Raw genomic sequence first — 214,088 nt, forward strand, 5'->3', positions numbered from 1 at the left:
TAATTCTATTTAAAATTATACCTACCTACCTACCTACTTATCTTTTTTTTCCAGAGTTAGTATATTTTTTTACGCAGAATTAAGAGCAGTGCAATGTTGATTTCATTGAAGAAATAACAAGTAGAGCAGGTAGGTACTGGTTCCCCTATCAAGTAGAGACTCAGTAGAGTCAACCTACCTTACCTGATCAGGTAGGTACTTACCTAAATAGAGTTTGTAGTGTACCTACATTTCCCTTAGGCAGCCTGGAATTGGAGAGTGAGGAAGCGTGGGTTAGGTACCTATGTTTTGGGATGTAACATAAATTAGTTAGTGTAGGTACAATACGATGCAATAACTTTATTGACCACCACATGTAAGCATCACAGAAAATAGAGGTGCATAGATAAATGAATATGAGGGGGTCAAAAGTCGAAATGGTTCGGTTATAATTACACACGGTGCTGCTCGCCAGTTCTGTTAGCTTGAACTTGGCTTGATACGCTGCCGCGTGTCTTGATGTAGGCCGCTTCCAACTAAAGCAACTGCAGGTCTATTGGGGTCTATCCAACAGTGGACGTCCTACGGCTGATATGATGATGATCATGATGAACTACTGATGGAAGATGTTTGGCAGGTGGAAATAATAGGTAATGCGTCATATAAGGTGCTTGAAAATTAGGTGCGGATATTTTCAGGGTATGTAATTAATAACCTAAAAATCAATTATACACATAAATTATATTTAAGTATCGTGTGTTCATATTTTTTTTGTTTCATACAAAAGTACCATTCCGTCCAAAAATAATCATTCTTGCAATTTAATTGAAACTAATTAACAACGATGCAAATAATCGATCCTCAAAATATCCGCATCTGATTTTCTAGCAGTATACCTACGGGTAAAGGAGCATGTTCTCCCAAAGTCGTCGCTAGGTGTCTAGCCGACTGTAATACATATACCTACCTAACAACTTCCTAAAAATAGAGAATGGCCTGAATTTTCTGAATGTGACTCTCCCTAAAATTAACTGTCATCCCTCCACCGCTGCGATCTTATTATGCCTGTCTAACATTAACATTTTGCCTTGTTATAAACCTTTAAGGAGAGGCCTTTGCCCAACAGTGGGACACTATAGCAGGCTTGTATTATTGTTATAGGTACAGTCGAGTTCATAAACGTCTGAGCAAAAATTTTATCAAAAATAACTGAACACGACTCTATTGTCAACGGCGTAGAAGCGTGTTCAGATATTTTTAATAAAATTTTTGCTCACAAGTTTTAGAACTCAACTGTACCTGAACCTGGACGAAGACGAACCATATGATTAAAAATTCTACGGGCCTGGTTATGATGATTGCCAACCAAAATAGGAGATGGCACTGCAAGACGATACCGAATCCCTTGTTTGCCTAACTAACTATTAGGGTGCCTTTCCACCAGAGATATGCTACAGCTATGCCGCGAGGATGTGAAAGCTACGCTACGTAACTATGTGACCGTTTCCACTAATGCTAAGCTATGTAGCCGTTCGAGGAGGATGTGCTATGAAGATGCGCAGCCGCGAGGCAGCTGCGCGAGGAAGATGCGCAGCTCGAGTCGCACGCATCGTTAGCACGCATCTAGAGCACGCATCCATTGCACGCATGTTTCCAAATAAAAAACATAGCTTAGTTGAACCGGTTTCCACAATGAATATGATTGGTGGATATCAAACACATCCATAGCAACGTAGCGTACCACGTCTCTGGTGGAAAGGCACCCTTACTAACTGGCAGTTAAGTAGGTAACATAACTACTGATCTTTCCAGCGTTTTTTTGACCCATTAATACTTAATGTGAATTGCCACTACCTCATCTCTACTATGCTAATTATTTACTTTACTAACCTGGCTACTTACAACTGTAGGGCCGTTATGGCCCAGTCGTTTGACCTTTGGCCTCTCAAGCAGAGGATCGTGGGTTCAAATCCGAACTCGCTCCTTTGAATTTTTCGAAATTCGTGCGAAATTACATTTGAAATTTACGACGAGCTTAACGATGATGAAAAACATCGTGAGGAACCCTGCACAAACTTGCGAAGCAATTAGATGGTGTACGTGAAGTTTCCAATCCGCGCTCGGTCCGCGTGGGACTAATGGCCCAAGCTCTCTCATTCTGAGAGGACGTCCCAGCCCTCCCAGGGGGGCCCAACTTTGTGATAGGCTGGGATGACCATGATGATGATGACTTACAACTGTAACTTAAATATTCTATGTAGCGATATGACACTCTCACGTATAGGTATAGAGCTGTAATTTAACATGTATAACCTAGTTATTCAAGATTTATCTAATCTAGCTCCATTTTGATTGTTAGATAATTTTCATAACAATGCTTTATTCTATCTAGTCCATCCTATTTTCATCTTACGATAGTACAGTCATCTACATTAATATCCGCCACAGCGGAGCGTGCAAAAATATCTAACACGTCCCACTGGCCTTAGAAATAGAGTCGTATCAGATATTTATGCACGCCTTGTTGTGTCACATATAGGTGCTGCTGACTGTACCTACAGGCAGGTTTCGTAAATTTAGTTATAGTTTTAGAGACAAAGCTGTACAATTTTAATACACACTTAGGGGCTGTTTCTATTGGATGCCGTCTCTATTTGTTTTGTTCGAATACACGGAGACGGCATCACATTTAACCGTCAGTTAACACTAATCAATGGATGGTGAATCAGCCCCTTAGTATACTGAGTAGATCAAAGAAAATATTCGATTATTCAAGTCGACAAACGTTCATCAAAGCCATGAAAATGTTTGACTTCGCCAAGCGGGACCGCAAATCCACGTTTACGAGACAATCCGCTCGTGAACGCCTCGTAAAAGCGCGGCGCCACTCAAATGACGTCAGCTAACTACCGCCGCCACGCGGTCCCGCGCCTCACCACTAGATGGCGCTAAAACCAACCCAGGCTCGCCGTTCGTGCTCGTAAAAATAAATTTTATTGTTATGATGAAAATAAAACGCTTGTCGTCAATTTAAACATCATCTTACTGTGTAATAAGATTTATTTTACGATTAACAAGTGTCTCGATGAATTTATACGTCCGAATGATGAATAAAGCCATAATATCGGGTTTTACGATCGTGTTATCGCATTTCTATTGGCAGTTGGGTGATGTTTATTTTTCAGATGTTACGTAATAAGTGTTATAGCGGCATTAAAAGCTGAATCATTCGCAGATAAAACTAGTTCGTCTGTTTAGGCTACTGATTTCGATAATAACAATGTAATGGGCTATTAACTTGTTATATGTTTTGTTTTCACACTTTTGTCTTCTGTAGACTTGTTTTGATTACCTACTATTAATATGAAATAATCACAACACAGACGACGTTTTATTTTATTAACTGACTCACAGTATTTTAGAATAAAAAAGCGTAAAATTTTAACTAGGTTCTTAGGAATTCGTGTGTGGTCTTAATCTGGCCAGTGCATAATAGATGGCACCACTTTTCGTTTACTGTGTAGGAATTCGCATTCACAATTAATTTATTCTTGTCATCGTTTCCATCACTGTAGAATGTTTTATGATAAAGTGATTACATTTACTTAATCAGCACCTTCAAACACCGATTACCGCTTAAATTATTCATTGTATTATTTCCGCGTTTTACAACTAGGTGGCGCTGCACAGACAGGACGCAGCAATAGAGCTTTTTGTAGGATATTTGTACGAATGCAACCATTTCATTGGATAAAGTATATGCAAGTTGTGCCAAGGATCAATTGTTAAAGTTGCTGAACTTAATTACATCGCTTTTCAATCAGACTGTATCATTTTAAAGACAAAAAATTTAAAATTTCAATCTAAGTTTTCATTCATTAATTAAACCTAATAAGGTAATAAGGGTAGCACTGGAAGTACTTCAACAATTGTTCTTAAAATAAGTTTATTTATCTGTATCTGTGTCTATTTTTTTTTAATCACTTTGAAACTTTGATTTACAATAGAAAATTATAGGAGAAAAAAACAAAAATAAAGCTGGCTGTGTGAGCCGTTCCATATTAGGTATTTTTTGATAGGTTCATCAAGATCTTTGTTGTAGGTACAGTCACCAGCATTAATATCTGCCACAGCGGAACGTGCAAAAATATCTGACACGTCCTTCCGGCCCTAGAAATAGAGTCGTATCAGATATTTATACACGCTTGTTGTGTCAGATATTGGTGCTGGTGACTGTACGATAAAATCAGCTTATAGAGTTATTGACGCCATCTATCAAAAGAATCATTTAACTATGTAAATAGCCACTCAATCACAACCTAGGTATCAATCTCGCAATAAAAAGGCAAATTACAGTACGACCGGCGTCGGAATTGCACCCGATGAAGTCATAAACTATCGACTCCTGTATCTCTATTAAACGCAGCAATACTTTAAACAAGTCATTATTGACAATAAACGTCCAAAGAACGACATAATAACAAACCACGTGCGTAAACTTACCGATTTATATAGAGGTGCGATAGGGTTGCCAATCTTTTGGTGTTTATTCGGACATTTCAGATTTTTGATGCCAAAAATACAGATCTATCTATGTATTTCATATTCGTTCTAAGTACGTACATTTAAACTACTAGATATTTTAACATTGTTTGATATGTGTTTCTCCACTATATAGTTGCTGTGCCCTTTCGGCTAGAAACAAAATAGGTTATATTCATCTGAATTTAACAACTGCGTGTAGTTTTTGCCTACATCGATGACATTTCAACCCCACCATAGTAAATGTTTTTTGAAACATGGTCTCAAGACTCTCAAGCATACTGCACGACTGTAACCGTGTAATAAAATAAAAATTGTTATGTACTTACTCTAGTACAAGTCAAGAGAGATCTTCTCAATTTGAATGAGTTTGTATAAGTGGTAATGAATGTCAAATGTATACAAAGTTAGCTGAGTTATGCTGAAAATTCAATTGCATTAAATCGACTGGGTACTTGCGTAAATAAGACTGATTACATTTGTCCATAGGTCCATACATTATTTTATTAAATTAAATCAAAAAATAAAAATATGAACACTTGCCATCATAAGCGGAACTAGGGAAATTAATTTTGTATCCTGAAACAACTTGTGTCCACCAATCAACGGAATGCCCAGCGCTCATGTCCGGATTTTCCCACGCCACCTGGTAACCCTGGCCAGAGCCCCGAAGGCGTATACAAAATAATCCGAGTTCTACAAACGGTGCAGGCCACGTGACGCTAACGATCGCTCGCGCAGTAAAAATCGTGTTTACGATCGCTGCGCGTGCGCCTGCCGCCTTTGAATTTGAATGCGCTTTTTCTTTTTTTTTTCAGCGGTCAAGGCTGTGGGAAAATTGGGGTTTGATGGGAACTGCGGAAGTTGGAAGATGCTTGTCTTACTGCTTCAGTTGTTATTCGACGGGAAATGGGATACTTCATGTGGTGTGGGCATCAATTAGGTAGGTACAATCTTGACCTTACCGTAGGTATCTAAATAATAGCCCGGACACATTACCGTAGGTTATGTTAGAGGATGTAACATCCGCAAAATACCATTCATAAATTGAAAAACTACAGTCTAGAACGGAGATTAACGATTTCAAAACCTTAAAAGGATTCTAGTAGACTTATTATTCCTTTTAGTTATCGATTCCTTAGAGATTAAGTATTACCCGCTAATTATCCGCTCGTGCGACTACCCGACGAAACTGACGACTGCAATGAAATTAAACATGTCGAACTAACATCGATTTAAGACGTGAGTTATCCGGGTCAATGAGTGAGTCTCACGGTAGTTTCATGTTCACATTTGATTCCCATATTGTTACAATATTATGTATCGTATTGAACCTTATGTCACTCCGACAGTTATGACGATCCAATGATACCTCATATGTTACAATCCGTCCAACTGCAGTGGACATTACATACATACATACAGCTCGAGAAACATAACCCTCCTTCGGGCAGTCGGGTAAATTAAAAATGACCCTGGTCTATGTACAATATGTATATTATGTTCGTCTTGAAAAAATCCTACGTATTAACCGTGATTCATCCATCAGGAACTGTGAACTGTAAATTAGAGAAATTTTCACTATTCTTTAGTTTACCTAATACTTAGTGATGTGACTTCAAAAATGGTTCCGCTGCTAATTTATCCACTTTTTTGTACGTCATTGTAGATTTTTTACTCATGTGGATAGTCCGAATGAGATGAAAAAGTGTGGTGGACATAAAACTTAAATAGGACAAAATTACTAAATTATTTCTTTATCAACGTGTATTTTAATAAACAAATCTGTTCAATCACGCGGGAGCAGCAATAGAATCTTGAAGCCAATTGCTGATAGATCTGATCATCCCCTGACGTGAAAAGTCGTCCAGAGAACGAATTCAATGCGATTTCATTATCATCATCATCATATCAGCCGTAGAATGTCCACTGCTCGACGTAAGCTTCCCCCGTATTGCGATGTAAAGAAAGACTAATCATTTGAGTAATTTGAAGAGTGTTCATGGGGCCGAAGCTAACATGAGGAGGCTTTTGGTTATTATAACTATTAACTACATATATATCAAATTTGTAATCGAGTGGTCACTTTAAAATTATATATTATATGCGCCAAAACAATAATACTAACGTTGCTTTTGCTTTCACATACTATTTATCGTAATAAAATATCACTCTATCACATAACCGTATAATTTAACTGAGTATATGACTGAGAGAAAACGTTCTCTTCACACGTTTATAAAGGATAAATTGTTCTGAAAATTCGAATTCAATTTGCTTAGTTTATTTTATGACGGGTTTGTAGGTTGAATTGGTTTGTACTCACGCTATGAGCTGGCATGTAAATACCTAGTTAGGTGGCTCATAATACATGGCATATTCACGAGAATTTGAGTAAGTGACCCCAAATTTAATTTGATGATGGTAGCTTATCAAAAGCAGCCTGCGAGGTGGAGGCGGATGATGTGACACGAATGGGAGGAATAAGCAAAAGCAAGTGATACTACCACGTAGAGGGAGAAACAAATAAAGTAGATCACTTTATTCACTCTCACAAAGACACACAAATTTACACAATTAACACAATAAACGTTATGTGTCCTCGTAGAGCCCGCTGACTCAGCATTATGCTGCGGTGTTAGATAAACGCCTGCAACGCTGATTTTCTGTCAGAACTGGTAAAGCGTGTAATTATTCTGAAACAAATAAATTGTATCTGAAAATTATTTTATAGAAATAAAAAATCCTTCGAAGTTCGTCAAAAATACTGCGCGTTGTTGGGGCAACCTTCTTCTAAGTCTCTACACATAGTGGTTATATGCGAGTACTGCCTTTTCGCAACGTAACGTTTGGCAACCTGTTTCATTTCGCAACTTTTCATTTCGCAAACTCTAAAACTGTAAATATTTCAGGATTTATTTCAGGGCCATCGTGTAGAACCCTTTAGGTTAGGTTAGGTTAGTTTTATAAAAATCCTGAAATATTTACAGTTTCGGAAATATTAAACAGTTGGGAAATAAAAAGTTGTAAAATGAAACAGGTTGCCAAACGTTATTCGCCGAAACATTAGTATACCGGTTATATGATCGTCCATTGAGGATTTGTACCTATTATTAAACCTTCATGACAACTTTCTTGGGAAAATAATGAAGTGATTTCCTCTTGCCTTCCACGTCGTAGTGCTGGAGTCCGGAGTTCGTAGTTGACAATAGAGCGCACTCTAAGCTCACTTCAGATCCCCTTAGTTGTCTTTTACGACACCCACGAAAAGACTTAACACAATATATACGGAATTGGTACCTACTTGTACTTATGTAGGTACTTTAAAAAAATGTTTTTCAATAAATCGAGAGTAGGTACAATAAACTGAATTCAGACTGGTTTTAGAACATCAAAGTTTAATTTAAGAAATTTCACATAAGTATATACTTCTTCAGTAATCAAGAGGTCAAAAAAATTTACTGTGTTAATAGTGATGAACAAGGTAGCTCTGGCTTGTTAAATTACCTTTTTAATCGTCATCAGAGGCCATATTGCCTAAGGTTTCTGACCCTCGTGATCGCAATCAAATGACAGTTTTTGTATGCGAAATCTGTCATTTGATTGCGATCGCGAGCGTCAGAAACGTTGAGCAATACGGCCTACTGGCCTATGGTAGGTAGTTCTTTTAAAACAACGTGCTGGGTTTACAAAACTTTATATAAAATGAAGTTCTTAACTTGGTTTCTGCAACTGAAGTGACTCTACATAATTTTAGTTTCGGGACCCAGCTGAAACAACAGCACACTGCTTCTTTCAGGTTATCATATGTATGTATCTGCTGAATAAATATATTTTTTTCCTTTATTTACCTACTTACGTTTATTACATAAAAGTGTGGCTATGATTACCTACATAAATAATGCGAGTGAATTTAAAAAACAAATTCGATTTGGTCAGAACTAAAGGCTTGATGAGTAAACTATTAGGTATATTGGCTGTAGATGTAGTTGATAAAGCTAACTCTGCCAGGATCAGAACTCTTACCAGGTACCTACAAGTTTTTAGTCGCCACGGAGGACGTCACAAAGGTGTTCTCTTTAATAGCAAATACGAAGAAAACAGTGCATTTCATAGTTTTTCTAAGAATAACGAAGTAATTTTTTCGAGGTTTTTTCTTTACTTCGGCTATGGAGTTCTTGCCAAATTCATAACTCTTGTGTCAACGGAAAGTGCCCTATAATTTTTGATTCCCAGTGTTTTTGTTGAAAATGTGTTTTTAAAAATGTTGTATCTTGATCTTATGAACTTAGAAATATTTTTTTACGATTGCTTGATTGTTGTAGTCACACTCAATCCTAAGTGTTTGTTTTAAGTATATTCATTTCAACTTGGTTCATCCACGCTTTCCTGAGCAAAAGTGCCTTGACCGACAGACTGTCAAGAAAGTGATCCTATGTTTACTTTTCCTTCTAAGTTACTGAAGTCTAGAAATAAACTTTGATGATTAACATTAGCTTAGAAAGCGTTTATTAATCAGAATCAGAGTTATCTAGACCAAATTTCATCAGTGATGTGATATGACAGCTTGTGTACTTATAGGTACTAGCTTGTGTAACTTCAAATATCAACATTCGAAAACATACCAATCTACGCATATCTCACTCTGGGTTGCTTATGAAAAATGTTCGCTCCACGCTACTGCTATGTGCTTACACTACACTGATCGTTGAAGTTATTCATTATTAATGTATGTATTAATTAATGTGTGTATTAATTACTCTACGAGTACGAGTGTTTACATTTATATCGTAAGTAAGTACTCTACAACATTCTCTATGGGACAACTTCCCGTCACCTAGATGCCAATACCTCAAACAGATAGACACAATCGTCACAAATTGACCAATTACGGGCGCATAAAAAAAATCCCCACTGCACAACCCGGCCTTTTTATCTGCAAATATTTGTTTAAGAGGTGGCTGCAATAAAAATGCGAGCGAGTCTCTGAACGTACCGCCATTTATTCGTTTGATGACTTCATTTGGACGCGCCGACTGAATGCTGTTGCGATAATGCGCTATTGTTTACCCTTCGATAGTGCGCCCTACACTGCACGCGCCACACTGCGTCAGAATGAGACAGCTATATTTAACGCAACCCCGCTCGCATACCTAAGCGGTTCACAGATAACAATCTCTCTCGCTCGGGCCCGTGCCTCACACCCACGCGCGAGCGTGATAGAGCATTCACTCGTAAAAACAGGTAGTAGAAGAAATAATAATCATCTTTACGACTTCTCACTCTATTCAGCACCTTGTTACGATACTGCGCACTCATTGTGGCCCGACCGAGAAGTGGTTGTAAAATCTTTTCTTTACTACCCGTTTCACTAATTGTACCTTTATGAGTTTACGACTTTTGCGGCTACTCGACAGTAGTAAAGTCACTTAGAGGCTTTTGTAGACTTTTTTTTTGCGCGTGGGTGGCGTCGAAGACGATAAAAGGAGTGATACGAAACTCAAGTACCCATTTATGTTACAGTGGTAGTTAGCTTTATGATTTATTGCAACATAAGCTTGATCATTTTGATTTTTAATACTTACTTACCAGTGGGCATGTGAAATCGATAAGTCTAGTTTTTCGGGCGACCACGTGCGTTCAGTGATAAGAAAGGGAAAAGAGAGCGTGACTGATAATAGTTATTTAATAGTCATTAGCGAAAAGGGGACGGAGCGTGATACGGCGCTGGTGCTGGCGGGCGGCGCGAGTGCCGCGCGCGAGGCGAGTCGGGGCCGCGCCGCTGCCGCTCAGTCGCTTGCGTGAGCCGGGCCGCGGCGATCGTCCACGCTCAGTCGCTCGCTCGCGCCACACGCGGACGCAAACTTCGCTCGCGACGCACGCTCGCACTCAAAATACACCTCCCACCACGTGACTGCGACCGGCCCCGCCGCTTAAAAACTCGTAAAATAATCGTAAAAAGTAAACACACATCAACTCGCCTTTATCGCCGACGAGACCCATTATGACGCTCGAGTGACGTATAACAGGCAATAAAATTATCGAAAATTAATTTCCACCGAGTGACATTGGCGGAGGTCGCGTTATCACGGCGATGACATAAGTGCTTATTTAACTGAGTGACGTTAGTGACTGTGAAGATGAACTCTTATTTCGAGCAGGGCGGTTTCTACGGGGCGCACGGAGTGCACCAGGGCGGGGGCGGAGGGGACCAGTACCGCGGGTTTCCTCTGGGACTGACGTACGCCCAGCCTCATGGTCTGCACCAGCCCAGGCCGCAGGACTCCCCGTACGACGCTTCGGTGGCTGCTGCGTGTAAATTGTACGCGGGAGAGCAGCAGTACGGGAAAGCGGATTGTACGAAAACTGGTGGAGATCAGCAAAATGGGTACGGGGGTAAGGAAGCCTGGGGGTCTGGGCTGGGAGCTTTGGTGCGGCCAGCGGCGTGTACGCCGGAGGCGCGGTACTCCGAGTCCTCGAGTCCCGGCCGGGCCTTGCCGTGGGGCAACCAGTGCGCGCTGCCAGGCGCCGCTGCCGCCGCTCAACCCGTTCAGCATCAGCCCACCAACCACACCTTCTACCCTTGGATGGCCATAGCAGGTCAGTTTATCTTTATCCCACACGTTGACAAAAATGTACGACTTAAAAGAATTAATGTAAGTATAATGTAGTCAAATCGTAAATTAGTAACTCCTGCTAATTAATCATTGGGTTTAAGAACGCATACCATATAGGATGGTCTTATGAAAAAGCCCTAAAATGGCGCTCCGCTCACGCGCGGGCGAACAAATCTCACCGGAATCCAATAAGATCCGATCAGGTAGTGGCCGAGTTTTCAAGTGTCAATAAAACGCACATAAAACCAACGACCCTCGTCAACACTACTTATTGATGCGACAGATTCGAGTGTCGTTTATAATCTCAACCCATTCAGTGTGTCGACCTTAACTAATTAGAGGCAATAAAAGAGCTGATCAGCGATAAAACAATAAAATTAAATTTGAATGAGTCATAAAAAAATTCGCACCTCTTTTAACGTTTTATAACTAGACGTTTAATGTCTCGACAAATGCTAAGTGGCTTGTTTTAATAAACGGGTATTTTAGATTTTTATTTGCACCTGATTTGATGAGCTATAAATTTTTGGTAATTTGGGCTATAAACGCTCATAAAGTGTTAGATTTTAGTTTGTTTATTAATTTTAAAAACTAATTGCTATATTTATAATAGGAAGAATATATTTTAAATAATCAGTCTTTTACATGTGACATATATTTTTCTTAATTCTATGATAAATTAGTTAATGTGAAAAAAAAATATATACGACAAATTTCCATTTTAAAAGTCGAAGAAAGTATTTTTTTCTAAATTACAAAAAAAAACAGGTCTAAATTACAACCTTAACAACTTTTTTCTCAACAAGTAGTGCTACGACACTTCGACCAATCGACTACGCGCTCAGTGCAAGTGCTACGGCGTAGAGGGCGAGCGCATCGAAATAATAAAAATCGATGTTTGATTTTTGTTTGACTGAAAGGGCTCTGATCTAATATAGAGTTACTTTTCTAACAGATTATGTGGTTAATAAAAAACAAACTTGATTTTCGGCAAAATAATTGTAAAATAATTTAATAAATCATAAATAAAATACAGAAGTAAATAAAAACTAGAGAACATAATTAACTTACATATTTCAAGGCCTAGCAAGTTTATTTTAAAAGCATTAAGTATGAACATTTTTTTAGATATATTTAGAAAAATTGAATTGAGTGAAATAACTGGCACTTGAGGTATCCCATCTTAGGCCTCTCGGTTGGCAACGCATCTGCAATCCCCCTGGTGTTGCAGGTATTTATGGGCGGGGGTGATCTCTTACCATCAGGAGACCCACTTGCACGTTTGCCATCCAATCAAATAAAAAAAAATGGTTTAAAACTACATATTCGAAGATCTTGTAGGTTTATGATATTTAAACAAGCGGCAGTTTACCAATATAAATTGGCAAACGTATATGTTATAGGTATCTACTTTGGAAATAAATAATGAATGCTTACATGTAATTTAATTAAATAGTAGAAAAAAGCTTAATAAAACAGACGTCGATTAAAACGTGTTTAAATACATAACTGGGCAAATAATATAATGACACTGGCGACGCATGTATTAACAAAAGTTGGTAATTTAACCATTTTGCTTAATAATAACAGGTTGACGTACTTTAATAACTTGACAACTTCCAGTTACCTGCAAAGTTAATAGTTAGTCCTATCGAAGCGAGGGTAAAGTATAAGTATAAGCTAGTTCGGTTTTTTTAAAGTTAAATGCTGCTTTGAGATCTCATCACTTAATGTCGTCACTTTATTTATAATCTACGATATGAGAACTTCTGATCAAAATTGTATTGGAAAAATTAGAATTATGTTTTTTTTTTATAGTGAGTGATTACTTTCTCCAACTTAATAAAACCTGATAATGTAGCGTCATTTTAGCGGCCCGCGTTATGGCGGGAGCGCGCGCGCCGGGTCGATGACCCGATCTAGTTTGGGAACATTATTATTAACTTCACTGCCACTGACCATCGACAAATGGCCACTCGATAATGCCGTCTTCAGCGACCAAAGACAAAAAAAATACGAACGAGAGGAAATTTTACGCCATTTGTCTGTTGGTTTTGAATGCTAATGAGAACAGAACACCACATGATGTCCGCTTCAAATATTGTTTTTCAAAGGAAATCTATAATTAATTAAAATCTAACGGGGAAAAATTAAGCTGATTCTTGTAAGAGTTATCGCTTAGAAATAATTTTTAATCCAATAGGCGAGACACTGGCCAGTAAGACCAATTAGAAAAAAACGACTTATTAGAATTCGAAATTGGAATCCCATTTATATCGATACCGGCGTTACCACGTAAACTCACACAACTAACGCGTAATTAATGCGACGCGCGTGTGGTCCCGGTTCTCATAACTCATGCGACTTGATAAAATTAAGTAACACGACCTAAAAAAAATTAATAAAACAAAAATAAGTAGTCGGTCTGTCGGCCATATTTCACTCGGGGTGCACGCAACGGGCCGCGAAAACAATACAAGGACGAAACGTGGGCCGGGCGCGCCGCGCCGTGCAACCTCCGACATGACTGCCAGAGGTCGTTTTGCCCAAAATGTAAGCCTGTGTAACGGAGGTTTTACTGAAACAAACGAAAGTCAGCACTTCATACCTACCACAGTAATTATTTCCTACTAGCTTTTGCCCGCGGCTTCGCCCGCGTGGAATTTAGTTATCGCGCGCTGTTCCCTCGGGAACTGTGCATTTTTCCGGGTTAAAAAGTAACCTTTGTCCCTCTCTGGCCCACTATCTCCATGCTAAAAATCACGTCGACCCGTCGCTCCGTTTCGACGTGAAAGACGGACAAAGATACAAATACACACAAATACACACACACACTTTCGCATTTATAATATTAGTGTGGATACCTACTCGTACAATTTTTTTCTAAAATTATTTAATGTTAGAGAACGGTAAAAAATCGATCAAAATAGTTTTTCGCATTTATCTCGAAAAGGTGAAAATTTGTATGTAATGTAGGCAGGCCATTAGCCAAATAAGTGGTCTATCAATTTTTAAACAAGTGTCTATCAAATGAATAGGTATGTCGCCAAAGTCGAACTTTCAAGTCTTTTTTTTTATTTTACAAACGGCTAACGAGCAAGTGGCATTAGCATTTTTGTTTTATGACATGGAAACGATTATCAACTTTAGGGTGGTAGACCACATATTAATATTTGGCTGATGGTGTGATGGTAGCTATGTATATCAGTGTTGTACTTATAGAAGTGCGTACTTATTTTTTTTAGCAACCGAAAAAAGCTAAACACTCCTGACCTGTCTTTTTGTTAGAAATGTTTTTTTTGTTGTTGTTTTTTTTTAATGTGTGTTAAAAATAAAGTTGTGTTAAATACTTGTGATGTATAGATATAATTTAATAATATTGTAAATCTGTTTAAAAAAATTATACCTCGCTGAGTTTCTTGCCGGATTCTTCTCAACAGAGGTTTTTCCGAACCGGTGGTAGTTTTTTTTTTTACATGACATTGAATAAAGATATTTTGACTTTGACTTTTTTAATTAATGGACTGGGAGGAATGAATGACTTAAGTACCTAATTCACTTCGTAATTTAATCGTTACTTATTTTATTAAAGTATTTCTCAGTGAAAAGGCAGGTTGTTTATCATTTTTTCTGTTACTAAAAATAAATGTTCTTTGAATAGTTAGATATTCGTTTTTTAATACGCAAATGCATAGGCGTAACAGGTTTTTTGCAGAAGGTAGCTTGCTGTTGCGCTCTTTACTTTGTAAAAAAATGCAGCTTTCGAACTAGCAGTCAAATCAAAGGGATTTAATGACAGGTTTGACATTATGGTTAAAGTAACTTGGTGCAACTCATGCTAATTATCGAGGTAGTTGTCGAGTTAATTCAAATAATATGATTATAAAAAGAGATAACTGCACTGTGAAAAAATAAAACATTATTTTTGTGATTATAATGACTAGATATAGTGCAGCAATTTTGCGACTAAATAAATATACACCTAACGTAGTGATCAGGTGTTTCTCTTAAAGTGGTATATATACGGCATAAAACAGTAAAACGAATGCCAAATGCAAATGCGTTGCCTTATTCTAATTTTTTGTCCTTGTAAAATGTGGCGGTTACAAAAATTTGAGCCCTCATTTACTTTCTACTGTTTTAAAACATTCGATGTTTATATTGTACTTGTACTTACTGCTAATAATGAACTAGAAATAGTTACAGCACAAAACATACGAGGGTTGTTTCAGTTTCAATGACACTTTTACTTACCTTGTCTGCCTGTATATTATTTATAAAAAATAATATAGGAACATTGTGGGAACATAAAAAATATAAACTATAATCTAGTCTAGTACACATAAATTCAATATTTTAAAAAGATTGAATTAAATAGAAAACAAAAACTATCAAAATTCAATAACAGATAAGTCGAAATTCTGACAGTTTTTAATCAAATTTAATGCAAATGTGGATTTGCAATCAGGCTTACCAAAAAAATAATGATAAGCTTTTTGATGTAGGCGAATCGTGGGAAAACCTGCACACACCTTTGAAGCAATTTAATTCTTAAGTTTCCAATAGATATCTACTGGACTGGCTTGAAAACTATAACCTAAACATATAGGCTGCCATGATGATGACAAACAAAATTGCCGCATTGGTTGGTTTTGTAATGCAACGTTCTTCACTCACATTGCAACCTCACAATTTTATTTCATTTTTCCGTTTCGCGTCTAAACCCAACTCATGCAGAGCTGACCCTATAATTTCTAAAACTGGTTCCAAAATTGGCGACTCAAGTGCCCGCGGGTTCACATTTAAATACTCCTTCATTAAAGGGAAATGAGATATTGTAATAGCTAGGTTACTTAGCCCTCAGTTTTTCAATTTTATTGCGTGAAATCGTTTTGTGTCAATTATCTTGGAGCTGGTTACTTCGCCGTTCTGCATTAGAAAAAAAACAAGCTAGTCTTGATTTTTTATTGTTTTTTTTTACCTCTAGGTACAGTCGAACCATTTGATTACTGACCCACCGTAGAACGTTCTCACAGTAAGTGTTATAATAAATCCCCTTGTCAAGCAATGCCATGTCATTATGAGTTTTTCTACGAAAGGTTCCACAGTAGGTCACGATTCAGTTGCTTCGAGTGTACCTACACACAATATAAATGACTGTACCTAATTGTTATGTTGTCATGGAGTTTTGCGCTAGTGTCGCCCCCTGCACAGAGCTTTGCCCTATTCTAAAGTAAAGCGCAGTGATTCGCATGAAAAGTAGCTCTGCTTTAAAATAAATTTATTTGAAAGTACAATAATTCATTGTTACTATCTGTAAACCAATTTGATTGCATTTTTAGACAAACTTATCTTGTTACTTACTTAATCGCGTTTTGTAATTGTATTACTTGATTTTTTTCACAATTGTATACTTACCTAATCATATTAAGTATATTTCTACTCAAATAAAAAATACTTACTGAAATGTAATTCCTAATATTGCTTTTAACGTTAACTGTCAATTGCTTACAACTTAAACGAACAAAAAAGGCACGACTTTAATAAACCGTTTAAAAGAATCCCAGTCAATAGAGGCATCCATAGTACCTACCCTAAATTGGCTCGTCCACCGCACACCATCAAAACAAACACCACTACTAACAAACAGAGCGGCATAATAGGCCGTGAGTCGCAAACCATAAACTAATAATGGGGGAGAATATGTTTTATGACACCAGTTTTGAATAATACTTTTTTAACGTCAGTAATAGTCAGTATTCATCAAACCGTCTCAGCACTGGCACGTTTGTGACGAAAAAAATAAACAAGTAATTTAATTTGTGAAATTGGAGAGGAAATTTGAATTTAGAATCTGTTGGTTTGACGGAGCAATGGCGGCGGAGGTGTGCATGCGCCTGTTTCCCGCCTGTACGTACGCTACGCGCCACGCCGCCAGCCATCTTGGATAAGAATCGATCATAGGTGTGCAGCTGTGAAGTGATAAATACAATGCAGTTTTAATCTCTGTTAACTCGTGCAGTGTTTAAAGTTATTGCAAATTGTGGTTCGGATTTTATAATGTGTTGACTTTTGTAACTGGAAATGTTAATTTATAATAAGTATAAGTATCAAATTAGTAGTATTTTTAGGATCCTTTCGACTGCCATAATTTTATAAGCCATAATGTAATGTTTGTCATAATTATTATTAGTCATCATTTTTTTCTCGCTGAAACCGTAAATTTTTCATCATTTTTTAAATTGTCCTCTATAGAACTCTATAGGCTAGGTTAGGTTTGTTTTATAATAATTCTGAAAAATAAATGGTTTCAGAGAAAAAACAGATGTCAAACATTACATTATAACTAACAATTTTCTACCAGTCGATATAGACCCAGTACTTTTATTTAGTAGTTAGGCGTTTAAAGTATTTTTATAAAATTTAGTAGTACTTTGTAAGTCCCAAAACCAATTTCACTAAACGTTGATGACTTGGTTTAGATATCCTTTTAGCAGGTTTACCACACCCTGCTAATTTTATTTCCTTGATGGTAGTAATGTATTCCTATTTTTTTTATCTATAATTTATAGAAAATATATGAGTAGATTAAGTAGGTATGTTAAATTAAATCACTAAACTGAACTGAAAAAAAAACAACCTATAGTAAAGAAAAATAACATATATTTCGGTTTTTTAACTTTTTTGTTATTTTGTACCGTTTGACAATAATTTGCGACTAACCATAGTCCTAAATTGCTATCCTAATGCGGTATTGACTGGCGTTTGAAACTCAAATTACATATTTCAATCCCATCAAAACAATTCTGTAATGTAAACAAAACAAATATAAACCATGATTTATCATGAAAACATGTACAGAAATCTAAATTTACCCAGATATTCCGTACTGGCTCTTGATCCGTGACCTAGGATAGGTTATTATGCGTCGCATTGGAAATTACGGGACTGTTTTCATCCCGTATTTAGCATTTTATAAACAGAAATCTTGCCGTTTGCCTCGACAGATGCTTTGACTTGTTTACCAACAACTTATCTGCTTTAAGATTGTCAAAATCCGAGATTTCCTAGAAAAAATTGTAGTTTTTTTTTAAAGTGTTCGATCTAAAAACCTGTTTCTAATTGGTGTCTGTTTCGATTATAATTAGGCTTTTTAACAGACGCATAAACCATTCGATCTTTTACTAATAAAAATACCTGATTGATTAGGCTATTATTACAAGTAGAATCATAATAAATCAACAATTACTCGTTATTAATTACGAAAGAAAACGAAAATAATTGTTACAGTAAAAAATTAAACGGTCTTCAAATTCCCGTGAATGCACTTAGCCTTTCTGTACAGACGGAGGAACAAAGCAAATTACAGCTTGCATGCAAAAGGTAACTAGCAACTAAGCCGGCTGCTGATAGAAAAAAAGTTACCGACTTAATAAGCTGTGATTAAATTAAGCAAGGGAATATTATTTTCAATCTTCGACAGTTGCTTTTTAATTTGTTTAGTGATTTTTCTGAACTATTTTCTGCAGACATTTAAAATGGTTATACTTAGCCACATTGTCTGTAGTCGATAATTCATCTTCGTTAGCTTTGCAAAAAATTATGATACTAAATAAGTATTACAAGGCTGCGGTCACGAAGAGAGTGACGTCATGGGTTAGTCATCCATCCATAGATATGTTGAACCGAGAAGTACACGAACTACTTAAAAAGAGGATGAAAAATGATGTAACTTTAAAATAAACACTGGTCGTTTCGTTATTTCAGAAAAAATAATCTAGTACTGCTATATTCTTCTTCTGTGAATCAAATTCTATCAAAAATGTATAGAAACTGCGGAGAACATTTCGTAAAGCCATATTTTTATTTTTATTAGATCACCTTTAATTAATCATTTACCAGTCGAGGCCAAACTCCTATCTACATACTCTTCTTGCTCAAGATTAACACGCGACTCAACCAATTCAAGTTTAAGACAGAAACTTGTATGTCTCTTAATTAAGAGAGAATTTACTCGCAAATTTACATCCTGAAATATAATAAATATGCTTACGAGTATAAAGAATGTGATTGAATCAAGTGTGTTAGACAAAATTAAAATCGTGAAATTAAAAACAATGTACACCTAGACACCTAGCAATTGGAATTTCCATAATATCAATTCAAATAAATACGAATTTCAATTTTGACTGGGCTCATAGGTACACTGCTATTGCATTATCTATGGAATATTCATAGCAACAACGTATGTACGCAGGCTACTAAAACACCACATTTCGGCTCTCGGCTCTGCTTGCTGACTCAGCTCTGCTTTCGGCTCTGCAAATAAAAAATAATAAGAGTTATTAACTTACGCTAGCTTAACCAGGAGTCATGAAAGAATTAGTCTATTTTTAAGAATAACGAACAGTTATCATTTTTCTCTACTTCAGATTTGCACCCGTAAAAGTGCATAGGTAACTCAAACTATTAAAAACTTGACTGCAAAAAAGTGTGATTAAAAAAAAATAACAAAAGTTATGTAACAGAATTTCGTTTCAATTAAAATAATTGCCGCAAGAGAGGAGATATAAGTAGTCAAAGTTACTGATCACAAAAGATTTTTATTATTTTTTAACGAATTAAAAAAGTAACTTTCAATTCGACCCTTTATTGTTTCCTATGTTAGAGTAAATCTATTACAATTTAAAAAAAACCCGACTTAAAATTTTTGACCTAAGTGCATACAAACAAACATTTGGTATGTTTGTTTGTATGCGCCTATAGTTATGTCAAAAACTATGTCAGATTCCAAAAAAAAATCAATTGAAATATATTTAGTCTAACATAGGAAACAATAAAGTTTCATCCAAATTGGTTCAGTAGTTTTTAAGGAAAGATGGACAAGTGTGAATCAGTCACTCGGAAAATGCGTCGTTGGCCTAACAATGTAAATATAAAGAAATAATTCAAAAAATACTCTAGTATTTGATTCAATTAGTCGGTTTATTTATTTTTTTATCATACTATTTTTTTTTGTGGTGCAATGTGGTCGAGTTCTTTTACACTATTTATTTTTGAAAGCATTATATACGATGTCGATGTGTCATACATGTTGATTAGTACGCTCTTCAAGGAGTTGAAATATCGTCATACCTCCGTCGTTGTTTCATGTTCATGAACGTTTTCGCTTCGCTTCGCATGGGCGACTATCCTGCAGGCAATTACTGCCTCGCGATACCTCGACGCAAGGAGGTGGCAGACTGAGCCTATTATAATATGCAAATACGTACTAATTTCCTTTGGCGGGCTGAAGTGGCTAGTGAGTAGATTTTAAAATACACTCGATGAATAATTTGGTGGCTCCGATTTTCGTGACATTGGCATTGATCCGAATATGTTTATTTCATAAGTTATCCGACATCTACTAAAAACTTTCTTCGTTTTAAAGCTAAGTTTTATGAAAAAAGAAAATGTTTTGTTAACTTTTATATCGTTAAGTATTTGTGTCTAACGTTTATTGACGATTTTTTTAAATTTCACTGTAGTTACATGAACCTATTTTAAACTATGTAATATCAAGTAAAGTATGCACCATGCACTTATTATCGTTACTTAGCCTTTCCCTCAGTGCAGAAAACTTACCAGCAAGCTAATTTCAATCCTCTACCATCCCCTTAAAGATGAATTTACATTGAGTAATTCATTCATAAAATATCCATTTTATAGAGCTTTATGTCCACGTCATAAAGTCCTTTTTTGTGGGTAATGTTCAAGTATTTAAGATGTTTTGGTATTATCTCTTTGACATACAAGGCTTCGTGCCGAAACTAACATTTCATTGAGCAATGTATCTTCTTTTTAAGCTAAGTCAAGTTATTCGCGTTTTACTAAAGCAGTAAACACTATTAAGCTACCGTCTATTGTTCCGTTATTAAAATATGCTAATCGTATACTAGATTGTTACTACTTAATGCACTTGAAATTAGCTAAGTGGTAGTCTTAAATTAATTTCAAACGTTAATAATTTTAAAATTAACAGAGGTTTCAATTACGTTCATTATATTAACATACAAAAAACAAATACACTGTTGTGTAGTTAAATTTGTTTTTTTAGTAATATAATCGATGCATCGATGCATCGATGCATCGATGCGCAGTATGTTGGGAGTGAAACGGGTTGACCGGGCGGAACACTATATTGCGCTCCAAAACACGCATTGCTGATGTGGGTGTCAAGACTGCCATGCTGAAATGGGACTGGGCAGGCCACGTCAGCCGTATGGAACCCAATAGGTGGGCTAAAATAGCCACAGACTGGATACCACAAAATGGACTTCGGCGGCGTGGCAGACCCAGGCGTCGATGGCGGGACGATCTGGACGCCTTTCTTCGCAGCTGGTCAGAGATCGCCCAAGAAAGGGTAGAGTGGAGGACATGGGGGGAGGCCTTTGCCCAGCAGTGGGACACCTCTATAGGCTTCTAAATAATAATAATAATAATCGATGCATATTTAGTGATTTCTGACACGAAAGTAAGTTGTTACTAGTTAAACCATCGAATGGTCTAATACCCTTCTTTTGGGCTTCGCCGCAATCAGGTTAAAAGATCTATTATGACATGTTATAGGAATAATTCATTTATTTATCTCTCTATAAAAAAAAATGTACCATTTTTACTCCATCATTTTCCGGGCATTCTGTAGCAAGTCGTTTAATTAATTCAATTTTTGGCCAATCAATGGTATTACAGTCCGTAACAAATGTTTCAGCATTCGTCGCGCCACTCACAAATTCGCCTCGCCTCTTGCACCAACGACCAATAAATTTTATCACACCACTTCAGTAGGAATCTTTAATTATCTAACAATAAAAACCTCCATAGAATACTCGAATGTGAATGCTTTATCTATTGATAGAGAAAGTAATATTAACGGTCAAAATTAAAAGTTCTTGGTTTTGTGACGGCTAAATTTCTAAATCGATTTGGCAAAATTGTTTCGTCGAGGCTGTGTCTATGTCGTTACTTAAAAAAATACTCAATCTGCAATTTGGCCACATACTGCGATACCCGTTGTTATTAGACTATTACCATAGATTTTAGTTTGTTATCGAGATTGTAAAAGAACCAGGTAGCTTTTCGAATACGCAGCGAGCACAACGGCTGCGTCGGCGCCGCTAGCGTTGATGTTAAGCCCTTACCACATATTTAGTTAATAAAACTTCCTCACTCACAAGCAACTTCTGTCAACTATGTCCGTCCTGCTCTATCACTTGTCTGTTAAAATAATTTGACGAAAAATTACTTTGTTCAGTAAAAATTTGTTGTTGTTTAATTACATATGACCATGATAATTTAATTACATACATGTGATGTTAGTAAAGTTTTAAATCATATCTGTAGTTTCCGTCTTAATTTTGTGTGATAGAAAAGTTAATTGGCGGTTTATTCTCAAATTAGTGTAATAAAGCATTTTACCATGAACAGTCTTCAGATTCTTATCGTTTTGTAACTTAATAGTAAATTAGGATGGTAATATTGACGTTAGTTCCAAGAAAGAGAAGACTATATTTATGTTAGTTCAGTTGCGCAGCCCCGAAAAGGCCGAAAGCTCAAGTTCGTTTAAAAATACATGCGGGTCTAAAAAAACAACATATCTATTATAGAGGCCGTTTTTTACGCACACTGCCCAGGAACAGAATCGTAAATTATAATTTAGTAACCCAAAGGCCACGAAATTAAGATATCCACCTTTCCGCATCTACGGCGGCGTTCCTTTGTGTGTACATTTTAACAGCGGTTCAGTTTAGTTCTTAAATTTGAATGCAACGGACGTCCCGTTTTAGAATCAGAAACGCTGTGAGCCGAATTTAGTGTCCAATCTGCATCGCCTAAGTGACCTACCACAGAACGATTTGTTGGCGGCCTTCGATCAGCATAGTGATGCGACACACGTAGCAACAATTTACACTCGGAGATATGTAATCGGACACCGAAGAAGGACTGAGATTGCGTGTGTCATCGCACCTACTGATTGATACCTATTTATTCTTCAATTTACACGCTATCAGACACACAATGGCCAGCCTAATCTCAAATGAATTATTGCTGCAACAGAGTTGTCGTGGATTCTTCATTGCTTTTACTTTTTCACACGCATCAAAGGAGATGTTGACGGTCAACGCACGAATGTTGGAATCATCGGCGCTTACGCAGAATTTTAATTAGAGTTTCCTACAGAGTTACATTGCATTCGCGATACATAAACATTATGCGGCGCGCACTCATGTTAACAGCGGAAAATACATTCGCGTACTGTGTGTTACAAAGTGTTTTTTTACTTAAAATGTGTTTTAAATCGTGAAAAAGTTTGTTCAATAAATTCATGTGAATCTGAGACGCGTGTTTTCTACTGGTTTTTTTACAGTAGTTTTTCGATATTTGAAAAATTGTGTCAGTAATTTTTGAGTTTAAAGACCGCGGTCGTTATTATGAATGCGAGAGCACGAAGCGTCGGCCGCGGTAAATTATGTCTCCACAAACAATGCACCAAACAGTCTTACGGCGTCGCGTATTAGGGGGTGCAAAAACCTGCGCTTGCATAAGCGGAGCGGAAAAATATGTAGTTGCTTACCTTCTAATAGCTTTGCTCGACTATGAAACTACTAAACTAATTGTGGAATTTATACGGAAAATTGCCAGCCTGCACCAATTAGGTAAAGATAACATGCCTAAACTAATTACAAAAAACATGGTGTCCCTACTAACAATCAGTTTTTGGGATACGGCGAATTCATCATAGGAAATGTTTATTTTCTTAAGTAGTACAAAATTATCTCAGAGGTAAGGATAGTAAGTAAAAAGTGTAATATTAAGCATCTATGAGGTAGAGCATACATTCTTTTAAATCATTAAACTTTTAGTGAACATAGGTAGTACTTCCACTTGACTCTTTCTAGTTTTCTCGTTAACTTAGTAAATTATACGAGTATATAAATATATTTTTCTGTAACTTAACCCAGAATGCTATCTAAACTCAAGCCCGGAGTTTCACCTGAATCCAGTGCTCCCCTGCCTCGCAGGTTTCCAGGGCAGGGGGCGGGGCGGCGACCTCCGCCCTTCCGACTGACCTGAGCTAAAACTATTGTTTTGCAGCTAAACTTTGAGAAACACTGTGTCGCTAATAGTATAAAAAATTAAATGTTTCCGGAAATCTATATGGCTAAGTTAAAATCGGTAAAAACCGCCTAAGCGTGAGTAGTTACCGCACTGCAATATTTTTAGATGGTTCTAAAAAAAATGTAAATTCAAATTTTTATTTATATTTTCGTATTCATGCACGCTGTTATTAAAAAAATGTTTAACAATTCACCCCATTAAATACCTTATTTACAGGGGTTATCATTATTTAAAAATTCAATAAACTTTCCGTCCGACATTAAGCGCGCAACACACCTTCCGATCGGCCGGTAGCTGACTTAAGATAATGTTCACACCTGCCGTAGGTACTCAGTGTCAGTGCGAACGTCGCATGGCAACCCCGAAGAAAAATGGCATATGTTTACGAAAAACTAAATACACATGCGTCCTTTTTATACTCGTTGTAGACTGCCGCGAACGCACTTATGTATAAACTTTACGATTAACGAACTGTCCAGCGACGTAGGAGGCACGAGGCATGCGATGTCGAAACGAGTTCTTAATTTGAGTTTCATAATTTGACATGCTTGTGTATAGTTTATTCATATTATTGGGATACAAAGTTCTATAGTTAACACGTGATTCCAACGAAAATGTTTTGGTAAAGGCTTTTCCTTGTTTTTTTTTTTTTGGTTGGCCGGGTGCAAAAGAGTATTCAATAATTGGTGTCGATATCTCTATTGGCCCCACAATCACAATATTGCTAGCAACATACTATAACTAAGTAAAATATTATTGTTTCGTTTAAACATGGTTTAATAGTAGGTACTAAGTCACTTTTATAGTGCCTTCTATTGTTTGTACAAAGAGGTTCATTGCCGACTCACGGTCCCCGTTTTTATTGCGGTTCACGACACACTTTATGGCATCAGCTGTTTGACTACGTCACTACAGCTGTTCGTGCTTTAACAGCCCTAAAACCTATTAAAATCGCTACCTATTAGGTGTTAAAACATTTCGTCTAATTTGAATGGCTCAATTTATTTTATTGAGTAATAAAATTTGTCTACCTCAATTCGCCTCGGTTTGTTTGGGCGCGAAAATTGCAAGACCTTTAGAACTGGCTTTTAATGTTCTGTGGTAGAATTGTTTTTTTTTTTTATAACTGGCTGAAAGAAGCTGGCCAGGTATGAAAGTATTGTTTTTGATACTTTAAGGTTTTAACGGTTTTATTGTCCAAAAAAAGTTGCACAACCAAAGCAATTGTTGGCCAGTGGATATTTTTTAAAAGCCTGTTATTGCGACACGTCCACAATTGCTTTCGTGGAAGCGATAACGGTGTACAGTTAGTTGGATTTTTATTGTTTCAAAATGGCGGACAGGTAGTCTAACAAAAAATACCAAAGTTAAACTTCCTTCCGATTTGTTGATTTCTAAATTTATGCCTTTAGTAATATATGATACCTACTTTGAGAGCTAAAGAGAGAAGCACATTTTGAATGTCTTCAAGATAAATTATTATCTAATGATCAGAATATTAGAAACTAAAATATTGTTGAATTTTTGTAACAAAAAGCTGCTGTTTTTGACTTTGATCCAAAGAAAAAACGCAAGGTAAATTGGCATTCATCCGGCCAGACCAGGCCCTGTTTAGTAAGCAAAATATGTCACTCACATTTTGCCAAGAGCACAGTTCTTTTTTTTTCATTGTGCATGTATGGTTGGATTGCACCGCTATGCAAATCAATTACAATTACACAAAGTAATACCACCATAAAGAACTTAATGTAAGGCTGCGTGCACACTTTGTTTATTTTGCACTCTTTTAGATAGAAAGCCGGGTGTTTTTTTTTACTAGGTGTTGTCGTCGTATTACTGCGTTTGCAAAGAACTCGTTTAACGCTGGCTCGCGGGACCTATGCAATTTTCCGGGATCAAAACGATCTATGTCCGTCCCAATTTTATTGCTCCTGTGGTATAAGCGTGAAGAACTAGATAGACTGATAGACAGACAGACAGAGTTACTTTCTCATTAATAATATTAGTTAGGATTCAGTGCAGATGCTTGTTCAAATCAAATATAGTGTACTGTCTACCTAAGTAGAATCTCCGCGTCAGAATATTGATTAATTTCAAATATATTATAAAAATATCTTTTAGCTATTTCTAACTTCTAAGTATTTTATTCTATGTTTTTGTTTTCAAATAAACATCCGCTTAATTTTGTACATGCTTGGAAAACCTAGCTATGTAGTTGATAAACCTCCTTAAAACATACTTACGCAGAAGGTAGTACAGTTAGCAACAAAGATATGAATATAGGCAAAGTGCTAAAAATATGTATACAGGACTTTATTGCCGGAACATTAAGGTCGTGTATACATATTTTTTGCACTTTGGCTGTATTCATATCTTAGTTGCTGACTGTACGATCTTGTAAAAAAACAAATTTAAGATGGAATTAAAAAGTTAATTTAACCAGCCAGTATGCGCTAATCTCAATGCGATCGTGGGCCGTCGTACGCGCAGCATTATTGAATCCGCGACAGACGCTACACGTCATAAATCCTCCCCATTGTTCGGCCGATGTCAAAGATCAGCAATTTGCCGTTGTCATGCCAGCATTTACCTTATACCGTACGTAAAACTGTAGGCCGTAATTTAAAAAAAAGCAGCCTCTTGCTTAATCAAGACATAACTTTTAACTTAGAAAAATAATGTAAGTCTAGGCGGATACATTTTTTTAAATCTCAATTCCAACTATAATCGGCAGCTCACAAAAAAGCCATTATACCGTCTAGCTCTAGCTGTGATTTTTTTCTATGTCAACGTTTATATTTATTACAAACATGATCCGGTAGTGCTGGCTGGTTTGAAAAGTGGTCTCGAGACCGTTCTACTGAATCATCGTTCTGAAATTCAAATTGAAACCAATTGTAAGTATTCCAGTTTTGAATTAATGGTAAGGTAAGGGTATAGTCAAGTCTTCGGTTGGTAAGACACAGTAGGGTGACCGTCTCTGTCAGTTCGGTACTCACAAGAAAAGGTACCCAACTGTCGAGCTCTGATTTGTTTTATTTTTATATATGTGAGTAGTCTAAAATAACGCCGCGGACACGAATTTTTTTAGCTGTGCAAACTCAAACTATTCGGAGAAATAAAGCTTCAAAGTACTAAAAAGTGAGCAAACCCTCTAACTTCTATAGAAAGTGACTTCAAACAAATTGCTAGTTAATTACTGGCTTGATTAAATGTTGGAGAATATGCAAAAATAAAGAACTGGTGTTTTGTTATTTCGGCTCAAACTCATATTTTACAAAAAAAGCGGTCCAAAGTATGAAACAGTGTTTTTTTTCTTTGCTCACTTTTTAGTACTTTGAAGGTCAATTTATCCGAATAGGTTGAGTTTGGGCAGCTAAAAAAAATACGTCCATTATTTTACTACTCTTTAACATATATAAAAATAAACAAATCGGAGCCGGACAGTTGGGTTCCTTTGCTTGTCAGTACACTCTACTAGAATGCCGTTACCTTGCACCCCGAGGGCTTCGGAACTTTGCTTCGTGGCGAGGCCGTATTCCGGTAATGCTGCAAGAAAATAGAATCAGCCATTATTTAAAAAACTAACTTGTCGAGTAATCCTGATTCGGCTTTTCTCACTATTTTTTTTCTTCACAAAACTTACTACTTACTAAATTACTTATGATAGAATATAATTTACTGAGCACGGTAACTGTGGGTTTACTTTAAAATAAAAGTTTTATTCGTAAGTAGGTGTAACAAAGATAGTGTCGTAAACAAGCACACGACAACATCTTCACAATTTCAACGTAAAAATACTATGTAAAAAGTTTATTATTTCGCTTAACGCATGTATGATTTTTGTGTTTCGGCCAGTGCCGCTGCCGTATTTATAAGTAGGTATTTGAAAAAGTCTCGGGCCTAAGTATTGAGACGCTTGCATGTGATTCAGGCATTAGTGCCGCGGAACCTTAAAAAAAAAAACTTCAAATCGTAATTCGTAGCTCAATTTTTTACGCGGTCACCTGCAAACTATTCACGTTACCTAACACTAGCATTACGAATGATATCACTCGAGCAATTGTAACGAGTCATTACAAGCCGGCAGCCGAATTATCGACCGGCCCAATTGTGTGCAAGTTCAAGGACCCAATAAAAAGTACCCAGTATACCGCTAGATCACGGGATGTGACGAATTTTATAGCGCACGACAAATTTTTCTCATAATAAACGCCTTGGATTCTGCGTGTTTGTAAACACATGAGTATGAAACGTTACTAGCGCGTGGCTTTCAGGGTTAAAATAATATTTGTAAAGGCGTAACTTGTTGCGGGGAGATTCTTTACAGTGTAATTATAGGGTAAATTAACTGAATGCTATGAGTAATATAAGCCTTAATTAAGATATAATATTTTTGTCGGCGAGATGAAATCACGAATTTTCACAAGAGATTAAGATTATCAAATAGTTAATTGTAAGTAAGTCAGTAAACTCACGAGTGTCTTTGCGATTTAGAATAAAATTAACATTAATTTCGAATTAAGCATGTTTCCTGCAAAGATGCTCCGTTCAGAATTGTATTGTTTTCCTCAGTATAAAATATAGTCTCACGATAGTGATCTAGGAACTTTAAATAGATAACCGTTTAATAAATAAAAAGGCTTAATTAAGTGGCTTCGGTCAATATAACTCATTTTAATGAACAATTACCAAATAAAACACGTTCATATATATATCATGTAATTTAAATTTGGAATCGCGCCTCTTACACTGGCACATTCCCACATTTGCATGCATTTGTTTAATCGTAAATTTTGAATTTCGAAAACGTTTTTGTGTGCCGAGGCTGGTAGAGTCCGCTCCACTCCAGTATTCTTGGGTTGGTATCCGTTATGAGTTATTGTGTTAGCGAAGCTAGGCCGTGCCTACTGCTTATTGTGTCCGACTGTACTCGGGAATGTTTTACCATTGTTTATTGTTATCCGAGTGTTGACTGGAGCTCGATTGATAAATAATTTATATCGCTTTTGGTGTGTTTATGATAACAGTTGTAGTCGATGCTTTGGTTAAGTTTTTTTTACTGTGATATACTGCACTTTTAGTTTGTATCGTTCGTTTTAAACGAAAAGGCTCGGTAATGTTGTTAGTGCAGTCTAGACTAGAAGTGATAAACAGCGCAAAGGTAGATTTAGGAATATTAACAGATGTTTCGTTTCCCAGCGCGCTCGCTGCTAAATTTAAGTTGAACCGATTGTTACTTTGTTTTAGGTTACGTTAATTTTGTACGGATGGAGCAATAAATGACTTATTTTCTGGTGTTTTATTTACAAATCATAAAAAGCGAGTAATGGAAACTAAACTACATATTTCAGGTATTTATGTAGGTACTTGAGAAAGACTCAAAAGCGATAACCATTTAAAAAATTGTTTCATCCTATACAAGTCAAAATATTATTACCAGTTGTAACAACAAAAATATGTAAAACAATTCAAAATGCCTAGTTCATACACGACTTGATTAAGTTACTATTTTTAAATCAAATGTAAATGTGTAGTCTAATTTATTAATTTGATTATATATGAGTGAAGATAACACAACAAATCACCTTATGAAGGAACTATATCAAGATTGATAAAGGGTATTCTTCAAACGAGGGTTTTCCTCTGTTTTATTACAATTCTATTACCTACCGACCTAATTTAATGTGCGTTTTGATAGGTAGCATTCAGGTCCGATATTTATGTCTTTATAACAGGTTCGCGTGCGTAAGTGCCATATGGAAGCCGCTTCGTACGTCGCCTAGCGCGGTCACAGCTTGTTAAATATTGTCTCTCATCTGCGTGGAATCTGCAACAAAATTGGATTCGTTAGGCGAATTATTTTCGACTGTGGCAATGTTGTAATTCGTGGAGTTGTCATATGTTTTCAATTAGGGCTACAAAGTGTGGCATGAGCCACGCACTATTGTTGGGGCGGTGACACATCGAAAATTCCGAAACTGGCTTCACATACTGCATATGCATACATTCAAGCACAAAAGTAGCTGAACCTCTTAGTGCATGCTACAATATCAAAAATATAATTTTAAAATGTTTCAAATTAATAGGTACCTAACAGTGGCCAACTACTGAGGGGTTAAGCTATTAATGTATTTCAGCTTGACTGTAATGTATACTGTTGCAATATTTGTAGATATTGTGAGTTTTGGAGTATCAACTTACTATAAAATTAATACATTATCTTGACCAGTTTTAATGTTTGCCTATGTTTTCCCTGTGGACTAGACATAATAATTCAGCAGGTTCAGCTAGTGTATATTAGCGACACCATGATGCAATGAGTTTTGTCAGATTAAAAGAACCAACGGTTGATTTTGAAGACTTTTGGTTCCGTTAATCTGACACGAAAATGTCGTAACTACACTTACACCATTATTCCACCGGCTTAATATTTTGACACCATTCGACAGTATGATAATGATAAACCTAGCGTGTATCACGTCAGTATCGTGGGCGCAGCACAATTTTCTACCGGCGGTTAAAGGGTTTTTCTTTTATGAATTATTATACTATTATCCTTAAGTGCTGCTATCTTTTTTCTGGTAGGTAATCGGTCTGGATATTTCTGTCTTAGAAAAATTGGTCTCGAATACTCTGAAAATTAAAAAATAATATGCTAAGGTGTTGGCTGTTCTCCTATTTTTTATTCAAGTAGACACATATATCGAGGGTATTCTGGCAGAACCGGATAAGTGCACAATATTTATTTACTTATACGGTTTTGCTAGATAAATAAAGCAGAAAAAAATTGAGTATGCCTATGTATGTAAAAAGTTAATAATTTGAACTATTAAAAGCATCTGTTTAGGAATCTATCCTGTGTATAATCCCAATATGGTATGGTCCAAGTCTGATCAAATAAAATAAAAAATATTTTTTTCCATTTTTCAGACAGCCAACAAAGCCACATTATCGATCGCGTATAATCGTTGTGGCATTTCCCGTCCCGATGTTGATTTACCTTCCTTCTTGATTGTTACCTTCATTCAGTTGCACGCATTAAAGCCTAGTAGGTACTATTTCACACTTGCAACAAAAACGTCGTATGTCTTAACAAAATTCCACATATTTTTTACTCTTTGTTTCCTAGCACACTAAACTCCACGTAGTTTAATTTCATTTTAAGCAGTCACGTATTGATAGTTAAATTAAAAACAGCTGTGCTTTAAAATACACTTTCAGTGCTTATTATAGTTAAGTTATAAATCATTAGCTGATCAAACATGTTTTTAATTCGGTGTACCCACTATAGTAAAATTGCTATTTTGATAGTTATTCTTTAGGTTCATTCATATAGCAGTTCTATTGTTACCTAACATAACTCCGAACGGTATCTGCGAAGACCGACCTTGCTAGTGCAATAAATTCAACAGTTGTGACATGCAAATCTCAACCAACTGCATTTGATTTATATTGTTTCCATCGAATACGGAGCGGGCAAATTACTGCAACCGTGTCAGCTACGTTCGGATCACTCAATGCTTCGTAATAGATTTAAGTAAAACTACGAAAAAGAAGGTTTTACGATCTAAATCTTCTTTTTGACTCAATTTTTAACCCCCGACGCCCCGGTTTCACCGCTGTGTCTGTGTATGTGTCTGTCTCTGGCACCGTAGCTCTTAAACGAGTAGACCGATTCGAATGCGGTTTTTTTTATTTGAAAGTAGGTTTTCCAGCAATGGTTCTCAGACATGTTTCATCGAAATCGGTTTAGCCGTTTTTGAGATATTGAACTTTGAAGTGACGAAGTCGGGGGTTTTATAATTTTTTGTGTTAGTTCGTAAGAATATTCCAGTTTTTTTTACTGTCTCAGATGTCAATCAACTTATATTAATGCATCCCATTCCTAAGTCATCGGGGTGTAGATATAATTGTGTGTTTGCTTTAAGAACTAGGCGGTTACTTTAAAGCGCAAACTTTTTACTACAATTTGTGATCGGACTTTTTACGGTATAACATTTTGAATTTGGAATGTCAGTGTTGCAAGTTTACTCGTTAATTCCCGAGCTCAGCGGGCGAGCGCGTCCAGGCGCCGCGTTACAACGTTCCCATTGGCCCCCGAGCGACAGGGTTGCCAATCTACAAATAACGAGTGCCCACAAGCTGCTATTATAATTTCATTCAGGGCTTGCAATAATTACCAACTGATGTTTTAAGAACGCGGCAAGTAACCATTATGCTGTTACAGCAAAAAATCCGGATGCTTAAATAATGTTGGCTAACAAAATAAGTTACGAGCTGTACTCGTAGGTATAATAATTGAATTTAATAGTTTGATTGACATATGGAAAACTTAATGGCATGTTTCAGCTACCGACGGGTCGTAATTTATAAATTTAATGAGAGCCGGTCAGAGGATACTAAAGGTTTCTGTAGCTACTGACAAGGTCAGTATTCCATTGAGAGATGCGCTAATTATCATCGATAAATTGTAGGATATAGGTGAGAGCGCTAGACGTGGCGCATTCATCAATACAACGACCGCAAGTAGTTTATTCGCATTAAATCATACCAGTAATAAATCTCGTGAACCCGTACTGCAACTTATCAAAACAATACGCAGACACACTTCTAGCCTCGCATCCGAGAATGTTGTCTCTACCGCCGCGACCTATCAACATTTTTTCTTACCACGTTAATCACAAGGTCTTATTTACGATAATATTAACGATGAACTTGTTATCCTTCTAAAACATATGGAGATCATTTCAAAATTAAACCTCAAGAGTATGATAAATTTTCATAAATCAGGCGTTATTTATTGGAGTATAGACTTTAATATGTTGCAGATCGGTGTCTTTCAGTTGCAAAGCGTATGCGGTGTTAAGACTATTCTCCGATTCGGTTATCTAAGGTAATCGGACCATCTCTCTTATGATATTTTGCAACACGGTGGATATAAAAATAAAAGTTAAACGTTGTTATTATAGATGTTCGAAGATAATGTTTCACGGAATGATCAGACGGTGAATTAAAAAGGGAATTTTCGGCCACAGGGGTTGTAAGACCTTTAGTTTTTGTATTATTTCAGTCAAGAGTTATTCTTAACTTCGCGTTCATAATTTGACTTCAACAATGGTTCAAGGTTCATGAACTAAAATAAAATAATTTTGTTACTCAAGGATAGGGTCCTTCATGTGGATAAACTTGTCGCGAAGGAGTTAGATATTTTTGGTTAAGAAAATGGATATCCGCTATTTAATGCTTGATGAAATTCATTATGTGAATGAGAAGGTTCTTCTTCTTCCTTTCCGGTTAGTTTTAGAAATAAAACCAGCAGGGCAGCTCAATTGTTTTTTCTCTTTCTTACTGTACCGAGATATTTGGTAGTCGCTATCACTATCACTTGTGCTAACTTAGCTAAAGTACTTAAAAGTCTAGACTATTGCCTAAGTTGATAAACATTATCATATTCCCATCTGTTCTTAAGCGGCGGTTGATTCGTATCTGAAAAGGCTTTCAACTTCGTTGAATACAAAATTATGAATTAAGTAACACCGGCTTGCGAACAAGCATCATTGAAATTTTGCAAACGTCTTCAGAAGGCTTTATCTTTAAGTTATTTCGTTATCTTTATGTGATGCTGTTAGAAATGTGGAAATTAGAGAAGTCTTCTTGAAAAGCTTTGGGTAAGAGCTGTAAACTTTTTATGTACCTACAAGCACTATTTTCAACTGATATTGTTTTGTCATTCGCAGCTGCTTGCACACTTAATCTTTGGAAAGATAATTAGAAAAATATTTTACAAAACCAACACTAATTCATTGGTAAAACAGCAACGCAAATAAATATGTTTTTTTTTAATACAATACAAATACTTTTATTGCATTAAGGGTCTGTTTCACCACTTACGGCATCTGTTATATAAGCTATTTCAATGAGTGGTAAAACTAGCCCTAATCTATTTAGATAATGTATTTTTTATTTTTACTTTGCCGATGAAACTATAGTTTATATTTATTTACCAAAGTAGTCCGCGAAGCCATCGAAAGAAAATAATGCTTTATAATTTTCATCAAAAGTGCATTTCCCGAACTATACGAGTAAGTGGTCCGTAGCAGGGCAAATAAAAACAAAAGGTCCCTCATCACTGAAAGGTTAAGAATCATTGCTCTAAATCATGACGGGACGAAATAGTCAATTTAATTTACTTATGCACGAAGGATAGGTTAATCGAATTTGACAGAAAGTTTGACTTTGGTCGTAGCGTTGTATGTGACTGGTGCAACTCGCTTTAAATTAAGAACAAGCGTCGTCCAGGTTCCAAAAGAACAATCTTCGTAAAATGACGAATGAACTATTCATAGTAAATTGTTAAGACTTTAATATCCTCCGTGCAGGCGCACTGGTATTTACAGTTGCTGATAACATACAGGGTGGTGTTTTCACACAATTAATTTTCAATAAACAACGATACAAAATGAGTTAGTGTGGCCGACGCCCCGCGAGGCGAGCATCCCGCATCGGACCACCTCGATACTTGACTCTTTGACGTGTTTAACATGTTTCAAAATGCTTGAGGTAGGTAGAACTTTAATTTTGTGCTGCGGTTTTATACACCTGTCAGGGAAAGACTCTGTTGAAGGTTACTTTGAACATTTAATTTATAAAACCAATAGCAATGAAAACTGGTAGGATTTTTTACAGGGTTATTTTGAGCTAGCCGTTGTTTGCAACTTTGGCTGCGTCTGCGTCAGGCTGCAACTTTACACTTTCCCAGGCCTAAAATATAGCCTAGACTAGATGATACATAGCTTTTTATTACTAAAATGTTATTTGAAATCACCTCAAACGTTTCAGATATTAGGTACGCCTTCAAAAACACGAAGAAAAAACGAACAAAGTTTACCTCTTTAGCTGTTATTAAGTAGTAGGTACGGTCAACAGCAGGAGTGGATGATTTGCTGTGGTGCTCAAAATGATCTAGAGCCATGAGGCTAAAGAAGTGTACGCAATCCCAATCCCATATATTTCAGTCAGAAATGTATGTGATTGTGTACACTTACCTACTGCGTACGCCTACCCCACATGACTCTACACACAACTCTACTACGTATGAAATAGAGGATGTGTAGGTTTGAGTACCATAATCGCTATTCTACATTTGCTGCTGACTATACTTACCTATATTTATATAAATGTATTCCTCAAATATTTTTACAATTTTATTAAACATATTTGAATGTAATCAAAACGTGACAATGTAATGTACTCCAATAGTCAGTAGAGGGCGACTGTAATAGCTTAAGACGGTAATTTGCAATTGTAACTACAGGATGTGATTTATTTCAAGTTGTTAATAACTCAGATTAAACTAGGTTGCATGCGCTGCGTCACATGCGGGCTAAAGAGGCTTCGACTTTGTTACATGAAGATCACTATCTGCATAATTGTGCAAAATATTGCTGTCTGTCTGCCTGTCTGCTTGCGTGTAAGATACTGAAGATAAAGAAACATGAGGGAATTTCATTGTTCGAGGTTTTGACTTACATCGTATTATTAGACGATTAATTAATATGGGGGTACCTGTCTTATCCGGCAGTGATGAATTTTAATTGTGTAGGGTAACTTTTTTAATAATGTATCCCACTTATATATTACTAGCTTATGCCCGCGATTTCGTCTGCGCGGATCTAGGCTATCGCGCGGTGGCGCCCTCTAGCGGAATAAAAGGTATCCTATGTTGATCCTTGGGGTTCAAACTACCTATATACCAAATTTCATAAAAATCGGTTTAGTGGTTTCGACGTGCAAGCGTAACAGACAGACAGACAGAGTTACTTTCGCAATTATAATATTAGTAGGGATTACGACAAGTTCCAAACGCCGTTTCATGCTGGCTTTTAGCTATGCTTTAAATGGCTCTTAACTTTTATATCTCTATGAGGCCGGAAATGCGTACCAGTAATACCTAATAACAATCAGATTTTTGCATAATTTCGTTTCCACTATAGTTGGTATTATTTTTAACTAAAAGTTATTTTTGAAGTTTATCACAGGGTAGTCTTAAATATCAAGTTATTTTTATTTTCGACGGTAGTTTTCAATATCAAATAGCATCCTATAGGTAGGCGTACCTATTATGACCATTATGAGAACTATGAACCATGAACTATATGTGAGTGTATCTACTCCAGTTTCTTTGGAGGTACAGAAGATCCAGGAGTCAATCGTTTAAAGGTTAACTGGAAGATATCCTATTATGACATAACTTCGCCTCTGTATATCGGTTTCACAATTTAACCTGTTACTTTTATGTGGAAGAAAGAGTTATAGAATACAATACAATACTAGTGATTAAGTAATTAATTACCACTATAAAATAAATTGTAAGTTAACTTGATCAATCCGACACACAAATGAAATGTGACATAGTTATTACTTCTTATTTCGCTTCTTCAACAATCGCATGCTTTCCCTCCACGAACGCCCAACTGCATTTTAAAGATGGCGGATAATTGAACTCATTATGTTATTTATAACCTCCGCATATGGTTCGAAGAGCGATCAAATTGCCATCGTTTAATAGTAATTTATTTTAAAGGTCATTTTCAAGTAAAACACCCCGATAGTTAACGCTACTAGGTTATAAAAGCTATAAACACTATCATTTGTATGGTACTAATATATTTTTAATATTATCGGTAAGTCAATGCTTCAACAACAACATACAAGTTTTATTCTAGTGCGTTGAGCAAATGATCTATATAATGAGCGAAGTCGACGTATACCGTTTATCTTGGGTAATCATAATCAGCGATTTGTCAAACACGCTCCGGCTCAAATTAAAAGGCATTGGCAGTTCGTAAATCAGCTGCATTTATGTACACTTTATAAATAATTAAATGCAAAACAATCTGAGGTATGCCTACGAGAGATAACAATACGTTTAGTATGTATACCTGGGCTGGAAACCTGTTCGGGCCGTGTAACGTCCGCAGAAAGGTACCCAAATGGTCGTATCAAGATTTGTATTGGGATATAATTGTTTTTTAATTTTTTCTGTGAATGATGCGATCAATCTGCAAATTAGTAATGTAACTAAAATTATGCACCTTTTTTAGAATAAATAAATAAATAATAATAATTATTATTTAACTCTTTATTTTTTTTTTCAAAATAGATTTAAATGCCTAACTCTATGCTCTATTAGCTTATGACAAACGCAGTACTTATTCTCAATGTGTACACTGTGACACTTGGTCAGTGTATTTTTGTAGACACCCAAATTCTCAAACTCAAAGTATGTGAACACAGTAGACAACCAGCACATTCAGTCATTCACGCAATGACACTCAGGTTAAACACTGAACGAAGAGTGTAAAGCGTTATGACGCTTCGAGTCTACTTGAACCTTATTAAATGTCAAGAAATGAAGTCAATTCAGCTATAGGAGCAAATAGAAAAAGCCATGAAAAAATATCCTAAAACTCTAAAAAACTCATAGTTTTTGCAATATTCATTGTAGGTCGTAACATATTAATCTTCGGGTGGGAAGGGAAAACAAGTAAAATATTTAGTTATAAATGTTACCAAGTACTTGACCAAATCACATTCATCTTCGTGACAAATAGAGCTTATAAATAAACCAGTTAACCATTGGTAAGTATAGATAGTACTAATTATCACTTAGTAAAATAGGTAGTGGGTAGTCATTTTGTGTAAAGGCTTTATCCATAACGTCATGCGATAATCAACATTGTAGACTCTCTGCAATACAATGAAACCTTGTCATTGCAAGGCAATTGATAGTGTAGTGACTTAAGTTAATCAGATTAAAAGAAAAGAGTACAAATAATGATCCATACTAATCTAGAATGACGTTTTAATAGATCAGTATAATAGTAAATTTAGAAGTTGCCAAACTGAGATTAACTACATCGACAATAGTCAGTAGAAAAAGCACAAAATATTAATTGTACTAACTACTAAACTTCTAGGAATTGCAGTATTTCTGCAATCGCAACTCTACAATCAAGTCCAGAAAAAAATATCTGTATGATGTAGGAACAATTTTGTATCCATCAACATTATTGCTTAAATAATAATAATTCATAATAGTGACTTTGACTTTGGATGGAAAACATCAGGAGGGTTATATGTTATGCTATAAAGAAACCCATGCATCGTCTATGTAGCTAGGCACAAATATAGAAATATAAAGATTATTTCATAGAAGTTATTATAGGTATTTATCCAAAAAAAGCGGCCAAGTGCGAGTCACACTCGCGCACGAAGGGTTCCGTACCATTATCTATACAACATTAGACATTAGCAAAAAAAAAACGTTTTTTGTATGGGAGCCCCCCTAAAATATTTATTTTAGTCTAATTTAATTATTTATTTTTAAAGTGAATTTACGTCTAAATATTCTGTAAATATTTCAAGCGTTTACCTGTTGCCGTTATTAGTATCGAGCAAAAAATGGTAAAAAAATCACGTTTGTTCTATGGGAGCCCCCCTTAAATATTTTATTCTGTTTTTTTTTCTTTTTATTTGACTCGATGGCAAACGAGCAATTGAGGCTCCTGATGGAAAGAGATCACTACCGCCCATAGACACCTGCAACACCAGGGGGATTGCAGATGCGTTGCTAATCGTTGTGTTTTTAGTATTTGTTGTTATAGGCCACAGTTATAGGTACATAGTCTCTGAAAATTTCAACTGTCTAGCTATCACGGTTCATGAGATACCTACAGCCTGGTGACAGACGGATGGACGGACGGAAGGACAGCGAAGTCTTAGTAATAGGGTTTCCGTTTTTACCCTTTGGGTACAAAACCCTAAAACTGACAACTGGTCTCAGTTTCGTCTTTTAATGGCCAGCTAAGTTTTAGACTGTATGAGTGGGTCATTGCTCTGCTGACGCTACACCTCACAAACTCCGACCGGGATGATGTTATTTAAGATGAGATCAATTTTATTGAGATTTATTCTGTGAACATGCTTCGTATCGGTTTTGTTTTTTGTCTATAAATTATCGACTTAGAATTTGGCTGATTAATGATCACTCTCGGTTAGGTAATGTAGGCTCTATTATTCTTCCTAGTTCAATTTTAATCCTAATTAATGGTTAATGCAAAATTTTATGATTTGCTCATTTATAATGCTAATGAACTTACGAAAGCACGATTCGTGGTTTTATCAATTTTAAATTGCCTTGAAAATACCAAGTAGTTCTGTGTTAGGTACTTAAAGGCTATGATATTATGATAGCATTTAGATACAGGTTTCCAACATTTTGCTATGTGTCAACCTACACTTGTAATATATGTATGTACGTATGTATGTAAACTCTTTATTGTACAAAATAAGTAAACAAACACAATTGACAAACAATGAAATATAATGTACAACGGCGAACTTATCCCTTTAAGGGATCTCTACCAGTCAACCTTTGAGTGGATGAGGGAAGCATTCAGTCATGGACAGACAAAAAGTGAGTTTAAAATTTAAATAGATAGTGGAAGCTACAATAAATTGTGTTAAATAATATAATACACAAATCTATAAAAGAGTCCTATCATAAAAATACACTGTAATGTCACTGTTAAGGGAAAATATCGCACTGGTTCATCTCTACTTAGAACAGTTTTCAGTAGGTTAAAACAGAAAAGTAAAAAACGATTACATAACAATCGACGTCTCTGCTTCCCGCTGTTAGAAGTCTAGTTATTCTATTATACTACTTTATCGAGTAAAGGTACTCTATGTTAGATAATTAGGATTAGTTCACACTGAGACTTTGAGAAATCACGACGAGTTTCTACATATTTGACGTATTCGCTCACTGAATTATGCCGCATCGACTTGCGTCGCGCCTTGGTGAGCATGGTTAAATTTAATATTAAAGAGTTGAATTCTAAATAGTTATATTTAAATGTTGGGTTGGGTGATAGGTACAACGTAACGTAAGGTATATTTAATGAAGTCTTGGTAGGGCACATTCAAAATTTGAAAATGATTGCGTAAGCATGTTGAGCTCTTAAGAATTATATTTTTTTTGCTCAATAAATTAATGTCTCGAACGCATTCGTGAAAGTCTCAAATGATAGAAGAGCCAGTTATACTGGCAGTTTTTCCCAGAATTTTCCAGAAACGTTTCGATTATACGTTACGTGTCTGATAAGTTGTGTGTCAAAAAGGTACACTGGAAACTTCAGACCTAGGTATATATATGCAACGTTGACTTTTAAAATGCATAAGCATGCTTCAGTCAAATTCGTCTATCGTTGTCTGCAATGGATGACGCTACGTGACCAATAGCCGCCCCGCAGTTGACCATCGTTTAGCAGCAAATCGCGGAGTCGTGATCCCCGCGCAGCTGCGTAATCGCCATGAGAGCAGCAGTATCACACGAGTCTAATGAGACCACCGCGTGTGTGCCCCAGGCCTAATGCCCGTGAAACGCGGGATCGTAAGGAATCGTATAATCGCGTGAAAATTGTGTGAGAATAAAAAGTCTAGGATTATTCGATAGAGCCCAATCGTCCACGTTTGATTTTAATATTTAAAAGATCGCCACTCAATTGTTAAGTTTTACCGCAATTTGCGGTCTGCAAATGTAAAGGCTTGATGATACAAAATAGAAGATGAAACTTCGCAATGAAACGAATCCGTCTTCTATATTGCTTTTAAACATAACTTCATTAAATGCTTTTACAGTTTTATAATAAATACAATTATCAACGCCTAAGAGGTAGCACAATAAAATTGCATCAAATGTGTTGCTTCTGTAATTCAATAACCTCTGGTAACAGTACAGACGGCTTTGCAGCAAAGGAAATAATTAAATTCGAATCCAAAACCAAAACATTTTGTGGTTCCAATACCAACAAAAAAGTTAATAAAAAAACTACGACGTAAAAAATTCAGCTCTCGCGTAGCATTCGAACACTCACAGTCAAACTTCACACCGATCCCGCCGAAGCGAGAAGCTCTTGCACTATCTCTTTCACTCAGTCTAAACACTTAAAAAGCTCCATAGATGGCAGTAAAATCGCCTCAACGGCTTCAAGTGGCCACTACTGTCGCCATCTAGCGCCGAGTAACCGAACTTTTATGGCACGTTTATTGAAGAGGGCTCTTCGGCAGCTCGTAAGCGATTTTATGGGCACTAACGAACTCTACTCTCGTGCTCGATATTACCCGGCCGAATACAGTGGGGAATGCAATATTCGGATGCTCCTGTTGAGTAGCGCTCTATTCAATTCAACCGGTGTTCATGGGCTTTTTATGTGCGATTCAAGGTGCGATTGGATGGCGTGCTCGAGCGTTTATTTGGCTTTATTGTTGGGGTTTGTTTATGCGATTGCTGTTTAACCAAGTACGGTGGTTTGTACATGCTTTTGTTATGATTATTATGTTGTTACGAATAATGAAGTGAATGCCGTGGGAAACATTCTGATTTTCCGATACGATACCATTTTCTGCGGCTAATTGGATTAGTAGACGTTTTTTTCCAATGAGACATTCTTTAGAGTGAGCTTTATATTATCATGTATCTAATGAGGTTCTATGTTTTTGCGAATGAGCAGCAATAATAACAATGTCGGAATTAGGTACAAAGCCCAATAACCATTTATCAGTGATTTATATGCGAATTTTCCCCAAAACGTAGCCGTGAAAAAGGCAAATCATAAATAAGATCCGATTCAAATTTGTAGAAGATGCTATCTGTATGATTTGTAGGCTCGCACCCGAGAGCGCTCTAGTGCTGCGCTAATCGCTGCGTCACGTATCGATAATCCTAAAATTGTAACTTAATCCATTATTTACAAGTATTACAAATTTGTTTATTATATAGATGGACTAATTCATACCTAGTGCGTTATAACTAAGAGTTAAAATGTTTTGTAAGTATACTGAGCGGCAAAAAATCTGGCCCTCAAATATGCAGTAATAGGTAATTTTCTAATTTTGTATGTAGCGTGAGCCAAATTTTGTGCCGCTGAGTAATGTTTCTGTTTTATTTATGTAATTTGTATGTTCGATTTAATGTGATTAGGTACTATAACGCAAACGAAATGCATCATTGTTAGAAGTTTAAACAAAATTGGTATAAGTATTAGATTGTTAAAAGCGAATTAATTTATGTTGGTAGAACCGTAAATAGAATTTAAGTTCTACATATAAGCAGTAGATATATTATCATCTTCTCAGCCTATATTCGTCCTACTAAAGGGCACAGGCCTCCTCTCAGAATGAGCGTGCTTGGGCGGTACCTCCGTAGTTTCGACGCGGGCCTTGTGCGGATTGGGAACTTACATGGACTTATTTAATCGTATGGCATACATTGGAAATAGGCTTATAATATACACACCATACACACACTATTGATTTGCTTCGCAGGTCTGTGCAGGTTTCATCATGATGTTTTCCTTCACCGTATTTGCTCATGGTAAATTTCAAATGTAATTTCGCAGATGAATTTCGAAAAGCTTAAAGAAGTGCGAGCTGGGGTTTGAACCCACGATCTTCTGCTTGAGAGGCCATTGGTCAAACCAATAGGCCACCAACGGCGTAAATATTAAGGTCTTACCTAGTTCGAAGTAAAATTATAGTAGTCTTTAATAGTAATAGTAATTATGCTGCAAACTGCTGTTTTCAGTTTATCAAATAAATATGGTTAAATGTCACATCACATCACATTTATCATGCCTTACCTTCACCAGAGATTTCCATAAGTCTCGTGCACTTCCCAACTCGTCTGCGATCGAGTCAGCATCTTACAGATCTGCTGGTGAGTTATCGCTCCGGGTCAGTTCTTTTCTTTCGTTTTATCGTCCCGTGTAGGCAAGAGTTACGGCGCATCACTAATATTTGTTGCCTCGCGGCCTTTTATTATTTTATTGCATTAGTATACCTGCGAGATGTGAATTCGGTTAATTTAGAATGTCGATATGATTTTTCAGTTTTAATGGAAATTTATACACCTACCTACAGGTACGTGAAAAAAAAACTATTATTCTTCTGTACTGTGAGACTCACTCATACTCGTATTTAATTGATAGGTACTGTACCGCCCGGATAACTCACGTCTTAATTCGAGTTTAGCTCGACTGTTTCGGGCTAAACTAGATTTAAGACATGAGTTATACGGGACAGTATTAATTAATACGGTTAATAACTACTAACTAATGACTTTATTTGTGCAATATTTTGTTATAGTAACCTAATGCAAGGTGGACAAATAAATAATGATAGATGCTAACAGAACTATATAAAGCTGCCGTAGGTACTACACTATTGCTTACTTTTACGGGTGCCTAATGTAGAAATCGCTGATTTATTACGCCTTGTCAAAAATGCTAATCCGCGCAGCTGTTTTGTTTTCCAATAAAAAGGGTCCGTCACGCATATAAATTAGGCAAACAAACATACCTGCCGTAATATACGCAGATAGACCCGGAAACTGCCGAAAATGGCCCTCTGGCACGACACGAGGCGACGTATCGATGTCCGAAACGCGGTCAATAAATACTCATCAATTAATTTACATTCGATACTCACCCACGTAGGTACGTAGCAAGCGATAGCAATAGCACTGATTTATCGCGCAAATATTTTATTACCAGTCGAATTGTGCAATGGATAATGCAAAAAAAAATAACGATACATTTCTTTCGATCCAGGTTTACGTATTTTGATTCCGTGAACTGGGCTTTAGAATTCAAGTCCACTTAATACTGACGGAGGTACCACCCCGAAGGTAACAAATCTCATCCTCCTGAACCGACAAACATTTTTTGTGTGGACCACATACCCCAAACAACGTGTTATCTGTCCTAATGTGATTTAACGGGTAATTTTAAGAATAGATTACTTTTAAACAGAGCCAAATTTATTCCCGGACACAATGTAAATAGGTAGGCAACAGAATGAGTAACTACATTCATTTTCATTTAGGTAGGTATATCGTATACCTTTTATATCGCTCCACGTGGAGATTACGTGATTTAACAAAGGGAGTGTAATAAATCTGTGGGTCCTGTCTTAGTAGGCTTTTGTGGGTATTTTTGATATATGCCTTTAAAAGCTTTTTTCTGTATTTAGATGAGAGTTCATTGTGTAATTCATTAGGGCTGGGGTAGGTCGTGGAGTGAGGCTCGTTGATATCGAGAGATAACGCGCTTATTTATGGCCAGCCAATGAGGTGTCCAACAAGGACGCCATACTTTTAACAGCCGACGAATTAGTACATACAAATAAGAATACAAAATCCTTTGAATTCGTTTGTTTTAATCCGAAGACACATCACACAGATACCTGATTACTGTTCTTGTTGTAGATTTTCTTTCGTCTAGACTTTTTTTAAACTATATTGACGTCGATTTTGTTTAAATCTGGTTCGAAATTAATCATCATTTAATAACCCCGGTGTTCTATACCCAAGAGGTACGAAATGCGCGTTATATTTATTGGCGCTTGAATTAATTGGAAGTCTAATCACGTACTTACCACCATTGGAGCACCTCTGCAGAGGTTCGGATTTTTAGTTACAGTTCGAGTTCAACATTCACAGCTATCTAAGACGGGATAATCGTACAATTTTTTTTTCTTATTCCCAATAGGAATGTAATTGCTAACATAAAGTGAAAAAAAAACATTGTTTATTATATTATTTAGGTATTGTATTAAAAAATATAAATTATTTTCTATTTTTTAGACACGCATTGCTAAGTTCTTTCGTAAAGTCCATGACTTGAATTAATAATATTTCACCAAAACACAATTTTTGGTACAATGACCTCTTACAATTTTTGGAAACCATTCATATTTTAATTCGAATGGAACACAGTTACAACCGCAAATGAAACGTTCTTTCCATAGTAATTGCGAACGTAAGAATATACCTTAGTGTGTGATAGCGAATAGCGACCCCACTTAAAACACACGCGGATCTGTGGGTGGTCTCATAAACTTGTGATCGCATTGTCTATTCCAGAATCGAACTAACGATTTGCATTAAGCATCTACTCGACACACATAATAGCGGCATCGACTGACAACTAATTAGTACTCACGACGATATCGTTATCGATATTCGCCATCGAATCACTAGCTCAGTTTCGTTCATAATTTTCAAGGTTGTTTATTAATACAATATAAAACAATTTTTGTCTCATTCGTTTTGTTTTACGTAGAAAAGGACAACATTTAACACCATAAAGCAACGTACTGACCTGACCAGTCGGGTAATACGTCACGGCTAGACAGTTACCCCGTCTTCATACCCCGCGCATAGCTCCGGCTCAGAGTTAGAGCGGGATGGTGCGATTCCGAAGTGTATTAGAGAGAGGGAGTTGGTGCAAGCTCGTGAAACATGGCGTATAACGCCCCTTGATTTATGGTAGTGTGCCAAAGTTCGAACTTTATGTTTACGTGACGCTAGCTCGCATGTGAACGATGGGCCACAGCTGAGTTTAATTTCATATTAGCAATATTTTAAATAAGAAAAAATAAACTCCTACTTTTTAATTTCACTTAAGCGTGTTAACATTTTATGGAGCGATTGAAACGCATTTTACTTCAACTAAATTATAATTATTTGATTACCTACAGTTTCAACTCAAATTTCGATTCTCAGATTAATTCATGAAATATTACAAACTAGACAGCATAATTTTAATTCTTCGTGTGTGCCACCTGTTGTTATTTTTAGTCATTGTAACAAATTTAATATTAGCGAACATTTTGGTGCTTTTCCAAATTTTCCAATACACTACACCTATTGACAAATTTATCTCCAGCGTTACGATATTCGATCCCAAAATAGATATCAATAAATCCATCCAAAATCCGCTCATTCACTCCTAGGCGACTTAATTTAATCCTTGACCCGTTAAATGAACTGAGAGCAACCTAATTATTCCAAGCGTTAATTTAAACTGTCATAACCATTCGACTGTCTATACTAGGGCGCCTATTCTGAACTATGTACACGAGTGATCTCGAACGACATAATAACACGTTCTAGAACATCTAGAGAACATTGACGTGTCTAGATTGTATTCAAATGAGCTATTAATGGACAACAAAGTTTTGTGAATGGCGCTAGTCGCGTGCGCAGGAATCTATTAGCGTTGCATTATTTAAATGTGATAATTAAGCACTATTATATAATTAAGGGGCGTAGTTTTATTCAATTTGAAAGTCAGATTTATTAGTTCAATTGGAAACTTGGCTAATCGGTTCAACCTACTTGTTGGTTATGAAATGGTAGTGAAGCTGTTATGATGTTGTTTAATGCTTGTTTTGTTTTGATTGCAGGTAGTGGAACGTTTCCCTTTCGATAAAACCCTGCTGGCTGGTAAGAGCTAATGGAGTCTGGCGTGGTTTGATAAGTTATGGGGTTAGGTACATAATATGATCAGGATGTGAGATGAGTTGCTATTTTGTTCAAGTTTAGTTCCGTAATACGGATTTCGTCTCTTTTACTAGGGAAAGTCAATGCTTTAAACATCTAATTCAGGTAAAAAAATGCCATTTTTATTTAAATCTATTTTTTCCCACATTTATATCTAGGCAAATAATTATTTGATTTGTCAAAATTAAATTTTCAAGCTCAAAATGTTATATTGGTTAATTAATGGATCAACACAGGAAAAGTAACGTAAAATATAATGAACTGTATGTAGACTACATAACGCAGTAAAGAAACAATTCCCCAATAAATATTTACTAAAATGATAAATTCCAATTAGGCATACGCGAATCTCAGTTCATTAAGGATTATTAGACAACCGGCTGAGCAATTTGCTAAGGAAAATGTATGGCGTAGGTGGCCACAATACGGCGCTGTTCCGCAGTAAACAAGTCCCTCCTCCCTCTCTAGGTGGTCTTAACTCATGCTGATATTATTTATTAGGTAGCTGGCGGAGTGCAGTACCTCTTAGTGATCTTTACAAGTTGAGTTGCGTTTTAGTTTTCGGAATTGGGTCGTGGGAAATTTTGGGAGTATTAAGTTTGGACGCTGCGTTAGAAGTTGGGGAGTGCCTAGTTTATACAAATTTACTTGTGTGTGTAGATACATTTATAATGAGTTGCATCAATTTAGGTACTGCAACGATAATCAATGTCAACCCAACCGCCAAATCTCAGGTTTATATAACCAAAACTTGTACTTATTCATTTTTATTTTATTGATAGCTAAAGGTGTTACAGGTTCTAATTGAAGTACGGTAAAATTCAAATAGAAACTTTTAAAAGTTTGAAAACTGTCTTTGTCAAGTTGGTTACACTTGAACTATAATTTAATCAAAATTGACGACCGACTCGTTTTTTTTTTCACACTTATTTTAGGAAAAAACATATTTAACACGAGATTTTATTATTGCTCACTACATTTTGTTGATTTTACTTGCATTGTCACTCAGTTCAAATCTGACCAATTAAAGGGAACCAAATAACTTGCAAGATTTGAACTAATGCTACGAATATATTGTACACGTCAAAAATAAATGAAAGCTTGGAATAATTTTAACGAAAACAATTACTTATGTATTAATGAACGATTTCAAGAGAACACTTTCAGGAACGGAGAAGATAATTACGCAAACGCCAAAAAATTACTATCCTTTTGCACCATTAACTAGTATCCCACCGCGCCCAAAGGACCTTGTGTCCTGCAATATTTTTCCCAAACCGGTAGTTAAGTCAAATTGTTGACAAAATCTAGTAGGTACGCATTGTTCACTGGGTGACAAATAATGGCAGATAATACCACAGTATCGTGTTCGAGGATTTAGTATCCAGCCGAGCCAATATTCCCGGTTGATAATAAACATCATCACTGGGCTACAATAATTCCTATCTATTATATTTATGTATACCGACTTAATTGGTGAGACCACTAGGTCTATCAAAGTGGAGGTTGTTCAACCTATTGTATTTTTACAACTTGCTATATTTGTTTATACAAGCCGTTGACTTATTAATGTTTGTGTGTAAGAGGTGCATTTTTTATTTAATCCAAGAGTTTCAAATTAGCCAATAACAAAGCCATAAGTCAATTGCTAGAAAGGTTCCAATTACTCCTTGACCTTTTTGACGTCGTCCTGCTACCTAATTATCTAGCAGTTTTGGTTTTACACAATACGAAAAGCCACGTTTGAGCCTAAAGGCATTTTCCAGGGTGCTACAAAAAATTTACCGACTACAAAAAATCATAGAAATATGACATGAGCCAGTAGGAGACATAGAAGCCCTGTGTGTATCGTGTAAATTCATATCATAGTAAGTACCTAAATAAAAAAAATGCATACCATTTCTGTCCTTTTCATTGTATCCGGTTGAGTAGAATCTTGGTACGAATATATAGTTTGGAATTTGGATGGCCATGCAAGTACAGTCGAAAAATTATTAAAATGACAAATTAGTTATTACAAAACTTATTTTATCTCATTGAATTCACACCCGTACCTACCAGTCTTCTTTAACCAAACCATGACTAGAACTTTTTAAAGCAGTCGCTGGCAAAATTGTCCTAATGAATAGAACATTTTTTTCAAAATTATTTGTTATTTTAAAGGAAATTATTCCATACCCTAAATCATCGAAAATATTGGGCGATTTATAGATGGTGTGTAGTGCAGTGACAGGTGACAGTAACATTGACAGGGAGTGATAATTATATTAATTATTCAGCAGAAAACTTTTGTAAAGTAACTCTGCAATTAAATAGGTATCTAATTGGTTTAACTCGATCATTATAATTAACGCGTACATAAATATCTAATTATTCCCAATTTGTCGACCGGATGGCCAAGACGTTAGAGAACCTGGCTACGAAGCTTGAGGTCCCGCCCGGGTTCGATCCCCGGCCGGGGCAAATATTTTTACGAATAATAAGAATTACGAATATTTTGTATGTTTAATATGTATATTTAAGTATGTATTTATCATATTTACCTAGTACAAGCTTTGCTTAGTTTGGGCCAACGTTAATTGGTGTCAAGTGGCCCATGATATTTATTAATTTACATAGAATGTTCCCAAAATATGGATATATCTTGATCTGCTTAGTCTGTCAGTCTGCGCGGACGCAGCCCTAACATGAAGCGCGCAACTCGAGCAGGCGCTCACGCCGCGTCGTGACCGACCAGGATCTGACAACACGTTCCTTTTGTAATACTAACGTCTTTATGATAAAATGGAGCGGTTTTAATAGAATTTACGTAAGCGTTTAGGTTCGTGGTATCGACGGTCTAAATCGATTTATAGCAATTTAATTTCAATTCTTACAGCGTAGTTATAATTTTTTTATTGAATGTTTTTTATATTAAGGTGTCAAATTATTTGTTTTTGTTAAATTACATCTAAACAAACCTCAAAAACTGCATCAGATATGTAATTTAATAATTAATATTTGTATATTTGCTATAAATATCATTCCAAATATTGTAAAGTAAAACGCATAAAACTGGTAATAATTTATAACAAACTCTTAAAACTGTGACGTACTGGCCTGACAGCATAAAAAAACTTCACCAATATACACCGAACAGGACTAAAATAACACGCATCAATCTTTTATATGAGCTCCGAGCGGCGGAACAACATAAACTCGCAAAACTTTTCTATACTCAGGCGTAAATCTTGCGTTTTTTAATAGATAAATAGGAGCTCGCACAAACGAGCAATATCGCATTATTTGGCCCTCCCTCAGGAAAGGCCCTCCTGATAAAGCCTCCTTCCTCACACCCTTCATGCTAATGCAGTACGCCAGACGGTGACAGCAATTTTTTGGCCCACTTGGCTACATTATAGCGGGCATAAAGAGTATTTTAAATTATATTTTCGGTGTTCATTAAAAGGGTGCTTTCGAGACATGTTTTTTTACTTCACGACGATTGTTAGTAGAATTTTCTGAATACTACTGTTACGTAACGGTAAACAAAAACACAAAAGACAGGTAGCAGTTTTGTTTCGTTGTGCAATATTCATAAAACGCCATGTGCTTTTATGCTATGTCGGCTTTTTAAAAGGTGCGTAACTGCGTCGGCAATAAAAAGCGCTCCACGGTACGTTTTCATGGTACAGCGTAATAAAATGTTCAAAACTTCGAAAAAATGTGCTGTCATAAACAAAGCGGTTCGGATGCAAAGTTAGATAAAGAACATCTTACACACCTGAGCTAGAAAATTGCTTTTTTCTAAGCGCCTCCAGTTTTTTACGCAACTTTCTCCGGGAATAAAAGAAGTTTCTTCGAAGAACTTTCTTTTTTTCGCGCTCCGGCGTAAATCATATGCCTTTGCGATATGACGGCCCGCTAACGCGTGAAATATGAAAAAAAAAACAATATTGTGACATTCTAGAACAATTGTTCCGAAACGCTTTTGTTTTGACGAATGCTTTATGAAAGCGTCCGTTGTGTTTGTGTTGCGACCGCACGGATAGTTGCGGCTCGGCCGCACCGCAGATGTTGCAAGTTGTAAATTTAACTCATCCTTACTGCGGGACATTACTTAAATTATTGCTGTTCGCGCATAAAACACAGCGGACCCTTATCAGAACTAGTTAAAAACTAATTACCGGGGTGACACCACCTTTCCATAAATCGCGGGGCTCCTCCGAATTGCCCTGACAAAAGTTATTTTTAAGAAAAGCCCTTGAGGCTGGTCCGCCCCGCCCGCGCCCCGCGCCCGCCTGGAATTTATCACGATTTATATTCATGGCATAACAACAAAGACCCCGTTTAGGACGATCTCATTCAAATTGTACATTGCTAAATAATATTCTGCTTGTTGTTTTTTTGGCGGTTTAGCTGTTAGAACTAAGAACCAAGTTCAGTGTTATGTTATATGCCCTGATTGTTGACTTTAACGACAAAAGAAGTGAGAGCTCTATGTAAATGTTTCAGGGTAAACGTCCTTCGACAACATCTAAAACTGTCTCAACCTAAACCCTTACCATATGGTGTATCCGAATCCCGTAGCATAGACGTAACTTAGCGGAACGGAACAACAAATCAAAGTGCGGCTTCGGAACGGAAACGTTAGGTGCCGCACAACTGTTTAAGGGCCATTTATTACCCGCACGTTTTCCCGACGCCTATAGGTACCTATTTGGCAAATTGTTAACCGACTGCATATATAAATGAGTGCATTTTGGATATGTCTAGAACTACATTTAAGTATTGGGTCGTCTCAAGTAAGATTCTTCAGAAAAGTATCTAATGATGTCATCAGATAAGACCATTTGTGTCTCCAATCAATACGAAAAAGTATTTTAACCTTTTAACCGCCAAAACGTTTACATTCGTACGTGTCCGTATCGCCACCCACACCGAAACTATATGACATTTTGTCTTAAATATCAGATTACGGCGATAGTGGCTGGACATTGGGTGTCTGACCACGGCGGTCAAAAGCTTAAACTCATGGAGTTTGGTATACGAAAACCATTACATCCAAAACCTTTTGAGTCTTTGAAACAGAGTATTAGCGACCTCATATCCGAATTTTTGTCTCGAACATGACTGTCTTTAAATAGAGTTTTTGTTCGATTGGGGGGTAATTTCTGTAGCGACTAGCTTATCACGAAGGGGTGCATGGCCTCTAGGGCTCGACGGGGGTAGCCCCATAATTGATGAGGTTCTTAGCGCAGCAGGGAGGTATTATCATCGCGCTGCGACACCAGGGTACAAGCTCTCATTAATTTGTGATTAGCCCGCATTTAAGAACGGAGGCTTTCTTCTAATTAGATAATCAGTTTTTCCGGAGCATCAGGAGTTCTAAAGTGGGTGTTGTTTATGGGCCTTGTATATTTAATGTACGCTTATATAAAGCTACGACGTGAAGTTAAAAAGCTGATATTGTTTGTTTACCTGATGCTCGATAGTTCAACTACAATATCTTCATGCTTACAGTTGACAGGACGATTACTACGTAAAAAATTGTCCTACTAACGATTACATTCTTAGCAATCCATGCAATAAGTTCAGAATGAAACACTGTACATCTAATACTCAATTCATCCCGTAATAAATTTCTTAAGCATCGTTTACCCGGAATGAGACAAAAACGCGATTCTTTCCCGTAGCTACAGCTTCTGTAGGTGGATTTGTACAATATTTATTCACACACATATAGGGGAACGACGTGTCTTAAAGAAGGAACAGCATCTGTCGAGCTTCTTTTCGTACATTCCTACTTTAAAAAATCCCTCTTTATCGTAAGTATTCACTTGTTCTCAAGCAGAAAACGTAATGTTTGCAAATAATAAATATTAAAGTTCTAGTCATCTCAATCGATTGGCTAGCCTCCGATAAATAATCAGGAGCGACAGCCCTATAAGCTACTTTCTCCTTCCCCATATTTTCCTATCGAAGTGGTTTCCCTGAGAAAACCTACGTATATTAATTCGGTTAGAGGGCTCGGATGGAGCCAATTTGTCTGATTGCTACCGACGTCATCTTGTCAACTTACCTACGACTGTTTTTGCTTTACAATAAATTGTGACCCTATCTACCGTCCCCATCAATAAATATTTGCGCATGATCAGTCCAATAAACTTACTGTGCACAATTCAATTATTCTCTTTATTTATTTAAGGCGTCTCGGATATTATCGTGACAACTATATGGTGTGTTTTGTTTTGCTTTTATATTTTTGAAGGGGAAGGAATGGCGGACCTTCTATTTAACGATAACAATCGCGGAAACTAAAGTTACTACGCTGTACACAATTCGAAAGACGATCTAAAGTAAATCAACAAATCTTCATCTTTAATATAAGATGACCTACGAAGGGAATTTTATTAGTACCCACCTACTACGATGTACGAAGGATTATTCCCACCTGTTATCACCAATTCTTACTAGTGGGTTTTTTTCCCATCTTTTACCACTAAAGTACTCAGTGGTAACTGGGAAAAAAATCCCAGGAGTTACCACTAAAGCGATAAGATAAAATAACTCCATAAATATTGAATAGAATAGAACCTTTTTTAATATGTTGACAATAAACTGCTGAAAATTAAAATGAAAGTGATGGTAACTAATTGTTTTTTTCCCCATCTCATACCCACTAAAGAAATTGGTGGTAACTACTGGGGAAAAAAATCCCAGTTGTTACCACCAATTAGTTTAGTGGTAACAGATGAGAATTTTTATTCCCATTATTAGTTACCAGTGGTAACAGGTGGGAAAAAAATCCCACCTGTTACCACTGATATCAAATTGATGGTAACAGGTGGGAATAACCTTGTACGAAAGTTAGAAACCGAATGAATGATAAACCAACACGTAGCACTTGTTAATTAGATAGCTTATGTACCCGCGACCCGACGAACCATTACCGTTTACCGGTACACGCCTATTCCCGGTACCGTTTCCAAATCTCGACACGAGGGGAAAATTCGGTAAATATCGGAAAGCAATCCGAGGTGATTCTATTAGATTGAGTTAAGCAGGCTCCACTTGCTTTGGGGTCTTTGGGGGTCGCAAAATTGGTGATGCGATTTATTCCTGATTGATAATTTGTAGAGCCGGGTAAGAACTGCGATTTGTATCATGCAAAATGAACACTGAATGTCGTATTGAAATTATAGCGATATGCCCAATTTGACTTTGTTTGAATTTTTTTTTAGTTTGACGACCGGATATACCCAAGTGGATAGAGAACCTGACTACGAAGCTTGAGGTCCCGGGTTCGATTCTCGGTCGGGGCAGATTTTTCTATGAATAAAACGCATCTTTGTTCTCGGGTCCTTGGATCTATTGACGTATGTATTTATCTCTATAAAGTACGTTTATCTGTTGGCTAGTACCCATAGTAGGTATAAGTTTTGCTTAGGTAGTTTGGGACTAAGTCAATTGGTGTCAATTGTCCCATGATATTGAATTATTCGATATTTTATTTAAGTATTTAAGATGACAAATCGATCTAGCTTGGTCTTATCTCTGGGAAAACGCTTATTAAAGAGTTTTAGCCCGAGCAAAGCTCATTAGCCCAGGTACTTATGATAATTGTTGTAAAAAACTACCCTGTATGCTGACTACTGACACAAAACGAGGCTAAACTGTAAAGTTACTTTTAAATGTGATGCTTAGGGCATTGTTTCAATAAAACCAATGACCTAGTAAATATTAAGTAGACCGAGTAAGGTAAGGTGGAGTATTGCACTTTATATAGCTAACTTTAAGCGCCCTGTGTTTCTTTTTCTCAAAGACCTGACAACTTGTAAAGCAAATGTAACAACCTAACAAGCTTGTTATACTAGTCCCTTCTCAGATAAGACTAGTGCAGCTGCTGACTATAATCTTAAAAGAAGACTTTTTATATATGACTGAAAATAAAGCATGTTGTTATTATAGACGGTCCTTTAATTAGGTGAGGTGAACTAAACCCTTAGATGTATCAGTTCGCGTGTTGGGCCGGGAAGGGACAGTCCTTTAGGAGTGTATCCCCAGCCCAGGCTATCTAGATCGACCGGACTAAGATCCACACTTTCTTAATTGGCACTTCTTGATTGTCCTTATAGTTGGTTCGTTAAAATACGGTTTGGGAAAATTACAAAAGATACCTATTTCGTAAAGTGTTCCTTGGATTCACGAAGATAACATACTTAGTGGTAGTGTTGTTAAAAACTGCTGTTTCATGTTGCGGCATGCGAATGTTAAGTGTAGGTATTTACAAATCCTCAGTCTATCAGAATTACTCATTCTGTTACATACATAAACAATATATTCCATCGCTGCATTTGTTTAGTGACCCACTAGGGTTTTTTTTTCACAGAGAACGATAAAGGTAGTGATATCATCTGGACTGACGAAGTATAGCAACGTAACCTACTGAGTGACCGCTCTATGATATTCGTTCTATAATTTCTATGAATCCCGTTAAAAAAATATTCAAATTTAGAAGCACCTAATAAATTCAAAGCTCCCACACTAGGTCAGTGTAGGTTAACTTCTGCGATCGAGATAAGCCGTCACATTCGAGATATTTAAATCGATTTCACCCAATTTTCTGCGGGCCGGAGCGAGTTAAGGCCCCACTCAATTTATCCAGTGTCGTGGCGTTGGGACCGGCGCCATTGTTCGCCAAATGAAGTACGCTCAGCTTAACAGGGTCGTTACACTGCTTCCGTCATCGGTTTCGACTCGGAAATTCATCGCCGAAACGGCCCGGATGAGTGGTGTACGAAATTTGAATGCAATGCATGAGTCGGTGTGAATTTGTCGAACGCGAGTTTCAAATGTAAAATTTAACGAATCAGTGTCCAGTTTTAAAATTTTGAAGTAAGGTTGCAATTTTTTTTAAAGTGTGCAGGGCTTTACAGTTGAAAAAATACATGTATATCTTATGTAGGTAAGAATGTAACGTATAGAGTCTAGGCAATGTATAAACGTACTTATATACATACACACTAAAATACACTTAAATAAATACTAAACATCCATGACCCGAGAACAGGACGAGAGGTCGTCCGGTCTTCCTATTATCGTAATATCCTAAACAATAATTTTATTTATGCATATGGTTTTTTTGGAATGATCTAAACTTTGAAAAAGCTAGGTGCAAGAGCGTAAACTTAATGCAATTAACAGAAGCAATTAAATACTGTCGCCGGTGCTAAACTTAATCTGGCAACCCTTTAGGTATTCTTTCATTAAGGAGTTTTGCTTATTCGCCTCAACTGGAACGTATTTGTTGGGTTGCCATTTAAAACATTCGCCCCGACTGTTTACATAGATCAGATACGTTGAACAAAGGCTTTTGTAATTAAGAAAGATATTGAAGTCGGCGGCAGCTTGGCTTTATATAAAGGAAATGAATTTACTGGATTTAGGGTGGTTTAAGTCACGTAAAATGAGGCTTTTCTAAAATTTACTGAAGCTTACGAGTATAACCGGGTAGGTGCTTTATTATAAACATCCTATAGCTGTTACTTTTAGAATATATGTCAGGACGCCATTTTATTACTTATTTTTTAACCCCCGACGCAAAAAGAAGGGTGTTATAAGTTTGACCGCTATGTGTGTCTGTGTGTGTGTGTCTGTCTGTCTGTCTGTGGCACCGTAGCTCTTAAACGGGTGGAGCGATTAGTATGCAGCTTTTTTTATTTGAAAGCAGGTTTCTAGCGATGGTTCTTAGATATGTTTTATCAAAACCGGTTCAGCCGTTTTTGAGATATTGAACTTTGAAGTGACAAAGTCGGGGGTTTTACAACTTTTTGTTGGTTAGGTTATTATTTATGGTCGTTTGTTTAATGCTGCGTATGTTTGATTTATTTGGACAATATTCGTAACGAGGACCCCTGAGTACCTACCTAATATATTTCTACAAAAGTTTGTATACACGTTTGAAATTTAATCCACTTCCTATACGAAATACCTAGCGGAGGCCCGCCACCCATCAGATTGGATCCGCAGGCAAAACACGCAAAGCAATATTTCTACCGAGTCACAAGTATAAATTTCCGAATTCCAACCCCAATTTAGGAGTGCATTATTTTCGCTTTCACAGACATCCGATACAATTAAAATCTTCTTTAATTAAGGGACGATCATGAATCATTCGCACGTGGCGCACCGAGTTTTCCACTTGTATACACCCGCCTTAACACTGAAGAGTTTATTCGATGGAAAGAAGACCCAAACTCGACTCTATAGAATAAATGTAAAGGATCATTTTGAGTTAGTTCCGCTCCGCGTTTAAGGCCCAGTTCTCCGTACTTTTCGGGTATCTCTTTTCACTTTATTGCTGTCTCCGTTATTTACTCGTACGTGAGGGATGCTCGCAATAAATAGGTGCGCACAAACATATTTGACACTTACAAATACCTCCCAAATTGGTTTCCTCCGTGTTACTGTCCGATATTATAAGGTTTATTTACTAACTGCCTCTGCACGGAGGCTATCGGCTGTTTGTATGGGGATAAAATGAGCCAGTATTGCTGTTTTTCGGAGAGTAAACGTCATTATAAAGCGATTTAACGGGTTTTTTTTACCAACAAGAACCAACAACTAAGCAAAAGCCTTGTCTTTTTTCATTGCCAAACCTCTTCTGCTTATCGATTATGAAGGTTCTTGTTTAAATTTAGACCAGAGTAATTCGTCACGAGAAATAGCAATCGTTGTCATGCCACGAAATAGGACGGCCAAGGTAGCTTTGGCCATTTGAAATTAGAACACGAAATCGGTTGTTCCGGACAGTAACATCGCGTTACTCAGCAAAACACGGATAAGGCTTGAAATATCGGACTGGTAGAAAAAAGTAGATCATGCGACAAACGAGGTGGCAATTCCGTCCATCCGGGAATCCGCCGGGAGTTATAATTCAAGTGACAAATATCGAAGGCCGTAATTCATATTTGTGCTATCTCGGCGTTCGTGGCGCCATCTGTGCTGGGGCTCGCTCGCTATTGGTTCTCCATCAACTCGCCATATGATCTATTTTTGTTGGTAATAAAACATTGTTTTTCCTCCGGGAAATGTTTTATAAGTATTTTTAGGGTCGGTACGTGACGTGTTATTTTTGGGGTGCCGGATGCGGTTTCGTGGGGTTTGTATTTGGTAAATCTGTAAAAAAAGTACCCACCCTTAACTGTAATGTGAATGCTAGTAAGTAGGTACTCTCGCATCTCGTGAGGTAATAATGAAGGTTTGGGTTATTTATGCCTGTAAAATAACTAATAATTGACGCGTAATTGTATCAAAAATAGTGCTTTATCGAGATCGAAAATTTCACGTGCTCATAATAATTTTAAACTCGTAAAGCCCGAACAATAATTCAGTGGGAGCATTTGCGGAAAATGCATTTTATTGTTAAAACGTGAACTTTATTTACCGTCGACAGCCTGCGGTGGTGGGTGGTGGGGGTGATTTGCAGTGCCGGCGCATCGAACCACCCTTTGGCACGGATTATTTATACTAAAGATAATTTATCCGGTTCATTATTGGAAATTGCAACATTTGTGCATTTCGCGGACTATCATTTGCAGTTCATTAAAAATAACGTACAACCGCAATATCCCTCTGGTCGCTGCGTTGTCACGTTTGAATTGTGATTTATATAATTTAATATATGATTTCAAGTTATACAAACATAATGCATAATGTATTAAAACAGGCTTATTCGAATTTCATAGGTCTGCTGCATACTGAACGATTCATGTGCCGAAAAAGTCGGTGGTGGAAATAAGAGCTTTTGATCAATCAATATTAACCAACGTACGTATCCACCTTAAAGATACGAGCGTGAATGAGAAAAAGAATACTTACCTCTTTTAAAAATTAGTAGGTACTAGGTACTTAATAATGACAACTAAGTAGGTAACGAAGTTTACTCTAAGCACCTAAAGATTAAGTTTGAGTGAGTAAAGTAGCATATGAACTTCAGTTCCTAAATAAGCACTTAACCTCAGAACTTACCCTATAGTGACTAGATGAATATCCTTAACTCGGCGACCGCGAGCCTACTTTCGTATTACGATGCTCTAATGATTCTCGCTAACTTAAACTTACTTCATAAGTACGGGGCTTGTTGAACAAATCAGATTATACGACCAATTTGAAACAGGCACTTAGTACTTAATAACTCAGGCAAATTCACAGACAACCATTCTTTATCGCGAAACCAGCACGCGCTAAGGCGGGCCGTACGTGATAGCCATCGGCAAAGCGGACGAAAACAGACCGGTTTTTTGCCGGTTGCTTGAAAATTATTTCGATACCTACGGAATTTTTCAGTTTTAATTGGAATTTTGAATGGAATCAACCTGGGATGCGGTACACTTTGAACACCGATCAATGTATGGAAACATTTGTTTTAAACTCAATTGAAAAGTCCTGAAAAACATTTACAGAGGTGTTCCGTCAAACGAGTCAAACGATCTCGACCGTAAGAATTTAAAGACACCTTATACAAGGTGGGCCCTGTAACAGGAGCAAAAAATTAAACCACAGCTTCTACTCTTCATCTTGAGCTAATTTAGTTCTAAAACTTTTGAAAATAATTTGTATTGTGATTTTTATTATATGTAGTTTAAAGTTTAATTGGACAAGAAATGTATTGCGAGATCCTTCATTTTGTTAGATGACAGGCGATGTCATTTAGGCTATTGGATGGAGTACATTGAAAATACCATTTAATTTGTTTAGAGTAATCATAATGATAAATGACTTAATTTTTGAAAGTTGCAGAACTAATTATTTTCATTTGAGTAGCAGAACCTGTGTTTTAATTTTTTGCTCCTGTTACAGGGCCCACCCAGTATATGTACGAGTGAAATAGTTTATTATAATATAACCTGAGGCCCTAGATTACTTTTCACATATGAATATTTACTTAGCGTTCATACCAATCTAGCGAGCAACAGCTTATAAACCACTTCGGGTCCGGTCGCCGGATTGCTCGCGGCGGCTCTATCGCCTAGCATGCGTTAAGTCAGCGATATCCATCGAGGCGTTCCCGCTACCAGCGATCTCGACGCCTCGACACCATTACACGCTGTTTAATTGTACATGCGATTTATTAGTCGCACTTGTTCATCTGCAATCAAATATGGAAATAAGTTTTTTTTTATATTACACACCGTGAGGTGTCGACTTCTTGTTAGAAAATTAGGGTTGTAGGAAATAAATCTCGTCCATAGAATGCGTATTAATAAAAGCCATCGTTAAATATTCAAATTACCTAAGAAAACAACATGCTTAAGACCTAGCTATTATTATATTATTATTGGACATCATGATTATGGAATTGCCAGTATTAAAAAAATAAACTACGACTTTGCTTGTATTGTCAAAGTAAATTTTTATCTTTACGGATTAAAAAGCTATCGCGCTTACTCATAAAAAATGTGAACTTGTTCAAACTAAATTATGTTATATCTATCTCTGGCAAAACCACATGTCAAAGTGACAGATAGAGACAAACATGAATAAGGGACTAAGGGGCTGTTTCACCACCCATTGATTAATTTTATTTGACGAATAAATGTGATGTCGGCTCAGTCTATTTGAACAAAACAAATAAAGACGGCATCACTTTTATCCGTCAAATAAATTTAATCAATGGGTGGTGAAACAGGGGATAAGTCTCTAAAACTTCAAATCGAACCTATTGACAGGTTACCACCGCATTCATAATGAGTTAGGCTAAGTTTTTATCGCGCTTATAAGCATTTATAACAACTCAAAAACATCTCAACTGTGGCTCTAAATCACGTAGTAGACACAGACACCGAAGAGCGATACAAAATCGATACATGCGATACCGTACCGATATATAGGGATATGCTCGTAGCTTATAGCTGTATTTGTTTGGGTACGCAGCAAAATATGGCGTCTATGATAAGTATTTTTAAATATGTGAATGTAACTGTCAGTCTTTCCGTCTGTTTGGTTTTCAAAGTAGAATCTTTAGAAATATGATTTGTTGTTACAAAAAAAAAAAATCGACTAACTGTAAAATATTAGTAACTAGCGAACTGCCCCGGCCCCCGGCTTGAAATGGGTGCAACTTTGAAAAAAAATAGATCTACCTTCGGTGAAAAATTACTTGACTGGTAAAAATCGCATTAAAAAAATTTGTGCACTTTAAAAGATCTTAGCGATACATATGCAAAGAAGTTAAAGAGGATTAGAGGAGTTTCATAATGCCTCATAATTCAGGTTCATATAAAAAAATAAAATATGGTACAGTTGTTTGTCTCTCGAAAAACATTTGTTGGTCGGAATTGTGAAAGGTATAGTAGCTTATCGAGATTCAAATTATAAATTAAGGACACTCTTTTTTGACTAGCTATGAGAGGAAGCAATCTGAGAGCCTTAACGAGCTCTGACGTAGTTAATTGCAAATTAGTCCGCGCCGCAACTAAAAAAAAGGCGAATAGAAACACTTTTAAAATGCTATTTACCGGATCGGTATTGCCTCCGTTTTTCACGCTGAAAAGCCAATTTGGAATGAATCAGTGTAACGGAGCATCTGTGCTAATTTACCTACGAACGGACAGTCTAATGCGCGCGGCTCGTCGTAAATACGGCCGCCGAGGGCCGAATACCAAAGGCCGAAAGCCGAATATCGGAGGGCGAAAGCCGAATATCGACAATATCGACATTAGTTGGATACAGCTAATACGCGGGGGTCGTCTGCTAAATTATCGCGCGTTCATTTTGCCTCCCGATGTTTAATCTGTCGCGATATACGCTTTAGGCGGTTTGTTTCCAATCTATGGATAACTATTCAGCGTTTCATTTATTATCCTTTTGGGTATAAAGTTGTGTTTTGAGTTTGGATAGTAGATAAAAACCGACACCCACAAAAAGCGTTTTGCTATTGTTTTCATTCACAATTTTAATTTCTGTTTTATCTAATTTATTTATTACTCAACTAGTTTGTAATGCCCGGGCATTATCCCCCAGGAGAGTAAGTAAAAAGCCAGTTCTCTGTCCTGTTACATAATGGGTATCCATTTCTTAGTGTACCTAACCTACCTGCGATACCTACCTATTTAATTATATGGTGTATGTATTTTTATTTCTGATGAACATCTAGTACTAGTGTTTTTAAAATATGAATTGTCTGACAATCAGCCATGTTATAATTTAATAATTGAATAATTACGTTGAATGAAACATTTATTCGTGACAATTAACTTATTATTTTCTTTTCTGTTGTTTCAGGTATGGACTTAAGTATGAATCGGCCAATTCTTTTCACCTAACATACATAACATAAACGTAAGTCAAATTTATCACGATCAGTGTTATCAAAGCCCTTTTATGCAATAACGGGGGCAATGTATCAAAGTAGATATCTGAGTAAAACGCAATTTGAAGTATGGCCACCTCTTAAGGCGCCTCCCCCAAAAGCTTAGACGGGGCGGGTTGGGGCGGCCTTATCGCGCAGTTGCAGGCTTTCTTACTTACCTGGAGATCTTTAATATTAAACATAATACAGTTAATACCCTCTTCAACGTATTGCAATGCTTTAATGCTGGTCTTTAATTAAGATTTAATTTTTTATGAATTGGTTGTACCTACTTGATTTAATAACCACTTGTTGATGGTTAGTTTTCTGCGTTAGTTAGTTGAGTATTAGTTGTGATTCCTTGTTACATGTAAGTATAATCCATCTTTATTGAGATAATAAGTCTTGACAGGTTTTCTCCACCTGAAAAACAAAACAAATAGATAAATTAATATAAGATGAAAAAGGAGTAGTTAAAGTTATTTCTTCCAGCATCTAAGGTAGCTGCAGAATATGAAAAATTTATAATCAAACTTTAAAAAAAATCCTAACTTTCCTAAGTATTAACATTGTATGTACATATGTAGTACTCTTCGTTATATGCTAAGGTACATTGACTGTTACAGCAATAGATAACTCTTACATTATTAAAACATGGTCAAGTGCAAATCGGAATTATACTAAGGGTCGCGTATGTACTACCGTCCAATTTTATTACTTATCATTATTGAGATCGAGTAAAAAACTAGAACAAAACGCGAGCTTCTTGTAGGTATAGGGACCTAATATAGCGGCTATCTACAAGTGCTTGTCCGCTAGACCCTCATGCCATTTCAAACCAGTCCTTTCCTTGAGACCCTTCGTCAATCGCAGAAACCTGTGCTGAGGTCGCAGACCCAGCGAGTTTGCACTCGCAAATCCTTAATTTAAAAGCGGCTATGTACTTATAAAATATAAAGGCGCAAGTACACGCAACGTCCATGTATCTCCACATCCGCGTGCCGGCATGCAACCTGCCCTCACCACGGGGAATGAAGACGTTAAATAATTTAATCGGATGCCCGGATGGTTTATGCACGCATGCCCCAAGCCCGCTAACTTGTTCTGTTGCTAACTAACTTTAGCAGTCTTTGTCATTCGAGTTGTTACGTTTTGAGGTGCGCGTTAGTTGGCAATGTTTTGTGTGTATTGCTTAGAAGTATATTCTTTTTATACCTACCTATAAAATAATAATATGACTAACTGACAGGCCACGCACAGAATAAACAACTAAGGTTTTAAACTTGGTAGACATAATTATAAAAGTGCACTGAGCAAGGATTTTTTGAAATTAAGTTAATAACACAAACTACAACGTTCCGCCTGTTAGAGTCAGTTTTATTCATCATCATTATCTTTGAGCCTCCCTTAAATATTTATTTTACTCTGTTTTTAGTATTTGTTGTTATAGCGGCCACAGTAATACATAATCTATGAAAATTTCAAGTAAGTATTACGACTTTGTAAATCTGTTTAAAAAATATACCTCGTTGAGTTTCTTGCCGGATTCTTCTCAACAGAGGTTTTTCCGAACCGGTGGTAGATTTTTTTTGACATTCATAAGTGCTTGTTATAGCCTAAATTGAATAAAGATATTTTGACTTTGACTTTGACTCAAGAGATAGAGCCCTGTGACAGAGGTACGGGCAGACAGACAGACAGCGGAGTCTCAGTAATAGAGTTCCTTTGGCACCCCTTGGGTACGGAACCCTAAAAAACATGATTTCCAATAAACTGAGACGTTATTGCCAGGTTCAGAATCACGATTCCCTGTTTTGAGAGACTATTTTAGTCAAACCAATAATTAGGCTACCAAGCACGGCTTATCAGGACACAAGTTTAAGCAGTCATATTATTTATGTCATATTCACGGATTCACGGTAGATGCAGGCAGGCCGCTTTCAACCAAAGCAACTGGAGGTCAATGGCGGAGGTGCCTATGTCCAACAGTGGGCATCCTACGGCTGATATGATGATGATAATATGATAATAATGACTTAATATTTTTTTAATTAGTAGGTATGTAAGGTGGTATAATCAACAGATTATAGTGATATTAACTTTACTTTTTTGTTAATGTGAAACCTAGCCTTGCCTAGTAGGTATTAAAACTAGAATGTTCTTATGTACGAGTACTCGTACAATGTACATTTATATGGCAAATAAAAATAAAATATGTGCACACTGCATCTTTAATATTATCCATCGTACAAAACTTAGTCACAGAGGTTTTCACAAAACCGCTTGTCATCTGACCCCAGACCGCCGCTCGCGGGCTATCTAACAATAAACTGCACTAAGTTTCATACAATGGCCTACGTATAGGCATTTCGTAAGTCCCTAGAGTCGCTATAAACAAAGCAGGGTTTGCGGTGACTGCGCGTGGGCGCTGTGACATACGACGACGCCATATTGGTTTCTAATGACTCAATGTTCTATTTGATAAATCATTTATTTTACTTTTTTTTTTGGTTACTTTCTGTTTAATATCAGCACTATAAAAAAAATGATGAAATTTAACAAATTTATTAAATTTCTGTCATTCTAATTTTCCAAGACATTACGAGTATAACTAGTTATTAGTGCAATCCATTTATTAAATTAACCAAGTTTCTCCCTAACTTGGTGAGTTATTTGTCGTATCATACATTGGGGATGTCTCGGGGTTGTGGTAAGGCATTCATTTGTCTTGAACTGAGCATTCATATTCATTTGTATGATACATTATACGTGGTGTACAAAATATTAACGAGCGATGTAAATTAGTTGTTGAAGGAGTGCGCCCATTTGTCTCTTTTAGCTAGTTTACGTGTATAATTGACTGTTGGAAAAATATGCGTTTAAATAAATAAATAAATATCATGGGACAGACACTGGACACCAATTGACCTAGTCTCAAACTAAGCAGAGCTTGTACTATGGGTACTAGGCAACGGATAAACAGACTTATATAGATAAGTATTTAAATACATATTAAACATCCAAGTCCCGAGAACAAACATAAACAATTATAAGTAATTCATCACATAGGCCTCCGGTTGCTTCTGTTGGCAGTGGCTTGCATCCACCGTGAACCCGCGGCTTTAACCAGGTCATCCGTCCATCTCGTTGGTGGACGTCCTACGCTGCGCTTGCCGATCCAATAATATAAGTAATTTTTGTGGAAAAGTTATATAGCATACAAATTTCTAGGTCAAATTGTGACACGAAAATTACCTATACGGTTAATCGCATAAATTTTTTGAACAATTCGACTTTTTGAACTATACCCTCCTAACGCCCAAAAATTTTTGATTTATGAACATCAAACTTTATGTCATTTATGATAGAGTTTGATTTAAAATTACAATAAGTCCTTTATAAAGGACTCTTTGAAGTGACAATGGGCGGGCCATATCGCTCGAAGAACAAATAACCGTTGGGGGCGAAAGTTCTCGAGTGGCGACCACGAACCGGCAGGCTTCCTACCAGGTGGACTGACGACATCGTGAGAGTTGCGGGAAACCGGTGGATGCAAGTGATTGTGGCGGTCTAAGGGGGAGGCCTTTGTTCAGCAGTGGACGTCTTCCGGCTGATGATGATGATGAAAGGACTCTGGGCGTTAGAAGGATACCCTGGTACAGTCACCAGAACCAGTATATAGTAACCTATCTGAAACAACAAAGCGTGCATACATACATGATGGGACTCTATTTCTAGGGTCAGTAGGACATGCCAGATATTTATTGGCGGATATTAGTGCAGTTACGTAACCCAATGCGGTCTGATTTGCACTACTCGTAGTTTTTAAACCTATTATTTTAATTAAAACAACAGTTAACATTGGTTTTTGGAGTCTTTTTGTATTTTTTATTTCAACTCCAAATTTTATTACTTTTACGGTCATCCCGTAAAACCCATATCGAAAATACAAACTGAACAAACAAACGGAATGCCGAGGACCTGGGTTCGATTCCCAGCGCTGGTCTATTCTGCTGGTTTTAGTATGTAGGTATGTTTCAGTTTGTATTTTCGATAAAACAACAGTGTTTACAGCATTATATGAGCGATTAACTACTATTATTTGTCTATTATCTACTTTGCTACCTATTTGTTGTGCCGGTTGATTCTATATTACGATCCTTTTATACAGGGCGAGTTAGATGACTAACACGTGACCGCGACGGACGTATGGCCCTCCGATGTATTGCTAATGAAGTTTTACCGCATACATGGGGATGGTATTGATTGCATTGCGGAATTGGAATTTGTGTGACGTAGAAACCTAATATGGGTATGCAATACATAGATCACATAAATAAAAAGTTTTGATTCACTGAGGCCTTGTTCACACTCGTATTATTCCAGTAGCATGACACTGCGGCGCTCGATTGATCTCGCGTAACTCGTTAGGATTGTAAACCCGCAATGTATCGCCACTGGAACGATTTTACTGGTTAACAGGGTTTAAGACCGCTTGCGCAGTCTAAGGTAAAAAAAAAATCGTTAATCCTAGCCTAGTGTTGGATTAAGTCAGCCAAGTAAAAGTATACGTCTACGTTCTTATTCATAAATATTTCCCTGGAAATTTTTGCCGTATGTTTTTTTTTAATTAGATAGGTGATAGGTACATACCTATAAAGTTATCCTTAAAGTATAAGACTTTAGATCTTGTTTAAAAATAAATACGCTTTTAGTAGGTATTCCGGAGATAGAGCCCTGTGATAGACAGATGGATAGATGGAGAGTGCAGCTATGTTAAAAAAGGTTCCGTTAGGCACTCTTGAGGTACGGAACCCTAAAAACGGTCCCGTTGGAATCAGACTGTTCTGGTCTTAGAGTAGATATTAAAATGTTAACACCATTGTACTTATATAACATCAAAGGCTCAGAAATAACTGTCCGGTCGACAACTCAATTCGCATTTCGAATGATGTGCCATTAAATTTTAACACATTTATTATACACCAATAAACAAACCTTCGTATTGTACGCCCGCGGGGGAGTGAGGGAGAATCAACCACCCTACAAAATTATGTACGACGAACTGGGACTAATATATCACGGGGAGGACGTGGCAGACTAAGGAGAGAGTATTATAGGGAGGGCCGGCGGAATACTTAAGAACCCTGGTGACACCCTATTAAAACACACGTCCTGCATTTTTGGCCAGACGATTTCATTTGCTGAAGAATTGGTGGGGTTTTAAAATTGCAAAACGGCCGCTGCTTCGCTTTAACGCATGAAGAGTACTCCCTGGGTTAAGGAACTTTGCATAACTAAATAGGGACGTAAAATAAAAAATGTTTTTAATTAAATAATTGTAATTAGTAGGCAAAATTAAAAACATAGACATATAAACGTCAATTAATAATAATTAAGAGAGCGGATCCGCTCGGATCTCTCGAGAAAATAAAATACAAATACCTAACCAAGTACTTCATGGAATATTGTTGCCGTATAGCTAAAATATTTTTTTCAGTAATAACAACATTTAGGCAATTTAATTTCTTTCATAGGATATAATCACCTATTTAATTTAATAAACATTGGGTATAATGTCAAAATATTTATATAAAATGTTGTTTTTATATAATGCGACAGTTATATGTAATGAAAGTTATTGCGAATAATGTTTTGATGATTCTTAATCAATCAGTCAGCTAGTATCACGTAATTTGTAATTGGTGGGGCAGTTTGCTTTGCACTCGACTTCACACTCACGCACGCAATCGCACTCATGTGTCCGTTCCCTTTTAAATCAAAAATTTAAAAATGCCACGCTATTCTCAGCTAGACCAGCCGTAAACATATCAACATACCGTCCCGGTGCAACCTAAGCGATTGCACGGCACCGGACCGATATTACAGAACGAGGCGCGAACGCGGCCGCGAGACGCATCCGGAATCATAATTCCAAAATAACCTCGGTCGAAACTCCCCTCTCTCCCCCCGAAGTTCCCGCACGTTTTTTGGATAAACTGGAATCCCCGTTAATTCCCAAGATAGACATAATTTGGAATTGGATCCATCTATCCTGCTCGAGCGTAGGTACGAACAAAAATAAGTTAGCGTACCCGTGTACTGCCCGATTTATGTGGGCGAAAACAAAGCGGCGCATATATTGGATAAATAGGTTTTTTAGCAAGTAATTTCCTATTATCTACTATAATTTTTTTTGTACTCTTGTGTATGATTTTTATGAATGCGTCTTTACAATTTTAAGCAAAACGTCGCTTTACTACTCACTTTAAAATCAGTTACGTCGCATTTAAAATTTTAAACAGTTGTTAAATACCTAATAAAACGAGGTGTTAAATTAATTTGCCTAATTAGGGTTTTAAACAAAATTTATCTTACAACTCCGCCGTAAAACTTTGTTTATGACATAAACAAAACGTTGCCGCGTTAAAAATCATTCATAAAAAGCCGAGCTTGACCCAACTAACCGTTTTGAAGAATTTTACGAGCCATCCTTGCGCTTAACAAGTCATAAAACGAGTCATAAACACGGCCCGTCCATTCACAAACCGTCTACTCTATGTTTACTTACCGTTCTAAATGCTAATACGCGTACCCACCGGTCATAGTGACGTTTGTCCTTCCCAAACAAACAATTTGAAGCCTTATGTAATCAAATTAATTTGGGAAAGCAAATCGAATTCGCTTGCTTCCTTTACACTTATTCACAGGGTGATGTTATGCAGACGTAACCAAGTACTTCGCGTGTTTTATTTCACCTTTGACACTTTAATCCATTTTGTTCCTTCCTATACCGCCCTAGGGATGGGGGGAAGAATTTTTTCAGCATAATTATTATTTTGAATTTAAAATTACTTCCTTATCCCCAGCAGTCCCTTAAGGACAATGGTAGTAATAAATAATTTCCTGTGACAATTTACCGTTTAGAGTTATTAAATTGGGAGCACAGGTGTGATCAAGGTATCTAAGTTAAAGTTGTTTGGATGTACCTATTAAGTAGCATAAAATGACAAGTAGTTAATAGAGTGAATGAATATATTGCTGTCATTTAAATGCATAAATTTTGTAGATAATGTTAGGCCCGCAAATATGTGTCAGGCGCCGGCGGGTGTTTGGAAACGATAAATGGTAATTTGTAACTCAATATAATGATAAGAAAATTTAATTCTATGTTACTATGTTGCTGTGGCTGTATAAGTTCTCTAATTAATATTGCACTAACTTTATCCCACATCATGCTAAAACAAATGTAAAAGTCATTCATTTATAATTATTATAGTCTTTTTTTATTTGTAGAAAATAGTCTATGATAAGATTATTTTGCCTTTATGACACTTTAATAACTAAAAGGTTCACGATCAAAGTCGTTAAAATAGTATCAGCTGTACTTTTGCAAGATCAAAAGTAAAGTTCCATTGTGCTCACAGCAAGACTTATTGTTGTTATAATTCCCACACAAACTTTCTGAGCCATGATAGTATTCCTACTGAAAGTTAACCCATAAGTGACAGTGATGGCGGCCGAGGTCGGCCTAGCGATTCTTTTTATGGCCAACTAAGAAAATTGGCTCATTAATCTTTAAGATAAATGTCCAGCCAGTATTCGGGCATCTTATCAGGGTCCCGACCAATGGAAGTGTGCCTAACTGTTAACGGTGCGCGATAAAGTATCGATCGATGAATGTTCTATTTTACACGGGTTTGATAATAGCCGTCGCTTTGGTATTAATGCGAATAAAACTTTAAATGCTGTGTAAAATGGTGCAAATCAACTAATTTTATATTTTTTTAATTATATTTCTTGAATTTGAATCAAAATCAGGCCAAGTATTTAAAGTAAATTTTCATGACATAAGGGATTTTCGTGCAAAATCTACTAATATAAATGTGTTTGGAAGAATAAAAAAATATAAAAAAATAAGTACCTGACTCTAGGTTCTATCTCTTATCAAAACATTAACCTACCAACTGACGGCTAAACATCTAAGAAAAATAAAGTTTCCATCATAATTCCTCATAAAACAAGACAGTCAACATACATTAATAAGTGAGCTATCTGATATTTATTTTAAATCAAAGGACTGTTGAAATAAAACTGTTTCAACACGATTTAAGTACAACATCACAAGCACTTTGATGTTGAATCACACGATTCGCAGGAAATGTCACTTATTGTACTTTTTATGGCATACCTAGGTATAATCAATATTACGCCAAGGTATTTCTGTAACGTGCTCACAAATGCGGATTCGCGTCGTAAATTAATTTCCCTGACTAACAAGCATTTATTCACGTAATCAACTTAGTTACGCTTGAACAATTAGGTATTTGAGTAAATTAAATTAATTTGAAACGATGAGCTCATATATAAGAGTTATATGTTATAGATTTCTTACTGCGAAATTGACTAAGTTTCAACCAAACTTTTAACCCCGTTTAGGGGATGAATCTCCGAAAATTCCTTCTTAATGCATATTAATGATTTCAGCTTTATGTTGATCGATCAAACAATGAATCAATCAACAAAGTCAAAGTATCTTCCCACCAGTCAACCAATATATACCTTTATAAAAAACATATAATAGGAAACATTATTAGGCGTACGTTGTCGCAGGTAACAGCGAGTAAATAAAACATAGTTTCACGTGGGTTTATTGACATTAATGTTTATTTAATCACACATTTTGTCTTTCATCCGGTTATTGTGCAACTTAAGCCTTTTTACTTTAATAAAAATAGAAAAACATTTGCACGTCGTAGAAAACGGAAGTCAGTACAGCAAAGAATTAAGTTCGAAGTTTGCAACATAAATCCTAGGCAAAGAGTTAGCTAAAGTTGAACAAACTTGCCCTGTTGTACTCGTATATAGACATCGCACAATACTTTAACGATTTTTATTTTTCATTATTTACGACATAACCACGTAAAACTATCTAATCTTATTTAAGTTACCATGCATTTTAGTTCTTTTCTTTATTCCTGTTAATAAAAATAGAAAGAAGCTAAAGTTGAACAAAAGTAGAAATACAGCAGCAAAGTAATTAAGTTCGAAGTTTGCAACATAAATCCTAGGCAAAGAGTTAGCTAAAGCCGGGTTGAACAAACTTGCCTTGTTGTACTCGTATATAGACATCGCACAATACTTTAACGATTTTTATTTTTCATTATTTACGACATAACCACGTAAAACTATCTAATCTTATTTAAGTTACCATGCATTTTAGTTCTTTTCTTTATTCCTGTAGGGCAGGTGTACAACCTTGTTTCAGCCTTTCACATAACCGATTTTCGAGCTTGTAATTAAATTAATAGTACTGTGTTTATGTATAATGGTTTAAGAAAGGGTTGTAAACTAGAGCGCGCTTGACGGACGACTGCGCTCAATCGATGTCGTCGCTACAAGCATAAAGCACTCGGACAAAACGTCTCCATCGCACAACATCCCATCCTGTTCCCACACATCACCCACGATACACGAGAGAAAAGAACAACAAGTAATTGTATGCATTGAGGTATGTGGCAGGGACGGCTGTTAACGTCTCAAAGGTTCGCCGACGTTCCGACGAGGCGACGTCCGCATTTTTAAAGTGTTAAGCAATAACGAAAACGTCACGAACGATTTGAAACAAAACGTTTACTTTATAATAAATAATCACCTTGAGCAATGAAGCTGTAACTGGTTAATTTTCAAACGTTGTAACAGCTCGAAAACGTTAGGAAATATCAAGGGTTTATTTTTGTTGAAATAATGTGAATAATATTGTCGATGAATTTTTTTGAGCGGCACCAATGCTTCGCTTGGCCGTGACGCCCGTCCCAATTACGTACAAAAATTGTGATCGCATTTCGTTTATTTCGGTAGTAGATACGGAATTTATTCGGTCGTGGAAGTAGGAATGAGTAGTGAGCTAGTGAGGCGATAAATCTTGTCGATGTCGCGGGTTGTCGCGCGTCGGTTAAAAGCTCGATAACGGAGGCACACCCACCCGCGCCTCGCAACAATAACCTCGGTTTTGTTATATTGTTTTATTTCTCAGATATCCACCAGGCATTTTATGCATAAAAATATCGATATATAATTGCTTCATTACGTCGCTGTGTTGGTGAGTAAAATATGTGGGAGTTGTATACAGGCGGCGCTGTCTTTTTGAATTAATACGTGATAAAAATAATTAGTCAAATCGACGCTTATCGTTTATGTAAAGGTTGGTTGAGAAACGTCAGCCTTAAAACAGAGTGCATTATTTGTGCAGGAAGCGACTAGAAAATCACAGTTTTTTTTACTAAGTACTTTCTAATTTAAGATTGTTTTTTTGGAATCTTTTTGTATTTTTTATTTCAATTCAAAAAATTTTACTTTTACGGTCATCCCGTAAAATCTAAATTGAAAATACAAACTGAAATATAGATGCACAGAAAAACCAGAAAAATAAGACCAGCACTGGGAATCGAACCCAGTTCCACGGTATTCCGTACCGCGTGCTATACCGCTACACCACTGCTGGTCACCACCACCAGACCTTCGTACATGTACATGTAGCCTTCGCCTTTGTACATGTAGCTCAACTTTGTCAATTGTGTTTATTTCTTTTCTAAATAGTTTACATACATAACATACATATAATACATTCTCAACAATCTTGCAGATGAAGTTCAGGAGTAGCAAGGTAAAAATTGGTTATTAGCTTTCGATGCCCTCTTTTGTATTTGTAAGAATACTAGCATTTGTATTTGCATCATCCTGTAGCTAGTGATCAGAGGGCAGGCGAGTCTGGTGTCTGTCGGTTCTCGCACTGTCGCTATCGTTGTATCGCCTCTGCCACGCCGTTTGCTTTATGGTGCCAGCACCGGTGTAATATTTCATGAAACGCACGCCGTGATTCATTCGCTGGCACTTTTTGAGTTTTCGAAGTTTATAAACACGTTGGTTGCATTTTTAATGCCGTACTTTTTTATTAAAAAGTTAATGTTGAATAAATTTGGTTATATTTTTAAGTTAGAAGTATGGTTTTGTTTTTAATTTTATTGCGAGTCGTGACGTCGACTTCATTTAGGTATAATTTATGTGGGGAAGTTAGCCCAATCAGAAGCAGTAGTGTGTAATTAAAATTTATACTTACAGACTTTAATAGCTAGCTTCGTTAGCTCAGCTTGTAACGACAAAAACATACCTATCCCGTAGCAAAATGCTAAAGCTGAAACAAGCTTGAAGGCTTGAAATTGAGCAGGCGGCCGCGCCTGCGCCGCTTGTCAGTTATAATTGGCTGAACTTGTCGACCAACTCGTAGCGATTTTTTTTTTCGTTACTTTTTCTCCCTACGTCGACATTACTCTTCGTCTCCCGCGAGAGACGTAAATTGTGGGCACAGAGGCCGTGCAAACAAGCTTTGATGTGAAGCATGCATACACGAACACGGTATTGTTTTATTAAAATTCAAATAGAATTTCTAACTGGCAATGTTGCCTAAATTGGGTTCGAATTTGAATAACAGCAGCCAATTCGGAAGTTACGTGACACGGCGTTATTGGGTTATGTTCTATTTGCGTTTCGGTTTTGTTTTTTTAAGTTGTTTTTATGTATTGTTCTGTTCATTTTCATTGTCGGTTTGTCGGACGCTAGTCGCCGGCCGCGAGTCTTTACATAATTCATAGGAATCGTTTATGCATATCGACACAAGTGACATGTGTTGCATTTTGCATCGATTGTTTTACTCAAGATGGTATTACAATGTTCACACACTTCACACGGTTTTGTTTCTTCATTGAACATAAAAATATGTCGATTGTTTATTATGTTTCTTTCTAAAAATAGTTCAGATGTCTTCCAGTACGGTTTTTAAGTAAATTATTCGCAGTTAAACTAGAACAACTTTATTTAAGCCGCGTAAAATCTGTTTGCGCTGTAGGTATTTTTATATTATCCAAGGTAGAGCCAAAAAAGTCTCGAGCTAAGCCAAAACGGCAAGCGGCGGGCTCTAATAAACTAGCTATACCTTATTATTTAAGAGTCGATATTTAAAAAGAGCAAATTATTTTAATATATTTTTGGATTAGGTACATACTTATTGTGCATTAGTAAAGCTATTCGGTCATTCTTAGATCATATTATTATTTAAACTTTATTATTTAGAGTTACTTTCAAATTCTTGATTCAAATTGGAAATCTTTAGTGCTGGTCTGTTATTAGTTGGCTATACGTCTCAATAATTTCTCTATCGTAGAAGGAAGAATTGTGTATCTTTATTCACTAACTTCATTTAATTTTTACCAGAAAGTTCGTCATTTCCGCCTATACGAGTATATCATCGGTATCCTTTCAGAATGAGGGGACTTGGGCCAAGTTCCCAAGCGGGCCCAGTGTGGATTGAAAACTTCACAGTCAACTATTGAATTTCTTCGCAGGCGTGTTATCTTCTCATGACGTTTTCCTTTACCGTGAAACTAACGTATGATGTGGTAGGTACAAACAAATGTACTTTAATTTCGGAAAAACTCAGAAGTACGAGCTCGGGGTCGAACCCACGACCTCCCTGCCTGAAGCGCCATAGGTCCAACCACTAGGCTACCACGTCTATCATTTGCGACAAAAATATTGGCAAAAATCACAATCAATAGAAACCGGCAAAAGGTATTAAATATTTACTTTAATCATCTACGAATGTTTACGGAAAGATCACCAAGGATCTCTAGTGATAATTATAATTATACAATGCGTTGTCAACGTATTGCTTATCATCTTAACCTCACTTCACCTTTCATAGATTCGCACGCTGATAGCAACCCATAATATCTTGAACCCTGCATAACCTTCATAGTTGAAGAAGACCTCAGTGTCTCAGAGGTCTGTGCAAGCTGGTTGTTCCAAAGTGTATATAAAATAGGTAACTATGTGACAGATCGCTTGCACCGTCTGCTATTAATTGTGATTGACGAACGACCCAATGATAACAGTTAATTGTTGTGACATAAGTTCTTATCGGCGTCTAATATTTATGGGGGACATTTAACCCTGAAAATTTCTTTCTATTCTTTGTTTTGGTCTGTTATTATTCTCAACATATGATAAGTATAAATAGTATAAAGTATAAATCATTCACATTGTAAGAAAAATATTAAGATTCATTTTAAAGTGGCACTTAGTTTTATTTTATGGTATCAGAAAGAGTATTTTTTTTAATTATCTACTAGATAACGAGACAAGATTGATTCATTAAATCATCCCAAATCTCGGATGTTTAAAGTGGAATCCCATTTTGTAATCTGATATCCGAGATTTCTTCAAAGAATCCTACTATAAAACAGCCAATTTAAATTCGGCTCAACCGTATTCCAAACCAACTTCTGCGATCAGTCACGGTTTACGATAAATCTACCAAGAGCCCTCCTCCCTAGCTCCAGTATAAATAACGTGGATCTTGTTAAAAACTTGCGGTGAAAAAAAAACCTGCATTTTCCTCCATTTTTAAGCCCAGACGGCTCCCCTTAAGGATTCTTCCCTGCACCATAAATATGCAGATATGTTTACCTGGGCTAAAGAGGCCAAATTTACCTCGCCAATTTATCGTAACAGAAATATTGTAAATTTGTAAATACGTTTAGGTACATTACGTCCCCGCGTGCGTTTAAGTAGATTTGTGTGTCGGCGTGCTTTCGCATAAGCAGGTTTAACGCTCGCTCATTTTCCGCTGTGTACGTAGGCCCTTAAACGATTTGTTATTATCAGATAATGAGCTGAGGGGGTTTTAAATTGTATCGTGTTAATATCGAACTGGCGGACGTCCTGTTTCACAAAACCGTTAAATACAGTTTACCAATCACAGTAAAATGATACAAGTGGAACTTATATCTATCACGTTTTACATAAAAGCATTGTACCTAGCTATAATGTGCTGAAACAATTTTTTCTAATAAAAAGTCATCGAAATAACAAACCATCTTTACGCTTATGAATCAAAATGTAACGTAGTTTAATTAACTCTCGTCATTATCTAATTTGCTAAGATAAATTTTGATTTACGCGCCCCACAATAATAACTCTCAAAATAAACTGTGATGCAATTATCATATTATTCACCGAGATAGACCTGTCAATCACACATGTTTTCCGTATCATTAATATTGATTAATTAATTGTGAACGTTGTCGTGACCATTATGGACTTTAAAAAACTCATTTCACTGTACCGCTAGTTATAAAACGCATCTTATGACACAACTTTTCATTAGTATTCTATTATAAGTAATTTTTTGCTATAGAGATTTAACTGGGTGGGTGCTTAATTATTGTACCTAAGTATCTACTGTCTACCTACCTACTAATTGAACAATAGTAATCCATAAAAGACTGATATAATATTAATTGCAATAACTTTGCCTAAAAGTTCATTGCCCCGACTAGTAGCACAAAAACTATAAATATAATAATAAATAAATCTCAAAAGTGCGTCAAAACTGAGTATTACGTAATGAACTTTTGGGCAGATTTATATGGCGCGTGGTATATACGCCTGCCGAACCTGCAATCCTTATTAAAAAGATCTAAACTAACAAAATACACACACAAATACAATTTGTAGAACGGAATTTTAAACATCATTTGAGAAACTCAAACAAACTAAAATTATTAAAAATCGAACTGTCTGCGGTAAGAGGATTATTATGTCAGAGGGAGTGCAGATGTATGACAAACTACTATTCGTTAACTTTGTACAAAACTTTACTTGAAAAACATTTTCGTGAAGCTGAATTCTAGTGAATTGCTGTACCTATTTAAAACTAAGTCTAAATGAAAACCCTGTCATCTCATTTTAGGTGAACTATATTGTAATATTCTTTTAAAATAAAGATTTTCTAAACCTAATATCGTTCATTACATTTTCTACTACACCATGTTACTAGATACTATCATACAAACAAGAAGTACGGTAGGTTTAAAGTCTTCAGTTTTTAATTTTAATTACGTTCATCTACAACTGTATCTATCTATATTTACAAATATTCTCTTAACTAGCATCGTAATCACCTTTAATTATATAACCTTGCTAACATTAATTTCATAATTTATAACAGTTCTCGTGTTTTATTCGTTTTCAACATTCATTGACCATTTTTAACTTGAATAACGTGTGAACTTAATCAACACCGGTTACACTTTGGAACCCCATTCACATTCTCAACTAATTTTCTTCCTCTATAGACATACAAGTAATTAAATAAATATCTTGGGACAATTGGCACCAATTTACCTAGTCTCAAACTATGTAATAAGTACATTTAGATTTTTGTAATTTTTTTATCGTTTTGATTTTATTTTTAAGTTTTTTTTATTAAATCTTGACGATATTTTTTATACAAGTATGATAAATGTAAGATGTCTTTAAGTTGTATTAATAAAGGATGTCATGATAAATACATACTTAAATACATATTAAACATCCAAGACCCGAGAACAAACATTCGTATTATTCACACAAAGAAGCCACCATATATTATAATATAAGTATACATAGGTACATAATTATGGATGTATGTACTTAATATATATACCTACTAATACGAGTTTAATCGGAAATGTGTTGATGTTATTGGTCTTATTAAAGCCTTGATTTGAAACCGGTGGGATTTGATATCGCATAAACAGAGATCTATCTAAATTATTGAAGCTTATCGTCGTGTAGGAAGACAAATTCACGGAAATTTTGACTCTATCTCTGATTTCGTCCGTCGGTAAAGGTCGAGCCGTAATATATGAAGTGTCATAAAAGTTCAATCTTTATTTATTGTTCAGCTTTCGGTATTTTGCGATTTTTATCTACTGTTACCTACGCACGTAAGTTAAACACTTCGTATGTAGAGATATCTATTACTTACATGTTTTTTACCCGGTAAAATTATAAAAGAAACGCTTAACAAACTTTTATCGTAGACCTAATTTAATTTACTTACCTTAATTGTTCACGATACAAGTATTAGGTACTTACGGTCAAGATCATAAAATATTATATGTACGTTATCAAGGCATCAAAAGTTACACGTTTACATATTATATACACCGATCCTGTGATAAGTGGTTATATATATCTACATATGTATATGATAAGTGATACGGTATAAGTGACAGTGTTTTTATTATATTCATGGTCCTTACTGCACCTACCTCCCAATATTTATTCATACTAATTTCACCTCCTTATTCAGGTGTTGCTTTAATATGAGGTCAAATTAAAACTTAGGCAGTAAGTAGGTAGGCAATGTTACACTAACACAAAAATTTCGGTATATTTTTTCTGTTATAAATTCGATCATAAAAGGTATAACTTCAACGCAGGTGCGGAAAGCGTATTACGGCTCGCAAACAGGTGTTAAGCTTCCGTATCCTCGCGATATGTTTCACGGGCGAACTTATTACACTGCTGTGAAATTTGTTTCAGCGCTATTATAGTATTAGATGAGCCGAAAGTTAAATGAGTACGAGTCTAAACTAGTTATCTATTACTGTAGTGTTGAAGTAGGGTACCTATTATAAATATAGTAGTATCAACGATAGTCTGAAATTGCTGTATAGAGTTGACCAAGAAAGTGCTGCATCAATTTTCATAACATTTTTGCATCAGAAAAAACAATGAGGTAATCATTTCACATTGACATGTAAGTGATGATGATGATAGTTTTTAATTTTTAAGCTACAGCTTACAGGACCGATTCTCTTTTTTTTCTTTTTTTGTCGTATTAAGGTGCTTTACATTGAATTTAGATTAAATACCTTTAACGTTGCTCCTAAGCTACTGGCACTAGAATAACATGATACGAATCATCGAAAAGTTGGTAACGCTTGAATCAATCGATTGTTGGAAAAATCTTGTAACTAATGTATATTAAAGCAATGCGACATTGTACTCATCATCATCAGCCGGAAGACGTCCACTGCCTGAACAAAGGCCTCCCCCTTAGATCGTCACAATGAACGACAACTCGCCAGTTGCAACCACCAGTTTCCCGCAACTCTTACGATGTCGTCAGTCCACCTGGTAGGAGGCCTGCCAACAAAACTAAACATTGTACCTACTAGCAACATTCAAAATAAAAGTCCTGCCTACTACAGCAGCTTTGAAAATCTAGTTAATAATATAATAATAAGTGATAACCTTCAGAGCAACTTTAGGTGTGATTTATAATGTGTTTAAATATAGATTAATTTAAACAAACAATCCAGAGCGCAATGATATAACACTGTAACTGAAGTTATTAATTTAAATTGATACATCATTTTAAATCAGGTCATACACTACTTACGACCAATCATGACTTCAAATTTTGTGGCTTGTAGGTATTGTAATATATGTAGAGTAGATTTATAACCACGCTTGAACGTAGGGATTTATTTGAAAGGTTAATTTTAACACATTCCAACTTGTGACATTTATGATTATGAACTAACATAAGCACCGCTTGAATAAAGTAAAACTAATTAGTGGTCTATGCCTCGGTATAAATAAAATATAATAATAGAACATTATTTGTCATTAAGGTAGGTACGAACAGAACTTTAAAGTATGCACCTAGAAAATGTAATAATGACTGTTTTTAGATTTTTTATGAATAGGTATTTATAGGTATATTTCAAAACTTATCATTTATTCGAAGATACATATGTACTAGTAAAAATAATCGACTTAACCCCACAGGATAGGCAATTAGGTGATCGTTTTTAATTTTTTACACAACGCAGAGTCACATCAGCAATGTAATTAATCTCCTACATAATCGAACTTAGCTACAACAGTTTATAAAATATCAGCTATCAGTGTTTAGCATAAACATTGTAGTCAAGTACTTACTCCATAAGCTATACACACGTGTTGATGCAAAGGCGTGCCAAGTTTTTCTCAGAACCTAATCAATAAACGTGAAGAGGTAAATTGAAAAGTGCGCAAGTGCTAACAGCGTTTGCACACGCTACCTTTTGTTATCGGCGAACGCGAAAAATCAGTTGCCGCTTTTTACATCGGAAACGAGGGGAAAATGTAAGTGTTTATGGATGATGTGAAAATGGTTTGATATTCTGTAAAAGTTAGGTTATTATTGCCTAACATTATATACATATTTACAAATCAAAGGATGAACAGACAATTTTTTTTCTTTCATTACCTATAACGATCAAAGCATGAGAAATATTCGCATGATAGAAAAGTATATATACTGCGGTTTATGTTTTTAGTAATATGTAACCTACTATGTACACAAGATACTTCTTTAATTTATTTGTTAAGGAAAGAAAACCATTGTTCTCTTTTTTATCACATAATGTGGCTACACATCTACAAACAAAGGTGGCTAGAAAATTATACTCACTCAAGTTAATAGAGTATTAGGATAGGAAGGCGGTAGGCCCACCTCGCGTGAAGTTGCTCGTACCTGAGATTAACTTGTTTATCCCTTGATAACGCCGACGCGAACTTTGACAATATCCCTGACGTACCCGGCCGGGCATTTTCGCAATCCTGCGTACAGCGGGCGCTCGAATTTGCATTTTGCACTCGTGATAAGTGGTCGGATTACAGGATTCCCACCAAACAGCCTCTGTTTGTTCTGAAATAAAGGGCTGTTAAACTTTTTTCATGGTAATTTGGGTCACCTTCAGGAGAAACGATCGTTGTAAATTTGTTTAAGTAGGCTTAGGTCCGGCCCGTTTGTACAAATTTGAATGTTTAACATGTGCTTAGCTAATTTCTGGACGGATTTACAGCTTTATTTGAATTTGGATTTAGTTTAACAGCTTCGCTTTTTTAAAACATAACATTAAATAAAATGATAATAACGTTTACGTTACAAAGGATGCTTTTATAATAAACCAACATTTTTCATCCCACTGCTGTCCAACTTAAGCATTTTAAATACATTTTAGGTTAGTATCTAACAGTGGCGAAGCACCCATTGAACCCTATTCCAACCGGCTTGCCCAATATTTTCAAAATAGAACAACAGGACTTACAAAATTTTATGAAAGATGTAAGCGATCATTGCTTCGGCTTTACCACGGAAATATCTGACGCCACGCCACTGGTACCTAATGCTAAATTTATATCTCGGATATTCGGTGTAGGTAGTTGTAAATAATTTTTAAAAATTGCTTCTAAACATGGTATGACGTCCAACGGAAACTCCGTCGTAAGTCGCTGGGAATATTTTTCCATCGCGTGATTAATGTAAGCCACCACAAACGCAGTCCCGGCTTACTTCCAAAATTTCCCCACTAAATCTCTCTTTTCGTTTCGCTTCTTTTGGTTCAAGAACTTGGCAGCGCACTTTATCTGTGTAATGCAAGCGGTGCACTGTATAAATAGTAAGCATCTAGGTACGGAAGCGCTTAACAAACGCCGCTCCGGCGAAGGGTTATTATTTAAATGCTTATTGTTATTCAAATGTTTGTATTCACTTAAATTCTGAAATGTTCTCATGCAAAAAGGTCACTGAGTTTTTCCTTACAGTCCTAACGATTAACCTATTTTTCTAGTCACAAATACCTGTTAAAAGTCTATTTTAGCGTATGTTTTTCTGAATTCGCTCTATAGATTCTATTGAATTACTATTTTATTTTTAACTATAATGAAAACAGATAAAGCAGACCGTGCATTATTGGTATGTAAAAACATGAATGTCAATGATACCCAATAATTAAATTACAGCATAGTAAAAATATATAAACAATAAACTTGTTAGAATTAAATTTATCAAATTTTATACCTACTTATATTTTATCATTAAAAAATCATATTTTTGGAACGTTTATTTAATATTTCAGTAGTCGTTCTCAAAATAGTTTTTTACGAAAGTAAAACTTGCCATCTTTTCCTGCAATATAGTTTAATAAAAGCCAACATTTTAAAACGTTAAATCCTCTATCTACATTTACACGGTTATATCGGTAGCCTATTTAAGATTCCGAACAGTTCAGTGGCAACGTCTAACTTCCACAATATCGCAACGAGTGCATTCAAAGTTTTATCTGCACCTCTGATTTCAGCTGAGAGCACGGCAACTTGAATAAAATGTGCTCTTAATAAAAACTTTGTTGTAAAACTGTGGCGGCTCGGATATTTTCATTTAAACGCTTTTTACTTGAAAAAATACCAATAGGTACCTAGTTAGGCAAAAATGTACACTGAAATATTTTAATTAATTTTCCAAAGTTTTGTAAGTAGGTACCTACTTAGATTGTACTATCTAACTAACGAACGTATGTACTTTTCACCACCTTTGGTTTTTTAATTATAAAATTTAATTTATTTAACAACAAGCAAATCATTAGGTTTTTACAATTGTCGGGTAAATCAATTTGTTCTTATATTGAGTTAAATTTTGATTGGTTTACATAACGTTTTGCATTATTATGCATTTCATTTATTTTCTATTTCATGGGGTAAATTTATTTGCCTCCCTAGGTATACCTACCTAATTTAATAAAAAGCTAAATCGTTGTTGTTTATCTTAAATAGTATTAATTTTAGTTCCTACCTAAATATCAAACCTATCTAAAGTTCAAAATACCTATCATTGTAATATTCACTTCACAAAAGTGTATTTAGTGTTGATGGAAATTAAAATAGCCTACAGTTTCTACAGAAAGCTTGTTTGTAGGTACCACGCATGCGCCGTCGGCGGGTGGACACAATGTCTGCCGTTCTTCGGTCGTATTTTTCTTGATAATTACGACAAAATAATGGATATAAGTGAAAATAATGTATTGGTTTAACAGTCTGCAATTTATTTTCAACATTCCTGGGATCTTTCTCACTTAAATTTACACTAATAATATTTTTAGGCAACTTCGGGTAAGTAAAGTTGTTAGGTTATTTCCATACTAAAGCAGCGTCAGTTCCATAAAATTACCCCACTTGTATTGTGTAGATAATTTTGTTTATTATTTATTAAAGATTCTTACTTTTTTGTGCTTAAAAAGAGTGTTGAGGCTCTCTCTACATGGCCTAGGAGTGCGCTTTATTTCTGATTGGAAGGTTAAAAAAAATCTTTAGATTAATCGGAAGTGGTCAAAAAGATGATTAACGTTTGTAAAATAAAAATCATTGATTCTTTTAAGAATATAAATAAGTAAAAACAAAGAAATTTCTGATAAAATATCCCTCAATCCGAACTTAGCTTTGGACTCCTCGGAGCGGCGTCCTTTCAATAACATTCTCATTTTGTCACTAATTTCGAGTCAAAAACATAAAAAATTTACCAACCATGACTCACACACACACTCTGACACAAATTTCACACAAAATATACCCGAAAAACATTAAAAACTAAGGAAAAACACTCAATACAGTACGGAAAACATAGCGTTGCTACTTTCGCATAAGTTCGTCCAGGCGGCAGCTCTGTCGCTTCACTCAATATGGCGATGGCCCGAAGCGCGGTGATTGGCTGCCGCGCGCTTGCTCTGAAGTTGCTTCGAAGGGCACGAGCGAGATGAATTTATGTGATGTTTTGGCGCCGATGAAAGACGGAAGATGTGTTGTTAGGAAATACATTCGTATGCCGACGGAGTTCGGACCGGTTTCGTCAGAGGCGTTTACGAAGTGCGTATGTATTTGTGTATGTATATGCGACGCGGCAGGTAGAGCTACCTATTTTATTTAATGTATCGATATTGAAACGGTTTCGTTTGCGAATTTTATAATTTATTGTTTTGGTTTGCTATTGTCTTTATATTATACTAATGATGTTATTTTGTTTTGTTACAGGTATGGAGTATTGATGATGAATAGGTATCGTAGAGTTACTTTGGAAGAAAATGAAAATACTTGAATGCCTTTATGAATCGCAAAAAATACACAAGTAGGTATTCGTAGGTATTAAAACGTGATTCAAACCAGACATTGCTCTCTATTTCCGGATTTGTAGCGAAACGTAGACGTAAATGCACATAAAACTAATAAAATGGAATACATCGAGATTCCCTAAGCTAGGGCTCCCGCCAAAACGAGAGAGCGGAAGCGACAATACGTTTACAAAAAACATAGGTCAAGGTTGAGCGGGACCTTTTTGAGGCAGGGTTCCGTTAATCAATAACATGGGAGATAATCTTTCATAAAGGTAGAGGTTAACTAAATTAAAGAAAAGTTGAACGAATATCAAAAAATAATATTACTTAAGTTCTCGTGATATAGGTATTATGATAGTTTTAAAATATATGTGTGTGCTCATCTTAAAGTGTTATTTGTATGACTGCTGATCGACGATTCCATGCGATAGCGGACGGAGCGTACCTAGAGCCGTTTTAAATAGATGCTATCCTAGGTTTTGGAATAGGTATAGTGTTATATTAGATTGTCATGACTATTTCTACGTGGTAAGCGAAAGGTATCTTCTTAGATAGATGTTCACTATGGGTTCTTAAAATAAGTACCTAGGTACCAATAAGTAGATGGAGGAGGCCTACTTATGCCCAACAGTAAACAAACATTGATAGGTATTCAATACAAAAACTGTCTTTCAGTTCGAGAATTAGAACTTGGGACCTTCAGCTTTCCAGTCAGGGTCTCTAACCACTTATACATAGTGCCCACGAAGTATCGTATCCACGAAGACTCGTGATTTTGTCAAAATTAGACATTAATGACATTGCACTAAGAACCACGGGACGCGTCATCGTGAATGATTCTACGTATAGCTAGGTACTTAATCGGTCGTTGGAATAATTAATGGTATCCTGTAAAACAAGTCATTTTGTCCTCCAAAAAATCTAAGTGTAGTCAAACATTTCCGTTTCGCGGCATTTCCGAATCAACCCTGAAAAAGTCTGAATAAGTAGGTTCAGCGCGAGCCCAATGGGCTAAGATAAATTTATTTTGTCGTGTAACTAGCAATAAATATGCTAATTTGGCACTATAACGTCCGTATGTCGCCCGGCTGAAAGAGTGAAAAAGATATCACAAAATTGCAATGCGTATCGCTCGCTCTTTTCACGGGATGGCTACACACTGAAATTATCTCTATTCCTCTATTGGTAAGGTTGTGTTTTTTTTTGTTAATTTTGATGGGGTTACGGCCTTGTTGTATGTATGGTAGTTTTATCGACCTTCGGCGACTACTAACCCAATAAATTTTGGTGTTTCGCTCAGTGAATCCGTTCGGTGAACGAATGCATCGTCCCAGATTCGAATATATGGTGTTTGACTGGAAACGATTTATGTTTTGCACTGGGCTTTCATTTGAAACAACTTTTCATATTTTTTATTTAAGTAGTTATACAATAGTGTATCTCATCGTTTTTTAGGATTAGAACGAACCCTTTACCTTACTTACTAACCCTCATACATTGTTATCAAAATCAGTTTAAAATTATCTTTAAAAGTAGCTAAGTAATAATATTGATTGACACGTACAGTACAGTCATCAGCACCAATATCTGACACAGCAAAGCGTGCATAAATATCTGATACGACTCTACCTACTTATTTCTAGGTATGAAGGAGGAGTAACATTTTACTATCAAAGACTTCTTTATTAAACTTTGCTGTATTTGGTTTACGTATAAAATTAGGAGATATATTAATATGACCGTAGTTTGTATTATAACTTCACAAAAGTACAATATATGGATGATTTAAAAATAAAATAATTGCACGTTGTAATAAATAATAAACGAATATTTAGACAAAGGCCGCAGAATGAACACATTAAAAATAATTTAATTGATGGGCAAACCTTAATTAACTTGTAGCTCGGCGGTCCGAAGCTCGGATAAAAGAAGCCATCTGCATTTTGATATTCAAATTATTTTTCAAACGTGTTCTCCGCTCAAACTATGAAGACATTAACAAAATCGTTACATCACGCTCACTCTTACGTATTTCAAACCAGCAAGAGCGGCTCAACCCTTCACTACGAATTCCTCGCGTCGAAAGGGGAATAACAAACGAACTCACATGGGCCCAAATAAAGCGAACAAAAAAAACACATCACAAAAGTTTGCCTAAACTAACCTCGTTAAGAGATTTCTGGATAAAGAAATACCGTTTTTAGTAGCGTCATGATTGTCCGACCGATCGGATAGCTTGCCAGTGCACTTACTGGCTTTTAAAAAAATATTTCTACTAACGTAACGGGACATCGAAAACGGAGAGAGTCGCGACGTTGCGCAAAAAAAAACAAAAACGCATCAGTCATTGTTCGAGAGAAAGTATCAATTGTTAAAAAGTACACCTTTTAGTACTGGCCACTTTATAAATGGTGTTTTAGTTTGTGTCAGATCGGAGTGTCAGTGCGTAGTGACCGTTGTGTGGAACTTTACTGGTGTTGTTTGTACCTATTGTGAAAAGGGTTACAATTTTCAGGTACGTTGCCCATAAATATCTTTGCGATAAGGTAGGACAGCGGCCGGACGTGATGAAAGCGAATTGTCTCCGGAAAAATTAATCGCGGGCGTCGCACGTTTGAAAATTTAATCCCACGACCATGTAGGGAGCACCGGTACAAATTAACTGTGTTAGCGAATTTTTTTTATTGACTTATTGTTTGCGCCATTTTTTTTTTAAATTTACATGGGCTGGGTGAAATAAAAAATTGGCTTTGTAATTTGAGTTAGTTGTATGGCTGGATGGACAGAAGTTATAACTCATTGTCATTCTTCGTACCGTACCGTTCCATGGTTACGTTCTCACATCAGATGATAACACTAAATTAAAAAAATATATACTTAGCTTACTTGAATAATTCGTCTATCGTTATTATTCTAAATCCTTCTGAGGGTCTAATCTCTATACTAAATTTTCATACAAAAAATCGGTTCAACAATTTAAGTATGTATGTTTACGCAGGTAACAAACAGACAGATTATAACTTTCACATTTTTAATATGGAGTAGTATTACTTAATGCTTACATAATGCTGAGTATGCAGGATCCAATTTTTACAATTAGATATTTATTTTTATTTTTTAATATTAGTATGGTAGCACGTATTACTAAGTATGTACCTACTTACCTTAGGTAGGTATCATTTGCTTTCAAAGATTCAAAACTGTCCCATTAATAATAATAATAATAATATTTATTCAGACTTTTCAATCCATTTTGTTAGTAATACATTAATCACTTATTGGCTCGTAAAGGTTAAACTAAACAATACATACATGTAAAATCTTACTTTTTTGCAAATTAAAAATCCAATCAAGTTAGTGAGTAGTCATATCTGAAGTTCATCCCATCATCATCATCCCAACCTATATACGTCCCACTGCTGGGCACAGGCCTCCTTTCCGAACAAGAGGGCTTGGACTATAGTTCCCACGCGGGCCCAGTGCGGATTGGGAACTTCACACGCACCATTGAATTGCTTCGCAGGATTAAGCCGTGGTGGCCTAGTGGTTTGACCTATCGCCTCTCAAGCAGAGGGTCGTGGGTTCAAACCCCGGCTCGCACCTCTGAGTTTTTTCCAAATTCATGTGCGGAATTACATTTGAAATATACCACGAGCTTTGCGGTGAAGGAAAACATCGTGAGGAAACCTGCACAATCTGAAGTTATTAACACCAAATTTTACATTTTTCACAGCTGCTCAAGATACTTTGAATTTGTAATTGCATTTTAAGTATTAACGTACAGTCAAGGAATTTAATTCATGTATGTCTTTATTTGTTCTATGTTTGTTTTTTATGGCGTTAAATAAATGTATTTTCTTTCTTTCTTTCTTTCTTTCTTTCATGGGCCACCATGGAACGTTTTCAAAGGAAAAGTGATTACGACTTTCTTTGTTAATGAATGCGATGTCACTATGACGTTTACTGTGACATGGTTCCATGGTGGCCAGTGAATTAAACTCCTTGACCGTACAACTCTGTTATTATACATAACCAGTTCAAAAGTGTACCTACACTAGGTATCCGTTTTGTCCTGAAGCAACTAACCCGAACTGTTCGAGAAATCTTTTACGCAAGAGCAAACAAAATTTCACTCGCTCTATATTAGCCCCGCTTACGTTATTTTTAAGATGCACCCCAAGTGTCAGCGTTATTCAACCAGTCCGTAGGGTATTATCCGGTGGTCCTAGAACAACAGAACATATTGGACGTCTTTACGCACATGCAGACAATGGGAACGCTTAATTAAACCGGCGGAGCGGGGCAAGCGAAACGTAAGCATTTAATTTATATCCCTGCAGTAAACTCCGCGAGACCATCCTGTAGGGCGCAAGGTTATAGGGTGGGCGGGTGCGAAGGCGTCGGAAAGAAAAACACTTAAATATTACGTATTAACCTCGCATTATTAAAAAGCAAATTTTTTTTAGTGCACACAAACTTAGCTATTCAATTTTTAACCATGGAGTAAAATTGCGAGGTCATTTTGTAAGGTAGTGTATGGAGTGTATTTTATAAATAGCTGTAGCACTTGTTTAAATAAGTTTACTAAGCGTTTACGAACGAGCATAATAATTTGAAGTCTACTTTTTTCTTACAAATATTTGTGTATTCTTTCTAGTAGGTACGTCTTCTTGGTAATTGATCATTGTTACTTAACAGTACATCTTTACGAAATCTTCAAATTTTGGCTTAGGTAATGGTTACATATTTTATAGTTTTAAACATTAATAATAATAATACGTAAAGTAATTTTGATTATTCTTTTCGTGGCTTATAATTTTTATCTCCTGAGTATGAACTTTTGAAACCTATTAGAGATTATTATGTATTAAAAAAAAACTGGCAATCTCATGCATCATCCTACGCTAAGCCGGTCGAAAAAAATTGCTTCTTTTCAAACGTAATTGCCCGCAGTGCGGCTGTAACTTGCACCGCACGCTTTTCGTTGTATTACGCTGTGGAAAAACTTGCCTTAGAATACTGACTTGGCTTATTCACTTATAATTAACAGTTCCGTTTCAAAGGAAAATCCATTACTAGTGTTCAATTTCAATTTTTAATAAGGTATGTGTAAGTACTAATTAAGTTATGTAACATTGCGTTTAGTAAAAAAAAAGTAGTTCATGTTCGTTAAGTTATGTTAACTTAGGATTCCTACCTTAACAAGAGGACTGTCTTTTACCGAAATTGCGAAAAGCCATTCATCGTTTAACTGTAATTTTTGTAAACTTAACATTATGTGCAAACTGGCAGATACCAAACATAAAGCGATTTTCAATATTTCTTTAGGTTAATTCTACAAGCGTTTCAACCGCTATCAATTTCCTGTCACTTATACTGAAGAAATAAGTCACGTAAAATGGAAGAATTAAAAAAAACCGGCCAAGAGCGTGTCGGACACGCCCAAAATATTGTTCCGTAGCCATTACGAAAAAGTAAGTAATATTTTTCTAAGGATTTCGTATTTTATACGGAATCTTCCAAGTTTACCTTAGGCTGAGGATGGTAGTAAGTATATCAAACTTACAAGGAAAACCGACACGCTCTTGGCCGGTTTTTTCATTATCATTCGCCTTACCACTTGTTAGTCTCGCAGTCTAGTAAACAATTTTAATTAGGTAGGAACTATTTATGTTCTTCTACCGACTCCATAAACACAATTATGTATGTGTTTAATTGTTTGTATAAAACGTTGCGCGCCGCCTTTTCTGGTTCATTTATTGTGTTGAATTATTTATTAAAAGTTCGCAATGAAATAATTAGTAGGTAAGTAGTTGTGGCTGGTATCACCACATACCTATGCGCTATTTGATAAATTGATGGTCACATTTTTCGCATTTAATATTAAAAACCGGCCAAGAGCGTGTCGGTCACGCTCAAAATAGGGTTCCGTAGCCATTACGAAAAAATTAAGTAATATTTTTCTAAGGATTTCGTATTTTGTACGGAATCTTCCAAGTTTAGGTATATTTTATACCTTAGGCTGCTATTTAAGGGTAAAACTACTAATAATTCTCAAGCAAACTTAGCCGTTATAGTTTTCCTTAAAAGTTTGATATAGGTACCTACTTACTGCCATCCTGAATTTTTTCAAATTTTTCCACCCACCGGTTTAGATTTTAGAGGGGGAGGGGGACGCTCGATTTTAATGAAAATTTGCACTTTATAGTTGAATATTTCGCATAAAAATCAATGAATCGAAAAATCGTCTTATCAAGTCCCTAATGGTTTTAAAAGACCTATCCAACCATACCCCACACTATAGGGTTGGATGACAAAAAAAAAATCACACCCACTTTACGTATATGAGAGGTACACTAAAAAAAGCCGCGGACGGACGGACAGACAGACAGACATGGCGAAACTATATAACGGTTCCGTTTTTGCCGTTTTGGCTCCGGAACCCTAAAAAGGCGGTTTGACTTATATAAAGTAGCGTTAAAACACTGGATATGAATAAAAAGCATTTTTATACCTACTCTTTGCTGTCTCATTGACTTAAGTACCTAAGCTTCAACACTTCGCTTTTACTTTGATCTAAAAAATAAAGATATCATCTATATACGTCTGCTCACACGCACCATTGAATTGCTTCGCAGGTTTGTGCAGGTACGATGTTTTCCTTCACCGCAAAGCTCGTGGTAAATTTTAAAATGTGATACATGAATAAACTTTTTAAAAAAAATAAAGATATAATAACCTAAATATATAAACTTTTTTAACTGTTCTTTCACTCATCAGCAGCTCCGTTTAATTGAAATTTAGATTTACCAATGTAAGCTAAACTGCCTAATAAACTTCAAATAAAACATCTTAAAAGTAAAGTCGGTTGATAATCAATTTCTTACTGACTTAATGAAAAGCGTCTTAGTAAATTTTGATGTTGAATTTCCCAAACTCTGTTCGAATTTCGAACACTTTATTGCCCCCAAAGGTCTAAACAGTGACCAGTACGGTACAAGTTTAGCATCTTGATTTCCCAAAAGCCAAATTTGAAGGCAAATAAACATACGATAGTAGAGAATGGCTGTGTGTATATTATGTTATTGTTTCAAATGCAATTCGGACCGTTTAAAGCGTTTTAGACTGCTTGAATTTACATGTGGACTGCGGAATCGAACGGTTTACACCTTTTGTCTACCGTTGACTTAACTGTACCTTAGTAGTTTGATAAAACAGTAACCATATAGAATATTATATTAAGAAGGAAAAATGGAAACGGACCAAAGTTTAACTATGCGAAAAAACTAGCAAGGGAGACGTGAAATTATTATTTTATTGTTCCAACAATGATTAGTCTGTATAAAAATGGTTATGATAAATTGTGGTAGGTATCCATTATGTTACTCCATTGATGAAACAAATTTCTACAAAAGACCGACTATATCCTTTACGTACTCAATTACCTAAAGAATCGTGGCCAATCGTCGCCTAGTGATTCTTATATTTTAATTTCCCTTTAAATTGGACAAACTCTAGACTCTAAATGCCTGTAGATCCTTCCATTCTCCCTCCTTTAATTAAGTCCATACTGGGCACAGCAACAATAGCACGAACCGATGCGCGCCAAGATATTCAAATATGTCTAAGGCCAGTTGGTATTATATCGCTATTTATCGGGTACGATATCTAGTGAAATGAAATTGGACTGTGTCAATTGTTTTATAAGTTGCCAGTATCGCCTTATTTAGAAATTATCAACGAGTGTTTTGTTTTTCAATTTACGTGCATATAAAAAGGTTTTTGCCACGAGGGCCTGCATAACATGGTAGGAGTCAATGGTAGGAGATTCCCTTGTATAAAGCTTTTAGTTATCTTATTAATTATTATGCAAGGAGCCCAGTTTGATCGAGGTCTTCTTTGCCCGTTTAATAGAAATAAAAGGTTGATAATATTTAATGAGCTGAAGGGAAACTTTATAAGGAGACCTGCACACACCGGCGAAGAAATTTAATGGTGTGTGTAAAGTTCTCAATCCGCACTGGGTCATGTGGGATTGTGGAAACTACTGCCCAAGCCCTCTCATTCTCAAAGGAGGCCTGTGCAATGCAGTGGGACGTATAAAGGCCGAGATGATGAATATTTAATGCATTTATTAATTATTTAATTATTAAATGCCATCATGAAGGATGACTCTGTCAATTAAATTTTGACAAATTTTCAACACTTATTCAAATGTCAGATAAAACGAAAAAAAAAAACAAATAAAAAACATATACTATTAAAACTGTTTCCGTATCGTCTTTAAGTTTCTTGTCACCTACTTAATACACGGAGCTGCGTCTGCACAACCTATTTTTTACCACGCTCGAAATAGTAAGCTTTTAAAAATTTAATTAATGGACTTCTGAAGTGCGTAGAGCTGTTAAAGAAAACAGGCTGGTCTGATAATTGAAAAAACTCAATGTTTTTGCTGTAAGATAGATACATGTAGGTATATGATAAGTTTTAAAAGAAAAATTAAGAGCGAAAATGCCGCTGTTACGTTTTTAAATATGAAATTATTGTATAAGTAAAGGTAAATTAAATAAAGGGTTACCACTCTGGCTCAATCAAATACTTTTTTTTATTTCAAAAGATTTATTATACACACACACACACAAACATCACGCCTGTATTCCCAGATCGGGTAGGCAACGAAACGTTACCGCTTCGGAGCCACTTTTAGCAATTTTAGGTTTAAAGCGTTAGAGTTAAGAATTATGGCATATTTTAATATTTAAACTTTTCGTGAGATAACAGTAGCTGCTAGTACCTATAGTTAGCCGTAGATGCAGATAAACAGTTGAAGTGATTATTTAAACTTCACACTTTCTTTTTCGAACTCATAAGTCATTACTAATTGTAAATACCTACTTTTGCTACTCACTGTAGCTGTACCTACTATAAGAGAGCATGTTCTTATTCCGTCGAAGTGCCTTTAAAACATAATAACTTGCACGTTTAGTTGCCTAAGATTTCCATTTTGCACAGAAGCGTGTCTCCGAAAGGTGTCCCCGGCAATCGGGCTGAATAAAGTCGTCTTGCTACCGATATTATCGTTTCGACAACCTTTCATGTTTAACGGAAGATTACCATATGTTATTACAAGGGAATTTACTGTAAAATTGCATGTTGCTGTAATACGAGTACATGTAGCTTGTCTGGGAACTTGATCAATCAGGCATTATATTTAGATATTACATACTTTGAGCGGTTTGGCTACTTATTTGAATTTCAGTTGCTGGAGTATATCAACTTAATAAATGTCGGGTTACGGTTATTATTTTCTCAAATTGGAAGGTTATAACGTCTCTAAAGTCGTATAGTAACCAGCGTTAAGCTGCTGTACTTAAGCATAATGCCTACAAATACATTAAAATACAATCCCGATCGACCAGACATCTTTTTTCTCCAAACTCACCGGACAAATAAGACTATTCTTATAATACTCATACAAATGCGATTTTTAGTTTCAGGGTACCTAGATACACTTTAAACAAAGAAGGGGTCTTGCTCAGGCAATTTAAAACAAAACACTGCGTAACACATTAACGTTCGCATTAAGTAAACAAGCATACAATGTAATACCTGGAATTAATTTAAACAGTTTCACAAAGACAGATGCGTCTCCGCGATAAAAAATGAATATAAACGCTACATGCCTGCTGATTAATTCTTTAAAGGAAACTTGCCGGTACGGAATAGGCGGCACTTTAATGCCTTCTACAGATTGGCTAGATATAAGAGAAAATATCAACATAGATCATTTTATTACTGCAACGCTTTTGAAATGATTGACGATTTTTATATGTGCAATTTGTCAAATGGGTTATCAGTCATTCTCTGTAATGATAATGACATCTTACGAGCGCATGTATGATATAAGAATGAATCAAATACTTGTGTAGGTAGTTGGATACCATGTTGGCTTAGACCCAAGGTGGATCTTAGCTTCTGTTATAAAGTGGTGCTTGTGCAGAAGATTTTGAGCTATGTCTTAAGTTTTCCAAAAAAGAAAAGGCACGTTCAGGTGAAGAATCTCAGTTGCCTGATTCACTTTGCCATGTTTTATTTCTGTTGTTTACGGATCCAGAAAATAATTTATCTATACAAAGGCAGCCCATCGAGAAATCTATTATCACAATAATCGTTTCGTTTCCGACTTTCAAATCTAACCCACGATCTCGAAAGGTTAGGAATGTCAATAAAATACACGGAATCGCTCCCAGTGTCGCAAGTAAACCACAATTTGAATTTCCACTTCCATATCGTATAAAATAGAAAGCCCTTTAGCAGGTGACGACCTGATCGAGCAAAGAAATACTCCAGTTTTACATATGGCCGAGGTAAAAGTACGATACTCTCAGGGCTGGCCGCATAAATTGGCCCGTTCGTGATGCAGTGCCTCGTTGAATATGTATAGGTGCGCTCCCTTCCGTACTTCTCATTTTACTAATAGATTTCTCTTTGATTAAATTTGTATACGTTTTATTCATACGAGGCCACTATTGTTAGCCGCCGGCCGCTTAAATCACCGACTACGGCCTCGAGGATATTTTGTTTCGTTGCCTACGTTTAAATGTTTGTTTTAGTTGCAAAAATACATGCCTTTACCGCGTTTTGTTTTGATAAATATTTAAGGGTTCTGGTTTAATAGAAGCTTTTCTATCGACACGACTATCGCTTCGCCCTTTCGTTCCTTCATTAAAATAATGGCCGGGTCTTCCCTAAGAGAACGTGTTTTATGCTCTAAACGCTTACTTTATAAACACGAATGCAAAATGTTTGTCTAAACATTGACAGGCGGATAAAATATTGAACATTTATATTCATATCCTAATAATATTACAATATGTAGAAGCCGTAACCCTTTGGCATTTGGCGTATAGACAGACATACGGCGAGGAATCAGATATTTATAATGGCTTTATTAAGGCAGGCCATCGACTGAGCTCACGCCCGCTTATTATTATAATTTAGACGATTGCCTAAAGCTCGTGAAGTGGAATTAAGACATGATAATCTTGTACATCTATCAGGTTTCCAATGTTTATTAATTATTAACAACTAATGGTTTCATTTGTGTCTCAAGTTAGTTGTTGTAGTTTATGAGTCGTTGCAGAAATGTTATGACAAGTTTTTCAATATGAAAATTTAGCTTTCGTAAACACGTTAAAGTGTTTTGAATGGTGTAAAAACTTTGAAAAGCGCTCGCATTTGCATGAAAACTTTGTCAAAAATGCTTAGTATCGCCGGTAGCTAAAGTATTTCTGGTAAAGACTCCGTGATAAGGCGAGGTCACAAATCAAAGCTGTATTTGGTATGCAAAAATGCTGGTGAAGATTCCGTGACGAGCGGCCATGGCGGGGCTCCGTTCATGTTTATAATGTGTTTATACTTTTTACTGCCTCCCTGTACACGTGAGCTTGCTTCCGCAAGCGGCGTAATGAACGAAAAATTAAAATACGCACGAACTCCGAAAACCGAACCGATTATAATCGTAAAAAACGTTTTACCAAATCCTAATACCTACTCGTAATTGACTACGTAGATACCTACTTAACACCGTTACGTAGAGCCACGCAACTCCCTGCAAAGAGCCGCTAATCTCACGAATGAAAATTTATGAACGCCCTACTTCATTGGAGACATTAAAAGTTTCCAACTCATAACGACAACTCTTACCTCTCATTATTAATTCAGAGTGCGTATATTGGAGTTGAAATTTGTAGGCGGGCGCTGAAAAAGTGTCAATTCATCATAACAAAGCCTCGGGCTCGAGACCGAAGTCCCCCGTATAAATCTCACTCTCATACTTTTGCGTGGGGAAAACGGCTGCTTTATGGGATCCTTAAGGCTGTATGGATTTGGGAAAATATTTCCTCTTCGTGCTGGCCCTCGACAAATGAAGGAGCATTACGAACATTAGAATGTGTGAAAGGGCGTATAGGCGTTTTTATTGTTATGCGAAGCAATTCGTTTAAAAGCAAGTGCTGGTTGCGCTACTACACACATACGAAGTGCCTGTTTGCTAATATTTATTAAGAGAAAGCACTTTTCAATTCGGTTTCGCAATGAAACAGCGCTAAACACTTAACCACTCACCCTCTTTTATCGTAGTGGTCATGTTGGTTACTGATACAATTGATTACAGATTATTAACTAGATTGAAATGAGCCATAATCCTGTGATTTATGCAGGAACTGACATTATTTCTATTTATAAATGAGACCGCTGTTTATTATTCGTCTAATCTTGATTTATTGCGTCTTCTGTATTACTACATCTTATAATTACTTACAGCGGCGTATTCACGTACGAGCGAATAAATTAGTTTGCATATTATCGATTCAACAAAAAATTAATAGTAAAAATTGTATAACATCGAAAATGATTTTGTATCTTTAACTCCACCAACAAGTTCCTCTGATTACATATTGCTAATCATATCGCGTAATTGAAACGGGCTTAGGTATCCATTTTAATTCATACCTAACCTACCCACATAAAGTGCAAGCGCGTGCGAGAGGGCAGCGCCCGCGCATGGCGCGCCTCATTAGATCGCGCCCCCCTCCCCGGCTCGCGCACCCGTTTATCTACACGGCGCGACATTTCCATTGCCAGCGAAGAAAATAGACGTTTTAGGCCAGAACATATAACGCGAAGATGCTACCGCAGATAATATTTATTGTGTGTTAATTTTATATCACCGGATAAGACTAACGATAAATAAAGGTGCTTTAGTAGTACCAACTAGTTGCTTTACCTAACGATTTCTGCCGGTTTCCCTAACTCGAAGTGCATTGCGAAAGCATTTACGTAGTAGGGAAGACGAGTACCCCGTAAATGGCAATAGTTAAGTAAATCCTATTTAATTGGCTTAAGACATTCTTCACACGTATTTTCGCATTATTAGCAACTGCAGTGCTGCAAAAGAAAGAATTCACGCCAGAAATGATCTCCGGTTTGCATGCTAACTCCCGGCTATATTAGGAAGGCTCGTGGGCGATGTCGTGATTTGAATTGAATTAATTATGTGGAGCGGAGCACTCGCTCACGAACTCTGCAGGAAATGCAAACGAACCGGGAAAAAATACTAGATTATCGGATATTTTCAGCGGCTTTGGAAACCGCGCCTTATCTCCCGGCCGGGTTCAATAAACCAGGGGAGGCGACGCCGCAACTGAATCGCGAGGCACGATTTACGCGACACAATAATGCATACAGGTGTCGCCTGCTCCGGCGCCCCTTCAAACAGCCGCCGATGGGAACTAAATAGGAAAACGGCTCGTTAAACTCGAATATTGAAGCGTTAGACACGAGAGATCGCGATAGCGCTCGCTACACATCCCGGCCCCAATCACGATTTATTCCGCCTGTAAAAGGGCACCAGTAATGACGTAGGTACGGCCCGTACGGATGCCTTTTTGTGGCATAATCGAAATCCAATTATTTCTGAAAGTAACTAAGATACCGGTCGGGAACACGAGTGGCGAGCCGTAAATCGGCTCCAAGCTTGCAGCGCGCTCCGAATATGAATTATTCTCGGTGATTGTTCTTGTGCCCGCGTCATGGTTCATACATGAAGCGAGAACTAGTTTTTTCGGTGCGCCATTCGGTCGTAAATCAAAGCGATTTCGTAAAAATTCTTGATTTCTACTCGCTTTGTCGTCAAGTTTTTATTGGCTGCGTATTCTGTGGTTTTTCACCAAATTGCTACCTAACCTCTTTAGAAACAGATTTCTGAACTTTGTTGTGTTGTGTTTCGAAAGTGACATCTCAAAAACCATTTTGAAGTAATTTTTAAGTACCTTATATATTATACCTATAGTGATTGTTGACATTAATTGGCTATTTTTCGCATAATTTGGTGATATGTAAAGCTACAACGGTACTCAGACCCACAAGCACTTAATTAGGTACCTACTCGTACGCAAATCTCGAGCTACTTAATAATTTATCTTTACATACCTGTCCTGATATTGGTTTTGAGAAAGTACGAGCGACAGTAGCCCGCGGTTGTTCGATAACCAAAAATTTCGCTTCGAAATTTGTTTGAGCGGATTTTTTTTTTTATCAATCGAGTGGCCAGAGTGGCCAGTAATTGGCGTACGATGCGAGCGTCGCTATCATTCTGGGTTGCCTTGCCTGGACATTCGGGGAAACTCTTAATTGGTCCACCTCTTGTGACGTTCAATGCAGCCGCCTCGATAATAACATGGTCAATTATTAGCAGATCGTTGTTTTTAATTAGCTGTTGGGCTGGTCTTGGAATGATTTGATGACTCCAGATAATGCGGCGCGACTGTTTGTGCCAAATTTTGCAAGCCTTCTGTCGATATTATTTCAGTTGCAACCTACATAAAAGTAGGTATGCCTAACTTCATAAATTTGAAAATTCGTTTGCTTATCAAGACGTAATCTTCCATATGTTACATTTACATTAAAATTACACATTTTTTTATGCCTTTGACCTTTTTGTTATTATTTTGTCGTCAAAGTAAAACTACGTATGTATTTTGTTTGAAACTGAGAGACCCCTTACACTTTTCAGCATCCTTATCCACAATTCAACCCTAGCTAAGTGAAATTCAATCGATTTAAATTATCTCCCGCTGCTATTCTATTGTTGCGCCAGCGAATGCCGCGGCCGCCGAAGACCCGGCCTGTTTCTTCTTGGTTTACAATTAAGAGAATCTGAAGGTGACCGCGCAAAGTTCAACGAACAAAAAAGAGGCATTCATCGAATACTAAGCGAAAGCAGCTCAACTGAAATTCTGCACCGAAAAAGTTCCAAAGCGATACTTATCAAGTGTTTGAAATGACACAACCGGATTCCACCCTTCGGGGTTACCTTTTTTGTTTAAGGGAATAAAACTGACGAATTTCTCAATAAAAGAGGGATGTCCGGCGAGTTGTCACGTAGTGAGGGCTCAGTGGGTATTTGGAGCGGCGGAGTAAAAACTATTCAGGGGCCATTATAATGGCATTTTTGTCGTCTGACGGGGCGAGTGGTCGCGGCCATTACGGCGCGCCGGCGGGAGGGGGGCCCTTCCCCCTCGCGCCGCTTGCTCGCGCGCCATCCATCTTCGATATGCACATAAAGCGAACCGGACCCGTAACGGCAGACCCACATTCCCGATGCTCTTAAATTTATTTATCTCTTTATTAATTCGCCACCTAATTTTTTGTGTGAAAATACTTTTTTTCAGAAAACCGCGCAAGTAGCTTAACTGCTGAACCGTTTTGAAGATTGTTTCTTGCATTTAATCACAAATTACCTTGCTTTTTCTTGGCTCTTTATTTTTGCTATATTGTTGGGCTTCGTACTTGTGGTCTTCAAATTGTTACCTCTCTCGCCAATCATCTCTGCGGTTAGAATGATGCCTACTAAAGACCAATACATATTAGCACGGTACACTACACTATTTATTAACCTACATATTTCATATTATGTTGTCTACTTTAAAATGGCTTCATTATATATCCTCTAAAGACAATAAACATTCTACTTAATCTATCAAAGGTGTTCATTAAGCATGAATGAATGGATGCTTATTAACTTAATAACAAGTTTCAGTTGAAACAGCTTTTTATTTCATTAAAAGTCAGTAGGCTGTAACATTATAAAATTCAATTAAAATCACCTGTTCGACTGTCCTACAATGGGTGCGTAACTCCCGTCCCGGTGGACGTGCAATGATCCCTTTAATGAAGTGTCTCGTAAGTTGATAAGGCGAGTCTTTTTTTTTAACCTTAACGATGTTACCTTAGGTACCTACTATACGTTTCGCAGATACCTAACTGTTAATAGTTTCTCACACTTTTATTAACAAGTAATAGAACTTGTCCTTGTAAGGTTGGCTTATAGGAGTTTTTACGTACCTAAACGAGTCTGATTGGTTGAAATTTTGACTAATATTTAACCTTTTAACAAGAAAAAAATTTAATCAATTTAATGTATGTCCTTTCTTATTTAGGTGCTTCTTAGGAAATTTACATAGCGAGCAATCATTAAAAAAAAAGCTTTTGCATTTTGAACAGATTATTTTTGCGACAGATGTCATCGTTCAACTATTCCAATCGTATAAGGTCGTATACATACACGGAATAATAAAGTAAAGTTTTCATGCGTCTAATATATTTTATAGGTATAAAATAACTGCTCTCAACAATAGACACAATAATATAAAAGAACATGCAATAATTCTAATGGTAAATACAACATACCCCCGCAAAGCTCCTGAGAGCTCAAGCAAGCTCGCTCGACAGCATGTTTACGGCCCACGGCCCTGAGTAAGATATATTACTTGTGTGTACCATGCAAATGCTATTAACCAATTATAAGGGAAATTCGCTTGGAACTAGCTGGATCGATTGTTTTGTCTATTGCGAAATTTATTTGGAAAATCATGTTATCATCAACTTAGGGTGTAAAATAAGTTAGATGATGCCCACATCTGTCAAACTTGTAGAGATCTAGAAAAATTCAAATTATCAAGACAAATTCATGAATTATTTCAATAAGGTGCATTCTGGCTACTACCTCCTTATTCTCTATCATTTTGACATTTGCCTTTTTTTTTTTAACGGATGGTCATTTTTCAGTTTGAACTTTTTGGCAAGTGGCTCTAAAATAAACGTATCTAAAAAAATCTAAAATAAAATAAATGTTTACCGCCTCCGCTTGAACTATGAAATTTCCTGAGCAGAAAACTACCCTATATACATACTAAATTTAATCTAAAGTGGTTCAGCGATTTAAGTGTGAAGAGGTAAATATTAATAATGATTCCTAAAATATTATTCGCATTTTTACCTTCCATTCCCAAGTCGTCAGCCCTGCCACCTTCATTTATAATGAACTAACAGGTGAATACGATAACGATGCGTATTCTATTCGCCCCATCGGCTAGGCTCGGTATCCCTTCCACATTGCATAAACCGATGCGGCGTTCCTTAATTGGAACACAATACGGGGATCCAAATAGACCAGTCCTGCCCTTGATTCTGAATTCACATATGTAAATCTTGAAATTTTGATGAGGATGTGGCCAAGAGATTATTTGCCCGTTTTTTTTGTCTATAGTATTTTTGTATGAGAAAAGCAATGTGCTAGGCTATATTGATGTTTCTTCAATCAAAAGATTGTTATATTACCTATACGATTTAAGATCCTTGAAAAAAGTCTCCTAAAAAGCCTGATTTTCTGCAAAATCTATTAGAATTTGCTTTTCTCTGATGAGAAATGCAATTGTTAAATGGTTTCTTGTCTATAATCCTCTGGAAGCTTGAAATTTCAATCAAAGCCTCTATAACCGGCAACTCGTTACCCAACATTGATTGCCAGATTGCTGCCTAATTACTAGCACAATCTAGATCTAATACCTGGCGGGATACGTAGACAGTAGTTAGTCTAATTTGCAATAGTTTCCCGTTAATTGATCCCACAGCGGCGTTAGTTACGTTACGATAATAGACAATAAATTGTTTCCCTCACTCTCGACGTCAGTTAGCTCCAGTATTGATTCAATACCAACATCTGCGTATGGATTTGGTTCACTTTTTTTTAATTTTGCCTCGCCTCGAGGCTGTAATCTCGCTCGCATACATGCTTGAGAACGTGAGGCACGCACTAATTAACGTTCAACGTGAAACTTCGTCGTGTTACTTAACCAATCAAACATGACCCGTGACAGTTAATATATCTTCCCCGTTTTTGTCCCGGTTGTCAGCTCATGTAAGGGGAGGGCAGGTCCCCTTAGGTCGGTCGTTTCGTAATTGCGTGCCTAAAGGCCGGTCCACAAGAGTCTTACATCTCGCAGGCAGACATGCGACAAGACTTGATATGAGAGGCTTATGTACATGTTATATTGAGCTTTCATGTGCTTGTCGGGGAGCAACAAATGGTAAATATTAATTCATTATCAAGTTAACACTAGAGAAAAGTGTAAATAAAACCTTTTTTATACACAACGTATTTTCAGATAATTAAGGGTCCCTTGATTGAGGTTTTAAGAATTGGAAGGCAGATTGTTTTTCAATTATGACGTAAATAGCTTCTGTACTCAGGCCAGGATCTATTTTAATACAAAAATCAATGCATATGAATTATGTACTTCTTAATATAAACAGCTAGGCACTGACAGCGGTTGAGACGCTCGTAGATTCACCCTTATACCACTTTTAATTCATTAATAGCAAAAGTTAATGAGGCATAATAAAAACCGACCAAATAAATAAAGACAGATTGCCAATTACTTTCTAAGCTAACATTGTATAGAGACAACAAAAAACTGCCTTGCGTTTCTGTTGAAAGTAATAGATATGCTTTTTTGTTCCACTTTAGCCGGTGTGCACCCAGCCTGACGCTACCAACACGTAACACGGTCTTTTATTAGGTGGAAATTCTGTATACGGCACTATACTCAAGCATCGGGTGGAAACTTATGTACTCTGCTTCAGTGTTTATTACAGTATGCGAAATTTGTACTACCTGCGTTTAGAAATAGCGGTTGAGAACGTGCTAGATTACGATGCTCTTATTCGCTTTAATGGTACCTACTAGAAAAGCTTATCACTGTATGATTTTTAGAATACATAATTTTAGGGAGTTTATTGAGTTAGTTTTAGTTTTCCGCTTCATTGTTTTATTTGTTATTTTTATTGATCTTTTGAGGAAAATTTAAAAATGCAAGCTCATTTCGATTTCTTTGGGCCTCTGCACACCGTGTTTTTTAAGCGCGCTGTCGACGCGTGTTTGTATTGAAGAAAACGCGATACGCACGCGAGTTGATGGCTGCTCTATGGATGGAAAGAAAAATACGCTGTCGAAAACGCCCGTCAACTCACGGCGCTTGGAAAACGCGGTATGCAAAGGCTCTTTCTTTTTTATTTAACAAACTGACGATGCTAGTCATAAAGTAGACGTCGCATTATATGCTACTATTCAGTTATTCGTCACGTAAATGTCGAATGAAAATTCTAATATTTTCACAGAACACTAGAGTAACGATAAAATTTACATCGGCGAATATGAAATCGTGTTTCAATCGAATCTGACGTTTTCAGTCGAGCGACACATAATGCAATTCTAGGGTTCCATTTTGAGTCATGTGAGACATGAAGCTTGTGTAAAAATGGATGTTAATTTCAGATTAGCAAATTAAACAAGGTCAATAAATATTCTTTCGGTGGATGCAGTTAATTGCAAATTAGGAATAAGACTGTTTATTTTTACAATTTACAAATATCGGACGGAACATACCTACATAGGTATTTTCATTTCACAGAGACGAGATGAATTTACGTATTAATTTTTAGTTTCAGTTTAATAAAAATTTAAGTGAGTCCAGTTTTTAAATCCGGAATCTTTCACATTCATACACTGCATAAAATCAGTTATTTAAATCAGTAATTTACATAAACGACACTTAGGTATTAATGTGTTATTGTCATGTTAGCAAACGTTAATGTCTACATTATTCGCTTATGGCACTTCATTTACTAACCGCATCTTCCATTAGATACGCTCATTGCATCTGGAATAAACGGCATGATGGATAGCTTGGCAACTGAAATGCATTTAATCTGCCATTGGCTTCCTTTAAACTTAGACCAAGATCAAGTTTCGCGTTGAAATTTTCATTTATTCCAAACTCGTTTCCCTTTAGTTGTGGTGGAAGATTTGTCTTCGAAAGTTTTAATTCCGCTGCAGAAAAGAAACTTGATTTAATTTAGGAACTTGGCAGATTTGTTGCTTAATGCTAGAATCTCTGGATTTTTTCGAGAGTTTATAGTTATGCTAAGTAATTCGTGCATATAGTTTTTCGGTCTTTTTAAGTTCTGTCAAGGATTAATTTGCCATTCGTTTTTTTGTATATCTAGGACACTACATGGGTGTAGTTTGTGTTTAGCCTCGTCGACTGAGGAACCTAGTTGATGCATTTTTGTATTCTTACGGTGAACGCGAAATCCGAAACCAGATATTGTTTTTATTTTAGGATTGAAACGATTGTTTCCTTTTTTATCCGTTCGGTGTTTGAACTTGGCTTCATTTTTTTTTCCTTTTTCGTTAGATCATTACTATATTATTCTAGAATAGTTACCTCAAGGCTTCGTTATTTCATTAGAAAGCCTGGAGCCTGTACGTACATACCTACTCATTACAATCGCACGTAGCTTTGTTGGCATTGTTCACTAACAAGCTGGCTTAACCGTGCCTCTGCACGACAACTGAACCTACGGTTAAACTATGTGAGTATAAATAGCCCTACTTCAAATTGAGGGTTTAGTAACTTCAAAAATGAAAATGTTGAGTAATTTAGTCTTTAGTTTTGAATTTTGGCACATCTTGACTGTTGCACCGTTTTGCACCAGTATCATCATCAGCCGGAAGACATCCACTGCTGAATAAAGGCTCCCCTAAGAAAGCCACAGTGACCGACAACTCGGCTCTCGCGTCCACCGGCATAGTTATTGTTGACAATGAACTTTTCACTTTCCTGGGATAAAATCCAAATATTCTTTGCGAATAGTTTTTTTTATTCAACAGGACTCTATGAAGCTTAAACTTATATTTCACAGGACTGGCTTCGGTTGAAAAGAATACTGTTAGCTTTCTACAAGAAACAGTTTTGTTTCTAACAAAAGACTAACAATGCATTTGCAAACTGACCGTTGCACAACTTTCTCCCTTTATCCTGCAATATCTACACAAAGGTAAAAGTTAAAATGTTTGTCTGTACTTTTACGATTTGGCATAATAATATACGGTTATGACCATCAAGTTTTTTGCGCAAACTTTCTAGTGACAGCTTTTGAAAAGTTTGTTTGGGTTTGACAAAATGTTTTGTATTGTGTGACTGCGGTCAATGAGCTTTCTTTCTTGTGAAACAGTTAGAGAAGTAGTTTTTAAGGCGTTGCATGATTTAGTTTATTTAATCTCAAATTAAATAAGTATTCTCAAAACTAAAACGACTAATTAAATAACCAAACAATTTAAAGTAATAAAAAATTAATATTTCTCAGTAGGTATTTTACTTTGTTGAAATTAATGATCCCATTCTTCCGGATCTTATTTTCAGTAGCGATTCGACCGTGTCAAGAAGTCGTTTATTAAAGCCATTATACATAGGTAGGCACCTCTATTTATTGAATCAAATTTTATTGCTTTGGACCCATTCTTCGGATTCTTTTTACGTTTACGTTCATTCTTTTATTTTTTTTATACAGTGTTTTTTTAATATTAATAATACTAGATACTTATATAAAAATATATTAATATCTGATATGTTTTTTATGTTTTGCACAAAAATAAAACGGTCTTTTATTTCCAGCTCTTTTACTATTTACCGTCAGTAGTTCTCCAAAACCTTCAGTAATAGTATTTTTCGCTCTGAAACTTTGTCCAAAACGCAGATCTAAACAGATAGTGATCTAGGTATATTGTTAGGTATTAAATTGTCCTCGACGTTTACGAGCATATTGGCCCCGGATAGGGTGCAACATGCGAGCTATCACTTACCAGCCCCCTGGCTAATTCACCGTGACAAATTAACAATGGCTAAATTTAGATCTAGGTAATATACTGTTTACTGCACGTAAATTTAGGATAGACTGTAATACAAAACAATACCAGTAAATCGGTGAAAACATTAACAATGCAACAAATTACCCATAGAAAGATATCTCTTCAATTGGAGACATTAGATAGTACATTAACTATATAGTCAAAAAGTACTACATGTAAAATATTTTTTCAGGTGGGCCGAAATCAAAATAAGGAATCGCTTAATACCTCGTAGGAAGACGCTTGAACTTACTAAGTCTAACTCATCGAAAAGGCAATTATAATTATAGAGGCTATTACAGTAGATACGATTATCTTAACAAATAAATTGATTCAGGAGTTACTTTGCGAAGGTCCATATCAATGAATTACAACCTTTATCCTTATGTGGAAAATGTTGTAAAAAGTTGTAAGTCATTCATTAGTTAGGTTTTTTTTTAATTCGCTTAACGTTACATATTTTTCTCTTTCGCACGTTGTAAATTTTCATATTGGTCAATCGTTTTATATCTCACGTTATGTCGATAAATATTTAATAAGGTAAAGGTACAATCATTAATCATGTGTGGTGTGGTGACTATGTCGAAAGAGCTACATTGGTAATTAAGATATTATCAGTCGCGCTAAACATGTGCCCTAAATTCTATCACCTAATAAAGTACCTAATGAAAATCAATGTACTGACAAATGGAGATCTAGATTAGATAGAGTTTCTAGTATTTGAGATAATGTCGAACAAAGTGAATAGAAACCCGGTAACGTTGAGGTAATATAAGGCGAGCTGGCAAAGGTACTTCAACCGCTGAGTGGCATTTAGATATTACAAGTAAGTAAAAAGTAAATGTCTTAGAAAGGATATATCAGTGTATGCAACACTTGCTACAGCTGATGTAAACACTCTTCTTCTCCTAGGGACATAAACTTAACTAGTAAGTGTTGATAATAGTTAATCGTCGTATCGTGAATTGATTTCACTATTTTTGAGTTAATTTGGATATTTTTACTGCATATAGGGTTGCGTTTGAGCACAACCACACCAGATGCTAAGCGAAGTTGTGGCCAAGTTTGCCTAGTACAGCTGAATTTACCTTCGATTTCTACATTGAGTTCAGAGAACACCGATGCAGGCTGGGAATTCCTGTGCACAACAAAACAACAAAACAAAAGACGAGCGAACACATGTTTTCTTTAAAGGAAAGCAGGATCAATGTTACGGTCTGGTGCCTTAAGGGCTAAAACGGGCCTTAAGGGTCTGCGAGCCTACTGAATGCAAAACACGTGTTAACTCGTACGTATCTTTAATCAGACTGCCAAATAGAACATACAAATTATTCAAAATTGGTAAAAAAGTATAAAAACATAAATTCACTTAAAAAAGGTTGTGCCTTCGGCACAATCCTTGATTAAATTTTTCTACATTCTAACTTTGGAAATCGAAGTGAAATTGAAGGTTAATCTGTCCTTTTTTTTACATAATAAAAAAAATACGTCGATTTTTGCAAACGACTCCTCGAAGCCCAAAGCGGAACAAAACCCATTAAGCACGTTACTTATCTGAGTATCAGAATAGTTCTAAGATCTATCTCTAGATAGATTAAGATTGTACAGGGTTGCAACAGGCCGGCTGAGGTATTGGTACGCGCGGCACTATTTCATATCAGCATTGTCCTGTATTTGCGCTGAATCATACTGGACAGAATTTTGCTGAACTTTGTTTGTACTGTCTTTTGTTACTGTTGTGTTTGATTAAGATTAAGCATTTCATGTGCGTTTTATATTTAGCTTTATCAAACAATATTAATTTAATTTAAATTAGTCTAGTCAAATGGAAAAAGTAGTTAAAGGAACTTACGACGTTGCGTGAAAATCAGTAATACGACTCTCTGGTGATATAGAGCGGACTGAAATTCAATGTTAGTGTTATAAATATTGTTTGTAATAAAATTAAAATAAAGGAAAAACAGAATGAAACTAGGATATTCAATGTGCCTAAATCAGGGCTGTCATTATAACGATAGATCCAGTATTTTGTAATTTATTGAATCAGGCGTTACTTTGCGGAGGTCCATATCAATGAACTAAAAGAATTTCCTTGCTCACCCGCGACCTTACGGTAGCTAAGCTTATGCAAAATATGCGTGTTCATGCAGTTCCTCCACCTCCACACTGTAAAAACACACACAAATCACACAAACGTTTCGAACTCAACCAGAGCTCATCTTCAGAGTGACACAACCGTACACCATGCTACCAGTTGTTGTTGTTTTTGCATAAGCTTAGCTATCGTATGGTCGCGGGTGAGTAAGGAAATTCTTTTAGTTCATTTCCAGTATTTTGTGTTACTGGTTTTTTTACTTAGAATATGGGGTAAATGACATAGGTTAGGGTCCATAAACCTAGTCTTGTTTCAGGCGAATATGCTCTCATAAAAATACTACAATTATACAATACATATCAGTTACAACTTACAACTTACAAACAGATACTATTCTAATGGACACATTTTAATACACAATCATGTAGCGAAAAAGGAAGTTCTTTACATCGTAAACAATAATTTTCTGCATTTCAAACTTTAGTGACTGAAAGTTTAGTCTCTTTAAGTCCCGGGTAAGTAAGTTACGGGACTAAAGTACCATCACGGCGAGACTTCCGGCATAATTTTTAAAAGAAAACTGTAACTCTTTAAGCTATCCAGCTGTAATTATGAGCCATTTAATTGTATGCCCCCCATTGTGGTCAGCTCTTCTTTATACTTGAAATACATTGCTTGCCATAAACCACTTCTATTAAATAAAATGCGAGCACATTTTTGTGTGGATACAAGATGTGTATCATCATAATTTAATGTGCTATTTACAAAATAAATTGCGGCCCTGAATTAACTGAAAAATGTCGTAGAAATGTTTCTCAATACAATGTTTCAGGAATGTAATGCGCTTTTATATTGTATATATAATGATAGCAATTTACAATTCATGCGGTTTTACTAAAGAATATGTAAAATTATAGAATTAAACTACGCATTTGCATAGTTAACCCATTGGAGCAAGTATTTTTGCTTATGACAAAAAGTTGTCTTCCCTTCCCATATTAATTACAAGTCATCATATCTCTCTTGCCAGGTATTTTTAAACTTTAGGTACCATACATAGGTTACAGTGGCACGCCAAGGGCATATAACCAACAGTTGAGTGATACAGGCTGATTTTGCTTTAATTTGTATCAAAATTTATGTTATATTGGCTTCAAAGGAAGCTTGATAAAATTTCAATATTTTTCGTGACTTCATAACACATTTTTCTGTTCAGTTTAAAGTTAAGCAATATGTTGGAACGAATAGGCATCAGCTTTAGTTTTTAATTCCAATGCTGTGGAATGTAGTATTTGAAAAAAAAAAGCTTGACATACGTACTCGGAGAGTAACCGGCAGAAATGTCTGCAATATCAAGCGACAAAATGCAGTAACGAGAACATTCTCCTAATTCCGCGTCGTTGGCGGGCCGCACGAGCTACGAGTACAGCTATCACTTCAATCTCTGTATGTCCAATAAACCGACGTACAGACAGACAGGGTTTAACAAACGTAACTGATCTGCGGAGCTATTGTTTGAGAGCCACACACATATCAACGACGTGTCGGGTTCAGTGACTCGCTTTTCAAACAGGCGTGCTATTTTATTTGAAAGTATAGATATTTAAATTATATTTTTTAAATATTCAATAGGCATTTCTAATTATTTGTAGATGTGCTCGTACTTAGAGTCCAATCTTTTTAAAGGATCTTTTATTTACTCTGAGTACTCTCACTAGTTCTTGGACTATGAAACCATCAAAATGACTGTAACGAAGTAAGTAAGGCTGATTGATTCTCAAATTGCATTTTTTTCAAAATTGTTCTTTCAGTTGCACTGAAACCGTGGTTTTTAATAAATTTCAAGCTTTCAAGAAAATGACTTAAGTATACTTTCTTAAAAGGCCGGCAACGGACCAATGACTCCTTGAGTAGTTGGTACTCATGGGGGGTGCTGATCATTTCCCATCAGATAACCCGCTTGCTCGTTTTCCTCCCTCTCACAACTATAATACATATTTAAAAAAAACTTATTATAGCTAAGTCAATGAGAATTGCTGTACCAGTTGCGATTTACTTGCGAGTTTAAACATCTGAACTAAACAAACAACAAACTGGACCTATGTACTATCAGTTCTGTATTGTCTTTTTAAGGTGCAGAACAGAACAGTGATGTTTTTATTTGCAATTTAAAACGCCGTGCAAACGGCCACGTAGAGCGCAGTATAACAGCCAAAAGCGCCAGTCGTCACAGCAATCCTGTTACGCATTTGACAGATTTACGCACTGTCAACTAAAACACATATCAGTTTCCGCGCAATTCCGCTTGTATGTCCGCTTTCCGCCACCGATGCGCGCATAAATTGTGCGGAAACGCCAAATTGCAGCGATGCTTCACGGCACTCTAGTAAAAATTGCGGTGTTTCGCGTACAAACATTGTGTTTGTATTTTATTATCACTTCATTTTCATTCAGGACGTTTGTCGGATTTTTTAGTATCATGTTAGCTATGGATCTGAGATAATTTTTCTTTTATTGGTATGTATATTCTTAAAATAAATATGTAAAGACTATCTCTATAATTTGTTAAGGGTTCAATGAGAATTATCTCTGTGTTATTTATGTAATTTAGAACTAGGTGCTGAAATCTAAAAAAATCTTAAATTAACCAGTAACATGTCCCGATACCGATTTTACCAATAATTGTACCTAAAGCGGATTGTAAGTATTAACTGACGCGTGAGAACAGTATCCGTTTCATACATACTTTACCTTTTTTTTTACATAAAAATTACCGTGATTGACCCCTATCTCACCTGATGTTAAGAACAAATCCTTCCTCGAAACAAATCGTCTGTCTGTTTTAAATACCTTTTCAGGTCTAAACCACTAAACCGATTAGATGAAATTTGGCATGGAGGGAGATAGTCTAAGATCCTGGGAAGGACAAGATCATTTTTAATCCCGGAAAATTGCATAATTCCTGCGGGATAGCGATAAACGAATTCTTCCTAGACCGGGTCGCAGGCTAAAGCTGGTTTAATATATCTAAGCGTAAAAGTCAGAACGCAAAACCTTTCTGTCAAACTTAAAAAAATAATAATTTGTAAATATATGAAATCGATAGCTTTTGACGCGTTACTATGAAAATTCAAGAAAAAATAGATTTTCGCAAACCACCGCTTATTTAATCCAGCCGTAATACCAAGGTACTACCTGCACAAGGTACCTACTGTACTTATACAGTACCGAGATGATCTTTTATCTCCTAAGTTCACAATTGCATTTCGCACCGCTCCGCAGATTAATCCCTCAAAGCCTGCTCTGATAAAGTGCAAAACTAATGCCGCGCGATTGCATTACGATGCAAACTTTTTCAGTAACTGCCGCGTCCCGCTAAAATCGAATAAAAAGAATCGAATAAATTGACGTTTTTTCAGCCCCATGCGATATTGGACGATCGGGCAATAAATCTGAATAGGTTTAACGTTATTAGTTCGGAAAAACGCCGTTAGCTTTCGGGGTATACTTGGCGGTAACTGTACCTGAATGAAAACGGGCGATTTCGAGACGTAAGTGATCATTTTTCACTACAGTTTCCAAGTTGCAGACTGCAATTGACAATTAGAAACTAAAAGGTGCTTGACTTGCAACTGGCTGGGTGCTCAAAAATACCTATCTGAACACAACTGTGTTGTCAATCGCGCAAACGTTCAAATACTTTTGAGCATCTATACCAGTATAAACAGCTCGAATGGCCAATGTATGTATTAGTACTTGGTCAAGATCAACTACAAATTCATTAAAATCTGCAACGTCGGTATTGATGCCTGTATCCGATATTCGCATTATAGGTAACAGAACAGCGGGATTCTCTTATGATGATTTAGTGTGGCGCGCGACACTGTAGGATGGATTTACCGCCGTACCAACGGATTATGTGGGCGAGAGCAAACACGGGGCACTGGACGCCATATTGTTATTTATTGCCAACTTTTGATTCGCGGCTTTATTACCGCTTAGTACGGAGGGACGAATTTAAAGGCACAAATAAAAACATTCCTTTTTATGACTCTTTTTAAGCTTAAGGATATTTTCGTTGGCACTTCTGTTTTCTTTTTGCCAAACATATATATAATTAAGTCGTTGTTTATAATTTCAGTTGACTGGAAATTGTAAGGTATTTACTTAACATAAATTATTATATCCGGTGATATTAAATCTATTATCTATTATCTATAAAATTAAGTAAATAACAGGTAGCACTAGGTTATTATTTAACTGGTCAGCTTATCCACAGCTGCAGCAGCAGCTGTGTGACCAGAAAATGGCGGATCAAACAAAAGTTTATCATAAGTACCTTACCTACAGTCGAGGACTTAAAAATTTCGATACAGCCATCGCGTCAAATTTATAAAAACATTTAAATTAAGATATGAACTTATAAACGTTAGGTGTATTTTTAAATAAATCTGTAGTGTCCTACTGGGAAAAGGACTTCCTCATATGCTTACAAGTCTGATGAAATACGTAGTACCCTTTAACCTTTTTCGTTTGCTGCGATGCAACAGCCATATTGAGGCATGGCTATCTTGTGTTGGCATGACATTTATTATAACTTTTAAACAGGGATAAAAAATACACAATTTTAGGGTAGTCCTAACAAAAACGGACAGCAGGAATATAAATCGCAATTACTCGTCCACAATCTCAGCAACATATTTGCTAATAAACCTGAAAAAGCTTCCAATGCTTCCCCTAAACAATCCAGTCCGAGATAAATGAGATAAATAAGATAAGTAATAAATCATAGCCACCCATTTCCTCGCTCGCAACAAAATAACAGGGAGGCTGGGAAATTATGACAAATCATGCATTAAACATGGGGAATAAATGTTTTCTTATCACGTACCTATTCGTGTTTTGATATTAGTTTTCCTTTATCTTTATTGACACAGGTTTTAGGGGAACGTTTTTATGGATGTAGCAAAGTGATGTCATACCATACATCGAGTAGTTCTTGGTTTTGGAATCAGGGCTCGTACTTGGCGTTTATGACTTAAAAAAATCACTCTAGTTATTAATACTTATAATTGTAATTACCTATATACCTATTTTGTTTTGAGAAAACGACATTCTGTCATGTTACTTGCGGCGCATAAAAGTGACATGTAAAAAAGAAGTGATGTGTGTGCTTACTGAATTGATCTTTGATTTCTCGACTTGAATGAAATACGTTTATAAATACGCAAATTGTAGGCACACAAATTAAATAATAATGAATAATATAAACCCCTATTGCGACTTTAGTCTTGTACTGTTTAATTTAATTTATATTACAGCTAAGAGCTTTAATTTACGTTGCACTATAAAACGGCAATTCCCTTTTCCGCAACAACGGTATTCAAAACGTTTAATTACCAACTTCATCAGTCTATTTAAGTAAACAAAAGACACAAGGAACTAAGTCCTGAATGAAACTGCTACAGCCATCGTCTACGTTGAATTCAGACTGCAAATCTGGAATATTTATTTCGAATGCCAGCAAAATCTCGGCGCATCCTTGCCTTGGCTCAGCTACGAAACTTACAGTTAAGCTTAATGCACATAGGATTTAAGTTGAAGCCACGAATGCTTTCATATAAACTAGCGGGATGAATCTCAAGTAGATACGTCAAAATAACCTTTGAAATATCTACGAGAATTTCCAATTTTGGGCGTAGGTAGTTAATTGACAATGAAAAGGTATTCAATACTGACAACAAATTTAATTTGTAATCGAATAAGTTACATAGGTTTATTATATGATATATGACAAAATTATTAATTGAGGACATTAAATTGCTTCTTTCATTACACTTTAGCACTCGGCACATCTCAATGTAAATCCTTGGGAAAGAAATATTATAATGTTTTGACACACTTGAATCTACTCGTGACCATGACCACTGCAATGTGGTTGAAACGTCGAGGTAATCAGTATTTATTTTTAGCGTGATAAGTCCCGGTTGTGTTAATAATTAAGAAATATACTGAGCGGCAAAAAAATCTGGCCCTCAAATGTACCTTATTATAGTAATAGGTAATTTTTGTGTGAATGGAGAGTGGGCCAAATTTTGTGCCGCTGAGTATACTATTTATTTATTATTTTGCTTCACAAAAGCTAGCACTACTTACACTTTTTTTTCTCTTGTATTCGAGCCCTTAGCTTCGTCTGAGATTTAAGTCGGTCGTCAGACAGTGTGGCGCTGTGGTTTCTTTGCCTAAGTCTGGCTTAACTCAGCCAGCGCCGCCCAACTCGGTTGCTGAATACCAACTTTCCAGGTGACTTACCCGCTTTTGTATCTTTAGATTTTTCGGAAACGGCTTCAAAGTTTAGAGGAGGATTTGGAACGGTTAACTTTGTTTATCTAGGCGCTGTATTAGTGGAGTTCATTGTTGTTATAATTAGGCTGAAGATGTATTGTGCATGCGTCTTATTTTACGGAATTGGATAAGGTTGAAAGGATCTTGCTTGAACGAGATGGACGGATTACCTAGTTAAAGTCGTGGGTTCATGGTGGATGCAAGCCGCTTCCAACCGAGGCAGGTGGAGGCCTATGGGGGAATAGGCCTAATAGGCGTCCAGCAGTGGATATCCTACGGATGTTATGATGATGATGATGAAGATCTTCTTTGAGATTCTTTACTCTATTTTACATAAACATTTGAAAAACAAAACTAAGTTGGTAAAGCATAAGACGTGGAGGTCAAAAAGCTTCCCATGCAGCCTACTTCCTACTACAAGGTACTTAAAGCAAAGCCAAAAAAAAGGAACTGTGGTAACGTTAGGGAAGTTTGATCGAAATATGGCGACTCACAAGCAGAGGATCGTCGGTTCAAATCTGGGCCTAGTGGCCTTGAGACTAACCTTTAACCTCTGAGGTTTTCGAAATCCATGTATGAAATTACATTTTTATTACCACGTGCTTTACGGTGAAAGAAAACATTGTGACAACTCACTAACTACACAACTACACAAACCCGCGAAGATTTCTAATCCGCACTGGGCCCACGTGGGAATCTACGGCCAAAGCCTTCTCACTCAGGAAGCCTGAGCCCAGCAGTGGGTCGTTTATGGCTGAAATGATGATAAATTATAAAAAAAGGTGTCCTTAATCTATTACATTGACCAATCAAACACCAAACAAGTCGACACGTGGAACTCTGACTGTCAATCTCAATAATTTCTATGGATTGATCTTCCATAACTGAATGTCAATGCGTCATAAAATACGCGTAAATGGTTAATACGATAGATTCTAGTGTCAATAGCTAGCTGTTTGCGGCCGGTTTGTATTATGAAGTGGGCTTAAAGGCCCATCAATTTAATGAAACCCCCGCGTAGTAGTACTCCACGATTTTATTTCAACTGGTAGTTTATTACACCTATTGAAGCGATTGGTACGGTTAGCATATTCGCCTCTTATTCTGAGATCTGGTCTAGGTAAATCCATCCATCAAGCATGTCACACTCTTTTTGACCATTTTTAGCCGAAACCGCTTGACCTTATACCTATACTATAAATAAGGGGTTAAAAAAAGTATCGTCATTTCACATAATAATGCATTAAAGCTAGAAACAAACTGACGACGGAGGCAGAGCGGTGCGGCGCGATGCGGAAGGGGTACCGGTTGTAATATTCGAGCTAAAATACCGCGCCACGCTTATTTCCCGCGCGGTATTCTGTGTGGCCTCTTTCATGTTAGCTCGAAGATTACAACCGGTACCGCCTCCGCGCCGCACCGGCCCGCCACCGCTCTGTGTGTTTCAAGCTTAAGACCACAATTTTACAAAATGTCAACTAGGTATAGTTCCGGAAATTTAAATTTTTAACTACTGCTGAGGTTTTCATGGTAAGCGTTGCGACAACTTTGCTTTCATTACTTCGTCGCCAGTCATAACTTACGTTTATCCCTTTCTAACTAGTCTAGAGTAAATGTGACGAACGTAAGAATCAAAAAATACGGCAATATAATGCGGTTTAGTTTGCTGCCAGTACTGTCTACAGATGCTCCGTAATAATATGAAATTGCGCACGATTGCGATCGGTGCGGTATGATTTGCCCTTATGTAACTAAGACAAATCGCAAATTGTCGACTCGACAGGCTTTTAGTCGGCCGTGAAATTGTGGAAAGCGATGTATTGAATGCGCTCGCGCTGGTTGTTTGAAATCAAGTTATTTTTTTGAACGTGAGAGAAAAATAGGCATAATAAAACTTAAAAGCAATATTCTACCTACCCACTTAAATGGCGTCGAATCGATTTATCTGTCACATAAATCATGCTTATAAATTAAATATAACAATAAAAATACAAAATGTTTTGGCTAAAAACGTCAAAATATAAATTTATATCTTCAAATAATGCTACGGACTTCATAATATTATTTTACACCTCTGGAACAATACGTCAATTTTTCAAAAACTGCCGTGTTATAAACCATATTTTTTGCTACCGGTCACTTTTTCATAGACAAAGGGAGTGTTTCCTTAAATGGCATGACAATGGAGGTGCTTTTATCATAACTACAAGGTATTATGTGCACGCATGAGATTCATATAGTTCTTAATTTAGTAGAGACAAGAGTATAGTAACGCGAACGTGGAGAAAGCGGCGGCCATATTTCAAAGTTTGACAGCTACAAGTTCCGAGCAATATGGCGACCGCGCCACCCAATGAGGACCTGCCGCGTCACACGGTGCGCTCCGTTCCTAACTTAGATACATTAATCACGCCTGATTTATCGGGGAAGGAGTGACACATTTTATATTCTATTTTCGAAAACTCTTGGGAGTTTTTCAAAATGTACGGCTCGAGATACGCGACAGCTGCATCTTGTTAGCGTTTCAGCTTTGTGTCGAAATTATTTGCGTGAATGGATTCATGCCCCGCATCCGTGTTCTAAATATAGTTGTCTTTGTTGTTTGAAAATTGCACGAATCATAATTATTTGCATCATTTGATATTGACGTTTGATTTATTGATGCTTTCAATTAGATATATTCATCGTGATCTTATTATGGATGCGTTTGGTCGGCTGCATCGGAAGCGCTAAGTCTTTTAAAGTTAAGCAGGCATCTGCTGCCTAAATTTATTTTTAAAGGGCGGCCGTCCCCTTCAAAAGAAGTCCGAGGCTTCCACGTGTCACATCCGTCAGGGTTTGGTGTAATCCGAACGCCGTCCAATTCTTATTGAATTAACCCTGATCTATGGCTTGATATTGAACCAATATATCGAGAAGTGGCATTATATGGCAGCGAATATTGTCTGAGGGTACATATGCAATTTAGTAGAGCGGGCGTTTTAAAATTTAATAAAAATATAATTTGGCTATAAAATGGCCGATCCCTCGAAATCACAAAAATACGCCTGCGTGGAACTTAAGGCTCATAAACATACATAAGTCGGTAACTTAAAATGAAATCGGACTGCACGGCATATTCACCGTAACCGCCAAAATATATAAGGTCATGTAATTATACCCTTGCAACATTAACAGGAGCTCTCTTTATTTCGACATGTTTATCAGGATGCTGATCTGGAAAATGATGAGATGTACCACTTTTATCGTTTTTTTTTTAAGACAGTCTCCATGCCAAGAGGAAATTTGCGTGTTTGCATTTCAAATATTAGTCTCCGTGCAGTGCCTTGTCTTTGATGAAGACGGACCCATTTCCACGCTGTCTTACTTCTGAGCCCAGCAGTTTATCTATTAACTACTTAAACTAAAATAAAGCTAGGTTACTATATTTACACTACTGCCCTGCCCCCACTGCGGGTGGGTCCTGTTTTCAATCCCATCGAATTTGTTACACTGCCTATCGACGGAGGTTATTGAAAGCTAAATTTAATTACAATTTAATTGAATTACCTACGATACTGCCTAGATACGCATCTAACTGCTTATAGCAGCAGCAGCAGCAGGTAGCAGTTATAGCTTTATACTGCATTATAATAAAAGGTACACGTATCTATTGCTTGCGTAGTTTAAATTAAAACATTTCTTACAAGTTAGCTACATTAAATATAGGCTGGGATGATGCACTATTTCACGCTGAAACAGTTTTAAACAAATGTGGATGAAATTTGGTACAATTTTGGTACATAACCTGAATTAACACAGAATGCTTTTCAAACAACAAAAATCATAGTTCCCACCAGATACGAAGTCGCGGGCAACAGTAAGTCGAAATAAAGAACTTACTTTACCTGACACTTTGCTGTTACCTTTTTTTCGGTCAATAAAAATAATACTGATAAATTAAATCATTAATGACATTAACCTTGTACTTTTTGCGGTAATAATGGAAATATCGATTAAATCATTGATGGTTCTTCTTCATTGCCAGCTCTCGCAAAATAATTTAAGAACCATTATTAAACCATCCCTGATAGTCCGTTGAGTCTTGCGTCATTTTCAACCTTTCAGTCAATTAAGAGTACGTAAGAGTAAGGCTAATGTATTATTCATATTACGTTTTTGAGATAACAAGCGGGCTCTTAAGTCGATACACATCTAGTGGACTGATTGGGAGTCCGCACGGTCGAGCGAGCTCTATTAATACTACATCGCTGTGTATGTCGTGACTTCCGTGTATCTGCTAGCTGAAATATTTGTAAAATAAATGAATTCTAATTCTTATAATCTTAGGTCCTGAAAAACGGTTTTTAGCCAGTAAAATAATATGTAGTATTAACATGAAAGATCTTGTGAAATTATTATATTCTTTTTCATAGCTGTCTAGCTTGCCGGGACATTTAAGAGAAACCGCAGCTTAGAATTTTATTAGATCTTGGCTGCAGTTGGATTTATACCAAAAGATATTCGATGTTTGAAATTAATTCAGTGCAAAAATACAGTTACCTATAGGATATAACAACCAACGGATTACCATAGGTAGGTAGATGACAACGTCTCATACGCTCCGCGATCGATTTTAATAACTCCGCGATTGGTACCACAATTCAAGTGAGCATTTAAATATTAATTCAGCTATAGATATAAGAAACCGGCAGCGAATGCCGCTATAGCAACACGTTTTAAGCGATCCAGAGACCACCCAGGTTGTAGGTCTCTATAGATATAAATCTATATGCCCGTGTGTATATGCCCCTACATGAAATTCTCACCGGATTGTCCTACCAGAATGTTTTCATGCCAATTTTGTAATTTGCGATTTCGCGTTACCAATTTGAGTGATTATGTGCGTTCAGCCGGTTGGACGAATATGTTATAAGGTAAATTGTGCCCGAAAGAGGCAGCGATTATTTGAGCTCGTTGCACGATGAGATGATAATTTCGCCGATTTTTTTTTAACATAAGAATCTTGTCCGGTCTCTGATGACAGTGATTTTGGAAATTTATGTAGTGATGTCGTGTGTAAATATAATTTTACTCGGTATATAACATTATCTGCGGTGTAATTTGTCATATGAAAGACCCTACGGCCCAGATAGGTGTTTCTTGAGGAAAAAATAATTATAAGGTAAAAAGACAATTTTGTAATTTTAAATAGATATTTAGCAAAACATGTAGGGCCTGTTTCACCACTTGTCGACTAACTTTAAGTGTCAGATAAAAGTAATGCCGTCTTTGTTTATTCGGAAGTTAGTCGACAAGTGGTGAAACAGGCCCGTGAGTTATTTATTTTCTACTTGTCGATTTAGGTTACAGCGACTGCTAAACTATTGGACGAAAGGCACGGTTGTTCGCTCTTTCATGTCTCTTATAGTCTTAGATGGTGCAATAGCCAGTTTTATACGAAAACACGTAGCACGTAAATGTCTATAACAGAAAGAGATAGATAGTGTTTGGATAATATTACTAAGGTAAATACCGTTCAAATAGTATCACAAATAACTATGTGTACGCTGTACGACTTCTATGTAAAACCAGATACATAATATACCTCTAGAGAAAATTATAGACATGCGTTAGATATTATATAATTTATGTAATGCGCAGACTGTCTGGCCGGGTCCTAGACACATTTAGTGCCTAGTCGAGCATGTTCGAACACATAGTGTTATCTTAATTTGTCTCATTAGACTCGGCTCGCAAATATCTACTTTACATAATTTTATCGAAGAAAATTGTGCGCGTGGGTATATTTGTCGACGTGATCAGTTTTAATGAAGCCCTTCCATTGAAATATGCAAAAGCGACAATTGCTCTGATCTCCCGCAACGCAACCTACGCGTCTTAGATTATTCTAATCAACCCAACCTCAGAAGCGTATGAATAAAAGGTTTATCAGTTACAATTTTGCCATTAAAAAACGCTAACGATGTGAATAACCACTTCCATAGTTGTCAAACGTCCCGCACCACGTGTTCACGGCGTTGTAAAAAGAAGAGTTATGGCCCTCGAAAGCCGCCGATCCACTAAAACAACAGTTGTAAATCACGTGGAAAAGTTTTACGAATTAGGAACAATTAAAACGTTGAAGCAAACAACAGTTGTTGCGAATGTCCCCCGCAATCGCGGGACCATTGAGAATTACTGCCGGTTTACAAGCTATAGATCTTAGTCCAAAATTCTTTACGAGTAATATAACTTGGGCGAAATGCGCAATCCTTTTGTCGCCGGGGACCGGGCACACGGGGTGTCGGACAAGTTTCTTTTATTTCGTGACACGTGTTTCAGAACGGGTTGGGCCGTGACACTTGTTCGAGGGAATCCTGGGAACGAGGCTGCTTGATTTCCGTGAAAACGGTACTACTTTTTATATTTTTAGTACTTTTTTACTTGGGTTTTTTGATGTCCTTGAATCGACTGTACAACTCTTTAAATACTCTGTGTAGAATCAACACACAAAGATGTGTTTATTTTGTCGTTACTTAACAGGCTACAAATCGAAGTCTGAGTGAAGATCTGTATCTTATTTACTCATAAACATGGATTTATTCTTTTACCGATATGACAGATATTAAGCAACTCCAAAATATATGAATAAGGGAGTACTTACGTAAGCATTACGGTACCGTATCAAAACGTAACAGGAATCGTTAAGCGACGTCACAATCTGCTACCCCAACAATATGGATGCCGTTACGGCATCGAAGCAAACATGAAGCAGATGATATTTCCAGATTTGTTCCTTACGGAAACATTTGCCGTCATTATATACCTATTAAGGCTTTTTGTAGTGACGCTACACGTTTTTTTGCTAGGTCACAGAACCGCCTTCGTTCTTAATGAAGCCATTTACGTCATGTTTATTACTTTTATGGCGTACTTTGGATTTTGAGATGAATTTACAAGGCGCAAATTGACACCGGAATCGTGGTCGCTCTAATTAGTGGAACATGTGGTGCTCAGTTCTGTTTTTGCATGTCTTTTTTTGTCCTCTTAGCGGCCATTTTGTAGTGCTTTTATGATATGCTACCGTTTTTGAGTCAAGTGGGTAGTTAAGCGACACGCTTTAAGTCCGCAAATCTCGTTTAAAACTTCACTTTCAAAAGGGTGTTTCAGTATTGATTTTCTCCGGTTCAAGTTTGAAAAAACCTTCATATAAATTACATTAAGTCCCTAAGCAAGAGGAAAGAAACCCTGCTGCAATTTACGTGGTACCCGGAGGCTTTTACGGCTCAGCCAATTAGCGTCACTCAATTAGCCACTAGTAGCCCAATGAATTTTTGTTAATTATTAAAAAGGTAGCACTTAACTCTGGAAGGCCTCTGCTCGTAAATAGAAATAAATTATGTATACCTAGGCAACAAATCTTTCGAGGCGGGAAATAAAATACGATCTGGATATTTTATACTGAATTTCTTAGGTACGACGATATTTTCATGTAGTGGGGTACCTACTTTAGATCCAAAAATAAGAGCAGTGTAAATTTTCCACTCATTTTTAGAAATTCCGATTCCTAAGTATATACTGAAGAATTTAGACTTTCGGCTCTGTACTTTTTAAAAGGAATTTTGAAGAGATGGGGTAGCTCATAGCTGAAAGAATATACAAATTTTCCATTCTCACGATTCTCCATATACGCTATGCCAACTTAAGATTAAAGATTAGCTTTGCCGCGTCTGTCCAATACAATACAATCCCAAACCTTTATTTCCAAGCCGTTAGAGAGCAAAATCGGAAGTCATTTTTCATTTACATACTTGAGATAATTAAGCCATTAAATCGGTAACCCTTTTACTGTGAGAAGATTGCTTCGGGTTCGATTCCGGATGGTTTATTTTTGTATCATTTTCGTACCGGGGCAATGTGCTGTCTGAGTGCTTGACTCTATGAGTGGTTTTATTTCATCCATATGCTCCATATTAACAAAATATATAAAACAAGAAACATGCTTCACTTTATACCTATGTTTATAATTCTTAAGAATATTACAAATGCGAAAGTGAGTGTTTATTTGTTTGTTTGTTAAGATTTCACGCTTAAAGTACATAGGATAATTTTTATCTCAGAAAATTCTATAGTTCCCGCTTATACACGATAAACGAATTATTCGCAGACGAAGTCGCGGACAACAGCTAGTTTTTTCATAAAACATTCCACGTAGTTCACTACATCCAAAAGAAAAAAAAACAGATTTATATTCATAGGAAGTGCATCGAGTAAATATTTGATATGATCTATTTTAGCGGCAGTTATTCCTTAGATACCCAAGAGAAGGGTGCATAGAAAAGATATCCGAGATTGAATAATAAATAAAGGAATTTATTCTACGCAGCACCGATAGATATGGCACGATTTTAATTAACTTTCGCGAGTACATAACCTGTTATCTTTTATGTAAAACAAAAAAGTGGTGCGCCCAGCGTGCGTCCAGGCTGTAGGTACGCTTAAGAGCACGCAATCCTACAGCATGCAATGAAATCTTTTTGGTACATAATCAAGACGCCTCGGGTTTTGTCGCAGGGCTACCACTTTAGCAGTCAGAATATACCTACTTCAGATTTACTTAAAATAGTGATTTAGTACAGTCACCTGCATTCATATCTGCCACAGCGGAGCGTGCAAAAATATCTGACACTTCCTAGGTACTGGCTCTAGAAGTAGAGTCGTATATCGTCACTACTTTAAAAAAAACTCGTATCTCAAAGTAGATATTTTTTCTGAGTGGACCTTATGAACATTACTTCAAGGTTCAATTTTGTTGACATAATGATTTTAGTTAAGAGATTTTTTCAAAGTAGTGACGATATATCACATATTTAGCACGGCTTGTTGTGTCAGATATTGGTGCTGCTGACTGTACCTATGATTCTTTAGATTTGAACTTTCTTCTAGGAAAAATACATCCTTACTTTTCAACCGCCTTATACTTAAAAGGAGTGTCTCAATTTGACTATACAGGTATTTTTATGCGTGTTACCTCGGATTTTTTATCTAGTTGAACCGATTTTGATGACTCTTCTTTTAATTTTGAAAGCTGGTCATGTATGCCCAATTAAATTTGACCAAATCTGACCATAGATACTAGTTTTCGAGTTACCTTTTGGTAATAATACGAGCAGTTGACATTAAGCTACTGTACCTAACTTAGATTAGTTCCACTGAAAAGTGAGTTTTTTTTTAAAAAAAAACATAACTGACTCCGAAAAAAGAAGAAATAATTTGCTTTAAAAAATACACTACTTGTCGTGAAGACTATTTGCGGATAATGTAGAATCTTTTAGTTGTAGCAACCCTGGTCGTGGTCAAATTTTCGCGAGGCCCGGCTATTGGCCTCTACTTATCATGTCCGCGATCGAGTTCTCCGTACGCGATTCAATAGGCATTCAAGTACAGGGTGGGTCGGTAATGATTCATTATGGTTTCACGATTTTTGGCACTGCACCGCAGCCACAACGGCGGGGTATTCGAGAACATTTCCAAGGTAGCTCCGAAGAAGCAATAAATGCTATCGATCGATGCGTTTTAATGTAGATACTTTATACAGCGAGATTTATGTTCGTCCTACGCTTGCTTATGTTTCTTAATCAAGCCGGTATCTGCGGTCGTTTGGCGGCGCGTAAAAGGAACGACCGGCCCGTTTATCAATATCGACGTTTGAACGAAATGAAGCTGTCGTCACCGCCAATTGTAACGTCGTTTGCTGCGCGACAGCAGTCCCATTCAGCGTCCAGGCATTCCCCGTTGCGCTATAAGGCGGCACAGCCCGAACATCTCAGAAACCTTTGGATCAAAAATAAACAACTGAGTATTTATAAAGTGTTGTTTTCTTTGTTTCAGGCGCGAACGGCCTCAGAAGGCGAGGCAGACAGACCTACACGAGATATCAAACGCTAGAATTAGAGAAGGAGTTCCACACGAATCACTACCTCACGCGGAGGAGACGCATAGAAATGGCGCACGCACTCTGCCTAACGGAGCGACAGATCAAAATATGGTTCCAGAATCGAAGGATGAAGTTAAAGAAAGAGATTCAGGCTATAAAAGAGCTGAATGAACAGGAAAAGCAGGCGCAAGCGCAGAAGGCGGCGGCGGCGGCGGCGGCGGCCGCGGCGCAGGGCCATCCCGAGCACTAGGGCGCCCGGGCCGCCGCCGCAGCCCCCGTGATAAACCCACTACCGCAGTCCGCCGAACACTCCCTAGCTTTGTGTTTTGTAAATTGTTTGTAATTATTTTCGTTATCTACGTAAGTGTTGTTCGGTTGTTGTGATTATTTTTTATTAGTTATTATAATAGACGCAATGTTTTTCTAATTGATTGAGGGAACAATAAACGGTTAAATGCTAGACTAGAAACGGGTCGTATTATTTTTTTGTTTCGGGTTTTTGTTTTTGTTGATTTTTTTGTAATTAAAATATTTTAATTCGCGCTACCGTCGAAGATGTTTGCGTATGGAAACCAGTGCAATTTGTAGAAATCTCTTCCGTGTAAAATAGTGTAGGTGTATCGTAGTGCGGTCGTCGCTGCGACGCTAGCGCCCGCTCGGCAGAGGCGGCGAGACGAACTATATTATATTGTACAAATATGCCTACCAAAGAGACTCGGTCTCGTACCCTAAAGCTAAGTAAGAAAGAGTCGTAAGTTAAATTAATTACCTACCCGCTATCGTGTCGTGTCGTGTCGCGTCGTGACGGACTCGTGTGTGACAGTATCTCCGCGCCATGTACCCTTCAATACTCTCGCATAAGTATAGTGTAACGTGATCGTGTTCCTGCAGTTTCAACAGTCGGTGAAATTAAACAAATTGCCATAAATATAAGTAGGTATTATTTAGCCAGTAGCGGTGTAAATAGTTAGGGTTACGTCTTAAATAATGGAAGTGAGCGGGTCGCGATGCGCCGGCGCCGCGGAATGAGCAGAAAAAGCTACGGAGAGAGTGCAGGGAGGCGAGCGGCGGGGGGCGGGACGCGGCCGGCCACCGAACAGGACCCTAGGTGAGTTTTTGTCAAAGTCCGCGACATTATTTATCGAGTGGAGACTGTTGCGAAAAACTGACTCGTCGCCGTCACCAGCCGACGCCCGACGCCATTTTTGAAATCGCCCAAGGGTGACTTCTTTGGTATAGCTGTTTTGCAATGTTTTAATTTACCGAACTCGTCTTGAAGGGCCTTTGATGTTTCCCGACTGTCTCCTCTTTATCAAACTGTGTAAAATGCCTGATGCCTATCTTACCAATCCAAGTAATATCTCGTGGTTATAAACATTGAAACATCGCTGTATAAAAACTAGGTACTCTGGCATTTCGCACGTTTTTAATGTGTACTGTGTTTTGTGATATCTAGGAGTACCTATCTAACAATTTGAACCAGTCAAATAACCATTAGTTATAGTTGAAAAAAAATGGAACGAAACCAGTCACGCATCGACGAGACCTATAGTTATATCTCAGGCATGCATAATGACTTCATTGACTATATTCTTCGACGGCCGGTGGGAAGGTCTATTAATTAAGCTGACTATAGTATAGTCCGTTTCATCGCTTTCCGAATAAGGCGACCGAAGAGTCAAACGCTAAAAACTGAATTCCACGATACGCGCTCGCGGTACGGTCAGCAAAAGAAAAATACAAATGCCTCTTGCTCTATTTGGTTCGGCATCGCTGTTGAAAAATGCTGAATAGCATTATGCGTACGCGTCAACTCGTTAAATTAGGATTTAAAACTGATTCCGTTGCGTAAAAACTAGATTGTGCCGCGGTTAAAGAAACTTTTGATACAGATTATGTTATAGCGACAGATTATTTTATGGGGTAGTTTGCAAAGTATTGACATCTTGTTTTGTTGAGACGTGCTTGTAGTGAACAATTTAATTGGGAAAACGGTGATGGATTGTAAGGATATTGGCTAGGGCTACAGCATAGATGTCGCTAGTGTCGCTGCTTAAGTGACTAAATAAGAAAACAAACAAGCTGATTAGCTGAGATATTTCTGGTTTTTCTATGCATCTATATTTCAGTTTGTATTTTCGATAAGGATACTGCAGTGCGTAGGGACTTTTCTGCCCGTTCAATTAAATATTATCTGCTTTGTACTAAAATAGGGATGTTTGAAATAAATTATTTACTACCTTTTGACCAACGATCTCTACACACTCACACATTCACACACTCAGATCACGCATTACTATTTATAACAGATATTTTTAAGTAAATACAAAAATTAAAGCCAAAAAACCGAACCGACCCGATTGAACATTTGAATGCCCGGCCTAAGGTTTATTTTGCTATCCCTTCATTACGAGTCGGCCATCTTTTCGGTCCTCGACCTGCGCCCGCGTCTGCCAATTCGACGATAGCAGGTAATTATTTGGCCGATACGAAAAATTATTGGTTGCTCTGATACCGATGTATCGCGAGAGGTGAATTTTTAAACGACTCAATTTTAGTGAGGTATTGCGTGCCGATCCGAAGTTTTGGTCTTGTTTTATATTACTAAACATGCTAATATAATAACGTTTTAATACTGAAATGATATGAATACGAAAAAAAAGAGTACCTACAACCTGTTTTTATTGTTTGTAAAGAACTTTATTCTACACAACTGCTTATGGTAAAGTCATTTATTTTATATTCTCGTGACAGTATGCAAACATTTAAAAAAATACATCTCTTTGTTTTTTAATGACGCTCTACATTTAAGAGCATTAGGTACTTTAAGTACCTAATTAAGTTTTACAGAGAAGTCATCTGAGATGACTGAACCGTAATATAGGTACCTTACAGATATTAAATATATTGACCCGGATAACTCACGTCTTAAATCGAGTTTAGTTGAGTTTATTGCAAATCTTTACGGAGAGATATGGCAAAATAAGGTACCTTACAGATTTATAAAAAATATTTTTGCATAGAGTTCTATGTATTTGAATTTCAGACCATTCATTTTGAGGCTTAGTATGACGTGTAGATAGATAGTTTTATGTACAACTATTCTCATACTATGCATATTGCAGTATGGAAGGACTGAAAGCCAGCGACTGTAGTACCAAGACTAATGGCTACAAGCGAGCCATGTTTCTCACTTAATTATAACATACCGAGGTGCAAATGTTCAAGAAACAGATGCTCCAGTAAAAACTTGAAGCTACCCTTTATTCGACCGCTCAAAAGGCATCTTGCCTCTTTAACGAAGTGTATTTTTTCCCAAAGGCAACCAATGCGTGATGTTTTTACCACCGATGGTAGTAATACTTATACATAATTCACTTTAATCAGCTCGCTACTTGATAGACCCATAAGTATAGTTTTTAGTAAATACATCTTATTTGAAAGCTTTGTTTGAGGAGTTACAATAATGACTATTCCTGTCAAGTAAAATTATTTGACTTATTCTATACCTAGGCAGATAGTTAAATAAATAAGCTTAAAAAGATAACCCCCCTTCGGGCAGTTGGGGATACTAAATACGTAGGTATCGGAAAAGAAAATCCGTTGACATTCCTTCGTGTTTTTTTTTAATAAAATCTGACCAACGTATTTTATTTTTGACTAACAGTTGTCGCCTTCTGAACTTTGCGGTCATTATTTCAAGATAAGTTTTTAAAATATGCATGTTTTTATAACTTGCTCATTGTCACATACAAAATAACACATCCATGGATAATAAGCCTCAATGTTTTTTCTTATCCTAAGAGGCAAGCTTTATATGCAACCATGACCGGCTAAGTGCTGAAAATTGCCTCACACAAAACTGCACAGATACCCAATTATTTTAATTGTACATAAGAGGTAATTTCAGCTATAATCACCCTCATTATGATATTAACCATGTAACACCGAAGATTCCCGAATTGATTAAAGCCCAACTGAATAATGCATGATCGATTAATCAATTCCCTGACTTTTTTATTTTTATTAAGTTAAATTAATTTATATTCAGCAATGGTTTCTTATTAAAATATGGCAATTTTATAAGGCTGGTGTGGACCTGTTTGGTAAAGGTTTACTTACATGTAAGGAGGGGGAGGGCGGAGGTCCCGTATATCATTATGTACACACGGCGGCAGCGCAGCTGTAGTGAGATGAGAGATCTTTCTGTATATATGTTGGTATGTATGTATGTCATGTTGGCCGCTGCAACCCAGGGTTAGCATGCATTTCTTGTTTTAGTATATGGTTCTACTAGATTGAAATATGTAGGTAAATGTAAAAATGCTTATTGACCTTTTAATAATCAATTAATTGCAAGTGGGAGGGAGGGGAGGTCATAGTGACACAATTAATATGTTGTTTAATTTTATTGGTAGTTATTTTTATATGAATAAACTTTCGCTATTTATTTCAACCGCGAATTTTTTTATCTTTAGTGTACTTTACGGAACTTTTACTTGACTTATTAAGGTTACCACATTTTAAATCATTTTACGAGGACTAGTGACAGCCCTATCTGGTGCATCTTGAAAAGCCTCGTGCCATGACACTGTCTGATTTACGTGATGCACCTACTGGTGCATTTGTGATGTAGCATGATCGTGGCCGATATATGAAACTCAAAAGTTTAATGTCAACGGGTATCAGTGTGAACTTTCAAAGCGGTGTCTTACCTAATATGGGAGCATTTTTTACCGAAATAGGTACCCTATTTCTTGAATACGTTGGTATATTAGTTGGTTGGTATACACGTTGGTAGCTATCGTTCATTTCATTTTCTTTCATATAATTTAAAGATGAACCTGTGCTCTGCAGTAGGGCACGTATAGACTAGGGATGCTATGCTAAAGATGGATACGTTAAAACTGATAATCCTATGTGGTATAAGAATCTACTTAAAAAAAAAATTGTATTGTTATTTTGCTAACGAAAGAAAGGTTTATTTCGAATTAGAAGTAGATTCTTACATGTTTACCAGTTTTTTGTTGCTGCTTCCCTCTCGCTCGACGCCCTTATGCAGAGTGGTATGAGTAATTTTGATAAATTCGTTCTTAGTGCACGCTTCTATCACATTCAAGGTGTACCTATTTATTTAAATGTGACATTCACTATTTTCACTTCTAATAAGCGTAAACGCCTCGTGACAACATACGAAACTGGTTGAGACAAATTAAATCTTGGCAAAAATTAGAACGTGCTACGAAACGCACGATAGGCGATAAGCATTACTTAACTCAAGTCCGTGACGCAATAACTAAAGACGATTTAAGAATGCCGCAGATATCAAGTACATAAAACAAATGAATCATTACAGGAAGCAAACAAAGGTTTCCCTGTGACATGTTCCCAGCTCAGTTAGCGGGGTTAGATGCTATCGCTGCACGAACCACGAGCTGAATGATTCCTGTATTGAACGAAATAAAGGAAACACGATCTGGTTGCACGTAATTAAGTGAAGGAATTTGCTTACTTTATTTGGTGAACTAAGGTTTTGGGGGATACATTTTTGGGTGTAGGTACGTATTATCAGCTAAATACGTGGTCTACCACCCTAAAGTTGATAATCGTTTGCATGTCATAAAACTATAATGCCAATAACAGTCTGTCAACTTGAAAGTTCGACTTTAGCGGCATATTAATTTGATAGGAACTTCACTTATTTGGCCTTATAGCACGCACGGGGAACTGATGTCCGTTGGGGCCGAAAATTTCTCTAATGGAGGTCACTAATCGGCAATGGCAGCGTAGGACGTCCACCAACGAGATGGACGGATGACCTGCTTAAAACCGCGGGTTCACGGTGAATGCAGGCCGCTTCCAAACGAAGCAATTAAGGGAGGCCTATGTCCAACAGTCAAAGTCAAAGTCTATCTTTATTCAATTTAGTGTTCAGCAGTGGACGTCTTTCAGCTGATTTGATGATGAATTGATGATATGTTATAAAAAACGAGAACACATCAGTAATATTTTAACTTGGCTGTCGCCCGCGACCCCTATGCTCCTATGTCCTTTTCAGGGTATCAAACTATCTCCATGTAAAATTTCATGTAAATCAATTAGCGATTTAAGCGTGAAAAGGTGAGACAGACAGACTAACTACTATGGATTTCAATGCAGAATCTTTTAAGTTTTGTACCCAAAGTATTACTGAGGCTTTGCTGTCCGTCCGTTTGTCGCAGTGCTGTATCTCTAGAACCGTTAACGTAGACATTTGGCAGTGGACGTCTTTCGGCTGACATAATTAGTTATGGATTTGGGAAAGAAAACATAAATTAAGGACCCTTAAGCTGTTTTACTGCTAATAATTAATTATTTTAACTTGTTTATCTTTTAAACAGTAAGAGTTAGACCACTAGTGTCTTAGAGAAATTAATTTCATTTCACCTGTAGATTGTCCCCTTAAAGTTAACGAATATCAAAAATAACACGCTGTACAACCTTTCGCATGTATCTCTCAACGTCATTCCAAGACATGATACTTACAACAAGTTTTATTGTTTTGAGTACCTACCCACTAATAGCCCATACTTTTAAAGTTTGTTCTAAGAGCAAATGATAAACAAGTGCATCGGCCAAATTATATACTTCTTCAATGTTCGTTTTTTCGCCTGTCGCTGGAACAGAGTATAAAGGACTATTTCACGAATAAAATGTTTTCCTTCTTAAAACTAGTTTAACGTAACTATAACGACATAAGAGCTATCGATAGCGGTTTTCGCTTTTAAGTATCTGTGTTTATACTTATTTATTACATTTATGCATGTGTCATGCTCCTAGCTATTCGCTAATTCCTAAAACAGTAGTTATAACAGTAAAGCTGAGACATATAAACTAATAAACCAACCCCAAAAGCGTTATCAAGTTAACCCTCATAAATAACAGCCAATTCAAAACGTACACTACGAGTTGCAAAATATCGCTTTCCATTCAAATTATTGTCATGATACATCTATAAAGTCAGTTCGGGGACACTCGGGATTGCTCGGGCACGTTCGGGAATAGTCGTAAGTTTTCATTTTGCAATATGGCGGCGGAATTTTACAATTGATGTGATTTTAATGCTAATTATGAATCTGTTTCATGTTATTTTTTGACATCAGTGTAGTTAAAATTAGTAATTTAATGTTTTAAATTTTTTTTAGTAAGAATAATGTGTGTGTTTCTATTGTAGCTCTCAAACGGATAAATTAAAATAAAAAGTTTTTTTTTTTCAGAACAAAATCACTTGAAATGGTTTTTACATAAGTTCATAAAAATCCACATTTTAACTGGGAAATCTATTTGGAAGCTAACGGCATACGGCATAGAAACACAAATTGCTTACTCCCAAACTTGGGTATTTCGGTGGTTTTTAGAATGGATAAACTTAATAATTTTAAAGGTGTTTTAATTACTGCCATTTTGAGAAGCTTCCTTTAAACTGCTTCATCACACAGAATAAATTTTATTTTAGGAAACTGTTCTTAAAATATTTAAATATGTATTTATCCACCTATCGACAGGTCTCTGACCCAACCTTGAATATGAAATTTTATGAAATTGGTATATCTACTTTAGGATCTGTATCTCAAATGGTTATTCGAATTTCGTAAAAAGACCCGTCGCTATGTTACAATTGAAGGGTCCACCGAAAAAACATGCCTAGTTACCTTTTTTTTAATTAAGATATTAATTAAAATGTAGAGCTCACAAATTACTATGACTTACCATTGAATTTAATAATCTGAAAACAATATAAAATACTACTCATAAAGTTGCTTAGGTGTCTAGACACGTTCTTTCCGAGGACCCTTCAATTATTACGCTATACAGAAACTAAACTTGACAAGCATGACACTTTTAAATCGATTCACATAAAACTGCGCCTGGTCAATGCGCATTAAAAATAAAATAATAAAGGACCTCGCGGCTGAAAATTAAGTATTCAATAATAAAATATATAATTACTATACGACGACAAGTAACATTCAGGCTCGACCAATCATAATCATTAAGTGCGGAGGCCGTTAGGTAAGTAGCGGGCACTCGGCAGTTATCGGAAGTGGTAGTCAGTAATGCCAAGTGGCCACGTAGGGCATGTCTGCTAGTAGTTTGCATAAACGCGGTCCCGCCCACCAGATGTGAGTGTTAAATGTTTGTGTTGATAGTTTTTTTCAGCATTGCGTGATTTAAGCTGCATGCTGCCACTTAGATTTGTTGATGAGTGCAGTTGTAAAGTTGTTTGTTTTTTATCGAAAAAGAAAGCGTTTTAGTTGATTTAATTGATTTATATCGTCTATTATATTTTTCGTGCAAAAGGCGGATGTGTGGATATAATATATTATTTCATTTTTTTTTTGTAGAACAATAAATTTGACAGTTACTCCTGTGCTTTATAAAGTAAACGTGAGGTCTTACAATGTTTAAGTAGTCCAACTATCATTGCACAAAAGTTAATTCCTACGACTTACAGGTTGCACGGGTAAGAAATATTTTTGGCAACTATTAATTTTAAACGTGTTATTAAATTAAAATATGTGTAATGTAAAACGTATAAATGATATTACTATATGTTCTTAACCGATGGTCAGTACAGTACCTTGCGAGTTTAAAAGTTTATTAATTATTTTATTACTTTAGTAAGTGAGAATCGTGTAAGCGTGTAAAGTACTTGAGTTTTATACCGAGCGGAACTCGGTCGAGTTAATTGTTTTTTGGAGTCAATTAAATATTTGTGGCATAATTGGCGGCGTCTACTATAATTCTTTTCAATCGATCCATCTCAATGAGCCATATTAATCAATTTTCATCATTTTAAATTTATTAATACTTATTTAAATTTTATTTAGTTAATTTTTAACTTAGGTTAAACTTTAACTCGTTAATAAAGTCACACTTCTGTACTAATTTATGTCTGCCTTCAGTTTTATTGCCCCATCGTCAATTAAAAAATCGATAATCACAGCTCTTGTATCCACTCCACACAGAAATAACTAGGTGGTTTTACGACATCGTAAACTAATAAAAGTTGGAAGCTCGAACAAGCCAATAGATAATGAACTTTTATTGGTCAGTTTTACAACGTCCCTCAGTGATTGTAAAGGGGCAACGAGACGGTTACTTACCCGCACCCGCCCTACTTACCTACCATTGTTGCGAAATAAATGACAATCGACATTTTACTCATTGCAATGTACTAAATTGTATACTTATAGGGAACGGCAACAAAGAGTAGAAGCGAGTGAAACCTTTTCATATTAAATTGTTGCAATATTCAAGCATTATCCATCAAAATGAGACTGTTACACGAAAGTGGTAATATCTGCACTGAGTTTACTTTTAACAATTAAAAAAACGAGTGTTATTAATTCGATTTTTTTTTATTGCTGAGCTGTTTTGGTGTTACTTTATAGGTAAGTACACTTAAAAAAATAAGTAGGTAGTATGCCTGCTAGGTATAACATCACCTTAACGCTTATTTTCTTCGACTTACTGCAAACTACTTATTATAAATCCTGACTCCCCATATTTATTACTATTTATCTTACGAATACATATTAATATTATGTACGAGAAAACGTGCAAAAGAAAATTGGCACGTATATAGTTTATGTATAAAGTTAAAAGGATTAACACATTGTACTTTTTATCTCGGAAAATGCATAGTTCCCATGAGATATTAATAACCACAAAGTCCCCAGCAATTCTAAAAATAACACAGAAAACGCCCTTTCACATCTGCGATAGAATCAACTGTATCTTTCTCAAGGAATTTTCGTCGCACAGAAACGGTGTAGCTATAAATAACAGTATATCTCGTAAGACGAATGGCGGTCTAAGGGAGGGAAAGAAAAAGTTGAAGGGCTCAACCCTTGCCGGCCTCACAGCGCCCTCTGGCGAAGTTTTAATACGACTTTTATATACATGATCGAGTTAGAAGTTATTACGAACAGGCGTTTCTTCGAGTTAGTACATATGTGTTTGTAACGCCAGCATAAAGGGTGCACAGTAGTAAAATCCGAGTTTGCAGCTCTGAATTTTTCAAAAATTTAGTGTGGAATTTCATTTTGATATTTACCACGAGTTTTGCGGTGTGAAGAAAAACATTATGAAGAAACTTGTGCAAACCTACGAAGTTATTCAATGGTGTCTGTGAAGTTCCCAATCCGCGGGCCTGCGTGCGAACTACGGCCTAAGCCCTCCCATTCTGAGACGAGGGCTGTGTCCAGCAGGACGTATATATGTATGTACATGTACCAGGAAAAGTATTGACGGTCCTTGATCATTGCGGAGCTCTATAAACAGGTAACCACATTAAAAAAAGAGTTTTCTTGTTTGTTTTTTAATTCCATTTTACGTAAATACTAGTACCTAACCTAGTTACATAGGCTACACCTAATACATCAAGGGCAGTCAAAAATTCAAGATGTATTAATATTTACTAAATTGCTTTCGTTTTGACAGCCGAAAATTATCTCGGTTTTTTTTTGGAACTATGTTTGATTGTAGATCCCAGTGTGCCTTTCTTTCTGTTTTCTTCACTATCTACTTTAAATAAACCACGTCGTCTTCTCACCCAATTAACGTCTAAATCGTCATATTCATAATTCAAATAGGGTACTTACACACCTTCACTTCCTCGACGAAAAATTAAGGGTCATTACACCCAATTAAAACCACAAAACTACTTCCCTTCAAACAATAAACAAAAGAACTCTAATTGTGTTCTTGCATGCGCTTGACAATCCACCCCCTACCAAAATGCAGGTGAGACGCGCGAACGTGCGGGTACTCAATAAATAGACACAATTGGAATAAATCAGCATGTACGCATGCGCCCCGCGCACTCAATTAAGTGCTGCGATTTCAATTAAAACGCCCGCCGTGGATTTACGAGTTTTCTAATTTATACACTTTTGCTTCGGACGAGGGATTAGGTATTAAGGTACCTATTGGTTTGTCGCGGTCTTTGGCCTTAGATGGGACAGGGATAGTCAAGGGTTAATCACACGGTATTTTTAACCGACTTCGAAAAAGGAGGAGGTTATCAATTCGGTTTTTTTGTCATGTTTGTTACCTCAGAACTCCGTCATTTATGAACCGATTTGAAAAATTTCGTCTAGGTATGTCTTCGATTAGGTCCCATAAGCACCAAATCAGGATCTGGTGATTGGATCTTAAGGAAATCGAGGGAACTCTTCAAATGTTGTAGGGACACCTATAGTAAATTGGATATATTTAGTAGTAACTCGTGCATTTACTCTTGAAAATAATCATTTGGTGAAGTGGAACTGATGATGATGACCACAGTTGACCATTGGAGTTACTACTCAATAACAAGTTTTTCACGGGTTGAATTTTAATTACTTTGACACAGTTGCTAAGCAATTTATGCTCCTCATAATGCATGTGGTGAAATGGAATGGGTGGTGAAGCACCAGGACTCCTCAATAATGAACGTCTCTGCATCGAAAAAAGCAATCTTTCGTAAAAGGTGACGAGCAGTTGATAATAAAGTATTGTATCTTGTATCTGTAAAAAAAAATATAGCAAAAAAATTTAACCGACTACAAAAAACCATGAAAATAATTTTCTACCAGTCTGAAGTCGGTCGGTGCCTCAGCACGAGCCAGCAGGGGTGTTTGAAGCCCAATATAAAGTGCGTGGTGAGATAGTTGACTATATGTCTACTCCTGCTGGCTCGTGCTGAGGCACCGACCGACTTCAGACTGATAGAAAATTATTTTCATGGTTTTTTGTAGTCGGTTCAATTTTTTGTTATACTTTTTTTATAGTCATACAGGGGGAGATTGTTACATTATTTACTTACTTCTTTAGCAAAAGAAAGTATGGAAAGGAATGAACGTTTGATTGCTCCTAATCAATACATACGCAAACAATAATTAATGTTTAATGTATTTACAATAGTAGTTAGTAGTACCTAGTTGCTGCTTTTAGGTACTTATTATAGTATAAAAAATATTGCAAATTATCACAAATTCTTCTCTAGACCAAAATGAATCGATTAAGTATGTATGTATATTTGTATGTAAACTCTTTATTGTACAAAAGAAAAGAAACATACCTCAATTTTTTTAAATTCATTGATCGATTGAGTTGTTATTATGTCTATTAAAAACATTAAGAAATAAAGAGCCGTGGTGGAGGCCTATGTCCGGCAATGGACGTCTTTCGACTGACATGATGAAGAAATAAATGAGATCCTTAGCTATTTCAGTACATATTTTTGAGTATAATCACCGGAACAGTTTCTATAAATAATTTTACTAATAGAGAACAACCCTTATGTTGTCACTTGCATCCTCAGAAACTACAAAGTTCCGCGAAATGCAGACGAAATCGCGAGCAACGGCTAGTGTAAAACCATAATAACATTAAAAATGTGTATACCTAATTACCTACTTTCAACGTACTTGATTTGTTAGAAAACATAATTACAATGTTTTGAATAATGACTACTGAAATAATTATAATAATTATTTGTAATTCCATAATGAAATCCATACCGTGCCCCAGTTCGCTCATGAAAAACATTAAATTTTTTATTAAAATAATCATGGTTAGAGCACTATGGTAATTATAATTAAACTAGCTACCTATATAAATGTAAATTAAACTAATTCTCCAATAAGAAAAAAGTTATATCAATTAAACATCAAACCCAACCGAAAACTTATCTTTCTGCTCATTTAACAGTCGTTTTTTACTAATAACTATATTTAAATAACTAGACCATTAAATTTGAAGTATAAATAAGCAATGAACACGCTCTTTAATATATTAATTGCTATTCATTTGTTTAAATTTCATTAACATAAGATAATAAAGGCAGTTTTTTTTTTCAACATAATATTTATAAATTCTGTGCTTTAGACTGTCCGTTGCCTATCGGTCTTCAGTCAGATACAATAATATATAAAATAGTAAAAAAATGTGAAACATTTTTAAAATAAATAATAATATACGTAAGTACCTGTAAAGGCATACAATATTTAAAAAAAGTTTCAGAATATTTCAATCAATCATTAGATGATTAGTTCGACCGAACTGAACACCCCGGAGTTATTGATTCAAGATTTCTTCGACAGTTTCGACACGATAGGTACATACCTACAGTTTGAATATCGAACGATGTAAGAAAACATTTCCCAGCCAACACTAAAAAAAAGAGGTGCTAAAATAATTCGGATGAATTTTATGAACTTTTTTTTATTTTAAATTATGAAAGATAATTATTAATTTATACAAATTTTACTTTTTCGTAGCTACTTTTAACTTTAAAATACGTCTTTTACATCAAAATGCGCTCATTAGATGTAAAACAATGGCTTAGAAGTGAAGGGTGGATCTATTAAGAGTGGCTTCTAATGAGGATGCTGCGGGGCTACTACTACGGATCTCATTCACGATTCTTATTCGCCTTATTGGACAGGAATTCAATTGGACTGATTTTTTCGAGTCTAACGTAAAATACCTAAAAGACTAACTGTAGTGTTGTTGTTTAAAACATATTTAAAATTGAAATTAATGTTTTAATGTTTATTTGGTTACAAACGGTCCTCTTCTTCTTAGTCGTTCACTCTTGACAGAGTGGTCGTGGTCATGCTTCGATCGATCGATTCCTGTGCCACTGCTGCTCTCGCGACGCGTCGCAAAGTAGCCCGATGTCTGGCAGAGTGGGAGCAATCGTTTATATTAGTGCGTCACAGATTTGATGAGGTCTGTCCACCGTGTCGGAGAGCGTCCGCGAGATCTTTTGCCCTCGACTTTCCCCTGCACCACAACCACAAGCCGTTCCATGGAGTCCTGATTACGGGTGATGTGTCCAAAGAACTTGAGGATTCGTATTTGCAATTTGGGTACAAACGGTACAATATGGCTAATTACAAATTAGTCACATTGAAAACTAAACCTGAATTAGTTTTAAGTCATCGTGAAAATTACGTAGCGTCATTTTATGTCCGGGCGTTTTCGTGTCTTTTTTTAAATTTTGGAAAAATATGGCTTTTCCTGCTGAATCAAGAGCACAATCGTGTATGAAAAAAACGTAACAAAACTGTAATTTTTTTTTTTGGGGATATTTTATACTATCGGAATCTGTTGTGCTCTTGATTCTAAGTAGGAAAAGCCATATTTTTTCCAAAATTGAAAAAAAAGAAAGGGACATCTGTACACGAAAACGCCCGTCTACGTTCAGTCAAAGAAAAGTTGTACGGAATTGGATTTCGGTTTTTGTAATGCAGTGATAAGTACAAACAGTAAGTAGGTAAACCCCGAAATGAATGAGCTGAACAATTAGAAACTATGCTTCTTAATTTTTAAATCGTATGCTTTATAGGTACACCGCTCCTTTTTTCCTATGTGTAAAAGTAGCCAGTCACTCTGTAGCTCCGCCATCTACAGCTCCAAAAACTCGTGTAAATACTTTCCTCTTAGTTACCTCTACATTTAGTTTGAAAAAATCCTCACCATCTCTCGAAATCTGTCACTGGGCGAGAGACCATCGTTATCCAGTAGTACCGGCAAGAGCACCAACTCAACCAAATAATTGCTATTCTATTCACACTAAGAGGGTGATGCGAGGGCGATTTATACGGGGAATTATTTCCTTGTTGTTTTATTCGGGGATTTGTCACTTCCCCCGCTTTTATAATTGCCCCCCGATATCGAACTTTTTACATTGGATTTATGTTGCAAAGTTTTGGGTTCGGTTTTTGGTGGATTAGTGGATTGTGGATGTAATTATGTGGATTGCGGGTTGTACGGGTTAATACCTAATGTGGGTTTATGATTACGTTTTATCACGTATAACTAACTAGACGTTGAATTTCGGCTTTGCTTTGAAACCGAGTTCGAAATATAACTCACAATAAACACAACATTGCCTGGATACTGAGTACTTCAATTAAATAATAAAATGGTAGATTATTTAGATATGATCATTTGCTTAGGTAATAATTTATTGAATCAGGCGTTAGTTTCCAGAGGTCTATAGATATCAATGAATATAATAAACAATTACTTTGCTCACCCGTGACCTAACGATAGCTACGTCTATGCAACAAAATAAATGTGTAGTCACACAGCTCCTCAAACTCCATACAGTAAGAACACATACAAATCACACAAATCTAACTATCACCACTAGGTACCACACAACACTAACGCGTTCCGTAAAATAAAATATTACGTACCTACCAACAACTTTAAATAAAGAACATGGAAAATAGGTGAAATATTTCCACAGAGAATAACTTTGTAACTCAAGATAAGAATAGAAATAAAGTTGCCCACCCATTACACAGTGCAGTTTCTTTGCAGTTGCTGCTATATGACGTATTTTTCAAAGATAGAAATAAAAAATCATAAAATGTTTGTGCTGAGTATAAGTCGATTATGTCAATAGCGAAAGGATCGTAACAGGCGATTTACCGCCCAGTATTACTTGATTGAGAAAATGGTTCCAATTAAATTATACTTTTTTCAGCGTTAATTATTATTATAAAATAAAAACACGTTTTTAAGTAAAATCAGCATTTATTCAAATAAGCAATTTTTTTGGATTAAAAATTAGGTCAGGTAATTTGCAAATATATTCTTCAATAATCCACCAAAATCTATCACCGCGACGGTAAAATTTTATAAAAAATAATCCTTAATAATTCTGTAAAAATCAGGCGTAATTTCTGCAAGCCTATTTACTTCATAATTTACTAGTTTTATTTATGTTCTTTGTAGCACATGAAAAATCCACTTATTTTTTTTCCTAATATAAATTAGACGTATTACGTAATAATCACGTAAGTGTTTTTATTTTCTAATTTTCTGATAAGTATTTTCTGGTAAGTTGGTGGATTCAGCTTGCGGGACTAAAAACTGAATTATTCAAACATATTTTGACTGACAGTAAATATACTGATAACATTTTTGCTCCAAAAAAAATTACCTATTTTAGGGTACATTTTTTTACCATCTTCCGGAACCAAATTTTGGTAGATTCGAAAATATAGCTTCTTAAAATTACACATAAAAGCCGTATACCAAAAATTAACCTTATGTCGAATTATTTCCAAAAAACTGTAGAATGACCACTGACCAGGCTAAAACCTTGATAAAGTAGTCTGCCTTCGCAGTGTTATGTGTCGGTTGCGTCATCTAGTGACGGAATTTGTAATGAGTAATGTCTTTATTTTTTGTCAACAAAACACACCCACACACGGCATTATGAGCATACGTGAGCTAATTTCATAACGCATTGCTCCATTTATTACCATAATATTAACATACTAATAAAAATGCCTGTGATTTCGACTTGTTTATAGCCTTGCGTTCAGAGTTCAACTGGCGGCTTAAAAGTTCGTTTAGGCTCCGATAGATGTCGCGCTTCGCAATGTTTGACAGCGCTGCCGTTTGCTCGCGGCGGATTGGTGTAACTAACGACTGGCCCGTACAGCCGGGACGGCGAGCGTCGAGCGAAAATGTTTATGATGCAATTTACAGTTCGTATATTGCGAGGCACTTCATATAACACGACAATACACTTCTGAATTCTCTTTCTTCACTTGTTTTGGTTTATTTTTGAACCTGCGCACAGAGTATTGTTCCAGTTCGTATTCGTCATTAAATTTCGATTTTAGTTGCTTATTGCCGTACGTAAGGTACGTAGGTAAGGTACGTGTGTAGGGTTTTATTTAAACTGAATGCATTGTTTGATTTCATTTGTTACTTTAAAGAATTATTTTTCCACTGTCATTACTAAGATATTTATCTGTAAGTAAAAGTTGTTCTCAAGTGATTAAGGATTATAACTAACTAGTACCTATTACTAATCGATAGAGCCAAATAATTATGGTCAGAAATAAAATCATCTAAGACTAGGTAGTAGTACTCATTAGGTAGGTATTTTTACTTTTCCGAGACAACAGAATCTGGGCATATTATATTATCCTTATTAAATTTCTTGTTGGCTTATTAGAATGTGCATAACTTAAAGATCCGTCCTCAATTAAACCTAAGTAATAAAGAGCAAACCCATACAAAACATGAAAAAACTACGCGTCTCTAGTACACATAGCTAAAGTACGACGCGAAGCAGCTTTCATTGAATCCAATAAAATCAACTGCAGAGCTACACTAGCGGCATCAGTCGAGGCCATAAAACATCGTACTTTACGACGTGACGACCTCAAATGGCTCATAAAATGGTTCAAGCATTCGCTCACAGATGGCGCTGCGCAAAGTTGAGCGACGCGCCATCTATCCGCTGCAGGTATGAATTATGCTCGACTTCAAGAGAGGCCATGGTTTTATTGGGTTATAAACGTTACGAGTTACGACTTTCGGCCGTGGAATACTATGGAGATATCGGAGGGCGAACGGCCGTGTAAGACAAGAGAACGACTTTTATTGTTTGTAAATTGGCTGTAAAATTATGAGTTCGCTCGTATTGTGCGTAATCACAGCGATCAGCTGTTATTTTATGGGATAAATCACTTTATTGCCACAAGTGGTGGTTTATGGGGCTATAAAGCTTCATTCACGATGGTGGCGTGTCGCTTAGCGTTTAGCTGATGGGTTATCGTCGGATACCCATTCAATGCCCTCGTGTGTTTATGATTCAATTACCTATGCACTTGAATAACATAGTAACAAAGTTCAAGTTTATTAAATATGAACTTTAAATTAATTGAGATCATTGTAAAATATGTGAAGCTTTCGGACATTAGTACGTTATTATTGTAGTGAAATCAAGTTCTAAACATTGAAAACCTGGTGTTAGAGCCTACAATTTTAAGTATTGATTCAAAACCCCGATTGCCGAGTAGTTCCGCCACTCGACAATAGATGGCGCTGCCAACACAAACTTGCGGCAATTGGTGAACCGATTGTCTCTTTTTGTGAATGAAGAAGTATAAATCCCACAGAATTATGACGGAAACCAAAAGAGTGAGGCACCTGGCTACAAAGTCATAGTTAATGCTCTTTGTACTTTAAAAAGAATTCCATTTGACTGGTGAACAGGAAAATCTATGAAAACTATCAAAGCGTGTCGTATAAAAATAACAAAGTGGCGAATTCGATTCTGGCCCTTATACTACGAAGTGCAAAATTTGAACTTAGTTTCTTGCCGTCCCGCTGAAGCTAATATTAGGTATTTATTACGAGAGTGAGAAGAACGGTACGATACAATCGACAACATTTCTTTTCCTCTTATTATACATCAGTACCTACTCGTACAATTATATGAATTCCGTCTTAACCTTATGAGTCCTAGTGTACTTTTATAAAGCACTAATTTATTGTAGGTAAGACTAACTGCCGAACGAACATACATAATATAAAATATTCTACATAATACAATGGCTCTTTATTGAACATCAACACACAGTAAGCAGTACAAAAACACAGTAAATAGAGATTTTCCAAGGTAAGCAATAGGCAGCCGTATCGCTTCAAATTATTCAGTTCCTACCTAAGTAAAAATCTGTAAATATGCTTGTATGCATAGTTTCCAAAATTATCTTATCTGCCGAAAGCATTACATCAGTTAGTTGGGTTTCAGGAGGTTCAATTCCATTCTAACACAGAGATGCTCTCTACTTCGCGTCACCTCACTTCAATTTAGCACCTCACCTTAGGCACAAGTAAGCGATCACCATAGTAGTCAAGTAAAAAGCCGGCGAAGTGAACAAAATCTGTCATCAGCCGCGTATCTCGGTAGCTCGGGCTAATTATTTGTTTAACGGCTGGCTCTCGATTATCGTCATCGTTAACTCGACTTTTACGATCCATTCGACGCCTCTCGCGATTGTCCGTCCCACCGACTTTTACAACCACTTTAAATTAACTAAACGCTTTTTACTGCTGTTTAAATTATTTTTTTATACATGTGACTGTCGGTGCGTTTGATGCGTTATTGTTTTATTGAACTTTGGCACGTTTTATTGTTATGATCTATTTTGTAATTGATTGCTCGCTGTGTTTTACGACGTTTTAATGATTATTGGGTGGTGATAAACGCGTTTTGCATCGTTAAGATATCGGTGTATTTGCTCGTTTTAATGTCAGTTTCATTCATAATGCGTTATCTGCTAGATGAGTTCATTATAATTAAAATATTTTTTATGAAGTAACAATTCAAGCTTCTACGTTTAAAATTTACATAGGTCCGATTTTCTTTTGTTTTTGTTACATTGTCACTATATCCAGTAATCCGCACTAATAAATTGTACTTAAGTTAAGTAATTCGGACACTGGATAATTATTGACATGCAAGGTTAGAAGACTACATACTAACATACATACACAAGAATTGCAATTTAAAATGAAAGCTTGTAAAACATGAACACCCCAAGTTTTCATTGTATACCCACATAGATTTCTTCGCGGTAACTTCACAATGACAGATTTCAAATTAAATTTCTGACAACACAACGAATTAGATAGGACCCGAGTGGATAGAGTCGAGTTAATAAGCCGAGGGAAAGAGACAAAAGAATGGAGAGAAGGAGCGATAATTTATGGCATGCACATTGGGCCAACGGCGAAAATAAAAAGATACTGGTATGGTTACGAAATTAAAGAGATCTTTTTGTTTTTCTTTTTGTTTTTTTCTTGTCTGCGATGCTTCCGTCTAGAAAGTGTTCTATTGGTAATTGATCTAAATAACAAGGAACGCGTCTGTTTAATACTTATTATTGTTGTCTGGATATCATTATGATTAAAATTAAGAAAATACATTGGAAGTCAAACTAAAAAAATAAAAAAAAATCTACGCCCTTTCCAGTTTTATTTTCTAATCGAAACTGGTAAAAGTATAACTACGTAAGTATCAGAAATACTTGCGAATTAAATTATTATAAACCGTAAGTAAAAACAAAATAAAGCTCCTAATTTGGTTTAAAAATAAGCAGACATGTTTTTTGCGACCGTACCGCCTATCGCTATGAGTAAGTTATGGCCGCTGTAGGGTGAGTTACACCCTGCTTAGGTCACGTGGCCCGAGTGAGACAGCAACACACAGCAGCGGCTGGAACAAACAAGGACGGAAGACCCTGGGGCGGCAAGTTATCTTCGTTTCATTCAGCTCACACTCGCGCGGCCCGAACGTCGGTATAGATCAATAAAACTACTTTATCTCTTTTTGGCACATCCCCTTCCTAGAACGATACTCGAATACACTGCGCTTTCTTCGAATTAAAATTTCTAAAAGCTGTCTGCTTATGCACACGATAAAAAAACAGAAGAACATTTGCGCAATTCAAAAACAAATGCCAGTTGTTTCTTTTTTTTTTTCAAAAAAACAGAATGCCGTTATGCCGTTAACGCAATTGTCGCACGGTTTTGTTTTTTTTAAGAGCGCTTTATCCGTGTTTAAAAGGTAATGGCCATAAAATGTTATTACGGGCGAGCCACAGGTAGATCCGGGGCGCTAGTTCAGTGTTGCCGCGATCGCGCACCGGTTTTAAAGTAATTGATACTTAGTTTTGTTCAGTTAGTTTGTGATTTTAGTTCATGATGGTGTTTGTGGCTCTGTCATTTTTGTATTAGATAGATACCTACATTTCATTATCAAAAAAATATTCGTGTAAGAACTAGTGTTTATAAGTAAAAGAGTAAGTAACAACTGGTTCCCGTCAAACTGTCTATTTATTTTTATTCTACTTGACTCCTGTGATGACCTACATGATAGTAAAGGTTTACGTACGTACTAACTAATAGATAGTGTGACATAACTAACTCACAGTTCTTTCAATCTGGATTCTGTAATAAAAATTATCACTTCATGCCTCTGATAGGTTATATAGCTAAAACAGTTGGTTTCCTACTATATATACATTCTTGGATTCTAATCAGCTATTAGAATCTCAACGCTCTTTTTTATCCGACTTCTTAATACTAGATTGTGCAACAAGTTCATAAAACTCGTCATTTTTTATGTGTATACCTGTACTTTACTAGTATTTTTTATGTTTTAGATGAAAATTTTACTTTACGCACTAAAGAATAAAAAAATACACTATGTCGCCTCATCATCATCCCAGCCTATATACGTCCCACTGCAGGGCACAGGCCTTCAGAAAGAATAGTTCCCACATTGGGATTCACACACACTTTGAATTGCTTCGCAGGTTTGTGCAGGTTTCCTCACGATGTTTTCCTTCACCGCAAAGCTCGTGGTAAATTTCAAATGTAACTCCGCACATGAATTTCGAAAAACTCAGAGGTGCGAGCCGACTATGTCGCCTAAACACGAAGTTTACAAGCATGAAAAGTGAAAAAGTACTTATACGTATTTCATTTGTGGGCTAGGGTTGCCACGCTGGCATATTTCGGCTTTCGACACCAACTAATAAAGTAATTACTTTTCTCCGCCTTCGCGTTCCGCACCCGTAGACTTAGGGTCGTCTCATTTGACAAATTGTAACCCATGTCGATGTTTAGTTTGTTAAATCGCTAGTTATATTATAGCTTAGAGAATGCCATTCAGTAATATTTGAAGTTAAAATGAACCGGTAGAAAACAAATTTAGAGAGCTAGTTTCAATACCTATTTGTTGATTTATATTTTGCAATATATTAAGTTAGGGTTCCGTTTTCAAACCGTATAAAAGCCGCCTTTTTGTTCGTTTGTCTATCAACAGACTGTATTTTTTGAACCGAACTACGTGAGTGTGTATAGTAAGTATTGTAAATCATAAAAATAATATAAATAGAGCTAAGGCTTAAAAAAAAACATTTTAGTAACGTGTTATTAGGCGAATCCTTCTGTGAACCAGACTCTCACTTGACCGATGTTTTTTTAAGCTGTTATATTATAGTTCGTTATAAACGCCGGGTGATACCACGGTGCGCCCCATTTCCGTTGGAAATATTTTCTAATCACGCTCGTTCAAGACCTCTAATTAGTTGAATATGCCTTATCTATAACTTATATATTCATTAGTTAATTAAAAATTCTCACGCCATTCCAGATTGTAATATCTACCTAGTCAGCGGTCCAAATAGATCGTTGACTTCGCATCACAGTGGGATATAGAAATTAAATTAGATTCCAAAAATAACTATTATGTAGGTACCTTCTTGTAAATACGACTAAGAAATACTAGCGATGTTTTATTATAATTTAATTAATAGATTCTAAAAAGGCGGGAGTCGGCTCGTGTTAATGAAATTCTTAATGAATATGGAATGTATACGCATAACTGATTGTAGGTACACATACATTATATTGTATGTACGTCTAGGTAGCGTCTAAGTTTAGTTTAGTTTTGGCTGTTAGCGAGCGTAACCTACGAAATTGAAATGTAACTACTATCTGCCAATAAAAAATCGTTTTGAAGCTAAAATCTGGATGTAAAAAAATCGCGCCCTACAATGTAGAGTAGTAGTATATAACACGAATATCTTCTTGTTGAAAATTAATTTATTAATTTGTAAATGAGACTGTTGCAATCACATATTATGATTGCCTTTTGGGTTTATTACCTATACACCATCCTGAGGGTCATTAGCGAGAAGCCTGACTGTCCCATCTTGAGGCACTGGGTGCGAGCACATGTGCTTGTGCCAGGTGTTCCTCAGGGTGGCAGATTTTTAAATAAAAAAAAATAATATATAATTACTAACATAGTTTTTAAGTGAATAATGTACTTACGCTTATATGGACTCTGTCTGCAATAAACTGTTTTTTTTACAACAAAAAATAGTCTTGAGTTTCGGGTATCTGCATAAAAGAATTAGCTTCCTTACATAAAATTAATGTTCGATTAAAAGCTCATTAATATTGGAACCACTCAATAAAACTACAAAGTTTTCATAGTTTATGAAGTTCCAATACTTTATTCTAGACTCGTGTTATTTCTCAATAATCCAATGCCAAAAATGACTTATATACATAAATGTAGAAGTTAACACAATCTTCAATGATTTTTCGTTTACTTAAAATCCGGTGTGAATTTCACAGTTAAATTTCTAATTTAGAAAAAAAACAAAGGTATAGGTAATGCTTAGTAATATACGTATGGGCCGAAATAGGAGTTTTCTTTCTTTCCGTTAAATATCTTTTTGGAACTGGACAGTAACATTTCCACCAACGCACAATTTTTCACTAAATTTGCCACCTCACGGTTCTCGCTTTTAAAAAACAGTAAGTACCTATCTAAGTAATAAGTCTAGCTTAGCCTCTAAACTAAAAAACTTAAGTTACATTCCCAAAATACTAAAAGACTAGAGATACGGCAATGCGCTCGCACTTACATCGGTCGTATCAAACAAAAGTTTGGTCACGCTTAATGCCTTTACGACTGCCGGGGGTGACATAAAGAAAATGAAAAACATTTTGTATTATTCTTGTTGCGCTCTTACCCGCGTAACTTTAGCGGCCCCGCTAGGCCCGCTGCGAGGAAGCGATTTTGTAATGCGATTTTTAGTCGCAATTTAATTTAATTACCCACTTATCAAACCGAGTTCAACCATACCGAATCGATTCTCCAACTTTATTTTAGTCTTATCTAAGCGACATTACGAAACTAACTTACTACTCTAATTTACTTAGCCTTGGTGTTAATTTAGAAAGAGCATATTTTTCTATTACTTCACTCTTAATTGGTGTATCAGTTTCGTTATCGCCATTAAAAATCAATATGTAGGTGGAGCCTTAAAACTCTTCATTACCAATAAGTAAATATTTTATGACGCCTTGATCAGCGTTAAGAAGAGCATCGTTCATTATACTTAACTCAGTCAGAACTATCACAATCCAATTAATCTACACGAAAAAAAATTTTTTTTTGGTATCAAATGGCAGCACCGTTCTCCCTGAAGCTCCTTCAATATTGCCCGTATCTCTAATGGTTGTTTTCCAGTCGACAGTGATGGTAAACAAAACCTTACAATAGACGCCAAAACGCAACCACGTCGGGAACAGTCGCTTCTTTGCACAAGAACTTAACATTCGCATCCCCCGCCAACGTCTGCTTAGACAAATATCTACACAAACTAGTTACGTGTCCGGACTCTACTATACTAGCTTTTTTAATATTTATCGCCTTTGTATGTGATCCATCTCGATGTACGGCTTGGGTTTTGTCTTTCATTTCGTTTCGGGGAAAGTTAGGCCGTTATTTGGAGCTGTTTTAATATGTAATACGATGGTATTAGATAGAATCAAATTTCATGTGTACACGCATAAAGATATTTAAGTGATATTTTTGTTCTTTATTTACTACAATTAAAACGTGTAGGCTTACTCGAATGTAATTGAACTGCAATGAGAGGTATTGTTGATGACTGTAAAATTCCTGATCAATTTCAATACTGTGTGATGAAAATCGTAATTTGTCTGTTACCTATGCATTTGTGTTGACTTTTTATGTCTAACGATTTCACAGTTTATTTCACTTAATTACACCGACTTACTTATACGATATATTATTGTCAAATTAGCTGTCAATTTCCTTTGTTTTGACGTCTGATTTGATATTGGTTATGCTAACTTCGTGCATGCATTTCACTCTTAGGGGCTGTTTCACCATCCATTGATTAGTCTTAACTGGCGGTTAAATGTGATGCCGTCTCTATTTGTTTTGTTCGAATAGACGGTGACGGCATTACATTTAACCGTCAGTTAAGACTATGTATTAAAAGTTAAGTGTTGCTCTAGAAAACTCTTTGCATTTCTTTTTTGAACATTCCATTACGCTTTCACAATTCGCATCACAGTTAAGCAATATTTAAATAAAACTGTTCGTTTAGTTCTGACTCCGCATGCTATAAACTTGTCAACTGGAACTATTCCTGTGTTGTTTGTTCGCTTTGACAAATCGCGTCGCGGCGCCATCTTGCGGAAGTCTGGGTAACAGAGTTTGAGACGCTTCTGTTTATTTATTCTATGGTTTTAATTAAAAGTATATCAATGCTCGTATTATTGACATTGTGGAAACTATTTCTCAGATCTTAATGGAAGGAAAAACGGCGAAGAAGTAACTACCTAATTGAAAATGAGTCGGGAGCTTCCTTTAATTTCAAAGATTTTTTAAACATAACAGGTCTATTATGAATCAGTATGTATTTCAATTTATTTGTAGGGTTTCAAAGAAAAAATATATCTTATGTAAATATTAGCTAGGCCATCGGTCTTATAACACTTTGACTTTGCCTAGTTTTTTCTACAGACTGTATAAATAAATATATTTAAGAATTCCCTTTATGTTATATTTTATTATAAAAAATATATTTCATAAAAAATATATTATTACGGTCACATAACTCAAGCCCGCGTCCCGGCGGTGCTCGTAATTCGTCGTGTGTGGCTCGCGACTCTTCTCTATACCTCCTTCCTGATAATTTCGCTTTAATACTACACCGCCAGTAACGAAATATAAACCTTCATTCGCAAGTAAAGGGTTGGATTCCTATTGGGCTCGTTAGGGATGATAGGACGTTCTAGAAGCGAGTGATACCTAAAGCCTTGGACAAATGTGATCTATGATAAACGTGATTTCGGTAACGAGGCCCGCTGACGTTGATCAATGGTCATGATTGTTATTTTTCTTAGAAACGAAGGAAAAAAAGAAAAGTGTGAACACGGGACCTTCATAAATAATTCCTATGAAAAATGGTTTATTGTAAGATCACGTGATTTGACGCCATAACGCGTAGCTCAGGATTATGAAGCTTCCCGGGGATAGAGCTTAGGATGGTCACCCTAAAGGAATGAGGGATGTAATTTACTTGAAGATGTTTAGGAAATTGTGAACACCTAAACAGCAGCTGCATCCCCGAAATAAGTGGTAACCCTACCCGTAGAAATATTGTCTCCCCTTTTAGCAATTATTTCTGCAGTTCGAGAGTCGCTTCCCCTTCTTAAACCATATTTTTCTCTTAGTTTTGAAAGAGATAGATTGCAATAAAGAGCTGAGAGTATTTTACGAGCAAATACGCAGTTATAACTCTTTTTATTTTCGCCCAAAACCTTGTGAAATTGGAAAAATATTTGGACGAGATACATACATTTTTATTGTTTGCGTTGCAAGCAAGCGAGGTTTATTACAAGTCAGAGTGATATACCGTATTTCTGTTCTGGCGAAGTTGTATCTTCATAGGAACTGAAAATTTATGCTTGCAACTAACTTACCTACTTGGATCATTTTTCATAGTTACGGATTTGTTTTTGTTAAACTTACATGAAAGTTTTTGACGTCCATTTAAAACTGCACATGTAAGTAGATAGATATTTTATCGGAATTGGAAAACGTCTTACATCTTGACGAGACCTTATCCTTATTATACCAAAATTACTATCTTCGATTAAAGCTTAACAGTCTTTACTATGCACAACCGGTAATGCGACGAAAGGTTTTACAATACATTGCGTGTTGGTAATCATACTGCTAGACGTTAAACGAAGCGATTGAGCAATGAACAGAGTATTTACTCACCGACTTCAGCCCCTGTGATCCCCTGGAGGAGGCTGGTAGGGGTCTAGCATAACAAGTTAGTTGGATCTAAAGCGCGGGCTTCAATAACCATACATAGACCTCAAGACTCTAAGGTCTAAGAACTCAACACAGATAATAAACAGTGACAGAGCGTGCATGCGCCACACCGTCTGTGAAAAGCTGCCAACTCGATCTTATTTCCTTGGCATCGAAGCACGATGCGAGTTACTGATTTATTATACTCTGTACCAAACTACTGAAGTTTTCGGATTAAATAGTTTTTCTCGTTCCAATATTTGGCAACATTTTTTTGTGCTTCGTTTAGTTTATTGTTGAATCCCGTTGTTATTTTGCTGTGGCTTATGTTTATGGCAAAATCATTGGAACAATATTGTCTTTACTTTGAGGAATAATAATTTTGTTAGGTATCTTGTTTTTATTCATAAAAGTTCTCATTATCTTCTTCCTCGCGATGTTGTTCTTGTACTGAAATATAATGACAATGGTCCTTTATTATTATTATAAATAAAAGGTTGTTAAATTTACGTTAGACCTAGTCTTAACTTTAAGACCTAACGCGTTGTAAACTTCCATTTTAGTAGCTCAGATAGTATCTCTTAAGTTTCTCTTAAGGGATCTAGGATTTACTGTCTAGTTTACATGCTTTAATTAAACTATCTTAATTAGTAGCCTTTAAGAGTTGAAATATAATAATATTATGGTATATCTATATATAAACAACTACCTGAACAATTAATATTAGCCGTGACATTGCAAGGTGGACGGACAAGATGGAAATAAAAAACGATTTTTCATATAGTAAATAATATGTCAAAGCTTACGAAAATTAAAAAGAAAACTGTTTTGCAGTCTAATCCGCTTTGACAAAACCGCGCTAACACGAATACTTAGCTAAAAAAAGAATTTTTTTAACAAAAAAAGAAAAACCGACTCCAAAAAAATAAACAAAATAACAAAAAACGGAACCGACTACAAAACCCTTAAAAATATTTTTCTAGGTACGTACTAGCTCGAAGTCGGTGACTCAGCACGACCCAGCAGGAGGGATTGAAACCCATAGTATGTAAAAGAGGTAGTCACTCCTTCTTTTGGAGTCGGTTTTACTTTTTTGGTAAAAAAATTCTTTATTTCTCACTTTTTAGTGATTCGTAGCCAAAGTACATCTCACAACGATTCCATTAAGCCCAAATACGACTTAGTTGCTTAGTTTTGAAAATCGGTCCACAATTGACTGAGTAATCGGTGAACATACATTAAAAAAAAAAACGGAACATAGAACCTCCTCCTTTTTTGAAGTCGGTTAAAAAGCGCGCGCGCGCATCCAAAGTGTTGCCCGAAAATAAAATTAATCTACTGTGTGAGAGTTCAATGTAGGACAAATGGCTGTAAAACTTCCGTGTAATTCAGGCGTGTTGATGACTATGTGGGGAGTTATTGGTAGGGCAATAATTGGCGCTGATGATATAAATAGTAGGATTGATTGTACTTTTGGATTTGGAATACGGAAGCGTTTGTTATGAGTCTAACAATATATGATCGAGATATTGAGGACATGAATCGTCATGTCCTGTATATTGATATGTCGGCGGCCGATCGTAAAATCCGCCCGATTACAAAATTCCTAGGCATCGCCATTTCGTGATATGCCTAAAAGTTGGCCAGGTATATGACAATGCCTGAGAAATAATACGGCAGATCGATTAGAGCAACGCATTAGTAGATATTCCTAGCTCTATACCGGGCACATCGTGATATGCCGAAAAAAAGAAAAATGAATTATGACCACAACGCACGAGCCGAGCGAGCGAAACGAGCGTGCCGCGGCAGCGGCCGACTAAGTGCCAGAACCGATATGGCGGCGTTTCATGATATGCCTAGGAATTTCATGATCATCCTAAACGTCACTAGGCAAATCGTTAAACGGTGAGTTTTAAACGATATGGCGGATGTCCCTTAGCCAATTAATGAAATGGCACCATTTCACGATATGCCTAGGAATTTCGTGATTTGGCGGATTTTACGATCGGCCGCCGACAGATACATTATGATCTGATCATGCGCATGAGGGTTTTTCTGGCTGACTTCTGTTGGCGCTACTATCGTTGACAACTTGGACATTTGTGTTACTTTTGGGATTGGTTTAAAACTAAATGAGCCAATCGCAAACGAGACTACAGCTATAAACGGATTTCACTATACTTCTTCCACTCGACTCACAATACATCTTTAGATATTATACGTTCCAGAAAATCATCATCTTAGGTGCTTAGTTGTTTTAGGGAATTCAGTCAATGAGGGCTATCGCGAATGAATTCGCCACTAGGGTCGCTAGTGTAGCGTGAGGTCTCCGAAATGTCAAATCTCAGTTTTTGAGTGAGCTACGCGGGCTTATTTTTAATTAGAAAAAAATTGAGAATATTTTGTAATAAGTGAAATTAATTATAGCAAATATGCGTTCCGGGGCAATGAAAGTCTGTGTGTTGAGACAGTTTTGCCTTTCGGAAACCTTTGTCCTCCCTTTTTTCCGAACAAAACGGGGACTATGCAACACTGTGGCATGCTCGATATTTTTATGGTACGGTTTTAAGGTGTATTAAATATGATTTTAATCTAAACTTTGTTTTCATGCCCGTAATAACAGACTTTGAAAGCCATACTTAAAAACCTCACGCAACAGTGCGCCATCTAGTGAGACAAAAAACGATAGCCCTCATTTCGTGCTAATAAGAAAGGCTAGCAATTCATCGGTAATTTTCTGGTATTGTGGGTATCCACAGGTTTAGGTGCCGACTAACCATCAGGTAATCCAGTTGCTTGTTTGCTGTTATTTGTAAAAAATGTTTCATAACTCCTATGTTTCATCCAGTAGATTCCAAGTCAACTCATTACTATTTAAATAAAATTTGTAACTGTAAAACCTTTCTCGCATGGAAACAGAGCATGACCGTTCACAGAAAAAAAGGGTTTAAACAAAATAGGATCAGAATTAAATTTTCACACATTTCCATTCATTTGGATTCCGGAATTCGTTTGTTTCATTCGTTCAACCGTCCTACTTAGGTTACGCAAGCAAATGTTTGAAGTAACTTTTTGGTAGGTTTTTTCCGGTCGCGTCATGTTTTGTGAAATTTACGTTCAGCTTAAAGCGTCCAAAATTTTAGCTTTTCCCGTCGCAAAATCCTGATAAATGGCCGGCCGGGCGGATTGGATGAAAAAAAAAACCTTCTTTACACCCTTTATTATACTTATACTTACGCATCTACTAAGCAGTAAGCAAATTGTATTGAAACACATAATAAGCTTCTGATTTCAAACGTTTATTTTAACTTTAAATTAATAAAATTGGTAATTAGTTAGGAAAGCCTAAAACTAATAAATGATCAATAATGCTCTATCAATGATTTAATCATTTAAGAAAAAAAAAATGCAATGTATCTTCTAAATTCAAAATAATATCGAGGAATCTTATTACCAACGTAAACGAAATAATAACGTACGTTGAAGCATGCCGCGTCACTCGCGGGGAAGGGAGAATTGATGGCCACTCGCAGGTAGGGTGGGACCATCCCCACACGACTTCAAAAATGGAATCCCGCAACGGAATCATTTTTTTCGAATCGAATTTTCAAAAGATCATCGTCAACTTTGAATTTGGAAGATTCTTTTGCAAAAGTAACTAACCAGTTACGCGAGTACCTTTTAAGGTAATTATTTTAGTGACGGTATGAGACAGAGAAAGAGAGAGAGAAATAGAGAGACATTTATTTACACATATTCGATACACAGAGATAACACGTTAGGAAGAAATAATAATTAAAAAAACATCGAATAGTATAAATTGGGAATGTTGCGGCAAGCCACAACGCGGTATGTATAAAAAAAACAGAAATAAAGATTTTTTTTATGAGTTGATGATCGAATTGAAAAGAAAAATGAATAATTGTACCATTGCAAGCAATGAAATCAAACAAACTAGGTACTCAAATTGGTCTGCGGATTTTATAAAACTTTCTATCTACGAGTAGCAAGAGAAATTAATATTTTTTCTGATGATTTAAACTAGTCTATTAGGTTGACAAGCACCATAAATTTGTTTCTTTACTTATGACGTGATAACTATCCTATTTGTATCTTTATCAAACAAAATTTCATTTCTTGCCATAAATGTCAAAATATTATGCGTCAACCGCTCGTTAACCATAATGACTCAATCTAATTTTTATAGTTTTTAAATTAACATCTTGTGCGGTCGAGTTTTATGACGTTCATTAGAATAGGCATGGACAAATAAAATATTAACACGTTAATCTAATATGCGTTAACGAATGTAATAAAATCTTCGTGTCTGTGGGGGAGGCTGAGACATTCCGGACCCTCGTAAGCCCACCTATGTGTCTTTCTTATTGCCGACTAAATCTCGAATATACATACAAATAAGATTAATCCCGCTGAAAGAAAGGGTGTTACAACCCTTTTGAGCTGAGCGCGAGAAGAATTATGTCGCGTGGAAATGTTGGTGTTTATTTTAAGAAAATTTTAATCTTTTGAGCGCGTGGATATTTACCACATTTCGGTTAGGGCTACATTCATTTTGTTGTGGTGGAAGATAATGATTTAAATTCTCGTGTCGTTCCATAATGCTTCGAAGTTTTATGGACTGTTAAAATTGATTTTAGATGACGTTTATCACCTTCAATATTTAGTAAGAAGTTAACACAGCCTCGCGTGGTTGAAAATGCAGGGGTTTTAATATTTATTTAATTATTTATCGTATCCCCATCCCATCCCAGCCTATATACGTCCCACTGCTGGGCACAAGCCTCCTCTCAGAACAAGAGGGCTTGGGCCATAGCCCATTTATCGTATTATAATGACTTATATTTTATATTTATATTGCTTTTTTAACTTCGATAAAGATGTGACTACACTTTGGATCAAAAATTCGGTTGAAACTCTACCAGTGTGTTCAATCAAAATATCCCAAATTTTCCGAAATATTCCTTTTTTTTTAAACATCTTGTACCACGTGAACGAATCTTGAATACAATGGAAATAATAAGTGAAAACCGCGGAAGTTTTCACACTACAACTACACATAAACGTTATCACCGACATAAAATATCATAATAAGATTTTCAACTCTTTTGTCGCTTAAGAAAGTGCGTGCGCCGTATTCGTGTTAATGTCAACCACGTGTTGTGCCCAACGTTAACTTCTAATTACTGTTTTTATGAGCGTGGGAAAATATCGCACGAATAACGCATGAGGTGATAATTGTGCGGTTAATTACTGGAATAAATGGCTAGGTCAAGTGAAATGAAATGTTATCTCAGTAATCTTAGTGGTAAAAACGGTTTTTTGAAATACAGTTTTGTACGTGGTTTGCGGTCAGGATTATTAAGAGCAGTGTGATCTAAATATTATAACCTAGACATTTCGAACAGTACAAATTCTTTGCGGGTTCAGTTTTTGGTTGTATTTAACATGGATGTGTCTCGTTGCGATTTGCGAGGCTGTCCTTCTCCATTTTCTGCATTCGTCCCAATTTTGAGGAGACTTCAGCCCAGCCAGTCGTTTAATACGTGTATGTCGAGGTCGTCACGTCGTGTAGTCTTCAATCAGTGGCCATTTTGGCCTCTAGCCTTCAATAGATTATGTTACTTACTTTCTAACTCTTGTGTTTATTATAAAATTTATAACTACGTAAATACCTCTGTCTGTCACCTCTTCACACTGAAACCGTCGAACCGATATAGACAAAATTTGGTATATAATATATATCTATTTCGTTTGAAACCCTGTAAAGGACATAGATAATTTTCATCCGGGAAAATTACATAGTTCCCACGAGATAACGATAAACCAATTCTTCGCAGAGGAGTCGAGAGCAACAGCTAGTAAAAAATAAGCTCCCTGAATAAAAAAAAAACATGAAATGTTATTAATATTATTTAGAAACCCTTCGATAACCTAGGAGACCTACGAGTCCTAACTCGAAAACCTGAAAAGAATCCTCAAACCTAATTACGCGCTTACTTTCCCATAACGAGCCAGCATACAGGCCCAACAATAAGTGCGCAGCAAGCTAGGTCGATATTCATTATTTCCACGGCGCTCGCAACCCTTATCAAGGGAAGACGCCCGTTTTTTCTCGGTTTTCCCAAATAATTTATTTAGCGGGCCGCCGTCAATTTATCTCGGTGGGAGCTAATTTCGCGCCGGGCCGGTGGCTGGCTGGCGCATGTTGTAATTCAACAAATTGCGCGTCCTACTCGATTTATGGGCGTTCGCACTTGACGGAGCGGTGCGAAGGGCTCCTCCATTGTTCTTGATACTGTGTCCATACTGGCTCTTGGGTTAGGTGGTCGGGCCGCTGACCTCACGTCACATCTGCCATTAGATATTGGAAATTAGTTTAAGCTGACATGCTCCGTTGCCAGAAAGTGCAACGATAGTGGGATAAAGCTCCTTTTTACTCGGCTGCCCGAAAAAGGGATATGTTTTTCGAGCGTATGTGTATCTATTATTTATTTTCCTTTTTAGTTTTTATTTATATGTAGTTTTTGAAGCAGTCGTTTTTTTATATTTTAGAATAACGGATTTTCTTCCGGTTTCTGTCACCCTTTACTAAACTAAATAAGCAGCAATGTTAAATACCTACTACTTAACATCCCATAAGAATGCCCTCTCAGTATGCAACCCATTTGCCAACATTAAAAAGTTTTTAGGGTAGGTACTGTGTTTAGCTCCTTATCTACGTATAGGCTAACTGATAGACGGTACGATAAGGTCTATAATGTTAAAAAAACAATTTCAATACTCACACAAAAATTTATAGCTCATCTTGTTCGCGGAATACAGTTAAGTTTCAACGTAAATTACTGAAGATAGGGTTCGTTCAGACATAAATACTACAGTACAGTCAACCAATCTTAATTCCTAGGCCACCACGGAATCTTATCACCATAAATAATTTATGACGTAACTGTCATGATGACAAGGTTCTATCGTGACCTAGGTATCAAATTGACTGTACACTGTAGGATGGCCCCTCAGTCTGCACCACCCCTATCTGGTACGTGCTCGCTCGGTAGTGGTAACACATAATCGTATCAATTATTCGGTCGGCGTCCCTCTTCTTTATTACTTTCCTCCGAGTCTTGCCTCTTTGTACCGCTTTGACTTTTTCTAAAAGTAGTCTTAGATCTTCCTTTGTCTAGGTAAGAAATATCGACGGTAGGTATAAGGTCCGTGGGCATTAACAACTCTTTTGAACGTTCAGTTGTTATATATGGTGATAGGAACTGTGCGGTTAAACGAATTGGTAGCAGTATGACCTAATTTTTTAAAGTAAAGTACTGTAAGTGTTTATTTCAGTGTTTAGATCGGTGTTTTTTGATGTGGGGCCGTGGATGCCCCTTTAGGGGGGGTGCAGTTACTTTATTGTGTTGACTCATAATGTTTCTATCATAGACGTGTGATAATTTGTATTGTAGGTGTAAATAGAGGTAAATAGGGGGTCGCCAAATATTTTTTAAACCAAGGGAGGTCGCGTTATGAAAAAGTTTGAAAATCGCTGGATTAGATCAACGTGTAGGAAAGACGCGACGCCCTTTTAATGTAAAATTATTTCGCTTACACCTTTCGCGGTTCCTTACCTTTATCAGTTAAATTTTAACTTATTATTTTACTAGAGTCTTGGATGTTTGTATGTATTTAAGTATATATTTATCTATATATGTATGTATATCCGTTGTCTAGCACCCATAGTACAAGTTTTGCTTAGTTTGGGGCTAGGTCAATTAGTGTTATTTGTAACAACATTGTTAATTAACGTGAATCACCATTGACTTTTTATTTTTGTTAATTTGTGTGACCTTTGATGAACCTGAATGACCTTTAGTGGTTTTTTTTTATTGATGAAGCTTCGCAACCGTACGACCCTCTACTCTAAGGGTTCGCGACCCACACGTTAAAAAGAATATTTCACATATCACACAATTATTTAAATGTGAATTCTGATATTCTATAAGGTTTTTAAATCATGAAAATAAAAAAATCAATTTTCGCCTCATGTGCTACACAAATGTAGTCAGCATAGTAAAAACAATTTCTCAGTTTATCTACTATATGAAAACAGCTTAGGTAGGTACGTTAGCTGTTATATGTTTCTTTCTGCTGACTACGTATCGCCAGACAGTCGCAGCCTCGCGAACAGACCGAATCAGCAACAGCAGATGTATATAGAGATGTTATTACCTGTAATGTTTTGGTGTGACTTGACTACAATATTTCTCGAGCTTTAGACAAAAAAAGTGAACGTAGTTATTTATACTCATCATCATCATCATGTCAGCCGAAAGACGTCCACTGCTGGACATAGGCCTCCCCCAAGGCTCTCCACTCAGTTATTTATACTGTGCTTTACTTTTTCCCTTAATTTAGTTAATTTATTTCATGGATCACTTCAATTATTAAATAGCATATTATGCCAACTATTGGATACTTTAAATTATAGTTTTTACCGTTACGCGATGGTTTGTGCCTCGTTATTTTATTACTTAACGCAGTAGATAACTGATAATAGAAACAGTTGAGTATTAGTTACTAAATACTTTTATCAATTTAGAAACAATTCTCGTACGAGTACTTAGTGCGCAAAATAACCTTGCTTTAGTGAAGAAGTAGGGTAAATTAGTTTAGTTTATGATATAGACCTCAGCAAAGTAACGCCTGAATTAATCAATTAACATACTTAACTTGCCCACAATTTAAAAATGTGCAATCACGACTTTGTTTTTTATGTCGTCGGTATAAAAACAAAACAAAAGCTACAAAAGTAGCAATGCGTATAGAATAATAAAAACCCCAATTTTTTTTTATTGTACAGTAGCAGACCAATCATATAATCGTAAACATTAATTAAACATAACGATGATCGTATTCTGCAGAAAAACCACTTCACTGTAGTCAAAGCGCATCCAAATGCAAATGTGCAGTGGCAAATTTTCACGCCATCTGAAACAAGCAAATTATTACTTTAATATATTAATTGTCACACTAAACGTATCGCGATCACACACGCGACCGCTCGACGGAGGGCACGCCGTCTTTGTAAATCAGCATATGCAAAGTGGTATAGCAATAAATCTCTTGGTCTTGCTCGTTCTCGCATCATGTTACATCTTAATTTCAGCACCGGCTCGACGGAGCCTGCCTGCCAGAGATACGGCCTTTTATCAAATTCGCATTACGCTAGAAATTAACTTTAACTAAAAAAATACGCCTCCGTGAGCTTAAGCGATAAATAATGAAAAGCTGTTAGAATGCCGGGTTTGTTTTAACATGCCCATGGGGCTTGTGCGGAATTATTTGCATTTTAAGTTTGCCCTTCTTTATGAGAAGGTTTAATGTGAATCATATAGATAGACTTTTATATTACGCGTTTGTTTCACAATTTCATTGCATATTGAGAGGTTAGGGCGTAACCGACGCGGGCGATACGATACAATTCGACGACCGATCGTATATCAATCCTTCAAACAATCGGACGGCGAGGTTTTCGTGCCCTGTCGTTTTGCGTCGCCCACACAAGATAAGCCATGCACTTGGAGTTGATAAACGACCTTTGTATTTACTTGCTTCATGCAATTTGTATCTGCGCATAATTGCATGATAAGTGGATGATATACGCGGCAAGGGACGAAATTTTATCTCTCGAACGCACTTTGCCTGTCACTGCTTCGATGTTCATATCGTTTGCTGCGGCTCTACGCAATATTTACCGTTTGCATTGCGCTTTAGTTTGGAATGATTGGCATTTTATTAATTTCGCTTTTGTTTTTGTTTCAGGTGGTCGTCGCGTAGAGCGTTTCAGTGGCTTGGTAGGTGCTAGGGAGCAGCAGGGCTACGATGAAACTCGAAACTCGAGGTTCGTGTCGTGCGGTCCCTCTGACACTTATACTATTTTTTACGAGAGCGAGAGGGACGGTACGATACGAGCTTCGTGTTTCGAGTTTCGTAGTAGCCCAGTTGAGCTTGTAAAGAGATGTTTAGTTAACTATACGCTTTTGTTACCATCACGAACGTAGGTGTCTCATGCTCGCTTGTTTCACTCGGCACAACACATTGACGCCGCGGGATCAAGATATCAAACTCGACTGTCGAATAAATTTTTGTGCCAACCCACACGAACGCTTAGGCAATCGACTGCCGAAGATTTATTGTCAAAATTTCCCGTTAGTAACGCTTACCGAGCACACTCCGCGTATCACTATTTCACAAATAAAAGAACCAGTCGCGATATGATCGTCGACTATAAATTATATGAAGCTCGGATGAAAAATACGCGGTTTGGTGTCCGCTTATTTATCGTTTAGCTCTTCTAATGTATGAATACTTTATGTTAATTTGGATTCGATTTTAAATAGTGGCATCTATTAATATTTAATTAAGCTTTTATCGTTATTTGGTTTGGGGTTTTGGTATCGTATTGAAAGTAGACGCGAGGTTGTGAACTGTAGGTGAAGATATAGCAGCGCGGCGGTATCGGGCGGCCGATCTGCTATCGCGTGGCATCAGCACGGTGGCTGCTCCATGCTAGGATTAGGTTGGTTCCCGCGTGTTCCACTCCGTGATATATTGTTCCGCATCTCCGTGTATAAATCTCGAACGCCTGCTGAGGTACACGGACGGCCGACGCGCCGCACCTTCCAGCTTCAAATGGAATTGTGTTTTTATTTATCATGCGAATCGCCCCCCTATCGCTCACTCGAGATCGCACTTTATCTGCCAAACTTCGAGCCGTATCGGTAACAACTGCTCTTTATAGTTACTATTCTTGTGTATTGTCTTAAGAATTCGTTGACGAATACCTATTTACAGTAGTGTGAGATTCACGTGAATACACCCGCAACTTCATACTTGCCATGACGTCAAAATCTCAATTCTTCTTAGGTAAATCAATCTTTACTGTTGAAACATGATGGGAGTAAAATACAAATTTAATATTCTAATGTATATATTAGCACTAGTTACATGTAGGTATTCGTAAGCTAAAATCTGATGTACAACGTCTGTATACGTTCATATTACACTTTAAGACATACAGTGATATGTTTCAGCTTGTAAACTATGTAATATAATGTGTATTACATACTGGAGTGACGAAAGAAGCAAAATGTGTAGGAAATTGTCTCGACGTTTATCGTAATTTTAATGTGAAACAAAAATTTCTACTTTAGATGTCTTAAATACAACTGAGTAGGATATCCTAGTACAGATACTGATCTTTTCGAGTCTTGTGTCAAAATATACGTTATGAACATAAAAACTAGTAGCGTTTTCTGAAGAATTTAATTTGATATTTGATACTATCGTTCCTCCTTATAATGCGGTTATGGTAAATTTAATAAACATTTGAAATAAATCTTGAGCAACACGAGCTGATCGCATCGAAGTTTTGTAACATCGTCACGCCAGAGATCCTAAATACGTAACTACAAAAGCTTTAGTATGAAAAATTATTCCATTTTATTAGTCGATAGCTTAATTTATTCTTAGAGAAATAGTTTCCCTGTAGTCAGAGAAATGACAAGAATCAAGTCTAGTTGTGCCCAGTATACGAATAGCTGACTAACATTAAGGATAACGTAATTTATTTTAAGATACATTAGCTGTAATATTTTTGGATTCCTATAAACATATACGTAAACTGTCTTCTTTAATCTAGTTGTCGAGTTAAGTTAGGTTGAGGTTCTTTCGGTTTTTTTTATTATGTGTCTTCGAAGTGCCAAATTCATTTTGTAAACTATCATTGATTCATCTGATTACCTCTAGAAGTTCCTTTACTGTATGATTAATGAGTTTGAATGAGGCATAATCGTCCTATTGTTTTTGGTAGATGCCATCTTGTTTGGTCATCGAATTATGAAAGAAACCTCTCCTAAGTTTTCTTGTCGTTAATTCAAAATGTAAATATTTCTATTTGTAGACTGTTTATTTATAATTATTTTTATTTTAGTGTTCTTTATAGCTTTGAATCTCAAGTTGAATAACTTTTAGTTTTATATTGAATTGCAATTGTTGGAAAGTATGCGCGTTTTTTATTCGAAAATGTAATTTTTACATCACAGTTTGTACTAACGTTTTTGTTTAAAATATCAGAATTTCATTTGTTTCAAAAGCCAAGCGTGCATCGGCAGTCATAAATTGTATGTTGTCAACAATTTGTCTTTCATTTATTTAATTTGAAACGTGCTCACGAATGTTATACGTAAATTTGTCCTTAACAAAGCATTTGTCATACGTAACTAGGTAGGCTCATTTTATTGTAATGTAATATAATTAATATTAAATTAGCTATAAACGAAGAGAAATACTTAAACCTTGAGGGGATAGTGTAGAAATGATTTAAATGTTTGTGTTCCATGATTGTAATTGTGTGAAAAGTTGTGTAATATCATTATATTACCTATTTACGTATATAAACAAAAAGCGATATTATAATTTTTGTACAATATCGGCTATAGTGCGAGATGGATCTGCATAAATAAAATTCTGTTACTGTAAACACTAATTGCTTTCATTTATATCTAAACTGAATTTACCTATAAATCTTCTTTACAAATTGAGAATCTTGAATATCAAAACTGAGTGCATAGCAAAATGCTCCCTTTTGTACATAGTGGTGAAGCAAAGTCCACTCGTGGCCACTGCCACTGACTTACTGAATGGACGTCGAAGTAATTGTAATAATATATAACAAAAAAGTGAAACCGACTCACAAAAAAAATATAAAAATAGAACAGACTACAAAAAACTTGAAAATAATTTTCTACTAGCTTGAAGTCGGTGCCCCAGCGCGAACCACCAGGAGTGATTGAAGCCCAATATATAGTACACACCTACGAAGGTGAGGTAAACGACTATAGTTACACTCCTGCTGGCTCGTGCTGAGGCACCGACTTCAAGCTAGTAGAAAATTATTTACATTATTTTTGTTGAACAAAATTTTAGGAGTCATATCAACTTCAACTAATCTTGTTTTGGAAACCAACATGGGCTAAGAAATACTATACCTATTATTATTAAAATATTTTTACACTTCATTTGACAGATGTAATGAAAATGTTGATGAAAACGTGGGTAGTTGTGTGCCGGTGTCAGTTTCGTCGGGTAGTCGCGCGAGCAGAGCAGCGGCGCGCAATGCGCGTGTTGCAGCAGCCGCTGAGTCGCGTTGCTCCGAAGACGAAGGGCTACGGATTAGCCCGAAACATGTCGAGCTAAACTCGATTTAAGACGTGAGTTATCCGGGTCAATATATTTAATATTTTTACACTGACACAAAATATACCGATTTCGTACTAAGTCTATTTAAAAAAAACTGTTAGTAGCGTGGGCATGAACATGATAAATCTGTTGTTTGTACACCAAGAGCATTTTAAGCAACTTCCTACATGCCTTGCCTACGTTTTCCAGAATAACGCAGCGTTGGTATTGTCAAGAGTAGCCACGGTGTCGTGCCAAACAGGAAGTTTGCATGCTAGCTCGCCACGGGATGTGAGGTTCGATTCCCAGCTACGCTAGTTTCGACTTTATTCATCGCGTGAAAAATGTACATATTATGCTCGTATTTGAGATGAGCTTCGTCTGAACTTTAGTACAGCTAGGTTAGTTAGGCTCTTTTTAGTGCAAATTCAATACGTTGTCTACTACTACTACTGTAAGAAGTAGAAATGTCTGATTTGGTTGAAAGATTAGAAGATAGCAAAAATGTAGAAGAATGAGCAAGATTGTTTTTAGAGAGTACCTATAAAACGCTCAACGACGACGACGAATTGTTAAGAATGATGTGGATTAGACCAGTGTTTCCCAAACATTATTCTGCCATGGCCCGGTAATAAGGTCCGCCCGGATTGCTACCACCATCTTGCTCGCTAATCCTGCCGTGAAGCAGCAGTGCTTGCACTGTTGTGTTTCGGCGTGGAGAGTAAGACAGCCGGTGAAATTACTGGCACGTGAGGTATCCCATCTAAGACCTCTAGGTTGGCAACGCGTCTGCAATACCCCTGGTGTTGCAGATGTTTATGGGCGGTGGTGATCTCTTACCATCAGGAGACCTACTTGCTCGTTTGCCATCTATTCGAATAAAAATAAAAAAATAAAAATTCACACTGCCCCTTCGTGACCCACTTGATACTTTTACGACTTACTTTTACAAATATTTACTTTGCGTCCGTCCATACTAGGTATTATTTTTAAAACAAGACGGGAATGTTGCGACCCGGTATTTTATTTTGATAGCCCGGTACCGGATCGCGACCCGGCAAATGGGAGACGCTGAATTAGGCTATCAATATGTTGTGAGACTAATTATTGACAATATTATAACGGAAGTCAGAACATGATTCACTTCAGTATTTTTGTGATACTTTGACACGCGTCAATAATTTTGTGATGTCGTTTATAATAAATGTGCATATGTCACGTGATACTGATAGTTTAATGCAATGCAACGACTATTTAAGAAGAGATATAAAAACGTACTTGAAAGCTTAGTGTCGAAACATTTTCAACGTTATTAAGTCGAAGGACTTCTATTTTCCGATATATTTATTTATTTACAAGAGAAAAAACACGAAAAGAACTTGACTATTCGAGTTTTATACTTGACATTATCATTTTAAGATTTTAACAGAACTCTCCCACTTACCAGTGAAATATGGATTGTGGATGGTGTTAATGCGTGGATAAAGTTGTAGTTGTCAAGTGTTGCAAAAGCTGTTTCATCGCCGTACTAGATTAAGACCAGTAACATTCTTAGGAAGCGTTTCAGTGTCCGTCTTTGTCTCTCATAAATCTTGGTGTATACCGTGGATTACCGCAAGAGTAATGACTTGGTCCACCTGCTGAGGGACTGCCATTATTTACCTATTTGCCCGAGCGGCAGCACTGGTCCCTTTGGGTTAAAATTTGTCATAAGGTGGTGAGTTATGGCACATGTGCTAGGATAGATTTAGTGGTAAGTAGGTTTTGGGCTGAATTAGGATTCTACGGACCCGATTATGGTATAAATCATGCCTGTATACTGTTGTATGGTGCGTTACTAGCTTAGCTTTCTGAATGGCGTCCCTTTTTAGGGTTCCGGAGCCAAAATGGCAAAAACGGAACCCTTATAGTTTCGCCATGTCTGTCTGTCTGTCTGTCTCTCCGTCCGCGGCTTTGCTCAGGGACTATCAATGGTAGAAAGCTGTAATTTTGCACAGATATATAAATAAACTATGCCGATGAAATGGTACAATATTTTTTTTTTTAAAAAAAAAAAAAAATGTGAGGGTGATTTTTTTATTCTCATCCAACCCTATAGTGTGAAGTATCGTTGGATAGGTCTTTTAAAACAATTAGGGCTTTACTAAGACGATTTTTCGATTTACTGATTTGTTTGCGAAATATTCAACTTTAAAGTGCAAATTATCATTAAAATCGAGCGTCCCCTCCCCCCTTCATAAATCTAAACCGGTGGTTGGAAAAAATTTAAAAAGATTAGGATGGTAGTAAGTATATCAAACTTTCAAGGAAAACTATAACGGCTAAGTTTGCTTGAGAATTATTAGTAGTTTATGAGTAAAATTAGCAGCCTAAGGTATAAAATATACCTAAACTTGGAAGATTCCGTATAAAATAAGAAATCCTTAGAAAAATATTACTTAATTTTTTCGTAGTGGCTACGGAACCCTATTTCGGGCGTGTCCGACACGCTCTTGGCCGGTTTTTTAATAGGTTGGCGGAAAATATGTAGTTTTTGACACAGTAACGATGTTGAAATCGATTCAATACAAAATAAATTAATCTAATCTAATCTATAAAGTAATAATAGATACTATGCAAAAAAAAACACCTTTGCAGTTTTTTTTTTGGGTTTCGTACAAATACACAATAGTAAATAAGTTTTGAAGACTATTACTCGTTAACTCGTAAAGCCTAACGAGTCTGTCTTGAATGACGAGGAATCGTAAAATGCAAGCAAAATCGATTGAAATGATGTATGACAATTATGACAACACTGCAATGAATTTGGCTCGCATTTTAGGAACCCTGTTAATGACTTACATGACAAGCATTTAACAGGTGCAACTAAGCTACTAGCATTTTAGCTTTTTAGTAACAGAAACAAAAGACAAACTATCGCTGGACAACCATAAAGTGCCACAAATCACTGACGTCCCACGTCCAAAGTGAAACCGAACCTGCATCATATTAAACGATAAACCAACCAAAACGGCCGTAACCGAACCCGCTCAAAAATAAAGGCCCCGCCAGACAGTTTTACTGAAAATTAAGGCTCCCATGAAAGGCTTATAATGAACGGTCTAATTAGCAACGTGAGATTGTTCACTTTATTAGGAGCCTGGTGTCGTGACGATGCTGCAGATATCGGGTTTGTCACTAAGCCTTTACTTTAATTAGATGTATTCGTGTAACCCATTTTTATTTAAGTTCTGGGGACACTTTGGAACATTTGGCTACTGACACTAAGACTGACCATAATAATAATAATTGTCGAAGGGTTATCCTATACACGCGATTATATTACACGCGAGTAATACCTTCCTGAAAGAAAGGGTTTTAACAACGTTCCGTTTTTGCCGACTGAGGTAGGCACGGAACCCTAAAAAATAAATCTTTTTTTTAACGCAGCTGTCTCTTGCAGTTGGTACGCAAAGTATTGAGTACTGGGTGAGTATTTTGAAGTGAGAAAGATGATAAAAAAATGGTCGACGAGAAAATATCTGGACAAGGTGACCTACTTATTAAAATAAGCGCTGTAGTAGTTGAATGAACAAAAGTTGTGGACCGGATTTTATCAGTCGATGCTAGTACCTACATATTTCTAAAATAATTTCATCAAATCTTATAAGTACTAAATATATTGACCCGGATAACTCACGTCTTAAATCGAGTTTAGCTCGACATGTTTCGGGCTAATCCGTAGCCCTTCTCTCCGGAGCAACGCCACTCAGCGGCTGCTGAAACACGCGCACTGCGCGCTGCCGCTCTGCTCGCGCGACTACCCGACGAAACTGACACCGGCACACAACTACCCACGTTTTCATCAACATTTTCATTACAACTGTCAAATGTCAAAATTGCTCATCAAATCTTCTTCATCTTCATCTTTAATGTATTTTCCTTCATTCAAAATATATATATAATAGTTAGCTTGTTCGGCAAGGTTCACAATTCCTACTTAGCTATTACTGCCATCTTTGACCTATTCTCAAGTATTTCATTGTAGGGAATCTTGTAGTCCTCACATTTTGAGGTACGGTACATTAGATTATATATTGGCACCGCTAGTAAGTACTAGTGTAGTAGTAATCGAGTATATTTTACGTAAAGAGCACACATTGATGCCAACGTAAGTTACCAATAAGTAATTTACGCTAACAGAAAACCAGTTAAACTACTATAATGTATATGTGTCTTCCCTTTCTTAGTAAACGGTATTTCACCGAGCATAAGCCTTGATTCAATGAATAAGCCCCCGATAGAGCGACAATTTGCTACGGCGTAAAATCTTGCGCACAAAACTATTTGTCTTGCGCTTGCGCGACCATATTTTGCAGCGGACATATTGAGTTATCTTAATTAGTCGGGATTCGAACCCGCCACCCAGACAATCCCGTTCCGATACGCGCGGTAGGCTTTATGATAAATAAACAATAAATGTCATAAACATAAATGTCACATGCTGTGTGTTTATAAATCTGGTTTAGTACCAGGTCTGTAGACTGCTGCGCGAGTAATGACTGTGGAGTCTAAACTAATAATCACGCCACACTAACAGATTAATTTTTATATCATAGAACTACGAGTGCAATTTAAAACAAGCTTTTACTTAAATGTCATAAAATAAATCTACTGTTATTGCAAAAATTGTGATGCAAAAAATAGTATTGTATTTCACTGACCAGTACCATTATTTAATAAAAAACTTTGAAAGTCTGTAAAACATGACCGTCAATAAGACGTTGCTTTTGGAAGAAAAAACCCATTGTGTTAGTTCTATAGTCCGTACTCGTAGTATAACAACGAAGAGTACTTTGAGCTCCGAGAGTACTCAGATTCTTTGCCACATCCTCATTTCCTTCAAACTGTTCCACAGACAAATCACTACCTCCCGATTTTCAGATTTATGCCTTACGCGATTTATCAACTCCCGCGCAGCCATGCCCGGATCGTGCACGCGCCGATAAGATAAAGGCAGCGGACAGCCGGTGCCCCGCTGGGCAGCTAATTAAGTCTTTAACTTTAACTATGCTTTATTTGCTAGGTATTGTAGCATGCTAGAGCATGGCTAAGGGGCTTTAAAGTGAGTCATGTTTTGGATAATTTTAGCGGTGGGCTGTACCTTGTGTGGATAGGCCACAGCACAATAGAAAGTTCTCATGTGGGACCTCATGATAGATGCATTGTATGTACCTACCACAAAAGTTACAAGCGACAAAACAAAACAAAACAAACAAAATTCGACAAAATAGTAACATTTTACTGAGAGTGAATTGTATTACATTACAATTGTATTAATTGTAGTACAGGGATCTGGGCTGTAAGTACGCAGGAAGAAATATCTGATGTGCATATTAAAATATATGCATCCGAATTGAGAAACTTCGATAGTGCGATGTATAATGTAGTTGTTTCTCTTATTGATAACTAGATGGCGCCTGAGGTTGCTACAACCGACAGTTTTGCTCGCGTGAACCATAAAGTCTGACAGTTCAATTGAAATTCCGGAATTTTAGCTGTCTCTGTGGGAATTCTTGAAGACTACTTGGTATTCATAAGTTAACGTCCTGATCACGTAGGAATATCGAAAAAAGTTCTACTTGCCAAATTTCCTCCAAATACGAGTGGCCGTTTTAGCGTAAAAGAGTACCCAATAAACGCACACAGTCACACATACCTGAACTTTCGCATTTTATTACTAGGATAAGCGAACCTCTAGACAGTCTCGAGTACACATTATTAAGACACGTGTAATACTTTCCCTTTATTATGCAAATACGTCTCAGTACGGTCACGAGCGTTAATTTGGGACCCATTTCATCAAAAAATCCTTTGAATTGTCATACAAAATGACAGATATTCGATCTTAAGTGGGTCCCAAATTAAAGTCAGCTGGGCTGGCCATAGCTTTCTTCAAGGTTCTCTATGGCGATTGGTTTGGTGCTACCCGCGCCCATTGGCTTCCTGTGTGTGTTATCAGATCGTCTGTCGACCTTGCGAGAGGCCTGCTTCGGACACCGTACCTCGCTTTCCTAACTAACATTATAAACAAACCTAACTAGATCAGGAAAGGACCAACCAGGACTTTTTAGAAATCATAAGCCAACCGAATAAGTAACAAGCAAATTTTTAAACTAAATGCGGTGCACTGTGAAAAGACCGCTTTTGCTCCACTTTTTGCAAATTTGGCGAATTCGGGCAATTCATTGTCCATAACCTCAGGTGTCAAACAAAAGCCTTTCATTACCAAAAAAGGTACTAAGTATTGAACAAAGGTAAAATTACTTGTTTATGGTGCAACAAAGACCGCATAGAGATCGGAGGTAGACAAAGCTGTCCGTGTGTCTGTCATAAATGCATGATTTACGCTATGCCTTCGCAAAGATGACGATAAATTACAGTTCACGTCACTATGGCCTCCGACAACAGTAAATTTGCAGCTGTCGAAAATAGATTAGCTACGATTCTCACCCGTATTAACAAGAGTTAAGCAGGTTATCGAATTTTTGACGTTGAACATGCATGGTTAGTTTACCTATTAAATTTAAACACAGGATATTGTAACAAGTACCACCCGCTTATTTGAGGTGACGCATTTTTTTTTTCATTTTATTACTTACTTGCCTATTCATAAAACCGGCTCAAAATCTATTCATATTTTAATTGTTCTTATTTACAGTAATCAACATTAGATTTTAGCACGTCAATACAACTAAGTAGATACATTACAAAAGCTTCATAGTCATGCATTTGCTTACTTTTACCAGTGACGTAATTATAATCAATAATAATAATAGAATTAAAGTAAGTAAAAATAACTACCCTGATGTCAGGGTCTTTTATATGACAATTGTAGATTGTACAACAAGAGCATAGAACGAGTCTATCCACCCTCGACGTGTCTATCCACCCTCGCTATACCGGCTCGGGTGGCTATATGAACGCCTCGGGTAAAATGGGTTTAATGCTCGAGTTTTATACTGCTCTTCACTTCGATTGCGAGGAAATTAACTAGTATTAACTGTGGAAACAATTGTTCACTTACTAGGTACCTTTTATTTTTCATGCATTGCCAAATAATTATAAATATTTACTTTCCTTGATTAATTTTGATTTATTTAATTGTTTTTTTTTTTAGTTTTATAGAGATTAAAAATTATTAAAAAAATATATACAAATTTTTGTGTTTGTGGCTGTTTGCTATGGCCTGATTGCCTTGGTCTTAGACGAAGATTTTATTTTATGCACTAGAGCATAAAAAGTCATTTTATGTCGCCTAAATCCACTACAAACACGAACTTTACGACCATGAGAAGTGAAATAGTAGATTGTGCAACAGGGGCATAAAACGAGCCATTTTACCCGAGGCCTTCATGTAGCCACCCGAGACGGTACGAGGGTGGATAGATATTTCGAGGGGAAAATGGGTTTAATGCTCAAGTTTTACACTCTGCTTTTTTTTGATTGAGAGGAAATTAAATAGCAACAGTGGAAACAATTTACTAACTTACTAGGTACATACCTTTTATTTTCCATGCACTGCTATATAATTATAATTTTTTAGTTTTAGGTATTGATTTATTTTGATTGATTTTTAGTTTTACAAAAAATAAAAATAACTAAAAAAAATATTGAAACTTTTTTGTTTGTGGCTGTTGAGACCTGATTACCTGAGTCTTAGATGAAGATTTTATTTTATGCACTAGAGCATTAAAAGTCATTTTATGTCGCCTAGATCCAGCATAAACACGAACTTTACGAGTATGAATAACTTATTAATAGGGCATATTAGGCAAAGCTCTGCGCAGGGGGCGACACTAGCGCAAACCGCCATGACAACTTCTCAGTTCTCTTTATATTTTGTCGCCATGACAGATCATGACCAAATAGTATTAGTAGGTACATATAGAAATGATGATATATTTATTGGTAACAAAATAGTTGCCAAACCAAAAAAATAATTGAAATAATATGATATTATGGCATTTAAGATACTCAAAAAACTGTTTACGGTTCTGTGCTAGTGCTGCACTCTGACGGCAGAAAATTGCAGTATTCCCTATTGATTATACAAAGAAAGTGGTTTCCATTGTTTATGTGTATTTTATTTTTGAATTTCTTTTCCTTTCTAAATTTCTACATGAATTTCTAGCAAACTGTTACATGTATGAGAATAATGAGATCAGTCATTACTCGATACCTACTTCTGAAAGCTCTAGCCGGTTCATAGCTGCGTAAGTTGTAAGTACATAGTTGTAATTTCTCGTTTTTGTAGTAACTTACGGAGTTTGAATTCCAGCTACACTGGAATTATCCTTGAATAAAATATTTTTTCGTACGCTGGAATTTATAATTAAATCATTAATTAAGAATTTCGAAAACAGCCTTTCAAAATTGTAACTAGACTTGATAACTAGTAAGGCAATAATCATAAAGCCAGCCCTCAGCCAGCCCAAGTCTACATTTTTTTTAATTCCGTACCTGAATTTTCACACATAAAACCTAACCTCCGCACAGCAAATACACACAATCATTAATCATTATTCCCAACAACTACACGACATGACATGTCAAGGTGGTCTGCATGAGAAGTGCCACAAGCCCGCAATGCCTAATGTCTTGTCAATCATGAAACCTACCTTACTATAGACTGTGAATACTAACAACTTTTTTACTCGATTCTACTCGATTGCTCGGCTGCATGCCAATAAATCGATGAGTCATTATCGAATGGATTTACACGGAATTAAAGCATACCATGTCTGCGGCGTAATGCCGGGTTATTTAATTGTTCTGGGACATCCTGTCCGGATTCGTTACTGTTTGATGTGAAATGATAAACTAAGCTATAAATATAGCGAAGGGCTTTGGACCTCATTTGATAAAATTGTAAGTGAAATTTATTTGCCGTCCAAATTTTGAAATTTAATTTAGTATCAGAACATGAATGAATTTGAATTTTAAATTTAAGATTATCCTTAGTAAATCGGCCACATTATTTACCGAACAACTCAAAATTCAAGAGTAAAACAGAAAATGAAAAATAGTTTAAATTGTGCGACACTAAATCTCACTATCGGAACTATTTACTATAAAAACATGCTCCTCTTAAAGTAGCATTCCGATGTTAGCGACATAGTCATCGTGCGATCCAGTCGCAGTCGCAAGTCGCGGTCACCGACATCGAAATCATACCTTTAGACCAATCTTCGCTTACCATTGAGTGTGATTGATCAAACGCAAACGGGCTTTATCCGCATGATTGTAAGTTGACATAATAATTGTATTTTTTTTAACTAAACATCATCCGACGATGTGACATCCATATGCTGACGTTAATTATGTCACACTTAATACATAATTAGCACTGTCAAGCATTGTCAACCGGAATTACTACGAAAGTATAACTGCATATGGTATCCGTTAATTTCGCAACTAAGGTTTGGTAACCTGTTTCATTTCGCAACTTTTCATTCTGCAAACTCTAAAACTGTAAATATTTCAGGATTTATTTCAGGGTCATCGTGTAGAACGCTTTAGGTTAGGTTAGTTTTATAAAAATCCTCAAATATTTATAGTTTCAGAAATATTAAGCAGTTGGGAAATGCAAAGTTGCGAAATGAATCAGGTTGCCAAACGTTTTTCGCCGAAACATTAGTAAACCCTGCATACGCGTGCACTCATCCGTTTTCTGATTACGACGATCTAGTCTGCGGTAGGCGAGATCTATCTCTAGATCGTATCGATCTATCGGTCACGTATCGATTACTCGCATTGACTTCTAATCGGATTTCCAATCAGGCGCCGGTGACCTCATCGCATTGTTTACATTGCGTACGCTGGTCTACGGGGTATCCTGTTTTCGTCCTAGGACTTTTCTAGTCTCTGTATGGGTTTACCCAAAATATTGTTAAGGTGTGTTTTCATAGAACCTAAACTAAATGGAGTGGGACATGTGGAATCCAACTAACGGTACTCACTTCATAGTTATATGACGAAGTGAAGTAGATCCAAAATCAAAGTCAAAGACAAAAATATTTTAATAAAATTTACGTCATAACAAGCATTTATAAATGGATTCGGTAAAACCTCTGTTGAGAAGAGTCCGGCAAGAAGCTCGATATAATTATTTCAAAAGAAATTCAAAATTTTATTTAAATGACTTACGTCACAAGTATTTAACACAACTATGTTTTTTAACACAGCAGACACATTATATTTTAATACGATACGACGAGGGATCGCCATACAAATTTGAGTTATTTAAATATAAACATCCTTGTCTATGATAAAGGGTACCTAATAGTTAATTTTATAATACGCCTTTTATTCTTGACCGGTAATATTTTTGGAATAAAAACGTACGTACCTGTATAATTTTCCAAGAACTACTTTTTGGTTTTAGTCATTCTGTAATTTGGAAATTTAACTTTTCTTTTGTTTTTAGTCGCTTTGGCTTACCGATATCAATGGGAAAATTACATATATTTTTTCTAGCACGGTGGGGTTAGAATACCTATCATCCTACTTTTTCTGAAAAAAATAATTAAAATTAGATTTTATAGGTTTTGTAACCTCTAGTTTAATACAAGTATGTGTACTTACTAACTTACTTAGTATTTTCTTTTTCTTATATTTATAATATTATTTTAAAATATTCCGGTTTTACTTTGATGTGCTGTTAATATTGCGTCAAGTTGTACATTTAACAAGGCAACTCATTACACAGCATCCATTAACGCAAGACCAGTCTTGTTTTAATTAAAATTTGAAAATCACTAGTCAATATGAAGCCCCGCAATATAAGCCTTAATTAAATAAAATTGAAATGAAAATGCCAAATGGATTTTACGTGCTTTCGGTAATGGCTCGCATCGTATTATTTCAGAACATTTATTATTGTTGTATAATGCATCCGATCGTAATTCATATGATGCTTAATAACCTGCTTTAAAAACAACATGTTTTCATTACTGGGTACCAGCTAATATTGTTTTGTTTGTTTAACTTAATTATAGTTTGTAATTGAGTCTGATAATTAGCTTAGAGCCTTTTTAACCGGTCATAAGCGATATGGAATCGTATTGCCGTGTTGTTCGTTATGAGAACTGTTGCGTGCGAGTAACGTTTTACGACAAGCGTTTAATTAACTTGCAATATTTGTTTGAAAATATATTTTCGTCAGATCTCGAAGTGAAATTTCATCTATTCCATCATTGAAATTTGGTATGCATTATAAAGATTGAGTGACAATGAAAGTACGTACAACCAGCAAAAAAAAAAACATTTTTCTTAAAATAAATGAGACAAATCAGTTTGTTTGTATGGGTAAAATTTAAATTACCAAACCGATTTAAAAAAATCTTTCACTAATGAAAATCCACATTATTTTTGATAAAACGTTTTTTGCCGGTATATTTTATTTAAATAATTACTGAACTTTACTTAAAACATGTATTTAGGACAAAAAATATTTTTAATGTCTAAACAAGAGATCAAAATTATAAACCTTCTTAAAAATTGTAGACGATATTTTCCTAGTACAGTAGTGTTTTTTTTTACTGGATGGCAAACAAGCAAGTAGGTCTCCTGATGGTAAGAGATCACCACAACCCATAAACATCAGCAACACCAGGGGTATTGCAGATGCGTCCCCAACCTAGAGGCCTAAGATGTTCACGGCAAGATTAGCGGGCAAGATGGTGGTAGCAATCCGGGCGGACCTTGCACAAGGTCCTACCACCTGCAAAACCTGTTTACTTTTAGTTCTCAACCTAACCTCGATGTTTAACTATTATGAATTTCCCTAATATCCTGTTTTTTGTTGCGGCGGTTCGTTAAAAGCTTACTTTAATTTTTTACTGCACTTAATTTAGCTTTTGAGAAAATAATAATAATAATCATTTATTCGCTTATAACAGTTATAACATTAGACATAAATTATAAAAGGATGATCTATCTGGCGGTTCTCAAACTAGGCTATATCTTGTGGACCTAAAAAATTCTGAATAATCAAATATATTAACCACGTATTGTTTTAACTTGTTTACCGGCCGACGTTCGTTAGGTGACAGCGCCCCGAAACATTTGTTAGGGGGGACACCGCGTAAATTTAAACGCGAAAAACACAGCAATGCGGTACGTTTCGCAAAAAAAAGATGAGAATAAACAGACGTCGGGAATGGCGAGAGAAACGCTCGAATTTTGAATACAAATGTAAATTAGTATCTCGACTAATTACCACCGTAGACACGTCCAGGGCTATGCGTCTTGCCGGCTTACCGACGTTCACATTTTTTCTCTGCTAGCCAAATTGTTCGGCTATTTTTCTAATCATGCTGTACTTAGAAAATTTATTGGCCGCGCCGTAAGGAAAAATAAATTGCTCGGCATAAGAAATTGTTCAAGCAATTAAAATTTGACGTTTGTGACGTTTTCCGTTTTCTTCTCGGTCAATATTTTTGTGAGCCTTTTGAGGGTTCTGTACTGTACTACCTCATAGGAAAATAAACTCTAGCAATTCATTTCGTTTTCCGTCTATTTATATGTATATGTGCCCGGTCATCAGTCCGTTTGTCAGGAACCCGTTTACTCAGGAAAAAATCTAGTTGAAAAATGAAACACATGCTATGCTATGATTTCTTACAATCATTTTGTGCGTACAATATACGCGTTTCTTATTAATTCGTACAAAATCTGTTGGAATCAAAAACTACAAGGCACTTCGGTCGACGTACATTTGTGAAATTTGGCAAGAAATAAGGCTTAACAGCACAAGTACAAGGAAAAGCTAGAAAATCACTGAACCGCAAGACATAAAACATTTTTTTAATTTGAAATATGTTTTAAGCAATAAACGTTTCTTATTTGTTTAAACGAGCATTGCGAGAATACGACTTGTACTTTACCGGTTTTTCTTTTCTTTATGTTTAAGACTGAAAGTTTTTTTATTTAAAACATTACTGTGAGAATCGCAATCGAATAAAAACAAAAGCTGGCACAAAAAATACCACACACGAAATTCAGATAATATATATAATTTGCTGAAAAATCTGGGAAAATGTCAGGAAATCACATTATTTCATCTGGTAACCCTACCCACAGACGGACTACATATTTAACGCGCTATTTATCATCATCTGGCTGTTTTCCTTTCATCGTCGCTTCTTGCTGTACTCGTTGAAATTTTTAAATTAAAAACGACCACTTAATTTTTGCGGTGGACCCGACTACATAGTTGGTCATCATCATCATCAATCTCTTCATCATCAATTCTATTAGGTAATTCGTCATATCTACGTTGGTAAATCTTGTCTAAAAATCACTTAATGCCTATCTGCTTACCTCATGTGTAATAATTTGTATTACCGAATTACTACTTTTTAAAATCTTTTCTATAATTACCAAACAGTAGGTGCCGTGACTTACTGGGTGATTGACAGATAACGCACAGCCTATGCGACTAGTGCTAGAAACTTAAAATTTGGTTTACATTTACCTATCATAGAGGAAGAGGATCACAGAGGTGCACTAAGGTAGCATTTTCCGAAATTCCTAAGGAATACGGAACTTTGTTTGTAAGGCATAATCTCTTCAATTACTGAGCCTATTTAAAAAAAAACTTTCACCAGTAGAAAGCTACATCATTCCTGATTGACACAGGATCGGACTCGGTCATACACTTACTTCTAGCAAAAACTAAAGCAAGTTATATAAAAAAATATTAGTTTCAAAGTCGTATGATGTAAATACCCTTTAGCTGAAGCGGTCATAGGCGCCCACGGACGCCGGAACTTCATAAAAACGTTATCATCTTTTATTTTTCACACAATTTGCATGTTACCCGAGATGATGTACTCTTAAATTATGCCACGGCTTATTTATGAAGCATAAGCTAATTAGCTTCATTAATATTTTATGTTTTATCTCTTGTGTTAAAATATCTTGAGCTCCGTTGCATATAAACTTTGTAAAAACCTCGGCTGAAGTTTACACAAAACAAATTTAGCTCGTTCCTTATCACATTTAAATGGCAATGGGCAGGACGTATAGCATGGAGAATAGATGCGCGTTGGGGCCGAAAAATAGAGACCGAGGATCGACAAGCGCAGCGTAAGACGTCTACCAACGAGATGGACGGATGATCTGGTTAAAGCCGCAGATCACAGTGGATGCAGGCCGCTTCCAACTGATGCAAATGGATTTATATGGGGATGATGGGGAAGGTCTATATCCAACAGAGGACATTCTACCTGCTGACATGATGATAATAATGACTTAATGACGCACACACAACACGATGCTAACGCGTTCTAAACTCTATATTATATGTTCATTTTCAAAGCTACAGTCGCACAGCCGTCCCCTAAAAAAACAAATGACGCGCTCACCTGTAATCATTTAATAATGAGAATAATGCTATTTTTCTCAAACATGCTATTTAATGTTAACGTTGTGTTCCTTAAAACAGGCTTCAAAATATACTGTTGCAGGCCTAGGCCTGCAAGACAACAGTCTTTTGCTTCAATGCAAAACGTCAAATATCCATGATAAAGGCCATTATACACGACTTCAAATTAATAATCTGAATGTCTATGGTTAATTTATTAGTTACTGAATAAATTCACAGGACTATGAATATTCTATATTTAAATATATAAACATTACCGACGCGTTTTACGTTAAATTACAATTTTATTTACATAATAAAATATTAATGTAGCTGATTAAATAGGCTGCAGTTCGTGTATAATGCCCTAAAAGCCGAACAGCAAACACTAAAAAAAAAGTTTTGGCGGGAAATTTTTTTTTTTGATTGACTGGACTAGGGCTGTAGCCATTTTGCAAATAAGTCTCATTGCCATTTCAAAAGTTTCGTTTAGAAACGTGATTTTTTATTTTTGCAGTCCGTTATATGTACATGTTTTTATAGCAATTTGATTTTATTGTGATTATTTAAACGTTTTAAATCATGTTAGAATGAAATAAACATTTATATAGATGTCAGTTATAATTTGAGTCTGGTACAATTTTAGTTGTCTTACGAATAAAACATTGATTTCTAGGAGTTTTTATTTCTTTTAGTGCATGTTTGAGAAAAACACTATACAAGCCTCGGAGTGAAAGAATATACCTATCCTGCAAGCCTTTCTTTCCCGGCCTCTGCGGTAATGTACTATTTATCAACATTATTCGCTAAACTATCCTATTATTTACAATTTTTATTTCTGTAAAAAAACACCTTTATATTCTGAGCCGTTAAAAATAAGTTAGGTTTACGTTAATTCATGTACTGTCGTGAAATTAAAATATAGAATCACACGTATGGACAAAAATGAATAAAATCAACGATTCATTTATTTATTTTAGATACGTCACCGACGAATACTCTTTGAAAAATGTGGTGAAGTATGAAACATTGAATTGTAAAACCGCATCTATAGTTTATTTTATCTCCGTAAAGGTTGGACACATAAATCAATAAGGAAGTAATTTTAAATTTATTCGCACGCAAAATTATCAGTTTATTTATTAAGTGAATAAACAGTGGCCTATTTTGTTGATTACTTTTGTGATAAGGTCTCTTGATTATTGAATCTTCGGTAATATTATATTTATAAATAAGAGAACAAATATTATAGTAAACTAACCTAAACTAACACAGTATATACATCATAACTAAACTGAAAAAATAGCAACTAAAAATTTAACAAATTAAGTTATTTATTATTCGCTAATACTATAATATTAAAGTAACTCTGCCTCTTTGTCTGTCTTTTTATCTGTCTGACTGTCACCTCTTCACGACTAAAACGCTGTCTCAATTCAAATGTAACTTTATTTAGAGATAGTTTGAGACGCTGGGAAGGACATAGAATAGTTTATATCCTGGAATATTTTTTTTAATGCTCGTTGCTCGTGAGTCTGAGTAAGGAGAACCCAAGATCACCTAATTCTAAAAAAAATGTCCAAATGCCCAAAAACAATAGGTCTGTATGAATGAACGAACATGACAAGGTTTTGTCAAAGTTCGCTTGAAATTAATAGCCTATGTCCTGTTAGTAACAGGCTGTTACATACAAATAGCAACATTTCTAATAGAACCAATATCTTCCTCAATTCTCCTCTTCCTCTTCTTCAATATGTTTAGGCAGACCCCTCAGTCTTAAAAAAATGTGATAGATATTTCTATTAAGTTCATAAATGTACCATAATATGAATACGACCAGACAATTGCAAATACAATGACAAATACAAATATTAGTACCTACTCGAGACTTTATCTGATTAAACTTACTTACTTACCTAACTATATCTTTATGATTGTGTTATCTTAATTTTGGCAAAAAAATATTTCTTATGTTTCTTTGTTGCCTAGACCTTATAATACAATTATTTACGTCTTAGTAGTTTGTGGCTACGTCATTTGATGTAATTGCCCGACGGTACTTACTTATAAATAGCTCGACCTCAAAAGTTTAAAAAAACCCAGCCAAACGCTACCAAATTCGCGTAAATATATTCAAATAAAATTCATCAAAACACCACACGCAGCCTCAAACATACATATTCCCGAGAGACACGTACGATTAACGAAAACCGGTACAAAGTGCATACCAATGAACAAACAAACGAAAACCGCGTCCCAAATTAAAGATTTATTACATCGCGAGAAAACCTTACTAACCTCAACAAACACAGTCACGTAATAACAAAATTAAATAATATAAGTATCGGCCTCAAAGCGGAATCTTCAAAACTTATTATTCCACTATAGTGAAATACCGTACAGCTGTGTCGATGTTACCAGGACAAATTATCGGGACTCCCACAATTTAATCTGAGTCGAGTTAGCTGTAGTGCACCATAAATTATTATGTGCGAAGCATCTTAATACAGCGGCGGTGGCTATTTATAATAAATGACGAAACAGAATAAGTGCGGCATACCTAATGGCGCTTAAGGAGGTTACCTTTACTTGAGATGTTGGACACGGTGCGGGAAACGAGGTTTTGTAACATTTTGGCCCCGGCTTTAAAGTTTTGTACAGCCTTGTTGGGCTTTAAGTCAATTTTGTACCTTGAATTGTTAATTACCGGCGTAGACCTCGCAAGTCTGTCTTTTGAGATTTTACCCCCCACATCCCCGCCACTTTGTATTAAAAAAATATTAAATCGATAAAAACAATAATTACCGAATTTGCTCACAAAATTCCAAGAGAAAGAAATGTGACTTAGGTACTTATCGAGGAAAACAGACAGATATGCGAATCATTTTTGCCCAAGTTGAAACAGAGGAACAATATTATAAACGGGCAAAGTAAGTAGGCCTCCTGGGTCACCATACTCCGCATAAGTACGTATCTATTTATTACTACAGGGAAAATGAACACTTACAAGTTTTTATTAAAAATAATAAAACACTCAGTAGTGCAGTTTTCATTACAGAATATTTGTTCCATTTATAAAATGTAACGTAATCATAATGTATAATCTTAAAAATTTTACTTTAAATTAGCGTAAAATAAAATCAAACACGTTCGTTAACGTATGTTCTATAATAACAAATCATAGAATCTAAACTCAATCATAAACCTACCGTTTGGTCGTACAACTGCAAGTTAATAGACCGCAGTACGTAGGGTGGACATGTAATTGTTGCCTTTACGACACTTTAATTGCTTTGTATGTTCAGCTAAACGGCGGCTTGGTCAGTGTGGTGGTCTTTGTTGTTGTTTAGATTTAGCAAGAAAGCAGTTAGAAGCAAAGGTTGACTTTTGAACTTAAAAAGTGTACCCAAGACAGCGAATTGTTTTGTGAAAATTTAACCGTTGGCTTCCAAATTATTAACTTTACTTTAAATTTGATTTCAAACGTTTTTGTACTAAGTTTCTCTTACCCAATTTAAAATGAAAATAAAGATGAAAAGATTCATTATAAAAAGATTGGGCATTTTTGCCGTAAACTATATAGAATTCCTATATAGTGACCCTTTTCTATTAAAACGTTAGTTTACTTTTATTGTTTGTTGTTGTAACAGAGGCAGTATTACACACACTATTAAGTATGGTTCAAAAATACTGCCTTGTGATACAGGGATATATAGACGGTCAAACAGATAAGCAACAAGACTAGGGTTTTGTTTTAATTTTTGGGTATCAACCCCTCGTATGCGGGAACTAAAAAAAGTACTGCATTCTAGTCTCATTTATTTTTATAAGTACAAATTTTGCTGATTTAAATGAAAAACCAAAAAGATAGCCTTAAATTTGGCACGGATTGTTTAAACCAGCGGTTAAAAAAGTATTATATTAAGTACCGTAACTAATACCAAAGTAAAGATGAAATGTATAGCGAAACGTCGAACAAAATATCTCGGAAAATTGTGATCATGAACGCTGTTTCCGCTCTTATAGTAAATGATTAATCTATGGAGAGTTTTCCTTTGGACCACTATTTACAGGTTCAGTATATATACAGCGTGTAAACAGAATTTTATTCCAGCAACTTGTTTCTATGCTTCTGAATGTATCTTGACAGTGAAATAGAACCGCCGCGAGCAAGCGTAAACATGTTTACCGTTTCTCCGATTAAAACTGACTTGTAAGCAATTATTTATTCCACATTGCTTCACAGAATTTGGGATGAACTTTCCTGCATGTGTTAGTGTGTAAACTATTGTAAATAACATTAAATTATGTTAATATATTTGCGACATGTCAAAAGAGAACTATCAACAGTTGTCAGACACTAAAAGGTACCGTGAAAAGTAGGTACTAAATTTTTTATTATAACTTTTGTCATGTTATGTTATGGCCTTCTAGTCTATAGAGTACTTCCAGTAGTCCAATAAGCATGAGGTATGAATTTATCTTAAAAAACGACAAATGGAAAAATCTGTTTCTTTTTTGTCAGTCTGACTTAGTATATTAGTAATCAATCTAAAATTACCCCACACTGCGTACCTCTGGCTCTGCTAACACTGATATTCATAAATACATACCTACAATTTGGCATGGAACCCTCGGTGTGAGAGTCCGACCCGCAACTTGGTTGATTTTTTAATTAGTTTAGTTTAGTTTATTTATTCAATCAATACATCATTACATTATAATTTACATAAATGTCAGTTATAAGAATTCATAAAGTGTCAGTTATTATAAAGTGTCATAAAAAAAACACTTAACATAAGTAAACGAAATAGCAAAAGCCAGTTGACAATATTTCTTTGAAATTCAAAATCTTTTGAAAAGTGTATGAACTCACTGAATAACTAGCATGCGATTCAGTTATCGGCAGATATACGGCTGAGGCAGTTAAACAGACAAATGGCGACGTTGCCATTGACAGGGTTAAACAGTCTGCAACTCTACATGCAGACGCTGCAATTGCGGAATTGATTCATGCACTGATAGGTGAGACTAGAGAAAAGCAATGTTTATTTAAGTATAAATAAATAAATAAATTATATCTTTAGAAATTGATAATACGCAACTCTACTTGGTACCTACTAATAGAGATGTAAAAAATTTAATCCTACTAATATGGTAAAGGACAGTTTGTAAATACGACTGAATAAAATTAGCTAGCAGAATTTATCGAATAATAAATAGGCTATAGTTCTCTATCTGGATTTATACACGTAAAATCTTAAAAAAATATGATTAAGTCGACTCAATCATAAATTTCCATCCGTACAAATGTATGATTAATTTTCGTGTCACAATGGAAAAAGTTAACGGAAATTATAACTACCTGCTAACGCAGCTTTAACGGTGTGCAACTTTTTGGTCTTCACCCTCTTGAGACATGACACTTTACACGGTGTTTGTCAGGCTACTTAAGTGAAGACGATTGTGTAATCTTTGGTAAAATTTTCATAAGGAATTAGTAGTAGGTATCCCATATTTTAAATTTACTGCTGTGGGATCTAGCCCTATGTTGACTTTAAATAAAACTTGTGGATGACATAGGTAGACTGGTTAAAGCAGTCAAATTACAAAATTTGGTGAAAAATCCATCCATCCGCACCGTAGAGATGGGCTGCGTAGCACAGACAACTGCCAAACCTAATGGTTCACTCGAGCAAACCCGCGGGTAAAGAATAGTGTTTTCATAAATTGGTGCTAAACTTGGTGTTAATATTATATAGTTACCATTTTCCGATACGCTTCTAATAAATATAATTATAAGGTTCATAAAGGACTTAGACCTCGACAGTAAAGAAATACGAGTATAAAGAACATAAACATTAATAACAAATAAATACAATTTTATATGACCTGCTGTAAGCCATTAATCAAAGCCATGGCTCGAATCTAATACGCGTCCCCTAAATACAATATTTATGTATTTTCAGACAGTTTCATACTTTGCTCGCGATGTCCGCTCAGAATTCCACTATCCGACCACTCTAACTTGACCTCGGCGAATACTCTAGGCTAACCCCTTTAGGTCCTGTTTTCTTGGCATAGCAGGAGCGGTGTTAAGTCATGTTATACTGGCGTTTTGCTACGTCGAGTGGCGAGTATGAATAATGCATTATTGTTTTGGATTTTTATGAGCAAAGTTATGATTATTTTCAGTTCGGTACGGAGTAGGTAGGGATATATCACGGGGGAGCGGGACTCTTCGATACCAGCGAATAATTGCGAGAATTCTGCGTAGAAAAGGTATGGATGCCACGTAATTTGCGAGGAGAAAGTAATTTGCGCTTGATATATTGACGTAAGTTTCTAATTAGGTAAATTATGGTTTCTTTGGCTTGGAATAAATTACCTATATTGCCATAAATTTGTTTATGCCTCTGAATACGAACGGTAAGATGTAGCAGAGCCGATTTTAACTGTTATGCGTACGTTGTGAATTATGCTTTGTTGTACAACGATGTGTACATTGCAATCACATTTTTGATTAAGTATTTAGTTCTTTTAAAAAAAAAACATAAATAACATATATATCTCCACGTTTTTACAAGTTTCCGACACTAACAGGTTAGGAGGAGTTGCTTTTCGCCCGGTTGATTTTTAGAAGAAGTGATAGCTAATTTAACTAAGTCAGAAAGTTGGTAAAAGTAGATAGATGAAAAAGAAGTATGATAAACTGCAGATTTCAAACATACCTACATCGATACACGAAATAAAACTCAATCTGTGATTTAATCTTTTATCTAAGGATACTCAGGTTCATCGCAAACGAAGATAAATTATGACACATTCAACACTTACTTGCTTTGCTCCATATCGGTATGTAAGTCGATCTGTCAGTCGTTATATTTATTAGTTTATGTACGTTATTCCTCGATACCGGTCCTTGTACAGCTCTTTGTATTCTGAGAAGAAATTTAACTGGAGAATCAACTTTCGCGAGTAAAGCGGTCCGTGTTTGTACAATAATTTCAGTTAAAAGATGAAAATATCGATAAAAAATCAATTAAGGATTTCATTGATAAATATATCAGTCGAGTAGTCTTGCTTGAAATTTATTTATGGAGCCTGGCTGCCCTTACGCTTGGTGATTTTGCTTGCGCTTATATAATTATAGATGGAATGTTTATAGAAACCCATTACCTACTTCTTTCCACAGTCTACCCATATATTTCAAACGATCGAAAACCAATCAATCAAAAATCACCTAGCTAGGTGATGTCAAGTGTCCCTTGATATTTATTCATTTATTTACTTATACTGGTGGTTTTGAGATCTTGTGAGTTTTTTGAAATTGCTTAATTTATGATATTTTACGTTGTCCACCCCAACAGCTCCGCATTCTGAACAAAATCTTAAAAACTAAATTGACAAAAAAAAGTCGACATAATACGGAATATACATGTCGGCGGCCGATAATAAAATCCGCCTGATCACGAAATTCCTAGGCATATCGTGAAATGGCGCCATTTCATGAATTGGCTAAGGGTCATCCACCATATCGTTTCGTCACTATCGTGACGTTAAGGCAGATCATGAAATTCCTAGGCATATCATGAAACGCCGCCATTTCATGATTTGGCCAGTTTAGGCAGATCATGAAATTCCTAGGCATATCATGAAACCGCCGCCATATCGGTTCTGGCATAATCGATCTGCCGTATTGCTTCTTAGGCACATCGTTCATTAAAAATATCTGTTGAAAAATGAGCAAAATATGAGCGAAGATGTTGGCATTCCATCTCTTTCAGTTTTCTCGCGTTTCGCACCTGCTAGGTCAAAAAGACTAACGTGACTGACTGACGGACAACGTACAGCGCAAAACACTAACTTGAAATTGGACAGACGTATTCCTTGAAAATCATAGGAGAAAAGCCGCTTGATGCTAAGACCAGATACACATTATATTCAAATAAATTCATTAAAAGTTTCCAAACTAGTTTAGATGAATTATTATCGAGTTAATAAGCCTTTACATGCAACCGGTTTAAGAGACAGACATTTCAGTAGGCTACATCAGGGTATCCCACGTTTCCTCCTACGCTGCTTACCAAACATTGGATTCAGTAGGTACCTAATGTATATGTTACAAGGGTCTGTTCGTCTGTTTATTGGCTCGCTCACCGGTAGTCTTGTTGTACGTACAAATCTGATAAACATTTTGAGCTCAGTCTCACGCGATTCGCACACGATGGGAACTAACTTTAATGGAGAGTAAAACGTGTAAGTTATTTCCATTATTTTTTTAAGTACATACCTAGGGCCTATCTTCGTCAAGTTCAAGATGTACTCGTATCTGCTAATGTAAATTACAAATAAAGATTTGAGAAATCTGAAGGGGAAAGGTATTGACTAGTTGCTAGAAATCCAAATAGCGCAATCAAACATTACATACAACACGCGAGTAAGGTTAAATTTGAATCATAATTATAAACACATTCAGTACTGTACGTCAATTTTAAAACTTTTTACGTGCTACTAAGTACAAATGCACATGTTTACTCGCATGGCTGCAAAATTATGACAAAAGGACTGGGCGAAAGTCATGGTAACGCGTAAAAGCATGAAATGTTTCGGTATGGAATACGTTAAATCTACATAGAAAAAGCAAAAGAGGGTTTCAGAACAATATGAGCATCCTTTCACATTTTGTGTCTCCTTAATGTATTATGGTGTGCCTATTTTAAATAAATAAATAAGTAGGTATATACCTAAACAAACATCTAAAGGCACTAAACACAACTTTCGCTATAATATTCAGGCTACCGTCCACTGCAACCACATCCACCCACCTTAATTCACAAAGATTGAACGATTAAACAAGTAATTAAGTATCGCCGCTCATTCTGTCCAGGCTCTCAAATTTGCATGTTAAACGAAGTTTCGCTTTGCTTGTTGTTTTTGTTGACCCCTTATTGAGATGCTTTGCTCGCGTGCGTAGCCGGAGGACAGTTGCGAACAATTCAGAGTGTTTCTACCACAGCACCCTGTATACCAAAGAGTTTAAGGTTTAGTTCAGTAATTATAGCGGATTGTGGTGATTGTAAAGTAATGATCGACTTTTTAATTGTGTTGTTAATGTCAGTGTTAAGGCGTAGAGATCGCTTGCTTCGATTAGTGCTGTGTCGATTATTTGAATTTAATAGTTTTATTATTAAGTATACGGTCTTTGGTTTCATTGATTCAGTATATTTCAAATAAAATCCTATATACATATATTATAAATGCAGAAGATTGTGGATTTGTGTGTATGCTCGAGTGTGTATCAAATGGTACGTACATAAAATTTAAAAAACAATAATAGACAAAGTATTTTTTTTATCGCAACGGTCAGTGGTAACAACCTTGTTTTACACAACATTTTCACTGTTTTTTTTTTGGAAACCGCGTGACTTGTGGTTAGAATAAATGCTTTTTTTTCTAAAATTCATACCTTTGCCATATTAAGGGTTAAGCTTTGTGTATTTTGACATGTTTTCATATAGGTAATATGTGTGTATTGGTTTTTCGTCACTCATTTATGCTAATACGGCTAGATGGATTTGGACAAAATTTAGTAGGTATGCAGATAATGGCTGGCTGGAGTAACCTCTAAAAATCGATTTATGATTATGATATAAAAACTTTTTAGTCTTGTAGTCGCAAATTGTTACTGGCTGTCGAGACGCCTAAAAATATCATTATTATGAATAAAAAAGTTTCGTTGCTCTTCTGCTATTAGAATGTTGACACGTTGTTTATTCAATAAATTAATAAAATTAATTTTGTTATATGCAATTGAGAAAACGTACTTTTCTGTAGTTACTTTTTGATGTAATTGGTAACAGGGAAACTGGATTTCTGCTGAGCAACTGCTCCGGGAGTTTCGGGGCCCGAGTCTAAGGAGCTATGTTATATACCTACCTTGCCCATAACTCTCCGACGCAGGGAAATAAATTACCTACTTACGTCGGTAAGCCATATTAAGCGACCCCAATTAGCCTCGAGACATATATATAAAGTATACGTATTGTTTGGGGCGAATCGACTACGGTCAAGCATTAAAATATTAAAGGGTCTCTAATCTGCGTGATTGAATTTGCGTTTCCTGCCCCATGTGCGTTTATGCCCTAAGAGTTATGTTTTATATGGTACTACGATTTTTCGAACTTTGAGCTACTTTTAGGCATAGTTAGTCACAGCCGTAGGTAGGTATGTGCATAGTTATAGGTATAAGCATCAGTGGTAGAAGGAGGTACAGTCATTGAAATAAAACCAGAGCGTGTCGGACACGCCCGAAATAGGGTTTCGTAGCCATTACGCAAAATTAAGTAATATTTTTCTAAGGATTTCGTATTTTGGACGGAATTTCCAAGTTATAGGTATATTTTATACCTTAGGCTGCTATTTACTCTTAAACTACTAATAATTCTCAAGAAAACTTAACCGTTATAGTTTTCCTTGTAAGTTTGATATACTTACTACCATCCTGCATTTTTTCAAATTTTTCCACCCATCGGTTTAGATTTAATAAAAAAATTGCACTTTATAGTTGAATATTTTGCAAAGAAACCACTGAATCGAAAAATCGTTTTAGCAACCCCCTAATGGTTTAAAAGACCTTTCCAACGATACCCCACACTACAAGGTTGGATGAGAAAAAAAATCACCCCCACTTTACGTCTATGGGATGAACTCTAAAAAAATTTTTTTTGTTGAATTTTTTGTCGTACACTATGTTGTACACTATTTTGTCGGCATAGCTTACATATATATTCGTGCAAAATTACAACTTTGTAGCATTGATAGTCCCTAAGCAAAGCCGCGGATGGACAGACAGACAGACTGACCGACCATTATACCATTATTTACCATTATTATTGTAAGTTAGTTTTTAGATAAGGTCCTCACTGAAAATCAGCGCCACCTTGCCGTGGCATTATGCTGAGTGGGGACCTGGCGGCCGATCGTAAAATCCGCCAGATCACGAAATTCCTAGGCATATCGTGAAACGCCGCCATTTCATGATATGCCTAAACGTTGGCCAGGCATATCACGATGTGCCTGAGAAATAATACGGCAGATCGATTAGAGCAACGCATTCGTCGATATTCCTAGCTCTATACCGGGCACATCGTAAAAGAGTTTCTTATTTGGCCACTGGTGGCGCTGCGTATGCAATGGCGGCCGTGACCAGCTGACCGCCCGTGTTTGTTTAGCGCGTGAAAAATGTCGGCGTCGCAACAAAATGATCTTTAAACCGAAGATAGTGATTGAATTCAAAATAGAAGTGCAAAAGAAGCTTTTGAACATCAGCTCCGTTCTTTTTATGTGAATCAAACGGATTCTGTGCACAATGTGAAAAAACCATGGACGTCTGCCCGTATTTTAGAGGTTAGAATTTTGTTGGTAAATAAAGTATTCACTAGTTGTTATTTATTTATATAGAAAAATTTAGGTACGACGAGCGAAGCGAGGAGTGGTTAGTATTAATTGTGATCACGACGCACGAGCCGAGCGAGCGAAGCGAGCGTGCCGCGGCAGCGGCCGGCGAAGTGCCAGAACCGATATGGCGGCGTTTCATGATATGCCTAGGAATTTCATGATCTGCCTAAACTGGCCAAATCATGAAATGGCGGCGCTTCATGATATGCCTAGGAATTTCATGATCTGCCTAAACGTCACTAGGCAAATCGCAAAACGGTGAGTTATGAACGATATGGCGGATGTCCCTTAGCCAATTCATGAAATGGCGGCATTTCACGATATGCCTAGGAATTTCGTGATCTGGCGGATTTTACGATCGGCCGCCGACATATATATGTCTTGTATTTGTTCTATGTTTGTTTTTATGGCGTTAAATAAACGTATTTTCTTTCTTTCTTTCTTATATTTTTATTTTTTAAACTAATACATGGACGACCGAGCGTCACTCTGAGGTAAAACAAACCTAGATCGATCGTTTGAAATCCGCTACATAGCAAATTTCATCGAAGTTCCCCAAAATAAATATATAAATAAGAATGGCTCATTTAAGGTCAGTGCCTGGGCGACCGCGCTTTGCTCCGGCTAAAACTCGATAATAAGCGTTTTCCCAGAGATCAGACCAAGCTAGATAGATTTCTCGTTCCCGAAAATCCACACATACCAAATTTCATCATAATTGTTGGAGCCGTTTCCGAAATTCTGATTATATATAATTGCTCGTTTAAAGGTAGGTATTAGATCTCGGCCTATACATTATCTCATTGTAGTAGGGTGGAGACCTCTCAGATCCAGTTTAAAAGTATCAGATTCTAATTATTTTAATGAAAAGCCGGCAAAAATTTAAAGAGACGGAAGGAAAATACAGTACCTAAGTAGTCTCACTTTACTCGTACGCGCGTCACGCGAGCAGTCCCGAGCGAGTTGCCCGAGTAAACCACGAGCGTATGGTATAAATCTACAGGCTGTACACAAAGCGTGCGGGCCCCCGATAGCGGTATCTAAAGCCGCGGCGGAGGAGAGCGCGAAAATTTGCATTTTAATAAATACACACCCTTTGAAACGCGGGTACCGTCCATAAATCCGACCGGATCTTTATAATCAAATTCAAACACATAACTTTTATACTGAATACCTACGCTGAGTAAGCTCTATACGAAATGAATGCCGGGTTTCAGGCTAGCGTAGGTAAACCTTCTGATTATACTTTATTTATAAATATACTTTGGTATACTTAATAATAATAATAATAATAAGCCTTTATTTCCTTAACTGTAGACAGTAAAATCGACATTCTAAATTAATCTAACTTATGAGTCAAGGCCCCTTTCCGGGCATAGGCCTCCTCCAGTTGGCTCCATGCATTCCTGCCCTCTGCTTTCCTTGACCAGTTTTTTCCACGCTTCGTATATCGTCCACGCACCTCTCTTTACTTACTGTGGTACACATACTTTGGTAGTACATAACCAAAACGCTTTTACTAAACTTCCATACTAACTAATGCTTACAAATTTAATATTCTAAAGGCGGAAGTAACTCATATGTTTGTCTGTATGTCTATTACCTCTTCACGCTAAAACCAGCGAACCGTTTTAGGTTGAACTTAGTATAAAGATAGTTTGAGACCGTATAGAATGGACATAGGATAGTTTTATCTCAAAAAATGGAAACTATAGCCCAAATTCTGTCATAATTAGAGAAAACCTATGACTCGCAGAGGAACGTAAATAGGCTGGAATTATTAATAATTATATCTACTAAACTTTCAATCTATTGCGTCAAGATTTATGGTAGCAAATTTCTCATGTCACAGCCTTAAACTATATCGCCAAAATATACGTGACGCTAAACCAAAATAGCTTAGAGCCCACTATTAAACTAAGCGAGTGGATCGCGGTCATCGTAATCTTGGATAAGGGCGGGCGCATAAATCCCGACGGGTGACGCGCCCGCGGCCTTTATCTACTGGGTGACGCGGACGCACGTATAGTGACGCAAGAAGAGACTACACCCTGTATATACCATTAACTAGGTGACATCTATAGACGTTAAGCTAAAACTAGACTTGTGGCTTTGATCTAATGATTCGTTAGTTTTGTGACGCAGGAGAGACTACACTCTTTATGGGTATAACACTATGACAAATTAGCTGAAATAAAATATGGAAGTTGAAGTGACAATGGGCCCACGTGGCACAATGACGAAGAAGTTTCTCCAGTGCGACACCCACCAGAACGGAAGACGCAGTGTTAGCAGGCAGAATAATTTACAGTCTGTAGGTAAGTATATTACATGAGCTGACTTATGACGAAAGCCTCTCATTCTGAGAAGAGACCTGTGCTTGCAGTGGGAATTTTTCATCACACCTTCTCGTAAGCATGCTTTGTGTGTCGTAACTTGCAGGCTAACTTGGTTGCAACTAGGGAAATAAAACCCAATCCCTTTTTTGCGAGATCCCGTTAAGCGAATGAATCCCGTAAGTACGAGCGTTCCCGAGCTGACAGGCTGTCGCTAATCGACCATATATAGGATTGCAAGATAAGGCTACTGACGATGAACGGCGGTGACATGCGGGAGATTGTATTGCCAAATCAATGCTGAGTTGATTTGAACAATCGCGTCACCGCGAGTTCATCCCCAAGCGTAATTAAGCGTCGCAACACTTGTCTTTCGTTGGATGAGGATCCCTGCATGACGACTTTCTTGGGAGAATAGTGCCTACCTATAGTCATTATAAAGCCAATAGACATAAAACTACTAGGAAATCATTGTTACAAAAATTATTGCGTGAGTTAAAGTAAAGCTTTTGTTTCTTAATTGACATTTAACAATAACCAAGAAGTCAGTTTCATCGTCAGCGGCTTTAGAGCATGCCGCCTGCTTGATGCTTTGATTGAGTTGTTTCACGTAATGTACTTTTAGTAACTGTAAATACCCGAATGTTTTACATTTTTTTGTAAAATTGGCTGTTGAAACCTCTGGTCCTGAAACTTACAACAATTGCGATTTTAATGAACTTATTTAAAAGATTTAGTGTTTAACGCTTTACAGTCATATTTTTAACTAACGCGGCGAAAATCTTCAATTTTTCATTTAATTTTCAAGCCGGATATAAAGTTACGTTTTGGCCTTGAGTATTATTACGCTTAAGGGCGTAATGAATTTGATGTAACTTCTACTGAGCGTGGAACTCCTGAGCTGAGCAGTACCCCCAAGCTGCGCCAACAGTCGCTACCGCGATCGATACCATAAGCATAAGAACTTGTACTATTACTTATTCTGTGATAAGGCTAAGTTTTGATGAACGCGCTGTGACATGCGGTTTGAGATTGTATTGTAACAAATCAATGCTGTTGTCGGTCAGCATTGATTTGTTACAATCGCATCACCGCGAGTTCATCTGAACTAAGCCTAAGTTCTCTCCCTTTTAAGTCGCAACACTTGACAGTCTTGGTCGTTGGATGAGGATCAGTACTGAACCTGCATGATGACTTTCTTGGGAGAATAGTGTACCTACCTATAGTCAACGGCCGTTATAAAACCAAGCCTGAGACATTGCAAAACTATGAAGTAGAATATAAACAATAGGAATCATTGTTAAAAATGAGCAAATTACTTGTTGCGTGCGGCAGAGTAGTAAGTGTAGCATTTTCTTTCAATGATTGACATTAACAATAATCAGGAACTTCATAGTTGTGCACTGCGTCAGGATTACCGGCTTTAGCGGCCGAGCACTATAGTGGTTTTCCCTTGCCTGCTTGCATGATTTGATTGAGTTACAAACATTCAAACTTTCACGTAATATAATAGTAGTTTTATAGTAACTGTAAATGACCCGACTTCCATAAATTTTACATCTTTGTTGTGTAAAATTGGCGCCGCCCGCACCCCTCCGTTGAACACCTCTGACCCGTCCTGAAACTTACAGCCAATTGCGATTTAATGAACTTCCTGCTTTCTTATTTAAAACGATTTATGTGTTTAACTAGCTGGTTAAGTTTTTATATTAATTATTCTTAAACAAGGCAATCAAAATTTAAGTAATTTTCCAAGGCATTTATGTTAATAATTTTAAGTGATATTGATAGCGTGTAATTTAGTTATCCATCATCAAATTTAGAATAACCCGGAACATATCTTGGATAAATCCACTCGTAAATTATTTACGGTTTACCTACGTTTTTGAGATAACACGGTAATTTCAAATAATATTAATGTACTTGTAGATCTATAATATAGTTTATTTAGTCATTGCTTAAAATAATCGACTTTTATAGGTTGTTGTTGTGCAAAAAAAGGAACCGACTTAGTTCTAGATCTATATATGTACTTTACAAATAACGTTTAAAATATCATTATTTTTTAAAGGCTTTGTCCCGTGTAATAATAAAAACTGCCTTAGGTACTCTCTATTCCTTTTGAATTAAAAAAATCCTAGTGCTCCTCTATGATCATCAGGGAATATTACAATCAAAATTTAAAGTCCCTAACTCGTAATTTAAACTGTGTATTGTCTGCCAGTCAGTTAAGCCGTCACATTACTCTTTTATAGGAACAAAAAGTAAAAAACCGGCCAAGTGCGAGTCGGACTCGCGCACCGAGGGTTCCGTACAAATATTTTTATTATATGATGTAACCAAAAATTTATGTTTTTCGCAATTTTTCCTTTATCTGTGCTATAAGACGTTGCTTCGAACCAAATTTCAAGATTGTGAGTTCAGGGTACTTCTGTAGGTTTTGATTCCCTGGCGAGTGTCGAAAATTTGCAGCATAAACGGCTGTATCTTCTGATTGCGTTGGCTTAGAAGCAGCTCGGACAATAGACCTGAGTATGTGATATGAATTTCAGCTTGATACCTCTACGCGTTCCTGAGAAAAAGGGTCTTGACAGACAGACAGACGGACAACAAAGTGATCCCATAAGGGTTCCATTTTTTCCTTTGAGGTACGGAACCCTAAAAACAAATTAAAATAACTAATTTTTTATCAAATATGCTGTAGCGACAACAAATTTTAATCATATACGAGAATTCATTACTGTCTCCCGATTTTGGCAAGCGCCCAGAAGGAAGGCGTGCCGGCGTATGAAAGTTATCGACGGCTACGTTAGATGGCGGTAGTACATCACGGAATAAAAGTTAGGATGAGTTTGTATAGGTTGTGTTGTGTACATGATGCTGTACTCAGTTAAGAGTTTAAAATTTTTAACCGACTTCAAAAAAAGATTATGAATTCGACCCATACGTATGTTATTTTGTCAGTCTGTCTGTCCGTCCGCGGCTTTGCTCAGGGACTATCAACGCTAGAAAGATGTAACTTTGCACGGATATCTAATGTAAACTATGCCGACAAAATGGAACAATAAAAAACTCAAAAAAAAATTTTTAGGGTTCGTCCCATAGACGTAAAGTGGGGGTGGTTTTTTTCTTATCCAAGCCTATAGTGTGGGGTATCGTAAGATTTTTCGATTCAGTGATTTGTTTACAAAATATGCAACTTTAAAATGCAAATTTTCATGCACGCTTGTTGTGTCAGATATTGGTTCTGGTGACTGTACGTATCGCGATCACGAAATATTATTCATACCAAATAAGAAATTTGACTTTCTAGACTTGAACTTAATAAATGTAAACAAAAATTGCTTGTTAAACCTTGTAAAACTAGAAGCTATATCGTCCTCAAAATTGTGAGCATAACAAACAATCTTAAACAATCCTTACGCTTTATCTATAATACATATCAACCCAATAATCGAGCTAAAACACCGATAAATACCCCACGTCACGTTTATCAAAACTTTTGTCCAGAGGTCAACAACTATTATGGGTTAACACTAAATAATTCCCCTATTTATATGTCGTCTATCCTAGTGTGGACTAGCGAAAGGCTCAAAATTAAATATTATACCAATAAAAAGGATGATAATGGCGGCCCCTGCATCCGGGCACCGATAATTCTGCCGTTCGACGCCCAATAAATATACTTTCGACGTTTTCAAGTTAAACAGAGCTGGTATATATCATAATAACCTGAGGCGAGACAGGATCCAGTAGCCGCCCTACGCTTGGCAATAAAGGGAATCCCTTCAGACGTGCTGCCCTTGTCCCTTACACTTATAAATATCAATTTATCCCGTGTCAAATACGACCAAAGCCCGGCCATTTTCAGGTTACGTATCGCCCGCGATCCGTCTCCGCCAGCCATTTTATCTCAATTTTTTCTTAATTTTTATGTAAAACAGACCGCTCTGTTCATCTTGGGGTATGACGTTAATGAAAAATGGTTGGCGCGGAAGGACAATTTCGCTGAAAAATTCCACATCTGAAATATAATTTTCTTTATCGTGTCCTGTGCGTTTTAATTATGAAATATTCAAAGCGTGTCAAATTAAGAAACAGGAGCGTGCAAACTTTCGCCGCACGAAAACTGGTTGCTTTTTATTTCAACACAAAATAAAATGTAAACAAGTACACTCAATATTTTGGAGAATAAGGCACAATTGTGTAAGGGCGATTAGTAACTTGTAAGAACTTTTCCAGTGGTGTTAAAAAATTTGAACAACTAGTGTATGTGTGTTTAACTTCATACAAAAGTGCCACGTTTATGTATGACTAGCTAAGACGTATTTAAGTTGTTTGGTGATAGTGGAGGAGGGAGGGGTGAGTACGAGTATGTTCAAGTTTAACCAAAGATTATACCTACATTTAGGTTAAAAGAAATGTCTATTTATGTACAACGTGAACATGTTCATTTTCTTTAGGTAGTTTCATCACAATGCGGCCTAGCTCCTGAAAAGACAAATTAAAAACACAGAGAAAGACTTCAACAACCAATCTTAATTTGATTGCTTAATAGCGACATCTCTTGTCCGGGTGAGCGGTTAGTTCCGTTGGAGTGTTGTAAGTTTCTCGATGAGGGCTAAAACATAGATGTCGCTAGTGTCGCTGTGTAACTAAATAAGAAACAAACAAGCTGATATGTGGTGCATAGGAGAAATTTGTGTCTGTACTCCTGTCCAGTGGTGGTGTAGGGGTATAGCACGCAGCACAGAATGCTGAGGACCTGGGTTAGATTCCCAGCGCTGGTCTCTTTTTCTGGTTTTTCTGTGCATCTATGTTTCAGTTTGTATTTACGATATAAAAACATACATAAATGAAAGACCAGCATAAATTAAAATAAAGCAAATACCTACTCCCTAAGGTAGTTATATAAAGTACACCTTTCTTATGGAAAGCCTTTGCCCATACTTACACCGCGTTAAAACAAAACAAACGATAAAATACCAGACGACGTTACACCAATTGCGAACCGCTGCAACTCAACATTAACATTCATTAAATACCTTGTCCTCGCTTTAAATTTAGAGTCGACCAACAAAAATAGAGCGATATATTACTAGGATTTACGGTACAAATATATGTAAAGTTTACTAGATATATTATTTGGGGTTGGTTCCGAGATGAGGGGCTATACGTGAAAGCATTCGGCTACGTGCCGTAGCATAATGCCTTCCTTAGGGCGCTGAGGAAGCTAAGCTTCTATAATTCGTCTTGCAGGAATCCCTAATTTGAAATGTGGATGAGTTTCCAAATATGCCGGAAGTTAAATTGTAAGGGTCTGCTGGCTCCCGAACTATATTTGGACGGCTCAACTAAGTACCCTTTGAAAAGACATGTCTTGCTTTCAAATTGCAGTTACAGATGGTGCTGGTTGAGAAATGTAAAACTTTTGCTTTATTCTGCATACAATTAAAAAAAAACTATTTCGACCTGGTACATTTTTTTAATTCCGTAATGAATAGCGGTTACTTTGAACTCGCAGTTTTTTGTGATAAATGTCATTAATAAAATAACTTAAAATAAATTTATTGTATCGATCTAATGGTATAGTCTACGAGTATGAAATTTCAACCTCATATAAAACTTTTTTTAGTTTCTAAAATGATCAAAACCTGGCATCTAATGAGTTATTACATAAATAGCTATAAAAATACTTGGAAAGACATAATTTAAGCTGAAGGTTCATCAAAACACCACACTAACAAAACTTACAATGCAAAAAAGAAAAACGCCGGTTTTTCTCCATTACGACCCTCGTGTTGTATTAAAAATTTTCGCTTCAACTTGTTAGGAGATTAGCGACAAAGCATCCCCATATCTTTAATGTACATCAGCTGTAAACGAATTCTCGCGCTCGCCTCACTTATTTATGAGTTTATTTATCATTAACGAATTATGAAAGCGTACAGAGTTTTTGTCGAGATCCCGAGGTACCGCTTTATGTTGCGTTTTTCGATTCTTATCTCACTTAATTGTTTGCGAGTACTTAAGTTTCGGGTACGTTTTTATAATGACTTTTTCGGGTGTTTTAATATTGCCTTGTTAACTGGTTTACTTTGGGCAAAATTGTATTGCAAATTAACGCGTTTAGAGCTTTAAAAAAACACGTGTGCGAAAGAAGATTATTATCACCTGTCATGTAGGAAGTTATTGTTGTAAGTGGGTAATTTTAGGGTTCAATACTTGATGGGGGAAAAAATCGAACCCTATTTTACTAAATTATTTTTTTTGCTCGTTTATTTTTCTATCTTTGTGTCGAGGTTTGACACTCTTAATTAAATCGAAACCTAATGCCATTGCCATTGACTTAAAATTATGAAATTGGACACCTAAAAAAAGGTCTTACATTAAGGTCAAAAATTTGAAAACCGAAGTTTGGGAGAGTTGACTAAACATTTATCATTTTTTGATGAAATGGATCGTTCCAAATGCCAGTTAAATTCGTTTTTAAGTTATTTTTTTCTGTTGTTAGAACAATGTCTTGCTGCTATCACACTTTTTAAATTTCAGTAGTGTTATAGGTTTAAACTGCATGGACCGCAAGTGCGACTTGCACTTGGCTAAGGCTTTTCTTTTGAAATTGGCTTTTGGAGTCTTTTTGTATTTTTTATTTCAACTCCAAATTTTGTTACTTTTACGGTCACCCGTAAAATCCATATCGATAATACAAACTGAAATATAGATACACAGAAAAACCATAAAAGAGACTAGCGCTGGGAATCGAACCCAGGTCCTCAGCATTCCGTGCCGCGTGCCATACTCCTACACCACCTTTTCTTTTTTTTTGCTTTTCTTTTAGTTTTTCTTAGTTGGTGTTTATCAGGATGACGCTTTTCCACTAAGTGCGTCACAGGAAAAGTGGGCAAAACTTAGTAAAGGCACAAGACTCGCGCCCACTTGCTGAAAAATTGCTTAAATTTAGATTAAGTCGTTAGTTAGTAGTTATTTGCTTTAAATATTAATAAAATTATTTTAAAAATATTGCATTTCTATCCATTTCATTTATATCATTAGAACACTGATTCAATACCCGAAAGATATTAATTAAAAAAAGTGTAGATACCTATCTAAAGAAAACATAAGACTTTTTTAAAATAATATAGCTCAAGGATTTCTCTCGAACGAGAAAGGTAAAGCCCTTGAGAGGGATATAGGCGAATATTTCGCGAGGCAATACAAAGAGGCACCGTTAAAGGCAACAATGGCGTCCCATCTGCTTCCAGTTCTGAGATTCAATTAAATTTTTACTGTAGATTATCACGCGGACATAAAGCACGGATGCCGCGGCCTATTACGTGTAATAGGCTGTTATTAAAAAAAAAACTTTATCCTTAGGCTTTTGTTACTGGCCAGATAGAAAGAAAACGTTCTTTTGAGGATTTGGTTAGAATTTTTGGCTTGAACAATCATTACCTACCATAGGTAATTCACACTTGAATAAAGTGTTACCATAGATTATGAAATTGTTAGGTAATAGTTGAGGCACGGTGGACGGACGACTTTAAGAGAGTCGCTGGCGGCGTGGGGCTGAAGACAGTGTTGTGGCCTTGTGGCGCGCCATGGAGAGGCCTATGTCCAGCAGGACTGCTGTGGACTGCTGTGGGCGGCAATAAGTAGGTACGTAACAGATTCCAAATTCACGATGGATAGGCGTTAATTTCATCTACTAACTAGCTGCTAACCGCCGCAGGCAGCAGCAGTCAATAGTCATATCGTACGTTTTTAAGTGAAAACTGATAAAAAAAAACATATTACCTCAATAATAGCGGAATAGTTGATTTTTAAGGAATGACGGAGAACTAGTGTAACGTAACGATTCTGTTACAAAATACCTAGTTATGTTTTGTCTATCTCTGGCAAAAGTTAAGTCTTGGTACTTTCTTAATCACAACCGACTTTGGTTGCTCATTTCATCATAGTTGAAATCCTAAGTACCTATATGCTTTAATCTTCACGCAAAATATCTGCTTAAAATACTAAAACTACCGTGTGATTGAAAATTAAAGTAGTAAGGTACTAGATAAACTGTGTTGTAACGTTGTCTCCATGACTGTTTCAAAAACTGTTCGAAAACCTCCTAAATTGCTATTCCTATCATAGACATACCGTATTACGATAGGCTACGTCTATGCACACGTAATAAAGCACAAAGCTGTTTACTGGAAGCTCCTCGTAAATGAAAAATAAACATGCACCGTTAACAAATCTTCGCCGTAGTCGCTACACGTATTAAAATTGTTTGTGACTTTTGTTTACGTGGCGCTAGTTAGCGCTTCGTCGGACATTATTATGTTTACTTTAGCACATTTGAAATATGATATATTTTTGTTAAGATAAATGTACTAGTAGGTCATGCTTATGATATTTTCACATTCATGTTTTTTTTATTTATAGTACTTAAGGAGTATAATTTACTTAACGAGACCATTTTTTATTCGTTTTTGGTAAAAAAAATACTTCCGGTTTTTTTTCAAACTGTATTTTTTATCACTGTCGGTTGTAATCCAACTTAAATATTTAGTTATATCAAATGTCTAATCGATCCAGCCTTTGGAAGTAGGTTAAGTTCAACATTTCAGACTTACACGCAATTTCAACAACAAATTGTAGTAAAATCTTGCAATGATAAAAACGCACTCATCTTCACAAGTCAATTTACGGCAGTAAAATGTGTAAGACATGAAGCTACTTTTCGTATGCACCTAACCGTATACAAACACTAACATCTTCATAAGCGCCTCCGAAACCCAAAACAAATTACCATGGAAAAGAGATTCAAAAACTTTTCCTACACTCATACCCATTATAAGTTTTCCAAGAAAAACACTTTTCCGTGCACACGTCGCTCCCAGTTTTTTCTCGGCGCACTTTCTAAGTACCATAAATCTTTCACGTAAATAATTGAAACGATATTTTATGCCAAAACATTCCGCGGGCGGGGAGGTGTCACGGCCAACCACCTGCCACCCCCCAACTTGTACCACTTTCCACTTTAATTTGGTTTTGTAATGTATTTTCAATTACGTCTAAAGGAGCTCTGTGATTTGTGGTCGCGCTTAAGGAGATTGAAGAACAATTCTTTAACCTAATTTAAAGGGGGATTGAAGGGGGGCCGTTCGATGCCTATCTGATTTGCGTCTTTCCCTGACACAATTCCGTGGGAATTTTCCGTTCCATCTTCTAAACGGGATATTGAGTTGACTTTAATTTACTCTCCTAAAACATATGTGTCTTTGTTGACGATGAATTGAAACTCGAAGTATCCAGAATAATTTAAGGAATTAACAAATATACCAGAGAGATTTTAAAATAGAAATAGAAATATTTATTCGCACTTCGTAAATTACATTAAATAGAAAAAAAACGTAGTAAGTACGGTCTCAGCTCAGCATAGTGTTGGCCGTAGAGGCCAACATACCACCTCACAGAGCCACTAAATAATCAATTTTGACACGAACTCACAGAGCCACTGAAGCCATTTTGACATTACCGACCTCATGGAGTCCCGGAACGAACAATCAATTTCTCTACCAGTAGACCATAGTTAATTGGACACTAGAACTAAAACTATGTACTAAGATAGTGAAGTAGCTTAAAATCTTCTTGTAGGTATAAACAGTAAACTACGAAGTTGTGAGCGAGTATTAAAAATGCAGCAAACTAAAACCTTTGACTGTGCGCTGCATTCGAACTCTATACGTCAGGGAACGTAGAAGTTCTCTGCCATTACAGTTAACTTGTACAATGTGAGGAACCTATAAACATAGCGATATGTCCTCCCAACCTGATAGTGATAAATCAAAGACGGACTTTGGCAAACTTTAACGTGTATCACAATAAACTTTTACCGTCCACGCAGAGGCAGGTAGGTAACATTCAATAATACGAGTATTAGAGCAATATAATACAATGTAACATCCATTAAAAATTGGGAGATTTGGCTCTTAGTAACTAATAAAGTTGAAGAAAGTTAAGATGACTGCAACAAAATAACTCTACGTAGGTATTGCATCTTTTTTCTAATGTGTTGTTTGCTAATAGATTTTTTAATTATTGAAAACTTTCTTATGCCTCGTTGCCAATAACTAAGTATCCCATAGGAATTTCACGATTTGTCTTAATTATAAAGGAAACCTATATGTAGCAGCATTTCCCAAGGATTTATTCCGCTGAAACTATGCAATTTTCCGGAAAACTATAACTCTTTCCGTAAGAGTATAAGTCTTTCCGTCAATTGGTTTAGCGGTTTAAGCGTAAGTGGCTTAAGGTAAGGTAACAGACAGCTGAGTTGATCTTGCATTTATGGCATAAGTAAGGGTTTCAGCGTTGATGAATAAGGTAGTCAGTCAAACCGTCACTGACAACTTTTCTTTTTATATGTCAAGATGAAGCAAATAACGATTTTTTTTGTTTCATTATTTATATGCGTGTTAATTGAATTAAAAAACCTGCGAATTCAAGCCATGATCCACGAAGCCGTGGTCCATTGCCCCGATGTCAAAACGACATTTGTAAAAAATGCAAACGCACCATCTGATAAACTCCTGAAGCCACAATACGCTGGCTGTGTCATAAATAAACTCACTTTTTCGCATCGAGTAGGAAATTTATCATTTTATTCAATTTTTTTCTTATTCTCCCCTTTTTTGTACATCTTGGATCACACTTTTGAACGCCATTTATTACGCGGTTCGACACACAGCGCTTTACGATGCTTGATGAAGGTATCGTTATGTGATATCTGATAATAAAACGCTTCACTTGGTCTCCATTGATTTGCATTTTTCTTATTAAATGGTTATACCTAAACTTTAAGATTTAAACATGATTATTTGTATTTTCGTTTACTATTAATGTGATGGGTGCCTTACCTACCTACTTATTTTTGTCAGATTACAAATTTAACAGTCAATTTATTATTGTGCTTACCTGTATATTGTGTCATCATCATCATCATCCCAGCCTATATACGTCCCACTGCTGGGCTCAGAATGAGAGGGCTTGGGCCGTAGTTCCCACGCGGGCCCAGTGCGGATTGGGAACTTCACACACACCATTGAATAAATATTGTGTGTAAATAAATTTTATTCCCCTGTAAAAAAAAACTGGTAGAAGGTAGAAGTGTAAAAATTATAAATTTTATAATNTAATGTATTCGTCCTGTACTGCAAATACCTATTAAGTGCAAAAAACACGTTTCGAGATAATGCCATTTGAAAGTTTGACTGTTATTTTCTATATCAAAACGTGAACAAATTTACACAGCATTTATAAATCCCTAAGCATAATTTTATATCGTTTATTACCAAGTCATGCAAAAGATCCAGACTATATCTAATAGACGATAAAAACAAGATTAAAAAGAAATAGTCGCGTACATAATAGGTATTGGCTGTAAAAATACTGGTTTGTGTATATCCCACAGGAAAGCATTTATGGCTGCGTATCTATTTGATTTAGCTTTACATAAGATATAATTTACCTCCAAACCACAAAATAACAGGAAACACTTAATAGTTTCTGAGTTCACACGACTTTACTAAAAATCTACCGAAATATAAGCGGTTTTACCTGGAAAAAAATTTGGAACTTCTTGTTAAAGGCTCCTTAGTTTCACTGAATATTACTGATTACCGTGTTTTTTTATCAAAGAAAATAGTTTTTCTAAGATTAGGATTCACGTAATAATAATTTTGTTGGTGTTTGAAATAAATAAAAAACTGAAATTTAATCACTGTATTAAAAATGATACAAAAACATTCCTTAACCAATATTTAAAAAAAAAAATGTTAATAGTCGTCTTCGTCGCTGCTGGATTCTGATGCTGCTACATCTGGAACTCGGTCCACAACATCATTATCGCAGTCAAGCGAGCGAAACCAACCATGATACTCTTCGGGAATGACACCTTTATTGCAAAGACCGAGTAAACCCCTTTTCTTTGCTGCAGAAATCGCCAAGGGTTTCTTATACATTTTTTCTAAACGATGAGTATAGAATGCTTCAGGAGTCGGTGGTGGTTTTACGGAGGTGGGATTTGACTTGTTGCGTTGGTTTCTTGTGCTGTATGGAGGGCCTGATTGAGGTGTCACCATGTTGCGAGATGTTGGCGCAGCCGTGTGAATAAGTTGAGGTAATCTTCCGATGCGTCGTAATTGAAGTATATTTTTGAGCTGCCTTTGACGTATTTTATTTTTTTAATCTTTAGCCACAGGGTATTGTTCCCATTACAGTCTTTTGTTTTATTTTTTAAATATATGCTCAGCTAGTTGTTTTAGGTCGTAAAACTCGTTGTAGTTAAATTCTTTAACATGGCAAAGATCTTTTTACACCTTTTTTTGACAGTTTTGTAGATTCCTCTCCATCTAGCACTCTTGTAAATATATATCCAATCCGTTATTGAGAAGACATCTGCTGGTGTGCATGGAATCGGCTTCCATGTATGAATGGCCAGACTCCAGAAATTTCTGTTCAATGACCTCCAGATGGTCTATTTCGTTAACAGCCCATAGTAAAATAGCTGTAACGTTTGGTTCCGATTTTGACCACCGCAGGTATCGGAGAACAAGGATATACTTGTTACGTCCTTTGAAATACAATTTGACAAGTAATGGATCAAAATTGTACCAATCTCGGCGCTTCCCTTTTTGCCATGTATCTTGGACCACAAAAGCAAAAGCAGGCATTGTTGGGTAAAGTACGGTCAAATTGTTTGTATTCGGTTAGTTTTCGTACGTAATAAAGCAAGCTAATCTTTGAACATGGTATTTGCTTCCTTGTTCTCCGAAATCTGCGGTGGTCAAAATCGGAACCAACGTTAAAGCTATTTTACTATGGGCTGTTAACGAAGTAGACCATCTGGAGGTCATTGAACAGAAATTTCTGGAGTCTGGCCATTGGCATTCATACATGGAAGCCGATTCAATGCACTGTCTTCTCAATAACGGATTGGATATATATTTACAAGAGTGCTAGATGGAAAGGAATCTACAAAACTGACAAAAAAAGGTGTAAAAAGATCCTTGCCATGTTAAAGAATTTAACTACAACTAGTTTTACGACCTAAAACAACTAGCTGAGCATACATTAAAAAATAAAACGAAAGACTGTAATGGGAACAACGCCCTGTGGCTAAAGATTAAAAAAATTAAATACGTCAAAGGCAGCTCAAAAATATACTTCAATTACGACGCATCTAAAGATAACTTCAACTTATTCACACGGGCTGCGCCAACATCTTGCAACATGGTGACACCTCAATCAGGCCCTCGATACAGCACAAGAAACCAACGCAACAAGTCGAATCCCACCTCGCTGGAACCACCACCGACTCCTGAAGCATTCTTTACTCATCGTTTAGAAAAAATTGCATAAGAACCCTTGGCGATTTCTGCAGCAAAAAAAGGGATTTCCTCGTCTTTGCAATAAAGGTGTCATTCCCGAAGAGTATCATGGTTGGTTTCGCTCGCTTGACTGCGATAATGATGTTGTGGACCTAGTTCCAGATGTAGCAGCATCAGAATCCAGCAGCGATGAAGACGACTATTAACATTTTTTTTAAATATTGGTTCAGGAATGTTTTTTGTGACATTTTTAATACAGTGATTAAATTTCAGTTTTTTATTTATTTCAAACACCAACAAAATTATTATTACGTGAATCCTAATCTTAGAAAAACTATTTTCTTTGATAAAAAAAACACGGTAATCAGTAAATATCAGTGAAACTAAGGAGCCTTTAACAAGAAGTTCCAAATTTTTTTACAGGTAAAACCGCTTATACTTCGGTAGATTTTTAGTAAAGTCGTGTGAACTCAGAAACTATTAAGTGTTTCCTGTTATTTTGTGGTTTGGAGGTAAATTATATCTTATGTAAAGCTAAATCAAATAGAAACGCAGCCATAAATGCTTTCTGTGGGATATACACAAACCAGTATTTTTACAGCCAATACCTATTATGTACGCGACTATTTCTTTTTAATCTTGTTTTATCGTCTATTAGATATAGCCTGGATCTATTGCATGATTTGGTTATAAACGATATTTATGCTTACAATTTTCAAATATCGACCGTCACGTCATGTTATCGCGCGCACGAGTGGCAACTGAGTGAAGTAAGCCACGGAGCGAAGCTGGTAAGCGCATTTAAACTGATTCTACCTGAACAATTACATTTTATGACTGGAATAACAGGAACATGCAAAACCTACTAAGTTACACTTACCTGGTTCTTGCTTTACAATAATATGTTAATGATGGAATAATGTTACAAGTAAAACCTACTAAGTCGCTGTGCAGTTTTATGGCAGTACATTAATTGCAGTTTATTAACACGAATATCTTCAGGTAAAAAATGATAAAGATGTTTAGTATATTTAGCGTGGCCTAAAATAAATAATTTACGGATACTCTTCTACGCAAAAACCAAATAAGTACATTAGAATTTTTTTTAGAACATGAAATAGTTATTATTTCATAAAATGAGTATGCGAAAACACGCTAAGACCTGGTAACAGATTTTGCTTGGAGGAATAACATAAACCAATGTGTTATCACACACATTTAAGTTTCTTGCAGAACGTAATGCTACCAAATCATCAATATGTTACCTTAATGCTATGATCTATCTTTGGAACTAAGGGTCGTACCAATAAATGGTTTACCAGTTTTTAGCGCTTGAAAAGTTCATTTTAAAAGTCTAAAAAACAGATTTTCGTCATAAAGTCACTTAATAGGTATTTGCAGCAATAGGACGATTGAGCGCGGCGCGCCAACAAACAGGTCACTCCAGTTTGTCGCATTTATTGTAATTGCGTAAATTGTAATTGTTTATATATGAATAATTATTTCTATTCTATTCTATATGAAAATTACAACTAACAAGTGAAAGAGATGTACAAAGGCGAACTTATCCCTTAAAGGGATCTCTTCCAGTTAACCATTGAACGATTGAAAGGACAACAGGAACAAGAGTAGACACTACAATAGAAAGATAAAAGGACCGAAAAAAATTAAATTAAATTAAATTAAAGTTCAGTTTGAAAGCTACAATGCCGCAGATACATTGCGTCAAACTTATAAAACCCCACTTTTCGTGCCGGAGGTTAAAAAAACAGTAAGTGCCAGAACTGCAAAAATTTTCACGTTAACCAAAAACGACCACGAATTGCCTATTAGGTATGCACTCAATATTCAACGATCGCGCAGTATAAACAGACCCGTTCATTAATATTTTAAAGTTCGTTTTACTTTAACGGCTGCGTTAAAACGAATGAACGCAGCGGTTGGGTTAATGTACTCACAACTGGCCTTTGTGTGCAAACATTGGATTGAAAAATCTGTTTTTTAGGGTTCCGGAGCCAAAATGGCAAAAACGGAACCCTTAGCCTGTCTGTCTGTCTGTCCGTCCGCGGCGTTGCTCAGGGACTATCAATGCTTGAAAGCTGTAATTTGCACGGATAAAATATGTAAACTATGCCGACAAAATCTTAAAAAAAATTTTTTTTAGGGTTCTTCCCATAGACGTAAAGTAGGGGTGATTTTTTTTTCCATCCAACCCTATAGTGTGGGGTATCGTTGGATAGGTATTTTAAAACTGTTACAGGTTTGCTCAGACGGTTTTTTGATTCATTGTTTTTTTTGCGAAATATTCACTTTAAAGTGCAAATTTCCATTAAAATCGAGCGTATAAAATACGAAATCCTTAGAAAAATATTACTTAATTTTTTCATAATGGCTACGGAAGCCTATTTTGGGCGTGTCCGACACGCTCTTGGCCGGTTTTTCTTAGGTAGGCAAACCTAAACAAAGTGGCGACTAAAAGTAACAGAAAACTAGAAACTTGTGCTCAAGGTGTGATTACAGCTAGGTTATTTTAAACTCCTGGCTCTGGTACACTTGAAGCCGTGCGCTTTAATTTCCCAGCGAAATTTCATTGTGTTATTTAAAACTATGCTGGGAACTTGGGAAGATGTTGAGACTTAGGTTCTTAACTAAGACTTCATCAGCATCATCATCGATAGCCGGAAGACGTCCACTGCTGAACATAAGCCCCCCCCCCTTACAATGAAGCTTGAAACAGAGAGAGCGGTGGCGGGGCGGTGCGGCGCGCCACGGAGAAGGTACCGGTTGTAATATTCGAGCTAATATGAAAAAACTGACCAAGAGCGTGTCGTACACGCCCAAAATAGGGTTCCGTAGCCATAACGAAAAAATCTACTTTTCATATTTTATGCGGAATCTTCCAAGTTTACGCTGCTATTCACTCTTAAACTACTAATAATTCTGAAGCAAACTTAGCCGTTATAGTTTTCCTTGAAAGTTTGATATACTTGCTATCATGCTGAATTTTTTCAAATTTTTCCACCCACCGGTTTAGATTTTAGAGGGGGGGGGACGCTAATTTTCATGAAAATTTGCACTGAATCGAAAAATCGTCTTAGCAAACCCCTAATGGTTTTTAAAGACCTATCCAACGATACCCCACACTATAGGGTTGGATGAGAAAAAAAACCCCCTCTTTAAGCCTACGGGAGGAACACTAAAAAAATTTGTTTTTAAGTTTTTGTTGTACCATTTTGTCGGCATACTTTACATATGTATCCGTACAAAATTACAGCTTTCTGGCATTGATAGTCCCTAAGCAAAGCCGCGGACGGACGGACAGACAGACAGACAGACATGGCGAAACTATAAGGGTTCCGTTTTTGCCATTTTGGCTCCGGAACCCTAAAAAGGGCACACAGAATACCGCGCGGGAAATAGGCGTGGCGCGGTATTCTGTGTGCCCTCTTTCATGTTAGCTCGAATATTACAACCGCCACCGCCTCCGCGCCACGCCGCACCTTGAACAACAACACGCTACTTGTATATGCACCGGTTGCTTGCAACTCTCCCGATGTCGTCCGTCCATCTGCCAAATTTTTTTCGTTGCACTCTTGACAATCATGGCCTTTTTAAAAGCGCTGTTAATGTAGAAAGTGAGGTATAAAAAAGCCTTTTGTGGCCTACTTACAGAAATAAACGTTTTGATTTTGATTTTCGTGGTTTTATCTCGCTTTTATGAGAATTTGGGACAAAAAGTAGCTTAAGTGCTGCGCTATTCTAGACGTCTGATGTCATCTACGTACCTGTAATATATTTAATTGTAAATCCATGAAGAGACAGATGAGCTTTCGACTAAATGTACAACGTGTTTCAATCACAAGCGTGTTAAATATCCCAAATTCAATAACCGATGTCTAGGGGTCCCTCTGATTAAATTATAAAGCGATTACGCATACCTAACGGACCAGGGTATAGGCACAGTATATACAACCAGACAGTAGAGAGCCAGACTCTATCACTTAATGCAAACTTCCGTAGAAGCAAGCACACGAGCAGACTCCACAAATCAATCCATCCTAATCCATACTTCCAAACAAAACTATACTAAACTGTAATAATAATATTATTAATGCGAAAGTGTGTGTGTTTGTCCGTCTTTCACGTCAACACGGAGCGACGGATCGACGTGATTTTTGGCATAGTGATAGTTTATGGGCCAAAGAGTCAGATAAGCTACTTTTTATCCCGGAAAAATGCACAGTTCCCGAGGGAACAGCGCGCGATAACTGAATTCCACGCGGGCGAAGTCGCGGGCAAAAGCTAGTATTATATACATCGTATTTTTCTTGATTTCCATTAGCTACGAAATACGGCACAATTTATTAATAGAATAGAAATTAGCTGGTAATAATTTTTGGCTAAGTTTTTTCCATAATATAACTTCACATTCAATGTTAAATAAAGGTCAAATTGTAAAAGCCAGAAACTTAAGGAGTGCCATTAACGTGACACATAAGAGATATAAAAAAATACATTTTTTACACCTCTTTTGCTAAATATGTGAATAAAAAACAATTTGGTACTCAACGGAATTAAAAAACGCCATAAATTAAAAAAAACTTATGTAAGTGTGCGCAGTGCAGTGGCATGTATTGAATTATCTTAATTCTTGATTATCTTTTCAGCAATAATAAGAATTAGGCCACTAGCGTCTTGGTCAAATTAACTTTACTTGACCTGTTGAATGTTCCCTTAAAGTTAACGCAAATAAAAAATAACAAGTAAGTGAATTTACATTGAGGCGGAAGCATGTCAGCAGAATCCATCAGTCACATTATTTGTATTACAGGGTAATACAAATATACGACGTTGTCCGTTCGGTCTTGAGACCCTTGGTCCATTGGGTCCTAGTGTTTTGCAGCTTCAGTCGAAACTGCTCACTTACTGGCACATTTTATTCGCACTATGTCTAATCCTTGCTAGTAACTCCAAGCCCATGGCTCCTAAGACCCTCCTTCATCCCATACAATACGCAACTTTGGGCATTCTGTTCATAATGATTGATCATCGCTCTTTGTAACAAATTACCGCCTCTAAGTGTAAATTAGGTAATCAAGGAACTTCGTTATAATTGGGTTTGTAAGATAATTTTTAGTGGATTAGGAATTTTGAAGTTTAATTGCAATTAAGCGTAATCGCGTTGAAATTATGTCGATGGGAAAAGTATTGTTGTAATTGGAATAACGTATAGTTTAAATTGGGAACTTCGCACGCACCATTGAATCGCTTTGCAGTTTGTGCAGGCTCCCTCACGATGTTTTCCTTCACGCAAAGCTTGGTAAATTTCAAATGTAATTCCGCCACATGAATTTCATACGATCTGCTTGAGACCACTAGGCCACCACGGCTCCGCACTGGGCCCGCGTGGGAACTATGGCCAAGCCCTCTTGTTCTGAGAGGAAGCCTGTGCCAGCAGTGGATGTATATAGGCTGGGATGATGATGATAGTTTAAATTACCAAATTTAAGTCTTCTAAAATTCACTTCGCGGATCAGCAAGCCAGCGTAGGACGTCCACCAACGAGATGAACGGATAAACTGGTTAAAGCGCGGGTTCACGGTGGATGCAGGCTGCTTTCAACGAAGCACTGGAGGTCTGTGGGGGATTATAGTGATTTGTAACATGGTTAAGTTAGTAGTAGTGTTTGTATGGTAGTTAGTAGTGGTAGTAGGTAATAGTGTAGTATAGTGATTTAACTAAAGTTTTAATTGACGGACTTACTTGATTACTATAATATACAGCACCTTTTAGCAGTAAGCACAGTCGTGACGTTTATGTCGTCGTATCCTACGATAAGAGCCACAATTACAAAATGCTCACTTTTCAGGAGAAGCATTTTTGTTTTCTTTCAAAATATAAGTAGCGAATTGATAATTTTGCAATTAAATAATGTGTATTAGGGTTCTAGGGTTCTGTTAAAACAAAATTTATGTTCTTAATGATACATTATAGATAGATTTTGTCCTTTAAATCCTTTTTCGTCGGACTAAATGAGTTTTAAAGGGCCATAAGCTACATTGTGCCTTTTATCGTCGAAAAATTCGAGGCCACAACTACCATTAGGAACCAAATTGTAGTTGTTAAAATATTTGCGTTTCAACATTTTTTATTTTTAGTATTTTTCTTGTAATACAGAAGAAGTGGCAAATAAGAAAAATATTTTAATTTTTATTTTCTAAATTTTTTAAATCATAAAGCGTAGGTACGTAGCCACAGTGATTCCTAAAATAAAACCAAGTCCCATTAAGGAAGAAGAAGTGAAACTAAAAAAAAATCATACTAAAATAAATATTTAACTTCTGAAACTCAAAATATTCTCTACGCTCTTAATATAAAAATAAAATTGCACATTATTATTTACTCAGTCTTCAGTACTCATTGGGGATCTTTCCTTATTCTTTCTCATCGTCTGTATCACCGCAGTAGCAACACTCTTTTCTCATGAGGTAACGTTGTAAAAAAGTCATGAAATCCTTCAGGGTTTTTTTTTTTATATTTTTGATTGATACAAAGATACTTGTCTTTATTCACTTTTATAGGGTCCGTGCTTGCTCTTGCAATATTTGTAACTACACTCCTTGTTCCTCTATTCGCCTTTTATTATATAAGTCGTTATTGTTTTCTAGTCGTCGCGAAAATCGTAACTAAGTATATTAATGGTAATAGGGACCAAATATTGGACAGTGTAAGTTAAGAAAATAAAGATTAACTACATTTTCTTTAAAGACAACGTTTCATTATTTCTTAATGTGGTGAAAGTTTTTTTTTGACATTCATAAGTGCTTGTTATAGCCTAAATGAATAAAGATATTTTGACTTTGACTGAATATTTACAGACTGTTACCGACAACAATAGCGGGCTTGATGTTTAAGCAACCAAGTTAATCGCAGCGCAGATTTTTGTCAGAGCTACAACACATAAATAGAAGACAAATTGATGAAGACTGAATTTTAAATAAAACTCAGATGCATTAAAAAGCAGTAGCCATCATTGTACAAATTAAACGAAAAAATAAAATGTTGGTGATATAATTTTGGAAACTTTCCCGGAGTCACACCGAAGTTTTTGTCAACTTGAAAACCTTCAACTTCTCGCTACTAACCTATACCTACTGAATTATTTTTGCATAATGTCATCGTCGAAGAAAAAATTACGAATAATTTCTTCTCTCTGCATAACTATATCATCTAGAACTTCATCGGTTTCTTTTTGTTTTCTACAAGGATAAAATTTTCATTCTGACACGGAATTGAGCAGAACTCCAAAATTGTCATCATTGCACATTCTACATTTTCGCCAGTTTTTTCTTCGGTGATGTCATCAGGCGAAAACAATTCAGCAGTAGCAGAAAGTTAAACTTTTTCAAGTTGAAGAAAACTCTTCGTTTGTTCCTCCTGGAAAGTTTTCATTAAACTATATATTTCACAATATTTTTTTTTCGTTTTATTTAAAATTCGGTCTTCATCAATTTGTCTTCTATTTATGTGTTGTAGCTTTGAAAAAAATCTGCGATTAATTTGGTTTGTTTCAACATCAAACCCGCTGTTGTTGTCTGTGACGGTCTGTAAATAATAAGAAATACTGAAACGATGTCTTTAAAAAAATATGCTTAGGTAATCTTTATTTTCTTAACTTATAGGTACACTGTCTAAAATATGGTCCCGATTGTTAAACAAAAATCTAGATCTTGTTCTTTTCAGGTTCTACTTGAGACTTCTCGTTTTATTTTTTCTGTAAAATAGAAATTAAAAAGCACAGGAAAATATTATTAATAATAAAACAGTCACAGAAACCATGCGAATTTTATAAGAAACCATAAGAGAATAATATTCTAGCCTATTGGCCGACTGACAAGAAATTAGAAGGTAAATAGATATAATAATGCCAAAATATACAGCGAAAAAGGCCTCAAGTGCCATAAGAACCAAAAATCAACATGTAAAATCACACCTTCCAAATAATTATTGTTATCAATAAGCAATTTTGTTCATTCTATGAAGCCGAAATTTAGTAAACTGCCCAAATATATCTTTAAAAAGCGAATATTTGAGCAATAATTCAACAAAACATAATTCGTACATAGAAAAAGGACACTACCGCAATTGTGGCCACACATTTGCTATACAAATAAAATTGAGCTATTACGCGATAGAAGACCGCAGTAGCCGTTCGGGCTTTATTCTAGGTAATATTAACTACTTCATTAAATTGTGTGAATTTCTTCATTAAACTATGTAAATATATAAATAAGTAACCTAAAAAAAATAAATAATACAAAAGTAAACCTAAAATAAGTAATAAACAGAATCTGAATAATGAAAAAACTTTATAAATCAATTTCGCTAAATTTACTTGGTGTTTACTTCTTTTGTTCAGCGCCATCCTTTGTAACTATTTTCACTAGTGTAAGTCCTCGACGATTCGTTTTATGGTTTTCATTGTCAATTAACGAAAAAATAGATGATCTTACAAATGAAATAAGCATTACGAATGCACGCCACTCTTCCGGCGCTGTCCGCCGAGTACCGCCGAAACGGCGCTTGCCCCCCTCGTCGCACCGCGTCTCCTTTTTGCACGGCGAATAAGGACAGCAGCGTATTTCTGGCTTTACTCCGCGTTAGAAGTGAGACATACGTAATTGTGGCTTTTTAAAATTATTTTTTTACTATTTAATAAAAAAAATATTAAAATTATAATTTTAAGTTATAAACATGTATCTTGATGTGTAGAATTCAATTTTACATAAAAAAAACTAAAGCCCTTATGGTGATAGTGGCTCTTATCGTAGGATACGACGATGTTTCTTTTGGTTTACAGTCTTGCGCATGGAATTAACAATGCGATGTCGCTATACAGTTTCAGTAAT

The 214,088-nt window shown here is 36.4% G+C and overlaps 1 protein-coding gene and 1 long non-coding RNA gene across 5 annotated transcripts; one reads left to right on the forward strand and one right to left on the reverse strand.

Annotated features, from left to right (window-relative positions):
- The first annotated feature begins 10,317 nt into the window (after positions 1-10,317).
- On the forward strand, positions 10,318-162,892 carry LOC141434086 (homeotic protein ultrabithorax). Of its 2 annotated transcripts, XM_074096371.1 has the most exons (4): positions 10,318-11,121; positions 61,975-61,986; positions 123,771-124,924; positions 160,172-162,892. In XM_074096371.1, the coding sequence occupies exons 1-3, from the start codon at positions 10,662-10,664 to the stop codon at positions 124,064-124,066; spliced, it is 768 nt and encodes a 255-aa protein (XP_073952472.1). In that variant the 5' UTR covers positions 10,318-10,661; the 3' UTR covers positions 124,067-124,924; positions 160,172-162,892. The 2 variants fall into 2 exon arrangements, with proteins under 2 accessions (XP_073952472.1, XP_073952473.1); XM_074096372.1 differs by lacking the exon at positions 61,975-61,986.
- LOC141434091 (uncharacterized) lies at positions 17,845-83,399 on the reverse strand. 3 transcript variants are annotated; one of them, XR_012452008.1, is made up of 6 exons: positions 83,282-83,399; positions 80,454-80,627; positions 62,335-62,464; positions 59,649-59,839; positions 29,974-30,126; positions 17,845-19,457 (listed from the first exon to the last, which is right to left on the reverse strand). It is a non-coding gene; the product is annotated as an uncharacterized lncRNA (long non-coding RNA). The 3 variants fall into 3 exon arrangements; XR_012452010.1 differs by lacking the exon at positions 59,649-59,839; XR_012452009.1 differs by lacking the exon at positions 17,845-19,457 and having other exon boundaries at positions 28,167-30,126.
- Positions 162,893-214,088: the final 51,196 nt, after the last annotated feature.

The sequence above is a fragment of the Choristoneura fumiferana genome, chromosome 13 (assembly GCF_025370935.1).
Source record: "Choristoneura fumiferana chromosome 13, NRCan_CFum_1, whole genome shotgun sequence".
NCBI classification, from domain to species: Eukaryota; Metazoa; Arthropoda; class Insecta; order Lepidoptera; family Tortricidae; genus Choristoneura; species Choristoneura fumiferana.

What these genes read in the sequence shown, in the direction of transcription:
- LOC141434086 (XM_074096371.1), top strand. Translation starts at nt 10,662, where the DNA reads ATGAACTCTTATTTCGAGCAGGGCGGTTTCTACGGGGCGCACGGAGTG.